The sequence below is a fragment of the Mya arenaria genome, chromosome 5 (genome assembly GCF_026914265.1).
Source record: "Mya arenaria isolate MELC-2E11 chromosome 5, ASM2691426v1".
NCBI classification, from domain to species: Eukaryota; Metazoa; Mollusca; class Bivalvia; order Myida; family Myidae; genus Mya; species Mya arenaria.
Genome location: NC_069126.1, coordinates 8,478,376 through 8,766,733, shown reverse-complemented (window position 1 = coordinate 8,766,733; position 288,358 = coordinate 8,478,376). Strand labels below are relative to the sequence as shown.

The window sequence follows — 288,358 nt, the reverse complement described above, 5'->3', positions numbered from 1 at the left end:
TATTTAAAGGTTTCTGCACCATACCATGTAATAAATGTGAGGCAAATTGGCATTGGGGGCATTTTTTATGTCCCTATCTCACATAGCCTGCCTAAAATCCTAGGTAATTCATATGTACTATCATCTAGGACTAGGTTCAAGCAACGAGCTGACATAGGTCGCTATGGTCCCCTTGCTCGTTCTTAGGTTTCTGCACCATAACATTTAATGAATATGAGGTAAAAATAGTAGGGATGCAAACGAATATTCGAATATTCGATCAAAAGAATGGTATTCGAATATTAAAATCGGTATTCGAATATTCGTTTATTTTTTACTTTTTTTCTAAATTTTGTTCCATCTTGAACATTTATTTAACATTTATATTTAAAGATTAAAACGCTCTAATTTACCCTCGTTTCGTCAATACACCCACGCATGTCACCAATTATCGAGGCGCGAGCATCTAGACAATACACAGTGGCGCGTCAAGTGTCAATTAAGGCCCATCATCATGGCGAAATAAACAAATAATTTTACGTGTGCCGTCCCCAGCCAATTAGCGGCAATGAAATAAATAAAGTTGAAAGGGGATTGGAACCTATTTTAAACGATGCCAATTAAGGGTTCGTCATGTCAGCAATAACACAAAATATTTCTTTTGTATGTCAATTAAACTGAGCAATGTAGCTAAAATCGCACTGAATATAATGCGCATAAAATTTGATGTCCATCATTCCTTGTGCATAAGCTCTCTCGAACTGTTCGGAAATAAATATAACAAATACACGTAAACAAAATAATCGACAAAATGCTTGCTTCATCTGAAGTTTGGAATAATTTCACGCGGTCTGTAGACAAGAAAACAGTGTCGTGCAAGTTGTGCAGTGTTAGTCTTACGTACTTGGGAACTACCACAAATCTATGGAATCATGTGAAAGGAAAACATCCGGTGAAGATGCCATGACCTTGACTTTTGATATATCGACGTAGTTTTTGTAACGAAACAATATGACATACTAGTATAATTCTAGATAACATATGCAAAGTTATTTTGAAATTGCACAATAAAGCCACTACACGTATTACAGACGACGTCATACAATCCGACATCAATAAAATTATTCGGCAAATGTCATACCGGAAGTCATTATTTGGAACGCAAATGATCGATGCAATATAGAAGTTTTTAGACAATCTTGCCTGTGATCGAATATTCGAATATTCGATCAAAAAAATTACCGAATATTCGAATATCAATTTTGCCATTCGTTTGCATCCCTAAAAAATAGGCATTTGGAGCCTTTTCCATGTCACTTTCTGTCACAATCTGCCTAAAATCCTAGGTAATTCATATGTACTATCACCTAGGAATAGGTCTAAGCAACGAACTGGCATAGGTCGCTATGGTCCCCTTGCTCGTTTTAAGGTTTCTTCACCATAACATGTAATGAATATGAGGCAAATAGGCATAAGGGGCCTTTCCCATGTCCCTATATTGCATAGCCTGCCTAAAATCCTAGATAATTCATATGTACTACCACCTAGAAAAAGATCTAAGTAACAAGCTGACATAGGTCGCTTTTGTCCCCTTGCTCGTTTTAAGGTGTTTGCACAATAACATGTAATGAATATGAGGGAAATAGCCATTGGGAGACTTTTCCATGCCCCTATCACTCATAGCCTACCTAAAATCCTAGGTAATTCATATGTACTATCACCTAGGACTAGGTCTAAGATTCACACTGATATAGGGCGCTATGGTCCCCTTGCTTGTTTGAAGGTTTTTGCACCATAACATGTAATGGATATGAGGAAAATATACATTGGGAGCCTTTTCTAAGTCCCTATCTCGCATAGCCTGCATAAAATCCTAGGTTAGTCATATGTACTATCACCTAGGACTAGGTCTCTGCTACATGGTGACATAGGTCGCTTTGGTCACGTTTCTCGTTTTATGGTTTTTGCACCATAACATGTCATTTATAAGAGGCAAATAGGCATTGGGAGCCTTTTCCATGTACGTATCTCGCATAGCCTGCTTAAAATCTTAGGTTATTCATATGTACTATCAACTAGAACTAGGTCTCGGCTACATGGTGACATATGTCGATATGGTCCCCTTGCTTGTTTTAAGTGTCCGTGTCATAACCAGTTAATGAATATGCGGCAAATAGACATTGGGGGTCTATTCTATGTTCCTCTACCGCAAAGCCTGTCTAAAATCCTAGGTTATTCACAAATACTATTACCTAGGCCTAGTCCTCGGCTACACGATGACATAGGTCGTTATGGTCTATATGCTCATTTTGAGGTTTCCGCACCATAGTTATACCATTTTATGCGATAAATAGTCATTTGGAACCTATGTCATCTCCTTATTCCGCTTATTCAGCCTGAATTCCTAGGAAATTAACATGTTCTATCACCCATGGCCATGTTTTGGCCACACGGTGACATTGATCGCTATGGTCCCATCGCTGATTTTAAGGTTTCCCCTGTATATGAGTTACTGACTATGTGGTTAATTGAGTAACACAAAAAATAACACGTATACTTTACTTTTAATTATAAACCAACGTTTCGGCGTGTTTTTTTACTGACTATGTGGCAAATAGCTATTATGTGCCTATATTCAAATACGGCATTGCCGGCCTAAAATCCTAGGTTATTCACATTCAACTTTTACCTATGGTAAGGTCTTGCCCCCACAGTGTTATATGTATCATATCCAGGAATAAGAGACTCTTAATACTACTAGTATACTGATCTGACAATATATGGAGATACGGTGCTAGCACCGCATCACCGCGGTGATATGGTGATACGGTGCTACGGTGCTAACTTCACGCACATCATAATTTAAAATGCTCTCCATTTTAACAGCATTGCTTCAATTCTTTGTCGTTCATTTCAGAAGTGATTGAAATTCATTCATAATACTTATCTATATATGTTGGCCGTATGGCTACAAATACGGCTGATGCTGACTGGTGATATTATACCAGAAAACCAAAGCATGCGGGGAACACCATCGGAACCGCGGGACTTGAATTGTAAGTGTCGTCAAAGACGAACAACTGCCACGAGATGATACGGTTAGACAAGCTCATGTGTTCACAGAGCATGCGGGAACCGCGGACTTCGTGTAGCCCTGACTCATTATTTTTATTTTTTTCCCTACATGTTTCTCACAAAATAGAAATTAAAAGAGTGTCACCTTAATATTTTAGATATTAAAGTGGCGAACATAAATTTCTCTAAAGCACATCTAGTGATGCCTTTAAAAACAAAAGAAGCATATTTTTACTGTTTACAAATAGCATGTATGTATGAACTGAAATAATTCACAATTTGAATTTGTCCATTTTTTATTGCATATTTTGAATTATAATGATAAAACACGTTTTTTTTCATTTCAAATAAATACAAAAAAACGTATTTTCAATACGACTTTCCCTCTGCAAGGGAATTAAAAACATGCTTTGGCCGTTCACTGCAGTGAACACGGACTTCTGTTTACTGAAGTAACGACCTTAAATTTACAATCATATATCAATGTGAACGTATCGGTTTTGGGTGTGGGTGTGTAAGCTTATTTATACTCGCACTCGGGCTTTGTCCATTCGGCGAGTGCTCCGTTAAGATTGTTAGTCATTTTAGGTTTTCGGAGCATAGTGCACAGACAGAATGTAACCCTGGTTAGAGCTATCCTTGTTCTTTAACGTGCACCAGTGTATAGCACTGTCACACGGGACCCCCATATTTAACGTCACTCCCGAAAGACGATTAATAATTTTAGATATGCGAACCTGCGACCCCTGGATTGATAGTCAAGTGTGTTATCACTAGACCACAGATTCGCCACACGTATCAGATTCCCAGCGCTGAATGCCTTTACATTCATGCGCGCACGAAATACTCTTGCATATAAGTCACTCGTGCTTATTAAACGCCACCTGGCGGTTATTCCATTACAAACAAGGGAAAATAATTTTCTTCTAATTCGTTTCACTTTTTTTCAACCTGCTAAAAATGACCCTATTAGTGATCACTTTTCAACGATTTTTGGATCAAAACTTAAGGTTGAATTGCCAACGTTGAAAAATGACCCCGAGTCAATTCTCAACGTTGAAAAATAATCCATGGGTTCACTTTTCAACGAGGTCAAAAGTTGATGTTACACCGGCCTGAAAGCAATTCTGCTTTATCACGATAGATAATACATGCCTCTTGCCTATCCCAGACTCTTAAAGTTAACAGACAAAGGTGGAATAATAATGCTGTTGATTGTTTACTCACTTCTTTTCACTAGCTGTATCTTGGCTTGGACGCCTGTTGATGATTTCAGGGACGAGTTTTATAGTAAACTCAAAGCACTAGAATATGATCTGGCAGAAACGAAACATGAACTGGCAGAAACGAAACATGAAGTGGCAGAAACAAAACATGAACTGGCAGGGACGAAACATGAACTGGCAGAAACGAAACATGAAATGGCAGAAACGAAACATGAACTGGCAGAAACGAAACATGAACTGGCAGAAACGAAACATGAAGTGTCAGTTTTGAGAAACAAACATGGTAAGACATTAATTTGTTTACTTGTACTCAAATGCCTATTGAGTGATACATATTTTCTAATTTATTTAATGGCATTGATAATAATAATTTATCTAGCCATTGTTATACTAAAAATAATACTCGCAGATTCGATACGTTTTAGATCAAGTCGAATCAAGATAAGAAGGACACATAGTTCGCCATTACAAATGGTATTTTCCACTAACGTGCCAAAGGTGAAAACTAATGTTCTTATCTTATCAGAGCACGATACGGATCGAGCGGCTCGGCAAATCGTATACACCCCATCCCAGGTCGCCTTCCATGCTTACCTGACCGTGCATCCAACCGGCCTAGCCCTCCATGACGTGATCCCCTTCGACATGACCAAGCTTAACGCGGGAAATGCCTTCGACCCAAGCACGCATGTATTTACGTGTCCATTCAACGGCATTTACGTCTTCCAGTCGGCACTCATGTCGGAACCAAACGACATGGTTCAGACGGAGATCGTCATCGACGGCGCTGAAGAAGTTGCCGCCATGTTTTCAATGATTGACAGAAGAACATGAGTCTGCATTGGGAGATTCTGTTTCAACTTATTATTATTTTTAAATTACTTAAAAAAAAAAATTAGTAACAATGACTTTTGGTCATAATATGTCAATCCTAACATAAATTATTCCCTAAAACAGTTATCTATTTTAGCGACAGTAATCTTGACATTGATTCTTGGCTCCCCGAACCCAATCCCATAAAGGGTCTCCTAAGTTTGGTCGCAATATGTCAACACTAACTAAAGTTATTCAGTAACAACCGTTTTCCGTTTTAGTAAAAGTGACTTTGGTCATAGGGGCCCCAAACATGGTAGGTTCTATAACCTCTTGCTATAAAGAGTCCCCAAATACAATCCCATGTACGTCCGCCATAACATCTTTCTATTTCCATGTACCAAGTCTGGTCACAATTTGTCGATCCTACCTAAAGTTATTTACCCAAAACGGTTTTATCTTTTACAGCAACAGTGATATTGACATTGATCCTTGAGTCCCCAAACGCAATCCCATAAAAGGTCTCCTATATACCAAGTTCGATCGGCTGCAGTTGGCTTGTCGACAGCGGGACAGTCTTGGGCCGACGTCACATGCTGGTTGAGACAACAGGCCTACGTTGGGCCAACATCTGATATTGGTTGGTATGCCGGCTCTGTGTTGGCGTTGGTAAGACGGCATCAGAATAACCTTTGGCCAACGTCAGATGTTGATTGGTCTGATCACTTATATTGGGCCAATGTCAGATGTTGGTTGGTCTGTTGGTTGTGTGTTAGGACACCATCAGGTGTCGGTTTGGTCTGTTGGCTGTGTTTTGGGACAACATCAGATGTTGGTTGGTCTGTTGGCTGTGTGTACGGACAACATAGGTTATTGGTAAGTTTGGTGGCTGTGTGTTGGAGTTGGCTAGTCGACATCGGGACAACCTTGAGCAAACGTCAGTTGTTGGTTTGTGTGCTTGCTTTGTGCTGGGACAAAAACTTTTGTACGTTGGCTGTGTGATAGGTCAACGTCCGTTATTGGTTGGGTTTGGCTAGTCGACATCGGGCCAACGTTGACCCAACGTTGTTGGTTGGTCTGTCGGCTGTGTGTTGGAGTTGGCTAGTCGACATCGGGCCAACGTTGGGCTGACGTCAGTTGTTGGTTGGTCGGTCGGCTGTGTGTTGGAGTTAGCAAGTCGACATCGGGCCAACGTTGAACCAACGTCAGTTGTTGGTTGGTCTGTCGACTGTGTGTTGGAGTTGGCTAGTCGACATCGGGCCAACGTTTGGCTGACGTCAGTTGTTGGTTGGTCGGTCGGCTGTGTGTTGGAGTTAGCAAGTCGACATCGGGCCAACGTTGACCCAACGTCAGTTGTTGGTTGGTCTGTCGACTGTGTGTTGGAGTTGGCTAGTCGACATCGGGCCAACGTTTGGCTGACGTCAGTTGTTGGTTGGTCGGTCGGCTGTGTGTTGGAGTTAGCAAGTCGACATCGGGCCAACGTTGGGCTGACGTCAGTTGTTGGTTGGTCTGTCGGCTGTGTGTTGGAGTTAGCAAGTCGACATCGGGTCAACGTTGGGCTGACGTCAGTTGTTGGTTGGTCTGTCGGCTGTGTGTTGGAGTTAGCAAGACGACATCGGGTCAACGTTGGGCTGACGTCAGTTGTTGGTTGGTCTGTCGGCTGTGTGTTGGAGTTAGCAAGTCGACATCGGGCCAACGTTGGGCTGACGTCAGTTGTTGGTTGGTCTGTCGGCTGTGTGTTGGAGTTAGCAAGTCGACATCGGGCCAACGTTGGGCTGACGTCAGTTGTTGGTTGGTCTGTCGGCTGTGTGTTGGAGTTAGCAAGTCGACATCGGGTCAACGTTTGTCCATTGTAGGTAAAACTACGCAACACATTTAACATCGCGGGTGGCATATCGATGTTGGCCTAACGTTTTGTCGTCGTCACAGTCAACCAGACTTCACCAACAATTAATGTTCATAAACTAGATATACTCAGATTTTTATTCAATGTCTTGATTAACCAATCAAAATCATAATTACCACTTGAACACCATTTTTAATATTAGATTTATACACAATGGCTCAAAATGTTAATTAATTGAAATTGTGTGTCTACTTTAAATGGCATAGGTACTCTATCAAATATAGTAAATGATCACAATGCACATTATTTTGAAATAACCAAAACCCGTTTGTACATGTTCTTGGTGAAGCAGCCAAATGTGTTGTACGGATCGCAAATGCTTACGCAAGATGACGTTTATTTTACTAGAGAGATTTGCTATGTAACATAGCATGCTGTTGTCTGAATGGCAGTGGTGAATTCTGCCGTATATATATAATAAACTGCACTGTTCGTAGCAGTATCAGTTTAGTTGTTGGCGTCGTCGTCTTCGTTCAAACCTTTTACCTTCGCCATTACATAAGTACCGTTTAAGATATTAAAATGAAACCTGGTATATATGTTGCTAGAGACAATACTACACACATGCGGTACAAGGTTCGTGAATATGGCTTTAATTGTCAAGATGTTCATTAGTTGAGATGTCATCTTAAAATGCGGAGGTTTGGGCTGGTATTTCAGTCTGGTATTTCAAGTTCCGTTAGCGGTGAACAGTTGGTGGTGGTATAGACTGTTATTTCATGTTGCTTTGGCGGTTATTCGGGCTGTTATTTCATGTTCGGTTGGTGGTGGTTCGGGCTGTTATTTCATGTTCCGTTGGCGGTAATTTGGGCTGTTATTCCACGCTCCGTTGACCTGGATTCGGGCTGCTATTTCATATTCCGTTGGCGGTGGTATGGGCTGTTATTTCATGTTGTTTTGGCGGTAATTCAAGCTGTTATTTCATGTTGCTATTGCGGTGATTCGGGCTGGTATTTCATGTTGCTTTGGCGGTGATTCGAGCTGTTATTTCATGTTGCTATTGCGGTGATTCGGGCTGGTATTTCATGTTGCTTTGGCGGTGATTCGAGCTGTTATTTCATGTTGCTTTGGCGGTGATTCGGGCTGGTATTTCATTTTCTGTTGATGTGGTATGGGCTGTTATTTCATGTTGCTTTGGCGGTGATTCGGCTGGTATTTCATGTTGCTATTGCGGTGATTCGGGCTGATATTTCATGTTGCTTTGGCGGTGATTCGAGCTGTTATTTCATGTTGCTTTGGCGGTGATTCGGGCTGGTATTTCATGTTCTATTGGTGTGGTATGGGCTGTTATTTCATGCTCCGTTGGCTGTGACTTGGGCTGATATTTCATGTTGCTATTGCGGTGATTCGGGCTGGTATTTCATGCTCCGTTGAAGTTGATTCGGGCTGGTATTTCATGTTCCGTTGGCGGTGGTATCGGCTGTAATTTATGATGCTTAGGCGGTGATTCGAGCTGTTATTTCATGTTGCTACTGCGGTGATTCGGGCTGGTATTTCATGTTGCTATTGCGGTGATTCGGCCTGGTATTTCATGGTGCTATTGCGGTGATTCGGGCTGGTATTTCATGTTGCTTTGGCGGTGAATCGAGCTGTTATTTCATGTTGCTATTGCGGTGATTCGGGCTGGTATTTCATGTTGCTATTGCGGTGATTCGGGCTAGTATTTCATGTTGCTTTGGCGGTGATTCGAGCTGTTATTTGATGTTGCTATTACGGTGATTCGGGCTAGTATTTCATGTTGCTTTGGCGGTGATTCGGGCTAGTATTTCATGTTGCTTTGGCGGTGATTCGGGCTGGTATTTCATGTTCTGTTGGCGGTGGTATGGGCTGTTAATCCATGTTCTGTTGGTGGTGATTCGGGCTGTTATTTCATGCTCCGTTGGCTGTGACTTGGGCTGTTATTTCTTGTTCCGTTTACGGTGATTTGGGCTGATATTTCATGTTCCGTTGGCTGTGACTATGGATGATATTTCATGTGCAAGCAGCCAGCATCCGCATTTTAAAACGGATATCCTATTCCCTGTGTCTGCAGAAGAAATACAGTCAACCGAACTTTTATGTAAAAATTTCATCCTATAATTAAAACGTTTTGTTTTTTGCAATGGTCACAATTGTTATTTATGTGTACAAATGATTGATATGCAACCATAAATTAGGCCTTATTAAATAAAAGTCATTTTCATGCAGAAAAATGTTCAAATGGATTAAAAGAGAGTTTGAAATATCAGTAGCCGTATGATTTTCCTTAAGGCAGTGTTTAATGCATTCTAGTTTATAAATTGTTAATAAAATATAGTTTGTGCCACTATTTATACATCTATCCTTCAAGCCAAGCCCAGTCCGCTAATGCATCTGCTAGCGCGTCCGATCGGTGTCTTTTAACGAACACATGGTATAGACCAAACAGTATGAAAGCGGACGAAAAACGGGCGCGGAAACATGAAATACCGGCCTTAATTAAATTCTGCCTTATCACGATTGATACAATATGCCACTTGTTTATCTTAGACTTTCATAGTTAACGGACAAAGGTGGAATAAAAATGCTGTTGATTGTTTACTCATTTCTTTTCACTAGCTGTGTCTTGGCTGGCACGCCTGTTGATGATTTGAGGGACGAGTTTTATAGTAAATTCAAAGCAATTGAAAATGAACTGGCAGAAACGAAACATGAACTGGCAGAAACGAAACATGAAGTGTCAGTTTTGAGAAACAAACATGGTAAGACATTCATTTGTTTACTTGTACTCAAATGACCATTTAGTGATATTTATTTTCTTATTTATTTAATGGTATTGATAATAATAATCTATCTAGCCATTGTTATACTACTAATTGATAACACTCGCAGATTCAAAATGTTTTAGATAAACTCAAGTCAAGATAAGAAGGACACATAGTTCGCCATTACAAATGGTCTTTTGCACTAATTTGCCAAAGGTGAAAAGTAATGTTCTTATCTTATCAGAGCACGACACGGACCGAGCGGCTAGGCAAATCGTATACAGCCCATCCCAGGTCGCCTTCCATGCTTACCTGTCCGCGCATCCCACCGGCCTAGCCCACCATGACGTGATCCCCTTCGACATGACCAAGCTTAACGCGGGAAATGCCTTCGACCCAAGCACGCATGTATTTACGTGTCCATTTAACGGCATTTACGTCTTCCAGTCGGCACTCATGTCGGAAGCACACGACATGGTTCAGACGGAGATCGTCATCGACGGCGCCGACGAAGTTTCCATGTACGCCGCCGGCTCGACTAACAGCCACGGGTTCGATCAAGGTTTCAACGCGCTCGTGAACACATGCCGGAAGGGACAGCGGGTCTGGGTGCGGAATTACCACATAAATGGACACGGGATGTACTCCATGGAGTACTCTTCCTTCTCGGGCTTTCTATTGTACGAGGTTGAAATGGTTTGAAACTCATTGGTTGGTATTGCTCGTAGTATTGAATGTATTTGTGAGCGACTAAAAAAAACTTTGAGAAAACCTCTATATCCCCTGTTTATATTTTTAATTCATATATATAATGCAATGGTTACTGCAGGAAAAGTCCAGGAACCTTACAATAAACAAAGTTCATACATGTATGTAAAGGCTATTTGACCAAGGCAAAGCAAACACCAAGCATGAGACACGTGACATTACAAGACACGTTTCATTGGAAAATGTTGGGGTCACTCTTGCGCACAGTGGTCAGAATGGTGAGCCTTATTTGATAAGCATATAGAGAGCTGAATTTTCTACCTGCTGTACCCTGTGCGTAGGAGTGGGGTATCAGTCTTGGTAGAGAGGAATGAGAAGCAACTAAGTTAATTGTTACTGAAAATAAAATTGCGAGCCCAAAGTGTGACATTTCTTTAACGTATTAACTTTACTTTAAATGAAAACTACGTATCTTTTAAGAAAATAACACCTATTTCTGGTTGTTGCAGGTCATATAAATCTAAACGTATTCCGTAATGGTATAGCAAAAAAACACATATAAACATACTTTATTTATCCGTTGTGTATGGTAAAACACCTCTTCACAAATTCTGTTTATTCGTTTGGTATGGTAAAAATATATCTATCTATGTTCTGTTTATCAGTATGGAATGGTAAAAACACATCTGAACACGTTCTATTTTAACCGTTGGATACGGTAAAAATACATTTAAACATATTTTATTTATTAGTTTGGTATGTTAAAACCATAAGAAAGACACAAGTTTGATGATTTATTATCTTGTTAACAACAACATCTAAATCATATCAAAATAGGATACAACTTATCAAAACAAGTTTTCATTATAACAAATGTTGAATGGGAAACTCAATGAAAGTTGTACAAGTCAACGAGAACTACATCTCACATCTCATTATGAAGCGAACTGAAGACACAATAAGACATGTTTGATAGTCAGAGCATTGTTGTGTTATTCTGTAACATTTTCAGATACAATGTTTGTGAAATTATTGTTATTTTAAACGACTAAGTTTTTTTGTTTACATGACGACCGGTTAACTAAACTACAATTTGATGGTACAACAGCTTTTATTTTCTTTCTGTTGATGCTGCCTATATATGTAAAGCTTCATAAAACTGATCAAATGAAACCATATATCTATCAATCTGTTTGAATTATTCTCATTTTTTCAGCAGGGGAAATCCCTGTGTCCAGTTAGACTATGGTAAGATCTATGTGTCATATATCCCTAGAAAAGGTGTTGATGTACCAAATATGGAAGTTTTCTTAGTTTTAGTCTTTACATCAACTCCAATATCAGAACAGTAACAAGTAGGCAGGGCTTAACCATTCAATAACAAGTAGGCGGGGCTTAACCATTCAGTAACAAGTAGGCAGGGCTTAACCATTCAATAACAAGTAGGCGGGGCTTAACCATTCAATAACAAGTAGGTGGGGCTTAACCATTCAATAACAAGTAGACGGGGCTTAACCATTCAATAGCTAGCATGCAGATAAATAACAACATTATTCACTTACAGGGCGCCCTATTTATTTGCAACTTGATTGATATAGTACATAACAGTGGTCACTATCCTTGTGATTAAATTGCATGATCCTGCTGAACAAACTCTAGTGTAATAATAAGGATGTTTTCACATTATGATTAAAACAATGAATTTGTTCACAACATATTCACATGCATGAAAATCCGTAAAAAAGCTAAAATACAATAGGAACATACAAGCCAAAAATCACATAATTACTATTCATTTATTGCATCTAAAAATGAACAACAACAACACACCTGTCTTAAATAAAAAAAACACAAAAAAACATTCCTGTCTAATATGAGTGTCTACATATATGATGTCATCAGATAACTGAATATGTCATAACTTCAGTTATGAGTTTAATAGAGATGTTAATGTCGTAGGTTTCCATGGAATCCAATAATCAATGAAACAAATACAAATGTCATTGGGCACTTCATTTTAAAGTATAACCGAGTCCTGGATAAATTTTAATATATTATAATAATTATATATGTTAATGTCCTTAATGTCACAACTCAGATTTAACCATTAAAACTTATGTCAATCACTTAATTAAGGCCAACACCAAATAACTTGTTTCTGATTTCATTACCAACAAAACTTATGGTGCATGTAGGTACATGAAGGTCAGGATATCTATTTTTTTACTTTTAGGTTAAGGTGTGTCTGAATATCATTGTCACACTTAAAACCAAAGCATTTTGATCTAGATTTATGTTAACTTAAGCAGTTTTTACAAACACTACTCTTAAGTGTCTTTCGAAAGCAAGAAACTACCAAAAATTTATCCAAAAGGAGAAAAGATAAACAGTAAAAGAATATATTGAATGGCTGTATAAAAATTAGGGTTAGGTGTGCAAAAAAAAAATTGGATATAGAAACCAGAAACAAACATTTTTATGTGAATAGCCTTTTCAGCAACTTATTTCAACAGTTTACCTTTTCCTCTCAAAACTGTGCAGACAAATGGAATAAATGAAATCACAAAAGTATTGCAGTTTAAACACATTCCAAGCTACTGAAGATACCGTTGTCACCTATATGTAACATCTTTATTTATACGAGTCTGTTTTTTCACAGTCGGGGGTACTTGACTGCGTTTTGTTAGAGTGTGGTGAAATATGGCGTTGGTTAAAGCTACCACTGGAGCGAAGAGACGCAGAGGAAAACGGCTGAAAATACAAGAAAAAATGATAATCATGAAGTGGTACTATGATAGTTTGAACTGTTAAAAGGGATAAAATAATGAGGCAAAACATACATAGCTCATGGCAGATGCAAGTGTAAAATATACAGAAATAAAGATAAGATTAAGTTTACATTGCCATGATGATTATCAAACACAAGTCTTTAGAGCTTTTTAGCAAGAGATATATGTACAATTGTTTTAAATCTGCTATGTACTTACGATTAAGAGCAATTTACCATTCCTGGTTGTTAACTAGTACTTATCACAGACAAAGCTTTGAGTGGGGATCGAAAACCGGGACGCTCTGTTTCACATTTTTTTCTGTAAAGTATAGTACTACCTATTGTGTTGAAGGTCGACAGCCTCGTTTGCACTGATGATGAACACAGGAAATAGAATGGAAAACACGCAGCCACTGAAACAATTATAGTATATAAATAAAAAAAGTGAATGAGAGCAGTTTGGATCTATCTTTCAGGGCTGCAGGCAATTGTATCAAACTGGTAAATTCTTTGGTTTGGTCAGTTAGCAATAAATGTTATTGACTTGTCAATAATTATCCAATGATTAATTTGGTCCAATAAAATCATTTCTTTTTTTTTCATTATCTGATATTAAATTCCTTTAAATTTGAAATTTTACCACCGTTCTATCTAAAATCATCTTACTACTCTGAGAGCTATCATATTAATCCTTTATTTAGAAAAACCTGTATTTAATACTATTGCAAATAACCATTCAAGGAAAGGAACTTTATTAGTTAATTCTACCGTTCCAATCCTTTATTTTATATGTTTGTAACAAATGCTGTATTGTTGTTTTTCTGCATAATAAATATATTTAAACTAAAATCATTTAAATGTGCAAACTAGCCTCATAACCTGTGAAACACTTATTAAAGTTCTATACAATTGGCTGCTACCTGATCTTTGTTTATGGTTTTGTTCATTTGTAGAATTTAAAAGGTCATATCCTATGCAATTCAAATCTGTAAATTGTACCATCGTCAAAGCCAATTGAGCAAAAATATTTTACCTATTACACATTTGGAGACCCAAACAATGAAGTACACTCACCAGACCACCAGTGACGAGGGCAGGGCAGTGAGTATGGACATCGGCAAACCAAACATTGAAGTGCACTCACCTGACCACCAGTGACGAGGGCAGGGCAGTGAGTATGGACATCGGCAAACCAAACATTGAAGTGCTCTCACCTGACCACCAGTGACGAGGGCAATGCAGTGAGTATGGACATCGGCAAACCAAACATTGAAGTGCACTCACCTGACCACCAGTGACGAGGGCAAGGCAGTGAGTATGGACATCGGCAAACCAAACATTGAAGTTCACTCACCTGACCACCAGTGACAACGGCAGGGCAGTGAGAATGGACATCGGCAACCCAAACATTGAAGTGCTCTCACCTGACCACCAGTGACGAGGGCAGGGCAGTGAGTATGGACATCGGCAAACCAAACATTGAAGTGCACTCACCTGACCACCAGTGACGAGGGCAGGGCAGTGAGTATGGACATCGGCAAACCAAACATTGAAGTTCACTCACCTGACCACCAGTGACAAGGGCAGGGCAGTGAGAATGGACATCGGCAACCCAAACATTGAAGTGCTCTCACCTGACAACCAGTGACGAGGGCAGGGCAGTGAGAATGGACATCGGCAACCCAAACATTGAAGTGCTCTCACCTGACCACCAGTGACGAGGGCAAGGCAGTGAGTATGGACATCGGCAAACCAAACATTGAAGTGCACTCACCTGACCACCAGTGACGAGGGCAGGGTAGTGAGAATGGACATCAGCAACCCAAACATTGAAGTGCTCTCACCTGACCACCAGTGACGAGGGCAGGGCAGTGAGTATGGACATCGGCAAACCAAACATTGAAGTGCACTCACCTGACAACCAGTGACGAGGGCAGGGCAGTGAGTATGGACATCAGCAAACCAAACATTGAAGTGCTCTCACCTGACCACCAGTGACGAGGGCAGGGCAGTGAGTATGGACATCGGCAAACCAAACATTGAAGTGCACTCACCTGACAACCAGTGACAAGGGCAGGGCAGTGAGAATGGACATCGGCAACCCAAACATTGAAGTGCTCTCACCTGACCACCAGTGACGAGGGCAGGGCAGTGAGTATGGACATCGGCAAACCAAACATTGAAGTGCACTCACCTGACCACCAGTGACGAGGGCAGGGCAGTGAGTATGGACATCGGCAAACCAAACATTGAAGTGCACTCACCTGACCACCAGTGACGAGGGGAGGGCAGTAAGTATGGACATCGGCAAACCAAACATTGAAGTTCACTCACCTGACCACCAGTGACGAGGGCAGGGCAGTGAGTATGGACATCGGCAAACCAAACATTGAAGTACACTCACCTGACCACCAGTGACGAGGGCAGGGCAGTGAGTATGGACATCGGCAAACCAAACATTGAAGTGCACTCACCTGACCACCAGTGACGAGGGCAGGGCAGTGAGTATGGACATCGGCAAACCAAACATTGAAGTGCACTCACCTGACCACCAGTGACGAGGGCAGGGCAGTGAGTATGGACATCGGCAAACCAAACATTGAAGTGCACTCACCTGACCACCAGTGATGAGGGCAGGGCAGTGAGAATGGACATCGGCAAACCAAACATTGAGGTGCACTCACCTGACCACCAGTGATGAGGGCAGGGCAGTGAGAATGGACATCGGCAAACCAAACATTGAGGTGCTCTCACCTGACCACCAGTGATGAGGGCAGGGCAGTGAGAATGGACATCGGCAAACCAAAAATTGAAGTGCACTCACCTGACCACCAGTGATGAGGGCAGGGCAGTGAGAATGGACATCGGCAAACCAAACATTGAAGTGCACTCACCTGACCACCAGTGATGAGGGCAGGGCAGTGAGAATGGACATCGGCAAACCAAACATTTAAGTGCACTCACCTGACCACCAGTGACGAGGGCAGGGCAGTGAGAATGGACATCGGCAAACCAAACATTGAAGTGCACTCACCTGACCACCAGTGACGAGGGCAGGGCAGTGAGTATGGACATCGGCAAACCAAACATTGAAGTGCACTCACCTGACCACCAGTGACGAGGGCAGGGCAGTGAGTATGGACATCGGCAAACCAAACATTGAAGTGCACTCACCTGACCACCAGTGACGAGGGCAGGGCAGTGAGTATGGACATCGGCAAACCAAACATTGAAGTGCACTCACCTGACCACCAGTGACGAGGGCAGGGCAGTGAGTATGGACATCGGCAAACCAAACATTGAAGTGCACTCACCTGACCACCAGTGACGAGGGCAGGGCAGTGAGTATGGACATCGGCAAACCAAACATTGAAGTGCACTCACCTGACCACCAGTGACGAGGGCAGGGCAGTGAGAATGGACATCGGCAAACCAAACATTGAAGTGCTCTCACCTGACCACCAGTGATGAGGGCAGGGCAGTGAGTATGGACATCGGCAACCCAAACATTGAAGTTCACTCACCTGACCACCAGTGACGAGGGCAGGGCAGTGAGTATGGACATCGGCAAACCAAACATTGAAGTACACTCACCTGACCACCAGTGACGAGGGCAAGGCAGTGAGAATAGTGAGAATGGACATCGGCAACCCAAACATTGAAGTGCACTCACCTGACCACCAGTGACGAGGGCAAGGCAGTGAGAATGGACATCGGCAAACCAAACATTGAAATGCACCCACCTGACCACCAGTGACGAGGGCAGGGCAGTGAGAATGGACATCGGCAACCCAAACATTGAAGTGCTCTCACCTGACAACCAGTGACGAGGGCAGGGCAGTGAGAATGGACATCGGCAAACCAAACATTGAAGTGCACTCACCTGACCACCAGTGACGAGGGCAAGGCAGTGAGAATGGACATCGGCAAACCAAACATTGAAGTGCTCTCACCTGACCACCAGTGACGAGGGCAGGGCAGTGAGAATGGACATCGGCAACCCAAACATTGAAGTGCTCTCACCTGACAACCAGTGACGAGGGCAGGGCAGTGAGAATGGACATCGGCAACCCAAACATTGAAGTGCACTCACCTGACCACCAGTGACGAGGGCAAGGCAGTGAGTATGGACATCGGCAAACCAAACATTGAAGTGCTCTCACCTGACCACCAGTGACGAGGGCAGGGCAGTGAGAATGGACATCGGCAAACCAAACATTGAAGTGCACTCACCTGACCACCAGTGACGAGGGCAGGGTAGTGAGTATGGACATCGGCAAACCAAACATTGAAGTGCACTCACCTGACCACCAGTGACGAGGGCAGGGCAGTGAGAATGGACATCGGCAAACCAAACATTGAAGTGCACTCACCTGACCACCAGTGACGAGGGCAGGGCAGTGAGTATGGACATCGGCAAACCAAACATTGAAGTGCTCTCACCTGACCACCAGTGACGAGGGCAGGGCAGTGAGTATGGACATCGGCAAACCAAACATTGAAGTGCACTCACCTGACCACCAGTGACGAGGGCAAGGCAGTGAGTATGGACATCGGCAAACCAAACATTGAAGTGCACTCACCTGACCACCAGTGACGAGGGCAAGGCAGTGAGAATGGACATCGGCAACCCAAACATTGAAGTGCTCTCACCTGACAACCAGTGACGAGGGCAGGGCAGTGAGAATGGACATCGGCAACCCAAACATTGAAGTGCTCTCACCTGACCACCAGTGATGAGGGCAGGGCAGTGAGAATGGACATCGGCAAACCAAACATTGAAGTGCACTCACCTGACCACCAGTGATGAGGGCAAGGCAGTGAGAATGGACATCGGCAAACCAAACATTGAAGTGCACTCACCTGACCACCAGTGACGAGGGCAGGGCAGTGAGTATGGACATCGGCAAACCAAACATTGAAGTGCACTCACCTGACCACCAGTGACGAGGGCAGGGCAGTGAGAATGGACATCGGCAAACCAAACATTGAAGTGCACTCACCTGACCACCAGTGACGAGGGCAGGGCAGTGAGAATGGACATCGGCAAACCAAACATTGAAGTGCTCTCACCTGACAACCAGTGACGAGGGCAGGGCAGTGAGTATGGACATCGGCAACCCAAACATTGAAGTGCTCTCACCTGACAACCAGTGACGAGGGCAGGGCAGTGAGAATGGACATCGGCAAACCAAACATTGAAGTGCACTCACCTGACAACCAGTGACGAGGGCAGGGCAGTGAGAATGGACATCGGCAACCCAAACATTGAAGTCCACTCACCTGACAACCAGTGACGAGGGCAGGGCAGTGAGAATGGACATCGGCAAACCAAACATTGAAGTGCACTCACCTGACCACCAGTGACGAGGGCAAGGCAGTGAGAATGGACATCGGCAAACCAAACATTGAAGTGCACTCACCTGACCACCAGTGACGAGGGCAGGGCAGAGAGTATGGACATCGGCAACCCAAACATTGAAGTACACCCACCTGACAACCAGTGATGAGGGCAGGGCAGTGAGAATGGACATCCGCAAACCAAACATTGAAGTGCACTCACCTGACAACCAGTGATGAGGGCAAGGCAGTGAGTATGGACATCGGCAAACCAAACATTGAAGTACACTCACCTGACCACCAGTGACGAGGGCAGGGCAGTGAGAATGGACATCGGCAAACCAAACCCAAAGAAATATGGCCAGCTATGCTCTATGTATGACAAACGCCTGTGTAACTCCCAGCCTGAAAGCAGTATGAGCCTTGATTGTAAAATGTGCATATATTTGACAAGAGCAGAGCCAATGGCAATGCTCATCTGCTGTTTTTATGAGTCAAAAAAGGGGCATTATTCAATAATTAAAGCCATTAAAGAAATTGTTGACCTTGCCTTATATGTTCATATTGTCTCCAGCACCATGTGGTACAGTATCAAATTTTATATGAATAACATTCACCTAGCAATAGGTCTTTTTGGAAGTGATGAAAAAGGCACGAGTGATGTGTTCCACAAATGCAACTGCTAAATAGCTCTTATCTAAGGTATTAATATCTGAGAGTATAATAAAGTTGCACTGGAAGCATTCATAGTAAGGAATCAATGATTTCTTTTTACTCATAGGCAGTGTAGATACAAGTTTTTATCACAGCCCATTTTTCAATATGAATTGAATATATCTTACCCATATTAATCCATTTGTACTCAAAAGAATACAGTGAGTAGAGCAAACTCATATGTAACACGCTGATAATCTGAGCCACAGTGGGTAAAGGAAGGAAACTGGCCGCTGTACCCTGAAAATATAAATAATCATACAAAATGGTTTATGGAACAACAACATTTATATGGTATGAAGAAAATGACTAAACTGGGACTTGAGCCCGCAACCCCTGTGACAGACGTGCCGAGTAGTGAAACAATGTCAACCTTACTGACTGAGGCAGCTGAGCAACCACAAAAAAGATTGCTTCACAAACCTTTATAAGGTTGATGTCGTTTTTTCACTACTATGGAAATGTGTGGGAAATTGTTACAGCACATTTAATGACATTGTTGTTTTCTCTCCCATCTTCTTATTTTCAACATTTGAAGAGACACAAATGCAGAATTTAAACTGAATGTACTTCATTTTTTTACATTTTTAACATTATATGTATTCGAAAAGCTCGTCATTTCATAAAGCCATTGGTAAGAATATTAAATTTTGATGCTCTATGACCTATACCTGGTATATGTATGTATAATGGTGGTGCAATTTGAAAGTGTACTGCTTACTTATTACCAACATGCAAAATAAATCACAGGAACAACAATATAAGAAAAGTTAATGATGTTTCTATTGTTGGTCCTATTAAAACGGAAATTACATGTAAAATGACTTTTCCAAAGCCGAAAGATTCTTTTTGGGTTTTCCTCACAGACAGCATAAGACTTCAATTATATATGCAACCAATATAATATATTGGTTGCCTGGTTAGGGTTGTTAGTGCACTCGCTTCTCACCTAGGGGACATGGGTTTGATTCCAGGCCTTGACCCATGTGAGTTTGGTTTGTGGTCACCAAACTAGATAAGTAGGTTTCCTCCGAGTACTCCTCCCGTGTAGCATTGTGCCAACAAGCGTAATTAATAAAATGTTGTTTCACAATCGTTAAGAAAATGTATATAAGTTTAAACTAGTGAGTATATTCTTTCATATCATTGTGTGAAGGTGTGATGAGTTGAATGTTGTAATTAACAAAATACTAGTAATAATAATATATATGTGAAGAGATCACCTGTAGCAGAAAGAATGTCTGTATAAGTAGACTAAAGAGCATGTCTGCTATGAAGATACTGACATTAGGCAGCTGGGGTCGGCCTCGGGATTTCCTATATGCTGCATCTGCAATGTCCTGTAATTGAGGAATACATTTCATTCCTGAAGTAATGATGCTTTCAAAACTTTGCTGCTGATGTTAACTTTCATAAATTTGAATTTTACTGTAGATGGAATGCAGTCATTCTCCCCAGAATATGATTGAAAATATTGTCTGCATACTAGAGAGGGTATCAAGTTAAAATGTTGGTGTAAAGACAAACACAGTTGATTTTACAATTGTCTAAAGTTTAAAGCTATTAATCTGGCCCCAATTTCTCAAAACTTCTTTAGCTTAACAGGGTTAAGTCGCTTATTTCAATTAGCCAAAATACATACTGAAAATGGATTTTGATAAATGAGGAATGTCTTTAATATTGTCATTATCATTTAGAATATTCCTACATAATTTCTAAAAACTCTTTATAAAGAAGTAAATAATACGCATTATATAGAACAACAAAAATAGTGAGATTAGCTTAATCCTGTTATAAGAGACTTAAGAAGTTTCGAGAAATTGGGGCCTGCATTTTAAGATTAATCCTGAACTTAAGAACCCCTAATCATAATTACTTTCTTTAGAGCTTTTTTTATTTTAATAAAGAAATTATTTTAACGATAACCGCAATAAACTCCATTGTATTTACATTTTACAAAAATCAAGATTAAGTTATAAATTTGGCTTAATGAAATAAGCTCCTTAAGCTTGTTATTCTTAAGAAGTTTGGAGAACCTTGCTCCAATTCCTCTAAACTTCATAAGTCCCTATAACAGGATTAGGCTAAGCTCACTGTTTCTGTTTTTCGATAATTTACGTAATATTTACTACTTTAAGAGTTTTTATACTTTTGATAGAAATTATCTTTATGATTATCACAATAATCCATAATCAAAATTCAATTTAAGTATGTATTTTGGCTAATTGAGATAAGCTACTTTAGCCTGTTAAGCTTAAGAAGTTTTGAGAAGTTGGGGCCTTGGGCCTGCATCTTGTTTTTTGAAGGAACTAAACCAAGGCCATGATTACATTCTTCCTTCGAAAACAGGGAAGGTTATGAAAAAGTATGGTGAATATCCTCTTAACTTACAGCAAACCAGAAGCAGTTGACAATCTTGCTGAGCACAAACAGGGGCAGAATCCAGAGGGCGCTGAATGTCCAAGTCAACATAGGGCCCATCCATGACCACATCAGGCCCTTCTCACCCCCTGAAGTAGAAATATTGTAATGTGCGAGGATGCAACAGATCTCTTCAGAGAAAAGCATGCTCCACCCAGAAGGGGTTATGCCAATTTGCATATTACCAAGTACATGAACATACAACACATTCCTGCCTACAGCGGAACATTACATTATGATAAGCTTAAGTTATACAAAACCATTGTTAACAGTGAAAGAATCTATAGGGTGTAGACTGTACAAGTCAATATGGGGCCAATCAATGACCATGACTGGCCAGTCTTATCCTCTATAGTACATTTAAAACACATGAATATGATAATCGGATGAGATAAAATACAACTGCAAACACTGGAAGGTTCTCTCATATTGGACATGTGTTTTCGATCCTGAAACCAGTGCCTGAACATGGGTCACATGCATCAATGCACCATTTGATAAGACTTTAATGTATAATTTTACGCAGTTTAAATTATGTTTAGCAAAATCAAGCTAACAACAATTGATTTTTACACTCAAAGTAATGTAAAAATACAATGGAACTATTTCACATAAACTGCAATTTTAAGTGCATTATGACAGTAAACCAAACTGCACACATGTTTAAGTGTAATGTTCAAAACTGTGCTTTCAACATCAAATTTATAGCATTTGAAAGTTAATGGTATACAGGAAAAAGTATCAATCACGTGTTTCCCTCCAGCAGGCTTCCACACGTGCTATTGGGCCACATTTTCCGATCCGCACTAGAAACACATGAAAGATACTTATGATTTTATCATATGACAACCAAGGGTCTACACTCTGCGACTACATGTGTTTCCATCCTAGGACCATAATTATGTAACATTTTTTTGTATAAGTTCTAAGGTTTGGAAAAATTATGTCCATATATTTTACTTTGACAAGTATTTTACATATAAAATTACTTAATGCTGGAGCGATGATCAAATTTAATCAAATATAATCATCAATGTTAAGCCTGTTTAATATATAAATGTTATTTTCATACCAACAATAGCTTTTTTTATTATTTCAGATTTGACAATCGCTTATGGTTGTCCATTTGTTTTAATAAATATAAATGTTCATATGGGAATACACTTTTGATTACGGTACTTCAGATTTAACAATCTATTCTGGTTGTTCATTTTTGATGCTATTATTATGCCGCTCATTTTCAGTCTACTAAATGTTCGATTTTTAACACATAAAAACATAATTGTAATTATGCAGGAGATCATAATTAGATATTAATGACATTTCCTCAAATACTGAGATATTTCTTATAGGACACATAAGTAATAATTATCACTTCTTACATCTCTAAGTTTGGGTCTAAATAATCATTAAATGATCTTTCAGTAATTGACATTTGAAAAATATTTTCATTTTTTGATAATCACATTCATCACCTGTCATATTTTATCAAACTCATATCACATTTAAGGAGTATATAAACACATACATGTTTTCATTTAAATAGTGATGATTTAGTAATCAATAAGGCAACAACTTTGTGTAACTTTGTGAAAGACATTATACTCTATTTCTCTATGTGTAAAACTTTGTGCTTAATACTTTGTGTGCATCTTAAACTGTGTGAACATTCTAAGTGATTCAATTTAATTGAACGAGCTAATAATTAGACTTCTATATTTAAGTTAAACTAAATATAATACTCTGTTATTTGTTACTGGAATAAAAAGTGAAAACAAAATGGCCTGCATGTTCCAATTCCGTGCACCCAAACTGTCGTATAAATTTTTTATCCAACACAAGCAATACTAACCGTATAGGAAAGAGGTCATGGTCTGAATGCCAGGCAAAAGGAGGTAGTTGAAAATGATTATACTCATCTGGAAACAGAAAGAAATGCATTTGTATAGTGGGGTGGAAATAGAAAAAGACATACATACTAATGAATAAGCATTTTAAGTTTTTGAAGATTCGATTGATCGTTGCTTTATCTTTGCCAAAATCAAGTGAGCAATTTTCTAATCAAGTGCTACTTTTATACTCCCATATTATAAAGATACTCCCATATTAAAAAGAAGGGACTGCTGCCATAAGCAATATACTTTAAGTCCAAAGCTCTTTAAAATGTAAATTTTACACAAAATAATTTATATCAGGCCAAAAAAAATAATTGTTTGTTTAGGGTAACCTTCCCAAAATTTCTAGGTAGGGATTTTTTTTTTTTTTTTTTTTTCAAAATCTTGTAAGTTCAGAGTGTTTTCTTGCATATGACAGTCTTTCCTACATTACTGTCATTGCCTGACTTTGTTTTATCATACAAACAATAATTCTGATTAAAATCTGCATTTATCCGCCCTTCGTAACTCTCTATTCGCTAACAAATATTTTTTGCTCAGAAACGGAAAAAAAATAGTTAGGGTCGGCGCATTTTTAGTAGGGTTACCAAAAACAGACATTTTTTTTTTTAGGCCTCAAATGAAAAATTCCTGTTATAAGGGAATCAAGTCCCAAATTTCTTGAAACTCCTTAGGTCCCTTATCACAGGATTAAGCTTTCTTGAAACTCTTTCAAGGTTTTACCCAGAAGATTCCACCATTCCAGGCACAGCACTGGATCATCCTGTGCATCACTCTTGGTTCCCTGCAGGAAAATATTCAGTTTTTTAAAGGTTTACACTTAATAGATGCATAAAAGAAACATATTAATATTAATGCATCATAATGATTAATTTATTATGTTTGACTTTCATTATCTAAACAAAAAAAGTTTTGTTAACAGATAATAAAGTATATGCCTTTATATACATGCCATATTTCTGAGAGGCTTCCCAGGGGATTTTGGTCTGAATTCCAGGGGATTTTGATATTACACTAGGGGATTTTTACCCAGCGAAATTTAGCGCAATATCTACATTTATGATATAAGAATAAATACAGAAACACACTCCAATTACGATAATTTTTGGACTTAGTCATCATGGTCCTTCATGGAATTTCACTCTCATAATATCATGGATGCTTTCCACTGCCAACCTTGAGTTAGTTTAAAAAAATAAAATAAAAAATAAAATTCCAGGGGATATGGATACCCCGGCGGGGACCAGGGTATAGGCCGGAATTCCGGGAGATTTTTCTCCCCACCGGGGGATATGGCATGTATGTATTTATATGGGGTTTTCAATTAATACCTATAATGTGGCAAAAATTTCCCTATTTAAAAAAGCACCAAAATATCTTTAATTTTTTTTTTATCTCATGCATATAATTTATGTACAATTTAAAACAAACACTTTCACATTGGTTTCATTATTTTAAATACAACTATCTATTTCTCATTAACTTTCTTACTTGTCTGTTCCAAAAAATATTCTCGTTCATCTAGCAATGATTAATAAGATAAATTACAAATTGAAAAATGTTAAATGCAACTATCTATTTTGAAAAAAGAGAAAGGAAAAAAAAAATGATATGGAAATTGTTCAACAACTTTTCAATTATTTCCTTATGATCAAATCACTTTCGTTGCTAATAATGTCATGATCTTTGATCGATTTATTATTAAAATCGATCATTTAAACAACACTATTCTATATGCTTACGCTTGAGCTTTTTCCTCCCTCTGCGTGTGTTTCTGCCTCTGAGCGCGCCTCTGGGCCAAGACTGTGTGATGCTCTGGGGGGTCATCCTTCTTGTCACTTTTAGCTTCATCAATCTTAAAGATCTTGCCTGCTCCTAACACAGCATCCCTGAATCCTCGAGCTATTTCCCAGCATATATCTTGAAAACTTTCTGCCATTACTGGTGATGCATTTCAGTCGGTCATACCCCTAAAGAAATAGGAAAGTTTAACAATTTAAGATTTAAAGGGGCATTCAATCTAAAGCCAATATTGAGCATCCGTCGCATTATATCTTTGGTTTCTTATTCAATATCAGCATAAGATATAGTTTGTATTAGTCATTAATTTTTCTACTTTCATCTGAAATAATTAAGTCTTAAAACTAAAACTTCAAACTTCTTTGAAGTAAGCCCCCTCCCTGCCAGATACTCCTTCCTTTTTTACCCGAAACCTGCACAACAAATACAATTTACTGTTTAAACAATTTTGATAGTCTGCTTAAGTAATAATCACAAATTATTCGTTTCTGAGAACTGCTTACCACTCCATTGAATCACAAGTACTCCATACAGGGCCCCTAAATACTGTATACTAAAAAGATGATTTTGTCCTTCAAAAATTAAGTAGAGATAATGCACCAGTCAATTGTAACCACGGCCCCCCAGGTCCGGGGAATAGCCGGGACTTTGACTTTCGGTCCAGCCAACCCCGGGTAAAATCCCTGCCTGAGGGAACGAACTGATGGTTAAACCCTGGCCAAATGCCCCCGCACCCCAGAGACTCTATATAAGGCCCAATCTCGGCTTAATTTGGCACTATGACAAAACCACCGCGGTCACCCGGCGCTGCGGGGCCACCTGGAAAGTTAAAACACGGCCCTTTTCCCCGGCTATCCCCGGTATACCCCCGGACCGGGGGGGGGGCTTGGTTACAATTGACTGGTGCATAAAAGTTAGCTGGTCACAGTCGTAAAAAAACAAAGAAAAAAAATAACCCAGTTAGCCTTTTTCCCTACTCATGTCAAATTTTAATTTCATCAGGTGACAAAATAAATTATTATGAAAAGCATTTTTATTGAATACCACGTCAATTAGATTGATGCCATTCTAGATACGGAAAATCTGACCTTTTAAAGTTTCGTTTTATTTTCTATCTACTTTCTGTTTGTAAATAGTGGTAACTCTCGTTTCATAAAAAGGCTTCCGCAATGTAGCATTCTCATAAGGAGTGACCTCCCCTGATAAGCAGTTACTGTTGTTAACATATATATAAGGAACATATCAGTGACGAGAGTTCTCATTCGGAACAGCTCGGATATTTTCCATCAAAAACAACCTCGGATGTATGTTGGTATATCGGAAGAAGCAGTTCGCTAAATTATAAATAATAGTACATGTATAAGTTAATTGCAGCGTTTTAACGTGTATTTTGTATAAGTTAAAATTGTCAGTGGCGTGTATTATTACATAAATAATTAAGATTCCCAAAAGTAAAGTCATAAGATTAACAGTTAAATTGAAATTATGACGCGATCTACTTGCAGCGTAGTTTAATGTAAATATTTCTGACATTGTAAACCATCCATACACACCCGATGTTTTTTCAAAGGAAAATGGCCGAGAAGTTCCGAATGGGGAGTTTCAAAAAATAATTCAAAAACAAAATACTGAAACGAAAAACAATAAGAGGGTTTTTTGTTTTTAAATGAAAAGCGAATCTGTAAAATACAATAACTATGATATTAGACAGGCCTATATCAATAACATTGGTCTAGTGAGTAGTTACACCACTGCCTTATGAGGAGAGGGTGACCAGGCGAGTACCCCGTCATTTATTTCCAGACGGCAAGCGTGTTATGTCGAATCAAACAAGTACCTTGCGCGTAATTAACGGAAGCGCTTTAGGGGTGCGGGGCTAAAATTGTCAAATTTTACTATTTAGTGTCATTTCAGATGAAAGAAAATCTTATGCGAGGGACCCCGAAACCTCTGAATCCACATTCAATCCAAATATAGTCCGGTTCTAAGAGAGGGGCGCATGTCATAAGTTGTGACCACCACTTGGTAACGACAAATCTCGGATCCACCCCTTCTGCTCCTCCTCCATCTCCTCCTCCTCCTCCTCCATCACCAGCATCATCATCAGCAGCAGCAGCAACAGCAGCAGCACCACCACCACCACTAGCAGCAGCACCAGCATCTCATCATCATCATCATCAGCCACAGCAGCAGCAACAACAGAAGCGGCATCATCATCAACACAGGGGATCAGGATTAAATGTTAGATCATGGAGTGCATCAAGCGAACCCAGAAAAAAAGTGTAATGATTTAATCGGGTTTCGGTGACCTCTCCGGGGAAACAAATATAATAAAGTAGTCCAAAAGTATTTGATTTTAGGTTTGATTCGACATAACACGCTTACCGTTTGGAAATAAATGACGGGGTACTCGCCTGGTTACACTCTCCTCATAAGGCAGTGGTGTAACTAGACCAATGTTATTGTAGGCCTGTCAGGCTAGCCTCTAGGGTATCCTGAAACATACCTTCCTTGGAGAAATTTTGATCGCGTAATAGTATGTCTGTAATCGAAAGTTCACGTACATCACACCTGAACATAGTGCCATTTCAGTTTGAATGGCCATTTTGGAACAATTTTGCTTGGTCGATATACTAACTCCTATATCAAACTGGTAACAGGTAGGCGAAGCTTTACCGTGCTTTCATAGTAGTGTTGGCTACGCCACTGCCCGAAACCATTTGAAGGTCATGGCCTACAATGCCTTGGTGTAGCTACGTCAATGTCCACGTCTGTGTGAATTTATTTTTTTAACATCTTTTGATTCAATTAACTTGTGTCATATTCCTGAGCTAGGTTTACATTTTATTGGCGACCGTTAAAGCGGGCGTCCTTTAGGAAACACCCTTTTCTGGTTGCATACAGGAGAACGGGTAATTTATAAAGTTCGTATAAAATTTGTTTAATTAATCGTACATAGTTTTCGTTAAAGCGTAATGATGAATGTTTTGACGGGACGACACAATCGGAACTCCTCGGCTAGTATCAAGATATGGCGAAACTTGCCGGAGATGGCCGAGTTGTTACGATTGGGGACGACAGTCGTAGAAAAACGTGATTTCAAATTAATCATATTGTTGTTTCTTTGATCTGTCCCAAGCACATGCATGAGGGTATTTCCTCGATAAATTACGTAAGTGTCAGAATATCTTCATTCATATGGAGAGTCAAATATTGGTTTATATGATACGTGGGCATAGGTGGTGCAAGAAGATATTGTGATAAATAACAAAAAGTAAATGTCTCCATTAAGCCTGCCAAATCGTCGATGGGGATGGGGTCGTTCCATAATGCAACCAATGGGCTTTCATTGTAAACTTTGTTTCCTTACCCAACATTATAAAAATAAACGAGGTTATTTATATATTTTATATACCTTATATATTTGGAATGCAGACGATCACACATATTTTTCTGAAAACATTAATACATACTATTAACAAAAACGGCACTGTTATGCCGAGCTTTGCCACAAACTTTTCTTGTTATCCACTAATGTACGTTCACAAATAAAAACGTTTTTCTCCTTCTTTATTGTTTTTGAAAACAATTTTGATAAACACATATATATCGATATAAACATATATTCCGCTATACACACTGTCACATATACAAACATAATTATATTTCCAGTTATTTCTTTACTTGAATAGGCATGACATAAAGGAAACAAAAATCAAACTGTATATTAAATATTCTCGAATACTTCTTAAAGTCCCATAATGTGATGCTGGAAGGGTTTTAGCATATAAGTTTTAACGCTCCTCATGATTTGCCACTCATTTTTTCGGCATACACTTAAAGTGCATTTTACAAAAACATGAATGAGTACCTATATGAATCTGCGATTTTTCACTAAACAACATTGATGATAGCTCCACCTACTTATCTGCCTCATTTGCATATAGTAAGTCAGTCGACCAGTTTGGAATTTCGTTGGTATTTCCCATACATTTCTTTTTAATAAAACATCATGTGAACCTCGGGAATTTATCAGACATTATATGAGACACTTATCAAAGTTAAAAACTCACTTTTATTTTGTTCTCAAATATTTTTAATCCTAAGTGGTACTGAGGCTTTAACAATCTAAAAAAAATCAACACTCTGAACACATTACGATGTACATTCATAATCTCATTTGGTAAAAACATGTTTCTGAATGAGAATTCAACATGCCGCGTTACTGGCTATCAAACAATCGCAACAACTCGGCCATCTCTGGCAACTTTCGTCAATTCTGTAGGATACTGGCCGAGGTGTTCCGATTGACTATCAAATTTAAATTCATTTCAGTGGACGGGTTACAATGCTCCTATCAATGTTTTGCACCAATATCCAACGCATTGATCTCCCCTACACACAAAAAGCACAATAGATCGCTGCCACCATGAACGAGTATAGCTGGATTTCTTCTATATTTAGTAATACATTATTTTTTTTTTAATGTGTTTGCTTCTCTATGTTTTATTTGTTGTATCAAATTTCAATTATTCAAGGTACATAGAGGGTGAAATACAATTTTTTTTTTTTACAATATTTACCGATATATGATAAATGATCTGGTGGCGTGCATGGTGGCATTGATTACTGCACTGTAAGGGAAGTAACACTGCGTGGAGCTACCCCAGTGTTAGGGGTAAGTGGCGGTTATACCCTTGGATTCAGTCAAAACTGCTTCTCTTGTTGGGCAGTGATTACGAACAGGTCAGGCCTGGTCCATCCAAACCCCTACTGCTGGGAGTCTTTCGCGGTCTCTGAAGAATCTTTTGTGCAAAATATTGATAAGTGCATTGCCATAAGTTAAGATAGGCGGGGCTGATCAGCAACTTAAGCAAGCTCAAATGCGTTGCTGCTCCTCCTGGTCGTGCAGACGCTCAAATCGGTCTGGATCCTTAAGGTGCGGTCTTGACACTCCGCCTTGGCAAACTCGCACCTTGAATTGTAAATGAGTATTATTAGTTACACTGTTAGTAGCTGGGGGTGCACGGGATATTCATACCATGCGATATCGAAGCTTGAGCGTGGTATGAAACAACTGAGAGTGTATATCCCATACACCCTAGCTGTGTGTGTGTATACCAGCTGATAAATTACGTCATATACGCTACGCCAGATGGCAACATTTTGCTTAAGATGACGACTTAAATCAAAGATAACTTTTCTTTTACTACACCATTTTAAATGAAACAAAAGGCATTCTATGCCGCTTAAAGAGCCAAGCCTTCGTTTTATTACCGGAGTTTGATAAGGTGATTAGTTGCATCAAACACTTCGACAAACATGTTTCCAAAACAATGTTTTAACAGTGCTCCGTCAGACGTGTTTTAAGAAACTACACTCTCAATCAAACTCTGGTAAAAGACCGAAGGCGGGGCTGCGTAAGCGGCATAGACTGTGCTACGTTTCATGGTGAATAAATAAGAAAGTTATCTTTGTTTAAAGTCTTCATTCGAAGCAAAATATTGCCTTTCGACGTAGCATTTATGACGCAATTAAGCACGTGGTATACACACACTGCAGCTATTGACAATGAAACGATTGTGTCTCATTGAGAACATTTGACTAGTAAGTAGTACATCATTTACAGTGAGGGTTTCGTTTGGTCGCCATTTTGTTTTTCTCGTTTGTTGGGTATTAAATTACAAAAAATACCAATTTGATAGCGACATGCATGTAAAAGGTGATATATAGACTTAGAAGACTTAAAGATACGTGATCTTAACACAAATTTAAAATTTTCACATGAATACGTTTAAAATTATGTAGCTGTAAAACCATTTTTTCTCCTTCATTTTATATCCCCAATTGTGACGATAGCTGGTAGCTAATAACAATACTGGCGCCAAGACAAATGCCCCTCCCCCTCCCACCCGTCCATATGGGGCTCGATCACACACGACCTTCTGGTTGTGAAGCGCAAACCTTACACCACCAGATTACTTTACATTTTTAAATGATTTTAAAACGTCACATTTCAACTTACTGGTTTCTGTAGAATTTCCGGTTTGTTCCACAAACGAGGCGCAGCTCATCTGAGCAGGTGACCTGGTCGATGTTTGAACACCATTGTTCACGGAAAATACTTCCGGTGTGAGTGTCACGTCGTCGCCTTTCTTCCCCAAAAGAATCTTGATGGACCCTGACCGCGTTCGCAGATATTCCCAAGCCCCGATATCCCTGCGACCCTACAGGGACTGCTGCCTGCGCTGACCGCCGTACATTTGAAGTCGCCGCCTCTAGATGCATGGATCTGCGGTTTGTGTTGTTTTTACATAAGTCAAGGTCGTTCTCCACTAGGAGAGACGTGTTGTTACACATGGCCTTTGCAAACTCGCAGCTACAATTAAAATTCAAATGCCAGATAATTACAATGTATATGGTGCAAGAAAATACAATTTAAAACCATTATGTTGCTGCTACTGTTGTTGTTGCTGATGCTGATGTTAATGGTTATGATAATGATAAATGGTGTCGACGGGGAGGATGGGTAGGAGGAGGAGGGGAGAGGAGGAGAAGGAGGAGGCTGGGAGGAGGAGGAGGACGATGAGAATGGGGAGGAGGAGGAGGAGGAGGAGGAGGAGGGGAGAGGAGGAGAAGGAGGAGGCTGGGAGGAGGAGGAGGACGATGAGGATGGGGAGGAGGAGTAGGAGGAGGAGAAGGAGGTAGAAGTGGTGGAGCAAGAGGAGTGAGAAAGAGGAGTGAGAACGAGTGAACGAAAAAGGGGTAAAAAGAAAATGATGAGAAAGGGGAGGAGGAGGCAGGAGGAGAAGGAAGTTGAAAGGGGAAAATATGAGATGGGATGAGCAGCTGGAAGGAGAGGAAGAAACGGAGGATTAAACAAATATAAGACATCATAGAGAACGTTAATGGTATAATGCTGAAAGAGACGAAGAGGATAATCTCAATGCTAAAACAGACAACCACTGTTTTGATAAGAATCTATGTAGGAAATGATTAAGTTAATAATGGCAAATAAAAATTACACAATACATGTATGCGCACAATAACTAAATTTAGCATTACAAAGGCACGTTTATTTCAATTCGATTGTCTTATATAGTACGAACATCAACGATTACATGCGAATTTGAAACGGAACAGATAAACTTTCACTGGTTTAAGTACAGCGTTGTAACAATCATAAGTCCTTTTATGATATGTTTGTATCGTTTTGACCGTGGATAGTAGACGAAACTTCACCATGCAGAAGCAACGTGCGGATAAATTACAGGCTACAGCGTATTCACTTAAAGACATGTTTATTATTTAACAATATGCTGCACAACAGCAGGAAACAACGGGATTATGATGACACAACTCACGTTTTTTTTGTGTGTTTTGTTAAATATAAGGGACAGTGGGTGCAGAAACTATTACTATTCACTAAACCTCTCTAAAAAGTAATTATCGTTGTTCGAAAGACCACTGAGTTCAATTAAAAACAATCAATATATCATGATTACCCTTTCATACTTTGACGATTGCATTTTCATCATTTCGCGATTTCAACTTTATACAATTTTATCACAAATCGCGATTTCGTGAAATTGTGAAGTTGAGATAGTGTGAAATTGTGAAGTTGAGATAGTGAATTCGTCGGAAGTTGAGATAGTGAAATCGTGAAGTTGAGATAGTGAATTCGTCGAAGTTGAAATCATGAACGCGTGAAGTTTAAATTATGAATAATTATTTGTGAAAAGGTAATCATGAAATATTGAACTTGTAATGTCACCATCAGTCTTCCGTATCTTTGTCATGTAGCTACTTTAGTGTAAGAACAAAACAAAAACTGGTGAAATCGAACTGAGCTCTGTGGCTAAACATACGTACTCATTTTGGTAAAACTTGTGGTCTGATCCACAAATAGGGTCCAGGGTGTCCGGGCAGTTAATCTGGTCCTTGTATGTACAGAACTGCTCATGTATGATGAAGTCAGGGTCGCTCACGTTTCCACCGACAGGAAATACCGGCGCCACCGTCCCTGTAGTCGTCGTGGTGTTTCCGGGTATCGGCGTCGTGTAGATGCAGCCGCCTGTGTAGAGAATATTTAACGCGGTGTCCTTGCATTTGGCTTTGGCGAAAAAACATCTGTAATTGAGAAAAGAGATATTAGATAAATTTATGAGGCACAATATAGATTGATCCATTTTTATTTATTTTTTAATGCATTTTATTGTTAAACTCATTCGACTTTAAACGATCAAAACCAAAAAGCATATGATTTGTGTACAGATCAAAATAATATTATCGGTATTTTGGGGGAAATTTGTGGCCACGTAGCTATTAATATTTTTTTTTATTTTTACACAGATATTATGTTTTCTTTTTTGTTTTGATCATTTAAGACAAATAAGTTAAAGCTGCACTCTCACAGATATACCGATTTTACAACTTTTTTTATTTTTTTTGTCTTGGAAAGAGCAAATTTTTGCGTATATAACTGCAAACCAGTGATAAAAGATTGCTGACAAAAGATCAGATCACAGAGTTTCATATTTGCGTTCGAAAAATAATGTTTTATGGCTTAAACCGTTACTAACTGTTTAAGAAAAATGTATAAAACATCAATTTTTGAACTTAATTATGAAAATCTGCGATCTAATGTTTTGTCAGCAGTCTTATATAACTGGTTTCCAAGGATTTTCGCTAAAATTGGCTCGTTTCAAGACAAAAAATGAAAAAAAGTTGTCAAAACGTTCAATGTGTGAGAGTGCAGCTTTAATGATAATAATGCATGAACATTAAACAAAATGTTTGCATCAACCATTATTGTACCCCGTTAGGTCAAAGTACCCATTAAACTTCATCGAATATTTTTTGTTCGTTTTTTATAAATTATTGAAAAGAGTTGTTATCACATTGAACGGATCGCTCTGACGTTTGGTCCCATGTTTCATAGACGGACAGACTCAAGTTTGAGTTCAGACTCAAGGTTCAAAATAGAATATCTCAATTTCATTGTAATTATCCTACATGTACTTAAGCAAAGCATTGATGATTAGTTTGTTGAAATATATTTTTGGCATATTGTAAAAGGAATGAAATACAGATGTTGTTGTTGTTTTTTATTTAATTAAAATAAATATATTTTGGTCCCAGTCTAGACTCAGCTAGAGTTCAGACTGTTCATAATCACAAGCCCATTAAACCGATAACCTAGTATCAATCGTAAGGTCATTCAGTGTAAGACACCGCACCTGTGTTCTCAATCGTAACCACTCGGCCATCTCCGGTAAGGTTCGGGATAATGGCCGAGGTGTTCCGATTGTCGTTTGCTGAACTTTTATTTAACCCCAGTGTCCCTCTCGTGAAAATGTCATTAAGTGTGCCCTTATAAAACACTGTTCTATTTACGTTACTTACACCTTGTACTTAAAATACTGTCTGATTATGGAACATTAAGTATTTAAAGTAGAAACTGACGCACCCACGTACGTCATTCCTGAGTGCAGTTAAATGTCAACATGATGTGTGTCATTTTAGGACTTAAGGTGCCTGCATTTGAGCAAATATATTAACGGAAAAACTAACGAAGGAGCGGGCGTAGCCATAATAAATAGTGACATTTTTTTAGAATATATCATAAGTCAATTTGCGTTATCATTTATGTTAACTCTTTTTTCGATGTTTTTTTAAGGATTATCCTATATCTTGTTAATCCCAATACCGACGCTATAAAGCAAACACTTGTGGATAAAGTCTAACTACATACTTTGGTGAAAAAATACATTGTAAAAAAACATGTAAGCACAATATTTACATTTATCAAATACGAGATTGAATACGTGTCTTTTAAGCAGTATGTCCACAATAGTTGTGAGTGCTGTCCTCCAATTTGTGAACAAAAATGATTTGTATAAAATGTGATCTTAGAAAACAGGCATACATTATCTTCAAAAGGACGGTCTTTTCCCGCCCGCTCTTCAATCACTTACCAATTATAGCTATGTGTATAATAATAGCTCAACCATTGCATTAAAATGAGAGCAAAATTAATCTATTAAACCGCGCTTAAACAGAATGACGTTAACGTACAGGTTAGGGTAGACGTTCAGGTCGGAGCCACACACGGTTTCGTTGCCTTCTGGTTTGTAGGTGGCGTTGCAGTCGAGGGCGTTGATTCGGTCACAGTCGGCCGCCAGCGGAGCGCAGTGGCAGCAGTATAGCGCACCTGAGGCGGAACAACATACTGACGTCAATATTAAGGCTAGGGTACAAGTGACCTTTCCGAATGTAGGTGACGTTGTGGTAGAAGGCATTGGTTGGGTCATTCGGAGCATCAGTTGAAGTAGTTCGTATATTTTTGAATTATGCAAAATTGACAACTTTTGTTTTATTGGCATTAACTTCTTAATTCTTCTAAGAGGTGACAGAGACACTTAAAACACACTTATGCACCAGTCAATTGTAACCACGTCCCCCCAAGGTCCAGGGAACAGTGGGGACTTTGATTTTCGGTCCTGCTACCAAGCCAGGGTAAGACAAACTGCTGGTAAAATACCAGCCAAATGCCCCCGCACCCCAGGGACCATAGGTTAGGCCCATTCCCCGCTATTTTGGCGCGAAGACAAAATCACTGCATTCACCCGGCACTGCGGGGCCACCTCCACCTGGAAGCTAAAAACACGGCCTATTTCCCCGGTATACATCCGGACCTGGGCGGGGGGGGGAGGGGTTACAAATGACTGGTGCATTACCGGAACCGAACTACAGTCTTTAAACAACAGCGCACATGCGAGCAGTGACAAGTATACTTATAACACTATTCCGTAACTGACAGTATAGGCAGTGTAGATATCAACAGACTTTGAGTGAAGGAAAAGTTTGATAATAGTTCTTTACTGCTTATAGAAGTACATCTGTATGTGTGTTTGTCTGTAAAATGTTATTATAAATCTTAACTAATTATCGGCATTTATTTCTAATTGAAACACACAATTTAAGAAAGTATGACATTGCAATTTTACAAAATCAGTCTGAAGCCCCAATGACCAGATTATCCGAATTATCTGCCTGTCCTAGGTCTGTATTGACGTAAATGGTGTCCAGACTGTTGACCAAAATGAAACTAAGACACTAACCAGATAATGACCCACTGGCGGAGTAAACCGATGTCCGCTGGACGCTTTATTCTATCTTTTTTGTTGTGACGACATTTAATGTTGCTCTTTTCTTTTGAAAGCACTGGCACTTTCCTTTTTATTATGTTATTAACCGAATTGGACGTTTTGGGCCAGATGTAGATCACAGGCTGTCCAGCGGCCTTAAAATTCCTATTTTTTTCAGATTTGCTAATATTACTTATAAAACTCCATATTCAAAGGGAATTCCTTAAAAGGCCTTAATTTTAAGCCAATTCCATGTACGTGAAGTTAGCGGCCTAGCGGCCTAGCGGCCTAGCGGCGTGAAGTTAGCGGCCTAGCGGCCTAGCGGCGTGAAGTTAGCGGCCTAGCGGCCTAGCGGCGTGAAGTTAGCGGCCTAGCGGCCTAGCGGCGTGAAGTTAGCGGCCTAGCGGCCTAGCGGCGTGAAGTTAGCGGCCTAGCGGCCTAGCGGCGTGAAGTTAGCGGCCTAGCGGCCTAATATAGTATCTTATTTCAAAGTAGGAATATATGCTTATAAAACTCCGTATTCAAATGGAATTCCTAAAAAGGCCCTTATTTTTATGCCAATTCCTACTTTTTCATTTTTCTTCTCTAATTGCCTTATCAGTTTTGAAAATACAAACTAATACACTCACTATTTCATGTTTAATGTGTCTTTAACGTAAAATAACAGCTGCGACAATGGAACCCTGGTGTATGTCATTCCTGTACTTATAGTATGTGAGCTTATTTCTTGTTAAATTTGCAGAGGCAAGTCCATTATGATGTTTACAACCCCCATATTTAGCCCTTAAATTCCTAATTTTAGCCTTTAATTAGCCCTAAAAAATGTTTTTACCTCTTAAATTAGCCCTTAGTTCTTGTCAAAAAGTGCTGGACAGCCTGAGATCACAATAAAAATATCAAATGTTTTAAACATTCTCTTTTTATGCAAAACAGAAGGTATATATTAAACGAAAATAACAGAAACTATCAACCTTTTTTCACTGATTAACAATCAATGAGCCCATACCGGGTATAAATGTGTCGGGACGAGTTATTGGACCCACACCCACGGGCGGGATGGTCGGCGTGCACATTTTGTTGTCCGCTCTCCAGCTTAAGCAGTTACTAGTATTGGCATTATACATTGTTTAAGTTCGATAACCAAATCAATGGCCTTAGACCAATGAGACATGTACTTTAATTGACCAATATAGTTGGCTGTTTGAACGGGCTTTTACACTGTTCACGAATAACTTGAAAATAACTTGAATCCGGATGGAACAGCAAACTTTTTTAACTGAGATGCAATGCCGCTTGAAGACAGAATAATAATGTCATCATTTTTTTGTGAAAAAATCACACACATTACCTTGTTTCCAAAGAGATGACAGTACTGGCATTATTCTAAGTAACATGTAACTCACATCCAAAATATAGCATGACACAAATATCGCAGAATATTTTGCTTCTGTGAAAAACACCCTCAAAATTAACTTGACAAAAAATGGATCTAAAACATCACTTACCTAAAATAAAGCACGCAACACATATTTCGCATATTCCTATTTTAATTATTGCCATGTCTATATGTGCGGTAATTATTGAAACAGTAATATGTAGTCTAAAACAGTACAATGTAGTCTATGATTAACTCGTAGTATGCTTTGTAAACTAAAACAAAGTGTGGTCTATAAATGTCCAAACTTTCGTCATTTATCTTTCGCACCGTCACGGAATCACAGATCTAGGGCAGATTTCTCCGGCTAATCCCCGTCTTTTGATGAACTGGTGATCTAGTCTTGGCTCTCTGAGGACTTAAAGACGTATATCATAGTGTTTATTTACTCCTACTATATTTAGGGAAGCATGTTGATATACGGCTTGTTAAAGCTGCACTTTTACAGATTGACCGTTTTGATAACTTTTTTTTAATTTTTTGTCTTAGAATGAGCCAAATATTGTAAAAAAGTCTAGACAAAGACCTGATTTCAGTTTTTCATATTCACGTTCGAAAATTGGTATTTTATAGCTAAAAGCGTTACCAACAGATTCAGAATATAAAATTTTCGGCCGTTTTCCAAATAATTGAGATTTGTTCTATAATGAACTGTCTTATTTGACTAAACTGAAGGCATTAATGCCAAAATCAGCTGATTCTGAGACATCTTTTTAATGTCAATCTGTGAGAGTAGAGCTTTAACGCTCGTTTAAGGCTGTGTGTACCAGATTTCTTATCAATCTTTGCCAAAAATAGAGTGCACTTTCTCTTTGCTTCATTACTTTTGTACTTGATTAAATTCCGATTCAACAAGAGTTGATTTATATCCGATCTTGCAGACGCCCGATCATGTAAAGTAAGGGCTATTCTGTTAAGGTACATTTTCAGCCAAAAGTTTTGCCAAAATATCATTTACACCCAAGAAACCGTCGCAACACGGTCAGGGTTCATTAATATGTATTTCCAGTGCAATAAACTACCGACAATTTATCTCAAAAGATGAAAAATAGCGGTCAAATTACTTTTTTTTCTGTTGACAACCCGAAACGATCTCTTTTGTGAACTTAACATAGATGTTTTATATTTGCTCGTGGTTTATTATCATGAATCACAGTGTTTTTTTTATTATATTAGGCTTCATGTTCTACAATTTTAACTATCATGATTAAAACGTGATTAACTTGACATTCGTAACATACGTGTTATTCGTAATATATCTTATATTCGTAGAGTGTAACTTACGTGATATTTTTAAATCACGCGGCATTCGTAACACGCGTGAAATTCGTAATCTACGTGATATTCGTAGCACACGTGATATTCGTATATTGTAACTTACGTGATATTCTTAACACATGTGAAATTCGAAGCTTACGATACAAAATGTATGGCATTTGTAACTTACGTGACAGTCGTAGAATACGTGACATTTTGATTTCTCGTACTGTATTATGATAATAACGAGTAAGTTATTATAACCATTAAATATACTTAACTTGTAAAACAACTGAATAACTTTTTGGAACAACTAACAGATATATTTATTACAAAACTAACATATATATTCATACAAAACTGACATGTATATTTATTACAAAACATAAAGTCCAAAAACGGACACACAAAAAGCATAAAAGTGACAATGTCTATGACAAAAATCGTTCAATTCTGACATCATCTCCGACATATTGTTACATGAAAGACACAATCCATTTTTATTGCCGCAAAACAAGCATTTTTTATTATATCAGCAGTAATGAATGGACGACAGGCACACAGGAAATACGCACACTGTTACATGTACTCCGACGACATAAAGTGCACATTGACTCGTCATTCGGAGCTCCTCGGCCATTTTCTATCGAAAACAACCTCGGTTGTACATGTATATGGACGGTTTACAATGTCAGAAATATGTACACTTTAACTACGCTGCAAGTAGATCGCGTAGTAATTTCAATTTAGCATAATGATTTACCTCTTGGGAATCTAAATTATGTTTGCAAAAATACACTTCACTGGCAATCAAATTAAACTTAAATCAATACATACAACTCTTAAACACTTCACTGTCAATCAATTTAAATTAGAGATTAATTAATAATATAATTCAAAATTTTACGAACTACTTCTACTGATGTACCGGCATACAACAGAGGTTGTTTTTGATGGAAAATGGCCGAGGAACTCCGAATGATTGGCTCGTAAGGCTCATTGTTCAATCCTTTTGTAACCATTCCGCATATAAAACCATGTTTAAAACATCAATAACGCCGTTTGGACGAACGAAATCATGGTGTTTTGATTCCTGAAAGATTTAGGCTTGACCAGATGGATTTTAGCATATTAAACATGTTTTCCATCTGTTTGCGTCTTTGTTCTTCTTTTTTCACGAGATTCTGGAATCCCCGGTTGATGATGACCCACGGCTGCAGTTTCACGAGATTTTTGGTGGTTGTTTCCGGTTCCGGTGAAGTATTTCCGGTTGTGAGAGGTTCCGCTTTCGGTTCCTGATTTAAGCCCGACTTGATAACCTCGTTTTCGTTGTTTAATTTGTACGTCAATTTCTGAAAAATATCAATTGTAATGTATTTAAAATAAATCAAACCGGAGCTTATAAGTGCAATGTGATTTAAACATTGTTTTATATACTAATGAACTGAAAATTGGCGGACCTTTTTATCACCTATGATTCAACACTTTATAGTTTAGTTTAGTTAAAACTGATTTATTTTACACTGAATGTAAAACAAGTTATTACAACATTATATGAATCACTCTCGTTGGCACGATGTTACACCAGAGCGTGGTCTTGTGTTGTGGGGGAAACCGGAGTACCCGGAGGAAACCCACTTGTCCGGCTTGGTGACCACAAACCTAATTCACATGCGTCCAGGCCGGGAATCAAACCCGGGTCGCCTTGGTGAGAAGCGTGTGCTCTTACCACTGCGTTAACCAGACAACCAAACTTCACTTCATACTGATATGGAGACCATATGAATCAGACACAACTAACATACAGTACATTTGTATACGATAATAAATAATAATAATAATAATGATAATAATAATAATAATTATAATAATAATAATAATAATAATAATAATAATAATAATAATAATAATAATAAGCGGAAGTCAAACTTACATTTCGTATGCGCGAGCAAGTGTGGCAGCAAGGGGAGGAGTTTAGGTCGGAACAGATGCGCGCGCGGTCCGAGTAGATATCCGAGGTGTTCCGCATGAGTTCCTCGCAAATGTACACCGTCTTACCGCGCCGAACGTAGCTGTCCACGCATACTGGAAACGGAAAGGACACGTGCTTTTAGCAATTCTTAGGATTAAAGTACATGTATAACTGTACCATTAGCTTATATAGTATGTAACTTTATTATACCTCACTTTTATCTACAATGGTAAAATCCCATTACCAGAAAAAGAGATAATTTGACTGTCAGAAACATTTGCAACATTTTTGACACGTGACCAAGCGAACATTCACTGTCAAGTCATGTGACCCCAGTGACATTTTGAATGTACTTACTGTAATTGTGTTCGGTATAATAAAATAGTAAATAAAAAAGTTTTAAAATGTTTTTAATTCATTTAATAAAACAAGATTAACAATGTAAACAAAATATAACATAATAAAATAATTATATCTCGAACAAAATTCCACCGTTAATTTTTTTGTCGTCTGATGTTTTAAAATGACGTCACTACTGTAAGTGAATGAGGGAGGCAATCACGTCATGATTTAGCTAAAATATTGAAGCAGTTATTTGCCCTCATATGGTCAATTCACTGACTGAGAATACAACTCCATTGGCTGACACATCGTCAACACATAATCTCGGATGAGTGGCAGTAAGCGGACCTTTGAACACCCGCAAAAGTTGAAATTCTTAATGATTAAGCCTAGTACTAAAGAATTGCATATGGTTGTAAATGTATGGTGTATTCTGAATATAATTCCGTCATATATACATGGGATGTACGGGACTCAGGAAACCATATTCGTGTTCGAGCTTCGCCCTCACCCGATATGGTTTTCTTTTCCCCGTATATCCCATATCGGTTCACTTACTATTTCCGTCTCTTATAACATTTATACACTCTTAAAATTGAGAACAAAATAACATGTTCACGAACCCCTTTTAACTTTGACCATGAAATATTGTTTTGTTCAAAGATTGTGTTACTAGTTTTAAAATATATTAAATGTTAGTTTATTGATTGCTTTATATAGCTTAATGTCGTACTAAAAGAAGTATTATTACTATTATTATTATCTTTTTATGGTATATAAATTCATGCGCGAACTAGATAAGGCCAAGGAACTGTGTCACTTCAGTCAATCAAACATAATGAATTTTGAAACGCAATTAATATATGAATAACATGACATTCACATTTTTTAATTATATTTTTGCATATATTAATTGATAAATGACAAGTTGTCCCTAAAATATGATTTCATTTTACAAGGATGAATAATTATGTAATAATTAGAAAATCAGAAATCAACACTCTTCTCTGCGTCTGTGAACCTACAAGCATTTATGGTATAAGTTACGGGTTAAGTAGGTGACCCGATACGGGGCGCAGGAAACAATATTGCGTGACCCGAGTATGGTTTCTTGCGCCGCGTATATCCGGGTCACCTACTAACCCCGTAACGTATATATCAACGTCGACAACCTGTTTAAATTGATAAATGTTTCATTTATTCATCGGAATCGGTACAAAATATGCCCTTTTAATACGATATAAAGATTAGTGACCCAATATGTAAAATCATGGGATCACGTGGTGACCAGCCCTTGTCCAATGGCGTTGCGTCAATCATGTTGGAGGCGTGATATACAAATAAACAATACTTTCTTCTTCAGCCGATTCTATAAAACTGGTTAATTCTTTTTTTAAGTTAAAGTTAGCCAAATCGTTTATCGATTGGCTTATATTTATCCAATATTTTCTTTTAACCAATCAAATCATTTAAATGTGCAAACTGACCACAAGATTACACGTGGACAACTTATTCAAGTATTATACAATTTGCTGCTGAACATAATGTAGAACGTACCTGCCATAGATGTAGTCTCAGGCTGTGTGGGAGACGGCGCCCCGGAGTTCTGTTTAAAAAAAAAAGAAAAAGGTCAACATAAAAATACTATATACACTTTTAAAAATCACTAGTTCAAATTATAATTCTGACCCATTATAAGATAAAGAATTTGAAATACAAAATTTTAAATTTATAGCATTGAATGTACATGTGTGTAACTATATATTTATGTTAAATATGTTAACAATGTTTATAGTGATTACTTGTTCTATATTGCTCAATTTAAGAGCACTTTATAATCTTTAAATATATTTGCATATCTTCTTTATAAGAGGAAATAAAAATCTGATTGATTGATTGATTGATCCCTTGATTGATTGATTGATTGATTGATTGATTGATTGATTGATTGATTGATTGATTGGCAGTTTGATCGAATAAACACCTGCGTTATACATTTCCCACTGAAACCTATGTACTACTTTCAAAAGATATAGAAGGAACACCATTATAAGGGATATTTCCCTTTAAGAAATATATCTCACCGTGAGAAGCCTATTGCAGGTGAGTTGACATCCGCGCGCGAAGCCCTGAGAACAAAACTCCGCCCCTTGCGCCATGGTGAGCAGGGACGCGCACGTGCTGCCCGGGATTGTACCGTCTGCTCCGCTTACACACTCGCTCGTGCATGTGTCTGCACGTGAAACAGAAGAACATTGTTAGGAATATGAAGGTTATTTTACAATAAATATACTATGCGATTTATGGGCCTTACGACGAAATATCGCAAACTCTATTTCAGATAAATATTTAGTGAGCGTCAAAAAATAAAGTTAAATATTTACTCGTTTATTCAATTATTCTTTACCTGGTATGTCCAATAAAGCTCGTTGTTTCTGATTTTGATATTATAACTAACTACACAACAATCTAAATTTAAAAAGTCACAAACTAACAATTATAGTATCAAAAGAAATGTTATTGATCTTGTTAAAGCAAACCTTTCAGCTGGGGTGGGGCAGCGGTGGTCCGCGGTTGTGTTGACACGGTAACGCGCGGTGTGGTGGTGGGCGGGTCAGGGAAAACCTGCAAATATTTCGACTCATTAATACAGATGTGAATGAAAGATCATAGCGTAAAACTTTGAATTTATTTGAATGCTTGGACTGTTCTATATAGAAACTCGGTTGGATGCCAAGTATATTAATTTTAGTGGTAAATGAAAGCTCTACATGACGCCGATGCCGACGACACAACGGCTATGACAATAAATAGACTTTTGTCGTCGGAAAACAGCTTAGCTTAAAGCTGCACTCTCACAGATTTACCGTTTTGACAACTTGTTTTTGTTGTTCTATGCATTTTTCTTAAAGCGTTAGTTACGCTTTTGGCCATAAATCATTAATTGTCGAACGTAAATAGTAAAAACTGCGATCTGTTTTTTTTTGTCAGCAGCTTATATCACTGGTTTCCATGCGTTTTCGCCAAAAACAACAACAAAAAAACAAGACGTCAACACCTACAATCAGTGAGCGTGCAGCTTTAAGATCTCTAAAGAAGAGTCGCAGATCTTGCACGCGGCACATCATCTTCATGTATTGAATACATATAATCAAGTCAAAATTACAGCACGGACACGAAACACCGGATGGTCGTTGCAATTTAAATTTGCCAACTTTCGGACGTATAAAAAAACTTCAATAGACCGCTCCATCTAAGGAACATAGTTCGTGATAAATTGCGTCGTAAATGCTACGTCGGAAGGCAGCATTTTGCTTAAAATGAAGATTTAAAACAGAGATGACTTCTCTTTTACTACACCATTTTCAAACTCTGGTAAAAACTGTAAGCGGCGTAGACTACACTATGTTACAATTAAAATGGTGAAGAAGTATGTTATATTTGTTTAAAGTCTCCATTTGGAGCAAAATTGTTGCCCTCCGACGTAGCATATATGACGCATTTTACAACGTGGTATACACACTGAACTATGTTCCTTTGATGGACCGCTCTATAAAAGCAACATTGTTGGTACTTAAAATTGATTTTAGAAGTATAAGATAAAAAAAAATCGTTATATGAATCTACTCTAGTTCTAAATAGCAAAAACGCCACTAAATTCAGTTCACGTTTAACGCGAGCGCAACCTACCTCTCCACTGTTGACACGGCGGCACGACTGACAGCAGCGAGTGTTGAGGCTCTTACATAACTCCTTCCTGTTACTGTATATGCCGTATATCCGGTCCTCGGGGTAGAAGGCGGTCAGGTACTTGCAGTCCCGGGAACCGTCACCTATCCAGACGTGTACGTCCACGCATGGGTCTGCCGTCGTCGGCGGTATGGTCGTCGGAACTGCGGTGTTCTCGCCAGCCTTAAGTGGATAAGAAGGCTGTAAACTATCTTTACTGAAAAAAGCTATTATAAGAGTGTTCGGAGCAAGACATGTTTACTTTTTTGGGATATTTTTTTCTGTATTATAGTTCATAAAATTGGTGAAAAAAAATCGAACTTTGACTTTAGTCTCTAAATTAAAATGGTTTTAGCCAAAACAAACGTTAATTAAAACGTATTTTTCCGAAAACAAAAATTACATTTTCGAATTAAAGACATTTGCAACACATAATGGGAAGTATATTTGGCACTCAAATATACAGAAAAACAATTTATACACACGTTTCTGACAAGAGAGCACGTGTATTTACACCCTTGTGCAAAGCCATTGGTACAATAGTATGCCGCTATTTTATGGGTCATCTGTTTCCGGTCTAGGAGAATCTCGCATCCCCCGGCCAGAGTGCCGGAACCCGCCCATACACAGCCGTACGTGCATGTATCTGCAAGAGAAAAATCAAGTTATATGATGAACAGTAGGGTGCCGGAAGCCGCCCATATACAACCGTCCGTTCATGTATCTGCAAGAGAAATATTGAGTTGAAGTATGAGCAGTAATGTGCCGGAAGCCGCTCATATACAGCCGTCCGTTTATGTTTCTCCCAGTCCGTGCATATATCTATTAGACAAACATTGAGTTTAAGGAAGAGCAGGAAGCCGCCCATTTACAGCCGTCCGCCCATATACAGCCGTCCTCACGGCTTTCTGTCACAATAGAGTTTAAGGGATTATAATTTAATTATTGAAGGTGACATTCTTATTTAGCAATGAAACTACGCGCGGACATTTCGAATATTAAGCGTCTCTGAACCAGTAAAAACAACTTATAAATGAAAGGAACGCTTGCATAAACCGTACCTTTAAGAGGCGGTCTGGTCGGGGGAGTCCCGGGAGCGTCTGTTGCCACCGACGATCTTGTCGGGGGCGTCGGGAATGTCTGCAATTAATGACAAAACATAAAAAAGTGTTTTTCAGTCATTTGAACAGTTACCGTAACACATTATACACAAAAATGCACCGTCTCGATTGATGTATCTTGAAGTATTTTAAATAAACATATGTGTCAAGATTTAATTTATAAGCACTTTTCGATCATAAGGCTTATCTTATCATATTATCAACTCAAAAAAACGTAATTTTCTACCGACAGACCAACCGATTGTTTTTGGACCGGCCACTTCAAACAACTTCATTTTTTAAACTCCACACCGAATTACCTCTCCATTAAATACGCGACTGCAGGAGGCGCAGCACTTCCGGTTTGTTTCGGGGTCGCTGCAATGGCGGACGCGCTCCCGGAAGATACCCAGGAAGTCGGCGGGATCAGTGAGACGGCGACAGTCTTGGGCCAGCTCCCCGATCCCCACCCCGCCCACGGGAACGTCCACACAGGACTCTGAAATATATTGAGCATATACTGACCATCGTCTTCTTTATTGATTTCTTGGTCTTAAGACAACGTTCGTATTATTTTCACAGAAGTCAAATTTGCCTCGCGACTTTGATTGTGCCCAATAGTTGTCCCGGGAAAGGTCAGCGCCCCTTTTCAATTAGATTGGTCGTAAACACTGCTTATGTGTGCTCGGGGACAACCGTAAAGTTACGCACAATTGTCGTATACAACAAAGAAGGAATCAAATCGGGACCGAAAAATAACTGCGAAATAGCGATAATTTCGGATAAACGGTGTTCGGAATAGCGGTGCTCAACTATTTTTGTTATTGAAACGAAGTTTACACCAAAACACGGAGATACGCCTGGATAACTGATCTTTATTGATTATTTATGATTTTTTGATTATTTCTTTATTGATTTTTTGGTTGATATTACGATTTCGATGATAAAGTGTTCATGTTTCAATGGCTTTTGACCTTATGTTTTTCCCATTAAAATACTAGTTTTTGTTGATGCTGTTGTTTTGGGGCGCGAGGGCGTGACCCAAGGCGTGATCCTGTCAACTTTACTGTTGCGTGACGAACATTTATTATATTGTTTCTACAATGAGGTCGGTGGTGTGTAAGTTTATCTATACTATAACTCGGCGAGTGCTCCGATACGAGTGTTAGTCATATTAGGTTTTTTGAGAATAGTGCACAGACAGAGTGTAACCCTCGTTTTATAATAGAGCTACCGTGGTTCTTTAAAGTGCACCAGTATAAAGCACTGTCAGGGAATCCTATTTAACGTCCCTTCCGGAAGACGATAAGTATTTTTTAGTGGTGCGACGGTGAATCGAACTTGCGACCCCTGGTCATGTGTGATACCACTAGAATTGAGATCGCACTTAATACGTTAAGTAAATATTTGTGTGCGTGTTAAAAAAAACCTGTTTACAAGTAATCGTGACATGACAAGTGTTTGTTTTGTCTTGTTTATTTTCATTGTCGAATAGACATAATAATTGTGTCGGAAACTATAATAATAAATTATATATCATTAATGCGTTTGTCAACATAACATTGACATATGGTTTCTCAATGAATGTTAAGGTGAGGTAATGAAAGTTCAATAAACTATTGAGTGTTTTGTTTTTATCTTGTCGTACACGATTTCAATAAATCATAGAAAACATATTTTGAAAGATGTAAATGATTTCAAAGGCAATAAACGCCGATAGCTATAATCGATTACAACCATAAATGAAATACAATAAATGCTTAATTGGTTGACTTACGCTTTTCGGCAAATACTAGTTACATATAGTTCCCGGAGGATGAATATAAGCTGCTTCATTTCTTAAAGGACGACAACTCTTGTGATACTGACACGATAAAGGCGATTTTTGGCCGTTCACCTCACAAAGTTCATTATTAATTATTGTCAAATAGTTGCAAAGTTAATGGCTTACGACCGACACATGTTAAATGGTTACTGCCTAACAATTAAAATGGCAATACATCATTTGTTACTTGCCTGATCAAGATTGTAGTTATACACATAAGTTTCACCAATTCGCTTAATAAATAAGTGCAAATAAAAGCAAGTGGTAGTGTAAGACACAGAAACAATTCCTATGCCCACTTTACCCGTGCATCGTTACCTGTAGAAGTAGTTGGAGCTGGTGTGGAGGGAAAGTCATCCTTGAAATAGAAAGATATGCAGTTTTTAATAAAAACATTCAGATTTGAAACACATCGAGGATATTGTTTCATATGAAGACTGGCCTATATTTGCAAGGTACTAAAATATTATTTATAGCCCTTTTTAATAAGTCGTTCGGAGCGCCTTGGTCATTATCCATCGAAAACAACCTCAGACGGTTTACAATGTTAGACATCTTTACATTTAACTATGCTTCAAGTAGATCGCATATTAATTCCAATTTGACAGTTAAACTCAATGACTTTTCTATTTCTATTTATAACTTTAAAAAAAAAAATTCAATCCATCTGAACTTACAAGTATTACAAAGTACACGTTAAGACAGTACAATTAATTAATATTTTTTTAATTTTTTTAAGAACTACTTCTATAGATTATTGGCATATATTCGAGGGTTTTTTCGATGGAAAATGGCCGAGGTGTTCCGAGTACACTATATGTTATTGATAAAACACATCTGATAACATATACAAAACAACGCCAAACATGCACACGTTATGTTAGCAACAAGGCCACTCATGAATTGGCGAAAACTGACAAAATCATGGTCTACTGGGTTACAACTTACCGCGAGTACACGACTGCACGTGAATTTACATCCGGGCGCAAAGTTCTGGTTGCACGTGTAGCTGGCTTGTTCCCGTTTCAACTGGCGGGCGTCTAGCAACCACGAACACTGACTGCCGGGCAGGCTACCGTCTCCCAAGTATATACAGTTGCTGGTACATGTGTCTGTAACAAAAACACCGTGTTTTGTGTGCTGATTGGCTAAAGGAAGTATTAGTGTATGCATTATTTCATTACTGCTGTGGGGAGGAGTTGCTTCCTACAATATGCGTGAACAACACCAAAATTCACCATTTTAGTCTGAAACAGACAAATTGTAATCCAAAACCCAATCACTCTTAACCACGATGACACCCTGTTTTACTGGTGCTCCCTAGGAAGGGGGTGCAAGTTGCGCCCCAAGAGCGACCCCCTCCACCCCCCCCCCTTATAAAAAAATATTAATAATAATATATAATACGTAAATCCTGGACCCGCCCCTGGGTGTAAAACTTGTGCATATTAGGTCGAATGTATTTTTGTGAACTCACGTGTTGTCCATCACTCAAAAGCAGCAGCCTGGTAGAAGCTTAATGAAAGGCCAAACACACAAACGAACACAATAGTGTTTATGTTTTATATCAAGTCCGAGGCAGGTAATTCGAACATAGTGGAACACCCAGTGTGGTGTTAAATGTTGAATGTTTATATTATACAGATCAACAATAGTTTATCTCAATTTTTAGAAAAATGATTTAACGTGTAATTTTTCAGATATGTTTAATGCGTATTTACTTAATTAAATTATGTTAGACAGGAGAATTCATCTTTAATTATAAAAAAATGTGATGAGTTGCTTGTCCTAGATATGTTTAATGCCTGTTTACTTAATCGTATTATGTGAAACAGAAAAAAAATAACCTTTAATTATGTTGAAATGTTGTAACGTTGTATCTTCTGAAGTACCAGAGACGGTCTTAATTCGAGTTGGAAAACATTTCAGTTGCCTATCAAATACTTGTTTGGTTAGGGTTACATCCTTTTCAAAAACAGGTAGAGTTGGTAGGTAGTTTTTTATTTTTAGTTAAGCTTTATGTAAGAACGTTATTGGCAGCATTGGACACTGGTGTTAAATACATATTCAGTCTGTATAAAGCTTTAAAGGGTTTAACTGCATATTAAAACACACATTTATAAAAAAGAAATCCTTTTTTACCAACTGACTATAAAAACTATAGGGCCGGCGCCTATTCCGTAGGTTGGGTCGGGTAGCCCGAACCAAATGTATTTTTAGGCCTTGTCTAAAATTTCGGAAAACTTGTAAACTCTCAGTATGATGCCATTAAGTATTTTATATATTTTAGGCGCTTGTGCAATTCAACTAATTAATGTTTGTATACTGTACAACAAATATACAGAATTACCTTATAACTGACTCAATTACTCTCAAGTACATTGTATAATAACTGTATAATGTTTAACATGACGCGTCTGATTTTTTAAATGAAAAGATAAAATGGAACTGGAGAAACCCTGAATAGTTTGAAAAGTTTACAGTTTTGTTTTCAGAGAGCTTGCACTTAGAATAATTAGAATATTCGGAGGTATTTCATTTACTCCATTCAGTTGTATGGTATAAGCCTAAGGCATCAAAATGCACACTGCTGTGCACGGGAAATCTTATCAATGATTGTTCGGTATGATCATTGTTTCGAGTAGTAACTTTTATCAACTCGAATCAATTTGTTTGACTGATTTCATTAGACGCAGCTAGTTTGAATTTGCATATGACACTTCTTTCAGTGCACTTAATGAACTCTCTTGATCTCCGTATATCGTACCTTGGAGCGGCGCCGGAGTTGCTGGCTTCACCGTTACCCGTGACGTCCGCGTGGTTGATGACGTCACCGGTGGAGCGGAAGTAGGATTCTAAAATATATAATCATATAACAACATTTACAATTATAATTATTACAAATCTAAGATAAGGTTTTTTTAGAGAGAATTCAATAGCTTTTTCCGGATTATTGCAGTACAGCCGAACCCCGTTGTCTCGAACCATCAGGGACCAGCGAAAATACCTCGAGCCTCGGAAAATTCGAGAGAAGCGGGATTGTTAACCTTCAGTATAAGGAAATCGGTCCTCTACATGTAGTTCGAGCCGATGAGGAATTCGAATCAAGCGAGTTCGAGTTAACGGGGTTAGACTGTATTCAAATAATGATTCCTGAACAAGAGCATAACTAACAACATAACAACAACATACGCAGCTAACCTCACTGTTCACAATTCTGCACGACTCGCAGCAGCGATTTTTGTTCATCTGGTCGGCACAGAGTGAGTGGCGGGTCCGGTAGATTCCCCAAGAGTCGCCGGCCTGTAGCAGATTCCGGCAGCTGAATGAGCCACCCGCTATCCATAATCCGGCAGCGTTGTCCCGACATGCCTCTGAAAGAACATGGCAAAATGAAAGAAATGATTAAAGTTTACCGGATAAAGCATTTGTCGTCATCGCCATCGCCATTGAAAATAGCTTTAATTTCGTTGCTGGCGTTCTCGTGATAAGTGCGCGCATGTTCACTGGAGAATCGTAGATGACATGAAGTAAAATCTTTATGATCAAGAATGATATTACTTTAGGTCTTCTAACTGACTAAGAATACAACCTCATTGTCAACGCAAAATCTGACGCAGGGATTGTGTATCGGATGAGTGGCAGTAGGCTGACCTTTAAACACCCGCGGGAGTTGAAATTCCTTATGATTAAGTTAAGTACTAATTGATTGCCCTATCTGCAAGTTTACTGGCTGAAAGGTTTTATTCGAAGTAATAATAAGAGTGTAAAGATAACAAACAACAGATACCATAGCAATACCATAAGATTGTTAGTACTGCAATTTGATCCGGGTGGTTATATTTGACATGAGAAGACGATTTTAGCAGATTTTTATTTAAATCGACTAGCTATCAAATACTACAAATATCCTGTAGAGTCAATGACCTTCAGTATCAAAACTTATTTACACTTACTAATGACCGTTTTATAATATACATTAAAAAACAACCTTCATTTTAAGCCAATGAAATTGCAGATAGGCAATCATTAAGTTGGTTTGACCTTCACAGCATATTTGAACTACATCTTATTGATTGAAATAAAAGTATGATTTCCTGTAGACCTACTTAACATGAAACACATTATAGAATTACATCATTTAGCATAATTATATTCCACTTTAATGGCAAGATGACTTAACATTAAACTTTTAACCTTATTGTCAGCTAGGGTGCCCCCCCCCCCCGGATTTGTGTTCCTAATACATAATTTAAGATAAAAATCGCACATTTCAAAAGCAAGCATATTTTACAATTAATCAGGGGCGTGACATTGAAGGCCATGCAATCTCAATGCCAACTGACATTAGAGCACTGCATTGTCGTACATTTTCTAATTTTCGATTGTTGCGTAAGTAAAACGTTTTTTTAAATACAAAATTCATAAAGATGATGATACTTTTGATGATACTGATGATGATGAAGATGATGATGATGATGATGATGATGATGATGATGATGATGATGATGATGATGATGGTGATGATAATGATGATGATGACGATGACGACGACACAAAGTAAACCATTAGTTCGTCATAAGCCGGGGACTTTGTGTTGGCATGAATGTCTATAATAAAGAAGGCCAAAGCTTCGTTGAAGTCATATATGTTTGATACTGGTGTGTTCCGATAGGTCTTACAAAAATAACACAAATTCGGTCAATGCAGAGTGACCTGAAACCTTCCGCGAGTCTTGCTCATCCTTTAAAATTCAAACAAGTTACTGATTTTAGATACATGTTGTATCATATTTATAAATAACATTAGATTGGATTTGAGAAATTAAACCATATCTAATAGTCAGAGCTGTGGAACAATTCTAGACGTCATTCATCGCAGGTTTGGCGGCATTTTGGGCACAAAATTACTCCAACTGCGAATATTACGGAATTCCGTTAATACCATCGCCTGTGTGTGTGTTGCGCTGAAACGTGAAAGTCGAAACAACGATAACGAAAACGCGACAGTACGACAACGAAAACTCGATAATACGACAGTACGATGATGAACATGCGATATAAAGGCGTGTTTTCACCATCGTACTGACGCGTTTTCACCATCGTTATATCGTGATATCGCGTTTTCGTTATCGTAGTGTCGTACTGTCGCGTTTTCATCATCTCACTGTCGCATTATCACAATCGTTCTTTCGCGTATACATATTCCTACTGTCGGGTTATCGTCATCGTTCTGTCGCGAAAACAGCATCGTACTATCGTGTTATCTTCATCGTACTATCGCGCTATCATCATCGTACTGTCGCGTTATCTTCATCCTACTATCGCGTAAACATCATCGTACTGTCGCGTTATCATCATCGCACTGTCGCGTTATCTTCAACGTACTGTCGCGTGAACAGCATCGTACTGTCGCGTTATCATCATCGTACTGTCGCGCTATCATCATCGTACTGTCGCGTTATCATCATCGCACTTTCGCGTTATCATCATCGTACTGTCGCGTTCCTCGACGTACTGTCGCGTGAACAGCATCGTACTATCACGTTATCATCATCGTACTGTCACGTTATCATCATCGTACTATCACGTTATCATCATCGCACTTTCGCGTGATCATCATCGTACTGTCGCGTTCCTCATCGTACTATCACGTTATCATCATCGTACTATCACGTTATCATCATTGTACTATTACGTTATCATCATCGTACTATCACGTCATCATCATCGTACAATCACGTTATCATCATCGTACTGTCGCGTTATCATTGATCGTACTATCACGTTATCATCATCGTAATGACACGTTATCATCATCGTACTGTCGCGTTATCATCATCGTACTATCACGTTATTATCATCGTAATATTTCGTTATCATCATCGTACTATCACGTTATCATCATCGTACTGTCACGTTATCATCATCGTACTGTCACGTTATCATCATCGTACTATCACGTTATCATCATCGTACTTACTTAAGTTTCCACATTTACAATTAGTTCCTGTATGATGATTATTATTTATGTTTTATTTATATTTGTTCAGATGTCTTCAGAATTCGAGGCAATAAAGTATTGAATTGAATTGAATCGACTTTATCCTACCAGCAATAAGCACTATTGTATACTACTGCAGAAAATGTTGATATTCGTGTTCCTTTAGAAACATTTCACGGGTATTTCAGGTACATATATTCTCAACCATTGAGAAAATACTGAACAAGCTGATGTTTATTGTTATTGATATTTTATATAGCATACTATAAATAAATATTTGTGAATCAAGTAGCTTGCATCTTGGTCACGAATAAATCCATGGTTCGTATAGTGCAATATGGAAAAAAAAAATATATATATATATATATATATATATACGACTGACAGTCCACAATTTCAATGGGTTTAACCGATAAACAGACTTCACGTGAGTATGAACGAATTATTATAAGGGGGTCAAAATTATTTTGTAAACTTCAAGCTTCTTCAAATAGAGTTCACTGTTTGAATAGTGATCGTTAAGACTAAAATGTCCGTTCTTAATGTTTGCATGTTTTATTATACAAATGAATAACATGATCTCTTTACAAATATCAAACAGGGTCGAACTTTGCGGTAAGTTTAAACATATTTATTGTGAAATACGTTCACATCATTTAAATAGAAATAATAATATTAATTCATGTAGTGCGCGTCAAAAAGTAAATCATAGGATTGGAAAACAAGCATCATTGACACTTGTATCCATGTGTTAGACACTTATAACATTGCGTGAAAATATTAAAGTGACACTTTTATTCAAAATTAATACATACACATGTATAACAAACATACATTTTGACTGATAAACCTTAAACTATTTACTAAATAATGCATTTGTGGATTTTTTTTTTTACTGTTAACAAGATTGTAGCTGTGTATTTAATAGATGAAAATGCAAAAAAAAAATGATAGGTGAATGCTAAAAGATTTACTGTGATCTACTACAGTCTCATAAGGTAGAAATACCGTGTCTAAAGCAGATTTCTTTCAAATTAAACTTGGTATCCTTGTACCATTGTTTTAGACAATTATTTATCCTTTTTGGAACATTAAAACAATAGTATTAATAGTGGCAAATCTCATTTGAGAGTAATAGTGCATCTTAAAAGTAAAGTAAACTTTTCGGTTACCTTTATACATCAGTTAGAATATGATCTTTTAAATAATTGCAATTAAGCCCCGGTGGGAAATATAATAACATATTTATATAATTTTACAATAGTTATGTTATTGTGTACATAATGTTTACAATGTTTTTACATTAGTCCGTTTAGTTTCATTAAATAACTACAAAGTATAATTCGTAGATTTGTAATACATGATTTAACCACACATTATTTATTGAAGTTTCAATTAGTCAAACGAAATAATGTTATAACCGAATCTGATTAAAAAAGAAAGGATGCGTACATATCCGTACAAACGCCGCAAATCAAACTAATATAATTTATATCTCACCTGAGGCATAACATCCAATAAACAACAAAACAATTGTCAGATTTCTTAATGAAATCATTTTTAATCGAAATGTATGCGTCCGCCGTAAGCCAAGCTTGGATAAATAATGATCAGTTTGGAGTTGCTCTTCATTTTAAAGTAGTGGCGGCCAGGTTATGTTTTAGTGCGCATGTCACGTGACTAGCTTTTAAGGTCAACTTACACTATTATTATCATCTTTAATACGATCTACGTTGTTTTGAACGTAGTAAGAATATGAGTACTAAAACTGCTTTAAATAATAAAAGAAAACAGATATTACACTTATATAACTGGCATATATACATCAATTTTGTAGTCTAGTCTAAAAGCAATTTATCATTCTTTGATGACAATAATAAATAAGAAGACAACAACTACATGTGTACACAAATTGATAATTTATGATATAACTCTTTTTGGGCAAATATACTCTCGTTTTTATATATAATTCTTTATATATAGTGGTCCTTAATTCAATTTAAGCTAAATGCTTTTACATTATAAAACTTTTGAATGAAAGATAATTGCAATGCATTTGTAAAAAGATGCATTTACATTTGCATATCATTTTTTTTCCTTTTTATTCAATAGTACGATAATTTAAATGAATTGGGTTTAAATTTAGGACTACTTGTAAAGAAAACGACACGAAGAGATTATTATCATGGTACGAGGTAGACATTCTGAACGCGCAATTTCGTGCAGTATTTCATTTCTTAAATTATTTATAAGCTATTGTTTGGGAATAACGCACTTGAATTTGACTGGCACGGGTAGGGAAATGGTTGAGGGAGATTTATTTCATTTACGTCCTTGGATGAGACTTTTTCGGCGTGCCTGCTACGTTTAAATCTACATTTACAATCTCTTTCATCGATATCTCACTTCTAACTTCGTTGTATATGAAATTTGGTTAAATGGTAGTTGTATGGATTTTATGTACGTCTTTATGACGCACTATGAAATTTTTGGATCCACATGCGGTTACCAACTCAAACATGACGTCACAAAATAAATTATTATGTTTTTAATGAATTATCTGTGAACTTATTGTAAAATCTATAAATACAAGGCCGCTTATTCAGAATTTTTTAAAGTTAACAAAGTTGTTAACTTTTATAGGTGAACAAATGTTAAGATGAACGGATATTTTTTAAGAAAAAGAAGCAAAGTTTAATCCGTTGTATCAATATTTGTGTAAAGTATCGCAACTTACATGTGCGTTTATGATGCTTTCAGAGTATGAATGGATTGTAAGTTAACAACGATCCAGTTAACAACGATCCAGTTAACAACGATCCAGTTAACAACGATCCAGTCAACAACGATCCAGTCAACAACGAACAACGATCCAGTTAACAACGATCCAGTTAACAACGAACAACGATCCAGTTAACAACGATCCAGTTAACAACGATCCATCCAGTTAACAACGACCCAGTTAACAACGACCCAGTTAACAACGATCCATCCAGTTAACAACGATCCAGTTAACAACGTTGTTAACTCTAACAATGTTTTGAATAATCGGCCTATTGTCATCAAAAGCACGAAACAGTTACTCAACTTAACTCAAATATCTTTTCATATATATTTTAGTCAAATTTTATAATAAAAAGATGAAATTTGTAATTTTGGACTGTACATTACCAACTTGTATATACCAAGAATGAAGTTCCTGGGTACACGCGTTCTATAGTTACTGAGTGGTAACCATTTCTTCACCTCGAGGTCACGGAGACCTTGACCTTCGACCTACTGATGTCAAAATCAATAGGAGTCATGTACTAGTCATGAGCAACAAGCATACCAAGTATGAAGTTCCTGAACCCAAAGGATCTTTAATAAGGAGCGGAACTGGGTTTTTTTCACCTCAAGTTTACAGAGATCTTGACCTTTAACCTTCTGATCACACAATAAATAGGGGTCATCTACTAGTCATGACCAACCTGCATACCAAGTATGAAGTTCATGGATCTAAGCGTTCTATAGTTATTGCGCGTAAACGAAGTGTGGCGTACAGACTGACAGACGGACAGGGCAAAAACAATATGTCTCACCAGGAGAGGGAGACATAATTTTCCATTTTGTTTGACTAAAAAGGACACATTTCACTTGAACGACGCTCAAAAAAATGGCAGCTACTGAGTAAACTTTCAGGTCTCAAAAGTGTGAAAATGACATATGAATTGTTTATAACATCTGATATTTCGACCTATCAATAAACCTTCTAGCTGTGAAAATATTTCTACATACACGTATTTTGATGTTGTAATGTGTATTTATTATTGTTTATTATCACTGCTCATACAAGTTGACACATTGTATTATAAAAATGAATGTGTTGTGACGATGTTCTATGTGCAAGTCAATAACCTGTCGGTCTGTCCATCATGATATAATTTGTAAAAAAAATACCAGACATTTCATACATTGCAACTACTCAAGATTTTGTCAGCTTAATTGTCAGCCATTTGGAAAAAAACCCCATAAACCCGGAGTTGAAGTACTCGGACGGTATTTGGTTATTTCGAGTCATTTTCCTAGTTAAAGTGTATCACTGGTCATTGGATTTTTTTTAAAAATCAATGATACTTTTATTTCATAAGACTTAAAACATAGTTCAAACTTTTATGCATTTTTTATGCAAATTATTATTAAAATACTTTAATTTAACTATCAAAAAATTAGGAAAATGACTTAAGTTAAAAATTAACTTAAGATGTAATATGAATACCGGCCCTGTATTTTATTTACATTCTTGATTTGAAATCATCTGTAGCAGGAGAGTATTAATAGCCACTTATCATCATTGCTTTCCAATGAGAAGTGTCAGCTGTGAAGCAGATAAATTTTAATGATTCAAACTAAAGATAAGGACTACTTCATCTCCAATTTCTAATGCAAATAACTCTTGTCTCTTACCAGTTAAAACAGTTCAGTTCATTTGAATAAAGTTACGACATCTTTTCAATACATATCTTTTCATAGGTAAGGTCTTCGCAGGTAATAATGCTACTTCAGATGCCAGATGTTAGTGTAACAAACTGGAACATCAGTTTTGCAGCTATGTTAAAAAGCATTTAAGTTTATTATTTGATTTGCTTAGCTTAGAATGCAAGATGTTCAAGTCAGAAAGCAAGATGTATTTCTTTCTTCTATATCTTTCCAACGCTTTCAACCGTTAGATTTCGCACCAGTAATGAATACCGCAGTGCCAGCAGACCTTAGGGACACGATCCGACCAATATAGAGACTTTTATATTTTATGAATTGGTCTTGTTGTTGTCGTTGTCGTTTTTGTTGGCGTTGTTGTTGTGTAAAAATATTCATGTTCAAAACAGAGAGAATGATAGTATTACAATATATTAAATATATGTTATTTCAAACAAGCACTTCAACCTTATTTAAGCCATGTAGTGATAATGTCCCTTCGATATGAACCCCGCGAACTTTTTTGAACAAGTCCGATATACTACTTATAATATTACGAATAGTACTACTGCTGCTGCTGCCGCCATTATCACCTCCGCCACCACCATAGTCTGCAGCTGCTGCTGATCCCCCTCATACTACTACTACTACTACTACCACTACCACTACCACTACCACTACCACTACTACTACTACTACTACTACTACTTCTATAGAATTTGTTGTAATGTAAGTATTTAGACATAAATACGATAATTACTAAGCGCTCTCTGACGTCACTCTTTTCCCATAATTCTTAGGTGTTTTTAGCGCCAATTTTATTGTTAAGTGCGACGCCAGCCGAGCAGTTATTGTTTATAGTTTAAATTTAATCCCTCCCTCCCTACCCTTTTCCAAGTTAAATAATAGGTTTTGCCTTTTTTGTTCACAATGTACATTGCACAAGTCGCAATAAACCGTCCGTCCGTCCGTCTTTCTGTCCGTCCGATACCTGTCTATCTGTCTGACTAGTTTTTCTCGTATATTTATAGCTATTTATACTATTTATATTATTATTTGTTGCATAACACGATCTATTTATAAGAGACTGCTTTTCTCTTAGTTATTAGGCTCGCTCCACAGAGCGAGCCTTTTTTAGTGATTGGTTTATGAGATCTTTGTTTCCTTACCCAACATTATAAAAATAAACAAGGTTATTTATATATTTTATATACCTTATATATTTGGAATGCAGCCGATCACACATATTTTTCTGAAAACATTAATACATACTATTTACAAAAACGACACTGTTATGCCGAGCTTTGCCACAAACTTTTCTTGTTATCCACTAATTTACGTTCACAAATAAAAACGTTTTTCTCCTTCTTTATTCTTTTTGAAAACAATTTTGATAAACACATATATATCGATATAAACATATATTCCGCTATACACACATTTACTATATACAGTTATTTGACAAACATAATTATATTTCCAGTTATTTCTTTACTTGAATAGGCATGACATAAAGGAAACAAAAATCAAACTGTATATTAAATATTCTCGAATACTTCTTAAAGTCCCATAATGTGATGCTGGAAGGATTTTAGCATATAAGTTTTAACGCCACTCATTTTTTCGGCATACACTTAAAGTGCATTTTACAAAAACATGAATGAGTACCTACATGTATCTGAGATATTTTACTAAACAACATTGATGATAGCTCCACCTACTTATCTGCCTCATTAGCTTATAGTAAGTCAGTGGACCATTTTGGAATTACGTTGGTATTTCCCATACATTTGTTTTTAATAAAACATCATGTGAACCTCGGAAATTTATCAGACATTATATGAGACACTATCAAAGTTAAAAACTCACTTTTATTTTGTTCTCAAATATTTTTAATCCTAAGTGGTATTGAGGCTTTAACAATCTAAAAAAATCAACACTCTGAACACATTACGATGTACATTCATAATCTCATTTGGTAAAAACATGTTTCTGAATGAGAATTCAACATGCCGCGTTACTGGCTATCAAACAATCGCAACAACTCGGCCATCTCTGGCAACTTTCGTCAATTCTGTTGGATACTGGCCGAGGTGTTCCGATTGACTATCAAATTTAAATTCATTTCAGTGGACGGGTTACAATGCTCCTATCAATGTTTTGCACCAATCTCCAACGCATTGATCTCTCCTACACACAATAAGCACAATAGATCGCTGCCACCATGAGCGAGTATAGCTGGAATTCTTCTATATTTAGTAATACACTATTTTTTTAATGTGTTTGCTTCTCTATGTTTTATTTGTTGTATCGAATTTCAATTATTCAAGGTACATAGAGGGTGAAATACAATTTTTTTTTTTACAATCTTTACCGATATATGATAAATGATCTCGTGGTGTGCATGGTGGCAGTGATTACTGCACTGGAAGGGAAGTAACACTGCGTGGAGCTATCCCAGTGTTAGGGGTAAGTGGCGGTTATACCCTTGGGATTCAGTCAAAACTGCTTCTCTTGTTGGGCAGTGATTACGAACAGGTCAGGCCTGGTCCATCCAAACCCCTACTGCTGGGAGTCTTTCGCGGTCTCTGAAGAATTTTTTGTGCAAAATATTGATAAGTGCATTGCCATAAGTTAAGATAGGCGGGGCTGATCAGCAACTTAAGCAAGCTCAAATGCGTTGCTGCTCCTCCTGGTCGTGCAGACGCTCAAATCGGTCTGGATCCTTAAGGTGCGGTCTTGACACTCCGCCTTGGCAAACTCGCACCTTGAATTGTAAATTAGTATTATTAGTTACACTGTTAGTAGCTGGGGGGTGCACGGGATATTCATACCATGCGATATCGAAGCTTGAGCGTGGTATGAAACAACTGAGAGTGTATATCCTATACACCCTAGCTGTGTGTGTGTATACCACCTGATAAATTACGTCATATACGCTACGCCAGATGGCAACATTTTGCTTAAGATGACGACTTAAATCAAAGATAACTTTTCTTTTACTACACCATTTTAAATGAAACAAAAGGCATTCTATGCCGCTTAAAGAGCCAAGCCTTCGTTTTATTACCGGAGTTTGATAAGGTGATTAGTTGCATCAAACACTTCGACAAACATGTTTCCAAAACAATGTTTTAACAGTGCTCCGTCAGACGTGTTTTAAGAAACTACACTCTCAATCAAACTCTGGTAAAAGACCGAAGGCGGGGCTGCGTAAGCGGCATAGACTGTGCTACGTTTCATGGTGAATAAATAGGAAAGTTATCTTTGTTTAAAGTCTTCATTCGAAGCAAAATATTGCCTTTCGACGTAGCATTTATGACGCAATTTATCACGTGGTATACACACACTGCAGCTATTGACAATGAAACGATTATGTCTCATTAAGAACATTTGACTAGTAGTACATCATTTACAGTGAGGGTTTCGTTTGGTCGCCATTTTGTTTTTCTCGTTTGTTGGGTATTAAATTACAAAAAATACCAATTTGATAGCGACATGCATGTAAAAGGTGATATATAGACTTAGAAGACTTAAAGATACGTGATCTTAACACAAATTTAAAATTTTCACATGAATACGTTTAAAATTATGTAGCTGTAAAACCATTTTTTCTCCTTCATTCTATATCCCCAATTGTGACGATAGCTGGTAGCTAATAACAATACTGGCGCCAAGACAAATGCCCCTCCCCCTCCCACCCGTCCATATGGGGCTCGATCACACACGACCTTCTGGTTGTGAAGCGCAAACCTTACACCACCAGATTACTTTACATTTTTAAATGATTTTAAAACGTCACATTCCAACTTACTGGTTTCTGTAGAATTTCCGGTCTGTTCCACAAACGAGGCGCAGCTCATCTGAGCAGGTGACCTGGTCGATGTTTGAACACCATTGTTCACGGAAAATACTTCCGGTGTGAATGTCACGTCGTCGCCTTTCTTCCCCAAAAGAATTTTGAGGGACCCTGACCGCGTTCGCAGATATTCCCAAGCCACGATATCCCTGCGACCCTACCGGGACTGCTGTCTGCGCTGACCGCTGGTCATTTGAAGTCGCCGCCTCTAGATGCATGGATCGGCGGTTTGTGTTGTTTTTACATAAGTCAAGGTCGTTCTCCACTAGGAGAGACGTGTTGTTACACATGGCCTTTGCAAACTCGCAGCTACAATTAAAATTCAAATGCCAGATAATTACAATGTATATGGTGCAAGAAAATACAATTTAAAACCATTACGTTGCTGCTGCTGCTGTTGTTGTTGCTGCTGCTGATGTTAATGGTTATGATAATGATAAATGGCGTCGACGAGGAGGATGGGGAGGAGAGAGGAGGAGAAGGAGGAGGCTGGGAGGAGGAGGAGGACGATGAGGATGGGGAGGAGGAGGAGGAGAAGGAGATGGAAGGGGAGGAGCAAGAGGAGTGAGAAAAAGGAGTGAGAAAGAGTGAACGAAAAAGGGGTAAAAAGAAAATGATGAGAAAGGGGAGGAGGAGGCAGGAGGAGAAGGAAGTTGAAGTGGGAAAAATATGAGATGGGATGAGCAGCTGGAAGGAGAGGAAGAAACGGAGGATTAAACAAATATTAGGACATCATAGAGAACGTTAATGGTGTAATGCTGAAAGAGACGAAGAGGATAACCTCAATGCTAAAACAGACAACCACTGTTTTGATAAGAATCTATGTAGGAAATGATTAAGTTAATAATGGCAAATAAAAATTACACAATACATGTATGCGCACAATAACTAAATTTAGCATTACAAAGGCACGTTTATTTCAATTCGATTGTCTTATATAGTACGAACATCAACGATTACATGCGAATTTGAAACGGAACAGATAAACTTTCACTTAAGTACATCGTTGTAACAATCATAAGTCCTTTTATGATATGTTTGTATCGTTTTGACCGTGGCTAGTAGACGAAACTTCACCATGCAGAAGCAGCGTGCGGATAAATTACAGGCTACAGCGTATTCACTTAGAGACATGCTTATTATTGAACAATATGCTGCACAACAGCAGGAAACAACGGGATTAGGATGATACAACTCACGCTTTTTTGTGTGTTTTGTTAAATATAAGGGACAGTGGGTGCAGTAACTATTACTAATCACTAAACCTCTCTAAAAAGTAATTATCGATGTTCGAAAGACCACTGAGTTCAATTAAAAACAATCAATATATCATGATTACCCTTTCATACTTTGACGATTGCATTTTCATCATTTCGCGATTTCAACTTTATACAATTTTATCACAAATCGCGATTTCGTGAAATTGTGAAGTTGAGATAGTGTGAAATTGTGAAGTTGAGATAGTGAATTCGTCGGAAGTTGAGATAGTGAAATCGTGAAGTTGAGATAGTGAATTCGTCGAAGTTGAAATCATAAATGCGTGAAGTTAAAATTATAAATAATTATTTGTGAAAAGGTAATCATGAAATATTGAACTTGTAATGTCACCATCAGTCTTCCGTATCTTTGTCATGTAGCTACTTAAGTGTAAGAACAAAACAAAAACTGGTGAAATCGAACTGAGCTCTGTGGCTAAACATACGTACTCATTTTGGTAAAACTTGTGGTCTGATCCACAAATAGGGTCCAGGGTGTCCGGACAGTTAATCTGGTCCTTGTATGTACAGAACTGCTCATGTATGATGAAGTCAGGGTCGCTCACGTTTCCACCGACAGGAAATACCGGCGCCACCGTCCCTGTAGTCGTCGTGGTGTTTCCGGGTATCGGCGTCGTGTAGATGCAGCCGCCTGTGTAGAGAATATTTAACGCGGTGTCCTTGCATTTGGCTTTGGCGAAAAAACATCTGTTATTGAGAAAAGAGATATTAGATAAATTTATGAGGCACAATATAGATTGATCCATTTTTATTTATTTTTTAATGCATTTTATTGTTAAACTCATTCGACTTTAAACGATCAAAACCAAAAAGCATATGATTTGTGTACAGATCAAAATAATATTATCGGTATTTTGTGGCTGTTTTAACTGTGGGCTTTGTGGCCACGTAGCTATTAATAATTTTATCTATACATAGATATTATGTTTTCTTTTTTGTTCTGATCATTTAAGACAAATAAGTTAAAGCTGCACTCTCACAGATAAACCGATTTTACAACTTTTTTTTATTTTTTGTCTTGGAAAGAGCAAAGTTTTGCGTATATATCTGCAAACCAGTGATAAAAGATTGCTGACAAAAGATCAGATCACAGAGTTTCATATTTGCGTTCGAAAAATGTTTTATGGCTTAAACCGCTACTAACTGTTTAAAAAAAATAATGCATAAAACATCAATTTTTGAACTTAATTATGAAAATCTGCGATCTAATTTTTTGTCAGCAGTCTTATATAACTGGTTTCCATGGATTTTCGCAAAAATGGCTCGTTCCAAGACCACGGACCTATTCGTTTACAGGTCCATGCCAAGACAAAAAAAAAAAAAAATAGTTGTCAAAACGTTCAATCTGTGAGAGTGCAGATTTAATGATAATAATGCATGAACATTAAACAAAATGTTTGCATCAACCATTATTGTACCCCGTTAGGTCAAAGTACCCATTAAAATTCATCGAATATTTTTTGTTCGTTATTTATAAATTATTGAAAAGAGTTGTTATCACATTGAACGGATCGCTCTGACGTTTGGTCCCATGTTTCATAGACGGACAGACTCGAGTTTGAGTTCAGACTCAAGGTTCAAAATAGAATATCTCCATTTCATTGTAATTATCCTACATGTACTTTAGCAAAGCATTGATGATTAGTTTGTTGAAATATATTTTTGGCATATTGTAAAAGGAATGAAATTCAGATGTTGTGGTTGTTTTTTATTTAATTAAAATGAATATATTTCAGTCCCAGTCTAGACTCAGCTAGAGTTCAGACTGTTCATAATCACAAGCCCATTAAACCGATAACCTAGTATCAACCGTAAGGTCATTCAGTGTAAGACACCGCACCTGTGTTCTCAATCGTAACCACTCGGCCATCTCCGGTAAGGTTCGGGATAATGGCCGAGGTGTTCCGATTGTCGTTTGCTGAACTTTTATTTAACCCCAGTGTCCCTCTCGTGAAAATGTCATTAAGTATGCCCTTATAAAACACTGTTCTATTTACGTTACTTACACCTTGTACTTAAAATACTGTCTGATTATGGAACATTAAGTATTTAAAGTAGAAACTGACGCACCCACGTACGTCATTCCTGAGTGCAGGTTAAATGTCAACATAATGTGTGTCATTTTAGGACTTAAGGTGCCTGCATTTGAGCAAATATATTAACGGAAAAACTAACGAAGGAGCGGGCGTAGTCATAATAAATAGTGACATTTTTTTAGAATATATCATAAGTCAATTTGCGTTATCATTTATGTTAACTCTTTTTTCGATGCTTTTTAAAGGATTATCATATATCTTGTTAGTCCCAATACCGACGCTATAAAGCAAACACTTGTGGATGAAGTCTAACTACATACTTTGGTGAAAAAATACATTGAAAAATAAAATGTAAAAAATGTAAGCACAATATTTACATTTATCAAATACGAGATTGAATCCGTGTCATTTAAGCAGTATGTCCACAATAGTTGTGAGTGCTGTCCTCCAATTTGTGAAAAAAAAAATGATTTGTATAAAATGTGATCTTAGAATACAGGCATACATTATCTTCAAAAGGACGGTCTTTTCCCGCCCGCCCTTCAATCACTTACCAATTATAGCTATGTGTATAATAATAGCCCAACCATTGCATTAAAATGAGAGCAAAATTAATCTATTAAACCGCGCTTAAACAGAATGACGTTAACGTACAGGTTAGGGTAGACGTTCAGGTCGGAGCCACACACGGTTTCGTTGCCTTCTGGTTTGTAGGTGGCGTTGCAGTCGAGGGCGTTGATTCGGTCACAGTCGGCCGCCAGCGGAGCGCAGTGGCAGCAGTATAGCGCACCTGAGGCGGAACAACATACTGACGTCAATATTAAGGCTAGGGTACAAGTGACCTTTCCGAAAGTAGGTGACGTTGCGGTAGAATGCATTGGTTGGGTCATTCGGAGCATCAGTTGAAGTAGTTCGTATATTTTTGAATTATGCAAAATTGACAACTTTTGTTTTATTTGCATTAACTTCTTATTTCTTCTAAGAGGTGACAGAGACACTTAAAACACACTTATGCACCAGTCAATTGTAACCACGTCCCCCCCCCCAAGGTCCAGGGAACAGTGGGGACTTTGATTTTCGGTCCTGCTACCAAGCCAGGGTAAGACAAACTGCTGCTGAAATACCAGCCAAATGCCCCTGCACCCAAGGGACCCTAGGTTAGGCCCATTCCCCGCTATTTTTGGCGCGAAGACAAAATCACTGCATTCACCCGGCACTGCGGGGCCAAATCCACCTGGAAGCTGAAAACACGACCTATTTCACCGGTATACATCCGAACCTGGGCGGGGGGAGGGTTTACAAATGACTGGTGCATTACCGGAACCGAACTACAGTCTTTAAACAACAGCGCACATGCGAGCAGTGACAAGTATACTTATAACACTATTCCGTAACTGACAGTATAGGCAGTGTAGATATCAACAGACTTAAAAAGAAGGAAAAGTTTGATAATAGTTCTTTACTGTTTGTAGAAGTATATCTGTATGTGTGTTTGTCTGTAAAATGTTATTATAAATCTTAACTAATTATCGGCATTTATTTCTAACTGAAACACACAATTTAAAGAAAGCGTGACATTGCAATTTTACAAAATCAGTCTGAAGCCCCAATGACCAGATTATCCGAAGTATCTGCCTGTCCTAGGTTTGTATTGACGTAAATGGTGTCCAGACTGTTGACCAAAATGAAACTAGGACACTAACCAGATAATGACCCACTGGCGGAGTAAACCGATGTCCGCTGGACGCTTTATTCTATCTTTTTTGTTGTGACGACATTTAATGTTGCTCTTTTCTTTTGAAAGCACTGGCACTTTCCTTTTTATTATGTTATTAACCGAATTGGACGTTTTGGGCCAGATGTAGATCACAGGCTGTCCAGCGGCCTTAAAATTCCTATTTTTTTCAGATTTGCTTATATTACTTATAAAACTTCATATTCAAAGGGAATTCCTAAAAAGGCCCTTTATTTTTATGCCAATTCCTACTTTTTCATTTTTCTTCTCTAATTGGCTTAACAGTTTTGAAATTACAAACTAATACACTCACTATTTCATGTTTAATGTGTCTTTAACGTAAAATAACAGCTGCGACAATGGAACCCTGGTGTATGTCATTCCTGTACTTATAGTATGTGAGCTTATTTCTTGTTAAATTTGCAGAGGCAAGTCCATTATGATGTTTACAACCCCCATATTTAGCCCTTAAATTCCTAATTTTAGCCTTTAATTAGCCCTAAAATATGTTTTTACCTCTAAAATTAGCCCTTAGTTCTTGTCAAAAAGTGCTGGACAGCCTGAGATCACAATAAAAATATCAAATGTTTTAAACATTCTCTTTTTATGCAAAACAGAAGGTATATATTAAACGAAAATAACAGAAACTATCAACCTTTTTTCACTGATTAACAATCAATGAGCCCATACTGGGTATAAATGTGTCGGGACGAGTTATTGGACCGAACCCCACGGGCGGGATGGTCGGCGTGCACATTTTGTTGTCCGCTCTCCAGCTTAAGCAGTTACTAGTATTGGCATTATACATTGTTTAAATTCGATAACCAATTCAATGGCCTTAGACCAATGAGACATGTACTTTAATTGACCAATATAGTTTGCTGTCTGAACGGGCTTTTAGACTGTTCACGAATAACTTGAAAATAACTTGAATCCGGATAAAACAGCAAACTTTTTTTAACTGAGATGCAATGCCGCTTGAAGACAGAATAATAATGTCATCATTTTTTTGTGAAAAAATCACACACATTACCTTGTTTCCAAAGAGATGACAGTACTGGCATTATTCTAAGTAACATGTAACTCACATCCAAAATATAGCATGACACAAATATCGCAGAATATTTTGCTTCTGTGAAAAACACCCTCAAAAATAACTTGACAAAAAAATGGATCTAAAACATCACTTACCTAAAATAAAGCACGCAACACATATTTCGCATATTCCTATTTTAATTATTGCCATGTCTATATGTGCGGTAATTATTGAAACAGTAATATGTAGTCTAAAACAGTACAATGTAGTCTATGATTAACTCGTAGTATGCTTTGTAAACTAAAACAAAGTGTGGTCTATAGATGTCCAAACTTTCGTCATTTATCTTTCGCACCGTCACGGAATCACAGATCTAGGGCAGATTTCTCCGGCTAATCCCCGTCTTTTGATGAACTGGTGATCTAGTCTTGGCTCTCTGAGGACTTAAAGACGTATATCATAGTGTTTATTTACTCCTACTATATTTAGGGAAGCATGTTGATATACGGCTTGTTAAAGCTGCACTTTTACAGATTGACCGTTTTGATAACTTTTTTTTAATTTTTTGTCTTAGAATGAGCCAAATATTGTAAAAAAGTCTAGACAAAGACCTGATTTCAGTTTTTCATATTCACGTTCGAAAATTGGTATTTTATAGCTAAAAGCGTTACCAACAGATTCAGAATATAAAATTTTCGGCCGTTTTCCAAATAATTGAGATTTGTTCTATAATGAACTGTCTTATTTGACTAAACTGAAGGCATTAATGCCAAAATCAGCTGATTCTGAGACATCTTTTTAATGTCAATCTGTGAGAGTAGAGCTTTAACGCTCGTTTAAGGCTGTGTGTACCAGATTTCTTATCAATCTTTGCCAAAAATAGAGTGCACTTTCTCTTTGCTTCATTACTTTTGTACTTGATTAAATTCCGATTCAACAAGAGTTGATTTATATCCGATCTTGCAGACGCCCGATCATGTAAAGTAAGGGCTATTCTGTTAAGGTACATTTTCAGCCAAAAGTTTTGCCAAAATATCATTTACACCCAAGAAACCGTCGCAACACGGTCAGGGTTCATTAATATGTATTTCCAGTGCAATAAACTACCGACAATTTATCTCAAAAGATGAAAAATAGCGGTCAAATTACTTTTTTTTCTGTTGACAACCCGAAACGATCTCTTTTGTGAACTTAACATAGATGTTTTATATTTGCTCGTGGTTTATTATCATGAATCACAGTGTTTTTTTTATTATATTAGGCTTCATGTTCTACAATTTTAACTATCATGATTAAAACGTGATTAACTTGACATTCGTAACATACGTGTTATTCGTAATATATCTTATATTCGTAGAGTGTAACTTACGTGATATTTTTAAATCACGCGGCATTCGTAACACGCGTGATATTCGTAATCTACGTGATATTCGTAGCACACGTGATATTCGTATATTGTAACTTACGTGATATTCTTAACACATGTGAAATTCGAAGCTTACGATACAAAATGTATGGCATTTGTAACTTACGTGACAGTCGTAGAATACGTGACATTTTGATTTCTCGTACTGTATTATGATAATAACGAGTAAGTTATTATAACCATTAAATATACTTAACTTGTAAAACAACTGAATAACTTTTTGGAACAACTAACAGATATATTTATTACAAAACTAACATATATATTCATACAAAACTGGCATGTATATTTATTACAAAACATAAAGTCCAAAAACGGACACACAAAAAGCATAAAAGTGACAATGTCTATGACAAAAATCGTTCAATTCTGACATCATCTCCGACATATTGTTACATGAAAGACACAATCCATTTTTATTGCCGCAAAACAAGCATTTTTTATTATATCAGCAGTAATGAATGGACGACAGGCACACAGGAAATACGCACACTGTTACATGTACTCCGACGACATAAAGTGCACATTGACTCGTCATTCGGAGCTCCTCGGCCATTTTCTATCGAAAACAACCTCGGTTGTACATGTATATGGACGGTTTACAATGTCAGAAATATGTACACTTTAACTACGCTGCAAGTAGATCGCGTAGTAATTTCAATTTAGCATAATGATTTACCTCTTGGGAATCTAAATTATGTTTGCAAAAATACACTTCACTGGCAATCAAATTAAACTTAAATCAATACATACAACTCTTAAACACTTCACTGTCAATCAATTTAAATTAGAGATTAATTAATAATATAATTCAAAATTTTACGAACTACTTCTACTGATGTACCGGCATACAACAGAGGTTGTTTTTGATGGAAAATGGCCGAGGAACTCCGAATGATTGGCTCGTAAGGCTCATTGTTCAATCCTTTTGTAACCATTCCGCATATAAAACCATGTTTAAAACATCAATAACGCCGTTTGGACGAACGAAATCATGGTGTTTTGATTCCTGAAAGATTTAGGCTTGACCAGATGGATTTTAGCATATTAAACATGTTTTCCATCTGTTTGCGTCTTTGTTCTTCTTTTTTCACGAGATTCTGGAATCCCCGGTTGATGATGACCCACGGCTGCAGTTTCACGAGATTTTTGGTGGTTGTTTCCGGTTCCGGTGAAGTATTTCCGGTTGTGAGAGGTTCCGCTTTCGGTTCCTGATTTAAGCCCGACTTGATAACCTCGTTTTCGTTGTTTAATTTGTACGTCAATTTCTGAAAAATATCAATTGTAATGTATTTAAAATAAATCAAACCGGAGCTTATAAGTGCAATGTGATTTAAACATTGTTTTATATACTAATGAACTGAAAATTGGCGGACCTTTTTATCACCTATGATTCAACACTTTATAGTTTAGTTTAGTTAAAACTGATTTATTTTACACTGAATGTAAAACAAGTTATTACAACATTATATGAATCACTCTCGTTGGCACGATGTTACACCAGAGCGTGGTCTTGTGTTGTGGGGGAAACCGGAGTACCCGGAGGAAACCCACTTGTCCGGCTTGGTGACCACAAACCTAATTCACATGCGTCCAGGCCGGGAATCAAACCCGGGTCGCCTTGGTGAGAAGCGTGTGCTCTTACCACTGCGTTAACCAGACAACCAAACTTCACTTCATACTGATATGGAGACCATATGAATCAGACACAACTAACATACAGTACATTTGTATACGATAATAAATAATAATAATAATAATGATAATAATAATAATAATAATAATAATAATAATAATAATAATAATAATAATAATAATAATAATAATAATAATAAGCGGAAGTCAAACTTACATTTCGTATGCGCGAGCAAGTGTGGCAGCAAGGGGAGGAGTTTAGGTCGGAACAGATGCGCGCGCGGTCCGAGTAGATATCCGAGGTGTTCCGCATGAGTTCCTCGCAAATGTACACCGTCTTACCGCGCCGAACGTAGCTGTCCACGCATACTGGAAACGGAAAGGACACGTGCTTTTAGCAATTCTTAGGATTAAAGTATAACTGTACCATTAGCTTATATAGTATGTAACTTTATTATACCTCACTTTTATCTACAATGGTAAAATCCCATTACCAGAAAAAGAGATAATTTGACTGTCAGAAACATTTGCAACATTTTTGACACGTGACCAAGCGAACATTCACTGTCAAGTCATGTGACCCCAGTGACATTTTGAATGTACTTACTGTAATTGTGTTCGGTATAATAAAATAGTAAATAAAAAAGTTTTAAAATGTTTTTAATTCATTTAATAAAACAAGATTAACAATGTAAACAAAATATAACATAATAAAATAATTATATCTAGAACAAAATTCCACCGTTATTTTTCTGTCGTCTGATGTTTTTGTGTACACATTAAATAGTGACGTCACTACTGTATGTGAATGAGGGAGGCAATCACGTCATGATTTAGCTAAAATATTGAAGCAGTTATTTGCCCTTATATGGTCAATTCACTGACTGAGAATACAACTCCATTGGCTGACACATCATCGTCAACACAAAATCTCGGATGAGTGGCAGTAAGCGGACCTTTGAACACCCGCAAAAGTTGAAATTCTTAATGATTAAGCCTAGTACTAAAGAATTGCATATGGTTGTAAATGTAGGGTGTATTCTGAATATAATTCAGTCATATATACATGGGATGTACGGGACTCAGGAAACCATATTCGTGTTCGAGCTTCGCCCTCACCCGATATGGTTTTCTTTTCCCCGTATATCCCATATCGGTTCACTTACTATTTCCGTCTCTTATAACATTTATACACTCTTAAAATTGAGAACAAAATAACATGTTCACGAACCCCTTTTAACTTTGACCATGAAATATTGTTTTGTTCAAAGATTGTGTTACTAGTTTTAAAATATATTAAATGTTAGTTTATTGATTGCTTTATATAGCTTAATGTCGTACTAAAAGAAGTATTATTACTATTATTATTATTATCTTTTTATGGTATATAAATTCATGCGCGAACTAGATAAGGCCAAGAAACTGTGTCACTTCAGTCAATCAAACATAATGAATTTTGAAACGCAATTAATATATGAATAACATGACATTCACATTTTTTAATTAGATTTTTGCATATATTAATTGATAAATGACAAGTTGTCCCTAAAATATGATTTCATTTTACAAGGATGAATAATTATGTAATAATTAGAAAATCAGAAATCAACACTCTTCTCTGCGTCTGTGAACCTACAAGCATTTATGGTATAAGTTACGGGTTAAGTAGGTGACCCGATACGGGGCGCAGGAAACAATATTGCGTGACCCGAGTATGGTTTCTTGCGCCGCGTATATCCGGGTCACCTACTAACCCCGTAACGTATATATCAACGTCGACAACCTGTTTAAATTGATAAATGTTTCATTTATTCATCGGAATCGGTACAAAATATGCCCTTTTGGTACGATATAAAGATTAGTGACCCAATATGTAAAATCATGGGATCACGTGGTGACCAGCCCTTGACCAATGGCGTTGCGTCAATCATGTTGGAGGCGTGATATACAAATAAACAATACTTTCTTCTTCAGCCGATTCTATAAAACTGGTTAATTCTTTTTTTAAGTTAAAGTTAGCCAAATCGTTTATCGATTGGCTTATATTTATCCAATATTTTCATTTAACCAATCAAATCATTTAAATGTGCAAACTGACCACAAGATTACACGTGGACAACTTATTCAAGTATTATACAATTTGCCGCTGAACATAATGTAGAACGTACCTGCCATAGATGTAGTCTCAGGCTGTGTGGGAGACGGCGCCCCGGAGTTCTGTTTTAAAAAAATGAAAAAGGTCAACATAAAAATACTATATACACTTTTAAAAATCACTAGCTCAAATTATAATTCTGACCCATTATAAGATAAAGAATTTGAAATACAAAATTTTAAATTTATAGCATTGAATGTACATGTGTGTAACTATATGTTTATGTTAAATATGTTAACAATGTTTATAGTGATTACTTGTTCTATATTGCTCAATTTAAGAGCACTTTATAATCTTTAAATATATTTGCATATCTTCTTTATAAGAGGAAATAAAAATCTGATTGCTTGATTGATTGATCCCTTGATTGATTGATTGATTGATTGATTGATTGATTGATTGGCGTATTAGTTTTCATTGTCCCTACGAGGATCACAGTAGTTTGATCGAATAAACACCTGCGTTATACATTTCCCACTGAAACCTATGTACTACTTTCAAAAGATATAGAAGGAACATCATTATAAGGGATATTTCCCTTTAAGAAATATATCTCACCGTGAGAAGCCTATTGCAGGTGAGTTGACATCCGCGTGCGAAGCCCTGAGAACAAAACTCCGCCCCTTGCGCCATGGTGAGCAGGGACGCGCACGTGCTGCCCGGGATTGTACCGTCTGCTCCGCTTACACACTCGCTCGTGCATGTGTCTGCACGTAAAACAGAAGAACATTGTTAGGAATATGAAGGTTATTTTACAATAAATATACTATGCAAATTATGGGTCTTACGACAAAATATCGCAAAATCTATTTAAGATTAATATTGAGTGAGCGTCATAAATGGAAGTTAAATATTTACTTGTTAATTCATTTATTCTTTACCTGAAATGTCCAATAAAGTTCTTTTTAGATTTTTGATATAATAAGTTTATATTTAACTGTATACACAACAATCAATTTGAAAAAAATAAACATTATCCACAACATTTTCAATTAAAGAATGTTGCGAAAGTCAGTCAAAACTGTTCAAAATTTGAAATTACAGTAAATTGGACCTTGTTTGCCTCATAAATCACAGGCCATATATATAATGATTTTTCTCTCAGTGAAACCTCTTAATGTCCAAGCTATGTGACGGTAACTTATGCTATAAACTAAAGGTAGTCGTTTAAAACGAAGGGCGTTCATCTATATGAAAGAACATCTCTTAGATAAATGTGAATGCATAGTGTATTACTTGTTTATCATTTATGCAAAAAAACACCCGATTTAATTTACCAATCCTTATCAAACAAAAATGATTATTCAATTCAAACTAACAGTAATACTATCAAAGAACGTTATTGATCTTGTTAAACAAACCTTTCAGCTGGGGTGGGGCAGCGGTGGTCCTCGGTTGGGTTGACACGGTAACGCGCGTTGTGGTGGTAGGCGGGTCAGGGAAAACCTGCAAATATTATCGACTCATTAATACAGATGTGAATGAAAGATCATAGCGTAAAACTTTGAATTTATTTGAATGCTTGGATTGTTCTATATAGAAACTCCGTTGGGTGTCAAGTAGATTAATTTTAGTGGTAAATGAAAGCACTCCATGACGCCGATGCCGACGACACCAAAGCTATAACAATAAATGAGTTTGTCGTCGGAAAATAGACACCCTAGCTTAAAGCTGCACTCTTACAGATTTACCGTTTTGACAACTTTTTTTGTTGTTATGCATTTTTCTTAAAGCGTTAGTAACGCTTTTGGCCATAAATCATTAATTTCCGAACGTAAGTAGTAAAAACTGCGATCTGAATTTTTTTGTCAGCAGTCTTATATTACTGGTTTCCATGCGTTTTCGCCAAAATTGGCTCGTTCCAAGACAAAAAAAGAAAACAACAACAACAAAAAAACAAGTTGTCAAAACCTACAATCAGTGCGAGTGCAGCTTTAAGATCTCTAAAGAAGGGTCGCAGATCTTGCACGCGGCACATCATCTTCACGAACAGAACAGAACAGAACAGAATTTTATTTTGATTTAGACTTCATAGTCTCTTATCATACAAACAATCACAGAACTGTACATACACCCAAAAACAAACACATACACATACAAATAATACATTCAAAAAATAAAACAAAACATATAATAATACAAAGAAAACAATGTGGAGGGTAGTAATAAAAAGTTCAGAAAAACATTTATTATTATGTTACTTTATTTTTTATAGCATATGTATCAATAAACAAAACAGAAACCGTATTTTACTTTAGGTATTGTTTAAGTAATTTATAATTTTAATCGCACAATCTATATAACAGTAAAGGTTGTTTAATACATTCTTATTTTTACTTTGTAACAGTCCTATAAGCTTAAACATACTTGGATTCTGCCAGTAATAACGTAATAATTTCATGTATTTGAATACATATATCAAGTCAAAATTCCTCCACGCTTTACAAAGTTACAGCACGGACACGAAACACCGGACGGACGTTGCAATTTAAATTTGCCAACTTTCGGACGTATAAAAAAAACTTCATTAGACCGCTCCATCTAAGGAACATAGTTCGTGATAAATTGCGTCGTAAATGCTACGTCGGAAGGCAGCATTTTGCTTAAAATGAAGATTTAAAACAGAGATGACTTCTCTTTTACTACACCATTTTCAAACTCTGGTAAAAACTGAAGGCGGGCGCTGTAAGCGGCGTAGACTACACTATGTTACAACTAAAATGGTGAAGAAGTAGTTATGTTATATTTGTTTAAAGTCTCCATTCGGAGCAAAATGTTGCCCTCCGACGTAGCATTTATGACGCATTTTACAACGTGGTATACACACTGAACTATGTTCATTTGATGGAACGCTCTATAAAAGCAACATTGTTGGTACTTAAAATTGATTTTAGAAGTATTAGATAAAAAAAACAACGTTATATGAATCTACTCTAGTTCTAAATAGCAAAAACGCCACTAAATTCAGTTCACGTTTAACGCGAGCGCAACCTACCTCTCCACTGTTGACACGGCGGCACGACTGACAGCAGCGAGTGTTGCGGCTCTTACATAACTCCTTCCTGTTACTGTATATGCCGTATATCCGGTCCTCGGGGTAGAAGGCGGTCAGGTACTTGCAGTCCCGGGAACCGTCACCTATCCAGACGTGTACGTCCACGCATGGGTCTGCCGTCGTCGGCGGTATGGTCGTCGGAACTGCGGTGTTCTCGCCAGCCTTAAGTGGATAAGAAGGCTGTAAACTATATTTACTGAAAAAAGCTATTATAAGAGTGTTCGGAGCAAGACACTTTTTTGGCGATATTTTTTCTGCATTATAGTTCATAAAATTGGTGAAAAAAATCGAACTTTGACTTTAGTCTCTAAATTAAAATGGTTTTAGCCAAAGCAAACGTTAATTAAAACGTATTTTTCCGAAAACGAAAAAAAAATACATTTTCGTTTATTTGGCACTCAGATATACAGAAAAACAATTTATACACACGTTTCTGACAAGAGAGCACGTGTATTTACACCCTTGTGCAAAGCCATTGGTACAATAGTATGCCGCTATTTTCTGGGTCATCTGTTTACGGTCCAGGAGAATCTCGCATCCCCCGGCCAGAGTGCCGGAACCCGCCCATACACAGCCGTACGTGCATGTATCTGCAAGAGAAAAATCAAGTTATATGATGAGCAGTAGGGTGCCGGAAGCCGCCCATATACAACCGTCCGTTCATGTATCTGCAAGAGAAATATTGAGCTAAGTATGAGCAGTAATGTGCCGGAAGCCGCTCATATACAGCCGTCCGTTTATGTTTCTCACAGTCCGTGCATACTAGTATATCTATTAGACAAACATTGAGTTTAAGTATGAGCAGGAAGCCGCCCATGTACAGCCGTCCTGACGGCTTTCTGTCACAATAGAGTTTAAGGGATTATAATTTTATTATTGAATGTGGCATTCTTATTTAGCAATGAAACTTAGCGCGGACATTTCGAATATTAAGCGTCTTTGAACCAGTAAAAACAACTTATAAATGAAAGGAACGCTTGCATAAACCGTACCTTTAAGAGGCGGTCTGGTCGGAGGAGTCCCGGGAGCGTCTGTTGCCACCGACGATCTTGTCGGGGCCGTCGGGAATGTCTGCAATTAATGACAAAACATAAAAAGTGTTGTTCAGCCTTTAGTTGACTTTGTTGAAGAATTTGAACAGTAACCGTAATACATTTTTATACAGAAAATGCAGAAATGTATTTTAAATATAAAAATGTGTCAAGATTTCATTTGTACGCACTTTCCGATCATTAGGCTAATTGCATCACTTTAACAGCTTAAAAAAATGTTCTACCGACAGACCTACCAATTTTTTTTTGGACAGGCCACTTCAAACAACATCATTTTTAAACCCCACACCAAATTACCTCTCCGCTAAATACGCGACTGCAAGAGGCGCAGCACTTCCGGCTTGTTTCGGGGTCGCTGCAATGGCGGACGCGCTCCCGGAAGATACCCAGGAAGTCGGCGGGGTCAGTGAGACGGTGACAGTCTTGGGCCAGCTCCCCGATCCCCACCCCACCCACGGGAACATCCACACAAGACTCTGAAATATATTTAGCATATACTGACCGTGGACTTCCTTGCTGGTTTCTTGGACTTAAGACAACGTTCGTATTATTTTCACAAAAAAAATAATTTGTCTTGCGAATTTGGTTGTATCCAAGAGATGTTCCGGGAAAGGTCAGCGCCCATTTTCAATTTAAACGACAGTATTTTACAGGTGAAAGCTATCTTCGAAAGTTTAAAATTATTTGGTAACGAACTTTAAAATTCTGTTGTTTCCAAACGCCCTAATGGCCAAGGCGGAAACATGTCTTAAAACGTTTGTAAGATGATACACGTTCATAAAATCATGGTCCACAAAATTGCCTATGGGGGTGGGTGCAATTCCTTTCCGCTCATAGTCTAAATCAGATTGGTCGTGAGATATACGCTGTTTGAGTATGCTCCGGACAACCGTTAAGTTACGAACACAATCTATCAGAGAAATGTCGTATATTGGCTATTGAAGCGCAGTTTACGCCAAAAAAAAATGAGATACGCCGTGAAATATTCAATCTTAAGCATTACGATCTTTATTGAATTTTTTGGTTGATATTACGATTTCTATGATAAAGTGTACATAGTACAATGTATTTTGTCTTGATGTTCTTCCCATTAAAATACTAGTGTTTGTTGATGTTGGTACTGTTTTGTTTTGTTTTGTTCTGTGTGTTGTTGTTGTTGTTTTGTTTTTTGGGGGGGAGGGGGGGGGGGGCGCAGCCTAATTGACAATTTTTTCAACGTAAATGCTACGTGTGGTACGAACATTTATTGTATTAAATGGAGATCGCACTGACCTATTAAGTTATGCAAATATTTGTGTGTTTGTGTTAAACTGTTTACAAGTAATCGTGACATGACAAGTGTTTGTTTTGTCTTGTTTATTTCCATTGTCGAATAGACATAATAATTGTGTCAGATACTATAATAATAAATAATATATTATTAGTGCGTTTGTCAACATAACATTGACATACTGTTTTTCAATGAATGTTAAGTTGAGAAAATACCAGTTCAATAAACTTTTAAGTGTTTTGTTTTTATCGTATCGTACACGATATCAACAAATCATAGAGAAACAATATTTTGAAAGATTTAAATGATTTCAAAGGCAATAAACGCCGATAGCTGTAATCGATGACAACGATAAATGTAATACAGATAATGAGGTCATTGACATCAAATTGTGAAATCACAGTGTAGTTGAAACATTGACCGTTTTGGATAATTGAATTTTGCAGGCTTTAATGAAGTCACCACCATATGTTATTATGGTTACAAATATTGTCAAACAATTTCGATCATTGAAATATCCCACATTCTTCTATTATCAAAGACCAAACAGCAAGCCGCTGAATGGGAATTAGGCATTCGGAACTCCTCGGCCATTTTATCGAAAACAACCTCGGATGTATTTGGACGGTTTACATACTCAAAAAGTGGTACGTTTAAGTCCGCTGCAAATAGATCGCGTAGTAATCTTAATTAGTTGTTAAACTTAAGGACTTATCTCTTGGGAATCTTAATTATGTTTGCAATAATACACTTCACTGGCAATCAATTTAAAGTGAGAGCAATGAATACAATTCTTAAACACTACATTTAATTAATGATATTATTCAAAAATTTACGGACTACTTCAACTGATGTAACGGCATACATCCGAGGTTGTTTTTGGAAAAAATGGCCAAGGAGCTCCGAATGGGGAATGAGGATGCTCATTTAATCAGATATTTGCTTTTTAGCACAGCATCGTTCAATTTTCAAAAGCGTTCAGTGGCGGCTAAAGCGGGGGAACAGCCTCCCCCGTTGACCGGCAATTGAAGGATAGAAACAACTTATTTAAGTTTTACATCGATACATAAACAATTAAAACGCTTCCATTACACATCCATTTATAAACAAAGTTGTTTTTACCATAAAAATGTCATTTCAATGTCATGGTGAAATAAATGTTTGATGGGTTGACTTACGCTTTTCGGCAAATACTAGTTACATATGAATAGTTCCCGAAGGATAAATAAAGGCTGCTTTATTGCTTAAAGGGCGACAACTCTTATGATACTGACCCGATCAAGGTGAATTTTGGCCGTTCACCTCACAAAGTTCATTATTTATTATTGTCAAATAGTTGCAAATTAATGGCTCAAGATAGACACATGTTTAATGGTGACTGCCTTATAATTAAAAAGGCAATACATCATTTGTTACTTGCCTAATCAAGATTATAGTTATACACATAAGTTTAACCAATTCTCTTAGAAATGGCTCCAAACAAACACATTTCAGCTTTTGTCATTGATTAAAGGGCAATAACTCTTCTGTTACATATACGATTCAGACGAATCTTGCACGGAAGTAAGAGCACCATGGATATGAACTTGTCAAGTTTTATTAACATCTGTCCATTAGTAACATTGTAATAGCTCTGGACGGACGTTAGGCCGGACTGACGGAAAAAAACGCCCAATATGTATCACTACGTCGAAACCTTCAGTTCGTAGGGAAGGGGGGTGGGTGGGTAGAGACAATGAGTTATGGTTTAATTTTACTGTTCACGATACCTTAAATGACACCGAAGACTCTGACAATACCCCCAAACAGGCGGTCTAAAACATACGACAGTCACAAAATAAGAACAATTGATAAAGAGCAAGTGGGAGTCTAGGACAGAGAAATAATTCCTATGCCCACTTTACCCGTGCATTGTTACCTGTAGAAGTAGTTGGAGCTGGTGTGGACGGAAAGTCACCCTGGAAATAGGAAGATAATCAGTTTTTAATAATAACATTCAGATATAAAATATAGCGAGGATATTGTTTCATATGAAGACTGGCTTTTATTTGCAAGGTACTAAAATGTTATTAAAACCCTCTTGTAAATAAGTCGTTCGGAACGCCTCGGTCATTTTCCATCGAAAACAACCTTGGATGTATATGGACGATTTACAATGTTAAAATTATTTACATTTAACTGCGCTGCAAGAAGATCGCGTAGTAATTCAATTTGCCAGTTAATCTATATTACTACTCTTGGGAGTCTTTATTACTGATGCAAAAATTCACTACACGGGCAATCATTTTAAACTCAGAAATAAAGTTTAAATTAAAACTATTTTTCAAAAGTTTACGAACTACTTCTACTGATTTACCGATTTTTTTGATAAAAAGTTGCCGAGGTGTTCCAAATGGTATAAAAGAATTGTATATATGTTATTGATAAAACACATCTGATAACAAACGCCGAAAATGTTATGTACGTAACATGGCCACTCAGTCTTACATTTTATACTGAGCATCTAATGCTCTGGCTTATCAGTGGAACTAATCTACCATAAATGTTAACTGACCACTTGACCCTTTCCCTGTTGGGAGCTGTCTGCCTGACTAATTTGAGAGTAATAGCTGTTCTTGTCTTGAGATTTGGGCCATTTTATGTTAGGAGTTTTTTCTCGGTATTTCAACTTTCGCTAATTTGATTATTAAAATAATATTATTATTGAATGCTTATGTATAAATTTCGTATATCATAGTCATTATTATATTACTATTATTATTATTATTATTATTATTATTATTATTATTATTATTATTATTATTATTATTATTATATACGGAAGTCCAAAATCCACTCTACTGATGTCCATCAAGTATCATTGTGCAATACTAAAATGACGTCATAAAACAAGTTTGTCATGAATAAAACATTATTACGAAATCATGTGTCTTTTTAGTGATTTAAACCATTGATATATATATATATATGATCCGGAATGTCTTATTCAACAGCTGTTGATGTTTTAAAGCGACTGTACACCAGATTGGCGCAAAAAAAGTTTTTTTCTGTAACGAATCTCAGGTCAATTATTTAATAAAATGGTTTACTCGTTTATATCATAATTGTAAAAAAGAATACCAAAACTAAAAAAAAATGTGTCGAAGACCGGGTTCGAACCGGTGTCGCCAAAATTGCAACTCAGCGTTGTATCCACTGAGCTACGAAGGCTTGCCCAAACGAGTGATATAATTAAGCTAAAGACCTAACTCGGTAATATCACGTGATAACATCGACTTGCCAATCACGTATAAGGAATGAATTCTACTAGGAAGACATACCCAGTATCTTTTTTAATGGGAAAGTACGAAAAAACTGCGAAAAATAAATTAATTGTAAACTATGTGGTACTTCAATTATTAAGTTTCAATGCATTGTACACATCGATACCAAGATTATGTCAGTTTTCGACATTTTTTTCGCTATTTCATCATACGGAGTACAGCCCCTTTAAGATTTTGATTTCACTCATGAATTGGTGTAAAACTGACAAAATCATGGTCTACTGGAATACAACTTACAGCGAGTACTCGACTGCACGTGAGTTTACATCCGGGCGCGAAGTTCTGGTTGCACGTGTAGCTGGCTTGTTCCCGTTTCAACTGGCGGGCGTCTAGTAACCATGCACACTGACTTCCGGGCAGGCTACCGTCTCCCAAGTATACACAATCGCTGGTACATGTGTCTAAAACAAAAAGACCGTGTATTGTGTGCTGATTTGCTCAAGTAAGTAAGAGTATATGCATTATTTCATTACTGTTGGGCGGAGGGCGTGCTTCCTATCTGGCGATACAATTTGCATAAAGATAGTCAAAATGCACCATTTTAGTAGAAAACAGACAAATTGTAATCCAAAACCAAATCCCTCTTTACCACGATGATACCCTTTTTACTGGTGCTCCCTGGGAAGGTGGTGCAAGTAGCGCCCCAAAAACGACCCCCTCCACCCCCCCCCCAAAAAAAAAAAAAAAATATATATATATATCCTGGACTCGCCCCTGGGTGTAAAACTTGTGCATATTAGGTCGAATGTATTTTTGTGAACTCACGTGTTGTCCATCACTCAAAAGCAGCAGCTTGGTAGAAGCTTAATGAAAGGGCAAAGACAATGAACGCACAAAATAGTGTTTATGTTTTTTATCAAGTCCGAGGCAGGTAATTCGAACATAGTGGAACAGCCTGTGTGGTGTTAAATGTTGAATGCTTATATTATACAGATCATAGTTTGTAAGACAACAATAGTTTATCTCAATTTTTAGAAAAATGATTTAACGTGTTATTTTTCAGATATGTTTAATGCGTATTTACTTAATACAATTATGTTAGACAGGAGAATTCATCTTTAATTATAAAAAAATGTGGTGAGTTGCTTGTCCTAGATATGTTTAATGCCTGTTTACTTAATCATATTATGTGAAACAGAAAAAATAACCTTGAATTATGTTGAAATGTTGTTACATAGTTGTTTTTATCTTCTGAAGTACCAGAGACAGTCTTAATTCGAGTTGGAAAACATTTCATTGGGTCAACCAAATTGTTTTCAAAACTGGTAGGGTAGGTATGGTTTATAGGCTTTATGTAAGACCATTATTGGCAGCAATGGAGATGGTTAAAATACTTAATTTCTTAATACTTAAATTCATATTCTGTATAAAGCTTTAAAGGTTTCAAATTATATATATTAAAACATACACATTTAAAGAAGAAAAAAATATGTTGTTTTTTTACCAACTGGCTTTCAAAACTATAGGGCCGGTGCCTATATCGTAGATAGGGTCAAGTAACTCGAAACGAATGTAATTTTTAAGCCTTGTCTTGAATTTCGGAAAACTCAGTATGATGCCATTTAGTATTTAAAATAGTTTAGGCACTTGTGCTATTAAGCTAATTAATGTGTTTATTCTGGACCACAAATATACAGAATTACCCTATTACTGACTCAAGTACACTCAAGTACACACTGTAGGAAAATATGTTTACCATTGCGCGTCTGAACTTTAAAATGAAAAGAATAAATGGAGAAATCCTGAATTGTTTGAAAAAATTACAGTTTCGTTTTCAGAGAGCTCTTAAAATAATTGAAAATTCAGAGGTATTTCATTTTCCCCATTCGAAAGTACAGTGTAAGCCTGAGGCATCAAAATGCACACTGATGTGCACAGGAAATATTACCAATGATCAATGATCGTTCGGTATGACCATTGTTTCGAGTATTTCGACCTTTATCAACTCTAATCAATCTGTTTGACTGATTTCATTAGCTTGTTTGTATTTGCATATAACACGACTCTCAGTGCACTAAGTGAACTCTCTTGCTCTCAGTATATTGTACCTTGGAGCGGCGCCGGAGTTGCTGGCTTCACTGTTACCCGTGACGTCCGCGTGGTTGATGACGTCACCGGCGGAGCGGAAGTAGGATTCTATAATATATAATCATATAATAACATTTACGACTATGATATTTTCAGATCTATTTTTCTAGCATTCCGTTAATCGAGAGAATACAGTAGCTGATTCTCGAGTATTGCAGTACAGCCGAACCCCATTGGCCCGGACTCTCAGATCCCTGCCAAAATACCTCGAGCCTCGGGAAATTCGAGCCAAGCGGGATTGTTAACCTTCAGTATAACGAAATCGGTCCTCTACATCAAGTTCGAGCCAACGAGGAATTCGAGTGAAGCGAGTTCGAGCCAACGGGGTTAGACTGCATTCAAATAATGATTCCTGAACTAACAACATAACAACGACAAACGCATCTAACCTCGCTGTTCACAATTCTGCACGACTCGCAGCAGCGTCTTTTGTTCATCTGGCCGGCACAGAGAGAGTGGCGGGTCCGGTAGATTCCCCAAGAGTCGCCGGCCTGTAGCAGATTCCGGCAGCTGAATGAGCCGCCCGCTATCCATAATCCGGCAGCGTTGTCCCGACACGCCTCTGAAAGTACATGGCAAGATAAAAGAAATAAGTAAAGTTTAAAGGATGAAGCATTTGTCGTCATCGCCATCGTCGTTGAAAATAGCTTCAATTGTCGTCGTTGTTGACCATGACGCCGTAATGATGATAGATACTAGTGCGCGCATGTTCACTCGAGAATCGTTGGATCAAGGATTGAAAAGCAAACGAATTGTTTTGGTCTAGCTGTGACGTGGTAAACTATGTTATAATTAGATGACATAAAGTAAAATATTTTTGATTAAGAATAGCGAACGAGCCATTCTTAATCATTATGATATAACTTTAGGTCTTCTAACTGACTTAGTATACACCCTCATTGGGTGACTCTTTGTTAACGCAAATTCTTAGAAGTGTGTATCGGATAAGTGGCAGTAGGCGGACCTTTAAACACCCGCGAAAGTTGAAATTCCTTATGATTAAGTTAAGTACTATTATTGATTTCCCTATCTGCAAGTTTATTGGCTGAAAGTGTAGCGTGTGTAGTACTGCAGTTTGATCCGGTCGGTTATATTTGACAGGAGAGGACGATTTTAGCAGATTTGTATTTAAATCGACTAGCTATCAAATAGTACAAATATCCACTAGAGTCAATGACCTTCAGTATCAAAACTTATTTATACTCGCACTCGGGCAAGCCCAATATCAAATTGCATCATAAATGACCGTTTTATAATATACATTAAAACAATCTACATTTTAAGCCAATGAAATTGCAAATAGGCAATCATTAAGTTTGTTTGACCTTCTCAGCATCTATGAACTATATCTTATTGATTGAAATAAGAGTATGATTTCCTGTAGACCTACTTAACATGAAACAAACTATAGAATGATATCATTTAGCATAATTATATTCGCTTTAATGGCAAGGTGACTTAACATTAAACCTATAACCTCATTGTCAGCTAGGGTGATCCCCGGATATGTGTTTCTTATACATAAATTAAGATGAAAATCGCACATTTCAAAAGCAAGCATATTTTACAATTAATCAGGGGCGTGACATTGAAGGCCATGCAATCTCAATGCCAACTGACATTAGAGCACTGCCTTGTCGTACTTTTTTAATTTCCGATTGTTGCGTAAGTAAAACGTTTTTTTTAATTACAAAATTCATAAAAATGATGATACTGATGATGATACTGATGATGACGATGACGACGATAATAATAATAATAATAATAATAATAATAATAATAATAATAATAATAATAATAATAATAATTACGATAATAATATATTTACAGTTATTTAAGTATTGTTTTATAAAAATAGTTCATTGAACATGAATTATTACACAGAACCAAACTATGTTATACAATAGGTTGGTGTTATTTCTTCACAAAGTAAATGATGATGATGATGATGATGATGATGATGATGATGATGATGATGATGATGATGATGGTGATGATGATGATGATGGTGATGATGATGATGATGAAGAAGATGATGATGATGATGTTGATGATGATGATGATGATGATGTTGATGATGATGATGATGATGATGATGATGATGATGATGATGATGTTGATGATGATGATGATGATGATGATGATGATGTTGATGATGATGATGATGATGATGATGATGATGATGATGATGATGATGAAGAAGATGATGATGATGATGATGATGATGATGATGATGATGATGATGATGATGATGATGATGATGATGGTGATGATGATGATGATGATGATGATGATGATGATGATGATGATGATGATGATGATGATGATGATGATGATGATGATGATGATGATGGTGATGATGATGATGATGATGATGATGATGATGATGATGGTGTTGATAATGATGATGATGACGATGACGACGACACAAAGTAAACCATTAGTTCGTCATGAGCCGGGGACTTTGTGTTGGCATGAATGTCTATAATAAAGAAGACCAAAGCTTCGTTGAAGTCTTATATGTTTGATACTGGTGTGTTCCGATAGGTCTTACAAAAATAACACAAATTCGGTCAATGCAGAGTGACGTGAAACCTTCCGCGAGTCTTGCTCATCCTTTAAAATTCAAACAAGCTAATGATTTTAGATACATGTTGTATCACATTTATAAATAAAATAAGATTGGATTTGATAAATTAAACCATATCAAATAGTCAGAGCTGTGGAACAATTCTAGACGTCATTCCCCGCAGGATTCGCGGCATTTTGGGCACAAAATTACTACTACTGCGAATATTACGGAATTCCGTTAGGGCCATCGCCTGTGAATGTGTTGCACTGAAACGTGAAAGTCAAAACTACGATAACGAAAACGCGACAGTACGATAACGAAAACTCGATAATACGACAGTACGATGATGAACATAAACGATATAAAGGCGTGTTTTCATCATCGTACTGAAGCGTTTTCACAATCGTTATATCGTGATATCGCGTTTTCGTTATCGTAGTGTCGTACTGTCGCGTTTTCATCATCTCACTGTCGCATTATCACAATCGTTCTGTCGCGTATACATCTTCCTACTGTCGGGTTATCGTCATCGTTCTGTCGCGAAAACAGCATCGTACTATCGTGTTATCTTCATCGTACTATCGCGCTATCATCATCGTACTGTCGCGTTATCTTCATCCTACTATCGCGTAAACATCATCGTACTGTCGCGTTATCATCATCGCACTGTCGCGTTATCTTCAACGTACTGTCGCGTGAACAGCATCGTACTGTCGCGTTATCATCATCGTACTGTCGCGTTATCATCATCGCACTTTCGCGTTATCATCATCGTACTGTCGCGTTATCATCATCGTACTGTCGCGTTTCTCGACGTACTGTCGCGTTATCATCATCGTACTGTCACGTAATCATCATCGTACTGTCGAGTTATCATCATCGTTTTGTCGCGTTATCATCATCGTACTGTCGCGTTATCATCATCGTACTGTCACGTTATCATCATCGTACTGTCACGTTATCATCATTGTACTGTCACGTTATCATCATCGTACTGTCGCTTTTCTCGACGTACTGTCACGTTATCATCATCGTACTGTCGCGTTTCTCGACGTACTGTCGCGTTATCATCATTGTACTGTCACGTTATCATCATCGTACTGTCACGTTATTATCATCGTACTATCGCGTTATCATCATCGTACTGTCGCGTTTCTCGACGTACTGTCACGTTATCATCATCGTACTGTCGCGTTATCATCATCGTACTGTCGCGTTTCTCGACGTACTGTCACGTTATCATCATCGTACTGTCGCGTTATCATCATCGTACTGTCACGTTATCATCATCGTACTATCACGTTATCATCATCGTACTTACTTAAGTTTCCACATTTACAATTAGTTCCTGTATGGTGATTATCATTTATGTTTTATTTATATTTGTTCAGATGTCTTCAGAATTCGAGGCAATAAAATATTGAATTGAATTGAATCGACTTTATCCTACCAGCAATAAGCACTATTGTATACTACTGCAGAAAATGTTGATATTCGTGTTCCTTTAGAAACATTTCACGGGTATTTCAGGTACATATATTCTCAACCATTGAGAAAATACTGAACAAGCTGATGTGTACTGTTATTGATATTTTATATAGCATACTATAAATAAATATTTGTGAATCAAGTAGCTTGCATCTTGGTCACGAATAAATCCATGGTTCGTATAGTGCAATATGGAAAAAAAAATATATATATACGACTGACAGTCCACAATTTCAATGGGTTTAACCGATAAACAGACTTCACGTGGGTATGAACGAATTATTATAAGGGGGTCAAAATTATTTTGTAAACTTCAAGCTTCTTCAAATAGAGTTCACTGTTTGAATAGTGATCGTTAAGACTAAAATGTCCGTTCTTAATGTTTGCATGTTTTATTGTACAAATGAATAACATGATCTCTTTACAAATTCCAAACAGGGTCGAACTTTGCGGTAAGTTTAAACATATTTATTGTGAAATACGTTCACATCATTTAAATAGAAATAATAATATTAATTCATGAAGTGCGCGTCAAAGAGAAAATCATAGGATTGGAAAACAAGCATCATTGACACTTGTATCCATGTGTTAGACACTTATAACATTGCGTGAAAATATTAAAGTGACACTTTTATTCAAAATTAATACATACACATGTGTAACAAACAAAAAATTTGACTGATAAACCTTAAACTACTTTGTGGATTTTTTTTTTACTGATTACAAGATTGTAGCTGTGTATTTAATAGATGAAAATGCAAAAAAATAAATAAATGATAGGTGAATGCTAAAAGATTTACTGTGATCTACTACAGTCTCATAAGGTAGAAATACCGTGTCTTAAGCACATTTCTTTCAAATTAAACTTGGTATCCTTGTACCATTGTTTTAGACAATTATTTATCCTTTTTGGAATATTAAAACAATAGTATTAATTGTGGCAAATCTCATTTGAGAGTAATAGTGCATCTTAAAAGTAAAGTAAACTTTTCGGTTATCTTTATACATCAGTTAGATCTTTTAAATAATTGCAAATAAGCCCCGGTGGGAAATATAATAACATATTCATAGAATTTTACAATAGTTATGTTATTGTGTACATAATGTTTACAATGTTTTTACATTAGTCCGTTTAGTTTCATTAAATAACTACAAAGTATAATTCGTATTTAACCACACATTATTTATTGCAGTGTTAATTAGTCAAACGAAATAATGTTATAACCGAATCTGATTAAAAAAGAACGGATGCGTACATATCCGTACAAACGCCGCAAATCAAACTAATATAATTTATATCTCACCTGAGGCATAACATCCAATAAACAACAAAACAATTGTCAGATTTCTTAATGAAATCATTTTTAATCGAAATGTATGCGTCCGCCGTAAGCCAAGCTTGGATAAATAATGATCAGTTTGGAGTTGCTCTTCATTTTAAAGTAGTGGCGGCCAGGTTATGTTTTACTGCGCATGTCACGTGACTAGCTTTTAAGGTCAACTTACACTATTATTATCATCTTTAATACGATCTACGTTGTTTTGAACGTAGTAAGAATATGAGTACTAAAACTGCTTTAATTAATAAAAGAAAACAGATATTTCATTTATATAACTGGCGTATCTAATTCAATTTAGTAGTCTAGTTTTAAAGCAATTTATCATTCTTTGATGACAATAATAAATAAGAAGACAACAACTACATGTGTACACAAATTGATAATTTATGATATAACTCTTTTTGGGCAAATATACACTCGTTTTATTATATAATACTTTATAGTGGTCCCGAATTTAATTTAAACTCAATGGTTTTAAATTATCAAACTTTTGAACGAAAGATAATTGCAATGCATTTGTAAAAAAAATGCATTTACATTTGCATTGCATTTTTTTTTTCTTTTTTATTCAATAGTACGGTTATTTAAATGGATTAGGTTTAAATTTAGGACTACTTGTAAAGAAAACGACACGAAGAGATTATTATCATGGTACGAAGTTGACATTCTGAACGCGCAATTTCGTGCAGTATTTCATTTCTTAAATTATTTATAAGCTATTGTTTGGGAATAACGCGCTTGAATTTGACTGGCACGGGTAGGGAGTTGGTTGAGGGAGATTTATTTCATTTACGTCCTTGGATGAGACTTTTTCTGCGTGCCTGCTACGTTTAAATCTACATTTACAATCTCTTTCATCGATATCTCACTTCTAACTTCGTTGTATATGAAGTTTGGTTAAAAAGTAGTAGTAGTATGGAATTTATGTACGTCTTGTGACGCACCATGAGATTTTGGGTCCAAATGCGGTTACCATCTTCAAACATGACGTCACAAAATAAATTGAAAGTGTTTTAATAAATTATCTGTGAAATAATTATAAAATATGCGAATATTTGGTCGCTTATTCAGATTTTTTTTCAAGTTAACAAAGTTGTTAAGTTTTAAAGGTTAAATATGTTATGATGAACGAATATATTTAATTTCAAAAAAACATAGCTGAATCAGTTGTTTCAATATCTGTGTAAAGTATCGTAGTTTATATGTGTGTCCATAAAACTTTCAGAGTATTAAACGTTTGAAAGTTAACAATGATCCAGTTAACAACGTTGTTAATTCTAACATGGTTCAGGATGAACGGCCTTTTGTCATCAAACGCACAAAACAACGGTTCAACTCAACTCAACTCAAATACATTTTCATTTTTTACAGTTTACAATGTATATTAATTCTATGTAATATTATTTATTTAGAGGAAATGGACACATCTTACTTGAACGATGCTGAAAAAAATGACAGCTACTGAGTAAACGTTCACGTCTGTAAAGTGTGAATATGACAAAAGAATTGTTTATGACATTTGATATTTCAATAAATCATTAAAGCTGATCGGTCCTGTGAAAATATTTCATGAGATAATTTGTAAGAAATTTATCACACCATTCATCCATGACAATTTCTCAAGATTCTGTCAGCTTAATTGTAAGCCATTTGGAAAGAAATCATGACGCCGGAATAGAAGTACTCGGACGGTATTTACAAAACAATACAATAGTAGTTTATTTCGCATAAAAAACTTACAAAGTTTATAGCGATAACAAACAGGATGGTAGTAAAAGTATAGCATTTACACATTTATAGTATATATTTAGTCATTTCAAGTAATTTTCCTAGTTAAAGCACTGGTCATTGGATGTATTTTTGTTCTCATATCAATAATACTTTTATTTCATAAAACTTTATACCTAATTCAAACTTTTATGCAATTTTTTATTAAAATATTTTAATTTAACTATCAAAAAATTAGGAAATTGACTTAAGATGTATTATGAATACCGGTCCTGTATTTTATTTACATTCTTGATTTGAAATCATCTGTAGCAGGAAAGTATTAATAGCCACTTATCATCATTGCTTTCCAATGAGAAGTGTCAGCTGTGAAGCAGATAAATTTTAATGATTCAAACAAAAGTTTAGGACTACTTCCTCTTTAATTCTGATGCAAATAACTCTTATCTCTTATCAGTTAAAAAAATAGTTTAGTTCTTTTGAAAAAAAATTACACCATCTTTTCATAGGTAAGGTCTTCGAACGTAATAAGTTACTTCAGATGCCAGATGTTATGGCAACAAACTGGAACATCAGTTTTGCAGCTATGTTAAAATCATATAACTTAATTGTTTGATTTACTTAGCTTAGAATGCAAGATGTACAAGTCAGAAAGCAAGATGTATTTGTTTCCTCAATACCTTTCCAACGCTTTCAACCGCTAGAGTTCGTACACTGAGTAATGAATACCGCAGTGCCAGCAGATATTTGGGACACGATCCGACCATTATAGAGAAATTTAATATTGTTGTTGTCGTTTTTGTTGGCGTTGTTGTTGTAAGAATATTCATGTTCAAAACAGAGAAAAAGATAGTAATACAATATATTAAATATATGTTATTTCCAACAAGCACTTCAACCTTATTTAAGCCATGTAGTGATTATCTCCCTTCGATATGCGCCCCGCAAACTTTTTAGAACAAGCCCGATATACTACTTCTAATATTACGATTAGTACTGCTGCTGCTGCTGCCGCCGCCATTACCACCTCCGCCACCACCATAACCTGCAGCTGCTGCTGATCCCCCTCATATTACTACTACTACTACTACTACTACTACTACTACTACTACTACTACTACTACTACTTCTACTACTACTACTACTACTACTACTGCTACTGCTACTGCTGCTGCTGCTGCTGCTGCTGCTGCTACTACTACTACTACTACTACTACTACTACTTCTACTACTACTACTACTACTACTACTACTACTACTACTACTACTACTACTACTACTACTACTACTATTATTATTATTAAGCGCTCTCTGACGTCACGCTTTTCCCATATTTCATGTTAGGTGGCACTTTTTAGCACCAATTTCATTGTTAAGTGCGCCGCCACCCGAGCGGTTATTGTTTATAGTTTATTTTTTGTTCACAATGTACATTGCACAAGTCGCAATAAACCGTTCGTCCGATACCTGTCTGTCTGACTGACAAGTTTTTCTCGTATATGTATAGCTATTTATATTATTATTTGTTGCATTACATGATCTATTTATAAAAGACTGCTTTTCTCTTAGTTATAGAACACAGTTATTCTTATTTCTAAAATAATAATTCAATCGGAACTCCTCGGCAATTTTCGATCGAACTCAACCTCGGATGTATATAGACGGTTTACAATGTCAGAATTTCTTAGATTTAACTATGCTGAAAGGAGATCGCGAAATAGTTTCTATTTAACAGATAAGCCTTAGTTCTTTACTCTCTGGAGTATAAATGTTTATGCGATAATACACTTTACCGGGAATCAATTTAAACTTAATTATACAGATTACTAGTACCCTCAAATAACACTTCAACTAATTAATAATATAATTATTTATTTAAAGAACTACTTTAACTGATATTCCCGCCTTCGGCCGTGGTTATTTTCGATTGAAAATGGACTTGTTCCGATAGGGCGAACTGTGTGCGGCCCAAGAGCCCCCTTCCCCAGCGCAATCTACAGGATCCGTCCCTGATTCTGGTATCATGTATCCATGCCGATTCGTCTGGTTATTTTCAATAAAATAACTACGAAGAATAATTTGTAAATTTGTAAGGAGACTTACCCAGCCATAAATGGTTAATTGTAGCGCCAATATGTCAAACGTAATAATTCATAAAAGAATAATGAAATTTATTCATCCGGCGTTTGCTTAAACATGTTTTATGTTTAGCGTATCATTGTGACTTGTTTATTGTCAACTTTACTTAAACTAATATTCTTCCTTAGGCTACTACTTTTATATAAATTGGTTTACAAAACCGGCGGGTCTAATTTTCCGAAAAGTACAAAAAAAAAAAAAAAAGGGAATTTCACTATTTTTTCAAAATTATTTTCCCGACCGTATTGATTTTGGTGCGAAACGAAAGATAAACGCCCAGATAAGAATACGAATGCAGTAGATCTCGACTGGTTTGTTGTTCCGTGGCCGTATTTGCCAATTTATAGTGATAGCATGTGAGCCAGTCAACTGTTATGGCAGCGCCGATGGCAATGGCGGAATTGACGATAGCAGTCATTCTTTGTATGAAATAATTAATTAAAATATGCAGGAGTTGTTAAAATAACAATAGCAATAAACATTGGCAAATTTAACAGCCGACACAAACAATAACTGTCACGTGATTGTTGTTATTCCACGCCAATTTAGGTCATGAAAATATTGTTGTTTATAGATAAAAAATAAAATTGTCAGCGGCTGCCATCGAATTAGTAGACACAAATATCTGTAAATTATGTGTGAGAAAAACATTTTATAACATTTTATGGTTAAATATTAAATAACAGTGCACTAAGTTCGAGTGGTGAAATCGAAAGTAAAATTTCTAAATTGACACCGGTGACCTAATTTCACAAGTTCGGTCGATGGTGTTTATAGATTTGAAATCACAAAATGGTTTGGAAATACTTGTTATTGAGTCAATGTAAAGCTTGTGTTTATTCTAGATTACATGTTTATTCATGTTTGGGTTAATAGTAGAGTAAAAACAATGAAAGAGTTGAACACATGTCTCAATGACATTTTAATACTAATGCCAGGAGTTGTGTGCAAAACATTTAGATAAAACAACACGGAAAACTATTTTGAATAAGTCCAATTTGTAATGAACTTGATATTTCACTATAAATGAGATCTGTTCTTGTAACCAAGGAATACTCTTTAAAATGAAAAATAAACAAGCATGAAGTATGGATGCCCTGTGAACTCGTGTATACACAAAATGGCGGAGTTGGGAGAAGATGAAAATATCCGATACATAATTATGGATTTCTCTGTTACTATCATTGATACATAAAGTTAAATCACATGCTAGATTTATTATTTTGTTATGTGATTTTTATGTACTGATGAGGTAATTTGCTGCAAGATTTGAATTTGAAATGGATTTGGTGAACATCCCATGGTAAATATCCCGGTCCGAAAATATCCGAACTTAGCATGGATCGGGTTACACACAACTAGGACCCACCATGGTAAAGATTATTAAAACTCAAATCTAGGTCTAGTTTGGTTTTTAGTTTTTCAGGAATTGCTTTCACAATGTTAAAGCTCAAATGTCTTCATAAAATGTTACTTCCTTATTTACAAAATTGGTAATTATTTCACTTTATTGGCATTTTCCAATATTGAAATAGCTGAAACAATGTTTAGAAAATATTATGTATTAAAATTAATACAGTGCAATTTTTTGTATTTTAATGCGTAAAATTGCCTTCTCTTTTTTCAATTTAATATTGTTCAGTTTAGTGTTCTGCATTCACTGTTGCTTTAGCATACCCTTGAAGCTTAACAAATGTCTTGCTGAGTGATATTCAATGTATCTTTGATAAAAAGTGTAGTTTATACATGTAAACATGTTTTATAGTCAGTTTCATTGATGTTTTATATGCACAGTATGTAAGATTTAAACTGTGTGTTTAATTAGAACTTTGAAACTTGAGTGTATTAAAACATGCATTAATAGCAGTTTAAAAATTTAAAATGTCATGTAAATGATATAAATTTTCAATGTTTTTATGTTGTTCTCTGATTTTTACCCTTTAAGAGTATGTATTGTGACTTTTTTCCTTTTTTTTTTTTTTTTTTTTTCGACCGCCCGGTGGACATTTTTCCCAAAAATTCTTGTAAACCAAAAAATAAAAAAGGAGTGGCCTTACATACGATAAACGTTGTTTTGAATTTATATCATGGGTACTAAAACTGCTTGAAATAAGCATATGTATGGACGGCCCGAAAGCATATATATGGACGGCCCGAAAGCATATATATGGACGGCCCGAAAGCATATATATGGACGGCCCGAAAGGATATATATGGACGACCCGAAAGCATATATATGGACGACCCAAAAGCATATCTATGGACGGCCCAAAAGCATATTTATGGACGGCCCAAAAGCATATATATGGACGACCCCAAAGCATATATATGGACGGCCCGAAAGCATATATATGGACGACCAAAAAGCGTATTTATGGACGGCCCAAAAGCATATATATGGGCGACATAAAAGCATATATATGGACGGCCCGAAAGCATATATATGGACGGCTCAAAAGCATATATATGGACGGCCCAAAAGCATATATATGAATGGCCCAAAAGCATATATATGGGCGACCCAAAGCATACATATATATTGACGATTTAACGCGAAGATATAAGACGCAGATATAATTCAGACGTTTGATACAAATATAACTTTGATTAACGTTAATAATAAATTTGAATATACGGTTAAAACTCGCTATGTCGAATCCGTAGGACCTCGGGAAGAAATTCGAGCTAACGAACATTCGATATAACCAATATACAAAAAGTGTATATTAACTAAACCTAAAAATGGAAATAAGTTCGACATAACCAGAACATCGAGGTAACATATTTCGACATAGCTAGTTTCGGCTGTATATATATCCGCAGTAGTTATGTTTCTAATACCGACATAGTAAAATGAACAACTCAGACATTTTGTGAACTTATCGCAGCGAAAATAATATGATAATATAATTATTTTATTAAATGAAAATGTTACATTTCTAAATATATCAATCTAACAACCTTTCAACAAACCTGGGGCGGCGTGAACTCCTAATGTCAAAATGATTGGTAATATCCTTAGTAAACTCATTTTGGACGAGCGCTTTTATAAGTCCGTTCGCTTTATTTAATTCGTATAAACTGACACTAACTTTCAAGCAAGTAGCAGTCGACAACTATAAATGGCTAATGACGTCACGCACGTGATGTGGTCACGTGATCGGTCTGTCATGTAAGCGGAAAAAAATAACAAAAACAGTACAGTTACATCGTAAACCAATGTGTTTTTTTACTAAATATGATGTATTGTCATACATGGTTGCTAGTTATACTAGTTATAGCAGGTTTGTGTTGTTGTTGTTTTATTACGAAAACAAATGAAATTAGCTACACGATAAAAGGAAAATGAAATGTCGTTTCGTAAACAAAAAAATGAATAACATTAGGAATAACAATTCGGTTTGCTGCTAAACTGCGGACGTGTGTATGTAAGATTTTAACGAGATTAGCGATGCTTGAATTGGCAAAGCCTTTTACGAGAAAAAAAACGGCGTAGACGCTCAAACGCTGTTCCTAATGAAATAAAAATGAATTGAAATTAACATTTTCAGTTTCGAGTCTGAACTAAGAGATTGTTCGTAAACATAGGAATCTATGGACTTAAAGCTGCACTCTCACAGATTTACCGTTTTGACAACTTTTTTTAAAAAAATTCTTGGAATAATCCAATTTTTGCGTAAATATCTGCAAACCAGTGATATAAGACTGCTGACAAAAGATCAGATCGCAGATTATCATATTTCCGTTCGAAAATTAATGTTTAACGCTAAAAGCTTTACTAACGGTTTAAGAACAATGCATAAAACATCAATTTTTGAACTTAAATATGAAAATCTGCGATCTGATGTTTTGTCAGTAGTCTTATATCACTGGTGTTCATGCTTTTTCACATGAATTGGCTCGTTCCAAGACAAAAAACCTAAAACAACACTGTCAAAACGTTCAATCTGTGAGAGTGCAGCTTTAAAGGTCTGCCATCACCTGCCTTTAACGTTCCCAAATTATTGTGCCCTAAACACCACAGACTTAAGCAAGACAACTGTTGCGAGACATTACATAATAGGTTTAAACACTATTCTAACTGGATTTGATAGTTGTATTATCATCATGCAATCACTACAATGCAGTATCTGTGAGAACAAAAGCGGTCAAGATAATACAACCTCATCATAGAAACGACTTAAGTCAATATGGTACGCTATTATAAACTACGAAAGCCCGTCATGGCCACTGAAAATCAGAATTAATGTTGCTTACTCGTTACAACGCAAAACAAGGCGTTATAATGACTTTCAAGAACGTCCTTTTCGCATTATAACGCCTTCTTCAACTGGTTAAAGCGCCTTTAAAATTCATAAGTTTTTTTTGGTAATTCACGCCTAGGAAAGCTCGTAATAATGTATTTTCAATTGGATGTGATCATTGCGAGATCTCATTGTCATCTACACAGTGTGTGTAAAATAAATGATTTAAATACATCGTAGAAGAATCTTTCCTGAGTCTGAGTGGACTCTTGGAACTTTGGAGAGTAGAGCGAGACTTATAAAGATCGTTATAAAGTGGGCAAAAGTGTTTGTCGAATGAACTATATTTGCGCAAATATATACGTCATGTAATATTTTCCCTTACATTAAAAATGAAATTTTTATAGTATTAAAATCCGAAAAAAACATGACATTACGAACACGTTTGCATAATTATATAAGTACAAGGACCATGCAACAGTTTTCTCTTGTTACGTACAATAAGTCAGCTGCTTTATATCAATTCAACAAAAAATACAATCAAATAAGAATTCAACTCATTTGCATTGCACGCCTGATGTACTTCAAAAATAGAATACAACATCTATATCAATGAATATTTGAAAAGATTGTCTATTCCAATTTATTTAATTTTTTTACAAATTTGCAATTGGACCACAAACATTTCCCACGCAATAAACTTGAATCCTTAATCAGCTTTGGCAAGCGATACTAAAGCCTTCTTGAAAATTTCACGATGAAGGAGAAGGTTATCTAATCCGCTACAGATCATAGAAACTCCACAGATATATATTGCACTTTTATGATTTCATTCTTATTCTAGGTTTTAACAATTTCTTTCAATTCAATTTTAACGAAAGATGCGACGCAAGATGGAAGGTCGAACCACAATCGCAGTGTGTGTGTATACCACGTGATAAATTACGTCATATATGCTATGTATGAAGGCAACATTTTGCTTAAAATGAAGTCTTAATTAAATCAAAGATAACTTTTCTTGTACAACACCCTTTTAAATGAAACAAAGGGCAGTCTATGCCTCTTAAAGAGCACCGCATTTGCTTTATTTTTATTGAAATTTGATTAAGTCATTAGTTTCATCATACACTTTGACAAACCTGTTTCCAAAATCATGTTTTGACAGTGCCCCGTCAGACGGCCGTGATGTGAAAAGGTTTGTCAAAGTGTTTAAAAAAACTAAACTCTCAATCAAACTCTGGTAAAATACTGAACGCAGGGCTCTGTCAGCACCGTAGACTGCGCTATCTTTCATTTAAAATTGTGAAGAAATAGTGAAGTTACCTTTCTTTTAAAGTCTTTTTTCAAATCAAAATATTGCCTTCCGACGTAGCATTTATGACGCAATTTATCACGTGGTATACACACACTGAATCGGGACACTCTCGGCTGTTATCCAAAAAGCTATATTTGAGCTTGCCGGAGATGGCCGAGTGTTAACGGTTTGGTCGAGTCCGTTTACCCGAGTACAAACCAAAGGTGACCACAAATGTCCTTGGTGGCACTCCAACCAGTCCTTTTAGCTAAGGTTGGGTTGAAACACATATGTAGTTTAAATGTAGAAAATGAAATATATTTCAGATCGATTGCGACGATAGATACAATCGTAAAAACTCGGCAAGCTTCGGGAAAGACCTCGTAAATAGGCTTCAAGATATACAAACATGTGATGAGGCCGTCGAAGATTAACTCAATTATCATAACGCTTAAGGAGACCCATTCGACAACGTAACCACTGTACTAAAATGAATTGTTCTGATTCGTGTCTTAATGACGCTTTGGAGCAACTTGAACTTCCAGGACCGGTTGAAGGGCATACAACATGTTTTTTCAATATGGGTGCCGCCATGATGGACTATTTAATGACACGTATTATTTTCGATGTCATATCTTTTGGATAATGGCCGAGGTGTTTCGATTGCAAAAGGTGGTAGTAAAAAAATCACGGTCTAGAATAAACAACAAAAAACTGATTTAAATAAACAAAGCAATAAACTCAAATAAAACATCACACTTCTCACAAAAGTAAAATATTTTCTAGAAAAATATTTAATCAACAATGGACCATTATATGCAGATAATACAATAAGTGCAGCAATACTATAAAAACGCCCTGCTAAAATATTATTCGATAACCGACCTGTGCACGTCCCCTGAGGACCGGTATTCAATATTTGTCTTAATTGGATCTAACGAACGATGTAGCTAATCGGATTACTTGTTATTAAGTCAATGATGTGTGACCATACGATTAACTTAAGTTGAATATTGAATACGACCCATACAGTACTGAATGCCGTTATTGATTCTCATTATCAAATTTCTGATGATAAGGTCATGTACTATCGTCTTTTTACAATCGTTTTGTTGCGTTTTCACCATGCTAGTATCGTGCTTTCGCGTTATCCTAGTATCGGACTGTCGTGTTTCATCATCGTAATGTCGGGTTTTCATTATCGTACTTTCGCGTTTATTGTTTTTTCGTGATTTCACGTTTTCATCATCGTACCATCGAGTATCGCGTTTCAGATCAACACATTCGCAGGCGATGGTCCTAACGTTATTCCGTACTGCAGGTGCTGAAATAGCTATCATTTGACAAAATATCAAATACCAGATTGCAATCATTGTTCACAACTGATTCTCATTACCAAATTTCTCATGTGAAGACGAGTATTAAGGATGGTATTAAGTCTTCCTTATATGCTGCAATTTAAATATGGAATAGCACACCTCATTATGTCAGAAATAACACTACCTTGATTTAAGCAAAAACATGAGAAATATCATATATCGTCATTCTGATTCTTTTCTAGACCAATATTATAATACCAGACACAACAAAATGGAAAACATGGATATCAGGGGCGGTCCATGATTTCACGTAAGAGGGGGCGTAACATAGAGGCGTAAGATTTTGAATTGCGCCCCTCCTTCAGAACCGATGTATTTGGTTTAAAGGGTTAAGGGGGGGGGGGGGGGTAGGGTGTTCTCCCCTAGACAATTTTAACAATTTCTAGTCCGAATGAATGCAGTTTTGGGCCCTTTTTATTCCTTTTCTCCCTATGTTTAAATAAACAGTAAACTTTGACAATTTTTGGGGGCTGGGGCGCCGGCTGAGCGACCCCCACCACCCCCACCCCTAGATCCGCAAGTGGATAAGATGACACTTGACATTCTATTCTGGTTTATCAAAATAGAAGCGGTTCTATTTCGTAAACGCCAAGGACAAGGGTCAAAGGAAAATATGCCCTGTTCAAATGAGGTTTTGCCTAATGCACCAGTCAATTGTAACCATGGCCCCCAGGTCCGGGGGTATACCTGGGATAGCCGGGGAAATGGGCCGTGTTTTTACCTTCCAGGTGGCCCCGCAGTGCCGGGTGAATGCGGTGGTTTTGTCTTCGCGGCAACAATAGCGGGGAATGGGCCTTACCTAGGGTCCCTGAGGTGCTGGGGCATTTTGCAGGGGATTTTACCAACAGTTCAACCCCGCAATGGCGGAGATTTTACCCCGGCTTGGCTGGACCGAAAGTCCAAGTCCAAGCTATTCTCCGGACCTGGGGGGGGGACGTGGTTACAATTGACAAGTGCATAATCTACACAAACACCTAGCTGTTCAACTTGTTTACATCATAATATTGTGAAACACGCATCCATACAATTTGTTGATTAGATAACCTAATTTAGAATTGCGAGAAAATTCATGTTAAAAATCACATTAACAGTAGTTAGCAGTGCAAAGCCATCAATTATAGATATTACATCCTGTTTGTAAACAATCTTTTGACAAAATCAGATCAACATGTACCATTTAAGAGACTCACTCACACATTTAATATCGGCATCGATTTTTTGAAACGTTGTTCAACTTTCAGTTGGATAAAGTACTTTTATGAACAAACACCCAACAACATACTCATTTAAAAATACTCATGGAAATATAGGTCTAAAATGATTTAATTTTCAATTTAAAAAAGCTTTTCCGAAAAAATAGGGCATTTTTATGTACGTGAAGTTAGCGGCCTAGCGGCGTGAAGTTAGCGGCCTAGCGGCCTAGCGGCGTGAAGTTAGCGGCCTGGCGGCCTAGCGGCGTGAAGTTGGCGGCCTAGCGGCCTAGCGGCCTAATTGTTTTTTTCTATTTCCAAGCAATTGTTAATGCGTTTTTTTTTTTAAAAAAAACAATGATAAATCAAGGTTTTTTATTCATATAGTTACATAGCGGCCTTAAATTGTTATCTATTCAGAATATTTCTCTTTACCTTTTATTCTAAAACAATTTTAATCGCTTATAGCTTCAAAGTGTTAATTTGTGCATAAAATCAGTTAATATGTCATTGTTTTAGAAGAAAATGCATGTATACATGGTTTGAAATAGGAAACCATTTTAGGCCGCTAGGCCGCTAGGCCGCTAACTTCACGCCGCTATGCCGCTAGGCCGCTGAAGTGCTCGATCAACTTTTTTGAAAAAAAATAATAAAAAACGCTTCAGAGTGATAATTTGTGCATAAAACAGTAAATATATCATTGTTTTAGAAGATCAGGCATGTTTAATGCTTTGAAATAGCTGACTGCTCAATCGACGCTCTTAAAAAAAGACTGTTGATAATCGCTAATAGCTTCAAAGTGTTAATATGTGCATAAAAACAGTTAATATGTCATTGTTTTAGAAGAAAATGCATGTATACATGGTTTGAAATAGGATACCATTTTAGGCCGCTAGGCCGCTAGGCCGCCAGGCCGCTAACTTCACGCCGCTATGCCGCTAGGCCGCTGAAGTGCTCGATCGACTTTTTTGAAAAACGCTTCAGAGTGATAATTTGTGCATAAAACAGTTAATTTAAAATTGTTTTAGAATAAAAGGTAAAGAAAAATATTCTGAATATATAACAATTTAAGGCCGCTATGTAACTATATGAATAAAAAACCTTGATGTATCATTGTTTTAAAAAAAAAACGCATTAACAATTGCTTGTAAATAGAAAAAATAATTAGGCCGCCAGGCCGCTAGGCCGCCAACTTCACGCCGCTAGGCCGCCAGGCAGCTAACTACACGCCGCTAGGCCGCTAACTTCACGCCGCTAGGCCGCTAGGCCGCTAACTCCACGTACATGGCATTTTTTTCATATTTTACAAGCATTTTATTCATATTTCACAAGCATTTTGTTCCCTCTTCACAAACATTTTTTTTAAATTCATGTGTGACCATAGAAAACGTGAATGAGACTATTACAAATAACGGACATTATCTTGATCTCTGTTCAACTCAAAATCTCCTATCTGTTGATTATCCCCCGTGAAACCACTTTTAACTTCTGAAAACTAACCAAAATTGGCTCTTTGCTGTAGATATACCCCAAATTTATCCCAAGGGACAAATACGTGCATATAAACGCATGTACATACCGGGGTAAATTTACTATCGGAGGCAAATTTGGCCCAAGTCTGAAGGTGGGGTGAATTCCCCCCCCCCCCGCCCATGGGTATTTAATGTCACAAAAACGCAACAATTGATTTGCCCCCAAGTCTGAAGGTGGGGTGAATCCTCCCCCCACCCACCCCTGAGTAGTTAATATCACAGAAACACAACAATTAATCTACCCTCCGCGGATATTTTGATTTTTGCACGGTTTAACAGTAAAAAAGCTGACAAAAAACAAAGGGAGAATTGGTTACAAATACGATTTTGTTTTATTCCTCGGCTGACTGTTTCTATACAGGACTGCAATGTTTGAAAACCATGTACTTAATAGTAAATACAGATTATTTTATCAAACGTTAGTAATATAAGCTTCATCCTTATGTCAAATGTACTTTTCAACACAATATATTGGCAATAATTAGAACTATGCATTTTTCTCTATGCGCTCGTCCAGAAATTACCCCAGGGGCAAATTTGCTCATGTGGATAATGACTGAATAACTGACCGTCTGACCGTCCGACCGACCATCCGTCCGACCGACCGACCGACCGACTGACTGACTGACTGATTGACTGACTTATCGTCCGACCGACTGACTGACTGACCGTCCGACCGACCGACCGACCGACCCCGACCGACCGACTGACTGACTGATTGACTGACTTATCGTCCGGCCGACCGACCGACTGACTGAATAAATGAATGATTGACCGACCGACTGACTGACTGACTGATTGACTGACTTATCGTCCGACCGATTGACTGAATGAATGATTGACCGACTCACTCACTGAATGAATGAATGAATGAATGAATGAATGAATGAATGAATGAATGAATGAATGAATGAATGAATGAATGAATGAATGAATGAATGAATGAATGAATGAATGAATGAATGGATGAATGAATGAATGACTGACAGACTGTCCGACCGACCGACCGACCGACCTTCTGACCTGACCTGACTTGACCTGACTCACTCATTCACTCACTCACTCATTCAGACTCACTGAATAATCTTGGTTTACTGATATACGTAGCCATTTCAAGGTCTATATAACCATGCTTGACATCATAATAAAATACCGACATTGATAAACAACCCGGAAAAATACGTCAGATCGCCGTTTTTAACATCTTATGTCGCTTGGAGGTTACGGGCATATTTGTACATGCTCTACCACGGATGCACGCAAGTAGAATTCAGACCTTTGGCATATTTATGACCATTTTGATGTAAATTGCTAAGTTAAAATTAAATCCTTTAAGTTTCGTAAATAAACCAATAAACATGTAGTTTAATAAAAAAGAATATTTTAAGGAATCATCGCTCCGAAAATAATATGATATTAAGTGGAAATGTATAAAATTCATATCAAGCAACTGAATAAACGTTCACCATACCTGCTCCGGCGTATAATCCTAATGACAAAGTAAATGATAATATCCTTAGCAAACTCATTTTGAACGAGCGTATTTTATGAGACCGTTCGCTTTAGTTGTAAAGTGTGTATAACGTTTAAACTGAAAATGTAAAACAGGTAAACTGGTGCTTGTGTTTAACTTTAAAAGCAAGAGGCGGGCGGTGACTATAACAAAACCAGTGACGTCACACACGTGAAAGGTCCGTCAGGTCAATGACTCGTTCGCGGAGTAAAAAACAACAACATGACAGTCAGGGGCGTAAAATTTTGAATTATACGTACGTGCACATGAGCGAGCTGTCAATATCTTAAGGTATTTAGATTGGTATTAAAGCTGCACTCTCACAGATTGAACGTTTTGACAACTTTATTTTATTGTTTGTCTTGGATTGAGCATATTTATTCGAAAATGCATGGAAAACAGTCATATAAGACTGATGACAAAAACTCAAATCAGCAATCTAATATCAGTGGTTTGCAGATATATACGCAAAAATTGGCTCATTCGAAGACAAAAAATACAAAAAAGATGTAGCGAGGGTGTCGCCTCCTGTAGGGAATATTTTAGACAATTCACACATGAACGAAATAAAATGTCTACATGATATAAAGATGTATCCGCATAATATAATAAAAACTGTCATAATATAAGTACAAAACCACAACATATAAAGATAAACTGACATAACATAACTGTGTTTGTACACCATGTAAAGCGCTTGGTACATAATGTAATAAGAAACAAACACAATGATAAAGTTTTTGGACTACGAAAGACAGTGCCGGCGTTCCATAACATTTCATATTATTTTCTTCACTGAATCTAGAGTGCGGATTAAGACCCTAATACAACATAGGGAAGAGTTTGGTAAAATAAACTATACATTCGATCTATACTTGAAATACGTACAATGAGTCAGTTGATAATAAATTAAAAACAAAATACAAAAGAATATGCATTTAGCTGATTTGCATTGCACGCCTGATGTTATTCAAAACTAAAATAAAACATCTACATTGTATATCTATGACTAATTGAAAAGATTTCCATTCATTAAAAAGTATTGCAATTTGCAATTGAACCATAAACATTTCCCACGCAATCAACTTGACACTATCAGACAGCTTTGGCAAGCGAGCCTGAAGCAAAACCTGCTTGAAACCCCCACAACGGAGGAGAAGGTTTCCTAATCCGCTACAGATCATAGACTCCTCACATATTCATTTTTGTAATTTTATGATTATGATTTTTTTAGATATAACCAATTTCATTCACCTGCCATTTCCTATTCGCAATAATTAATTCGAGAAGTTATCGATTGAACGATGCACACGCACGCACGCACGCACGCACACACGCGCGCGAGAAAGCACGCACGCAAACTCACACACAGGCACGCACGCACACAGGCACGCACGAGCGTTCACTCACGCACTCAAGAAAAATGCAATTTGTTATTGCATTAAAAACCGCTTAAGCATTGAATACATCTGATTTTGTCTGGCATGATAACGAAGGTTGAGGCTGAGATTGAGATTTGACTTGAGTATTTTTTTTAAAGTTTGGGCCAAGGGCCATGATTACGAACAGTCACAAGTCTTAGATCAGACTCGAGAGGCAGAACTTTAACTCTTCATTTCGTTGTACATTTTCTTACAATTGAGAACTGAAAATGAAATCTGCTGAATATTAATTAGTTATATTTGATTTTGTACATTTCCTTATATTTATTTTTGTAAAACATATCGAATAAAAACGATTCTGCGTGAATATGTACTTTTCTGAATCTGAGTGTAAAATCGGAATTGAGACTGTTCGTAATGACGGCCCCTGATGAACAATTAATTGTGTGGGATTTTGTTAAAAAAAGCTGAAATTAAATAAAATATCTCTGAGTTCTATGGTTCCGAAATGGTTGTACAAATCGGGTCAAATTCAGATTTGACAAAAGAAAATCTTATGCGTTTATTTTTTAAAGATGTTTTACTTATAATTTCACTGTTTAAAGTGACACTCTTATTCAAAATCAATTAATACACAGTCATGTATAACAAACATATTTTTTTACTGATAAACTTTTTAATTCTTACTAAATAATGCATTTATGGAAAATATTAAATACAAATAACAAGATTGAAGCCGTATATTTAATAGCTGAAAACGTAAAAATATCGAAGGATTGGTGAATGCTTAAAGATTTACGGTGATTAACTAAAGTCTCATAAGGTGGATATACCATGTTTCATGCTCCTTTCTTTCAAATTAAACTAGGTATTCTTCCTAAAAATCATTTTTGTCAACATTTATTCATCCTTTTTGGTATATCAAAACATTTGTTTTAATTGTGGGAAATTGTATTTGGGCATGAGCGTGTATCTTTAATATTTGGGTTTCGAACAATTGATAGTTTTATTTCAAGTTTGTCATTACCATTAAATAATATTGTTCAGAACATGTGACACCTTTACAAACATGTCCTAACGTAACGTTTCATGATGTATGACGTACCTTTTTTGTTGCATATACACAACAAAACTAGAACATAGCACTAGCGGATCTAGGGGGAGCGGCGCGTGCCCCCCCCCCCCCCCTTAAAATCGTCCAAGTTTACTTTTAATATCAACTTCGGCGAAAAAGTAATAAAATATGTGCTTACATGCCATTTCAGACTAGAAACTGTTAAGATTTATCCGGGGGAGTACCCCAAAACCGCACTGCCAAATTTTAAACTAGATGGATTTAAATTTCGGGTCTGAGGCAATGGCGAATGTCAAAAGGTTGTGACCCTTCTTTGGTCACTCCTCTAACGTCAAATCCTGGAACTGTTCCTTCATACATCTAAAGTGTTGTGTGTGTTTTTCAGAAAAAAATAAATGATTGCTCGAAAAAAAAGCAAAACTCTCGACTGTCCAAGATCTACTCCTGTTCGAGATTTATGTGTACGCCAACTGGTTCACCTCCATTTTGCGCTGTATAAAAAGTAATATATGGGACAGTGCTCGGTTGCTAATGGAAATGTGTCATTATAAAAATTATAGTCCAAAGTTATCATTAATTAAATCTTTATCATAGCGCGTTAAGCAAGGCAATATCAAAACCAAGGTCAAAGAATTGGCTTAGGCCCATAAAGTATGAATACCGTTGCATGTCCTACATCCATACTCATTCTGACATTTAAGGACTCCTTCATGTTTTTGGACCAAAAATAAGTTGTCCCGGTAATGCATTTGATAACACTTATTTACTCTTTGATATCATAAAAATGTATTTGGGATTTAGTGGGATGCGGACCCACGACAGTAACGCCAAGAAAAAAACGCACAAGACCACCGGGACATTAAGGCGATATTTTGACTTCTAAACAATACATTGATAACATCACGTGATAATGTCAGTGAACCAATGGCGCATCAACAAAGCTGTAAATAAGTTATTATTAGCTTTGTTAACGCTACTCCAATGAAAATTGAGGTTTTCAAAGACGATTTTTGAGCAAACATCAGCAATTGCTGAAGGGTTCCAGCTTTTGGTATCTTAGTTTTAAAACTCCTAATGATTTGCCTCAATTTATTTCGTCATACAAAAAGTGCATTTTACAAAAAACATGAGCGAGTACCTTCAATGCTGCCAAGAAAGTAACAAAATACAAGCAAACTCTTTCACCGTATAAAAATAATAGTGCAGCGTTTTTTTCCTGATATAAACATATCCACATATTTACCAAACTTATACTCAGGACCGGGGCTTAAAATATGATCGGTCTGGTAACCTGATCTTAAGTATTATTCGCTGTTGGCCTATAGTAAAATGTTAAGACAGCTCAATAAATTACAACAATCCTGTAAAGGTCCGGCTCAACATGTATTACAAATAGTTACTGGTGTATTTGTACGTGATTTTCTACGTACGTTACGTTTACGTCCTGTTTAAATTAGACGAATCATATACATGTTATCTTATTTCCGTGTTAAGTATTCTGTGGGATGAACTCATTAACAAAACAATCGAAACTGATGATGTGACAGACGACAAATATCAACCATGACTATCTGAACACGTATTTAGAAAGTCGTACCCACTCCTCCACCCCCCCCCCCCCCCCAAAAAAAAACAAAACACAACACAACAAAAAACAAAATGTGTGCGGAGCACTCACTCGAAACACAAGAAGCTGATTTTCTTTGGCATTCATCGGTTCCCATACACTCAAAATAGTTTAACTTATATTTGTAACGCTGGATTTGGTAAAAAAAAATGAAAAACAGATCCAGCGTAACAAATACAATTTAAACTATTTTGTGATTATGCGAACCGATAAATACCAATGAAAATCAGCTTTTTGAGTCCCGAGTACTGTTATAAACACCTGATTACCACGTTCAAAAATGGCGGGCAGGAGTAGGGGGTGTCAAACCTCATTTAGTGCATAACCCATCTGTATTATCCCAGTCCTGCTACGAAAAAAATGCTCATGTAAAAAGGCAAGAATGTAAGCATATCTTACTGTGCTAGTAATATCCTATAATAATCGTTACAGCTCATTGGAAAGAACATGTTTTATCGTTACAGCTCATTGAAAAGATGTGTTTTATCATTACAGCTCATTGGAAAGATGTGTTTTATCATTACAGCTCATTGGCAATATCGTGTTTTATCATTACAGCTCATTGGAAATGTCGTGTTTTATCATTGCAGCTCATTGAAAATGTCGTGTTTAATCGTTGCAGCTCATTGGAAATGTCGTGTTTTATCGTTGCAGCTCATTGGAAATGTCGTGTTTTATCATTGCAGCTTATTGGAAATGTCGTGTTTATCATTGCAGCTCATTGGAAATGTCGTGTTTTATCATTGCAGCTCATTGAAAATGTCGTGTTTAATCGTTGCAGCTCATTGGAAATGTCGTGTTTTATCGTTGCAGCTCATTGGCAATATCGTGTTTTATCATTGCAGCTTATTGGAAATGTCGTGTTTAATCGTTGCAGCTCATTGAAAATGTCGTGTTTAATCGTTGCAGCTCATTGGAAATGTCGTGTTTTATCATTGCAGCTTATTGGAAATGTCGTGTTTTATCATTGCAGCTCATTGGCAATATCGTGTTTTATCGTTGCAGCTCATTGGCAATATCGTGTTTTATCATTGCAGCTTATTGGAAATGTCGTGTTTAATCGTTGCAGCTCATTGAAAATGTCGTGTTTAATCGTTGCAGCTCATTGGAAATATCGTGTTTTATCATTGCAGCTTATTGGAAATGTCGTGTTTTATCATTGCAGCTCATTGAAAATGTCGTGTTTAATCGTTGCAGCTCATTGGAAATGTCGTGTTTTATCGTTGCAGCTCATTGGAAATGTCGTGTTTTATCGTTGCAGCTCATTGGAAATGTCGTGTTTTATCATTGCAGCTTATTGGAAATGTCGTGTTTAATCGTTGCAGCTCATTGGAAATGTCGTGTTTTATCGTTGCAGCTCATTGGAAATGTCGTGTTTTATAATTACAGCTCATTGGAAAGATGTGTTTTATCATTACAGCTCATTGGAAATGTCGTGTTTTATCATTGCAGCTCATTGGAAATGTCGTGTTTTATCATTACAGCTCATTGGAAATGTCGTGTTTTATCATTACAGCTCATTGGAAATGTCGTGTTTTATCATTACAGCTCATTGAAAATGTCGTGTTTTATCATTACAGGTCATTGGAAATGTCGTGTTTTATCATTGCAGCTCATTGGAAAGATGTGTTTTTTTCATTGCAGCTCATTGGAAATGTCGTGTTTTATCATTACAGCTCATTGGAAATGTCGTGTTTTATCATTACAGCTCATTGAAAATGTCGTGTTTTATCATTGCAGCTCATTGAAAATGTCGTGTTTTATCATTGCAGCTCATTGTAAAAGTCGTGTTTTATCATTGCAGCTCATTGGAAATGTCGTGTTTTATCATTGCAGCTCATTGGAAATGTCGTGTTTTATCATTGCAGCTCATTGGAAATGTCGTGTTTTATCATTACAGCTCATTGGAAATGTCGTGTTTTATCATTACAGCTCATTGGAAATGTCGTGTTTTATCATTACAGCTCATTGGAAATGTCGTGTTTTATCATTGCAGCTCATTGGAAATGTCGTGTTTAATCGTTGCAGCTCATTGAAAATGTCGTGTTTAATCGTTGCAGCTCATTGGAAATATCGTGTTTTATCATTGCAGCTTATTGGAAATGTCGTGTTTTATCATTGCAGCTCATTGAAAATGTCGTGTTTAATCGTTGCAGCTCATTGGAAATGTCGTGTTTTATCGTTGCAGCTCATTGGAAATGTCGTGTTTTATCGTTGCAGCTCATTGGAAATGTCGTGTTTTATCATTGCAGCTTATTGGAAATGTCGTGTTTAATCGTTGCAGCTCATTGGAAATGTCGTGTTTTATCGTTGCAGCTCATTGGAAATGTCGTGTTTTATAATTACAGCTCATTGAAAATGTCGTGTTTTATCATTACAGGTCATTGGAAATGTCGTGTTTTATCATTGCAGCTCATTGGAAATGTCGTGTTTTATCATTGCAGCTCATTGGAAATGTCGTGTTTTATCATTACAGCTCATTGGAAATGTCGTGTTTTATCATTACAGCTCATTGAAAATGTCGTGTTTTATCATTACAGGTCATTGGAAATGTCGTGTTTTATCATTGCAGCTCATTGGAAAGATGTGTTTTTTTCATTGCAGCTCATTGGAAATGTCGTGTTTTATCATTACAGCTCATTGGAAATGTCGTGTTTTATCATTACAGCTCATTGGAAATGTCGTGTTTTATCATTGCAGCTCATTGTAAATGTCGTGTTTTATCATTGCAGCTCATTGTAAATGTTGTGTTTTATCATTGCAGCTCATTGGAAATGTCGTGTTTTATCATTGCAGCTCATTGGAAATGTCGTGTTTTATCATTGCAGCTCATTGGAAATGTCGTGTTTTATCATTACAGCTCATTGGAAATGTCGTGTTTTATCATTACAGCTCATTGGAAATGTCGTGTTTTATCATTACAGCTCATTGGAAATGTCGTGTTTTATCATTGCAGCTCATTGGAAATGTCGTGTTTTATCATTGCAGCTCATTGGAAATGTCGTGTTTTATCATTGCAGCTCATTGGAAATGTCGTGTTTTATCATTGCAGCTCATTGGAAATGTCGTGTTTTATCATTGCAGCTCATTGGAAATGTCGTGTTTTATCATTACAGCTCATTAATTATGTTTTACCATTGGTATAACGAACATCTTTACATAATTTGAGGTATCTACCAATAACCAGACTGTTATTACTTTGAATTCTTTCAAAAGCCTATAAAAGCAAATGCACAGGGTAAATCTAGGATTACATAGATGATAAATGTTCGTTTCAGTGATATGCAATATCTAAAAGTAATAGTTCACGAGTGGCTTTTAGACACGAGTGAAATAGAGGTTATTGTTGATTTCAGTGTAATATCGAATTTCATTTCACGAGCGTCATAGAAAAACATATTTTCACGGGTGGCTTTATTAGTTACATCATGGTAAACTTTATTATGTTTTGTTAATTTAATTCAGGCAATTGAAAGAAAAAGTGATTTCGGCATTCTCATTATTTTCTAGACCAATATCATATTACCAGTATAAACCATGATAAGAAACATAGATAAGATGGCACCCAAAAATTTGGTTTACGAAAACTGTCTGGCCAGGTCCTATTGGACTGAGGTGCTGTGTAACTAGCTATACAATTTGTTAGGTGTACAGCGGAGGTTTAATTACCATACCTTTTGTGCAGTCATGATAATGATTTATAAATAAATTAATAAATAAATAAAAGAAATAATAATAAAACAAAAACAAAAACAAAAACATTCATATTGGTAGCAGAAATCGTAAAATTAATAAAAACGTGAGACAGACAGATATATTGGGTCGATACTGAACAAACGACCCATTTTTTTAAAAACCGTTTCAAACTGTGTGTAGATTCGTGTAATAAGTATATTTCATGAGTATTTAAGGCAGTGCAAAGTCATCAATAACAAAAATAACATCCCGTGTAAAATCGAAAAGAAGAATGATTTTTATCTTCAAATCAACATGCGCCATTAAAGGGACTAGATACCAGATGATATCATTGCAAAAACTTTCATAAAAATGAATCTTACTTACTGATGTATCACATCGCTTACGCCACCGAGTCTCTTCCGTGTTTTTGCGTTTTTTTCCAAGTCGAAATTTACTGGGGGGAGGGGCTTGGGGGTTCTACCACGTTAATCCCAGTCGGTATATGTATCAGTATCAATAATGTGACATGCTAAATAAACACCCTATAAACTGGGAAACCATTATGCGGAAATAACGAGTTGTCGATTGCTGGACCATCTCGTGTCCAGTCCCTTTAAAAGGACTCACTCACTTATTATATGTAGGCAACGATTTTTGTATTGATGTATCATATGACATTTATTTTATGAACGCACACCAAATGTAGCAACTAGCAGATACCCATTTAAACATAATTTTATTTGAATGTTTTAATTATATTATATCGTAACCAGTATTTGCTACATCTTTTACACAACATAAATGAAACGTATTTGTCTGACCTTATTAAACGTGTTGAAGCCCCTTCAAGGAAAATCATATTACCAACCGAGAAACTGCGAACATTCACTTATCACCAGTAAATATACTGCCAAACATGTAATAAGTTATACCGGAATGGAATTCATATATATTTGATTACTTTTATCTGAAGGAAAGCAAAAATATGACTAATATAAGGAAATCAAAAATATGACTAATATATCTATGTATAGGAATGGCAAATGACTTGTGTCCGTGTTCTTGGATACCGATCGAACGACCCTCCGACCGACTTGACCTGACTGACTGTCTGACTGACTGACTAACTGACTGACTGACTGACCGACCGACCGACCGACCGACCGACTTGACCGAGCGACTTGACCGACTGACTGACTGACTGACTGACTGACTGACTGACTGACTGACTGACTGACTGACTGACTGACTGACTGACTTGTCCTGACATGACTGAGTGACAGGATGACAGACGCACATACTGACTCACTGACTGACTGACTGACTGACTGACTAAAGTGACTGACTGTCTGATCAGTTAATTGATTGACTGAGATATTGATTGATATATTGATTGATTGGTAAATTGATTGATTGATTGATTGATTGATTGATTGATTGATTTATAGATATATTGATTGATTGATTGATTGATTGACTGACTGACTGACTGATTGATTGATTGATTGATTGATTGATTGATTGATTGATTGATTGATTGATTGATTGATTTAATATGTCATAAACAGCACGAACATATAAGCAGAAACTAGTTTACTGAAACTCAAATGCCTTATCAACGCAAGTAGATATACGCAGATATAACAAGATGACAGCATATTAAAATACATACTTCATTGATTAACAACCCGGAAAAGCTAGTTAGATCGCTGTTTTTGACAACATCACATGTATCTGATGTCGCTTGAAGTTTACTGGTATCCCGCACGTTCTTAACATATACGAGTGCGGATATATAGACAGAATTCAGGCCTTTAATACATTTATAGCTAAGCTTTGATTACTATCGTAAATTACGAAGTTTAAAATCAATATGTATCCTCAGTAATTATGTTTCGTAAAAATCCAACATATTGAAAGGGAAAAATAAACATTCTGTGAAATTTTCGCAGCAAAAGTAATATGGTATTAATCAAACAAAAATGTATATTTTACATTAAACAATTTGATACACGTGCAACATACCTGCGCTGGTGTAAAATCCTAACGGCAAAATGAATGGTAAAATCCTTAGCAAACACATTATGCGAGCATTAAGTCCGTTCACTTTAGTAGCTTCGTTTAAACTGAAACCGTTTAACTCGTGTGTGTGTGTTTCATTTTTAAGCAACTGGCGGTCGGGAACTAAGAGAGAGCCAGTGACGTCACACACGTGTTGTGGTCACGTGACCGATCTGTCGGATCAATATGACCCGTTCGCGAAATAGAATAATAAAATCAAACCATCGTATATTAATTAACCAACGTTTTTTTTTTACCAAATGCAATGAACGATCATACATAAATGTCGGATAAATCACTGTGAAGTTGTCGTTTTTACTGTGTTTTTTGCTAATGTTGTTTGTGTATTTTTCTGAGGAAAAAAATGAAAGAACTAAAATAATTATTGCAACAGGCATGTTGTTTTGTAAACCATAAAAAAGCACCACCATTAAATTTCGGCTGGCGGCTAAACTGCGAACGGCTTCATGAATCATTTGATTTTTACGAGATCAGAAATGCTTGAATTGGCAAGATTTGTATCGTAAAATTGGTGATCAAACAACAAAGATATACAGACGTTGCGGATGATTTCATGATCGGTGCAAACATGTTCAAAAGTTCAGCTTGATTAGATAAATAAAGTGCAATCACTACAATGTAGCGTCGGTAAGAACACAAGCTGTAAAGATACTAAAAGCTAATCACCGAAACGAGAAAAGTTAATACGGTAACCAATTACAAACTATAAAAGCCTACATGTATATGGGCCACTGAAAAAAACTTAAGAAAACAAAAGAAGGCATTAGAACAGAACAGAACAGAATTTATTACACGTAAACTATACAGTTTTTTGTGTTTCATATACATATTAAATATATTACAATTATAATTATACAATGTAGTGTGAAATATTAAATAAATATTATAATCAACTTTTTTAAGGATGAACTGGAATTGTAAATCACAAATCTATCAAACTAAAAAGTATACAGAACAGAACATATTTTATAACACGTAAATTTAACAGTTTTTGTGTTATGTTTTCATATAAACATATCAGGATTACAACTAAACTAAGCTGATAGCGACTAGTATTATTGACATACAAATGATGAACTGAAAAAAGTGCTATTTCAATCATCAAAGTTAGTACAAGGTTTTTATTTGACATTCGTATATGTATACATGTTGGAACAATCATTTTCAATATATAATGTAAAAAACTACTTATTACGATGAACAATTAATGATCTGGTTTACATATTCATTAATAAAGTATTATTCCGATTTATATTTACCTAACATAAATGCTTCAGATTTAGAAAAGGCATAATTTTGAATTTCACAAGGCGTTTGTGCTAGAATAAAACCGATGATACGAATTTCACAAGCCGTTGAAACTCGAAAAATGGCGTTATTACGAGTTTTACAAGGCTTTAATACTCGAAAAAGGGCGTTATTACGAGTTTCATAAGGCGTTGATACTCGAAAAAAGCGTTATTACGAGTTTTACAAGGCTTTAATACTCGAAAAAGGGCGTTATTACGAGTTTCATAAGGCGTTGATACTCGAAAAAAAGCGTTATTACGAGTTTTACAAGGCTTTAATACTCGAAAAAAGGTGTTATTACGAGGTTCACAAGGCGTTGATACTCAAAAGGGTGTTATTACGAGTGTCTTATAGGCGTTTTAAACGCACAAGTATTGTTACGAGTTTCTGAAAATCGTTTCACGATAAAAGGCGTCATTATGAGTCGAGTAAGGCATAATTAGGCGAAAATGGATAATAATCCTCGTTGCAGTAATCATCATCATCATCATCATCATCATCATCATCATCACTATCATCATCGTCGTCGTCCTCATCATCATCAACATCATCATCATCATCGTCGTCCTCATCATCATCAACACATCATCATCATCATCATCATCATCATCATCATCATCATCATCATCGCCGATCTTCTTACTATGGCCTGTCGATGAACTACCGTTCTTAATGATGTGGTACCGTTACGCTTAAGTACTAATACCGATCTCGAAAATCGCCAAGTTTGTGCTTCGGTATAGCTCCGATATAAGATTTCTTATATTCGATTAAAATTAGGAAGCGAGAGTGTATGATTTTTTTTTTTAACTGGAAACTGCGTCTATCAAAAGGACCTAGGACCATATTACAGAATCATTTTCAGTTAAAAGTGTACTTTTTCCTTAAATTCAACAGTTTCCTTAACTATTTTAGTTTCACTGGTGGAAAGTGTACTACTAAGTATATGTCCTGCAATAAAAATATGAAAACTTAAGTTTTAAATGAAAACGCCATTTGAAAGAACTCGTTTTTTTAAGAAATATAATAATTCTAAATTTTATCCTTCAGGTTAAAAATGTTAAATCTTACTTAAGATGTTTCTGTAATACAGACCTAAAACAACGTTGTCACGACGTTATGATAACGTATTATTAGTTTAGGAAACCGCGAAAGCAAGTATCGCAAAGTATTAAACACGACGTCAGTGCGACATTAACATAAGATTGCCCCATCACTAAAATTTGATTATCATTTAAGTACTTGCAAATCATCATTTACGTATTTGAAAATCATAATACCATTCCTGCCTTTAATTATTTATTCCATCACTTATAATTTGAATATAATTGGTAAATTAAGGCACTGAATTTGTCAAAACATTAAGTCAACGTTATACAGTAACGTTATCATAACTTAATACATATGTTACTATATATAGTAACATATTTGTACAGAGATTTCGCGATTATTTGCATGACTCAGCGATTATCAGTTTTGCGGCCCGGGCCGATTTTCGATTATTATTTTGCGGCCCGTAGAACGGCGACGTTTTTATACAGTGTTGTCTCTTGACATTCTAAATCCAAAACAAAGGAAGCGGTAAAATTGAATTTAGAATCTACTTGAAAACAACAACTGTACATACATGTTGGAATTAATAATACGAGTTATTTGTTTGTTTAAGTACAAACAATCGTTCTACTTGCTACGTGTTCATGTTTATTTAATTAAATTTTGACATTCAAGACATATTTTGACGACAGATGTCAGTGATTCGTACTAAGAAAATTCGGATAGACGTTTTTGATCTTCCTAGATGAACAATTGAAATTGATGGTAACATGAAATGACAACAATATATTGTTTGCCTTTTGTCTAAATGTTCAATCTGTGAGAATGCAGCTTTTACATCGCAATATATTTCATCACGTGAACACCATAAGTTGTATGTCACTTCTGGCTACTCTACTTGTGAAATATAGTTTTTTGTGCTCACTCGACAAAATAGACTACTATCCTACACTGTAACAAGCAGTTTTCCTCTCTATATATAATCTCAGTAAAACACTATTTAAGTCGAATTTAATTTTTGTTAAAATCTTGCAAAGACACCCTATTCAATTCAAATATCTTATCTATATTATAAGCTTAATTGCTGCCATTTTCCACCTTAAAAGATGTGTTTTCTTTTGCAATGGAGACTTTTACTAAATTTCCAACGCTTGATAGGCCCGAGGAATCCGAAATGGCGTCCAGAAAGGCCACGATAAAATTTCAATGCAGTAATATAAATGTTATGTTAGATATGGCAAATTTCTTTATTTCGATAGGATGAATATTCACATGGATATTATTTCTCTAAAATTGTACTTAAAATATACTTACAATATATAGTGACCACTTCAAGGTACATGTAATGGTTATTTCAAGGTCAGACTATTTAAAATACCCTATTTCATTTTTTTCAATTTCCCTTTCTTCTGTGTTTATGTTTATCTATCTATTAAGCCTTTTTTTGAGACTCATATGCTATCAAAATGGAATACTAAAATTTAAAAAAAAAACAAACATTAAATTATAAATTCTCACTACCACTCTCCTGTTTCAGCTGTTGGCATTAACCAACTTTAAACACATTCTTGATCCTTATTTTTTAAGAATGTAAAATAAAATGTTTTAATTTATTTTGACAGGATTATTTATCTTAAGTTTCTAAATAATAATAATAATAATAATAATAATAATAATAATAATAATAATAATAATAATAATAATAATAATATTAAATACAGGTATTGATATCTTACGTTAATAATATTAGCTTCATCATTATGTCTAATGTTCTTTGCAACATAAACTAATGGCATTTTATTAATAAAATATCAATGTTAGCAATTACCATATCAACGCGTCCAAACAATACCACAGGTGCAAATATGCACTCGATGCATTAAAACGCAGAATATCGTAGCGCGCTTCATGGAATTTGCTCGCGTGCCCTACTGCGTTTATACAGCATAAACGCAAGAAAAAATTCGATCAATCCTTAAATGGATAGATGACATAACTGTTTCATAATGTAGTACACACTAACATACCCAACTGCGCATTTCGATATCTAGGTCAAAATCATTTGAATGTCAAAATGCAAATATGGTCGATACCGACAGCGGTTAATATCTTTATCTTAAGTTAGTCATAACATTAATAAAAACACAAAACAGTTTTATATATATTAAATCTCTTTCCCCACATTAAGCGCATCCAGTGGTAAACAAGCTACATATACAATATTTTTGGGAGTTTCATGTAAGCCCATTCAGCCGAAAGTATCATCTTTTAAGTTTTATATTGTGCTTTTCGACCTACTGTCTTAATATGCTAAAACCAAACAATTAAATAAACATATTTCTCCAGATCGAAAAAGTACTCAGAAAGTCAAAACGTGTTTTCACTGAATTGCTCAAACCCCATAAGGGCGCAATTTCAAATTGTCTCTTGTAGACACAATAGGTCTTCAGCAGTCCCATGTATCCTAATTGTGGTAACAGTCATACAGACTCATTATCAAATAAGCCCCGGACGGATTTTACAAACGTCAAGCCACAGCTTATTGAACCTCATTATGGCTACCATCAACCCATATCTGCCATACAGTCTCCACAGACAGACTGTTCTCAACTCCAAACTCAAGTGCCAAACAAACAATAAAGGGGCTCTATGAGGCTTTTTTAATTGCCCAATTGCCAATAGTTTTGAAAAACTTAAGACCATTTAGTGTAAATAAACAAGTGAATTCATTGCCCTGTATATCCAAATTCTGCTTCAGTGAGTTTATCTAGTGTCAAACAAACAACAGTAGGGCTCTTCTACATTCAACTCAGTACAAAATAATCACAAAGTTCTACATTTAAGTCTACCATGTGTCAAGCAAACACAAAAGCAGCATAACAATCGGCATTCTTAACCCCAGAAGGCTTCTACACAAACCCTTCCAGGGTCTGACAATTTCTTTTATTGCTACAACGAAGCATATTCATAAATAAACAATCTTCAGATGGTCAAAACTTAAGCGAGTCCAGTTCTCTATCGTTTTCATTATTTCTAACATAAAGCACAGTCGGAGCCAAACACATGCACGTGTAGCTCTAATTAAGCCTACTCAGTGCTAATTTGACCACATTTTGGCAACCATAATGTCCATTGAAAACCAAACAAACTCATGTGCAGCTGTCATTAAACACCCTCAGTGCCTAATACACCACATGTTTTGCAACCCATGATTAAGCCCAAATACAGCCAATTAAACACATGTGCTTCTCACAAGAGGGTTTTTCAGTCCCAAATACTACCCATTTGGGCAACCATAAAGCCCATTCAAAGCCAACCAGACCTAGCTCTACCATTAAGACTAAAACACAATGCCATATGGTGGCCATTTTGGATTTGGCGGACATATTGGGCATATCCTTAGTGGGTACTTACCCTAACCATAACAAGGTAGTTTATATCATTATATTAAAAAGTACAGAAAGAATTAGCTGATGTAAGGGGATATTAAACTAACATTAAGGTCATCCCAAATTGGATACAAACAATTTGTATTAGCATAATTCAAAAATAATATACAGGAAGTCACACTTTCGTGGCGTGTTCGTGCTTTGACCTTGAAATGGCATTGACCTTGAGGTAGTCAGTGCAGCATGTTAATTTAAGGTACATTGGGAACATTAGCAATGTACATTGAAATACACATCTCTATTCATTTAAATGTGTGACATATTAAGAGATAGAAAATACTCAAATATATATTTATGGCGGCCATCTTAAGTGCCATTTTTTTATTTCTTGGTCCTCATTAAACATAGTTTAAACGAAATTAAGTTCAAAACTTCTGCAATTCTACAACACATAAAATGCTTTGATATAAGCATCAACTTAGGCCCTTAAAATCGATAAATTATTCTTTTTCATGGAAATAATTGTTTCCAGGGCAACATAAATCTTGTCTTTGAGGAACATTTGTATGAAATTTGAAAAAGGTCACTTTCAACATTTTAAAGCTGCAATCTCACAAATTAACTATTTTGACAACTTTTTTGGTCTTGGAATGACCTAACGTTAGTGTACACAAACAGTTATATAAGACAAAATATCAGATCGCAGATTTCCATATTTCCATTCGAAAATTAATGTTTTGTGGCTAAAAGCGTAACTAAAGCTTTAAGAAAAATTCATAAAACATCCATTTTTAACATAAAGTAGTAGTCGAAGTCATAGTAGTAGTCGTAGTATTTTGACGCATAAAATAATTATTTTCTTTCTTCGATATCTAAAGATATTGGTGTGGTTCTAGTTTTTTCATGAACCATATAATTTGGTGTTGAACTTTTCATTTTAAGAATGTACTGTAAAGACTTTAGTTGGACTCTTTCAATAACACCTGAGTTACTGTATCCATATTTCTGCACCATGAAATAGAATTGGTTTCACTGTTTTATGAAATAAATTTATTTGAAGATCAATTGGTAATTTGAGTCAATTGGAGTATCTTAAGAACCTAAATGTTGCTCTGGTTGCCTAAAATACAACATGCATTTTGTTTTAATAGAGTTCCCGTTCTACTATTATAAAACAGCACGCCTAGATACTTCTACTCGTTCACAGATTCAAGTGGTTGATTATTAAGTGTAAATTTGAAATTTGATGGTCTACCCTTAGAAAATACTAAACTTTATGGTTTGTTAGATTTATCTTTAGCCTCCAATTAGTGCAGTAATTATTATAAGGATCAAGCGAATTTTGCAAATCGTTTGAAGTTTCTGCCATTTTTAAGTGTATGATCCGCATACACCATCAAAATAGCTTCAAGTACTGAGGTAGTGCATTATCTTCATTGAGTTGTATAGAGTTTCCGTTTACTGTGGGCATTGACTGAAGGTAACTATGTAGATCATTAAGGAAAAGAGAACATAATATAGGTGAAATATTTTCTCCCTGTCTCACGCTTGTATTAAACGGGAAGAAAGTTATAGACTTTTGAAAGAGTATAATCAAATGTACAATGCACATGTGATACTTTTGTACTTAATCAATATTCCCTAGAGATTAAATGCGTTAAATGAAGAAACCAATAACAACACAGACCGTGTTTAGTAATACTAACTAACATTAAAATTACTTGCATAATTCATTATGACTTCATTTACATAAATTTTTGGTCAGCCTTTCAAATATCTTTTATTTTGACGATTTGTTATGCCATATTGAAAACATTTATATATTTGTTTTGTTTGCGACTTTTAAAATAAAATTTGTGCTAAAACGGTCATTTAATACTAATGTGTATGAGCGTAATATTATTAAAATCCTCATAAATTCTTGTTTCAATCTTCATGAAAAAAACGGGGTACTTGACAATTTCAAGACAATTTTTGGAATTGAGAACTCACGGATTCATAAAAGTTCTAAATTGTGATCTAAAAACGTATATTTGAAACAAAGGAATTTTACTTTTACATTTCTTTAAAATTGTGTAAGATATTGTTTCCGAAAGTCGAATAAATGAAGAATTATTTTCGAAAATACGGTGATGTCAGCATTTCTAAGATTTCTATTTTGACGTCCAATATGTTTTATTGGAAACCTGAAAATTACGGCAATTATAATCTATGACATATTCTCTATTGAATGACACATGTTTATTTATGAAATATCTTGTAATTGGTTGTGTATCACAGTATGATAATTCGAGCTTACATCGGCGCATATTTATGTACCGCATTATCTTCATTCGATCCTTAAAGGGGATGTACTCCGTATGATAAAATAGCGGAGGGAAAAAGAAAATTGTCGAAAACTGACAAAAACTTTGCATCGATGTGTACAATGCATTGAAACTTACTAACTGAAGTACCACATAGTTTACAATTTATTTAAGTTTAGCAGTTATTTCGTAGTTTTCCATTAAAAAAGATTAATGGGTATGTCTACCAGGTAGAATTCATTCCTTATACGTGATTGGCTAGTCGGTTTTATCACGTGATATTACCGAGGTGGGTGTATAGCTTAATTATGTCTTCCAATTAGAGTAAGCCGTCGTAGCTCAGTCGATATGACGCTGGACTTCAATTTTGGCGACACGGGTTCGAATCCGGTCTCCGACACATTTTTTTTTTACATTTTGGTCCTTTTTTTACAATTATGATATCAAAGCTTAACACATTCTATTAGATAATTGTCCTGAGATTCGTCACAGAAAAAAACTTTTTTGGTGCCAATCTGGTGTACAGTCCCTTTAAAATGACACACGCTTAAAGAAATACACCCGGAAACGAACAATGAAGCAATCATACATGCATTTCTCTGAATTGCATTGCACGCCTCAGGTTCATTCAAACATAAATATCTCTGAGTAACTGAACAGATTGCCAAGTCACATCAATTTTAAAAGGATTACATTGCAAATGAACCATGAACATTTCCCACGCAGTAAACTTGAAACTATCAAACAACTTTGGCAAGCGATCTTGGAACAAGCATGTATTCCTCAAAACAGGGCACCAGAGTCTATACTCTGCAAAATAATAAACAAGATCACATTTTGTGATGGGAAAATTTATTTATTTTTATATCAAAGGAAACTCAAATACATTTCAATTCAATGTGTACATGTTGAGAGGTGAATAATATCAACAGCGAAACGTCCGGGTATCAATCAAAATGAAATGATGTTGAATTGTCGACCAGGGCAGGGTATCAGAAATGGATTTGAAGAAGAAATGTTCTTAAGATGGCTAATGTATGACATGGTCAGTGTTTGCAAATATATAGACAATTTCTAAATGCAGATATAGTCACCTTTTTTTAAAAACTCAACATGATCATTATGCATGCGTTTTAGACCGGTTGTGAGTTAACTGTCTGCGATAGGACACAGGAAAAAAGTCCACAATATGTTGGAAAATATACAGACTTGAGTATAACACCATGGTAGTTCTCTGTAGTAGCTATGGATGACTTGAACAATGCGAGGTTAGAAACGAGGTATGAAGTTACCGAAATGATGTCCAGAAAGGCCTTGTAGTTTTCCGCATATATTTCGTCTTCTCAAACATGCCGTCGGCGAACTGACCCGGCATAGCTCGACACGCAATAAATTTGAACCACTTTTCTGGTCTTTTCACGGGGGAGACATTATTTACCTTCTGACAGTGACAATTCTCAAGCAGACAACACATATCACATAAAATACCTCCCTTTGAAGAGCTCGCTTTAACTGCGCATGCGGACGATTATCGTAAGGTTACAGTCTACTGATATCTTCTAAATCAGCAGCAGCACCAGCATAAGTAGACGTAGCGGCAGCATTAGCATAATCATCACCGTTATTATATTAGTTTGTTTTTTCATGATCGGCATTATCATTATCACTGGCAGTTATGTAAACATGGTTTTAGCCGTATGCCTATAAGAACAGCCGATTGCTCCGGGGTTCACACTTGATTCATCACGGGTAAAAAAGATGCAAACATTTAACGGTTATGGAAGGGTTTTCTATATTCTAAATACTAAAAAACGCTTTAAATCTATATAAGAATGCTTTATAAAAGTAGATCTCGTATATTTCAAACTCATTAGTTCGTTTAAAAAGAACTGTAGGCGGTATGAGCATGTCCTTATACGCGCATATAGGTCGTCTTGGCACGAACTTTTTGGGTCACGAACTAAGGCCATGTACAAGTTGCACCGGCTTTAATTGTTGTTGGGTTTTTTTTGGCTAACAAAGCCCGACTTTATAGGTCAATTCGAGCATTTAAATGCGTTATGCGAAACTTAAATGAAGATCATATGCGATCGTGTCTTGTATATTTTTGTGACTGTCAAATGTTCAGGCTTATAACTTACAATCACTGGCTGTACAATTGCTAGTAAGCATGTAACATATTACACCGAGACTTGAAAGTATGATGCAGATCCCAACTGCTGCCCCTGGCTTACTTTAAATAGTTGCCTGTTGCCTATGTTGGGTAAAATCAGTATTGATCCTGCAAATTAAAAAAAGACTAATTTTGCCCAGGTGAGGCCACAGGCAACTATTTAAAGTAAGCCAGGGACAGCTATTGGGATCTGCACCATACCTTCAAGTCTCTGTAATATATTATAATAATAATAATAATAATAATAATAATAATAATAATAATAATAATAATAATAATAATAATAATAATAATAATAATTGTAATATATTATACTAGTATTCATTGAAAACAGCGAATTGCTTTACAAGTGAGTCATAATTATATTGAAATATCCATTTTTTTGTTTTTTGGTGGTTTCGCTCCAAGATACAAATCTACTTAGGTTGCCAGTCTATATCTCACCATCCTGTTGGGTTACCAGTCTATCTCTCGCCCATGTCTCCCATTTGACCAAAATTGGTGAGAGAATTTTAATTTCAGTGAGATTTTTATAAAACATGGATAACGCAGTGATAAAACAATGCATAACAATATATGCATGAATATCAATATATTTACAAATTTACAATATATAGATACAATATATACACTTGTTTGAAGGAAACACTTGTTTAGACAACATGAACATATATACTCATTACCTCAACAACCTGAATGCATTCATTTAGTTGTGTTGTGTTTCTCAGGAATTGGTAGATCGAAAGGCTCAGGTTTATATACCATTTGCAATATGTAAGTTCCTTTATGCTGTCCTAGACGCATTTTGAGTAGTATAGTTGAAATCCCACGATGAATGAGCATGTTTTCTAATCCGCTACAGGTCAAAGACTTGATTGTACATTAAACAATATTCTTGCATAGGAATTGATAATGTACAATGTGTACACTGTGTCAACGTGATAACTTACGTCATATATGCTACGTCGGAAGGCAACATTTTTCCTAAAATAAAGACTTTAATCAAAGATAACTTTTCTTTAACTACACCAATTTAAATAAAACAAAGAACAGTCTATGCCGCTTTCAGAGCCCCGTACTTGTGTTATTATAGAAGTTAGATAAGGTGATTAGTTTCATCAAACACTTCGACAAACCTGTTTTCAAAATAATGTTTTGACCGTGCTCCGTCAGACGGCCGTATTGTGAAAAGGTTTTTCGACGTGTTTTGAAAAATTAAACTCTCAATCAAACTCTGGTAAAAGACCGAAGGCGGGGCTCCGTAAGCGGCGTAGACTGCGCTATACTTTATTTAAAATGGTGAAGAAATAATAAAGTTATCTTTGTAAGTCTTCATTCGAAGCAAAATATTGCCTTCCACGTAGCATTTATGACGCAATTTATCACGTGATATACACACACTGATGTATGATACTATATAATAACTAAGTTGTGTTAATGTAACAAGTCCAGCATTTCTAAAATAGTAGTTCTGCAATATTTTTTTTTCAGAAAAACGCACAAAATAGTAACATAAAATAATTTGGAAATGACGTCATTGAATTTGTGTCCCAGCTCTATGCGCGCTGACGTTTGATTTGAATTGAGATCAGGCTCAATCTCAAAAGAGAGGTCAATATCAAAATGTTATTTCACTGTTTGCAGAACTACTATTTTAGAAAATGCTGGACTTGTTACATTAACACAACTGTATATCACTTATGCTATGCCACTCGTGAAATATAGCTCTTGGTGCTCACACGGTGATATATATAACGATATTTCACTGAAACAAACAATTATCCTCTATTTCGTATGAAAATCGGTGTAAATATCACGCTGCTATCATTGTTCACAGGTGCCGACAGAAACGCATTCTTATTTATATTTTTTTATTATAATATACCCATAATAAATCCACACGCAATACATATCGCAAAATATGGTAGTCTGTATTCCACTCCAGTGCAATACGGCCGTATTCCACTCTTGTGACGTCATGTTATAACAAGTATCGTTGCGCGATATTAAAATGACGTCATAAAACAAAATACTGCGTCGTTACAATGACATTTAATATGAAAACATGTGGCTTTTAAATGATCTAACCAGTAATGTATAAAATAAAAGGGTTATAAGTATTGTGTTTTGATCCGGAATGCGCCTCGTGAAATCCGATCTGTCAAATTCACTCGAGTCGAATACGACCTCCCGGATCAAAACGTAGTACTAATAAGTTAATAACCCTATTATAATGCACTCTGAAAACAACGATACTGTACACACACATTGAGCAGTAATATAAGGAATACTTGATGCTAACCCAATGCTGAGCTGCTCTGTTTCTGCCACACGCATTTAGTTTTTTTTTATTAAATAACGTATGGCATTATCAATTCATATCAATCAACCACGTGTCTGTCGATTTCGTTTTTTAAGGATAATCATCATACAAGTTTAAGTTGCCACTGGTATTGGTTTGCCAGCCAAGTTGCGATGTTGTGTGTTACGTGTGTAATTGCACTGGTGATATATGTCTATTGGCCATACCTGCATGGCCGGCTGTTTCCTCAGTCCTTTTGTCCATGTGCCAGGTCTGGGAGTGCCGGTAATATTTGCTTTCTGACACGTTTTGTGTGCGTTTTTGTCGTTACGGCCGTTACACCAATTAAGTTTAAACATAATAGAAGATAATTGATTGTTTCAATGTAAGATCACAATATATTTCACCGTACTAAGTCGCTACGAGTGAAATATTCACTTTGCTTATCACGAGGTGAACAACCGTAGATAAACATCACGTGGTCAACTATCCTAATAAACTAAAATTCACATGGAACCTTGTTGTTGGACCGATTTGTATGCAAGTGACAGTATAAAATTGAAACGAGAATGTTTTTAATGAGCCTTCTATGTACGTGAAGTTAGCGGCCTAGCGGCCTAGCGGCGTGAAGTTAGCGGCCTAGCGGCGTGAAGTTAGCGGCCTAGCGGTCTAGCGGCGTGAAGTTGGCGGCCTAGCAGCCTGGCGGCCTAATTATTTTTTTCTATTTCCAAGCAATTGTTAATGCGTTTTTTTTTAAACAATGATAAATCAAGTTTTTTTATTCATATAGTTACATAGCGGCCTTATATTGTTATCTATTCAGAATATTTTTCTTTACATTTTATTCTAAAACAATTTTAAATTAACTGTTTTATGCACAAATTATCACTCTAAAGCGTTTTTTAACCTTTTTTTCAAAAACGTCGATCAAGCACTTCAGCAACCTAGCGGCGTGAAATTAGCGGCCTAAATTGAATCCTATTTCAAAGCATGTATACATGCATTTTCTTCTTAAACAATGACATTTTAACGGTTTTATGCACAAATTAACACTTTGAAGCTATTAGCGATTATCAACAGTTTTTTTTTCAAAAGCGTCGACAAAGCAGTTAGCTATTTCAAAGCATTAAACATGCCTGTTCTTCTAAAACAATGATATATTTACTGTTTTTAAGCACAAATTATCACTCTGAACCGTTTTTCAACTTTTTTTTCAAAAAAGTCGATCAAGCACTTCAGCGGCCTAGCGGCGTGAAGTTAGCGGCCTAGCGGCCTGGCGGCCTAAAATGCTATCCTATTTCAAAGCATGTATACATGCATTTTTTTCTAAAACAATGATATGTTAACTGTTTTAAGCACACACTATCACTCTGAGGCGATTATCAACCTTTTTTCAAAAAGTCGAACAAGCAGTCAGCTTTTCAAAGCATGTGAACATCCCTCTCCTTCTCAAAAAAATGTTGAAAAGCGCTTCAAATTTATATTTTGTGCACAAAAACAGTTCTTATATTATGTTTAAGAAGAAAAGGCATGTATAAGTTCTTTGAAATAAGATTCCATATAAGGCCGCTAGGCCGCTAACTTCACGCCGCTAGGCCGCTAACTTCACGCCGCTAGGCCGCTGGATCGCTTGATCGAATTTTTGGAAAAAATGTTGAAAATCGCTTCAGACTGATGATTGGTGCATATAAACAACAAATATATCATTTTGTTAGCAGAGCAGGCATGTTTCCATGCTATAAAATAGAAAAATGTTTGATAACCATTTTTGAAAAATATTTTGTAAATGGCTTGAAATTGATATTTCGTGCACAAAATCAGTTAATTTATCATTGTTTAAGAAGACAATGCATATATTCATACTTTGAAATAATATACCATATTGCGCCGCTAGGCCGCTAACTTCACGCCGCTAGGCCGCTAACTTCACGCCGAGTGGTTTTGTAACAACGATGACTGACTACTGAACGTTACACAACCGAGAGAAGAGAAAACCCCAGTTAAACGGGGGCCGATACAAAACCTAAATTTCAATTCTTATAGGAAACATAGCCGTTGGGAAAGTGGAAACACATCGGCCTTGTATCGGTTTGCAATGAATTGCCTTAAAGAACTTTACAGAAACTCGACTTATATTATCATCATATCCGATGATAATCAGTGCCGAATGCATATAAAAATTGTTTAACTTTCGTTTAGCTTCCAGGCAGATTGTGGTAGCGGCCTTGTACATGAAGCTGGTATCTGATCAACGTTAGGCAATTTACCCTGACCTCACAGTTATGATGCTAATCTTAGTATAGTGTAAATAATGTTTTACCTAATATATTTTAAGTGGACTAATAATGACAACATTTTAAGTACTCGATCACCCTGGCTAGCGCGAAATTAAGCTCGTGCAGGTTCATCGAGAATATGATATAAATCAGAATCCAAATATATCCTAAATCTTATAACTATGTGAAAATATGCATGTGGTCGAAGGGTATTAACCATGTAGGAGTATGGAAATGGTAGAAGGGTATTAAGGGTAACCAAGTAGGAGTATGGAAATGGTAGAAGGGTATTAAGGGTAACCAAGTAGGAGTATGGAGAAATGTACTAATGGTAACCATGTAAGTATGGAATTGATAGAAGGGTACTAACCATGTAGGAGTAAGGAAATGGTAGAAGGGTATTAACCATGTAGGAGAATGGAAATGGTAGAAGGGTATTAACCATTTAGGATTATAGCAACGGTAGAAGGGTATTAACAATGTAGGATTATAGCAACGGTAGGAGGGTATTAACCATGTAGGAGTATGGAAATGGTAGAAGGGTACTAAAGGTAACCATGTAGGAGAAACAGAAATGGTAGAAAGGTATTAACCATGTGGCAGAATGGAAATGGTAGAAGGGTATTAAGCATGTAGGAGTATGGAAATGGTAAACGGGTATTAACCATGTAGGATTATAGCAACGGTAGAAGGGTATTAACCATGTAGGAGTATGGAAATGGTAGAAGGGTATTAACCATCTAGGGGAATGGAAATTGTAGAAGGATACTAATGATAATCATGTAAGTATGGAATTGGTAGAAGGGTACTAACAATGTAGGAGTAAGGAAATGGTAAAAGGGTACTAACCACGTAGGAGAATGGAAATGGTAGAAGGGTACTAACTATGTAGGAGTAAGATAATGGTAGAAGGGTACTAACCACATAGGAGTATGTAAATGGTAGAAGAGTACTAACCATGTAGGAGTAAGGAAATGGTAGAAGGGTATAAACCATGTGGGAGTATGGAAATGGAAGACGGGTACTAACGGTAACCATGTAGGAGAATGGAAATGGTAGAAGGGAACTACCCATGTATGAGTATGGAAATGGTAGAAGGGTTTTTACCATGTAGGGGAATGGAAATGGTAGAAGGGTATTAACCATGTAGGAGTATAGAAATGGTAGGAGGGTATTAACCATGCAGGCATATGTAAATGGTAGAAGGGTATTAACCATGCAGGCATATGTAAATGGTAGAAGGGTATGAACTATGTAGGAGTATTGAAATGGTAGAAGGGTATTAACCATGCAGGAGTATGGAAATGGTAGAAGGGTATTAACTATGTAGGAGTATGGGAATGGTGGAAGGGTATTCACCATGTAGGAGTATGGAAATGGTAGAAGGGTATTAACTATGTAGGGGAATGAAAATGGTAGAAAGGTAATAACAGGTAACCAGGTAGGAGTATGGAAATGGTAGAAGGGTATTAACCATGTAGGAGTTTTGAAATGGTAGAAGGGTATTCACCATGTAGGAGTATGGAAATGGTAGAAGGGTATTCACCATGTAGGAGTATGGAAATGGTAGAAGGGTATTAACTATGTAGGGGAATGACAATGGTAGAAGGGTAATAACAGGTAACCATGTAGGAGTATGGAAATGGTAGAAGGGTATTAACCATGTAGGAATATGGAAATGGTAGAAGGGTACTAACAATGTAGAAATATGGAAATGGTAGAAGGGTATTAACCATTTAGGAGTATGGAAATGGTAGAAGGGTATTAACCATGTATAAGTATGGAAATGGTAGAAGGGTATTAACTATGTAGGAGTATGGAAATGATAGAAGAAAAATTAACCATGCATGAGTATGGAAATGGTAGAAGGGTATTAACTGTGTAGGAGTATGGAAATGATAGAAGGAATTTAACCATGCATGAGTATGGAAATGGTAGAAGGGTATTAACTATGTAGGAGTATGGAAATGATAGAAGGGTATTAACCATGCAGGAGTATGGAAATGGTAGAAGGGTATTAACTGTGTATGAGTATGGAAATGGTGGAAGGGTATTCACCATGTAGGAGTATGAAAATGGTAGAAGGGTATTAACTATGTAGGGGAATGAAAATGGTAGAAAGGTAATAACAGGTAACCAGGTAGGAGGATGGAAATGGTAGAAGGGTATTAACCATGTAGGAGTATGGAAATGGTAGAAGGGTATTTACCATTTAGGAGTTTTGAAATGGTAGAAGGGTATTCACCATTTAGGAGTATGGAAATGGTAGAAGGGTATTCACCATGTAGGAGTATGGAAATGGTAGAAGGGTATTAACTATGTAGGGGAATGACAATGGTAGAAGGGTAATAACAGGTAACTATGTAGGAGTATGGAAATGATAGAAGGAAATTAACCATGTAGAGGTATGGAAATGATTGAAGGGTATTAACTATATAGGAGTATGGAAATGTAGGAATGGTATTTACCGTGTTGGAGTATGGAAATGGTACAAGGGTATTAACCATGTAGGAGTATGGAAATGGTAGAAGAGTATTAACCATGTAGGAGTATGGAAATGGTAGAAGGGTATTAACCATGTATGAATATGGAAATGGTAGAAGGGTATTAACTATTCAAGAGGTTGGAAATGGTAGAAGGGTATAAACTATATAGGGGTAAGGAAATGGTAGAAGGATATAAACTATATAGGGAATATGGAAATGGTAGAAGGGTATTTACTTTATAGGGGTAAGGAAATGGTAGAAGGATATAAATTATATAGGGGTATGGAATTAGTAGAAGGGTATTAACTATTCAAGAGGTTGGAAATGGTAGAAGGGTATAAACTATATAGGGGTAAGGAAATGGTAGAAGGATATAAACTATATAGGGAATATTGAAATGGTAGAAGGGTATTTACTTTATAGGGGTAAGGAAATGGTAGAAGGATATAAATTATATAGGGGTATGGAATTAGTAGAAGGGTATTAACTATATAGGGGTATGGAAATGGTAGAAGGGTATTAACTATATAGAGGTATGGGAATGGTAGAGGGATAAAAACTATATAGGGGTATGGAAATGGTAGAAGGGTATTGACTATATAGGGATATGGAATTGGTAGAATGGTATTAACTATATAGGGGTATGGAAATGGTAGAAGGGAATTAACTATATAGGGGTATGGTAATGGTAGAAGGGTATTAACTCTATAGGGGTATGGAAATGGTAGAAGGATATTAAATATATAGGGGTATGGAAATGGTAGAAGGATATTAACTATATAGGGGTATGGAAATGGTAGAAGGATATTTACTATATACGGGTATGGAAATGGTAGAAGGGTATTTACTATATAGGGGTATGGAAATGGTAGAATGGTATTAACTATATAGGGGTATGGAAATGGTGGAAGGGAATTAACTATATAGGGGTATGGTAATGGTAGAAGGGTATTAACTATATAGGGGTATGGAAATGGTAGAAGGGTATTAACTATATAGGGGGTTTGGAAATGGTAGAAGGATATTAACTATATAGAGGTTTGGAAATGGTAGAAGGATATTAACTATATAGGGGTATGGAAATGGTAGAAGGATATTTACTATATAGGGAGTTTGGAAATGGTAGAAGGATATTAACTATATAGTGGTATGGAAATGGTAGAAGGATATTAACTATATAGGGGTATGGAAATGGTAGAAGGATATTTACTATATAGGGGTATGGAAATGGTAGAAGGGTATTAACTGTATAGGGGTATGGAAATGGTAGAAGGATATTTACTATATTGGGTATGGAAATGGTAGAAGGTTATTAACTATATAGGCGTATGGAAATGGTAGAAGGGTAATAACTGTATAGGGGTATGGAAATGGTAGAAGGGTATTAACTATATAGGGGTATGGAAATGGTAGAAGGATATTTACTATATTGGGTATGGAAATGGTAGAAGGATATTAATTATTCAGGAGTATGGAAATCTTAGAAGGGTATTAACTTTGAAGCAGTATGGAAATTGTAGAAGGGTATTAACATTACTGGGGTAGGGAAATGATAGAAGGGTATTAACTTTGAAGCAGTATGGAAATGGGTATGGAAATGGTAGAAGGGTATTTGCATTGCAGGGGTATGGAAATGGTAGAAGGGTATTAACTTTGCAGGAGTATGGAAATTGGTATGGAAATGGTAGAAGGGTATTTAATTTGTAGGGGTATGAAAATGGTAGAAGGGTATTAACTATTCAGGAGTATGGAAACGGTAGAAGGGTTTTAACTTTACAGGAGTGTGGAAATAGTATATGGGTATTAACTATATAGGAGTATGAAAATGGTAGAATAGTATCAATTTTGTAGTAGTATGGAAATGGTAGAATGGTTTTAACTGTGCAGGAGTATGGACATAATAGAAGGGTATTAACTATATAGGAGTATGGAAATGGTAGAAGGGTATAAACTATGTAAGAGAATGGAAATGGTAGAAGGGTTTTAGCTTTGCAATGGTATGGAAATGGAAGAAGGTTACACAAGTCATATGTTGTTTTTTTTTTTTAACATTAAAACCAAAAAGTTAAACATAATTCTGGATTTAAATTGAATCAATAAAGTGTAAACCTATTATGTGCACCCTTAAAATGCCACTGGCAAAAGCATACAATGGGTACAAGGAACCCTTTTCATTGCATCCAAATACCATGAACTCGTCAATGACTGTATGAACACAGACAATATAGTAATTAAGTTTTCTTAGGCAAATTTCCAAATGTTATGTGTTTTATTCTTTTAAAACTCATGTAGCGCAGCTGACTACGCTAGCCCAGTTACGTCGGAAAAATGCCAAAAAAATCTATTGAAGGCGCATAACCTCACTTAGGGAGTATTATCTATGACATAAAACATCATTTATGAGTGAGAAAATGTGCATCGCTATGCAAAAAACTAGGAAGTGCATCTGCATTTTAAGACAATTTAATCATTTGATGTATATTTATTTCGGGGGAAAGTAACGGAGTGCCCAGATAAAGACTGTCTGTATGCAATTAGGTGTGAAATTACTCTGTATTTTTTTCTGAAACCTTACATGTATTATCCTTTTTTATATCAGTTTTAAAGTTTACATTGACATAACTTTGAAGGCGCGTAGAAAGCAATTCAAAGTTGGGGCGTGGCACCAGGGATGTCTATTTGCAATAATTTTCAGAAATAATAAAACATAACCTAAACGTAAGGCCACTATTCCTTTATTTTTTGTTTTCCCGATCAACCCACATTTTACAGAAAAAAACTACAACAAATCATACAGGTATATATGTTTTTCTAATCTAATTTCTTTCATCAAATAAGTTTATTCCGAGCCCTTGTACCACGCCGCTGGAGTACTTATACAGCACAATATGAAGCTTGTGCAGAATTCCTGTGGTCTGAGTTACTGTACTACACTAGTTACAGATGTAGATTCCATCTCTCTTCTAAATACCTTAAGAGTTCACAAGGCGTGCCCGCGCCTATTGGCTATAATACTTCTTTGATTCGCTGGCATTCGGAACTCCTCGGCCATTTTCCATCGAAAACAACCTGGGATGTAGGGCAAAGTACATAAATTCGGAAGTGCCTACTCATTGTTACATGCCTTATATCTTTTTATTTACACATGCAGTTTTTTCCCGCAGGTCGGGGATTTTAGCCGGGGTTGGCTGGACCGAAAGTCTACTGTTTATTGTTTACATTTTCACCGCATTGTTTGTCCTCGTACACCGGATCATTCGGAACTCCTCGGGCATATTTATCAAAAACAACCTCGGATGTATGCCGGTACATCAGTTGAAGTAGTTCGTAAATTTTTTGAATTATATCATTTATGAAATGAAGTGTTTTAGAATTGTATTTATTAATCTAAGTTTAAATTGATTGCCAATGCAGTATATTATTGCTAACATAATTAAGATTTCCAAGAGTAAAGTCATAACTGCTAAATAAAATTACTACGCGATCTACTTGCAGCGGACTTAAACGTACCTCTTAATAAGAATGTAAACCGTCCAAATACATCCGAGGTTGTTTTCGATAAAAATGGCCGAGGAGCTCCGAATGACACCGGATATGGTCATTTTACCGAATACACAGTGGTTACGTTCAACAAATTTTATTTTTCTTAGGAGGAACGTAACTTATTTTCTTACGGTGTTTAATGTTTAGTACACAAGTGGTGCTTTCTTCGATATATGGTGATAGGGTCGTGACGCACTAGGAATCAGTGTTATCGTGCATGCAAATTCAGTCGGTGTATACTCTTCTTTTACAACACCATTTTAAATGAAACAAAGGCCAGTCTTTGCCGCTGAAAGAGCCCCGCCTTCGTTTTATTATCGGAGTTTGATAAGTTTCATAAAACACTTTGACAAGCCTGTTTCCAAAATAATGTTTTGACAGTGCTCCGCCAGACGGCCGTATTGTGAAAAGATTTGTCGAAGTGTATTAAGAAACTACACTCTCTAAACTCTGGTTAAAGACCGAAGGCGGGGCTTCGTCAGGCGGCCGTTTTGTGAAAAGGTTTGTCGAAGACTTTAAAGAAACTAAATTCTTAATCAAAATATGTTAGAAGACCGAAGGCGGGGCTCCGTAAACGGCGTAGACTTTGCTATGTTTCAATTAAAAGGGTTAAAAAATAGTGAAGTTATCTTTGTTTTAAGACTTCATTCGAAGCAAAATGTTGATTTCAAGTTCGACGTAGCATTTATGACGCAATTCATCACGTGGTATACACACACTGAAATTGGACAATTGACTATAGAATATATAGAAAATGTATTCAGTGTTCTCTGGCCTGTATGCCGGTACATCAGTATAAGTAGTTTTTAAAAATTTAATAATAATATATATTAGGTTTAACTGCTAAATTGAAATTACTATTTGCAGCATGATTAAATGCAAATATTTCTGACATCGTAAGCCGTCCATATACATCCAAGGCTATTTTCGATGGAAATTGCTGAGGTGTTCCAAATGGCATTCACCCATCGCGAAGACGGCACGGGACTCTCTGAGATGGCTACCTTGCTGGTGGGCGTAAATTTCTCTCTGTGACAACGACATTCAATTGTGTTACACTGACAGACGTGGGAGGTCAAGCCATATTGCAAGTCAAATACAGTCGGCAGACAATCGATTAATGAACTTCAATGATACTAACTTTATTTCATGAAGATAACACATTAAAGCTGCACTCTCACAGATACACCATTTTTACAACTTTTTATTTATTTGTCATGGAAAGAGCATTTTTTGCGTAAATATCTGCAAACCAGTAATATAAGATTGCTGACAAAAATCAGATCGTAGATTTTCAGAATTCCGTTCGAAAATTAATCTCTTATGGCTTAAACCGTTGCTAACGGTTTAGGAAAAATGCATAAAACATTAATTTTTGAACTTAAATATAATAATCGGCGATCTATGTTTTGTCAGCAGTCTTATTTAACTGCTTTCCATGGATTTTTGCAAAAATTGGCTCGTTCCAAGACAAACAATTAAAAAGTTGTAAAAACCTTCAATCTGTGAGAGTGCAGCTTCAAGTTACATAAGTATCTTCTTTGTGGTCTTCAATGGATTCTACAAACGTATTAGAATACGATTTTCATTCAAACAATAACAAACACGACGACATTCAAACACAACATATACTCAGTAAAATATTCAAAATTATAAATGACAAGAATAAATAGCTTTTAAACTAACAATTTTAACAGACAGTCATTCACTAAAGTCATTGTTTTGTAAGTGTTTTTTGAATTGTGCTTTAAATGCAAACAAAGATGATGATTCGCGAATAAAAAGCGGTATTGAATTACATACAGATTTCTCAAAGTAAGTAAATGACTTTTAAATAGAGGAATCAGCTTCATTTTGACTTGACGCCACAGCGTCAACTGAAAACCTAATGAGGACATTTAACCTAATCGATGTGGTATAATGCTGCATATCGAACAAATCGGAGTCGTACAAGTAGTTCATATAGCAACGATGAATGAGTTCTAAAATGTTACCCATCAAGAGAAAATAATTCGAACTTGACGCCTCAATGCGTTGAAAACCAGGTGTTTAACATTTGTGCAAAGAGAGGGTTTGGGCAGTTTTATGATTAGTAATGGATATGAGAGATGAAAAACTCTGAAAGGTTTTTCGCAGTTAAAACAACAGCACTCATTTTCACGAAGAATAATGAATAGTATTATACTGACACGAGTGTTTCGTGTGCTATGTTGAAAATGTGCGCCAAGTTATTTTGAATTATCCAAATGAACGACCAATTGACAGTATTGACAAGAACAATACAAGCAATTTTGAGCGTTGTCTTTTTAACAGGTTTCTCACAAATCATTAAAAAAATCCTTGATTTTTTCCTTACCAAATCCCATATTACCCGGACTATCGACGTTCATATGAGTTTAATTGGTCATCTATGAGCATAATAGGATAATGTTGGCCTCCATTCTCCCCATTGACCAACCCTTACCACCTCTTCTGATAAATTAATATTTAGTGCCAATAGAAGATTTTAGAATTTTACAAATTGTTTCAACGGCCCTCGATCTCAGGTTCCAAGTTTCCCTGACTTTCCCCTTACCATCTCCCAAATTTCCCTGACTTTCCCCTTACCATCTCCCAAGTTTCCCTGACTTTCCCCTTACCATCTCCCAAGTTTCCCTGACTTTCCCCTTACCATCTCCCAAGTTTCCCTGACTTTCCCCTTACCATCTCCCAAATTTCCCTGACCAGTTTAAGAAAATAAACTGACATTAAAAATGCCGAACATTTTAAAATACCCCAATGCAAGGCTAAGTTATAGCTGAAAGAAGTCAAAATACAATTTTATAAAACTTGTTACACGGAGACATTGTCTAGACATGGTGAACATTTGTGCACATTATTTCAAAACAATAGTTACAGCGCGGACTAGCCAATATTGTTTTCACAAATCACACGTATGTGCAACCTTGGCCTTTGACCTACATAATTATATTGGTCTTGTACGGCACATTATATAATATCTTGGTAAACTTCTGTAAACAGTTATTTTAAAATCCTGTGTGACGAAGTTACAGACTAGACAGGCCAGAATACAAATAAATTTTATTTTTAAACAATGACCTTTTAAGTATGACCTTGACCTCTGGCGTACAAACTTGCAACGACACAGCGTCTTGTCACGTAGAAATTAGTGCCAATTTACTTACGTAGATCCCTCTTCGCATGGGAAAGCTACAGCACGAATCTGCCGTAACATAACATGCGAAGCCAACGCGGACAAGGACGACGCAAGATTCCTGTGTGACAGCCATTAATCAGCAGCCAACGACAACGCGGAAAAGACGGCGCCAGATCCCTCTATTTCTGCCATTACTTAGCAGGCGACGACAACGCGGACGAGGACGACGCTAGATCCCTTTGTTTTTGCGATTACAAAGCAGGCGACGACAACGCGAACGAAGACGACGCCAGGTTCCTTACAACAACAACAACAACAATAACCTTTATATGCCATGGTAACATTTCTTACAAGGCTTTATGTCTGCCATTACTTAAACAGCAACAAATAAACGCGGACAAAGACGACGCCAGATTCTTATATGCCTGTCATTATTTAGTGAAAGACGATGAGGCGGACGGAGACGATGCCAGATTCCTATATTTCTGCCATTACTTGGTGAAAGACGATGAGGCGGACGGAGACGATGCCAGATTCCTATATTTCTGCCATTACTTAGTGAAAGACGATGAGGCGGACGGAGACGACGCCATATTCCTATATTTCTGCCATTGATTAGTGAAAGACGATGAGGCGGACGGAGACGACGCCAGATTCCTATATTTCTGCAATTACTTAGTTAAAGGCGATACGGCGGACGGAGACGACGCCAGATTCTTATATTTCTGCCATTACTTAGTGAAAGACGATGAGGCGGACGGAGACGACGCCAGATTCCTATATTCCTGCCATCACTTAGTGAAAGACGATGAGGCGGACGGAGACGACACCAGATTCCTATATGCCTGTCATTACTTAGTAGAAGACGATGAGGCGGACGGAGACGACTCCAGATTCGTATATTTCTACCATTTCTTAGTGAAAGACGATGAGGCGGACGAAGACGACGCCAGATTCCTATATTCTGCCATTACTTTGTGTAAGGCGATGAGGAGGACGAAGACGATTACAAGATTCATATATGCCCGTCATTACTTAGTGAAAGGCGATGAGGCGGACGGAGACGACGCCATATTCCTATATTTCTGCCATTAATTAGTGAAAGTGAGGAGGACGGAAACAGCGCCAGATTCCTATATTCTGCCATTATTTAGTGTAAGGCGATGAGGCGGACGGAGACGACGCTAGATTCCTATATGCCTGCTATTTCTAACTGAAAGACGATGAGGCGGACGGAGACGACGCCATATTCCTATATTTCTGCCATTACTTAGTGTAAAGCGATGTGGCAGACGGAGACGCCTGCCATTACTTAGTGACAGACGATGAGGCGGAAGGAGACGACGCCAGATTCCTATATTTCTGCCATTACTTAGTGTAAGGCGAGGTGGTGGACGGAGACGCCTGCCATTACTTAGTGACAGACGATGAGGCGGACGAAGACGACGCCAGATTCCTATATATTTCTGCCATTACTTAGTGTAAGGCGATGTGGCAGCACGGACGCATGCCACTAGTTAGAAAAAGACAATGGGCCGGACGGAGACGCCTGCCATTACTTAGTAAAATACGTTTAGGCGGATGGAGACGCCTTCCATTACTTAGTGCAACAACATTTTGAAATACCCCAATGCAAGGCTAAATTATAGCTGAAAGAAGTCAAAATACAATTTTGACTTATGATCCTCAAATGTAAACTTGTTACACGGAGACATTGTCTAGTCATGGTGGACATTTGTGCACATTATTTCAAAACAATAGTTACAGCGCGGACTAGCCAATATTGTTTTCACAAATCACACGTATGTGCAACCTTGGCCTTTGACCTACATAATTGTATTGGTCTTGTACGGCACATTATATAATATCTTGGTAAACTTCTGTGAACAGTTATTTTAAAATCCTGAAGTGACGAAGTTACAGCCTAGACAGGCCAAAATACAAATGAATTTTATTTTTAAACGATGTCTTTTTAAGTATGACCTTGACCTCTGGCGTACAAACTTGCAACGACACAGCGTCTTGTCACGTAGAAATTAGTGCCAATTTACTTACGTAGATCCCTCTTCGCATGGCAAACTTACAGCACGAATCTGCCGTAACATAACATGCGAAGCCAACGCGGACAAGGACGACGCAAGATTCCTGTGTGACAGCCATTAATCAGCAGCCAACGACAACGCGGAAAAGACGGCGCCAGATCACATTATTTCTGCCATTACTTAGCAGGCGACGACAACGCGGGAAAGACGACGCCAGATCCCTTTGTTTTTGCTATTACAAAGCAGGCGACGAAAACGTGGGAAAGACGACGCCAGATCCCTTTGTTTTTGTTATTACAAAGCAGGCGACGACAACGCGGACGAAGACGACACCAGATCCTAACAACAACAACAATAACCTTTATTTGCCATGGTAACTTTTCTTACAAGGCTTTATGTCTGACATTACTTAAACAGCAACAAATAAACGAGGACAAAGACGACGCCAGATTCCTATATTTCTGCCATCACTTAGTGAAAGACGATGAGGCGGACGGAGACGATGCCAGATTCCTATATTTCTGGCATTACTTGGTGAAAGACGATGAGGCGGACGGAGACGATGCCAGATCTCTTTGTTTTTGCTATTACAAAGCAGGCGACGAAAACGCGGGAAAGACGAAGCCAGATCCCTTTGTATTTGCTATTACAAAGCAGGCGACGACAACGCGGGAAAGACGAAGCCAGATCTCTTTGTTTTTGCTATTACAAAGCAGGCGACGACAACGCGGGAAAGACGAAGCCAGATCTCTTTGTTTTTGCTATTACAAAGCAGGCGACGACAACGCGGGAAAGACGACGTCAGATCCATTTGTTTTTGCTATTACAAAGCAGGCGACGAAAACGTGGGAAAGACGACGCCAGATCCCTTTGTTTTTGTTATTACAAAGCAGGCGACGACAACGCGGACGAAGACGACACCAGATCCTTACAACAACAACAACAACAACAACAACAACAATAACCTTTATATGCCATATTCCTATATTTCTGCCATTACTTGGTGAAAGACGATGAGGCGGACGGAGACGACGCCAGATTCCTATATTTCTGCCATCACTTAGTGAAAGACGATGAGGCGGACGGAGACGACGCCAGATTCCTATATGCCTGTCATTACTTAGTAGAAGACGATGAGGCGGACGGAGACGACTCCAGATTCGTATATTTCTACCATTTCTTAGTGAAAGACGATGAGGCGGACGAAGACGACACCAGATTCATATATGCCTGTCATTACTTAGTGAAAGACGATAAGGAGGACGGAGACGACGCCAGATTCCTATATTCTGCCATTACTTAGTGTAAGGCGATGAGGCGGACGGAGACGACGCTAGATTCCTATATGCCTGCCATTTCTAACTGAAAGACGATGAGGTGGACGGAGACGACGCCAGATTCCTATATTTCTGCCATTACTTAGTGTAAGGCGATGTGGTAGGCGGAGACGCCTGCCACTACTTAGAAAAAGACAATGAGCCGGACGGAGACGCCTGCCATTACTTAGTAAAAGACGATGAGGCGGATGGAGACGCCTGCCATTACTTAGTGTAAGGTGATTAGGCGGACGGAGACGCCTGCTATTATTTAGTGAAAGACGATGAGGCGGATGGAGACGCCTGCCATTACTTAGTGAAAGACGATGAGGCGGATGGAGACGCCTGCCATTACTTAGTGAAAGACGATGAGGCGGATGAAGATGCCTGCCATTACTTAGTGAAAGACAATGAGGCGGATGGAGACCCCTGCCATTACTTAGTGAAATACGATGAGGCGGATGGAGACGCCTGCCATTACTTAGTGTAAGGTGATGAGGCGGACAGAGACGACGCTAGATTTCTATATGACTGTCATTACTAAGTGAAAGACGATGAGGCGGACGAAGTCGACTCTGAATCCCTATATGTCTGCAATAAATAAACAACGACAACATGGATAAAGATGATGCCAGCAGCCAATTGTATAGATCCCTGTTTTTCTGCCATTACAAAGCGGACAACGACAACGTGGATGAAAACGATGTCACATAACTTTATATGTCTGCCATTACAAAGGAGGCGACATTATGATACATCCAACATACCAAATGGCTTATGCATCCTATTTTTTATTTTTGTTCAAAGACAAGAATTTACTACAACTAACATTAAAAAAGCACCAAAAAACACATGATTTGTGAACATTTAAAACAAAATGGGGTTTTCAATAAAAAATGCGCCAACATACCGGTATCTATTCTTTATCTTTACCAATATAATGTTGTTTTTTTGTTGTTATCATTAGTGCTAAATGAGTTAAACATTATAATGCATTAAACAAATGCATCTGTCAAGTGTTGTAACCTATATGCTGCTTCTTTATGACTCTTGTAAATAAATGTCAAAATACATGTCAACACCAATACCATGTTAAATATTTCTGGTGTTTTTTGAGTTGTAGAGTTTATTTATATATTCAGATTTCTGTAGATTACAGTCACAAATAAAAGAGACCAAAAACTTATACTATCATCATCAGTGTCTATGTATGATATACTCCAGAGCTTATGCTGTTATGGAAACCACAATTTATAATTCATAGCATTGTAATGAAAAACACAATTCATTATTCATAATGCTGTTATGAATATCACAATTTATTATTCATAATGCTGTTATGAATATCACAATTTATTATTCGTGATGCTGTTATGAATATCACAATTTATTATTCGTTAGACACAGTTTATTATGTATAATTCTATTATGAAAATCACAATGAATCACAATTCATTGTTTATGATTTTGTTAGGAAAATCACAATTTATAATTCATAATGCTGTTATGAAAATCACAATTTGTTAATAATAATGCTCTTTTGAAATGACAAATCTCTTAATCATGAATAATTTATGAGGCAATTTTATCGGTTCCGCAATATTCAAATGTGGAAATATGCACAAGCACTTGTACTAAAATTTTTCCGTAGAAAAAGCAGAGTGGTGAAAGCTGAATTTGAACTTGGTCTATGCTTTCACTTCAATTCCTTTAACAGCAGCCCAGACCACTCGCCTGCGGAGAAACCTGACAATACAGGGCTATTGAAGAGTATTTAACTGTGCAAATTCATAGAAAGAAGAGTTGCCTCCCCTGCCTCATGCATATTCATTAAAACGAGATCTTGTTAGTCAATTGTCCCACGGTATTTACAAAGTGTAATAGACTGAAGTACAGTGGTTGCGAACGATTAACCAAATTACAAAAGATATAACAGTTTTTAACATGAAAACAAACAAAGTAACATTAAAACAATTGTCCCTTTTGAACACAACAGGGAGGAGCCAACATTATACTCTCTACTGTTCCATACACACTGGATCAAACACCAGGGGAAAGAACTGCCCTTCCATCTTTTCACCCTGAAACAAATAACATGGATTGTCCCATTAGACAGTCATATGTATCACACAGAATTATCACATAGAATTATCAAATATAATTGTTGCATGGGAATGTCGCATGGAATTATTGCACTGAAATATCACATGGATTTTGCATGTAAATGTCATATGGAATTGTTGCATGGGAAAGTAGCATGGGAAAGGTCACATGGATTTGAGCATGAAAATAATACCATTTTTTGTATGAATTGTACCATAGATTGAGTGTTCTACTTACTTGTATTCTTGGATGTATAGTATTTTACTTGAAGTTTCAGCAATACCAGTTATCTTGTACACTAGGGAGTCAAATGGGGGTGAGGTGATTGTTTCGCCATTGAATATGTATGTGTTCATGCTCTTTCTCATTGCAGAAGGGACCATATACATGTTTTTCAAGAAGAACCATAAGAATTCTCCTTTTTTAGATGTGAATGTTATACATTGACACTGTCGGTATGAATAAAAGCCGTTCCCGAGCAGTACCAAACTGATACGCAAATACAGAGCCTAGTTCAACTTTTTTATTCAAGTCAATAAAATTTAAGGGGCTGTAGAAAAAAGAGTGGGTGTGTGGAGATGAAAATCTAACAATTAATTCATAGTTGCTTTAAAGCTGCACTCTCATAGATTTACCATTTTTACAACTTTTTTATTTTTTGCCTTGGAAAGAGCAAATTTTTGCATAAATATCTGCAAACCAATGCTATAAGATTGCTGACAAAAAATCAGATTGTAGATTTTCATTTTTCCGTTCGAAAATTAATGTTTTATGGCTTAAATTGTCACTAACGGTTTAAGAAAAATGCATAAAACATCATTTTTTTAACTTAAATACAAAAATCTGTGATCAAATGTTTTGTCAGCAGTCTTATTTAATTGGTTTCCATGGATTTTCGCACAAATTGACTCGTTCCAAGACAAAAAATAAAAAAGTTGTCAAAACGTCCAATCTGTGAAGGTGCAGCTTTAAGTCCTCAGAAGTAATATACAGCTGCAGTTTTTCTTTGTACTTCTCTTAATACCAGTAACAGGAGGTCTTTTTCTGTGTTAATCAAGGGCAACAATTAAACAAAATAATGAGCACAAGTTATTATCACCTTAATATATTTAGTAGTCTTTGAGTATTGGCCAAGATTAGGGTGTTTGAACAATGACGTTCATGACACCAAGGAAATGAAAATATCTCGAAAATCAGACATGATAAGAAGCGCAAGTAACTTTCCATGCCCCACCTTTGGTATGCGTATATCACTGAGAATTTCCTCATCTGTATTGGAACAGACCCCGTCCTTGAAATAGTTCAGCACCGCTGCTCTTCTCGAGCTGTCTGACCTGTAACATGACCTTGAATTAAATACATACATGTATGAAGCCTTTCTCTGTAGATTCCATGGACCGGACTACCAAATACACATTGAGCACAAACTTCCCTAAATGAAACTTGATCCCTATGCCAATCAAACTTTCCCAAATTGAGCACAGACTTCCTCAATTAATGTTTGAACACAAACCTCCTTGATTCTGTGAAGTTCTGTAGATCTATCTATCTACTGGTACGTTAAATTGGCATAAATTCTTTGAAAAAATTCACAATAGAGTATGTTAGTATTTGACTTTAAGATATTCCAACTGCCGAATAAGTAAATGCATACCACTATGGGGCTGAGCTTATAAAAGTTTGAAATCGCAATCAGTCCGGGCCAATGGACCTCAACCAAAACCCCCAACCCCACCCCACCAGCACCACAACCAAAAAAAACAACAACAAAAATCAAGGCAGACAAAGACGAGGCCAGATTCCTTTATGTCTGCATTTACTTTAATAGTACCCCAGACCCCTATATGTCGGCGCCAGATTCCTATATGTCTGCGACGACAAGGCGGACGAAGACAAAGCATTGCAAAGCAGACAACGACAATGTGTTTGTCCTCTGATTTAAATAGACAATATCATACATATGTTCAGAGCCTGGTCCGTCTCCATTAAGCTACCAGTAGGCCAAACTCTTTTTTCTTTTCTGTTTCGTCACAATTAAGATGTCATTCAGTTCTCTTAAATGACCGCAATTTAGACTCTAGATTATTTGATCTTATCCCTCATCCTCTGATGGGGTTAATTTCCACTTTTGGTCTTCCAAATTTGTCTTCACTAATAGGGTCGAGTCAAGACACAAAAAATAATGCCAATAGAAGCAGGCAGATTTTATAATCTCTCAACGCACCACAAAGCCTGCTCAAGTTGTCAATATATGATCTTGAAGAATCTTATGAAATTATAAAAATAACATTGCTACTTTTTCAACATTGAAATGTATATTATGATATCAGATATCCAATACAGTTACAATATATTATAAAATAATACAGTTGAACATCGCTATTATGCCAAATAACGTTTATCCGAAATTATCGCTACCGGTATATCAAAATTATTTTTCAATCCTGATTTTATTCCTTCTTTGTTAAACTAAATTATAAATCTTTAATCCAAAATCGCTATCCCCGCCTTAATATTTCATGTCATCTATAATTTGTGAACGCTGTAATTTTCTGAAAATTGTTAATCCGAAATATTGCTATTTTGAAATATTCTTTTGGGTCCCTACGATTTCGGATGAACGGTGTTCAACTGTAACTTATGGTGTTAATACCATAGGTGACCTGATATGGGTTATACGGGACAAAGGAAACCATATTGGGTTTCCTTCTTTGTTCTCACCAAAATATGGTTTCTTGTGCCCAGTATGTCTGATATCGGTTCCCTTACTAATCCCCTAATGTATATATAACATTAACAACCTGTTTAAATTGATTATTTATGGGAATTATTTCATTTATTCATCAGAATTGGAGAATAGACATCATTTTGTGCCATGTATTTTAAAGATAAGTGACCGGATATGAAAAAATATGGGGTCACCGCCTGCCCATTCCTGGACGAATGCAATGTGCCATTCATGTTAGAGGCATGATGTTCATATAAGTAACACAGCAATTATGGTCATACCTGTTACCATATGAACCATGGACAGCTAGAGGGTGGTGAAAGCTAGCTTCCCCTTTCTTTAACATCCCGCATACTGGCTTGAAGCTGGCTTTTTCTTCTTCTGTTAAAATGGTCTACAAATTGAAACAGATATGATAGTAGTGATGAAATAATTTTGAGTACAATCGATAAATCTTCGCTAACAATTACATATCATTGACAATCGAAAGTGGTTGTCCGAAATCAATGTCGCTAATGTTACTTCTGTCACTTAGGTTATATTTTGTTATGCGGTAAAAGTCTAATAAGTGCCAATTTTTCTTTCTGGTAAATTGTCCCTGAATTTATTTATCAATGGCTTTTTCTCCCTTATACAGAATGGTCTACAAGCATTTTATTAGCAATGTTGTGATAGGGCTTTTGTTTCTAGTCGTATGTAACCCACCTGACTATAAGGTAGTGTTTTGGGATATACACATGCACTCTCATGGACGTTTTCTAGGAATAAGACCACTTTAAGAGCAAACTTAGATCTTTCTATGGTGTTTAATCCGTTCCTTTCAGTAATTGTAACATAGAGCTGAGGAAATAAGGAGAACTACTTAATACTTTAACTAGTACATGTAGTATGTACCCCAGCTTTAAGGGCAAACCAAGCTAATTTCTGTGGGGTTTAATGGGTTTCTTTCACTGACTTACGTCATTTACGTCACAGTAATGAAAAATTTGTTGTCGATATCAAACTTATAACTTGAAGCCCCGATTATTAATCTAGATAGATATATTTTTATTCAAGATTATCAGTTGAATGTTGAACCACTGTAGAAGCATTAAGCAAATAAATCATTATGTACTGTTTCTTTTTTTGTTGTCTGACCGCTTCCCGCCGGCCGCAGTTAATTACGATCGCAGTCGTTCTTGTTAGAAACGCCGCAGAACTCGATGAGAATCTCATTTGAATTAAGCTTGCATCAATGACTATCTTAATCGGCTATGATGGCTCTAGAGCCCTCTTACGAATTGCCACATTGCGAAAAATTATTGACAGAATACACGTCGCGAAAATGTGTGACATTTCTATATAATTGGACATTTGAACAGGTATTTTTTTTTGGGGGGGGGGGGGGGGTTGTCGCCGGGTCCTGATCGATTGAGGTTCCAAACTTTTAGAAGCCCTGCCTTTTAGTAATTGATATTTAGAGCTAAGGTATCATGGAGAACCACTTAATACTTTAACTAGTAGTAAAAACCCAGCTGACTATAACGTAGTGTTTTGGGACCATTTTAAGACCTAACTTAGGGTATTTCTGTGGGATTTAACGGGTTCTTTTTAGAAATTTATTGTTATATAGAGCTGAGGAAGCAAGGAGAACCACTAAATACTTAAACACTTAGAATCTAATCAAAAGGATATATATGGGATGACTTCTCCCAGTATGGAACAACTTCTAAGTGAGAATGACTTCATGTTAGACTCATCCTTTACTGGCATTAGTTATAGAAAGCTGCTTAAATGATGAATATTGTAATTGTAAACACATTTAACAAGTTTAATGTAAAAATCTTTAATAATTTTCTTGATGGCAGCAAATGCTGCAAAATGTGTGTAATGATGAGTGACACCAAGGCTATGAAAATGCTTATACTATTATAATATATTATTTGAGTGTTGATACCTTTATTGATTCCATGTCTTTAAAGTTGAAGTCTGTCACTGGTAATGGCTTGCCTCCGTCTCTGGTCCATCTGGAAAATGCAATTACATATCTACGTCTATATTGTACAGGCAATTATTCTGTGACTTGCTCATAAGGTATTAAAAAGTGTACAACTATCAGTCATTGTGATTTTTAAGACTGAGAATTTCACAACAGAAATTATTTCGTCCGCCACAGGTGATGACAATATTGTAATGTTTTTATCTACTTAATGCCTCGGTGTGTACTGAGGGCGATTTTGGCTAGGAAAATCTCATAATCATTAATAACTAATAAGGCAGTATCATTGGTTCCGCAAAGTACCAGAATCTGATGCTTTCCAGTAAAAAAATATTCTGGCGAAAGCTGGAATTAAACCTGGTCTGCCTTTTCAGTACAATAAATATCATTAGTAGTGAAGACCCCTCGGCCGTGGAGGCTACTGGCAATACAGGGTTATTGAAGAATATTTAATTGTAACATGTGAATTCATTGAAAGAAGAGTTGTCTCCCCTGCCTCATACATATTCATTAAAACAAGATTTTGTCAGTTAATTGTTCCACAGTGTTTATGAAGTGAAAGAGAATTAAGTACTGTGATTGCCGCTGATGTGTATGAGTATACATTTGTTCTTTTTTACAATGAAAAAAAAATAGAAACAGTGCAATTATATTTTGTTTACTGTTTCAAACGGTGACTTTATCAGGATGTATGCCACCATTACATTTCAATAAACCACCGAAAAGCATGAAATAAAACGTTAAAATTACTTGTTTCACAATTAACTGTCGTATAATAAATAAGTTTAAACTCAAACCTATGGGATCCAGGTATGTACTTCAATGCTCCATTTTCCTCCGTCTGGTCATCCAAGGCAATATGAACCTTCAACAAAATTTGAACATTGTAAAGTATCAATTTTGACATCACTTACCATGTAAAGACAATCAGTTGCTCAAGATAATTGACCATGGCCAATGATCAAATCGAAAAGAATTAATAAATTGATTATTTGTTACTGTCAAAAACAGACATCATGAAACAAGCACTTTTTTCACCAAAAATAGACAAGCTAAAAATCAAGTCTGCCAATAAATCAACCCTTTAAAACAATCCTTTTTTGGGGGTTGTCTTAAGCAAGGTGAAAAAACTGCAAAGGAATTTAAAAAATGCCATATGGAGTGCGGTTTCCCAGAAGCAGCACACAGAAAGCTTTATGTAGCAGGGTAGTTTTTGCAAATCAATGTGGGGACATTGGGCATATTTACATAAAGGTGTGCATCTTGAACCTCATCTTTGGTTAGATGAAAAACCAATAAGGCCAAGCAAAAAATGTAATTGTAATGCCAAAATAAATTGTAGGTAAAGAAATTTTACATTATTGTTCAGTAAAGTGTGGATGTCATTTTCACATTTACAACAGTCATCACCGCTTTGTCTGGTTCCATTCTATAAAAACAGTACATTTATGTGTCTTTCTGGAACAAGAAACTACCAAAAAGATATACCCAAAAGGAAAAAAAATCAGTCTGATTTTTTTTTCCCAATATGAAAATTAGTCCAAGGTAAAAAAAAAATTTGGTGGCAACACCTTCCAATTCACTGCCTCATCCCCTTATATACATTTCAATAGATTAACAGCAAAAATGAACTTGAATTAGGGTAAATTTGTAACATTCCCAGTACATGAACTCATAACCCAACATTACTTTTAAAGCTGCACTCTCACAGATTGACTGCTTTGACAACTGCTGATAAAAGATCAGACCACACTTTTCCATATTTCTGTTTGAAAATTGATGCTCTGTGGCTAAAAGCCTTACTTACACTTAAAGAAAAAATATTTATTTCGGCAGATTTCCAAACAATTGAGATTTGTTCTATTGTGAGCTATCATATATGACTTAAATGAAGGCTTGATGCCAAAATCAGCTGATTCTGAGACCCAAAACTAAAAAGTCAAAAGCCTCAATCTGTGAGAGTGCAGCTTTAAAAGATCAGCACATCTAGCTATAGCTCTATGTAAAAAAATAAGCATATATATCATAAAAGATAAAAATACCGGGTAACAGTGGTTCTATGGGCAAAGTGCATTGCTGGCGAGGATGAAATAAGGAGGAGATAGAAACATGATCCATACAGTGAGATGAGCCATGGGTGCTGTTCTGGTCCAGTAGGAGTAATCCTGGTGCCTACATGATAACATATTCTCATTGCCCTGAGCCCATACATTGTAACATGATGACTAACATCTTCGGAGTTTGAAACTGACAGACCCTAATTTGCTTAAAGCTTACTATTTTCATTTTGGTATAATTTGTTTTCTCCTTTGCTATGACCTTAACAATTGTACAACTAACTATAAGGATTGATACATTTAACAATTTCTGATCTTAAAAGTGGCATTTGAGGGAAAATACAGGTGCAAAAAAAGTTTGATTGATTCCAAAAATGACCTGCTAATGACAATCAGTTTTCAATTGACAAACTCTTTCATTGAAGGAAACGCCAAGAGGCAAAGTGATCCTATTAGTTCATCCTTGCAACATTAGCGACATAGAAGTCTACATACCAGGCTACATTTCCTCCATGCTTGGGTGGCTTCGCAAACAATTGGTCATGCCAGAATCGAACAGAAGACATTCTGCCCTGCTCTAGAAGCTGGGACGATGGAACCTGAAATAAACAGGTAAAGCTGTGGCTTGTCACAGAAAAACAAACCTACTGCCAAGATCGACAAGAGGTTTATATGTCTGACTTTGACGGCCATGGGTTTGATAACCTCCGAGCATCTAGATAATATATTGGTATATAAAGGTGGTGATTCAAGAATGACAAACTTTCCAATGTTTAGATTCTAAGCATGACACAGTTTTGCCTAAAACACATATATCAAGTTAACATCAACTTTGTTCGGTTGAAATATTAGTGTTCTTTCTTGATATATTAAACCACAGAAATGTCAGAAAAGTTTTGCCACTTTATCAATCTGAAAGAACTGCTTTACTCTGGTTATATTTCACAATCAAACACAACATCCTGTGGTCAATATATCAGGATGTTGTCACGGTCAGTAATCTGGTTGCTAGGGTAAATATTTCACAATCAAACACAACATCCTGTGGTCGATATATCAGGATGTTGTCAGGGTCAACAATCGGGTTGCTATGATAAATATTTCACAATTAAAAACAATCTGTGTTAACTAGATGAGGTCATGAAAGTGCTTGGTAAGCTTCCAGTGACCCACCACATCAAAGAGGACATTGTCACCACTCCGGCTGCTATGGTGATATTTCACAACCAAGTACTTACCACCACCTTTGGTAGGTAAATGAGGTCATGGAAATGCTTGGTAAGCCTCCAGTGTCCCAGAGCGTGCATGAGGACATTGTTAGGGTCACCACTCCAGCTGCTATGGTGATATTTCAAAACCAAGTACTTACCACCACCTGTGGTAGGTAAATGAGGTCATGGAAATGCTTGGTAAGCCTCCAGTGACCCAGAGCGTGCATGAGGACATTGTAAGGGTCACCACTCAGGCTGCTATGGTGATATTTCACAACCAAGTACTTACCACCACCTGTAGTAGGTAAATAACGTCATGGAAATGCTTGGTAAGCCTCCAGTGACCCAGAGCGTGCATGAGGACATTGTAAGGGTCACCACTCAGGCTGCTATGGTGATATTTCACAACCAAGTACTTACCACCACCTGTGGTAGGTAAATGAGGTCATGGAAATGCTTGGTAAGCCTCCAGTGACCCAGAGCTTGCATGAGGACATTGTTAGGGTCACCACTCCAGCTGCTATGGTGATATTTCACAACCAAGTACTTACCACCACCTTTGGTAGGTAAATGAGGTCATGGAAATGCTTGGTAAGCCTCCAGTGTCCCAGAGCGTGCATGAGGATATTGTTAGGGTCACCACTCCAGCTGCTATGGTGATATTTCACAACCAAGTACTTACCACAACCTTTGGTAGGTAAATGAGGTCATGGAAATGCTTGGTAAGCCTCCAGTGTCCCAGAGCGTGCATGAGGACATTGTTAGGGTCACCACTCCAGCTGCTATGGTGATATTTCACAACCAAGTACTTACCACAACCTTTGGTAGGTAAATGAGGTCATGGAAATGCTTGGTAAGCCTCCAGTGTCCCAGAGCGTGCATGAGGACATTGTTAGGGTCACCACTCAGGCTGCTATGGTGATATTTCACAACCAAGTACTTACCACAACCTTTGGTAGGTAAATGAGGTCATGGAAATGCTTGGTAAGCCTCCAGTGTCCCAGAGCGTGCATGAGGACATTGTTAGGGTCACCACTCAGGCTGCTATGGTGATATTTCACAACCAAGTACTTACCACAACCTTTGGTAGGTAAATGAGGTCATGGAAATGCTTGGTAAGCCTCCAGTGTCCCAGAGCGTGCATGAGGACATTGTTAGGGTCACCACTCAGGCTGCTATGGTGATATTTCACAACCAAGTACTTACCACCACCTTTGGTAGGTAAATGAGGTCATGGAAATGCTTGGTAAGCCTCCAGTGTCCCAGAGCGTGCATGAGGACATTGTAAGGGTCACCACTCAGGCTGCTATGGTGATATTTCACAACCAAGTACTTACCACCACCTGTGGTAGGTAAATGAGGTCATGGAAATGCTTGGTAAGCCTCCAGTGTCCCAGAGCGTGCATGAGGACATTGTTAGGGTCACCACTCTGGTTGCTATGGTATTCATACAGCATCTTCATCCCAGGATGGGACTCCTGACCCTGCATTTTTAAAATATTCCGTCTTCAGTTTTACGTGAATAAAAACATCTTTTATGTCTTACTCAACATGCTACAATCATGAATTTCAGGCATTTTGTTCCTGATCATTATTCATATTATGTAATCAAACAATATCATAATTTATGAGTTAAGCATGAATATCACTTTTTTTTAAACTTTTTTTTTTTTGGACTGGATAAATTAAACAGGAAACTAACAAAGTACTTCTGTCTTTACATTTATATACCAAGAAATACTTGTAGTCATCCAGGACTTTGTCACACTGCTCATGTGAAAGGACAGGAATGTTAAGCAGGAAACCATCTCTCCAAAACTGGTCTATCTGGGCCTCGCTCAGCTTCATTGGTACCCAGTCTGACCTGGACTGTACAAGAAACATATTACATGTAAGAGTGCAGGAAACCATCTCTTCTGAGCTGGTATATCTGGGCCTCATTCAGCTTCATTGGTACCCAGTCTGACCTGGACTGTACAAGGAACATATTACATGTGAGAGTGCAGGAAACCATCTCTGCTAAGCTGGTCTATCTGGGCCTCACTCAGCTGCTTTGGTAACCAGTCTGACGTGGACTGTACAAGGACAATTTAACATGTGAGAGTGCAGGAAACCGTCTCAACAAAATTGGTCTATCTGGACCTCACTTAGTTTCATTGGTGCCCAGCCTGACCTGGACTGTACAAGGAACATATTACATGTGAGAGTGCAGGAAACCATCTCTCCAAACCTGGTCTATCTGGGCTCACTCAGCTTCATTGGTACCCAGCCTGACCTGGACTGTACAAGGAAGATATTACATGTGAGAATGCAGGAAACCATCTCTGCTTAACTGGTCTATCTGGGCCTCACTCAGCTTCATTTGTACTCAGCCTGACCTGGACTGCACAAGTAACATATTACATGTATATAACACAGTGTGTGTATACCAAGTGATAAATTGCATCATAAATGCTACGTCGGAAGTTGATATTTTGCTCTGTATGAAGACTGTAAACAAATATAACTTTACTATTTCTTCACCATTTTAAATGCCCCAAAAGAATCCATATATGTTAAGTTAAATTGCAACAAATTTCTTTCTTTTCGGTGAAAAATGGCATTGCAACACTGCTTTGTTAAACGAAATGATGACAATGGTTCACCAAGTTTATTTGCAAACAATAGTACATGGTGTCAAAGATCATAATAACATGTTATGTATATGGGTACAGTTTCAATGTTTACAATTGTATTTCAATTAATAGAAGGGATTTTCCAAATGCTTCTAATTAACAGTTTATGTATTTTGAACACACCGTTACAAGTTGAAACAAATCTCCAACTGGTTCATGTGCCGTGCTGTAGTCTGGAACACCAGGCAGAAACTCGGTAACCCCCATGTTAGAAATCTGAAACAAAACGTAACCAATATAGGGGTATAAATAAATTAAATGTTTCTACCTTACCTTTTTGTGAGTGGGGCCAGTGAATAGTGAAAATAGCGACACTGAATAGTGAAAATAACAGAGCTCTATTAAAATAATGGATATTGGAAACTTGCTAGAAATGATTTCAAAATCAAAGATACACCTATTGGAAGGGTTTTGCACAGACCATGACAAAATGATAAACAAAATTTACTTTTTTTCTTCCGATTTTCAGGATGGGGATAATTCTAAGACAAGAGTAGATTGGACAGTCAAAAGTTTTGCCTTGTTTTTTTAAATCTTTAAACATATCAAGTATCTATTGAAAATTGATACAGGTTTCTGTGATGAATCATTAAGTTACATTTTTAAATAATTGTAAAACATAACAGCTCTTTCTTCAACTTTTCATGACCTTTTATCATCATTACAAGCACTTTGTTCATGTTTCACACATGAAAAAGCTTGTGGAGGATGGTTTGTATAATGCAAGAGAGTCACTTGAATATCAGGGGAAACATAATGAATATAATCCAACATTTCATGCCAAAAGAAGCCAAAAATTTGGGGGAGGACTTAGTCCATATTATGCAACAGTCAATTGTAACCACGGCCCCCCCAGGTCTGGGAGTATACCAGGGATATCCTGGGAAATGGGCCGTGTTTTTACCTTTCAGATGGCCCTGCAGTGCCGGGTGAATGCGGTGGATTTGTCTTCGCTTTAAATATAGCGGGGAATGGGCCTTACCTAGGGTCCCTGTGGGGCGGGGACATTTGTTTGGGATTTTACCATCAGTTTGTCCCCGCAGGATGGGGATTTTAGCCAGGGTTGGCTGGACCAAAAGTCAAAGTCCCTGCTAATCCCCGGACCTGGGGGGCCGTGATTACAATTGACTGGTGCATTAACAGCGCTTCAGGGTCTTTGGCAAATTTTGTTTTGGTGACTCTACGCATTTAGGGAACAAAATGAAAATACAAGTGTTAAATAAGTTCCCTAAACGCGCATTATTGTGGCAAGGGGCGGAGCCCAAAACACATTAAAATATAATATTATTCCGATCTAAGGCGTACATTTAAATCTTTGTTCAGTCGGAAGCGCCCCTCTGACACAAAATCATGTATCCACCCCTGGGCTCCATGTCTTCAACATAACATCATAATAATATCACATTATTATAAATACAATATTCAACAATACAACAAGAAACACAATCCGGTGACTGACCTGCACATGGTGAGTTATCTGTTACCTACATAATTTATCATAACAAGATCAGATATATAAGGAATATCTGTCTTAATTTCTAAGATGATTTATTACAAAAAATGATATTTTGTTATTCTTTAGGTGTGACAAAAAGCAATAAACATAAATTCTGTCTTTTTGTCTAAATTTGCTCACCTTTCCCAGACAGGACCATTTGTCAGAGATAGACTGCGGGTTGACACCGTCTGTTCAATTGGCCGTTGAAACCTACTCCCCAGTCAATTATATTTGGATTTTGTTTCATTTTCTACATTTCAGACATCATTCATTTTGAATAAAAAATCAAAGTTAATTGAGTATTCTTTTCAGTGAAGTAAGCTTTTCACATGAAGTGTTAAAATTTGTGAACGTACCAAATTCCAGTGAACGGAACAGCCAATTAAAACAGCAAGTTCAAAATGGTGCCGAAAATTGGATAACAAAGGTGTGGAAGAGATTTTGTTTAGATCTTTGTAAGTATCAGTCTTTCGATAACATAGAACAGAAAACAAGTATATGTTTTAGTTATAGGTATACGAAACGACTTCATGTAACTCATTCATGGGCTAATTTGTCTTTCCAAAACGCCTGAAAATTGCATTTCCAATCGTGCAAAATTGTCTAAAAGACGTTATTTTCAAAACTGGATGTTTGTGTTATAGCATTTATATTTGTTGTGTTCAATTTACAATATTATTTTTTGTGCATATTCTTCTCAATGAAAGTGATCTCTTAATCTCATTATCCTAATCAGTTATTAAGTCGGTTCAATCAGAACTGCAAAAAATAATGTACTGAACATTCATTTCACCCAATGATTTCCACATTTTTAGATTTAAATGACTTCGTTTTAAAGGGAAACCGAAGTGGAATGCCAGAAGTCCAGCCAGTTTCTGAACTGAACCTAAAAAAAAAAGTTTTTTTCATCTATTGATGTATCATTGAATTTAAATCTTTCCAGATCAAAATAAAACCAGTATGATCTCTTTTAAGTTTGACACTAAAGATAGGTGAGGCATATGTGAATAAACAACTTCCCACAGGTGTTCTCATACTTTCCAGATTTTGATAAATCTTTAAAAGACACCAATCTGCAGGTCTCGAAAAAAATTGTTTTGGGTCACTTACCCTGCAGGGCGAGTGATCCTGAACTTTTACTTGCCTTGCACAAAATATACTCATCCTATCTTTTCAATAATTTTTTCTAACAAAATCAGGTTACGCTCAATTTTCATAACAGTGTTCTTTTACTTAGTCCAGGCCACTAACTGCTGCGCGATTCATTTGCAAAGAAGTCGGGAACCAGATCAGCTATTGTTGGCTGACGTATTAATTATTAAAGAACATTTTGATAATTAATTTAATTATAATGTTTATCGAATCATTTTGTTTTGGAAAATAAATGGGATTAATAAGAAAAACTGGAGAATCGCTCGGGCGAACACGTGTGATACAATTTCTTCTTGCCCAACCTCGATATTCATTCACAGATGCAAGCGGGCATGAGTATTTGTCGAGGCTTGCTTGTATTTTAAAGATGCAAGGTTCAAATTTTGTAGAACGATGAAAAGCTGCGTGAGGTGTGAAATGTTAGCGTTAAATTACAATTGGATATACACATCATTTAACACATTATTGTTTAATTTGAAATCGAAAGCGAAAAGGGTTATTGATTGGAAAGATGAAGGTCCAGTGAATTTTCACAACTCATGTATTTATATGTCTAGCGAAATATTCCCGACATGCCTTCTGGTGATATGACCAACCATTACAATAGCGGATCAGCACGCGATTATACGGCCCACTTGTCTTCTAACTATCGATCAACTATTACGAAAGCATAAGTGTATTGTATATTGTTTATATTGTCGTAGCTGAGATTAAGACATGTTGTTTCATTTAATGCTTGTCCGTAATTAGCGTCGTAGCATGAAGGCATGTTGCCCCTGATAAGCCATAAAAGCCTAGCGGAAACCCTAATGCATGTTTATGGGAAGGCAAATCTTAACTCTGAAACTTTACAGTAAATGTTACTTATAAGATACATAATAATTGCTTGTTAACTTATCCACTATCAAAATTATATGCGCTAAAAATTCCAGATATAAAGGCCTTATCATGTTACATTTTCCGTTTTTGGCTAAAATTGGAGAGAAAAACTGCACTTGCAGTGGTGCAGATGTCTCAAGATGACAATGCAGAAGCTTACACATGTATGATTCATGGAAATTGTTATGAATTAAGGTTAAGAAAAAAGAAAAGAAAAAGAGTTAAATATGGTGATAGTAAGTCAATAAAGTATATGTTTCATGTTGAAAGGCCTTGAGCTGCTTGTATTTGGCCCTGACATACAATTTGGTGAAAAACAGCTTTCAGACTGTGTGGCTTGGTCAGATTTGTTTGGAAGTGTGCAACAAGCTCTCTTGCAATCCTTGACCTTGTTGAAAACAAGAGAGGCCATAGGTGGTGACGCTGTGATTCACTAAACCAAAGTGAAAAAGCACTAAACACACAAGTTATGATAGCACAGGAATATCTCACATTTTTTTTATTTTCAATGCCATTTAGTCAATTTTTATGGGAGAAATCACAAAAAATGCTTACTAGAATAATCTTGGTGGTGGTATTTATTTGACTAGGACCAGGGGCAAGCAATCTGTCTAATTGGCTTTATCACATTAATTTTCACAAGGTGCTAATTGTTGTAAAGCATATAAATATTAAGTACATGTACATGTAGACTGAAATTAATTGTTAATTAACAATTGAAGTGTATTATGACAGGTAAGTATACAATAGATCAAAGAAATTCCTTGGTTAATTTCCTTTATGATGTCTTCATGAAACAGAATAGCAATTTGATAGTTCTGTCTACGAATTTGTAGGAAACACATTTAATGTACAGTAGAAAATGTGCAATATATAGATTAAGTATTAATGCTTTTATATTTCTAAGCAAAAAAAACTTGTGAAATTAGCCTTTCTTGAAATGTTTATGAACTACTATAAATGTAATTACTTTTAGCACAATAATTGTTTGAAATTGATTCATCTTTTATTTATCATCTATACTTCAAAAAATGTTTAAATTTTCATATTAGCTTAATGAATCTCATGAATTTTGTTTCTGTTGTTGTTCGGATGAACCTTACATACTTAAAAATGTAAATGTTTCCGACATCCTGAGGACATTGCCAAAAAATAAACGGTTGATTACAAATCCATTACTTCACAGACGTTGGTACCTGCTGATAAACAAATTCTAATTTAATCAAGACAAACTGAGCTTTGGTAATGAACCAATATTGAAGAAGAGAGCATCATTCTTTTATATCCTGAGGATTAGTTCTAAAAGATGCAGCTTAATTTATGGAATCCCTACATTAGCAATGAAACTCATCATTTTAGGCTCTCAGATTAGATGAAACAAGTGAAACTCTCAAAAGTAATAGCAAATTACCTGCCTTACATTCCATGTTTGAGGTCTCCATGGTTAGGGGGCCCATTCTCGCCTGGTACTAATCTGTCCCATGTGTTTTTATGAATGAAAAGGGTGGAAACGTGTGGTGGGGAGATTGTTAAATCTTCCTCAAAGGTTTAAAGCTGGCACAATACAAGATGTTACTCTTTTTGTGTTGTGGTGTTTAGTCAGTTGAAAATTATTCTTGGATGTTGGAAGTACACTGTTGGCAGTTGGTTTACTTAAACAATGATGTTCGGATCATATCACCATAGAAATGTAATGGATATATTTTATGTTACTTTGAAAACATATTCAGTGTGAAACATAAGCAGTGTGGATAATAATCATAATATCCATAATTTGTATAATGTTGATGTATCAAATATACATATATGTACATGTACATTGTGGATGTACATAATGTACATGTTGCCTGAATTTGAAATTTTTTAACATCTAACAACTTCTTAATATACTGGTAGTTTAAATGAATCAACCTACTGAACAAAAGTTTTCTTACAATATAATTAAACTGTGTAATATATTTCGCTGTGAAGAGGAGAGATATCATGTGCATACAAAGGTTATTATCAATTTCAGGTCAGTTCCCCACCTAGCAGTATCGTTTCTTTCAAAGGGATGGATGGGGCAGAGTCAGTACGATCTGGTCGCAGTGACCGGTCGGAGCGCTCTCATCGTAGCCATGGCAGCCACCACAGTCGCCATCATCGGCATCGTAACCACACCTCTCACCGGAGCCAGAGTGGACGCAGTAGCGACCGTATGCGAGATGACCGCTCGGTCACTATTCAGACACCCGGAAATGGGTCTGACGGAGAGAGTCGTATTGCAGAAAGTGAGAAAATAGAGGTCCAAATACTTCCTCAGGATGATAATTGGGGTGATAACACCACAGCATACACTGGGAACACGAGTGAAACAGGGTTCTCTATGGACGATATGAGACGTTTTGCGAACGAGAAGTTCGAGGAGGATACGGGGGGTATAGATTGCTGCAGGTACTTCTGCAGGTACTTGACCACAGCGTTTGCTGGCCTGCTTAGTTTACTGGGATTTTTCTCGCCCATTGCAATGGTGGTTTTACCAAAGTTAAAAATCAGTGGGTGGGCAACAGACAACTGTGGTGTGGAGTGTGAGGGACTTCTCATCAGCATGGCTTTTAAGCTGCTCATTCTTCTCATAGGGACTGTCGCACTATTCTTCCATCAACCGCGGGCAACCATGCCGCGAGTTTTCGTATTCAGAGTGGTCGTCCTTTTCCTCGTCTTCATTTTGACATTTGCATTCTGGTTATTCTATGGAGTAAAAATTATGCAAGAAAAGGAGACTAACTACTACAGTATAGTACAGTTCTCCGTCCACCTAGTGGACGCCCTACTCTTCATTCATTACATTGCTGTCATTCTACTCATAATACGCCAGTTACAGCCACAGTATGTCATTCACGTAGTACGATCTCCGGATGGAGAGAGTAGAACATACACCCTGGGAAACCTTAGTATACAGCGTGCGGCAGTGTGGATTCTAGAACAGTACTATAAGGACTTTCCAGTGTTCAATCCATACTTAGAAAACGTCATCAAGAAGACACTTAAAATGAGTAGTTTAAAATTCTACGATGTAGATGGTGGACAGCAGACGAACAACAACGCCAGAAATCGTGCGATGTTCGCTGCAGCAGGGAGACGTCGTGATGGTAGTCACAATGACCGGTTTTACGAGGAGCAAGAATACGACCGCCGCGTACGTAAACGTCGCTCCCGTCTGGTCACCGCAGCGGAGGAAGCATTCACTCACATCAAACGCATGCAAGAGGAAACAGGTGATGGCCTTGTCTTTGTTAACAAATGTGATTTTCACAGATTTTTTTATTTAATGTCATGGGGCATTTGAATTAAAAACCCTAAGACCAAATTCTTACTTAGGACAGATTTTTAACAATGGTTATGCACTGGTAAATATGTCTTAGGTTTTAAAACTTCTTCTTAAATTATTGATGAAATGCCGATAACGGCGCTGTAATATTTGGGTCGTCCCCAATGCAATGAATTGAAATACAAAATGTACCTGCATACGGCAATTAATATTATTATCATTATTTGATGACGACTAATTAAGTGAAAAATGCAGTGTTCGGTTTTACAATTTGGCTGGGCTCTATGTGAGCAAACTTTTTTGTTTGCTTTCTAATTAGTTAATTATGATTGAGAATGTTGATCAAAATTATGATTGAAAAAAGGTTAGTATTTTTGAGTGTCTGTAAATATATTGATCCCGTTATTCTAACTCTCTTTTAGATAGATTGAGAGAAAGCTTGATATAAATTATTAGTATCCCCGACAAAAAATCATCAATACACCAGCAAATTGCTGGCTTTCAAGAGATAATAAAAAACATGGCTTCATTTATCAGTGGAGCTGTAATAAATTCACCAATGAATGAAGCCTGTATAGATATATGGAAAATTGTGAGTTATTGCTCCACCGAGAAAGCCATGAATCATAATTTATATAGTGTTCCTCCATTTTGAGCATTTAAACGAACAATGTGGTTTGTATATTAGTTGTTAGTCTGTTTCATTTGCTAATGGGCTGAAGCATGTATGTTACTAGAAAACAAATATGTTACAGTTTTAATGCAGAACTGCACTTTACTGATTTTCTAAATGGCACTTACATGTAGCCTTCAGCTTGCTATGCTAATCAACAAGCCATGTGGGCCTCGACCTTAACCCATTGAATTAATCAGGTAGCAGGACTTCCATTAAGAATTTGAGGTAATACTTCCTTGACAAAAAATATTGTAAGTCCTCTGAAATATGAAGGTTTAGGCTTCTCGAACTCTTAAAATGTTCCACTCGTGTGCAACTTGCAACCTTCAATAAAAAAGAAATTGTATCTTTTACTGCAAAATTCATGCAAAATTCACAAATTGTATAGAATTCTTTTTATGCCCAAAACTTGAAAATGTGGCCATAATGTAACATTGACACCGGCTTTTGATATTCTTATTCTCCAAGCCTTTACTTTTGATGTTTTCTTAAAAATAGTGGAAGAACACGATTTTGGAAGTTTGGGCACATTTTTAGGGTGTTGCGTATGTCCAAACTTCCTTTACTGGAAGTCCTTAGGTAGCTAGCAGGACTGCCAGGTTGAAAACTCGAGTAGCCTGACCAGATTATATTTGGTAGCCCCATTTTGGAATGTGAAAAAAACCACACTCAATCTCAACATACTAATTTATGAGGTCCTTCAACAATCTATATGCTTTGTTTGGCAACATTGTAATTGAACTATTTACAGTACAGTATTAGATTGAACGTACATGTAAGTTTACATATTTCTGAAAAAAAAACTATTTTGTAAAACTGTAGTGTAGGAATGCATAAGGATATGCATACAGACATTACCAGGTTTATGTACATGTATACACTTAAAACTAATGTATTTAGCATACTGAAAGCACATGTTAGAATGCTGTATATTCATTTTTAGAAGCATTATTCAGTAATCAAAAATTAGGCTTTACCCCAATTTTAATACAAGGGGCATCGATATGTTCATCAAGCCCTGAATTTCAATCCAAGATTTCAGAAAGCCTGGAAAATGTTTTTCCATTGCGTGGTGTGCAGGTTTTTGTATTTTATATTGTTTTATTGTTTATCGACTATCAATGTTTTATGCAATATCATAACATATGACTAATAATTCAATACTTGAATCAGACAATAACTATAGAAAACTTGCTGCATTAAAATAGTATTGATCCATTATTATGTAGAAACATTAGTTTAATGATGTTTTATGTTTAATTATACTTCCCGGCAGAAAATATAATCGGTAGCACCTGGTGCATTGTGTTTCATTATGCCATGAGGTTTTAAGTTCCCGACTAATTACTGTTTTTCTTTTGTTTACTGATTTAAGTTCAAATTAAACTTTAATCCACCAGGTGTATTTTCCAACCTGTAGTTCTAAAAGGTGTTCTTTTACCCGAACAATTGGCAGACACTAATGAATTGAGCATGTTTAATTGCTAAAAGTTTTTATTTAATATGTTTCAATAGCACTAGAATGAATCAAGACATTGAATGAATAAAAAAAAATTGTTTTGGTGTGCCTATAATCTTTTTAAGTCTGAACAGAATTGTATACTTTTTTTATAAGGTACCTATAGACTAATTTTCATCCTCCCCCCCACCATGTTGAAATGGGGTCTGTATTTGTTTATGGGCCCAGTACTACTGTCCAGGAACGGCGTTTTTTAAACCTACTGTGTCAATGTATAACATTCACATGTAAAAAGGAGAATTGTTACGATCATGTTTGTGGTTTGTCTAGAAACACATATATATACTTACATCTCAACTTCCATTCCTTAAATGAACTGCCTTTCAGCAATTGCGTTTATCAATCGATGAACGCAACATCTTCGGATGTTTGGATCGTAATTCATCGCATAACAATATACATGAAAACTATTGATCTTGTTATTGTTTGTATTGTGACAGCAGGACCTGTGAAATATAAATCTACATTTTAGAAAGTGTTAATTTATTATATTTTAAATGTATTGTTGCCATAAGTGTTTTAATTTTAAGATTAAAAGTGATTTCAAGTGGTTGATCTTTTCCCGCGTCGTTGTGACGTCATTTGAAAAAAATGTTTCCGCTTACAGTCGGGTCATTCTATTTACAGAATGGGTAAGAAAGGATTACTGAAAGGTTTTCTTTAATGAAATGAAGTATTTTTTAACAATTACGGTAATATTGAGTGACATAATGAATTTTTGGTGTAAATATAAGTAATGAATTTCGGCATTGTTGTCATTATCGGAGATATGAATGCATTTGGCTGGTCAAAGTACGCGTTGAGTCCTTGGACTCCACACACTTTGACCAGCCCAATTGCATTCATACCCCTATAATGACAACAATGCCGAATTTAATTCCTATGGTGGTCCCTTATGCAATAAGAAAGAGCATGAACACATATTCAACGGTGTAACAGTCATCTTAGAAAATTGACATGTGACACACTGCCCCCATTTAAAAAAAATTGGATCAAAATCAAGCAATTAATTTATATTGGCCTAAATGACAAGTATTTTTTATTGAGATCATATTAAAGCTATTTTATTGTCTTAAACTAATCCTGTATGGTATTTTACTAAGGTTTGGCCCGTACCCTAGTAGAGGTTTCCAACTTCTCGAGATTTTGTAATTTCTTATTTAACTCCACGTTAAAGACGATTGCCTGGTTAACTTAACCCCCTACCAGTAAACAGCTAGATTTACCAGCCCTTGAAAACAGCTTTAAACTCTTGAACATTTTAAATACATTGAAATTACATCCCTGTCTCATTCAAGCAGCTAAATGCCATTATAAATATTACATAATTAATCAAAATCTATTTTTATTAAAGTGTACAATGGAATTCATTTTTTCACAAAATTCCTGCCTTAAGTCCACTTGATATATCTAGAATTAATGAGATTAAAATATGTTGGAATTCAGCCACGTTTAAGTAATCAGATTGCGAATGATCTGCAAAATGTGTGTGTTTTCATTTTATTTCATGATACCGAAATCTCCTTCATAGTACATGTAGGCTACTCTTATTTATAAAAACAAATGGTGGCCATTTTAAAAACAGTACATATTTTCTGACTTCATTTAGAATCATACGAGTTGTTGAGCTGAATTTATGTTCGTTCCTCAATCTTTTTATTTCCTATTTTATGGGAACGAGGCATTGAAATGTGTATTCTATTCATTTCTGTTTTAGGCCATAGGCCAATAAAAAAAAGTTTGGTTAGAGTAACATTCTTTTCAAAAACAGGTTTGGTAGGTAGGCTTGTTTATATTCTATTGGGCTTTATATAAAGTAGGAACATTATTGTCATTATTAGGGAATGCTGTTCAAGTAATCTTATGAACAAAAAACACAAACCTGATTTTTAAATAAGATAAAAAATAACCAAACTATTAAAACAGTAGGGTTGGTGCCTATTCTGTATGTAGTGTCAGGTAACTGGAAGCAGAAATAGTGTTATGGTTTTTTTTACCAAATAATAATTATTTTGTTTTGGGTTACCAACTGTATTGTTTAACATCCGATAAAAACAAAAACAGTAAGAGAATTAAAGGGCCAAAATGAATTTGCAGTATTTAATCCAAGTATGAAAAAAATCCTACCTACTGTACCAATATCTTTTTTTCTGGCCTTCCTAACAAGAAACAAACCTTTTTTTATGTTTTTTTGTTTTCACCTATTTACATTTTACAATTTCATGAGGGGGGTAAGCATTTAAATGCTGTATCTAATAAAACTATTTGTGTTATAACAGAGGCAGTTTCATCCTTCATAGATGGATTTATTTCCTTTCATTTCGGTCTTTGTAAAGGTTTTTTAATGTTCTCTATTTACATATTTTTTTCGCAGGTCAAACAGTCAATGTAATGAATGTGGCGTTTCATACTTATGGTTGATGTTTTTATATGGTTAATAGAAAATTGAATGTGCCGAAAAATGGGCCACTTCATATGAAATGGTAGATTTGTTGATGGGTCTATTTACCTGAAAGATTGATTAATTAGTGCAATATGTCTCTCTAATATTTCAATACAAACGTCAATCCACCCTCATGTACATTTAATTTCATACCTTCATTATGTATGCTAATGTTACATCAACAAACTTAATGCCAGCTAGTGTGTTTAAGATTAGATTGGATTTCCATACGAATTAAAAAATAATTGCTTTCTACTATCAAATTCAACACAATGAATTTTAAAAGTAACGATAAAAATGATTTGCTTCAAACAGTAAGAAAATTGGCTGTAATTTCGTAGGTACTTGAGAATAGTGACTAATTCTATAAAAGCTTTGACTGTTTTTTCCAAAAACACAACATAAAATCTGTTTTATTTGAATTGACATTGACACCAAGTTTTATTGAAAGAGGACAATTTTTAAGTGTTTAAAGGTTTTGATCTTAAATCAATAATTGACTGATACAGAGATTCCTTTGTTAAGACATTTTCCCTCCAAATCAAAGCTGTTATTTTTAAAATCATTTGAAGTTTGGAAATCAATTCAAGCAGAAGTGCTGTCTCATTTGGGAAAAATAGGTTATAAAGCCAATTCTCAAAAGGGTTTTTATCAGCGTTTGGGGGCTTCTTAAGATAGTGGGAGACAAGAGATTGTTTATAAAAGGAAGTAACTTGTTACCCCTGGGGAGCTGGACAATGGGTATTTGGGATTATTCGTGCTTGTGATACTGTATAATTGGGGCTCTTACCTTAATCGTGTTTTGATTCGGCTTTAATTGGAGCAAGCTATTGCGTAACTTTGATTTGAATGTTTATATATAATTGAAGCAGCTCTAGATAACAGATCTTAATCTGTAGTGATGTTGTTTTTCGGTCCTTTATAGGGGCCAAATATTGGCCATATTATTTTCAAAGCAAGCAAGCAATCTAGTCTCTTAGTCTATCCATTAATCTTTAATAACGCATAAATGATAGGAAATCATTTGTTATGTAATCTCTCTAAATTCTGCATTTGTACTTTTTTGATTGTATATTTTTTTCAAAGAATAACTTGAAGTACTGTAATTACTCAGGGTCATTGTCGTTGGCGTGCACAATCTTGACCCTGGCCATAAGTGGAAAAAATGATATAAAAATATATTATAATGAAACTTGGTACACATGTTGCCTGGCCTGCCGATTATTTTTTACTTAATTAAGCCAGTTTAACCAAAAATTATCCAAAACCTTGCAACCTGTTTCTCAATGTTGAATTCAAACGGTAAATACATATAACATGAACTTTACATATAATACCCTTCTTCGCAAGTTCTGGGTACTCCAGTTGCCCCCACAACCCAAGACCAAACTCCCGCAACAGTGTGCAAATTAGAGAGTGACTTATATAAGTTGCAATCAATAGTTTCATATTAATGTAAAAAGAAATAAGTTTAAACTAATTACCTGTCTTCTTAGATCTGGTCCAATAGATACATGTATGTGTAATTCCATTCAGCCTTCTATACATGTACATAATATATGGAAATTCAATTTATTGTATGGATGGTTTCATGTTTGATGTTTTGGAATAAATAATTTAAATCACTGTTCTTTTAAGTACTCAAAAAGTATGACAGTGTCTATAAGTGCTGTAATATAAGCAAGCTTTATGTTATGTGGAAAAAAATCTAGTCGATTTTGATGTGCATGCATTCTTTGAAAATATTTTTTAATACTCATCGTTTTGACCATGGTTTTAAAAAACCATGTCCAAAAAATAGTGGTCATATTCGAAGTGTGACATGTGAAAATATTTTGTCATACTGACCATATTATGAAGATTTGTTATCAGGTTATTATGTACATTAAATCACAACCTTGTGTACATAAATATGTTATTGTTGACTGTAGCATGGATCTGCTATTGCCATTAAACTGAATAATCTGATACTGTATGAAGTGATCTAAGTGCACTGTGAAGTACATGTACCTGTTGATAATATAGGTGGCAGTTTAAGTCACAGATGTAAACAACAATTTTCACATACATGTAGTTCCATTCAGAATAAGCTGATAATAACCATTTATATCATATATATAATTATGTTAGAAAAGATGATTTCACTGTTTATGACTCTTACTGCCACCTATGGTTGAAAATAATTGTATCCATCAATGTCAAGTGGCTGTATTAATTTGTTCCCTGGTCCTGGGTACATGTACATAGAAGCGTGTACATGTATTGTACTATAAAGAACACAGCAATAACCGCCAAGGTGCGTTACTAGCATAAAAAAGGTTGAGGTGTTGAAATGGCCTGCATTATGGATTGTTTTTGCTGGTGTCAAACAGTCATAGGAAAACGAACCTTATTAATGGACATAACTCAAACAATGTTTAAGATATTCCAATGAAACTTGGTAAACATGTTGCCAGAGACAATACGGCATGTTTTTGGTTGAGTTATGCCTCATGTTTGACAGAAAAATCAAAACAGCAGACAAGAGTTGGCTCTGCGATTTTCTTGTCTAGTTTATCACATGAAAGTTATCGACAGAGACTTGATCTATTCACAGAATACAAAATTGGAAAGAAAATTATTTCGGCATATTCTCTTAAAGGCATTGCTAGTAATTTTTGCTTTCCAAAAAAATCTGATTCTGAGTGGATCATTATCATTACAAAGCTTGCTTATGAAAATAGGATCTGAATCAATCTAAAAGAGTGGGGGCGAACTTGTAGATGGGCAATGTGATGAAATCTAGCTTTTTGTGGCCTTGAATGCAATTCATGTCAAAATGATTTGTTTTTGGTATAACACAATGAGAATAGGGTATTGCTGCTTGCATGAGGATTTCCATCAAGCCATAATTTGCTATAAGACTGAGAAAGATAGGAGTGAATCTTGTCGGAAACCTCTTCAGTGTCTTCTCATTATTACTGATTTACATGTTATATGGATTTCCCATTATTTCCGCCACTATGTGTTTTCTGGGGTGACTCACCGGCAACCGTTATGAGAAGATGCCTGTTTTGACGAGTAGATCTAAGCATTTTAATGATACCTGATCTTCATTAAGTGAAATTATTGTATTCATTTTACAGTTTTGCACCTGATGCTTGCTGTTTATTTGTTTTAATGGTGTGTTTTTTCTTCGTGAAATTTCAATATTATGATAAACTTGGGGAAAAAAATTGTTGAAAAAATGTAAGAGATACAATGTTATGATAATGATAAACATCGGCAACCTGTAGTTTTGGTAGATGGTTTTTCCAACCTTTGAAATATTTACTATCATTTCATCGACCTATGGAAGAGATAAGGGTTTTATGTTATAACCTTTTTGAACAGCCTTACTTACAAGTTTGAGAATGATTGCTCCTAAAACTTGAATGTGTTCAATAAAATTGCATTTAAAGTCCATCCTAGTCGGCTGATTTTTTTTTAATATGTTATACTGAAATCAAATAACATGAGGGAGAATATTTATTTGAAAAAAAATGAGTGATTATGAATTATATAATTATTCAATATACATGTATTACTAATGATAACACAACATTTCAGTGTTTCTCTCTCTATATATATAATATGCATGTGCAAGGGCATTTATTAAATGTTTTTCATATTCTGTTATCAGGGCCTGCTGTTCCCATGGACCCTCAGGAAGCTGCCCAGGCGGTCTTTCCATCGATGGCGCGCCCTCTACAGAAATTCCTGCGCGTTACCCGACAACAACCACGCTACACAATGGAGTCAGTACTCTCTCATCTAGCGACGTGCATTAGCCACGACATGAGCGCGAAATCATTCATTGAGCGCTACCTTAACCAAGGCATCGTGATCATGAACTCAAAGGATTACAGAGACACACAGAAGTGGGTGCTAGTTTGCGATCAGTTGCTTACGCGGGAAATAGAACATAACCTCGTGTTTCAGCTACGTCAGAATGATGTGTCACTGCTGTGTTCCGTACGCAAGCTGCCTCATTTTAACATCACTGAAGAGGTGATAGACCCTAAGTCGAATAAGTTTGTACTTAAGCTGAGCTCGGAAACATCTGTATAGTGATTAACTGTAGCTTTGAGAGCAATATTGATCGTAATCCTGATTTCATACACAGTGCTTCAGTGTATTATGTAAAAGTCCTTCATTAATTTTACATAGGAAGTGTATGAAACCATTTTTTGTGTGTGAAATTGTTGATAAGGAAGGTCAATTAAAGCAATATATATCGGCAGTTTGAAAGTTTATATGACTTAATCAGTGTCATAGGGGGAGCACAAAGGATCCAAGTGATATTAAATGAGGAAAAAGATGGAACCTTTTCGCTTCTATCTCACCTAATGGAGTATTCAGTTGTACAGTATGGTGCCATCTTATCAAACAAGTTTTTCATAGGATCACGTTTTAAATTAAATATATTCCTGTGTAGTAATGATATCTTTTCCCAGAGAGGAGTAGTTATTTTTGTCTATTGGAACAAAGTTTATTTGATTTTTCAATCAAAATTTGTGATTTAATTTGTAACACTAACGTGAAATAAAACCGAAGTTTTTTTATCTTACGATATTTTGTGACACACATGTTGTTAAGATAGCCCCTATGTGCTTTGATTTTTATAATTATTGCAAAAACACAAACCATTAACCTTTAACATGTACAGGAAAAATATTCAGCATGATTTCTTGGAACTGTGTTAATATTGATCGTGATGTGACAATTCAAAGAGTTTTGGAGCACTAACCTTACCTAGGTCATTGTATTAATATATGTAAAACATGCTATGTTAAGCTGGATTGATGTCGCACGTTTAAGTGTCCATATTTGTGTATAAATAAGTGTTGTGAAACTCGTATCTTTTTCTGTGCATACATGCGTTAAATGTGATTCAAAATGATAATATATCATTGTCATTATTTAAGGATTTGATTGAGATGCATTAAGTAGAAATATGTCTTATAGTAACAGTAATCACAACTAGCACAAGCCCTCAAGCCCAAATCAACCTTGGGCTTCTAAGACCTTTTGGGTTTTGTTATATGTTTATATATTCAGGCGAATGTTGAAGAAAAATCTCAAATGCAATGACTGTAATAAGAAAATAAGTATGTATAATGTGGTACTGGGTCAAGAATCTCCCATGAATTAGAGGATTTTTTTCACCTAGGCAAGAAAAAGCATCATTTTTTTCATATTTGATACAAATTTTAGTACAAATATGTTTAATTGTGGTCTTTGGCTTTCAAAATGCTTTGAACGCATTCATGAGCTTTAAGTGTCCCCCACCCACAATAAAATGGCTCCCCGGGACCCACATATGGGTTTAACTTACGGACCACTACTTCAGGGATTTTTGCTTTCAGCTATTCTCAACCATGATATAGAATGGCGAGTGTTCATGGTTTGACATGGTTTCAAGATTATAGGTACTTTCAAGGTCATTGACATTTCTTTTTAATCATAAATGTAATTATCTTGATTCGAAAACCTGACCATTAAAAATCAACACTATAAGACATATTTCTGCTTGAAACTGTTTTCATGTGCATTTTCTATTATCAATGTTGCTACATGTATGTAGGGTGATATTGTAAGGCTGTTCATCAAAAAAACTGTTTTTACAGCTTTCCCCTTGATTTGGTGCTTGTAGATGGAATTTATTTTCCTTTTCTTTTCAAACATGTATTGAACATTTGAATAATCACTCTTTGGTTTGAAAATGCTCATGGAATTCACTAGGACACTGCCCCGTTTTCATGTACAGTCCAAACCTGTTGGCTTGATATCGCTTGTTTTTGCTTTACTCGATTTCCTCGTTGGCTCGAACTGGACGTTAAGGACTGATTTTGAATTACTCTTTGTAAGAATACCTGCTTGGCTCGAAATTCACGAGACTTGAAGTAATTTTCGCCGCCGGTCCCTGAGATATCGAGCCAAAAGGTTTCGACTGTATGTCAGTAAGTCTGTCATCTATTTGAATACATGTAAATGTTACCTATAAGGAGAGATTAATGATTTAGAATGTTAACTTTTAACAGAAATTCTTGTATGTCTTCATATGATTATCATGCAAGCATACAAGCGTTTTACTGCTCTAAGTTTCAATTTATTGTCCGATGAGTAAACGTCATAAAGATGAATAAGTTCCCCAAAGATCTGAATTTCATCATTTCAACTTCATACATTACATACGTTGGTTTGTAAAGACTCTTCAAAGACATGATGTCAGTATTTAATCCATTCTTTAAAAGAAACCACATCACTTTTCATACAAGATGTAGCCATGCATTGAAAATAATGGTGTTTAGAGCTCCATTTAAATAGGCTTTGTTTGCCCTTACAGGACCCACATTTCAAAAGCTCAGTTGAGTGGTAGTTATTTGTACTTTCTTACCCCAAAGGTGTCTATTGAGAATTTGAAGCTGGAAGTATAGACATACCCTTAACATCAATAATTGAAGTTTTCCACTAAATTGTTGAAGTTAAAGTCTCTCGAATGCTATAGTTTGCTCTACTATTTTTCATCTTGTATGTTAAAAATCAAATGATTATAACTTTAACTTGCCAAATTCACAAATGTTTATTGTAATAATTAATTTTACTTTAAGACTGATAGAAAATGTGATCATTTAAGTCATATGTACATCAGGTTTTTATATTTTGAACTTCCAAACCTTCATCTTTGGAAATTTTAGCCCATTTCTAAGGAGTAATATAATTACAAACTTTGAAAGTAAATATCCCTTAATTACATAATTAAAAATGAAAATACTAGTATTACTTTCAGAGAGGCTAAAAAAGCTTACGAGTGCATCGTTGTATTTGTGAGTCGTTCTGTAAAGGCCAAACAAACCAAATAATTCATTGTGGACTTACAGCGCATTTTAAGATCTGAATGTCATTATGCAATTCCATGTCTTCAAAACCTTTTGTATTTGTTTTACATTTTGTTTTATGTTTTATTCCTAAGTAATATACACTTTATCAGAATCTACTGCAAGCTGGTTGTGTTCTGTTCATGCTCAGTAATTTGTCCTCATTTCATATCAATGTTATTTTGTGTCTATATTTAGCATTGAAGTTGACATGACGCTGACGGCACCCTGATATAAATATTCATGATTGTTCTAACCAATGAAGATATTTACTGGTCACATGATATGTAAATTACTGTTGACAGACAAATACATGTGGGCTTGGATTCAATACATCATTTTTATCAACAAACTAGGAAATATTTGAGGGTGGTCATATTTCCGATTAAAGCGTCATATCAATTTCTTCTGATGTCTTCACTAATGATTAAATCATGTGATCTAAAGGAGGTTGTTTAAAATATTTTCATCTACACTGTATAATAATTGCTTGGAAAATCCGGAAGTTGTTTAAAAAAAATAATTCTCATTTATTTAATTTTTATATAACAATCATCTGAGTTATAATTGTAATTCCTTTATTTTGTGGAACATTGCTGTAAAGTTCTTAATTGTATGACAATAGGAATGGCGATTTTCACATGCAGCTTTCAATGTAGAAATGATACCAATAGCTTTTGTTTTTATTGTTGCTGAAAAAACTCAGCGAAAAGATGTAAAAATATAAAAAAAACACTAAAACTGTTCTATTTAATTTTTTTGAACATTAAATGTTTTTACTTTAATTTTATGTTCGAGATGTTGAAAACATTGAAAAAAAATTAATATTCATCATGGATAATCACATTACCCTTTTTTCATGGGCTCTTGTTCTTACAAATTTAATAAGCCATGTAGTTTGACCTTAAAACTGCACTCTCACATATTGACGGTTTTTACCATTTTTTTTATTTTTTGTCTTTGAATGAATCAATCTTTGTGTGAATATCTGGAAACCAGTGATACAAAACTGGTGAGGAATTATCAGAAGGCAGTTTTTAATATATATATTTATGTTCGAAAATTATGAAGTTTGTGGCTAAAAGCTTTACTAACGCATTTTGAAAAAAAAGTTTATAGGAATAAAATATCATTTTTTTAATGTGATTATGAAAAACTGCAATCTGATTCTTTGTCAGCAGTCGTAAATGGTTCTCAGACATCGACACAAAATTGACTTGTAAGACAAAAAATAATATAAAAAAATGTCAAAATGGTCCATCTGTGAGAGTGTAGCTTTAAATATTAAATGTTAACACCAAACTATGTTAATGTGCCATTATCATACTGTCATCTGCCAATGTTTTGTCATGAAAGTTTATGTTACTTTGTTCTCAGTATTTTGCCATGACCAAATAGTTTGTAGGCAACTACCTTATTTTACTCAGTTCATGCATTCTTTTGTACAGTTCAGCCTTCAAATGTAAAAACAACTTTTTGTAGAACTATTTTGTAAATTATTTTTGTCATTAAAATTGGTAGACTTTCAAACAAGTTGTTTGTCTGTAAGTTGCAAGTAGCAGCGTTCCAGGGGTTCAGCTGATGTGTTATGATTCAGGGTGCAGCATCCTGTTCCTTTTTGGTAGCACCCTTTTACACTCGTGGAGACCAGCACTCTTCTGCCTGCATGGAATTGGATGCTTTAGATTGTCAAATGTTTCTTCCGTTTTGATTTAAAATTATAGTAGGTTTATAAATACATAACTGACTTGTCATATATCGTCACCTCAATGCAATAACTCAAAATACTTTTCCATTTCTATATGCAGTTATTGTGTTATTGCACTAGGGTGACAATATTTTTGGCAATTAAACACAATTCCTTACATATTCTGTCAATTTCATATTGTCCAAGTTCTTCACAGCCTGATACATTGTTCCCTTTTCTCCCTTAGCACCCAGACACTCTTATGCAGCATCCTGTCCTTTTTGAAACCTGGCTAAAATACACATGAATATTTTTAGCATAATTATGTATGCCTATTTTTCAAAGAAAACAAGCTTTGGTGGCTTCAGCAGCGGCATTGTTACAGCTGTTGCAACATGCAGAAACCTCATTGTTAGCCATAACACATGGGATGTGATTTGTCATTGTGGAATTCCGCGGATCTAATGGCCCCAGGGACACCCCCCCCCCCCCCCCAAAAAAAAAAAAATAATAATAATAATAATAAATAAAAATAATAGTGTGCTTTTGGTTGTAAGAGTTGATATCCCAGTTTGCTTCAAATTTAAAGTCAGAAGAACCCTCAAAAGAGCTTGAAAAAGCCAGTTTTTCTTCTACGGCAGTGTGCTTTTGACCCCAAAAGTGCCCCAAGAACCCATGGCCGAAATGGTTTCAGCCCTCCAGCTGCCAGGTCAATCACATCCCTGATAACTTGAAAAATATTCATAAGAAACTAGGTACACATGTTAACGATGATGCACATACATGTTGCAAGTCCCATTACTATGAACAGCATGTATGTTGTCAACTGAAATGACATAATGATCCTGGACAACTGTTTCTGTAATAAGACAGCTTATTCAGAATGGAAACTTTATAAAAGTGATAAAATTGAGAGAATGGTTTCCTGTAAGAGAATGAATCCCAAACCTGTTGTTAGAGAGGTGGTTAGAACAGTTTCAACTCGGAAGGTCTGACACAATATTTGAGCCTTAGAGATGCACAATTAAGGCTGATGCAAAATAAGTAATCTCTCAATTGACTATAATGGTTAGGCTAATATTTTTGTATCTGTCCCTGAATCACATGTTTTGATGCAAAATAAGTAATCTCTCAATTGACTATAATGGTTAGGCTAATATTTTTGTATCTGTCCCTGAATCACATGTTTTGATGCAAAATAAGTAATCTCTCAATTGACTATAATGGTTAGGCTAATATTTTTGTATCTGTCCCTGAATCACATGTTTTGATGCAAAATAAGTAATCTCTCAATTGACTTTAATGGTTAGGCTAATTTTTTGTATCTGTCCCTGAATCACATGTTTTGATGCAAAATAAGTAATCTCTCAATTGACTATAATGGTTAGGCTAATATTTTTGTATCTGTCCCTGAATCACATGTTTTGATGCAAAATAAGTAATCTCTCAATTGACTATAATGGTAAGGCTAATATATTTGTATCTGTCCCTGATTCACATGTTTTGATGCAAAATAAGTAATCTCTCAATTGACTTTAATGGTTAGGCTAATTTTTTGTATCTGTCCCTGAATCACATGTTTTGATGCAAAATAAGTAATCTCTCAATTGACTATAATGGTTAGGCTAATATTTTTGTATCTGTCCCTGAATCACATGTTTTGATGCAAAATAAGTAATCTCTCAATTGACTTTAATGGTTAGGCTAATATTTTTGTATCTGTCCCTGAATCACATGTTTTTTGTTTTGATCATGAAATTCACATGAGTTTAACACGATAATGCATGAAATGAAAAAAAACATTTTTGGCATCAACCTAATGTTGCGCTCATTTAGCATTTTGTAAATTCAACACAATTTCAAACAAAAAGACGTCAGTTGTTACGTCAGAGCAAGAACTCAATAATTCCACATACAGACAGAAGCAGATATTTAGTTCTTCCATTATAGTGATGAATTCTGGCTTGTACCTGGTACATCAATACCCTTTTAATCATACCACAAACAGGATGCCATTTTTCCTTTTTTCAGCTATTTTCCACCTTCTTGGCCACAAAACTTTAAAATTAAAATAGTTGGCTTATATCTTATCTATACAAAATTTGATTTTTTTTATATATAATATGATATGGTTAGTCCTATTTCGTACTGGTTACTTCCTTTTTAAATAATTTGCGGTGGCATTCCTGCATATAGCTAAAGAACTTCAGCGAACATGTTATATATTACTGGTATCATTGGGATGTGTTTAATGTGTAATAAACATAAAAAAAAATACTATATATATATCTACATTAAAGTTATGGAAGCCAGAATTACTTGCATGATGATGATTGATATGGGGTCACATGTGAGGCATCAAATTTAAACATTATTGCCAACGGCTCAGTACACTGACCAGCTTATTTGAAAATCGGGCCCAAATTTCTCAAAACTTCTTAAGTCTCTTATAACAGGATTAAGCTGAGCTCACTATTATTGTTTTTTCTATAATTTGTGTTATATTTACTTCCTTAAGATAGTTTAGACTTTAAATAGGAATTATCTTTATGCTAATTACAATAAACCATTTTTCATATATGAAAATCAAATTTAACTTAAGCCTGTTAACCGTAAGAAGTTTCGAGAAATTGGAGCTTGAAACTTCTTAAGTGTATCAAGCTTTAATATGTCGCTTATTTCATTAAGCCAAATTTCTTACTCAGTCATGATTTTACTAAATGAAAAATAGCTTATCATGATTAGCTAACAGATAATGTCCATTTGGAGTCTTATAACGCTTTAAAGCTGCACTTCACAGATATACCATCTTTACAACTTTTTTATTTTTTGTCTTGGAAAGAGCAATTTTTTGTGTAAATATCTGCAAACCAATGATATAAGATTGCTGACAAAAATTCAGATCGCAGTTTTTAATATTTCTGTAAAATTAATGCTTTATGGCTTAAACCGTTAATAACGGTTTAAGAAAAATGCATAAAACAACAATTTTTGAACTTAAATATAGAAAGCTGCAATATTATTTTTTGTCAGCAGTCTTATAGAACTGGTTTTTCCAGGTATTATTCGCAAAAATTGGCTTGTTCCAAGACAAAATAAAAAAAAAGTTGTCAAAAAGTTCAATCTGTGAGAGTGCATCTTTGAGAATGTTACTATTGCACAAATATACCAAAACAAAAATAGTCAGCTTTATATCTTTATCCATTTATATTGGCTATAGTGGAATTTCCTCTCTTCAAATGTGACAGAGTTTCATATTAAAACGTAAAAAGAATTGCTAGAAAGCCATTGTGTATGTACTTTTGTAACTGCTCACCAGTTAAATTTGTTTATTTTTTTAAATATTCAAATATATCTTCACAATCAGTCCTTCAAGTCGGTAATTATAAACCGTTTAAACACAAAAGCTTGTAATTGAGAAAGTGTTGGCGATTGTTCGATCTGACGAATAAATTGTGCATGATGGATGACAGGTATTAACCAGAATAGAAGAACTAGCTGATGTTTGAGTCGATACTACAGACAGACTATTGTGCTCGCACACTCGTTATTAATTATGGAGGCTCTGATAACTTAAGGAATTAACGAAAGGCCAGCTATGGAGGTCAAATTTGACTAATTGTTCAGTTGATGAACAGTATATCGTACCATTTCTGGGTCAGCTAGGTCAAGCAAAATTCATTTTGAATAGGCGATAGGAAATATTATTTTTGTTTCCGATTTCATGCCAAAAAGAAATAGAATAGGTAGGTCGGAAAATCTTCTTTTTGCTAGCAAAAACTATGATATATAAATTATTCTTATCAATTTTAGCTTTTAAAAGAAAGAAATTAAAGAAATGAAATAATATTTCTCGAGGCAATAAAAAGGTTATTGGTTGGGGCAAAAAAGTGGGGTATGTCGGGAAACCGAAAACAAACATTTTTTTACGCCTGTAAACATAAAGGTTTTACAAGTTATATTTCAGCCAGCACCAGTGTTGCGTTCGAGCAATCAGTCTCAATCAACTTTCATACTTGACGTATGAAGTGCTTCCATTGAAAAATCACTCCTCTAAAATTTATTTATAAAAACATCGGAGAAATACAAAGTTGTAATGGTTCTATTCAATATTGTTTTTAATTCACCTCTTAGCGGAAGCAGAAAGTCGATCCAAGTGTCATTGATTGTATATAAAAGTTGGACAAAATGCCTTTTGAAGTTTCACATTTTCAAACAACTTAAAACTTAACGAATAGATGTCAGTTCTATAGTTGTAAATACCACAAGCTTTTATCTCGCCCCAACCCTTTAATGGCTGGCAATTTTGATAAAATAAAACTGCACTTGCAAATTGATTTTGACAGCATTTCGTTAAAACTCTAACACTAATAGGCGTTTCAGTTTTTATCTGCAATTTAAAATGGTAATCACTGATCATATCGTACTGGAATATAGTTCTTCATATTGGTTGAGGCTTTCAAGCTTTTCAATATCTACAAAGGGGTTTCATAAGTAATAAGCCATTATCATGCATTTTTAAAATTAGAAATAGGAAAATTATGCAAAATATTTGAACTGTATTAAGATACAAATCTTTGTGAAGTTTTTGAAAAAAAAAATCCGCTTGTTACTTTTCTAAGTGATAAGTACACTTTTAAACAAATTATTGATCATCAAAAATACAATTAAATCAAGTACACATTCATATATTGAACAAATTTGCACTTGCCAAATTCAATTACCATCCACAGTAAAAGTAAACAGAACTTGTCATTTTAGGAATGGTTTCTGTTGAGTAGCGTATTGATTCCAGTTTACGAGTTCATATTTCTCATTTAAAACTGGGCAAATCATGGTAAAACTATCATTTAAGGTCAATGTTAAACAAACAGTACTTTCTGAAGTGTTTGTACTGCATGCAGAGGAATCTGACTGTGTTTCCAGCGTGTGAAAACCATTCCATTTAAAATGAAAAGAAATGAAAATGTGCCACTCTTGAATAGGATTAAAAAGATGTGCATGTCTGTTGGGTTTTTAAAATATAAAAAAGGGTTTTCTTTGGTCTTGTCATCAAGATAAGTGCAAAACCTTTTATCATAGTCATAACTTAAAAAACATTAACAATATTTGCATTGAATTTGGTATATATGTTAACAGGAGCACTGCAGAGCTTTTATCTTAGTCATAACTTTAGAAACGTTAGTAATATTTACATTGAACTCGGTACATATGTTAACAAGAGCACTGCGGAGCGAATGCCAACACTTGCCTGTTCTTGTTAACTCAATAATTATAAAAGCCCAAGCTATGCGCTTTGCTTAACACGTGTGTTTTGTCTCTGTCAACATGTCTACCAAGTTTCATTTGAATATCTTGAATGTTTTTTTAGTTATGGTCAAGGTCAAATATTTTGCACAACATTTACCTAATCTATGACACCAAGATTATCACAATATACCTAACTGTTTATAACAGAAATGTAGTAGGGTGCTGGCACCTACTTGCTGTGCACTCAACAGCTTTGTCCAGGTTTAGAAATGATTTGCCATCTAAATTGCGACTTAACCCAGAAGTGTGACCTTGAAATTTGAACTGTGAGACTACAGATTTACAGTACCTTGAGCGTTGAGCTGTGATATCACATAGTGAACTTGAACTGAGAGTTCCCAGAGCAATCTTAAGCTTGGAACTGTACAATAAAAGTGTGATCCTAAGCTTTGAACTGTGAGCCGGTGACCAAAACAGTAAGAAACCTGGAGTTATAAGACCACAGTGACCTGGTACTTTGAAAAAAGCGACCTTGAACTATATATAGGACCAGTGTCACCTTTATCTATGAACGAGTGATTTTGAACTGACCACAGTAAATTGACCCTGAATTTCGAACTGAAGGACCAGGATGATCTTGACCTTTGATTAAGTATCAAATTTAAATTAGATTTTGTAAAAGCGCTGTAAAATCTGTTAAGTTTGATAGAAATCCCATAGATGGTGAAGTGGCTGTGAGTCCATGATTAACTCGACACCACATGGTAACATGTCGTGCTCGTTGAAAGAGCCTTTGACACAGACAGAATGCTCTTCCATGCAATTGCAACACAAAATAATATGGTGTTAAACAATACATGTACCTGCTAAAATACGCCTCAGCATGGTGAGTTTTTTGAAAATCCTACAATGCATAGTCAAGATACAGTACGGATAAGGCTTAGGCCATACCAGTCCTACATTGTGTATCAACAGAACTCATTTTTATATTTAATCGTTAAGTGTGATCTTGATTTTTGAGGTACAGACCTGGGTCTTGTGCGTGACATTTGCTGCCTCATCATGCACCTTAATGCCAAGTTTTTGGAAATCCTATTATGCATGGTCACGATACAGCCCTGACAAGGATCACTTCAACTTTGACTTCTAAGCGTGACCTTGATCTTTGAGATGCAGGCCTTGATCTTGTGTAAGACACGTCGCCTCATCATGGTGAATCTTCATGCCAAGTTTTTTTAAAAATCCTATAATGCATGGTCAAGATACAGCTCTGACAAGGATCATTTCCAATTCGACTTGAAAGTGTGAACTTGATCTTTGAGATGCAGGTCTGTCTTGTGCGTGACACGCCACCACATCATGGTGAATCTTCAAGGCAGGTTTTTTTTTTAAATCATACAATGCGTCAAGATACAGCCCAGACAAGGATCATTTCAACCTTTGACCTCTAACCCTGACCTTGACCTTTGAGGTGCAGATCTGGGTCTTATGCGTGACATGCCGCATCATCATGGTGAACCATCATGGCTGTGTTTTTTTTTAAATCCTTAAATGCATGGTCAAGATACACCCCAGGCAAGGAACATTTCAACATTTGACCTTGACTTTGAGATGCAGACCTAGGTTATTGTGCCTCATCATGGTGAACCTTAATGTAGTTTTTTGGAAAATCCTATAATGCATGGTCAAAATACAGCATGGGAAAAATCCAGTCCGGACAGACCAACTTATGCACTCTCGTTCACACATGCACGCACCCACATACATGCAACAGCCATTGTGACAATTATGTCTCTCTCAACAAAAATCATGAAAGGGGGGTTGCCAAGGGAATGTTAACTTGACCTTTGAGCTGTGGGTACTAAGTATTATGTGGAACACACATTCTCATTCATGCCTGTGGTTTACAATTCTGTATTTTTTTATCTCATTCATATCAGTTGTAGGAAAACATTTGCCAAAACATGTTATGTTATCAAAATATGGCTGGAGCCTCAAGATTGAAAACACACAAAACCAGCGAATATTTCATTGTATTTATTGCACATACATCATAATGGTTTTAGCATGGGTGTACATCACCCAAGAGATACTGTAACAGGTTATATTCTAACACACAAAAAGTCGCTAAAACACAGGTACTAGTTTTGTAAAGTTACTCAAGAGGTAAGTGCTTGTTAACTTTTCACAGCTGTTTCAGGTTAATTTCAGTCAACAAACAGTTTAAAAAAGTCATAATAATTTGTTGAAACTACCGACTCAACCAAATAAAAAATCACTACCTAAAAGATAAATGAACAAATTAAAACAACACCAAATATTCATTATAAGTTTTGAAAAAGAATGCCCCTGCATATTGGCTGAACTTAAAGCTGCACTCTCACAGAATGATTGTTTTGACAACCTTTTTTTGTCTTGGAATGAGCAAATGTTGGCGTAAATGTCTGGAAACCAGTGATATAAGACTGCTGACAAAAGAGAGGATCACAGTTTTCATATTTACGTTTAAAAATTGATGTTTTATGGCTAGAAAGGTTACTAATGCTTTAAGAAAAATGAAATTTTCGGCAGTTTACCAAACAATTGAGATCTGTTCTATTGTGAGTTATCTTATATGACTGAATTGAAGGCACTGATGCCAAAATCAGCTGATTCTGAGAGAAAAAAAATGGTCAAAACTGTCAGTTTGTGAGAGAGCAGCTTTAAGATTTCTTGAAACCTTCAGGCTCTGTTGTAATGCCCATGTGGTTAATTAGATAGAAATTAAAACAAAATGGGTACAAAAAAGTTATCTAAAAGGTGAAATAAAACATGTTTGGACCCTAAATGGAAGAAATTGATGGTTGATTACTAATAGTAAGTTTAAATTAGGCTACATTTATATTTTGACTATACATAATGGAAATAAACAGAAAATGATTATCAAAAAAAGGTTAAACTGGGTTCTTCATGAAAACAAAAACACATGAGAAAATGGTCCAGAAAGTATGATCAGTTTCGATAATGAAGATCAAAAATAGAAAAAAATAAAATAAAAACTTTTTATTAAATAAAACAAATTATGAAGGCGTAATGCTGAAACATTAATAGACAAAAGTTTGAATAAACATTATATGTTTATTGTATTCTATATATTATTGATAATGATTCTGATTTTGGATTTCTGTTTACAACCATAAATGAAAAGAAAATTTTGATTGTTCAAAGCAACATTTCATATTTGGTGATTGAAAATACATGGAACAGCATTTAAACAGACCTGCCATCTAAAATCTACAGATATAAACTTGAGGATAAAATCATAAATACCTAAGAGTAAGACCTAAATGCAGTACCATTATAAAATGAAATATAAGTTAAAACTTGATACTTGAACAATAAACTGGCCTTTCAGCGAATCTCAATAAACTGACATTAAAAACTTCAATGTTTTAAAGCTGCACTCTCACAGACTGTTTTGACAACTTTTTTATTTTTTGTCTTGGAATGAGCCATTTTTGTTTAAATGTCTAAAAACCTGTGATACAAAACTGCTGACAAAAGATCAGATCACAGTTTTTCATATTAAAGGTCAAAAATTTATATACATGACTAAAAGCATTACTAACGCTTTAAGAAAAATGAGGTTTTCGGCAGTTTTCAGAGATCTGTACTATTGTGAATCATCTTATATGACTGAATTGAAGCAAAAATCAACTGGTTCCGAGACGAAAACTAAAAAAAAGAGTAAAACTGTCAATCTGTGAGAGTGCAGCTTTAACACTAGAACCATTATGAACAGAATTTACATATTCTGGATGCTGTTTCATCAAAACTACAAGGAGCTTTATCATTCATTGAGGAGAATTTCAGCAATGCATCATTACTGTTGACAATCTCAACTGTATACGAATGCTCCTTGGATCTTGATGAAAACACCTGGAGCCAAATTCATATAGCATCTTAGTGATAATTTTCAACTTGGTGGGATATTGCAATATTAATGACAAAGTGAAATCACAGTATGTGAGTGAAACTGAATGTAAAGAAACGACTCCAAGGAGGCAAGGGTGAAATTACTGTTTAAAAAAAGGTTTAATAAATGCCAAATGGAAACCTTAACAATAAGTGATCAATTAATTTGAAGTAATGATCAAAGGCAAAGAAATATTACTATTTTGGAAAAGGAAGAAATTAATAATATTCATTCCATTCTCCATTATTTTAAATATGCATTGACAAAAGTAACAAACTTTCACTAAATCGAAAATTGTTACTAAAAAGCTTTATGAATACCGCTCCTGATATTTTACCAAAAACCTGTGTCCGACAACAGTATGATTAAACTCGTGATATTTTACTCAAAATCAGTGCGTATCTTAAAAAGTTTTAAATGCACAACATGTATACAACATCGATTCTGAGAAAAAAATGTGACTAGAAGTTAACTGTAAAATAACATATAGTAATGAATTATACATAGATTATTAATGCCTAGGGCTTTCAATATTAGTTGGACAGAAATTACATTTCATGTTTGATAAATATACATATGAGGATAATGTTCTAATCGGCATAAATAATGATCAGCTCTATTTTACACAGAAAAGGTAATAAAGTGTTCATATTTAAGATATATTACAGCAAAAGTAATGGATTTTTCATATTTAAAGTATATACACATTGAACTATATATTACACATATATATAAAAAAATGACAGAATTTCATAAGGACGACTGTCAACATGAAAATGGTAATGATTTGTATTAATTTTTTACTAATATTTTGACTGTTTTACCAGACAGCACCATATTTTATGCAAATGTGTTAGACCAAGCATCACCTTGACAACAGCATGAAATTGCGACAATTACCGAAAACATGTGATCCAGCACAAATGAGCTTAAATTTCCTATACAAAGATCTAATAATGACATAATTCTATTATTTGAATCAAAATAACAAACATAAAATACAAGAAGTCTCATATGAGATGAATAAATTACAAGAATGTTTCTATGGCAACCATCAGCCACTTATGTGATCTTAGTGCAAAACTGACCCCAATTTCTGGAAACATCTCAAATCCCCTATAACAGGATCAAGCCAAGCCCCTTAGTTTTGGTTTGGTGTTGTTTTTTTGTAATATTTTCATTATGAAGAATTTTAAGACTTTTAATGGAAATTATCTTTAAGATAAGCATGAAAAACTGCTTTTTGTAATGTTATATCAAGTATAAGCATTTGATTTGACTTAGTGCAATAAGATACTTAAACCAGTAATGAAATAGGCTACTAAAGCCTGTTATGATTAAGAATTTTCAAGAATTATCTTACGCGTAACAAGCTTAAGTAAGCCAATCTCATTAAGCCATATTTCTTCCTAAATCCTGATTCTTCTCAATAAAAATAAGTTAATAAAGATAAAAGTCCCACAACTCTGAAGAATGCAAATACTACAAACAGTATACCAAAACAAAAATAGTGAGATTAGCTAACTAACAATATTTGGAGAAATTGGGTCTCTCATATTGAAACAAGATCAGTAACGCAAGAAGCTCACAACTACGAGAATAGCACTATTTAACGACATACATGAGATGAGAACATAATTATAATGCATTCTCAATTTACAGTTGATTTATGATAATATTGTACATATCCACGTTACTATAACAACACATAAATCTTTCTTAATTACATCAATGTACATATCACTTAGAACTATCACATTCTACTTAGCACCATAGAATGGTTTAGGGCCCATTCTGACCGAACCCATTTTAATGTTTCCTTCTGAGGACCTTGACCCAGCCCCGGTATCCAGTCTGTGGGCAGGGGGAATTTCCATACTGTGGCGAACATTAGGGAGTTGCGTTGGGGATTTGTTCATGGCACTGTTAGGTGAAACACTACGCACACGACTTCTAAGTTTGACTTGTGAAGGGGATTGACCATTGGAACTTTTACCTAAATTTTCAATTTTCTCCTCAAAAATGTTGGTAAGCTCTTTAATACTACCTCTTCTCTTTTTCTTCTCAGCTTTGTCCTTATCACTTTTCTCTCTGAGTTTTTGAGCACTTGGTGTAGGTAGTTTAGAAAGCGTGTCTGCTTTGCTACTATCCGATGTCGGGATTCTTGACCTTGACCCTGAATCACCTGGGTCGCTGTTTCTTTTAATGGCGCTGCTGCTCTCAACACCACCCCAGCTAGACCTAGCACCTTTCGGTGAACTGCTGACACTGAGATTTGAGTCTGTTTTTGAGTCGTCTTTCGTAAAACTATTCTGTCTAGGAACAGGTATTCTGGACATACCAGTCTCCGTTTTAGGCAGAGTCGGAGAGCCGCCATGTTTCGGTAACACTGGAGGACCCTCTTTGCCTCGGGAGGAGAGTTTAGGTGACACCTCTGTGGAATACCTTTGACCTTTCGCAGCACCACTATGGGGGAGCATCTTCGGTGACCCCTCTTCGGAAGAAAGTGTTGATTGCCTCTGGCCCTTTGGTGAGCCATCATAACGTAATTTTGGAGAAACATCTGTTCGGCTCTTTACCTGTGTGGATTTAAAGCCTTCCGTTTCACTTAATGATGATTCGCTGGGCGTTCGTGTTTTGCCCTTATATCTCGGCGGCTTTCCTTGCGGTGAATGCATGTCTTTGGATCTGCTTGCCACAGGAATTCCTACTGGACTTTTCTGACTTGTCTCACCAAACCCAAACGCACCATCTTTCGTAGGCGTTTTACAAATTACCACACTCAATTCAGTGGTTTTTCCAGTATCATCATCGTGAGATGGTTTCCTGGTTCTCTGTGCTTGGCCTGCATCAGTTGGTTCCCCATCCTTATTGTCGATTTCCAGTGACTCATGCATCTGTCTGATAGAAGACACAATGTTTTTTTCCGGTGGAGTGATCATCTTCTTCTTATCGATTTCACCAGAATCTGGCCTATCCTGTGTAATTTCAAACCGTTCACACAAAGTCAGCAGTTTACTGGACCGGTGAGCTTTACTAAACCGAATATCTTCAGCACTTTCATGACCAATATCCATCAAGTCCCCCCGGATGTCAGACACATCACCATCTAACGCTGCTTGGTGCTCTGCCATTTCCCCATATCTAGCTAGCATACTTTCATCAAGAGATGTTCTAGGAGGCATCTCAAAGCTAAACACTTGGTCATCTCTTCCTTCCCCCTCCCCTAAAACACCAGCAGGGAAATGCCCGTAACTCAGAAAGTCCCTTCTTTTGAAATATTTAGACCCAGCAGCATAGAAGCTAGTTTCCGGCGTTACCTCACTTGGGTCAACAAAAACATCGTCCTCTGATGCAGAGTTTTCACCTTGGTCAGAATCAACTACATCTCCAATCTGTTTACTTTTAACTTTCGACTTTGGCTCACCTCCCGTCTTTTTCTGCAAACTCGGCTTATTATCCAAGACAAGAATCTCCTCACCCCGTTCAGAACTGAAGTTATCCTGAGCTGAGGGCACAGACTTAATTCTCTCAGTTTTCTTTTTCACATCTTCACGTTTATTTGTATCCAAGATTACAGGATATTCCCACAGAAGTTTCTGGCCTGTTTTACCTCTACCACTCGGCGGCTTGGATCGCACAAGAACAGACTTGCACACCTCGATCATCTCCAGAGGGGGTGGGGCTAGATCTCCCTGCATACTGAGGCCATCAACGGTTGGGCTGTGGTAGTGCCAGGAGTCAAAGTTCTGAGGGTAGGTAAAGCTTGTGCTCATCAGGTCGACCTGGGAAGAAGTTGAACTGGACATGGAATCTTGCATCACGGGTGGAGGGGTGTCCATGACTGTCACAGCTGGGATAATCACTAGATGTTCTAGGCCAGGTGCTTGTAGACCTCCCTGAGTCCCAGGCACAGGTGTATACTTCACTTGCACTGAGCCTCTAATGTCAGACAGTGGTATTTCTCTACCGTTAACCCTCTCACAGGAAACATCATCACCAAACCTGTCTGGCTGTTCACAAACATTTGCATGGTGTGGCATGTAACCTTGTAAACTAGCCATGTTTCTCTCTAGGTCATCATTAATTGCATTTTGAAATTCTTCCTCTGTGTTGTCAATGGGCTGATGGGGCCTTTGGTTATTGGCTGGGGTGAAATGAAGCTGACTTAGAACCGTTGGTGTGGCAATGAGAGTAGGACCATCAGATATATACTGAATATTAACCTCTGGTAGATTGACTAGGCCGATATCAGCAGGTAGCTCTATAGAAGATTCCATATCAAACCCAGCCAATGGGTGACTGGTATCGAAGAATGACCTCGTATTTGACCGGGGTGATCCGATACTAGAAAATGGTGCCATGACTTCATCAAGCGGGGATAATATCCCAGCATGCTCCTTCATTTGTTCTTGCATCATCTCCTTCATTTCATTGGACATATTCTGGTGGGAGGCGATACCCAGGCAGCTTTCATTAACGTCCATTTCTTCCAGCATTTGAGGTAGCAGGGTACCAACACTAGACTGTGCACTGCTGCTCTGATCAGCCAGATTAGACTGGTTCACATCTGAGAAGGCAACATCTGCAGACTGGGTACTTTCTGACCTAATAAGAACAGAAGACTGGTTTGATTGCCTTGTTGATGATCTAAACCCCGCTCCTGTTGTCATATCTGAGAGGCTTCTCCCATTTGCTGTCATTGTAACAAAGGACCCCTGGTAGCCTTGACCTTGGATATTCGAGGTAGAATGACTGGTTCTGATTTCTGAGTCTGCTTCTTCAAAAGAAGACCCTAGACTGGTTACTCGTACTGACTTTTTATAGGATGAATCAAAGGAAGTTTGTCTTGTCAGAGCAGGGGTGGTATTTGATTTCCTTATTCCAGAAGGATCTGAGAAAGCTCCTTCGAATGGCACACCATACAAATGCCCAGCTATGGTAGAGGCAGATTCGAAACTGCTGGCATGTTCCAGAATCCCTGTGGGTGAGGTGATACCGGTCCGGCCTGATATCGGGGACTGGGGAAGGGAAGCTGATTCTGGCACAGTGTGGCTCCTTGTTACAACTGGCCGCCTCTGTGTGACCAGAATATCATCTGTAAAATGTTTCACATAGCGAGGATTCCGATGCTGCTGCTTCTGCTGCTGTGACTGTTGAGCTGGTTGCTGGGGTGTCTGTTGTGGTTGAGTTGGCTGCTGCTGTGACTGTGGCTGTTGCTTCTGTTGATGTTGTCTTAACTGCTTCTCTTGTTGTTTTTGTATCAGAAAAGCCTCATGTTCTGGAACATTGTCATAGGTTTCAATTTCAGCGTTTGAATTTCGAACTTTTTCAACCTTACTTTCCACTGGAGCAGTATTTACATTGGCTTTCCTCCTGATTGAGGGACGTTCTAAAACAACTGTATCAGTCCCTGTGCTGACTTCATGGTAATCATTCTGCGGCGTAAGCTGCTCACTTGAGCCTGACGTAGTATTAGACTGGCGTATAGAATCACCAGTAGGTGCTAGACATTTCTTCCAGTTGTCGTTGAAGACAGCCATGTTGATTTCGCTGAAAGAATCATTTAAGCCTGCAAGATCCTCCCATCTAGGCTGAGTATGTTCAGGCGATAAAGGGCTTGAGACTGAACTACTGCCTTTTCGTTGCTCTTTCTTTCCCAATACTTTGAAGTCAAGTTGGGGACTCTCTGCAGATTTTCTCCCAGAGGTTGGACTGTGTCCATACCTTTTTGCGTCTTTCTGGGGACTAGACTGGTTATAATTAGCACCAAGATGTCTGCTGGAAGATTGTGGACTGGCTTCTGAACTACTGAAAGACTGGTTTATTTTTTGCCTTGCTGACTGAGGACTGTCCTCAATACTACTATGTGACTGGTTCAGTTTACTTCTAGCTGATTGTGGACTTGGCTCTGAACTGCTAGTAGACTGGTTTAATCTTTGTCTCGAATGAGGACTGCTGTCTGAACTGCTCAAAGATGTTTGCTTTTTCTGTCTAGAGGGTGGACTGGCTTCCACACTTGAAAAAGACTGGTTCAAAGTTTGTCTACCAGACCGAGGGCTACCTTCTACACTGCTGAAAGACTGGTTTGGTGTTTGTTTTTGGCGAGGCTGTGGACTACCGTCAGAACTGCTGAATGACTGGTTGTGTTTCCCCCGGGAAGTTGGACTCGCCTCTGTGCTGCTTGGAACTGGAAGTTTGCTTTTCTGTCTAGTACCAGATTTGGGACTGCTCTCTACAGGAACAAGTGACTGATCTTGAATTTGCCTTTGTCTTGATTGTGGACTGGCCTCGATGCTAGCAGTACCCTGGTTCCTTGGGGGTCTACCAGTAAGGGGGCTAGTTTCAGGGCTTCCAAAGCTCCTGTTGTGCACCTGGCTGCGGAACGTGCCCGGGCTGGCATCTGGGCTTGCCAAACTTGACCTGTTTGACCTTGGCCTTGGGATGATGCCTTCCATGGGGCTTGCAAGGCTACTCCTGGCTGACCTGTCATCTGGGAACGCTTTACTCCTCGCTCGCACTGGACTGTACATCATGCTCTGTTCCAACTGCTTCAGTGAATCTGGATCGGCCATTAAGATCCTCTGAAAGTCTTCTTCACTCATACGAAAGCCAGTTTTTGCTGGTGGTACATTGGAAAATGGGCTGTGATCTGGGGACACAACCTTGTTTTTATTTGAAGTTTCAGTCATGGAGGGGTCTGACAAAGCTGATTGTAACACATGTGGTTGTTTTGTTGGTGAAGTGGAAGACACGATATCCAGTGATTGTGGGGGAGAGGGTCTGGTGGGCGTTGTCATGGTAACAGGCACTTCCATTGCCTGGTTACTGTGCCGCACTGGGGCCTTTATCACATCAGGAGCATCCACTATGTGAATTTCAGATTTAGGCCTTTCCACATACTGGTTACCATGGTCTTGCATAGGATCTTTCTGGTGATCAGCAGTTTCAGAATTAACACTTGTGTTTGACCGCCTTGAAACAGGGGAGTGTGCATCGGTATCCCTCATGCTTCCAAATCGCCTATGGCCAGTGGGCGTAACATTCAGTTCATCATCATAAGGCATTGTCTCTGATTCAAAACTTGATTGTTTATTCATACACGCTCTATGTGCAGCCTGCATCTCTTTCAAAGTCTGTGCTTTATGTTTTTCACTTTTAAACGCTTGATCTATCTGTGCGTTTATTTCTTTAAGAGTCCGACTCATTGGGGATTCATCATTTAATCCATCAAGAGAGGTACTCCTTCTCCTACGTTCCCCATGCAAACCATTACTATCACTCCCGTTACCAGAAAACACATTGTCTTGCGAGACTGACAATTCACTTATTGTTAATGAGGAAGTTATATCCGAGTGACTGCCGCTATGACTCCGAATATTTTCTAGAGATTTTTGTATATCTGAAGGAATACTGACACACTTTGTCATAGATTTTCCTGCTTTACTCTTTGGAAAACTCTGAAGTCCCTGCTCCAGTTTTGTAATTTCCGTTAATAAATCACTTGTTCTTTCCCTAGCACTTTCATCACTGTTTAAATCCTCAACAGATGACTCTGCAGGAAAGTCTGTCTCAAGTACTCTATTTGAAGCACTAGCGTCTTTTTGAGATTCACTTTTCACACTATTAATACTTTCTACACGATAATGGTGGGCACTATCAATATTCGTGTCACTACTGGAAGACAAGTTAGTCCTTGCTTCAACCATCTCAATCATTTTACTTTCATCAATCTCTGCATAGTCATGATTTCTACGAACCACCTTATACTTAGATTTGGAAGTCTGTTCCTCAGTTTTTGAGGAACTAGGAATCAGCTGTTCACTTTTTGACGGTGAGGAACCCCAAAGTTTTCTTCTCGTTCCGGGACTTTCAGGAAGCTCTTTAATTATTTCAGTTTTCGATCCTTTGGAATCACCAACATGCATCTCCGGTTCACTAGCTCTCCTGAATCTACTCCCATCCTGAGCATCACTATGAATCCCATCAAAAGACGGGCTTTTATCTTTGGCTTCTTTGAGTTTCTTTCTATCTTTAGGAGGAGTTTTCGACCCCTTCCTTTTCTCCGCTCCATTATCTTCCAACAGTCTCTCATTACTGTTATCCACAACATTTGGAGACATTATCCTGTGCACATAAAAGTGTTCACTCTCTCCTGACATTTTCCGCCCACTGCTCACATTTCGCGCACTCCCCACTCCTGTAAATGGCCTACTCTCCAATGCAGGCTGCGAGGTGCATTTATCAGCCATCTCATAGTCACTGGAGTCCTCACAGCTGGAGCGCTGGTCATAACGAGGGGTCGTGGGGGCAGAAGGGACACGCCGGTGGCAGATCACACGACGTTTTTTATCATCTCGTATGAAGGACTGCTTGCGACGTACACCGTCAGGGCTCTCGGATTTCTCCCGATCACTTTGAGGTTCATTCTCCTTGCTGAAGTCCAGCTCAATATCTGAAATATAAACATGAATTTCTTATAGTTTTTTTTTTAATTCACATGTTTTTTTTAATGCCTGATTAGCACAGTGATCAGCCAACTCATTTTTCACCAATGCCACTTTGGTTCAACTCCCAGCTTTGCGGCATGCGAGTTTGGTTGGTGGTCACAAAGCCTGACAAGTGTTTTCTCTCCGGGTTCTCCAGTTACCCCCACAATACTAGACCACACTAGAGCCAATGAGAGAGACAAGTCAATAGAGGATAATTGTGCCAATGAGAGGGAATTAGCATAAGTTAGCATAACTTTCTTCACAATCGTTGTTAAATCAATAACATTTAAACAGTAACATTTAACACAATACCTTCATGATACGATTGCTTTTTTGAATTTATAACCCTTAAAAGTTATTAAAGATTTCATACTTCAAAACAAATTGTGTAATAAAGGATTGAATGTTTTTTAGTATTGCAGTTCATTGATGTATAAATAAATTTGGGTATGGTTAGCCTAAGTGAGGTAAAATATTTCTAATAAATACATTTTTGAATTAAATTTTGCTAAAACAAGTTCAAATAAAAAAAAATTACACTTACTTTGAAAATAGCTTAATATTGAAATGAATGATTTTATTTTACATTGGGCAGATTGTTCAGAACTTTGTTCAAGTTAACAACATTGTTGTTAACATAATCATTGTTAACTTTCAAATCTTTACCACTCTGGAAATTTATTAGATACACTTGTGATCTGCAGTATTTCTAACATGATTTGAGACAATTGGTTCAGTTGTTCTTGTTTCAATCAAACATATAAGCCCATCATCAAATATTTCACCTTTTAAAGTTAACAGCAATGTCGTCAACCTTAATGTTAACATTAACAAAGTTCTTAACAATCGACAAAATTTTGTCATACGCTCTTTGATTGGAGTTCCAAAATAACAATCCCTTTAAAACAGATTTATGGCTCCAAAAGTCGTCTTTTCCTCACCTTTAGGATTCACATCAATGGCCATTTCCCGGCAGTCTGAGTCATCGTCCAGGACAAATGAAGGGTAGGAGTAGGAGTAATCCCCGGAGTTTATGAGAGATTTGGGGGACTCCACGGATACGGAGCGACTGTACTTCTTGGTTGGGCTGCCATCCTGCTTACCTGTAACAAGCATTATGTTCATGGTTAACACATTTTTCATTTTAGATATGTCATAAGTGAAAAAAAACAAAATCTGATACATATGTTTTTTATAGAAGACGAAATTTTGACATACAACACTGACTTAATCTTTTTAATAACAAAATTGGTAGGTTTCTACAAACTCTGGTTCAAATTTGTTGAAACTTCCTAAGTCCCTTTTAACAAGATTAAGCTAAGCTCAATATTTTTATTTTTATATAATTTGCATAATATTTTCTTTATCAAGAGGTTGTTGTTTTTTAAGAGACTTTCAAATAGCAATTATCTTTATGAATATCACAATACATAATTTTTCATTCATAAAATATCCAATTTAAGTATGTATTTTGGCTTGTAGAAATAAGCTACTTAAGCTTGTTAACCTTAAGAAGTTCACAGAAACAGGGGCCTGAAGATCTGTTCACTTGTTCTTTTCATTTTTTTTCCATTAATTTCTTTATCAAAAATGATCAATGCATGACTTTTTGTATGACCGTTCTCTTTTGATTTATTCAAAAGAACATGCACTTTATTATAAAATCAACGAGTGTATAAAATTACAATTTTTAATTGAATACTTTCTCAAGCAATTGTGAATTGTAAATCAAAACAAGAGGTGTTTTTTTTCAGTCAAACGTTTTGTTTCAAAATATATCTCAATATCACAAAGAATAACGGAGTCGATTAAAATCGATTGTAGAAAACAATTATTGATAATATGGCCCTATAAAACATAACCATAGCCACTATGACATACCTGCCAGTATGATCATGAGTCTGTTAGGATCCAGACTTTCACTGAGTGGGCTTCCGAGGCGACTTGTGATTGGTAGAGACAGAAGGGATTCTGCGCTCTTTGCACTGCGTAGACGTCGACGCTTCCAGTGCTGCACGTCTTCCTCTGTGATGGCTTTCCGATCTCCGATATCAAAGTTGAGAGATTCTGAAAAGTACAGGTTATATTGTAATGAGAACATCGATGTAACGCTTCGTCTAAGGAATTATTAATCAACTATCACGTAACTGACGCGATATGGGGACAAGCGTAGTGCCAATACTAGAAAATTGACGACAATACAAATGTATATGCCAAAACTCCACCAAAGTCAGCCAATATGAGTTTCTGCCATTTTAATTGGCTACTTAACTCGCCAAATACAGGATTAGAGGAATGGACCATTTTCATTGGCTGTCGAAACTCGCCCTTATATGAGAAAAATGCTGTATATTATTTTAAAAAGCAGCCATTTTGTTTTCCGTGTTACTGACTGTTTTTAAAATTCTGTGCCTCGTTTAAAACATATTTGGAATTACTAGCCTATTAAATACTTCCAACTACTTTGTACGGTTTGATAATACAGTTGTATTTAACCTGTTGGTGAATTTCACAATAATTATCTTTTTGGACAAGGAAAGGGAGAGAAAATTACTTTTGGCCAAAGATTTATGAAATAAAGATGAAAAGATATGCTTCCTTAGAATGTTCAGTGATTTATTTATAAGTCTGTGCAATGTCACCAAAAGGATGCATGTCAAAATTAGCAATGTCCAGTCAAGAAAAGCAGAAACCATGAATAAAAAAGGGATAAATAAGCTTGAATATAAACTTAAGGTAAAATCTTGTTTTTTTTCACCAAAATGTTGTACTATAAGGAATAACTAATTATTTAAATATTTATTATTTAGTTTATTTCATATTGGCCGAGTGATTTGTCCTCTGTCAGCAGTATTTGCAAATACAGCTAACATCGGACAAATAACTGGGCCAATATGAAGTCACCTAATTAATAGCATTATAATATTACAGGCATTGGAACCTAATTTATTTTAAGACAGTATAACTACAATCAAGAAGTATAACCAGTGAAGTCACTATACCATGTATACTGCCAGGCTTACGCCCCTTTGATCGTACACTGCCAGTGCGTGATTTCGTGAAGAGAGATTTCAGCCCTCCGGGAGACTTCTTCCCCTTGTCTTTACTGCCTTTCTTTCTGTAATGGAAATTACAATGAATGTTAGCAATCAAACTTTGTTTGGAGTGTTTATTAATTCATTAGTCGCAATATGTCAATCAAACATTCACAGAGCCAAATTTCTCGAAACTTATTAAGTTTAACTGGCTTAAGGTAAGTAGCATATTTCAATTAGTCAAAATACATATATTGAAATCGAATTTTGATAAACGAAAAATGGTTTATTGTGATAATCATAAAGATAATTCATATCTAAAGTAAAAACTTTCTTAAAGAATTAAATATTATGCAAATTATTAAAAAAACAAAAAAGTGGGCTTAGCTTAATCCTGTTATAAGAGACTTAAGAAGTTTTGAGAAATTTGGGCCAGTTGACTAGAAATTTGGGCCAGTTGACTAGAAATTTGGAAGGGTGCTGCTCCCTGTCCTTTTTGGAAGCACTCTTTTGCTCTCATGGAGGCCAGCATGTGCACTCTCTTGCCTTCAAAGAATTAAATACTTACGATAATCCATTATTTCTTTTGTTTTGATTAAAACTTCAAATGAGATTATGCAGTCAAACAAACTTTACATAATTAGTAAAGCACTTCAAATAAGCACAATTTCTAACATTTTCAATGAAATTCATAATGCTTTAATTATACACCGCCTGATACAATGTGCCCTTTTGTCCTTCACCACCCTGTCCTTTTATTGCAGCACTGTGTCCTTTTTAAAACCTGGCTGAAACCCTAGTTGACCAATCACAGGATTATATTTTATAAGTTGTTACATTGTCAAATGGATAAACTGAAAATCCTCGCCAAATGACCTCGACAAGTTGCTGTAATTTGCTTTGGCAACTGGTCAATTTATTTTATTTCGCTTGTGACAAAAGCTGATGGCTTATATAGAATCACGCCGGTATCTGTTTCCTTGGTAAGAAACCAGTAGCATTGTCGATTTTGAGAAGCAATGATAACGTTCCAGTGGTGCCAGGATACATATCTGTATGGCATATCTACCTTTTATTCAAAATTAAATTTAAAACTTGTTAGTGTGGGGTTGACTGGGGCCATATTACAGAAGCATCTTTAGTAAAAATTGTTCCTTTTCCTTCAATTTAACAATTTCCTTAACTGTTTTATTTCAGGGCTATTCCAGTAAAACATATAACCCACTGGGGGAAGGCAATTATATTAATAGTATATGGGTGGGTGTCTTTTTTCCATAATTTAAACCCAAAAGGGTAAAATTGCTTCTGTTGGGGGGGGGAGGTATAATTTAAAAGTGCCTTCCCCCAGGGTTTATATGTTTAAATGGAATAGCCCTCACAGGTAGTAAGTGTTATGCTTTGTGTATATTCTATTAAAATTTGGACACTTAAGTTTTTAAAAATGAAAATTCTTAAAGAATTTCTTTTTAAAGAAATAGTTTTTGAAGAAATATAACAATTCCAAATTTAACACTTGTTAAAGTTAAGATATGTTAAAAATTGCTTAAGATGCTTCTGATATATAGACCCTGGCTAGTGTAAGAATAAATAGCTAAAGTTTCCCAATTCCTGTTTAAACTCATACCACATATTTACTCATAAACTTACTTGTATCCCGGCAGGTCTATAACAGTGTGGTACTTTGATGGGAGGTTCTGGGGCCCACCACCCACGTCGATGTACCTCTGGTCAGGCTTTACGAAACTACCCAAGAGGGCCCGCTCTCTGGCTTCCTCTAAAGACAGGAGACGAGTTGGGGTCGAGATGGCCAGGGACTTGGGGCGGGGCTTCTTCTGGGTTTCTGTGGAAAAGAAAAGAATAATGTTTATATTTAATATCACCTTGTCCATTAAGGCCATTACAAATTTATATGTTGCCCACGTTCCAATTTAAAAAAAAAAATATAGTGCTGTCAAATAATTATTGTTGTATACAAATCATAAATTCACATCATATGCATATCTCTAAATACAGAAGTCTGTCCTCCACTCCAGTGCAATACCACCATATTCCACTCTGCTGATGTCTCTGTTACAATGGTCTGTATCTCCACCCCCTGGAGGGAATCAGCCCCACTGTTATTAAGAACTTAAGATTGTTTGAGAAATTGGGGCTAGATTTTCACAGTTGACATTAATACTGGTAACCTACTTCTCAGTTCTGGTGAAGAGTAGGAAGGCATCTTGTCACTGAAGAGTATATCAGCATACACAATAAGGAACTCTGTTACAACAGCCTGTATTCCAACCCCCTGGAGGGCAGCAGCCCCACCCCCTGTCTCAAGCTCCTTAGATCTGTAAAATCAACTTTTTCTTAACACACACTCTCACACCAACATAACAGTAGGAACCTTTTGTTCCATCACCATTTATCATGTGATATCATATTATTATGTAAAAGCACAGTTTCAAACAAAAATTGGACTTCATTGTATATGGAGCATTTTTAATTTTGTGAATAAATAATCTACAAACTTTATGTATTTCCAGTCTTGTAAAATTCATATTTCTATAGCAACTATCAAAAATAATTCCATCAATGTACACCAGAAGAGTGACATAGAAAAATAAATTTGCTTACATCTTAATTCTGTAAATCTATAATTCTAAATTGCAAGTGTATGTTTAAATATTTTCGATCTCAAACAATATGATTTTGTATCCATTATTTGTGTAATAACTGTATTAGTCTAAATAAATACTGGTTAAACCAAATTGCACTTTCATACATTTTATACAAAGTTTAAAATACCTCAAGAGATTGGGTGCCCAAACAATGGCGAGGTTTTTGCAATGCATGCCAGTCTCGTGTGAATGTGCCGCTACGCGCGCAAGGTGGCGCATCAGGTACTCGGTGGTGCGATAGTGGGGCGGCGGCAGCTGCTGCACCACATCATGGATACGTAACAACTTGTTCTCTTCATCTTTAACGGCATTCTGCAGATATATCAAAGAATGAGTGTAATGTAACAAAGACAACATAAACAAATTATTTCATGTGGTATAGTCAATTAATACACTGTTTTAAAGGTTGTCAATACAACTATTTCCATTTGTTATGAAACCTGGAAATCAGATCGTGTTGCCCGTTGGAAATGCCTTTATTTTTTCTACTAAAGATTAACATAACCTTAGACTTATTAACCCCAAAGTCATCTACTGACCATGACAGATGTGCATATTAAGTTTAAAGACTCAAAACCAAGTAGTTTAAAAGTTGTTGATCGGAAACAAAAGTGCAACGCCGATGACGATACAGCCATAAAAGTAATACGGATATGTCTGTCAGGTTTCCAAAGTAACACAAAAATAAGTAACATGTGCAAAAAAAGAGCAGAGTTTAATTGTTTTATTTAAAGCAAGCATCAGCCTACTTGCTTTAACATTCAATGCTTCTTTTATGGAAACCTCCTCTTAAAGGAATCATCCATCATCCAACTAGCATTGAATTTGTCATACAGCTTGTGAGTGTACAGAAGTCATACAGCTTGTGAGTGTACAGAAGATTTGGCAGCTCGTGTAAGTTTATCTTAAATAGCAAGGGTATACTGTGAAAAGCTACGTAACGAGTCTATACATGTATACACAACTTACAGCGAACTTGTCATACAGCTGGTACGTGAGCAGGGGGTTGGGGAGTTCACGGAAGTACATCTTCAGAAGAGACGAGATACTGTGGACGTCTTGGAGGTACTCCTCTGACGTCAGATCCGGTACCCGGTCCTCATCAAACGCCAGTCTGGATAGGAACCAAATATTCAGTTACGTTACAAATAACATACATACAAGAATTCATATTATATACATAGCCAATATACATAGACTTTGTTTATCTCCATTTTAATTTACGCTGCGTAAAAATAATCTTGTAATATAAGTGCCTTTTGATATATTATATATATATATATACAACAATGACTAAAATCGGATATTGTCGGAATTAAACAATGGCTAGTATTGGTTATTGTCGGCATTAAACATTGGCTAACATTTCCAATCCCATTTAACAAAAATGACAAGATTTCCATGTTTCATGAAATTTTCCCTGAATTAGCAATGAATGATGATAATTCAGAAGAAACTTTGTGTAGTAGTTAAAATAGTGTAAATTGTGTAGATATATCAAATTTAAAAGATCAGAATTAAGAACACAAAAGTATTTTCCCATTTTCATGAAACAAGTCGCTAAAGTTTCCCATAATGGCAAGGCTCGGCCTGTTCCAAATATTTGCTCAAAGGGCCCTGACAAACCTGAGTTTCTGTATATTAGAGGTGATTCCTGACAGCCTGTAGATCCCATCCACCAGGCCATGACTTTCAATTACCTCTGCACAGCTCTTCAACACCAGTGGTACTGTAATCATACATACCAAATATACTAGAACATCATAATTTTAAATCCACTTTGTGCACTGCATCCGTACCCAGTTTATATATAATTATTTAATTCCAAATATACCCATGGCAAATTACCCTAGACTCATCATACTCATGAATTATCAATGAGGTGAAACCCAGACATTCTATTACAGCCCTCAGGCAATATGGAAACATCGTCATGGTTGATGAATATTCATGCATTACAAAGTTCACTAGCCTTTTTGAACACAGTATAGTCTGTATTGGAAAAATATAGCATGAGTTCCGACTGTGTGCCATGTTAAAGCAGTCAGACTGTCTTGTAAAATAAGCTTTGAGTTTTCAAATTTATACCAAAAAGGAGGTTGAACGTCCCAAAACAATCCAACCATTTTTCTTTACCATCATGTCCTGAGTTCAGGAGGTGCTCTCCAAGGTCACATCCAAACACTCGCTCCTTCACGATCCCAGACTGCTTCAGCTGTATACGCTCTGGCCGCGTGTTGAAGAATAGTCGCAGGAATGAGATGAACTTCCCGTGCTTCTTCAGTACTGTAGATATATGAGAAAGAATTACTATGTTTAAAACTATTAAAAAAACTACTTAACACTAATAAAGAAAATTCTGAGTAAGACAGTAGTTAGCGTGGACACTTCTCACCTAGGCAACCTGGCTAGATTCCTGGCCTGGGCGCAGATGTGTTTGGTTTATGGGACAAGTGGGATTCCTCCGGGTACTCCGGTTTCCCCCACAATACAAGACCACTATTTCACATAACCTCGTGCCAATGAGAGTGATAAATATAATGTTCTTTTACAATCATTCCAATCTTAATGTTATTATAAAGGTTTTTAATCGCTGATAATTGTCAATTCTAAAAAAAACTGGGGTCTGTTTGAGTATGAGGGAATCATGCCAAAATCAGAATAAAGGGGCTTAGATCCCTTTTGAAATTGTTACCAAAGTTATTTAAATTTATTTCAAGGTACTTCCTACTTTTTCAATGCAAATGTCCCCGCAAAAATCTTCATAACTGTACAATAGACTAAAATAAAATGTTCTCAATCCTGATTTCAGGATTAATCCTAAACTTTAGAACCCCTGGCCCCAAATTCTCAAAACTTCTTAAAGGCCTAGTTTAATCCTTCTATAAGTGACCCCCCCCCCCCAAAAAAAAAAATTAAAAAAAATAACAACTTGTATTGTACACAACCTCTGTGTATTGATCTAAATCTAATTGCCTAATTGTCTTATCAGATCTCTGATCTGAGTATCCTGCTGTGGCTTTTGGAGGTTTTATTATAGAAATGGACCCTAAATAACCCTGAGCCCATAAACAAATAAACAGGAAATTGGCCCCTACTGTGACATCAGAGCAATTAGCAGGAGATGCACACCACGAGATTGTCATGCCAAACATTCCTTAAACTAGGCCTTTAAGCTTAACAGGCTTAAGTTGCTAATTTTAATAGGCCAAAATACATACATAAATATGATTTTGATAAATGGAAAATGGTTTATTGTGATTATCAGAAGGATAATTCCTATTTAAAGTCTAAAACCTCTGAAAGAAGAAATTATATCGGGAATTAGAGAAAAACAAAGATAGTGAGCATAGCATAATCTTGTTTTAACAAACTTAAGAAGTTTCGAGAAATTGGGGCCTGATTTGTAATGGACTGTGCATTGCTAGCAACGTGTTCTCCAAAACACAGACTCGTTCAAGACAACATAATGGTAACGAGGAGAGACATAAATGACACTGCTTATCCAAATAAACCTCCATGCTACTTACATGCCCTATTTTGGGGTGTTTCTGGGACCCCACTGACCACGGCCTGCGGCACTTTATCTCCAATCACCTCCACACACTCGTATGGGAAAAACCCAACCTGAAAGTACATATTAACATCTACATTTCATGACATTTTCATCCAATCTTCGCATTTAAATTCTACTAATTGTTTGTCTTTATAGCAAATACCATCTTTACAAACATTCTAAGAAATACATTCTGACGGGATAACTTCAAATAGAAATTTACTGATCAAATGTCAAAGAATATTGAATGCAAATTACTCATTGATGTCATATCCAATTTTTCAAAATATATTTAAGACTTTCCATCTAAGCCTTAATATGAGAGAACTGGGGCGGTATTCATGTAAGATCTTAAGTAATTGAGTTGATTTCTTAAATTTTTCATAGTCAAATTAAAACAGAAGTATAAGAATAGTAGCATTAGCCAAACATATATATATATATATATAGCCCAACTATACAGCAATTTCCACCACCATTGTTTCAGAACAAAACCAAGATTTGCAGTTTTAAGTTGAGTCTCAAACCAAGACTTACGGGCCAAGGGGACATGATTACGAACAGTCTCAAGTCTGAGTTCAGAGTCGAGAGCAAAACTGTAAATCTTCATTTCATTGTAACTTTCCTTCTAAATGAGTGTTCATGATGAAATATCCTGAATTTATTACTATTCGAAACTGTACAATAATATACATTATTTTCGTACAACAAACAGAATAAAGATGATTCTTTGTTTGCTAATAAAAGTGCTTATCTGAGTCTAGACTTGTACATGAGACTGTTAGTAATCATGGACCAAGAGCAATGGGAGACACCAGAGCAATATAGTACACTTACCTCAAACCCACGTTTCCCTCTCCACCATATGGTATCGTCTGTTGGCGGCATATCTATCACAGAAATAATGTCCCCTACCTGAAATACATGATTTTTGAATATCTTTTTTATTTCATAACAGGTGAACTTCCAAATACCTTCAGACTTGACTAAAGAACAGACAAGCTGTAACAAGATAGCTGCAGATTGAATGCCAATGCTCCTCTTTTCTTGTTTTTTTTACATTCAAACAAGAAGCATTTCTCAATAATTATTATAGCCAGAGTTATGGGCCTTTACACACATGTTCGTAAAGCTTCTGGCAACGGTTATACCAAGTTTCATTTAAATATCTTTAACAGTTTTAAGTTTTTGCCCATCAACAAGGTCACCGAATCGGCCACAACGTCTACAAGCTAATGACAATGACTTGACTTTTTTCTTTGAAAACCAACAATCTGAAAACACATGATGGAAGGTATAAATAATCTCTAATGATAATAATTCATGGACAAAAGTAAATCAGTCTCCAAAAGAAGATTTCTTTGGAAACATATTTTCAGAAATATTCCATTTTTTTACAGAATACACGAAGAGCATGTCAATATCACTTCTGATTTTACTCCATGTAGCATCCTAAATAAGGTGACTTCTGACTTACCAGATCACACTATAAATTATACCTCAAGTGAGATTTCATCCACGGCCTGCGCAGTGTACCGTTTAATGGCGTGGGCGGCTGCTATGGCAGGAGTGTTGATGCCACTGTCATCCACGGCCATCAGGCGGTTTCCACGATTGTCAATCTGGAACACATAGGAAGAAAACATTGAAGGGTCCATGTTTTCTAACAGCCTGAAGTCTGAGTATAGACTCAGAATAAAAATCTAAATAGAAAACTATCATTTAAAGCTGCACTCTCACAGATTTACCGTTTTTACACATTTTTTGTCTTGAAAAGAGCAAATTTTTATGTAAATATCTGCAAACCAGTGATATAAGACTGCTGACAAAAGATAAGATCGCAGATTTTCATATTTCTGTTCCAAAATTAATGTTTTATGGCTAAAACTGTTACTAACGGTTTAAGAAAAATGCATAAAACATCATTTTTAACTTAAATATAAAAATCTGCACTCTAATGTTTTGTCAGCAGTCTTATATGACTGGTTTACATGCATTTTCACATAGATTGGCTCGTTCCTACACAAAAAATAAAAAAGTTGTCAAAACGTTTGATCTGTGAGAGTGCAGCTTTAATGATTCATAGTGCATTCATCTTAATGACATTGACACATTGTAGTGGAAATATTTACAGCAATTATTACGATCGATAGTCTGAAATCAGGAAAGAAACTGTGAAATTAAGATAACTTCTCAGATCTTAAGTCAGAACACGGACTTTGCACATTTCATAAAAATGGTTGCTGGGAGACATGTTGAAGTTCACAGACTAGTACAAAAAATGCTTATACTTAAAGTGACACTCTTATTCAATCAATACATACAGATGTATAACAAACATAAACCGTGGGTGATAAACCTTTAAATACTGCATTTATGGAAATATTAATTACTGATAACAAGATTGTAACGGTGTATTCAATAGCTGAAAACACAAAAATATTAAATGATTGGTGAGTGCTAAAAGATTTACTGTGATCTACTATATATACTTATAAGGTAGAAACACCATGTATTTAGCACCTTTCTTTCAAATTTAACTCGATATCCGTCATAAGAACCATTGTTTTTGACATTTATTGATCATTTTTGCTATATCAAAACAATTGCATTAATTGTGGTAAATCTTATTTGGTAGTAAGAGTGCATCTTTAAGGATTCGCTGAAAACATGATATACTCAACAAATTTAATTAAGGTCCAGTCACAAATTTTCTTTCACGCTGTTCTCTCATTAAAACTTTCACATACTTCCCAAGTACAACACTTGTTCTTGCATGACCTAACGTTATTACTGTTAGCCACCTTAAAAATACATTTCATCTAAATTCGGTTGTTCCAATGAACTTTCAACAATTTGTCTAAGCAACCTTTAATTATTAATGTTGAGTGTAATTCTGGCAAGAATCTATATGTTCGGCCTTGTACATACCTCAAGGATCCATAACACGTTCGGCCCTGTACGTACCTCAAGAATCCATAACACGTTCGGCCCTGTACGTACCTCAAGAATCCATAACACGTTCGGCACTGTACGTACCTCAAGAATCCATAACACGTTCGGCCCTGTACGTACCTCAAGAATCTATAACACGTTCGGCCCTGTACGTACCTCTAGAATCTATAACACGTTCGGCCCTGTACGTACCTCAAGAATCTATAACACGTTCGGCCCTGTACGTACCTCAAGAATCTATAACACGTTCGGCCCTGTACGTACCTCAAGAATCTATAACACGTTCGGCCCTGTACGTACCTCAAGAATCTATAACACGTTCGGCCCTGTACGTACCTCAAGAATCTATAACACGTTCGGCCCTGTACGTACCTCAAGAATCTATAACACGTTCGGCCCTGTACGTACCTCAAGAATCTATAACACGTTCGGCCCTGTACGTACCTCAAGAATCTATAACACGTTCGGCCCTGTACGTACCTCAAGAATCTATAACACGTTCGGCCCTGTACGTACCTCAAGAATCTATAACACGTTCGGCCCTGTACGTACCTAAAGAATCCATAACACGTTCGGCCCTGTACGTACCTCAAGAATCTATAACACGTTCAGCCCTGTACGTACCTCAAGAATCTATAACACGTTCAGCCCTGTACGTACCTCAAGAATCTATAACACGTTCGGCCCTGTACGTACCTCAAGAATCTATAACACGTTCAGCCCTGTACGTACCTCAAGAATCTATAACACGTTCAGCCCTGTACGTACCTCAAGAATCTATAACACGTTCAGCCCTGTACGTACCTCAAGAATCTATAAAACGTTCAGCCCTGTACGTACCTCTAGCCAGTTGAGTACAGATCCACAGTTGAGCATACTCCCAGCCAGAGATGAAAACCGGTTCAGATAGTCCCGCACTAGCTCCGTTAACTCCTAAAGAAGATTAGTAGAAAATTGTACTATCTGAAAGACCATTAGTAACAAGTAGACATTTTTAAAGGTACCACCTGTCATGGCATTGTACACTAAACAGTTTTGACCAGATATATCAACCCTCGCCCCAATTATTATTTTTGTATTTCTTTAGCACAAAATGTAATATAAATTCCGAAAATGGATAGTCTTTGAAGCAATTTTTGTGCAAAAGTTTTCTTAAAATGAAACTTCAAAAAGGGTTTAAAACAATGCTTTTATAACTACAGTCGAAACTCGGTATGACAAACTCTGTTATCTCGATGTTCTAGTTATGTCTACTTTATTTGAATGAGTTGGGTTTATTTATACTGTTTTTGTAATTCGGTTATATTGAATGTTTGCTATCTCGAAGTATTTCCCGACATATCGAGTTTTGACTGCACACTTAAGTCCACGATTATGCGAACAAATCACATCTCCTTACACAGTTTTCACTATCAGATACAACAATTCTATTATCAGACTTGATTTGAACTTTGTAAGGCCCCAATAAAAAAATTTGCTTACATTAAAATCAAACTACAGATTACGGTACATTTGTCCATTGACACATGCCCTCAAAGATTTTTGAAGGAAAAATACAGCTAATCTATCAGGACATCCTTATTTCTTGTAACAGCATGATATATCCCTTTAAAGAAAACTGTCCCAATGTATTTACAAAGCAATCAGCCCATAAAATCACATCTTTATTCCACTCTTCCAAGAAACAGCAATCAATAGTTTCATTGTGAGCTTTGAAAACAAACACTTCCCGACAATTGGTCCAGAATTTAATCAGGACGTCGAATTCCCTCACAAATTGAAAGGCTTGTAAATTGCTCATATGATTCCTATTAAATGCTGTTGCTCACGATTGTTTGCTTCATTTTGAAAGTAGGCTTCAAACTTGAAGGCATGTTTCATAAAGAAGATTTAAAGAGAAGTGGACGGTCGATAGGATGTTTTTAGATTGGCCCTTTTTTTTGGTGCTATTTATGTTATTCAATTTGTTCCTAAAACTCACTTAAATCCTTATGAAATGCAACTAATTTGGTTTTAAATGGATTTGCACAATCATCAACCTTAAAGCAACAAGCTGCAATAGAATCAAAGCTTAACATTAACATTAGAATAGCAACCAGAAACTTCTGAACCTGCGTAGATTTGGCATAGCTCATCTATTATTGTAGCCAGATGAATGGGCGTTAATACAAATATGTATCATGTCATAGGGAATATACATGTATGTACTATGTGAGTAGGTTGAAGGTTGAAGTTTTGTATGATTATATGTCACAGGGGTTCTAAAAGCTGATAATTGTCAATCCTGAAACATAGTCGGAGTTTCTTTGAGTAGGAGGGATCCAAGCCTAAAGCAGCGTAAAGGGACCATGATCCCTTTTAAAATTGTTTCCCATCCCAAGTAATTTAAGGCACTTCAGGATACTTCCTACTGTTTTTAATGCAAGAATTTGAGCCAAAAAAATCTTTACAATTGCACAACAGTCAGAGGTTAAAAGCTTTCAATCCTGATGAACCAAAGAACACTTACAACATGAAGGCGATGAGGATATATTGACTTTGTTTTTTGTATGAACAGATGAGATAGAAGCAAGACCAGTGGAGACAATGCCAACGCTCGTCTGTTGGTTTTCGTTGACAAACAAGGGGTGTCACTCAACAATTATTAAAGCCAGAGTTATGGGCCTTGATTCATATATGTATATTGTCTCTGGCAACATGTATACACTCCTACGCACAGGGTACAGAAAGTAGAAGATTCAGCTCTCTATAAGCTTATCAAATAATGCTCACACTGAGCCAATTTCTGACCACTGTGCGCAAGAGTGTATACCAAATGTTGGGGTCAAGCCATAATGAAGCAAATACAGGGCATGTAGAGACCTTTATAAACTCTAAAACAAGAAATGCCAAGTTTCATTGGAATACAATGAACTGTTTTGACATATGGCTTAATGTTTATGTACGACGATGCAAAAGCTGACAACCAGGCTATTGCACTACCACTTCAAAAATCAGAAAATGTAAAAATGTCTTTATAACTAACTAACTAATACCTGATCAGAAATATTTTCTTTCTCAATGGAGGCCAGATCAGGAAGATGGCTGAACTTCCTGTCAAAAATGCATCTGTGTAGCTTAGTGTCGAGCATGCGAAAGTTCTTGAGCGTGCGGCGGGCAAGCCAGATTCGATTGTTGGAGGAGATTTTCAGGTAGAAGTGCTTGGAATGGTCGCTGCTGTGGTGGTACTGTTCCTGGTCCTCGTCGCATAGACACACCTTAAAATTGAGGGAATTTTGCATAATGTACAGTCATAATGTGCATTATTTAAACTAGATTTTACAAAATAAGAAATATTTATCATGAATATCATAACAATAAATTACTTTAGAACATTCGGAGCTCCTCGGCCATTTTTTTCAAAAACAACCTCGGATGTATGCCGGTACATCAGTTAAAGTAGTTCGTATTTCTTTTAATTAAATCATTTTAGAAATGTAGTGTTTTAGAATTGTATTTATTGATCTAAGTTTAAACTGATTGCCAGTGAAGTATATTATTGCTAACATAATTAAGAGTCACAAAGTTTAACTGCTAAATAAAATCACTATGCGATCTACTTGCAGCGGACTTAAACGTACCTCTTTTTTAGTATGTAAACCGTCAAAATACATCCAAGGTTGTTTTTGAAAAAAATGGCCGAGGAGCTCCGAATGACTTTAGAAGTCTTAGAACTCAGAGAAGATTGTTCAATGCTTTAGGGTTTTAGCCAAGATTTAAAAAGTACAGGGTGCTTCAGAAAAGAAACAGGGTGTTATGGGTAAAAAGGGCACATTAAATATGAAGAACATGTTAATTATGAATTTGGCAGAAAATGTTAGAAATTGTGTTTTATTGAAGTAATTTTAAGTTTCAACTGGCTGATATGTGAAGTGTGTATGTTTTTATATTATAAGTCTTACACAATACAAAATAAATTTTTGACAGTCATGTGAATTTAATTCTATGAAGGCAGAAGTGTGCCCATGCTGGTCTCCATGAGGGGTGCCCCTGGAGTCACCTCCCCTGTGAAGGGGAGGAGGGAGGGGTCCCTGGAGCCATTACTCCTGTGATGGGGAGGGGGGAGGGAGGGGTCCCTGGAGCCATTACTCCTGTGAAGGGGAGGGGGGAGTCCCTGGAGCCATTACTCCTGTGAAGGAGGGAGGGGTCCCTGGAGCCATTACTCCTGTGAAGGGGAGGGGGAGGGAGGGGTCCCTTGAGCCATCAGACCTGTGAAAGATGAATACTTATTCTATCCATACCTTTAATGAGTTGATGTCTACTATATCGTAATGGAAGTGAGCACAATCTTGTAGCTTTGGAAACCTTGTATTGTCATCCGTCAGGCTAAAACAAATAAATCCAAACGATTTAAACGACCATTCGATAAAGCTTTCTTCTTTTGTTGATTGATTTATGTTCCTCCAGACAATAATTCCAGCAAAGGCTAATATATAATGATTGTAATCAACAAAATAGAAGATGAATTTAACATTGATATTCTATTTTCACATTGTTTGTAAGATTAAGCAATCACACTTAAGCAGCTCAGCGTCTTCCTCGGAAAATTACTCTCTCTTTATCACAATACATTAAGGCTATGCCAAATTTACTCGCTATATTAAGCATTATTGGGCAGGCAGATTTTTGTGTATCAAATCATAAACAAAACACAATTTCAAAACGTAAAATGAGACAAATTTATAAGATTTAAAGAGCTGCTAATAATAAAATGAAAGACAGAAAACAAGTTCACAGTTATAAGTTGATATAAATTCAAAAATGTATATGACGTTATTATTAATTTTTCATGTCAAAATTGCTATTAAGCACTTATTAATTAAGAAACAAAAAGATTTTGTTATTTTCACAGCTGTTTGTTCTTTCTTGCTCGGTAGATAGTTTCACTTTTTTATTGAAACGGGATGCTAAACATAGAACCAATTTGGTATGGCCTTTCAAGGAAACTAATTAAAAACCAGTATAGAGAATATCACACAAGAGCCAGAGGAGAGGTCTAAAGCATAAGGCAAAATAATGTGACACAAACCCTGATGGGACTCGAAACAACGGCCTCTTGCACTTATACCACTTAACTGATGAATCAAGTCAGCAGCTTGTTTCATTTCAATTCATAGCCTCAACTTGAAATTATCTTAGAGTCAATTTTCATAATTTAATTGGGTGAATTGAACATTAAGCCAGTATAACCAATTAAGATTTTTTTATTTTTTTTATCAACTTCTTGCTATTTGTGATGTTCCTAGAAATTAAGATGTTATTCAGTTATGACTTCGATCTTTTAATGGAACAGGCCCTAGAATTTGAAGCTAGATATCTTGCATAATTACAGAGGGAGAGATTACAGAGACAACTTTTACATAATTAACACCACGATGGTTGTCATTTAACCGTTCAATTGACTAAATAATCAGAAAAATATTGAAAAACTTGGAAGAAATACATTTCTCCCACCTCAGATAAGTAGATCCATTAATTTAACCATGCTAGAAATTCTTATCTTGCCCACGGGCGAAGATAAAATGCCCGTATGGAACTTCTTTAATGGTCACCATATTGTAATTACCTCCCTTGTTGAAGACTTTCGTCTGTAGCGCATCATGGAAACCTTGTCTTGTGGCAATATTTAGAACGCTAGTTAATTATTTCTCGCTTCAAATGTCACCAGAAAAAAGTTTTCACGCACCTTTCAAGAAATAATGTTTCACTCTTCTTAGACCTATTTAAAGACCGATCAGACCGTTAACATACTCTGAATCACTGCGCGAATATCCATGACAACCAAGAATTATCGCGTATCCGTACGCAATTATTTTCACTAAGCACAAAAGAGTTCCAGCAAAAAAATACATTTTTACTTAATTTTGTTTAACTGAGGTGGGAGAAAAAGCATCTACCATAGCAGCTCGTGTAAGATGGTATCATCTGGTGTCTAGTCCCTTTAATGGTACACATTTTTATTGTTTTAAGCAAACTGTTTTAAGTTTAACCTGCATGCTACAGTGCTGAAATTCCACATTTAATTTATAAGAAGTTTTGTATAACTTTGAACATATTTGAAGCACAGATCTCGTTTTTACCTCGACGGTTTGCAGACTCTCATACTTAAAAAATTCCACATTTAATTAATAAAAGTTTGGTATAACTTCAAACATATTTGAAGCACAGATCTTGTTTTTACCTCGACAGTCTACGGACTCTCATGCTACTGTTGCTGGCTGTGCTGACCGGGCGAGATCCACGCATAGGCTCCTCCCCATCGTAGGAAGGTAAAATTCCACGCTGGAAAAACACAATCAATCTAATGGTTATGATAAACCCTTTGGCTGAAGTAGAATCTGAACACAGCTTTTTTGTCAGAAATGAACTTATTTCAGCCCATGTAAATAAATCCACGACATCGGCAAAAATGACGAGGACTACATTGTTCAGTTTCCTTCTTCACTGAGCACTTTTTGAGTTTTTCTTATGACTCCATTTCTAACTAACTAACAGTTAACATTATGCCCGAAACAATGAAGGATACTTACAATGACTTACATCACAATGCTTGTATTCTTCAAACATCTCAAGTGATTTCCTACCTTAAGTCCTTTTCCTAATCTAAGTATCTCACTCAGTCATAGGATAAAATTACTTGTTAATTTTGAAATACATTAGTTACATTTTATTCAAAATACACTCTTTTTTGTTGAAAAAAAAAAAAAATTAAATAGTCTTCTTTATATTAGACTCTTTTTTAAATTGATTCAGGTTAGGAATGAAATGAACTATTTTTTTAACAATTCTTTTAAAAAAATAATGAACAATTTGTGTAAATATAAGAAATGAATTGCCTGATTGATATCATCATCATGAAAATGAACTCAGTTGGGCTGGTAGTGTGTGGAGTCCAAAGCATATACTTTTCTAGACCAACTGTGTACGCCAATAATGACATCAATCATGCAATTTATTCCTTAAATAGCTAAGGGTAAAATTACAATAGGCATAATCTCTTTTAAAGCTTTTAAACTCGGTTTCGCAGTTGAGTAAACAGCCATAAGCATGACCGGTTTCCCTACCTTGGCATAGTACTGTGTGCCGGTGCCCTCAGAACGGATGGTGGCGCTGCTGCCCTTCCTGTACGGCAGTTCATCTTCCTCTAGTTGAACCGTCCTGGAGAGAGGAAATTTGTTAGCATGTATTTCAACACTGTGAAATTTAGGAAAATTGAAATGTTTTAAAACAACTGTTTTTTTTCATCTTCCTCCAGAACTGCTAAGCCTATATTCACTGAGGTCTTGAGGTTAGGTTTCAGGCTAGAGCCTCAAAACTGCACATCTTAGATCCAAAGAAAATTCCAATTCAAATACTTTACAATTTGGGACAATAATAGTGTCTGGGGCACAGTGGGTACAAAAGCGAGGTGGGCACAGGGGGTACAAGAGGGGGTGGGGCACAGGGGGTACAAGAGGGGGTGGGGCACAAGAGGGGGTGGGGCACAATGGTTACAAGAGGGGTGGGGCACAGGGGGTACAAGAGGGGTGGGTACAATGGGTAAAAGAGGGTGTTGGGGACAGGGGGTACGATAGGGGGTGGGGCACAGGGGGTACAAGAGGGGGTAGGGCACAATGGGTATAAGAGGGGGTTGGGCACAGGGGTAACAAGAGCGGGTGGGGCACAGGGGGTACAAGAGGGGGTGGGGCACAGGGGGTACAAGAAGGGGTGGGGCACATGGGGTACACGAGGGGGTTATTACACTAATATTCAAGAATACACCAGTGTATTAAACACTACTATCCAAGATTACACCAGGCAGTATAAGACTACTATCCAATAATACACCAGAGGATATAACACTACTATCCAAGATACACCAGGGGGGATATAAAACTCCTCTGCAACAATACATCAGAGGATATAACACTACTATCCAAGATACACCAGTGGGGATATAAAACTCCTCTGCAACAATACATCAGAGGATATAACACTACTATCCAAGATACACCAGTGGGGATATAAAACTCCTCTGCAACAATACATCAGAGGATATAACACTACTATCCAATACATCTAGGGATTTAACACGTCTATCCACAGGGATGTGATTGACCTGGCAGCTGGAGGGCTGAAACCATTTCGGCCATGGGTTCTTGGGGCTCATTTGGGGTCAAAAGCACACTGCCGTAGAAGAAAAACTGGCTTTTTAGAAGCTCTTTTGAGGGTTCTTCTGACTTTAAATTTGAAGCAAACTGGGATATCAACTCTTACAACCAAAAGCACACTAGTATCTTCTTTTTTGGGGGGGTGGGTGGGGGTCCCTGGGGCCATTAGATCCGCGGAATTCCGTGAATCCGCGGACAAATCACATCCCTGATCCAATAAAACACCCAGTTGGGGGGGGGGGGGGGGGGTTATAAAACTCCTATCCAATAAAACACCCGGCAGTATTAAACACTACTAACACTACTATCCATGAATACACCAGGCTTATATGTTACTATCCATGAATACACTAGGGTATGGCTTATCAACAATGAAAATATTTCATTCAATTAAAACCAATCAATAGTTTAATACATGGCTGCTATATTATTCTTTTACAATATATTCTTACTCACATTTTTCAAATTCCTATTGCACCAAAATAAAATCCATTTCAAACAAATCCACAGTTCATTGGATTTAAAAACATCAGAAGACAGAGCTAGGCTTCTGTCCAATAACTTATCAGAGTAACAATATGTGGCTCAAACAACCAGAAAAAAAACCATAAAAATCTAAAGTATCAAATTTACCCTATAAGAAATGTTAGAGTAGCAATCTGTTCCTACCTTTTACAATCCAAAACATCTAATCTATAGTGTCTATTTTAGCCCCACTGAAACTTGAGAAATACCATCAGTTCCAACATTTCCAGGAAAGAACACAAAACATCACAGGTTTCCCTTAATTACCACGCTTCCCTGACACACAAAGAAGCATGTTTATATCCCTGATAAGCCATCCTGGCTGAAGCTCATTAATCATATTTTAAATACTTAAAACTCTTCACCTTTCTCCTACAATTGTTACCACGTGTACCAGGAATATGTTAATGCGATCCATATTACCTCTCACATGGTGCTTGGGCATAAAATGTAATATGTAACTATTTTAGACATAGGATGAAAGAAACATTGGGGAAAAAAAATGTTTGTAACATTAAATATCCAATATACAAGTTTAATTTCACTCAGAATATTTGCACTTCTTAATATGAATAAATATTCTTTCATTTGCGTTTATATTCCAATAATTACAACATGTTCCAAATATCTCTGATCTTACAAAATAAAATAATGTTAATTATTGGTCAAATCACGTTTCATTGAAGAAACTGCAGCTGCCAACTTTAAATGGCCTTGGAACCTTTGTAGTTGGATTATCCCAGATAATTTTTGCAAATAATGAGTATAAATAGAAACATTAAATACTTAAAAACAGTGGTTCATGCATGTATGGAAAAAAAACTTCCAAGCATGTATAATTTCCAAATCAAATGTTTTCATACACCATGAGTCGCAATATACTAAACCAAACAATCCTTAAACATCCTCTTCGGCACTGTATGACCAACCATTGCACTAAAACACACCGGAAAAAAAATAATTTAATAACCGTCACACGTACCCTGCACCAAATAAATCCTACATCAGTTTCATTTTCTGATATCTGATATCGGAAGTGTAATTCAACTGCAAATTTAAGCTCCCCAAAAACACTTAAAAACAAATCTACATTTTAACTCAACTGTGAAATTTACCTGATCTGATTCCAGAAAAAAGAAAACTCAATTTGTGAAATGTGAAAATAAATTGTTTTTATATAACAAAATAACACAGACATACTTCGCTTGTAAGCAAAATGGTTCATTTTCTGTTACATTATTAATAATCATTGGAGGTTAATTTAGGCTCTTATGTTGTACTTGAAACTGTTGCTGGACATGGAAAGATAAGGAAAAAAAATATTTTTTTGATAACCATGATAATAGTTATTCAATTGTTTTCAGACATTTTCTCCCAAATGAAATATTCAAATATAACAAGAGTACCTTTACCAAGAGCCAACGCTAGTCTGATATTGTTTTGCCATTAAAAATCATTATTACACCCAGTTTTATACGAATATCTTTGTTAGTTTTGGCCAATGTTAAAGCTTTTGAACGCCAACAGCAACAACAACACCAAGACTACAATAACATCATCACTTTTCTTTCTCTGAGAAACAAGTCAGCTAAACTTGCTCAGGAAACAAACCTGGAATAATATGCCACCAAAAAATGCATAAAATGTACACACCTATACTATAAAATGCAAAACTTCTGCACGTTTATAAAAACTTGATCCATATAACACATACTCGTATGAAACTATTCCTACATTTTACAAGTGGTGCTTGTCTTGGTTAATAAATATACATTCAAGCTGTTATAAGGTGGAAGACAACACTTGTAACATACTTACTATGTCTGCTTAAATTAAAAACATATTTTTATTGCAAAGAATTAAGCCATCGGATTAATTAAAATTCGAAAAGTCATAACTTCGAAAAACAATATATTCTCCCAAATAATGTTAATTATCCCAAAAGCACCAACTACTCATAAAAAGGGTAGCACACAACAGTTTCTGATAACCACTTTTTCCCACCATGCATTGTTTACCCCAGTCAAAGGAGCATCAATAGTTTTAGCAGCTGCCAAACAATGGCTTATTGGCAAGCTGTCAATATTCCAGAAAATCCTATATTACAATATTCCAGTAAACCTATATACCAAGCCGGAACCCCTCCTTGAAACATCAAGAGCCATTCCAAAACGCATTTCTTGCTCTCTATTTCTTCGCTTTCCTTGCTCACTTTTTCTTCGTATTTTCCACTTCTATTCAATTACACAATGCTTGTATATCAATAACAATTCTAAGATGTTCAAGAACCATGCCTGGTTTGATCATTTCAAATATTGTTCAGCAAAAACCGACCAAATTCTGTACATTCCAAATATCAATCAGCAAAAGCTCAAGTCATTATTGTGTTACAATATTTCTGTGATCTGTATTATTTAGGCACCAATATTCAAGTAAACGGCTAAGAGAGGGATGACAGAATCTCTCATTTTTAAATTGCAAATCTAAATTGATTTTCAATTATGAATATATAATACCTCTCACTTATTTGCTATGATGGGCATACTCCATGTTATGAGGCACAATATATTTATGTTATGGGGCACAATATATTTATGTTATGGGGCACAATGAGTAAATGAAAACAAAACTATTGCATTATTATGTTCAGCTTGTTTGCCTTTAATTAAAAAAAACATTATTTGTGTACAGATTTAAAGAGATAAGTCCCTTCCCACATATGATGTGCCCCATGAGTTCATATTGTGCCTCATCAACATATATTGTGCCCCATCCACCTAAAGAGTGCCCCATCAACCTAAATTGTGCCCCATAAACCTAAATTGTGCCCTATCAACCTAAATTGTGCCCCATAAACCTATATTGTGCCCATCCACCTACAGAGTGCCCCATCAACCTAAATTGTGCCCATCAACATATATTGTGCCCCATAAACCTATATTGTGCCCATCCACCTACAGAGTGCCCCATCAACCTAAAGAGTGCCCCATCAACCTAACTTGTGCCCTATCAACCTAAATTATGCCCCATAAACCTATATTGTGCCCATCCACCTACAGAGTGCCCCATCAACCTAAAGAGTGCCCCATCAACCTAAATTATGCCCCATAAACCTATATTGTGCCCATCCACCTACAGAGTGCCCCATCAACCTAAATTGTGCCCATCAACATATATTGTGCCCAATCCACCTAAATTGTGCCCCATCCACCCCATCCACCTAAATTGTGCCCCATCCACCTAAATTGTGCCCAATAAACCTATATTGTGCTCATCCACCTACACCTAAAGAGTGCCCCATCAACCTAAATTGTGTCCAATCAACCTAAAGAGTGCCCCATCAACCTATATTGTGTCCAATCAACCTAAAGAGTGCCCCATCCACCTAAATTGTGCCCCATCAACCTTTAGAAAGTCCCATCAACCTATGGTGTGTCCATTCAACCTAAAGAGTGCCCCATCAACCTATTTTGTGCCCCACCATCATATATTGTGCCCCATCCACCGATATTATACTCCTCATAGCTAAGAATTGAGAGGTATATTAGATACTTTCATACGTTTGATTTTATGTTCTGCTGCAGTTCTGCAGAAAAAAAACAAAACAAAAAACACACAAATATATTAGATCCATAAATATACATCAGCAGATCTGAACAAAATCAAGGTGTTTAAATATCCATCAGCTGGCCTTGAATCTTTAATCACATCACCTTTGGCATCAGTTGATCACTGGAATAATACAAAGTAATCACTCCAGCTGTAAACAGTAGCAGCAACAGAGCCGGTTGTTTATATTTCCTTTTCCTTGGAATCACAGAAACCTGCCAATATATTCATTATAATGCTAACAACAATTCTGACAGTCAGACAGTGCAGGCTCTTTACTAAATATTAGACCTAGGAACAAGCATCAGTAACAAATACCGGAAACTTATGATATTTGTAACTTAAACAATGATGTTTTCTAAGTACATGGTCTGTTTCCTATATAAAACTGTACCATGCTTGAGAGTGGTTAATTTGTTTTCTCTGATACATTAACCCCGCTATGATACATCATGAGGATCAATTCCAATGCTTTTCTCTTACACCAGACCTTGACAACACATGGTGCACAACAGCTACATCACCCACTACTCTTATGATTGAAACAATACATGATCCTGTTGATGCGCTCATGTATAATTTCAATAACTTGGGTTGTGGTAGCAGTAGCTATTACAAAATCTGCCTTTATACAATACTGATGAATCATATAAAACTAGGGTACATGTACATCGAAAAAGCTCTATCTGCATGTATACTTTCAGGATGAAATCAGAGAGCTCTGTAATAATCTGCATGTATATTTTCAAGGTGAAATCAAAGAGCTCTACCTGCATGTACATTTCCAAGGTAAAATCAAAGAGCTCTACCTGCATGTACATTTCCAAGGTGAAATCAAAGAGCTCTATCTGCATGTACATTTCCAAGGTGAAATCAAAGAGCTCTTACTGCAAGTATATTTTCAAAATAAAATTGAAACAGGTCAATCTGCATATATGAATTATTTTCAGGTGAAATTGAAACAGTTCAATCTGCAAGTATATTTTCAGGATAAATCAAAGATTTGCATCTATATTTTCAAGGTGAAATCAAAGAGCTCTATCAATATTTCCATGCCATTTACAACTTTTCAGTATTCAGATTTTGCATATAAAACATCAAGACTGATGACAATAATCAATCAACTGGTCAGACTCTAATTATTCTCCATATATCATGGACAATCTACCAGTGTAGAACACCAAGGAATCCCCCCAACCTCAGCTTATCATAGATGCTACTGACCACATTAATCATGTCTTCATATTTCACATGTTTTGCCAGACTCATAACCAGTTTTGACATTAATTAGGGTCTGGTGTTAGTCTAAAATAATAGACGTGTTATACGGGATTCTTCCAATCCCTAACGTCTAAACGGGAATGTGCAAAAAACGGAGGTGTTTTAAAAATATTGAAATTGTTTTAAGTGAAGTATTTTATGGTTGAAATTGATCATAAAGAGTTATATTCATATTTTACCATGTAAGTGAAATGTTATTTTGCACTAAACAAGCATTTAATGCATTAAAACAAGTTGTTTACCTTTCCAATAAAACGAAAGTTGACTGACACAGACAACAATTATGCGAAGGGGAACAACTCGATACAATCGTAATAGCTCGGCCTCCTCCGACAAAGCTTCGATATAGACCTCGTTATACAATCGTAACAACTCGGCCATGGCCGAAATGTTCCGAGCGATTTAAAACTGTGCCCTAAAGCCTTGCAGGTGCCCTTCATGTATATATCGTTATGTTTTGACAGAATGAAATGAAAAAAAGCCGTCAAACTTATAATTATAAGTTGGATATTTATTTTTTTGTGTACGGAACTAATATAAAATAACATTATCTGGTAATATTTCTTGTTTTTATGATATTTTATAGACGCTATATGCTTTAACCCGGAATCCTGATCGGAACAACTACCCACTTTTGATACTAAACAATTTGTACGTGAAGGATTTGCCATATCAAAAATCTAAAAAAAATCCGTCAACGTACAATTATTTGGACTAGGTCTGGTGTATGGTCTATGGATCTAGGTCTGGTGCCATTTTTAATTTGACCAGCAGTACAACATAAAATCTTCATGCAATGGTTGAAGGTTGTTGACTGCTTATTTACTGAAATAAATGTATTGGAAAACTTGAGAAACACTTCCTTCTCATTGGACAAAATATAATGTTGACCACTAAAACACATTTAGTCACATTCCGAAGCTGCTCTATATCAGTGTGTGTATACCACGTGATAAATTGCGTCATAAATGCTACGTTGGAAGGCAATATTTTGCTTCGATGAAGACTTTAACCAAAGATAATCTCACTATTTCTTCACCATTTTTAATGAAACATAGCGCAGTCTACGCCGCTTATGGAGCCCCGCCTTTGGTCTTTTACCAGAGTTTGATTGAGAGTTTAGTTTCTTAAAACACTTCGACAAACCTTTTCACAATACGGCCGTCTGACGGAGCATTGTCAAAACATTATTTTGGAAACAGGTTTGTCAAATGTTTGATGAAACTAATCACCTTATCAAACTTCTGTAATAACACGAAGGCGGGGCTCTTTAAGCGGCATAGACTGCCCTTTGTTTTATCTAAAATGGTGTAGTAAAAGAAAAATAATCTTTGATTTAAGTCTTTATTTTAGGCAAAATATTGCCTTCCGACGAAGCATATATGACGTAATTTGTCACTTGGTATACACACACTGTATATACATGTACCATTTATGGATGGGTCAGCAATACAATGCACCACACCCCTTTTTTGGCAGCACCCTTCTACCCTTATGAGACCAGCAAGTCTACCCTTATGCCTTCATAAATTTAAATGCTCAAGACTGTGATTTTTTTGATTTTTTGAAAACTTATAATATAATAAGAAATACATACAAACTTTACATATTTGGCAGTTTAAACCAATAAATATAAATGCTTCAATTGAACACAGTCCCTAGCATTTTTGTCAAACTCAATATTTAAGCTCTAAGTATAACAAGCCTAAAATATTCGATGCAACTGCTTTCCTCCCTTATGATCTAAGCACCCTGGACCTCTTCTGCTGCACCCTGACATTTTTAAAACTGGGCTTCAAAAACGCTACCATTTTTAACCAATTTTGATATTCTCTTGTTAAGTCTATTTCTACCGTTCTCGGCTATTGCCCTAACAGTATCAGTTTTTTAATGGCCTTAATAACGGCCATGATACAATTTCAGGCAATTTTCTACACTACCGGTTTGTAATTACTTCCGACCATAACTGTTTTGCAAGGACTTCCTTCATCAATCAAAGTCATTATAAGTGCAAACCTCATTCCAAATGATGGTAGATAGTATACTTGTTGGTTGCATAAAAATGATGACCCTACCGTTTTTTTTACTACCGTTTTATTAATAAAAATGAAAAAAAAAAAAAAGTTTGTTTTAATATGTAGTTAAAACCTTTAAAGCTTTTTTAGAGAAGGTTACTTTAACACTATTCTCCAATGTTTACAATAAAATTCTTACATAAACCATAATAAAGAAATTAAATAAAAAGCCAACCTACACTACAGTACACTCCACGCGGAACTACCACTTTCCTCGGTGACTCGGAGGCGTTTTTAATTTATCGCGGATTTCCGCCGAGTACGCAACCTTTTTCCTCGCTTAATTTCGCCGAGTTGCACCGAGTCAATCGTTTTCTATGGAGGGTTTTATTGTCGGTAGCGCCGGTGATCGTATCGATTTATTGACCTAATCGCGGAACTCCACGTTTTGTGCATAGCTACTACAGTATATTGCTTCTGTTAAAAAGTATTAAATAATTAGATAATTAATTTTTCAAAGTACAGTAAGTTTCTTTTTAAAAATAATTATTGTAAATTTTCATCAGCATCGTCAAACAACTGTTGTTTTTCACATTATGTAATTAAAAGATATACCATAGCGTGCGTTTGTGTTTGTTATTGTCCTCTTTCTCTTACTATATTAAGGTGTTGAGAACTTAATTAGATTGGAGTAATGAAGGTGTTGAGAACTTTGTAGGTGTGAACATTTTCGGTCATTATTTCTTAATTTGCATTTTACCACTTATTAACACTTATTAAATTATCCGTAGTTATCAATGGTTCTAAACTTATTTTTTACGCATATAAGAGTAAATCCTTCATCAAGTTAATTAAAATCCCATTAAACACCATTTTATACATGCATTGAAATGAATAACACATTCTATCGGCTTCAGATCAAACAGTCACACTGTGTGACGTCACATAACTCACAGTTTTACCCACGAGGATCTCATGGAGAGCATGGATATTGTTATGCAGGATTAAGGTGTCTGAGTGGTGTTTTCGAATGTAACTTAAGTATTGCATTTCCAACTTTAATTCATCACATTAATTAGTTACCTATATCATTGAATGTGTTGACTTTAAGTTTATTGGCAGATCGTTTTACAAAAATGTCATGTCTTTGTTTTCTTAATCCCTTGATTGCCCTTGTTGTTTAATCCTCCAATAAATATTTCACACTTCCTCTTGCTACATGCAATACATCGTTTAGGATGAGTATTTACTAATTAACACTAATTGTCAACAGTGGTGTATACGGTTAGGTAGATAGATAGATAATCTTCGTCTGTGAAACTTGGTAAGTGTGAAAGTTACGATTGATGTCCTTTGGATGTCCGAAAATTAGGTACGCGAAATAAATTATTTTTATAAATAAATACGGGTGTAGCAAAAAATATCAAATAAATTAAACAAAATTAGATACAGTGGGAGATTCTTATCGGTTTTCCTCCGAGTTTCGCGGTGTTTTTACCTCCGAGTAACGCGGCGATTGTAATTATACGGTCCACTGATCAGCCTCGGTGGGTGAACGAGTAAAAACGCCGAGGAAAGAGGATTATGATTAATTGGATGTTGTGTCCGCGATGACCAAAATCCGCCGAGGAAAACGGAAAGTGGTAGTTCCGCGTGGAGTGTACTGTATCTGTTTTTTAAAAAGGATGTAACCATAATCAAACCATTTTACTTTTTGGCCTAAATGGCATAGGTTTTTTTTTCAAAATCAGGAAGGACAAACCAGGAAATTTTAAATCTAGGACAGTTTCTACAGTAAACCTATATGGTACATGTATGCTAAGCTGTGATCAGTATGGCTCAATATTCAAGCCTCTCGCATTGCAAAGCAACACATATAATTTCCCGTAATGGAACTAGACTGCTCACAATGAAAATCCTTCAGCGCAGTGGTTAGCACACTATCTTCTCACCGATGTTTTTTTTGTGGTTTGATTCTTGGCTTTGGTGTTTGTGGTCACAAAGCCAAACAAGTTGGGTTTTTCCGGGTATTCTGGTTTCATAAAAAGGAATATAAACCGCAATCACACTTAACATTGTGTCAATGGGCATGCTTTTTTATACTGGTGTAATAATTATCTCATTTCCTCTTGGTTGTGAGTCTAAAGCAGTCAATGAGGGTAAATAATAGCATGCGAGAGACCCAGCATTGTCCTTAAAAATTGGGAAGTCCAGAGTTTGAACCCCAAACTGGATGTGAACTGTTTGTCCCATGTGTGTTCACTGCTTGTAAAAGAAAAACACCATCAAAACAGCCTTAGGCTTAACCTTGGTTGTAGCCTTATATTAACCTAGGTCGTAGCCTTATATTTACCTAAGTCATAGCCTTAGATTAACCTAGGTTGTAGCCTTATATCTGCCTAAGTCGTAGCCTTAGATTAACCTAGGTCATAGTCTTAGATTAACTTAGGTCATAGTCTTAGATTAACTTAGGTCATAGTCTTAGATTAACCTAGGTCATAGCCATAGATTACCATAGGTCATAGCCATAAATAAACCTAGGTCATAGCCTTAGATTAACCTAGGTCTTAGCCTTAGATTAACCTAGGTCATAGCCTTAGATTAACCTAGATCATAGCCTTAGATTAACCTAGGTCATAGCCATAGATAAACCTAGGTCATAGCCTTAGATTTACCTAGGTCATAGCCTTAGATTAACCTAGGTTGTAGCCATAGATAAACCTAGGTCATAGCCGTAGATTAACCTAGGTCATAGCCATAGATTAACATAGGTCATAGCCATAAATAAACCTAGGTCGTAGCCTTAGATTAACCTCGGTCATAGCCTTAGATTAACCTAGGTCATAGCTGTAGATAAACCTAGGTTGTAGCCTTAGATTTACCTAGGTCATAGCCTTAGATTAATCTAGGTCGTAGCCATAGATAAACCTAAGTCGTAGCCTTAGATTAACCTAGGTCATAGCCGTAGATTAACCTACGTCGTAGCCTTGAATAAACCTAGGTTGTAACCATAGATTAACTTAGGTCATAGCCGTAGATTAATCAAGGTTATAGACTTAGATTATTATCTGTGAGCAGTATACACTATAATAATTCTTATCCTTATCCTTAGACACGCCTCAGTGATTCCCTTCAGTCTATAGACCAGTTATTTTTACAGTCCAATCAAAACACTCACATTCTACTCTGAAACTTAAGTAAAATCTTAGTTATTGAATTACGGATCTGGAGTAAACCACTGAGAGGAATTTCAAAATATGAAATTTCAAGAGGTAATTTGACTCTTTAAACCGCTATTTGAATAGGTGTTGCAAAATATTATCTTAAATATTTCTTAAAGGAGTCTCTAATAATAATATTTAATTTTGCTAAACATTGGAAAGTGTATACATACAAAACTTAATAACATTCCATGTAAATGATTCAGAATGAACTCTCCGTAACCTTATATATAATTCAATTGTACATTAGGAGATACATCATTACCAGCCTTGACAAGGGAGCAAAGGACAATAACAAACCATTCATCAGGGTTAGGTATACACTATACATACCATTTTTCCAAAACAACCTCAATTTTGTATAATAATAATAATAATAATAATAATAATAATAATAATAATAATAACCTTTTTGATTATTTTGAATCTGGACATTTCAATAACATTTTTATCTAACATTATTTATGAAAAATGACTTAATTTATCCATTATTTCATGATTATTTTTTTTTTAAATGCTTGCATCCAATTATATTGCCTGAATTTAAAATTTTAATGGTCTAGTTACCATGGTAACCCTATGTGGTAATTTTGTAAGTAACCTGTACAAATTTTTTAATGCTCGTTAATTGACTGATTTATGAGCAAGAAAACCATCAGATGACCGTGCAAATTTGACATGACCGGAGAAATATTATGATTAATAAAAATATTAATATCTACGAATAAATTATAACTATGCACACTGTCAATTTCTTACTCATTATGAGATACAAATTATAATTATTAATCATACCAAGACGAAGACTTTTAACTTAAAAGCGTATCGTACTGAACACATTTGTTTCATTCAATAAAGTGTAATTGCATTTGGCTAGTTGAATTGCAAGCATCACATGTATTTTACATACAAGCAGAACTTAATCGACTAAATACGCTAGACATCACTTACTTCCCTTTGCATGATAAAACACACTGCTCGTCAAGGGACATCACTGCGTACGCCTCAAAACAATTGTAAACTGATCTTAGCCAATGATATACCCTTAATTATAACAATTTGTACTTGTGCTGATACGAACGGAGATTTGATTTTATGCCGTAATTGGCGCAATTTTTTAAAGTGCATATATGCCAATTACAACCCTTATCTGCAGCTTGTAAATAGCAATAAAACAAGATAAATATTCAGCATTATTACAAATATGCATATCACAAATATTCACTGCGAAAAAAAAAAATTATATTAATTTTATAAAGCAAATTTATGAAGATAATTATGTATACAAATATTAAGACACAACTTTTCACAAAGGCATTATGCACGCTCACAGCTAATTGTTAATTTTGATGAAGCCCCGGTTAGCCAGATGCACAGGAGACAGAATGTCTGCATATTAATCCACCTACATGCCCCCAGTAGATCTACATTCCTTCATTAATATTTCAACTTTATCCTGATAGGACACTAACTTTATGAGATGAGCTTATAATTCATAAGTCATATGTTCTGTTCTGTTCTGATCTAATATTTAATAGTCTTATTCCAGACCCAGAATTCACCATAGAATGCTACTTTATATACATGTAGCTTTAGCACATAGTACTAAGGTTATATTAAGTATAATAGTTCATATAAGGCCAAAAAGGTGGTTTGGTTAGGGTTACATCCTTTTCAAAAATGGGTTGGGAGCGTTGGCTTTTTATATATTTTCATTAAAAAAAAATATTAGGCTTTATGTTAGAACATTATGGCGTTAAAGTAACCTTCTGTATAATTTTTTAAAGGTTTTAAACTACATACTATGACACACAATTGATTTTTTTTTTATCAACTGACTATAAAAGAAGTACAGTTGACGCCCATTTCGCAGGTAGGGCCGGGTAACCTGAACCAAACGTTGTTCTTTTAGGCCCAATAATTATATACTGTTCTTTTTCCAGTCACAGACTGCAGACATTTTTTACAAAGCTGAAAGGATAGACAGTCAAACTACCATTTATATATAATTAAAGTAATATCCTGCAAACTGAATCCCAATCTAATAAAAGCGCCACAAAGCAAACACCAATAATTATAACACAAGACTTTTGTTGTTTTCTTGAAGACACCAACTACGTATTTACCCCTATCCACTTTACTTAATTAATTCCAATCTTCAAAGTTTCACATCCAAGGGCATCAACCTGCATCTGTATCTGACTCCCTAAAATTTTTTGCCAAAAAACTATACTACAGAGGAAATAGTATACAAGTTGTAAATTCATCACTCCTAGGTAACATGTAATGGGCCAAGTGGAGGTATGGACACTTTATCTTTCACAGAATGATAAAATGATCTGCAGGCACAGTTCAAGAAACCACTAAGCTAGGTAGCTGTGTTTATTTAAAGTTGCACTCTCACAGATTGACCGTTTTTACATCTTTTTTATTTTTCGTCTAGGATTTATTAGCCAATTTTAGCCCCCCCCCCCTCCCACCCCCCCCCCCTTGCTTTACCTTAAGACTGGTGTGCTATCTCTCTTGATGCCCTCCCCATCACCACGCCCCTTAAAGGCCAAACCCATCTCATTAACCACCACCACTACTACGACCAAACCAACTATTAAACCATTACCTAATTATGTACAAGGACACACTTGTGTGGTTAACAATATCAATTGTTCAAACAATATAATGTAAGAAATTTAGGATAACAAAGAGTAATAGTGGTTGGTAGTGGTCTAGTGGTATAGGTGCCTCTCACCCACGAGGTTCCAAGCCCGGGGGGGGGGGGGGGGGGGGGGGGGGGGCTGATATTTGTGATGGTACCTGACATTTTCTACCCTGGTTGAAATGTCCTGGGAAGTGGAATCAAAACCAGTTTGTTTTTACAAAATTGAAGAATGACGAATAAATAAACTGTAAGTATGTGACAGTGGTCGACTGTTCTCATTCTGAATTAAGCTTTCGTTAAAGCAAACTTTAATAGAAGAGCTGACTACCTGTTTAAAGTTTTCATACTCATTTTCCATGTATCCAATTCCTGTGTTCATGCAACCTTTCAAACTTCTTGACATCTAGGTAACATGGTCCCTACCTTTCAACTTAAACCTCTTAACTTAAAAACATCAATGTACCATAAAATAATCCACAAAAAGTTTTCAACACTTTCTCAGCCAACTTTTGCTGCTGTATACCACAATATGGTTGAAATATGTCCACTTAACATCCAAACACAACAATAACACAATAATAATTCATCAGTAATAATAATAATAGGGCAATCATCAGACATCCCTGTATATAATATCATCCAGTCCATAGCAGTGTACTTAACCATTCACTGGGCAGACACTCTGTACCATTGAGGTATGTTTACATATCATCACAGGTCAGGCACTATGTTCACAATTTACCAAGTTGTCAAAATGATTAAGTTTGTAAAATACTCAATTTTGCATGAAGAACAAATCAGTCGGAGTAAAAAAAATCATAAATAAGCACCCTCTCTCTATGTTCTTCAGCTGCAAAAAAGTACCTTTGGTTTAGGATTATTTACGCCACATACATCTAGATAACATTCTGCACACAATGATACAGATATATCTTGACCTAGCCAAATGTCTTCACGTGTTCTCAGTCTCATGATTAAGGGACACGATCTAAAAAGATGTCATGATTTTGTTTAATTAACGTCGAGGCAACATGAACCCTTAGTGGTCGAAATTATATTTTGTCCAATTGGAGGGCAGTATTTTTCAAATCTGCCAAACTTTTATTTTGGTAAATCAGCAGTCAGCCTTTCATGATTTTAATCAGGTGAATCGGTAGATCTAAACCGAGGCTGGGTCAGCAGAAGAAATATAATCTCTACCACCAGCTGGTTAAATGGGTATATAAATATGCATTTATCAAAATATCTTTTTTTTATTATTTCATAATGATCATAATCCTGGTCAACTATCCAAAATATCAATAGCCATTGGAAGACCTTGAATTAAGCCACAAGATAACCACTTCATTTATGCAAACTTTCATCTTAATTTATAGATTCATAATTACTAAATTCAGTAATAACTTATTGTACTAGTAAGTCTGAGCATTGGTTTCCCTTCCATAGTATACTTTACTTAACTACTTGATAGTTTTACTCAGGTCAAATTTTACATGGCCATCATCAATGAAGGGTTGTGCACTGACAGTTATTGCTGAAAGATGTTACTGTCATCCGATAGCCATCAAAACTATTTAAAATCATTTGAAATAGCTTAAGATGAAGGGTGACACAGTCCTCGATAGTATCAAATTTCAAGGGCAAAAATCTACAATGATCATCACATTCTTAAGTTAATTTGTTCACTGTTACAGCATAGGAAATAAGATACAAACAATGGTTGTCTTGTCCTAGTTATCGTATTACAAAACATCATGTTAACTGAAGAAGAATATTTGTAAAGACAAAATCACATTTTTTGCTATTACTTTATAAAAGGCAATGTTAGGCGACTATAACATAATTGCTAGATTTTCATCCCCACCATCCCTGTTTTTCCCCCTGCCCCTTAAAATTTATTGACTCAAATAAAAATGTTGATCTAGGTTCTGTATTTGCGTATCAGTCCAGTACTGTCCAGGAACAGCTTTATTCATACCTGCGTTGTCAATGTATAACATTCACATGTAAAAAAGGAAATGCTTGTGTTCATGGTTTGTTTAAAAACTCCTGTTTATGGTCCCTTATTCATTATGAAAGAGCATGATCACATATTCAACGGTTAAACAGTCATCTAAGAAAAATTAAAATTAAAGATTATCCATTGACACCAAAAAATAAATAAATGAAAATCTAACAATTTATTTATATTGGCCTTAGTTTATGCTTATAAATTTTAGTTTGAAAACAACTGAAAGCTCATTCGAATCACTCATGAGTCCAAGTTTCCTGGATAGAAACCAGTACTGGTGTCCGTCCTTTTGAGAGGCAATGAGAAAGTACCCCTTGTGGGGCTTGAACCCACGACCTCTTGGGTGAGAGGCAGACACCTACAACACTAGACCACTTTTACCCTGGTGGTGCTCGAACCCACAGCCTCTTGGGTAAGAGGCATATAAATCCACAAATCACCTTGCTACTTTTTTTTTACTTCCCATCCATAAAAATATGTAACATTAACATTCATTTATTTAAAAAATAACTAAATGAAATAGAAAAAAACAACATACAGAGGACACTAAGACATTACCTGTAAAATCATCCACAGCAAAGCAACAAACATCAAGTCCCTAGAAAATGTTATTGTTTTAGTCTTAAAAATACATGGAGACTTTATTGGGATTAATCTGCCAAGCAAGATCAATGATGAAATAGGAATAAATAAGAGCTAGTCAGGAAAGATGCAAGAAAGATGCAACAGATGGCTTTAAGTGAGGAAAACCATAAACATGGAGGGCGAGCAAACATTATATCTTCGACCAATTCTTAGGAAAATATGAAAAGAAACTAAAACTGATATAAAATATCTTTGTTTCAATGGTGAATCAATGGCAGGGGCTTGAAGTTACACTAAAGCAACATCACATGGGTTAAAAAAGGCCGGAGGCCACACCAAATAATATAAACATTTTGTCGGATTTTGGCTGAGAAAAGTTGGATTGAGTGAAAAATAGAGTTTTTCCATTTGGTTTAAACAGGAGAGGGCATAGACAGTTAAAGGAAAAACCCCATGAAGTATTCATTTTATTTAACTCTCTCAGATGTCCGAAAGTTATCCTTAAGTTGTCCCGAAGTTGCCAGAGATATATAATGACTTGTTTGCGTCATCTGATGCAGTGTTACTTGAGAAGAAAGCATTTTTTACATATTTTTTTATTTCTTAGTAGCAGTTGCTTTCAATTCAAAATATCCTTTTTTGCATTTTCTAGAAAGTATTAGCAGTAAATCGGAAAAAGATTTATAAAAATAGCCTGGCCTGAGGAAACCACCATGTAGAACATAAACACATGATTGAGCTCATTGTAAATTCTATTCATACCCCTCTGGAGAGCAATGTCATAGCATATTAATTGGGATTTGGAACAACATGTCACTTGGGCCCTTAATTAAATAAAACAAGAAAAATCTCTACAATTGGGACTTTAATTGTAAGATTTTCCACTGACTTAGTTAGGCCTAAATATAAAATACCTGTATTTACGGCATTTAGTTCCGACCCTAATTGTCAAAACCCCACATCCCTAGAGTTATTTTCAACCCTAAATAAAAAAAATCCATTTTCTGATTTCAAGTTATCGTTGACTGTTTGTGTCGATTTAAATTAAAAAGTCTTAATTATTTAATACACAATAATCGGAAATATGACGGAAAGCATTGGTTCTTGCTTTGCTGTTTTGACTGGATGTAAAAAACACACACAAAAAACCCAGAGTGTCCCTGCTTACCTAACATTTTTAGACTGTTGCTCGAAATTCAAATATATTTTTTAGGGCTAATGACTATGCAGAGATACTTGTGACAAAGTTTACTTTCTTAATACACTTAATATGAATACAACTTTTTTCCATGCTCCACAAAGTCATATAAATATATACTCCATGAATATGAATCATCGTTGGCCAAATTGCAGTAAATACATGGCTGTATATGGCAAACGTTTGGAGGATTGGTGTCATAAAACAGTTTCTACAGACTTACTGGCATCATTGATAATCAAATAGTACAAACCTTCTGTCCAAAAATGGGAAACATTGGTCCCCGTGGGAATTCGATCATTTCCCAATAAATTATCAACAACAAAAAAAGGTTCCATCTACTGTATGGAGAGTATCATTATAGAAAAAAATGGTAGATATATTGAACTGTGTGGAGTTTGATCAATATTTTGGGAGAAAGTGGGGGGGGGGGGAAAACTGCCACATTATTGCGATTTTGGAAAAAGTGTACGTATATGGAACAGAAGCAAATGGCAGCCAGTTTCACTGTAAGCAATAACAGAGTTACATAGTAGATACCGAAGCATTCTCTTGTGGAGCGGAGGAAGCCAGTTTCACAACAAGAATTACCGTTGGTTGCCGCTGTTACTTATTACCAAAATATTTCATAATAAAAGCCATCCGGTTCATGCCATGGTCAATGCCACCCAAGTGCACCATTACCTTGACTTTGCATGAGTCACTCATGAGAATGAGTCAATCCTGATAGTCATGATCAATGTTGTTTTCTGGTATTAGTCTACATAACATGGACAAGCCAAACTTGATGCAAGACATCAAAGATGTGGATGAATAGGTTTAAGTGTGAATATATATATATTTTTTATCATAATTCGATAGAGGGTAAACATGCATACAAGCAGGTTTAATCATTCTAACAAGTGATTGAAAAATTAGCAAGGATGACATGACATATTAAACCAAGAGAATGCTATGGTGTCAGGAGTAAATAAAACACACACACACACACCCCACCCCCACCCCCACCCCCCAATTGCAGCTTATTAGTCATTTTTCAATAAATGTATGCAGGACAATTTCGAAGAGATGATGAAAATATTCCATACACGTCCGGTAGATATCTAGGTGCATAATCCCCTTCTTAAGGTTTATAAACAGGGCCTTTTTACTCTTATATGCCAAAGCCGTTACCCAGTTATGCAGCTATTGTTTAACTATTCATGAACATCAAAACGATTCCATTACAAGATCAATTAACTTCTAAGAAATGTGTTATTGATAAGAATTCTCTATTCTTACAACCTAAAAATTAATCCATATACCCTTGTCCATTAGAAATTGTAAACATGTATCTCTAAAGACGCGGCCTCCTGGTTGCAGCCTCCTGGTTGTGTCTAATAAAGACCAAAATTACAATTTATGTCATGACAAAATATTTATATGAAGAAGACCATGACTAAGCCAATTTTCTTTATTTGTTCAAAAACCAGACTTGTGTAGAATATTTCTTTGAGAGGCTAAAGTCCACTTTTTGGTACAGTTTTACAAGGATTTTGTTAATAGACTACTTGGGACTCAAGTGGGTGGTATGCGGTAAGCAAAAACACAAACTTAAGCATTATGAGGTATGCACAAAATTTATATATTACAAAGGATTCGGTTAGACTATTTAGGGGTATTCAGTATAAAATGTGGTTACAACTTCCTCTTTGATACGAGCATTACATTGTGCAACAAGCCTGGCAAACAGTCACATGATACACTCTGTAGAAATTACGACATATTTTTAACAGTTTGTGTAACAATTAAGTTAAGCAATTCAAGGTCCAAAACCCTGAAATGACTGATGCTTGTTATTGAAATTTTGAGAGATATTCTTACTATACACATGTTGTCAAAGTTTGGTGATGAGAGGACAGAAGCATCTCGAGATACAGTATGTACTACTTAGTTGATGCCGCCTGCCTCTGCCTCAGTCCATATAAACAGCTGCTATAATACAGAGTCTTTGTTTTGGCCTCTCTACCAAGGGGAACATAAAAAATGTCCAAATGTTTAAAAAGTTCCCTTAATGTGAATTGTTTAAAAAAGTTCCCTTAATGTGCATAATTGTTGCTAGCCTTCGCCACCCAGCACTACCATAGCTAAACCCATAATATGCCTTATAAATTTATTTATTTTTAAAAGTTACTTACCTTAAATTATTGCAAAAGGGAAACAAGAGGGCTCCCATCTTAACTAGATCCATAAATATCAAGGAAGTTTCACAGAGCCTTATATTTCCATGGGACACTAATCACACAATCAGCCTAATTTGGGTTAATTTGTCACCAAGAACGGTGATGTAACAATATAGCTGTAATTTTCCTCGGAAATCCAGAAAAATTGCCTTTTCAAGACCGACCATAAATCTCCATGACCTCAGAGCAAAAAGGCCACTGTTGTTAAATCAATTCCGCTTTTTACTGGCCGATTTCTTTCCAAAACTGCAGCAGTTGAATTATTAACATCCGTTTTAAAGTGGCCATCGAATTAATCAAGAGGATATTGCACTTTTTTGGGGCATGTTCGCTCAAAAACTGCAATTGTACACACACCACTTCACCACCACAATCGGTATGCAATATCTACAAATACGGAAGTGTTTTTGTAGTAGCGTTGGTCCTCAGATCTATAAGCAATTAGCTGGTGTCAGATGTAACATCCTTCCGGACAGTAAGAAGAGGCCGTCATATCGATCATAGATATATAACAACAAACATTTCGCTGTAAATGATAGAAATACACAAGAAATAGTATAAGTGCAAGCTTTTTTGTAACATGAGTTCCTGTTGGATTTTTTTCTTAATTTTAGTTTATATACTCAACTGTATTAAACTTCCGGGTAGTTGTGTATTTGATACACGCACACTTACTTTTCAAAACTCTTGTGGAGCTTGATTCACTTTAAAACAACTTTTTATGGAAGCTATATTTGTATAAAATTTCAAGATAGTTGTATATTTGATTCACGCACACTGTTTATGGAAGCTAAATCTGTTTTTAATGGTAGCATTTGATTAGCGACACTTAAAGATCATTTCCTGAACAAAATTGCACGAAGAAATAATTGCAGTCGTTCTTTAATAACAAATTTAAGCCGAAATGTCAGAATAGAAATCGTGCTGCGGTTCATATCAGAAAATGGAAATTAGTCGTAAAAATCTTAATGATCACAATTCCCGAAATCTGAATCAATCGATATAACACCAAATTATGCACATAGTTTTGCATGACAATGCAATTAACAAAAAATCTAAAACATGAATCACAATGTTGCCGCATGCAACCAAAATTCTCTGAGTAAAATCCAAACCACTTGTAATTTGCACATGACATTTTGATTAATTCCAAGTTGATGGCACAAGAATTCCAAATTCCAATATTTTCATAAAAGATGACAACATGCATGATTATGCCTGATGCATGATAAAGGTTCCAAGGCAAAGCCTAAAACGAACAATGAACTGTCAAACAAGCTGTGCCTGAGTCAGCATCAGTCAGCCTCAGTATCCTTTCAAAAGAATTTTCTACATTGATTTTATCCCAGGGAGACTTTACTGGGCATTTCTGAAGGCCTGCTGTAAAATAGGTTTCCATTGTTTCTTAAGTTACCAAGTGATTACTGTTATTGACAATTTCCTTGCTAAATCGTTTGGTCATATTTCGCCAAATTAGATCTAAGATTTTCAGGACCATATACTTCATTTTCAGGCAGTTTCGTCCTGTGTGAAAACATTTATGTCAGAATGTATTTCTTCAAACAAAGTCCAGTCAAACCATAAAAATGGCTTATGAAAAAGTTAACAGGCCTCAAGGTATGTTCAAGTCAAACTTTAAGCATGCCCAGCTTACCATTTTAACAGTATATAAAAATATTTTTATAGGGCTTGCATTTCGAACTGTGTCACACAAAAATGACAAAATACATTTGCAAAACATTACATTTACATTTTTTTTTACTCTGTGACTAATCAATTGTTCACCAATAGTATAAAACAGAATAAGTCTGAAGTGTAATCAATTGTTCACCAATAGTATAAAACAGAACAAGTCCGTAGTGTAATCAATTGTTCACCAATAGTATAAAACAGAACAAGTCCGTAGTGTAATCAATTGTTCACCAATAGTATTAAACAGAACAAGTCTGTAGTGTAATCAATTGTTCACCAATAGTATAAAACAGAACAAGTCCGTAGTGTAATCAATTGTTCACCAATAGTATAAAACAGAATAAGTCTGAAGTGTAATCAATTGTTCACCAATAGTATAAAACAGAATAAGTCCGTAGTGTAATCAATTGTTCACCAATAGTATAAAACAGAATAAGTCCGTAGTGTAATCAATTGTTCACCAATAGTATAAAACAGAATAAGTCCGTAGTGTAATCAATTGTTCACCAATAGTATAAAACAGAATAAGTCCGTAGTGTAATCAATTGTTCACCAATAGTATAAAACAGAATAAGTCTGAAGTGTAATCAATTGTTCACCAATAGTATAAAACAGAACAAGTCCGTAGTGTAATCAATTGTTCACCAATAGTATAAAACAGAACGAGTCCGTAGTGTAATCAATTGTTCACCAATAGTATAAAACAGAACGAGTCCGTAGTGTAATCAATTGTTCACCAATAGTATAAAACAGAATAAGTCTGTAGTGTAATCAATTGTTCACCAATAGTATAAAACAGAACAAGTCCGTAGTGTAATCAATTGTTCACCAATAGTATAAAACAGAACAAGTCCGTAGTGTAATCAATTGTTCACCAATAGTATAAAACAGAACGAGTCCGTAGTGTAATCAGTTGTTCACCAATAGTATAAAACAGAACGAGTCCGTAGTGTAATCAATTGTTCACCAATAGTATAAAACAGAACGAGTCCGTAGTGTAATCAGTTGTTCACCAATAGTATAAAACAGAACGAGTCCGTAGTGTAATCAGTTGTTCACCAATAGTATAAAACAGAACGAGTCCGTAGTGTAATCAATTGTTCACCAATAGTATTAAACAGAATTAGTCCATAGTTTCTAAAAACAACAACACTGTACATGCAGAACCCTTGATCCATTAATAATTTAGGCCACAACCTGGATTAATTGCCAGCAAAAATGAGAGCATCATTCCGTTGAATTTTTATTTTTTCACAAGATAAACTAGCCCCTAATGAAGTGTGAAGAAATGTAAACATTTTGTGGTTGAGAGTAGCCATGTGGTGACTCTAAAACCAAACCTTTTCTCCATTTCCAGATCACAATTTATAAATACAAAACAAAAAAGGTTGCCCAAAGCATAAATTTCTTAGCTCATAGAATAAACATGTACATTACAAGCATTGAGAGATTTCAAGGAATGAAGCACTAAGTGGACTTTTTCTTAAGAATTTTTCTGAATTTCTATGTTATTTTGGCTAGTTTGCTCAACTTGAAATTAAGCACCTGACTTTCTAGCAGGCAGTCCTGGGTTCGATCCCCCTACCTGCCACATAAATTTTCAGAACCTGTGGCAGTTACCAGTATACGCATGTATTTCTTGTTACTTTCATGAAAGCCAAAAACTGACAGAATGCTTGGGAAACATATGATGAAGGTTTATTAATAATTATTATTGTTCTGATCAAGAGTGTTGTAAATATTAGGGTTACTTTCGACCTTGGACCAAACAATGTTAATCACTGTTTAGGGTTGAGGCTAACACCTCCGCCAATTAGCTCATCGGCATGATGCACATTTAATCATATTACAAGCCACTCAGACCAAAACAAAAGCAAGATATTCATTTTAAATCAATAATTGGTTTTATTAAGTGGGATATTATGACGTTTGCACATGTGCAATGACAAGTTCAGAATAAAACCTACATTTTCAGCCAATGAAATTGCAGAAAGGCAATCATTAAGTACTACGCTTAATAATTAATGATTTCAACTTTCGCGGATTTCTACTGCCACTCATCTGATACACACTCCCTGCATCAGAGTTTGCGTTGACAAATTGTGTCAGCCAATGAGTATTCTGAGACAGTTAGATGACCTTAAATAACATTCAAATGATTAAAAAGGGCTTGTATGGCTTCGCTCACTTCGCCCATTCTTAATCATACAAATGTAACTTCATGTCATCTAACTATTACATTAAGACATTGGACTGCGCCTGTCTTGTACAAAATAAATGATTTAATCAAAAATAAACCATAGCTATATTACTTCCAAGTCATGCATATAAAAAATATATAAAATGCAAATACCCAAAATTATTCATGTCTTAGAGAAAGCATTTCCATGTTGCATTATACTCCCCCGATAAATGACGTCCTCTTAGTAAGAATTTTCTAACAAGTAGAAAAAAATCAAAAAAGAAAAATTTAAAGCAAACAAAACAGGATTATGAATTAACAAAACACAAATCAGTTTAAAAAAACAGCATTTTTTTTTCCGTATAAATGTCACTTTCCCGTATAAACGTCTTAAGCTTCACATTTTATTCTTGAAAAAGCTAATTCTGCAAAAAAAAAAATACTCGACCCACCTGACACTAAATTCCACCATCTTGCACCCAGAATGCACAATAACTGTGCAATAGCTCCTTACAAACACATATGACCAATAAAACACAAACCAGAACTTAAATTGACTCACCTGAAGCGCGTACATAAAAGGCTATACTCCGTTCAATGAATTAGTCACTCCAATCACACGAGCAGACTATCACTATTATTTCTGAGATCAATGCACCTTTTTCTCCAATTTTCACTCCGATTAATGACTGGCATGTTTTAAAGGGATTCAATATTCAAATATTGAACATGCATCTGAGCAGGCTCCTGAGACATAGGCAGGTATTGATTTATTTATCATGATGTAACCACAAGGCAGGCTGAAATGCTAATACACCAGAAATAAGGGTACTTGTTCATTTCCAAGTAATTTCTGAGAATCTTGAGTATTTGGCAAAGGTATAACTCACCATAGGGATCCATTATGAACAGAATGAAGAAAGCATAAGAATTATGTTAATATCATCAAAGAAATAAGTATTGTTTGAGGATACGAGACAGCAATTAGAGGAGACAGCAATTAGAGGCCACGACACCTGATCCTTTGTTTGAAGGCAGTCCAATCTATTAAAGGGTCAGGGATCATCCTTAAGGCTGAAATTTTAGGGAGAAATAAATAAATGAATAAAATAAATAATATTAAATAAATAAATTAAAAAAATATAAACAAATTTGACTGCAGTATTCAACCATTCAGTTATTATAAATGATACATATTATAGTATAGTCATCAAAAGTTCAGTAAATGAATACAACATAAATAATCAGGGCTTTCAACAGGGTCTGAAACCAAATAGTCTAAGAAGGTGAAATATATTTTTAGATGAACATACAATTTATTAAAAGAATGAGAATTCTGCATGTACTATTTGTTCTGTTATTCAATGCATCCTTGTCAAACTCCAATATGAATCATCGATTGTGCAATAGTTTCCTTACACCATGAAAATCATTAAAATGATAGTTGGGCGAGACTCAAAATATTCTTGTTTCCCATCCCATGACCCAGATTGAATTTTATATATTCTTTTGTTGAACAAAGTAGATAATTATCGAGGGCATTCTTAAGCGGATTAAGTATCATATCAATTATAAGTGTTATTTGTACCATTTTTTAAGTGTTTTTGTTTGTTTTTGTTTTCGTTCACTCCAGTAACAGAACCGTAACCAGTAGGCGGTGCTTAACAGTTCAAAAACTGTCATTCAGACAAATTACAACTCTGTATATATAGTCGCTTATACCACAACCCAGATATGAACATTGACAACATGTACGAAACAGTGACATCACACACTTAGCCCTCATGATTAAATTTAAACATTCTCACTTAAGCACTCCTATATTAATAATTTCAGTAACTCAGGCTGTGGATGCATATCTTTACATGATTGTCAACAAATACATCAACAGTTATTACAGTTTCTGATAATATGTCATCTCACATCATTCGGCCAAGTATAAAAAAAAATACATGAAAACCGACACGGACGCTGAGGATAAAAATGACAACACTAAAGCTATGCTTTCTTTACTGTTCTTCCGCTTGAACAGTGTACAAAAGTACTCCTTAAGTACATGTATTGAATCTGCAAGTGTTTACCATAGTTAAGAACTCAATGGAAAAAAACAAAGGAAATTAAGTCGCCATTCAAACTGGCTATTTTCTCTCAAAGTCATTTATGTTATAAGTGTTGTTTTCCTGGTGAAGTAGCTTGGTTTCACTTGTTAGTTGTATTTAAATCCTTACTTACAATATACAAAAACATTTGCTTATCAGGTAGAGTGAAAGTTCTTTGATCAATTTATACATGTAAAAACAATCCTAGATATACAATTGAAACTTATGTTCATGGGAAAATGCAGACAATTTGCCTGGTGGTGTTAAATGTTGATTTCAAGTTCAAAATATGTACTTTCTTTTTCTATAGGGAGAAGAAAAATGTGTCCCAACCTCTAAGCATAGATTGGTAGTCAAAAAAACTGAATAATTATTAATTATAAGTGAAAAATAAAACATGAATTTTCTGCAAAAACACACTCATACCTTCTTAACCTAGGCATATTCCAAATGCTTTGTACACAAAATCGTTTAGCCAGCTTGAAGGAGTACAACATGTAGGCAAACCATATTCCACATAGCTTCAACAAATATCCAAATCATTATCCTGGTGTCACGCACATATTCCCATACACCAGCCAAATGTCAACTCCATTTCATACCGTCAGAGAGCTGATTGACAAGAGAGAACGAAAATCCTAACACGTTTTTTTGTACACCTTTGGTAATTCAGTGCTGCAAAATAAACTTAAAGGGACTTGATCAAGTTTCATAGGATCTGGCAACGAAAAAACAACATTTTGGGCGAAATGTGTTGAAAATGCTTGATTTAATGATAAAACATTAAAAATTCAAAACTGTGAGAGCGCTATTGTTCTAATAAGATAAAAAAAAAAAAATGACATAAAATGCCATTTTTTGCTCTTACGCTTGGTTTTACAAAATTATCTTCAAACAAGTATCAGCATGTTGCTGTTTAGTGTTTATTCGTAAATATAAGTAAAATAACTCAAATTCTAAAAAAAAATATTAAAAAATGTTGTTAACGTGAAATCTTTGAATAAGTCCCTTTAGGCCAAGCTGTATGCACCAACGAAAATGTAAAGCATGTATATTCTTGCAACATATGATGATACAATCATGATTGTTGTTATGATAAATGCAAGCGAAGATAAGAGAAAATGAAATGAAGTAACACAGACTATGATGATTTCCCCATACAGTTAATGCACTTTGCTGCATTTTCATGGAAATCAAGCTTTTGCAACAGTTTTTTTAAGTGCAAATTCATTCCATAAAGTTTAAGTTTTCTTAGCATTCATATTTCCCTGTTGTAATAAAAGTTGTTTTTTTTTCATCCAGATTATAATATACTGCAGTTAGAGGTTCGTTTTTTGCCTCAAGAAAATATGTTAATTGTGTTTTTCTTTATAACAATTCGTTATGTACAACTATGTAACATGAATTAAAAAAAAGGTAACCGAAAAATAATTTTAAGGCCACAACTATGAAAAAGAAAGTATATATTCCTCCCTGGAAATGGGCTGAAACTTCCAAAACAGAAACCTTGAAAGTTTGTGAGTACTTTGAAGTTTAAATCATACAAAATTGGTGATAATGCTATATTTCAGGCCATGTTTTCAAAAATTCTTGAATTAAAATGGTTTATTTGAATACAGCTTTATGTAACTGGCTCGTTTTAGCTGCAAATTAATGTGAAATGTGAGAAGATTATAATTAGTTGTAGGCCAAATATTGAAGGCAAAGATGTTTAAACATCCAATTTCAAATTCTGAATGGAAGCTGTAAGGGAGCCCTCAAATTCGAGCAGTGAAAAAAGAAATGATGATTTGTAATAATACCAAAGTATACAATTAAATGTGCTTTTAAAGGGTTTTAGCTAAAGAGAAATGGAAGGGTGCTGCACCCTGTTCTTTTTCGGTCGCACCCTTCTGCCCTCATAGAGACCAGCATGGATCCCTCCTGCCTTCATAGCATGAAACGCTTATGATAATGAAAAATTTCCTTTAATCTGAACTAAAATTGTACGACGAATATAACTACATACAAATTTGGATTTTTTCGCATTTGAAATCCTTTATTACTTAAATTTTACAGAATTCTCACATTTTCTTTCAAATTCATTATGTTCAAATTCTTCATCTTCAAATATAATGGGCAGCCCTTTTCTCCCTTTATAAAGCACCCTGTCCTTTTTCTGCAGCCCTTTTTAAAACCAGGCTAAAACCCTATTCACTCTGCCTGTGAGGCATTAAAACATAAAATATTTCAAATATTTTTTAAACAACATTGCAGACAATTTTTAATCAGAAATCCATTCCGACTTGTTTTCTTATCTGTTAGCTAGTATCTTCCTTCAAAGAGATGGCATGCTTTATTTATCAGCAGGTCTAAGATGTCTTTGTTAACATACAATACCTCTATCGATTGTGGCTGAAGCTCTAGCAATAACAGTTTTATATGATAAGGAAAGTCCTAAGTAGAATTTATTAAAATTGTAGTCTGTATCAATAAATATTCTCAATATTTGGAAAGAACAAATTTCAAACAAACAAAACACGAAAACATGAGAAATGCACTACAAATTATGTATGTTTTGTCACACAAGGTTTACCTCCCTTTGTTTAAGTATCAAAGACCTGGGGCCATGTTTAGGAACAGCATCCAGTCTGAGTCTGGACTCAGGCTTATAAAAAGTATATTTATTTAATTACAAACAATCAAAAAAGTAAATAATTGCACAATTTCAAAAAGTTTTAAAATTTAGTAAATTTCATCGTCAAAACTCAACCATTTGAAATGAAGATTTGCAGTTTTTATCCTTGGCTGTTCGTAAGCCCGGTCCAAGAAACTCACCTCAGTCAATTAATTTCTTTAAAGATGCAGTCTTACTACCAAATAAGATTTACCACAATTAATCAAATTTTAATTTGAAAGAAATGTGCATAAAACACGTTTTTTCTACCTTATGAGACTGTAGTAGATCACAGTAAATCTTTTAGCATTCACCAATCATTTAATATTGTGCGTTTTCTGCTATTTAATACACAGTTACAAACTTGTTATCAGTATTAAATAATTTCCATAAATGCATTATATATTTAGTAAGTAGTTCAAGGTTTATCAGTCAAAATTGATGTTTGTTATACATGTATATGTATTGATTTTGAATAAGAGTGTCACTTAAATTTTTACCTTTTTGTCAGTTCCTAATGTATATAATTTTATTAATTATATACATAAATATATATAAATATATCACAATATATCCAAGGTGACCAATATTAGGACTGTATATCATATATTTTATTATTTTCAATGTTTATTCCACAAATCCCAACCTCTTATATATAATGCACATGTACAGACGCTTAGTGTTCTTCATTAAAACCCATGTTTGTTTATCAAATAGTTCAATTAATTCATTTTCAGAAACTCTTACATATATATATACAATAAGCTTTAATTGACCTCTAGAAAACATGACACTTAGTTATACCAATTTAATTTCCCTGTAATATTAACTTCAGGCATACAATATATTAGACTAAGTAGATTGGCTTAATTTAGAACAGATAACATCTTATATCACTTAACATGTGGGATGTAAACTTTCATATTGAATTTGTTTGTGATGTAATGAATGGTAGCTGTAAAACAGACATGAGCTATATTACATAGAAAAAAAAAACATTCAAAAAAGTAATAACTTCAGTACATTATAAATTATGCTGAATAGAAATGTAAACTAGAGGCCCAAAAGGCGCTACTGGCTGGGTTTGTGTGGTCAACATCACTGTTTTCGAAAAGAACCAACCCCTTATTATATGGGTATCTGAATACTCAAAACTAAAGACTGTATCATGTTCGCAAGCATTTATTACACAATATCATTTTTTTGTACTATCAAGGCCCATAATCTAATCATTTCAAGGCCCATAATCTAGTCATGCATGGGCAGATCTAGCTGGTTTTCAAAAGGAACCCAGCTCTAATGGATATCCAAATACTGTACAAGTTTCATCAAGATACAATCAAAACTGAAGACTGTATCGTGTTAACGAGCAATTGTTTAATGACATACTGATTTTTTTTACTATCAAGGCCCATAATCTAGGCATGCATGGGCGGATCTGGCTGCTTTTTGAAAGGAACCGAGCTCTAATGGATATGTAGATACTGTACAAGTTCCATCGAGATACAATCAAAACTGAAGGCTGTATCGTGTTAACATGAATTGTTTACAGATGCACGGACGCACATATAAGTACACATTACCATCGCATAAGCTCTTCTGGCCTTTGGCCAGTAGAGCTAAAAACAAAAGGACTAGGAATTGCAAGTACATGTATATCAACTTTTTATAAGTTGTAACAAATTTTATTAAAGCAGGACAAAAACTTCCAGCAACGAAATCTATTATTTTTTATATTAAGCCTTCAATAAATACCGTAATAAATTGTTAAAAACTTAAAATTTACAACTTAACCAACATAAATCATTTTTTGGTTATGACCTTCAGGCGAAAACAAGTGATAATCTTTAATAATAATAGGTTGTCCGGTTACAGCGCACTTGCTTCTCACCTAGGCCACCCGGGTTCGATTCCAGGCTTGGGTGCATGTGAGTTTGGTTAGTGGTCACCAAGCCAGACAAGTGGGTTTCCTCCGGGTACTCCGGTTTCCCCCACAACACAACATCATTATCTCGCATAACATCATGCCAACGAGAATGATTGATATTGTAAAAACTTGTTTCACAATCATTGTTAAACAAATTTAAACTAAGTTATAATCTAAGTCAGCTAGTACGAACATATCGTGTAATATTTTAATAACTAAGAAGCCTCGCTTTGCTCTTCCATCTTTATATTCTCTCTATTACTTATACAGTAAAACTGTGATCTTTCGAACAGGTGGTTGTTCGAGAAATGGCTATCTGTACCACGACTATTATGCCTTCTACTTTCATACAAAATACTGTATACTGACTATGGATTGTAACCTAAATAAGTTGAGGACTCGAGCACCTTTCAGGCTTTGCCAGTCCCATATAATATTATGTTTGAATTATTAATAGAAATGTGCATCATCTCAAACATATTATTCATACAACAGCATTGTACACTAACTTAAAAGTACCATTGACCATAAAAACATGTTACACTGTTCCATGGGCTCCGTCCTAAGTATTAAGTCACAGTCAACTATGACATCATATTTCAAGCTAAGGGTTTTAGTGAAAGAGATATGGAAGGGTGCTGCACCCCGTCCTTTTTTGATAGCACCCTTCTGTCCTTATGGAGACCAGCATTGGCACCATTCTGCCTTCATTGAATGAACTTTGAATGTTTGGCATTTGAAATCTATTACTTCTTTAATTAAACAGAATTCCTAACATTTTCTGTCAGATTCATTATGTTTAAGTGCTTCATCGCCAAACACAATGTGCTGTTTTCTCCCCTATCACCCTGTCCTTTTCTGCAGCACCCTGCTCTTTTTAAAACCTGGCTAAAACTCTAAGCTTACATCATATTACCTATTTCTATGTGTCACAGTTCATAAGCTGTATTATTTACAATGTAGTTTGTACATGGGGTTATTTGAAAGTTGTGTAGTCAAAAGATGCTACCAATACCTGTTAAGGGCCTATTGTATAAGAATGCCAGATTAATAGCAATAGCTGGATTACAATGGCTTTCATCTTCCTTTACATTGCTCTAATTTTAACAATGTTTCAAGTGGATCACAATGGAGGTCCTAAAACTTCACAGTGTTTTTTCAGTAAAATATCAATATTATTTTTAAAAGAATCAACTCCAACATCTACATTAGGCCATACCAAATCCATTCTATGTTAAGCGTCAGGATTAAATTTAAAAACATGTCTCTCTGGCAAGAAAAAAACAAACAAAATGCCATAAAACAAATCTTAAACTCTTAAACACAAATGCCTTTGGTAATAGCGGATTTCACCAATGAAAACAATGAAGAAAGCATTCAAAGGTCCATGCATCTAGAAAAAGTCTCACTATCAGGGATGTAATTGTCTAGTGAAAGGCGAAGGGCTGAAGCCATTATCAGCAAGGCCGCTGCTATAACAAAACTGGCCATTGAGACACCCTTTAGAGTCCTAGCTTCAAATTTGAATCAAACTGAAGTAAAATACAATGAGCATATAAAGTAACAAGTTTTGTTTATGTGTTTTTTGTTGTTGTTTTCTTTTGTGGGGGGGGGGGGGGGGGGTGTTATTGTTTTTTTACTATAATCTACCAGCACAATGACGTTAAACATAGAATCAATTTTGCATGGCCTAAATTAATATCAAAACAATGATTTCTACATTTAAACGGCTTCAAGTTTTACCATTGCATGTCCAAACGTCTAAAGAGTAAAACCAAGGAGTGACTATACACAGCTCATTTCATGTTCTAAACAATAGCGCTGCAACAGTATACAAGTCACGTGAAAGTGAAAGCCATTATAACAGGAAGGAAGTCGGCGGGCCACAATCTCAGGACGGCTCTCAATTATATCTTCTGACTTTTCAAAGTGCTTCCAAGTATAATATATCAGGACACACTTGCTCATAGCACAAACTTCAATTCAAACTGTTTTCACCATGTCCATGAAAGTAATAAATGAATAATATCGCTGTCTTTTTTACAAGCCCTACACTGGTCAAATGTTTTCTAAGCTTGCACATGCCCTTCACTGGTCAAAAATATTCTAAGCTTGCACCAGCCACTCACTGGTCAACTGTTTTCTAAGCTTACACAAATTTAAATTTTATACAGCACGGCTTGTTGATTTCTTTTTAATGTGAAGCACAAGTGTAAGAAGTCAGGTTTTTCCTTCTAAAAGTCTAATTTTGATGACAGCTTTTTGCTAAACATAAAGAAGCATGTGTCAAAATACAAAACAATTCTAGTTGGCATAAAATTATTTGGAAGCAATTGCCTTTCACAATTTTGACCTATGGTTTTATCGATCATGTGGTCAAAATTGGCACAAGCCTGCAAGCCCTGCAATGGTAAAATGCTTTCTGGGCGTTCTTAAATTCTGAATTTTATACAGCAATTGTTTTATGGCAAGCACTTAAGTATTAAGATTCAGACTTGTTTATCCAAAAGTCTGATTGCGATGACTGTTGACCTGAAGGAGAATCTAAAAAGCTCAGTTTTTTGCCGCTTGTACCATACAATTTTAACAAGAGCACAGCAGGTTGATTCAAATGCTTGTCCATTTATTCTTCATATGAAAAGGGGCATAACTCAAAAATGATTAAAGCCATACTTTTTGAAGGCCAGCCATATGTGTGTATTGTCCCTGCCAAAATGTGTACCAAGTTTCATGTGAATACCTTGAACTCTTTTTGAGAGTTACATGTATTACCAAGTTTGATTTTTTTTTGCACAATGACACCAAGGCTATCACAATACTTCACTTTTTTTCTTAAAAAAAATTGACTTTAAAGGAAGAACACAATCAGGCAAGAATAATTTGAAGATGCACTCTTTCTCCCAAATAAGATGTACCACAATTAATACAATTGATTTAAATTACAGAAAATAATGAATAAATAGCAAAAATAATGGTTCTTTCTTGTGAGATGATAGTTGATCACTGTAAATCTTTGAAGACTTACATGTACCATTCACTTGATATTTGTGCGATTTCAGCTATTAAATACACAGTTACATTATCTTGTTATCGGTAATTAATATTTTCCATAAATGCATTATTTAGTAAGTTGTAAAAGGTTTATCATTCAAAACTTATGTTTGTTATACATGTATCTTTATTCATAACAGGAATATTTTATAGCACAATTTATATCAGGAACTTATTTGAACCATACACAATGGTTTCACAAAAGGACGGATTTATTTCCTCTTCCCAGTGAGAAACCGTATCAACGCAAGTCAATCATGGCATAAATCAAATCTCTTCTTCTTTTTCAGCAGAAGATGGTATTTCACAACGAAATTCCATAAACTAAAGCTCATTGTAATTGCACGAGCATCACTAGTGGATTAAGGTGGGGGGGGGGGGGGGGGGGTACTGAATGGATGACAGAGGGGGATTTACTGGAAGGGGGTTTACTGAAGGGGATTTTTTGAGTGGGGGTTTCTGATGGGGCTTTATTCAAGGGGGGTTCCTGAAGAGGTATACTGAATGGGTTTATTGAAGGGGTATACTGTAGGGGGGTTATTAAAGGGGGTTTACTGAAGGGGATTCACTGGAGGGGGTTCATTATAACAACAATACCTACCTCCTAGCACAACTGGCCATGGTAAATTCAAATTGCTCTCAGAGACGTTTGTTCATTTTGATCATATCAACCCTCTGTCTCATCGCCATGTTCAATGGTCTATTGGTCGTTATTCATTATTTTCTGAAAAAAAATAACAACAAAGATGCAATTTCAACTCCGCTTATTTTAAGATCTTAAGAGACGACCGATATTCAAGGTGATAAGAGTAGATGAGAACTTTTTGACTGTAACCCAAAAGTCAACGTTTTCTGGACAGGAGTCTATGTAGTCTAAAAATATAGACGTTCAAAAGGGATTCTTCTGATCCCTAAACATCTAACCTCTTATCCCTAAACATCTAACCTCTTCTATCAAATTCAGTTAACAAATCTAAAGACACAGACAACAATTTTGCCTAAGTAAACTGCATGTGCCCTTCATGTATATACCATTATGTTTTGAAAGTTAAAGGAATGAAAAAAAAACATAAACTCATTATTGTAAGGAACTTATATGAAATAACATATATAAAGATAATTAAGCTTCTTTTTATAAATTTTAGTAGACGTAATATGCTTAAACTTAGAATAAATGGCCCAAAATGGTGACAAAACAATTTGAACGTGAAGGATCTGCCATTTAAAAAATAGAAAAAAAATGTCCATGATGTACATTTGCTTGGAATAGAATGTTTTGTAAGTTAAAGGAATGAAAAAAAAAACATAAACTCATTATTGTAAGGAACTTATATGAAATAACATATATAAAGATAATTAAGCTTCTTTTTATAAATTTTAGTAGACGTAATATGCTTAAACTTAGAATAAATGGCCCAAAATGGTGACAAAACAATTTGAACGTGAAGGATCTGCCATTTAAAAAATAGAGAAAAAAATGTCCATGATGTACATTTGCTTGGAATAGAGTCTACGGTACAAACTTGCAAGCTGACAGCTAACTTCTTGTGCAATTATTCATCCAAATTGAATAGCAATCTACATTTTTAGCGAAAGCAGCCGAAGGGCGGGAACCATCGGAACACTCAGCGCTCTTCCGATGTTTCCCGTCCTTCAGCCAATTTCGCAAATCGATTAAGGCGAATCAGGTACTACGTCATTTTGACAGAAAAATGTCTGGCTAGGGCTTGTGATAATTCGCATTTTGAAGCATTTTCGTTGTATACTGTTTCTCTCGACAAGAATGCAACTATGAGCCAGGTATTTTGTTTGTAGCTTAAAAAGAAGTTATAATTTTCAACGAGAATTGGTCTTTGTTTACATTTTCGCCGGGCGAACCTTCTTCACTTGTTTCATATTACAGTATAGGGTATTTTTGAATTTTGTCAAATCTCGTTTTATGTTTATGGCAATGTATTATTTTGATGATATACATGTTCAAGTATGTATAAAATATAATTTTGGCTAGTTGAAATTAATTATTGTGACCTTAATGTCACCTTTGTCATCAAACCACTGTGCCACTGGTACTTGACACAAACCTTTTTTAATGTTCTATATGGGCTATATACTATTATAAGATATCTTAATAAACATATATAAAGGCCGAATTTTGATTATGTGACTTGCGCCTGTGCACTGTGCTGGACGTGGGACGAGTGATCTGTCAGGGAGCATTTACATGTGACAGTAGTCCACCTAAATGGCCGTCAACGAGCCTTTTGACGATTTGTTTAATATGGCAGACTCGTGACGTCCACCATCCCTGCAAAAAGTAGCAAGTGGTCCTTGCGCAGAGAATCCTCGCGGCCACAATTTTAAATTATCTCCGTTTTAAATTCAATTTTCTACGAAAATATTATTGCCTACTATTAAACACATATTAAGTTATGTCAGTATGCCCAAAAAACATGCTAAGTTATCATAAAACATGTACAAGTGTCGATTGTTTATCAAGTATCCCGATATCGGTGAATCTGGGACAAATCTGACTGGTTGTGTACATGTATAACGGTATTCGTGACCCATAATATAGTAATGTGAAAATAACAACTCTAATGACCAATTTAATGAAGTTTAGATCACTGTCGGATAAAAATTGAACAACTTTGTCATTATTATTCAACATCAATGCATATTATTACAGTATATCATTTCGCCCGTTGTTAAATGGTAGAGAGTTGTAGCGTTACAGGGATACATAAGAAATGTCTAAATAATAAAAAGAGTATCCCTGATCGCTCATTATTGTAGCTACATGTGACAGTGCCTCTGAAAATCATATAGCATATTGTTTAGACTTTACAAAGGGCCAGAGTTAAAGTAATTCTGTCACTGCACTTGAAAATCTATGCATTACCATCCATATACCGGTCAGCTTTCACTTTAAGTCATCATTTTTCTGTCTGATTTTCCGAATCTAAATCGTTTTGATTTCGTCCACTGGTAACTATATAACCAGATGGAGAGGACACTGGAATCAAATTTTGGTTGGGAATATTTCAGAACTTACCAATATGACTGCAATCATGTACTTTTTAAGCAACTATTACAAACAAAGAATTTCAGCTGTGATTCTGTTTTCTTCCATTTTAGGATTATTGAAAATAACGAAGAAAACAGAACGGTACCGACTATGAGTCACGTGATTTTTAAAATATCGAATTAAATGTTCACAACCAATCGATCGGACATTATATTTAATCTGCAGACAACAGTGGTAAAACTTTTTATTAAATCTCACTAGTACAGCTTTTAAATTTAATAGATTGGTAACAGTAGAGACTATATCATAGTTTGCAGGTTTGTAGATACCTCTTTACACAAGCCCCATAATTGTAGAAAAATAAATGTTTAAAATGTAGATTAGAACAAAAGCCTTAATGTAAAATTGAGGTGTGGTTTACCTCAAAATGAAAAATCCATTCATTTTGCATTTTATTCTTCTATAAGCATCTTTCATTTAACGAGGCGTGCCTAATCTTCCATGTTTTCCATGTTTACTTCTAACAATATTCGATTCGAGCCCCCCCCCCCATGTATGCTTCTGTCACTAATCGAGGTCTAGTCCCTCCACCACATGTATATTTCTGTCATTTGTCGGGGCTTGTCCATCAACTCCAATGTAAACGTCTATCATTTGCCGAGGCTGGTCCCTCGCTCCTATGTACGTTTCTGTCATTTGTCGAAGCTTGTCTCTTAATCCCAATTTTAATCCCGTGTTAACGTTTATTATCTGCCGAGGCTTGTCCCTCACCCCCATGTAAACTTCTGTCATTTTTCGTAGCTTGTCCCTCACACCCCATGTAAACTTCTGTCATTTGTCAATGCTTGTCCCTCACACCCCATGTATACTTCTGTCATTTTTCGAAGCTTGTCCCTCACACCCCATGTAAACTTCTGTCATTTTTCGAAGCTTGTCCCTCACCCCCATGTAAACTTCTATCATTTTTCGAAGCTTGTCACTTACACCCCATGTAAACTTCTGTCATTTTTCGAAGCTTGTCACTTACACCCCATGTATACTTCTATCATTTTTCGAAGCTTGTCCCTTACACCCCATGTATACTTCTATCATTTTTCGAAGCTTGTCACTTACACCCCATGTATACTTCTATCATTTTTCGAAGCTTGTCCCTTACACCTCATGTAAACTTCTGTCATTTTTCGAAGCTTGTCCCTCACACCCCATGCTTATTCCTTCCCCCCATGTATACTCCTGTCATTTGTCGATGCTTATCCCTCACCCCCATGTATACCCCTGTCATTTGTCGATGCTTATCCCTCAACCCCATGTATACTCCTGTCATTTTTCGATGCTTGTCCCTCACCCCCATGTATACTTCTGTCATCTTTCGAAGCTTTTCCCTCATCCACATGTATACTTCTATCATTTTTCGAAGCTTGTCCCTCACCCAGATGTATACTTCTGTCGTCTTTGGAAGCTTGTCCCTCACCCCCATGTATACGCCTGTCATTTGTCGATGCTTATTCCTCATCCGCATGTATACGCCTGTCATTTGTCGATGCTTATCCCTCACCCCCATGTATACTTCTGTCATTTGACGATGCTTATTCCTCACCCCCATGTATACTCCTGTCATTTGTCGATGCTTATCCCTCACCCCATGTATACTTCTGTCATTTGTCGACGCTTATTCCTTCCCCCATGTATACTCCTGTCATTTGTCGATGCTTATCCCTCACCCCCATGTATACCCCTGTCATTTGTCGATGCTTATCTCTCAACCCCATGTATGCTCCTGTCATTTGTCGATGCTTATTCGTCACCCCCATGTATACCCCTGTCATTTGTCGATGCTTATTCCTCACCCCCATGTATACTCCTGTCATTTTTCGAAGTTTGTCCCTCACCCCCATGTATACTCCTGTCATTTTTCGATGCTTGTCCCTCACCCCCATGTATACTTCTATCATTTTTCGAAGCTTGTCCCTCACCCCCATGTATACTTCTGCCATCTTTCAAAGCATTTCCCTCACCCCATGTATACTTCTGTCATTTGTCGATGCTTATTCCTCACACCCATGTATACGCCTGTCATTTGTCGATGCAAATCCCTCCCCCCATGTATACCCCTGTCATTTGTCGATGCGTATCCCTCACCCCTATGTATACGCCTGTCATGTGTCGATGCTTATTCCTCACCCCCATGTATACTCCTGTCATTTGTCGATGCTTATTCCTCACCCCCATGTATACCCCTGTCATTTGTCGATGCTTATCCCTCACCCCCATGTATACTTCTGTCATTTGTCGATGCTTATTCCTCACCCCCATGTATACTCCTGTCATTTGTCGATGCTTATCCCTCACCCCCATGTATACTTATGTCATTTGTCGATGCTTATCCCTCACCCCCATGTATACTTCTGTCATTTGTCGATGCTTATCCCTCACCCCCATGTATACTCCTGTCATTTGTCGATTCTTATTCCTTCCCCTCATGTATACTCCTGTCATTTGTCGATGCTTATCCCTCAACCCCATGTATACCCCTGTCATTTGTCGATGCTAATCCCTCAACCCCATGTATACTTATGTCATTTGTCGATGCTTATCCCTCACCCCCATGTATACCCCTGTCATTTGTCGATGCTTATCCCTCACCCCCATGTATACTCTTGTCATTTGTCGATGCTTATCCCTCAACCCCATGTATACTCCTGTCATTTGTCGATGCTTATTCCTCACCCCCATGTATACCCCTGTCATTTGTCGATGCTTATTCCTCACCCCCATGTATACTCCTGTCATTTTTCGAAGTTTGTCCCTCACCCCCATGTATACTCCTGTCATTTTTCGATGCTTGTCCCTCACCCCCATGTATACTTATATCATTTTTCGAAGCTTGTCCCTCACCCCCATGTATACTTCTGCCATCTTTCAAAGCATTTCCCTCACCCCATGTATACTTCTGTCATTTGTCGATGCTTATTCCTCACACCCATGTATACGCCTGTCATTTGTCGATGCAAATCCCTCACCCCCATGTATACCCCTGTCATTTGTCGATGCGTATCCCTCACCCCCATGTATACCCCTGTCATTTGTCGATGCCTATCCCTCACCCCCATGTATACGCCTGTCATGTGTCGATGCTTATTCCTCAACCCCATGTATACTCCTGTCATTTGTCGATGCTTATTCCTCACCCCCATGTATACTTCTGTCATTTGTCGACGCTTATTCCTTCCCCCATGTATACTCCTGTCATTTGTCGATGCTTATCCCTCACCCCCATGTATACCCCTGTCATTTGTCGATGCTTATCCCTCAACCCCATGTATACTCCCGTCATTTGTCGATGCTTATTCCTCACCCCCATGTATACCCCTGTCATTTGTCGATGCTTATTCCTCACCCCCATGTATACTCCTGTCATTTTTCGAAGTTTGTCCCTCACCCCCATGTATACTCCTGTCATTTTTCGATGCTTGTCCCTCACCCCCATGTATACTTCTATCATTTTTCGAAGCTTGTCCCTCACCCCCATGTATACTTCTGCCATCTTTCAAAGCATTTCCCTCACCCCATGTATACTTCTGTCATTTGTCGATGCTTATTCCTCACACCCATGTATACGCCTGTCATTTGTCGATGCAAATCCCTCCCCCCATGTATACCCGTGTCATTTGTCGATGCGTATCCCTCACCCCCATGTATACCCCTGTCATTTGTCGATGCCTATCCCTCACCCCTATGTATACGCCTGTCATGTGTCGATGCTTATTCCTCACCCCCATGTATACTCCTGTCATTTGTCGATGCTTATTCCTCACCCCCATGTATACCCCTATCATTTGTCGATGCTTATCCCTCACCCCCATGTATACTTCTGTCATTTGTCGATGCTTATTCCTCACCCCCATGTATACTCCTGTCATTTGTCGATGCTTATCCCTCACCCCCATGTATACTTATGTCATTTGTCGATGCTTATCCCTCACCCCCATGTATACTTCTGTCATTTGTCGATGCTTATCCCTCACCCCCATGTATACTCCTGTCATTTGTCGATTCTTATTCCTTCCCCTCATGTATACTCCTGTCATTTGTCGATGCTTATCCCTCAACCCCATGTATACCCCTGTCATTTGTCGATGCTAATCCCTCAACCCCATGTATACTTATGTCATTTGTCGATGCTTATCCCTCACCCCCATGTATACCCCTGTCATTTGTCGATGCTTATCCCTCACCCCCATGTATACTCCTGTCATTTGTCGATGCTTATTCCTCACCCCCATGTATACTTATGCCATTTGTCGATGCTTATCCCTCACCCCTATGTATACTTCTGTCATTTGTCGATGCTTATCCCTCACCCCCATGTATACTTCTGTCATTTGTCGATGCTTATCCCCCCCCCCTGTATACTTCTGTCATTTGTCGATGCTTATCCCTCACCCCCATGTATACTTCTGTCATTTGTCGATGCTTATTCCTCACCCCCATGTATACTCCTGTCATTTGTCGATGCTTATCCCTCAACCCCATGTATACTTCTGTCATTTGTCGACGCTTATTCCTTCCCCCATGTATACTCCTGTCATTTGTCGATGCTTATCCCTCACCCCCATGTATACCCCTGTCATTTGTCGATGCTTATCCCTCAACCCCATGTATACTCCTGTCATTTGTCGATGCTTATTCCTCACCCCCATGTATACCCCTGTCATTTGTCGATGCTTATTCCTCACCCCCATGTATACTCCTGTCATTTTTCGAAGTTTGTCCCTCACCCCCATGTATACTCCTGTCATTTTTCGATGCTTGTCCCTCACCCCCATGTATACTTCTATCATTTTTCGAAGCTTGTCCCTCACCCCCATGTATACTTCTGCCATCTTTCAAAGCATTTCCCTCACCCCATGTATACTTCTGTCATTTGTCGATGCTTATTCCTCACACCCATGTATACGCCTGTCATTTGTCGATGCAAATCCCTCACCCCCATGTATACCCCTGTCATTTGTCGATGCGTATCCCTCACCCCCATGTATACCCCTGTCATTTGTCGATGCCTATCCCTCACCCCTATGTATACGCCTGTCATGTGTCGATGCTTATTCCTCAACCCCATGTATACTCCTGTCATTTGTCGATGCTTATTCCTCACCCCATGTATACCCCTGTCATTTGTCGATGCTTATCCCTCACCCCCATGTATACTTATGTCATTTGTCGATGCTTATTCCTCACCCCCATGTATACTCCTGTCATTTGTCGATGCTTATCCCTCACCCCCATGTATACTTCTGTCATTTGTCGATGCTTATCCCTCACCCCCATGTATACTTATGTCATTTGTCGATGCTTATTCCTCACCCCCATGTATACTCCTGTCATTTGTCGATGCTTATCCCTCACCCCCATGTATACTTATGTCATTTGTCGATGCTTATCCCTCACCCCCATGTATACTTCTGTCATTTGTCGATGCTTATCCCTCACCCCCATGTATACTCCTGTCATTTGTCGATTCTTATTCCTTCCCCCCATGTATACTCCTGTCATTTGTCGATGCTTATCCCTCAACCCCATGTATACCCCTGTCATTTGTCGATGCTAATCCCTCAACCCCATGTATACTTATGTCATTTGTCGATGCTTATCCCTCACCCCCATGTATACCCCTGTCATATGTCGATGCTAATCCCTCACCCCCATGTATACTCCTGTCATTTGTCGATGCTTATTCCTCACCCCCATGTATACTTATGCCATTTGTCGATGCTTATCCCTCACCCCTATGTATACTTCTGTCATTTGTCGATGCTTATCCCTCACCCCCATGTGTACTTCTGTCATTTGTCGATGCTTATCCCTCACCCCCCCTGTATACTTCTGTTATTTGTCGATGCTTATCCCTCACACCCATGTATACTTCTGTCAATTGTCGATGCTTATTCCTCACCCCCATGTATACTCCTGTCATTTGTCGATACTTATCCCTCACCCCCATGTATACTTCTGTCATTTGTCGATGCTTATTTCTCACCCCCATGTATACTTCTGTCATTTGTCGATGCTTATCCCTCACCCCCATGTATACTTCTGTCATTTGTCGATGCTTATTCCTCAACCCCATGTATACTTCTGTCATTTGTCGAAGCTTATTCCTCACCCCCATGTATACTCCTGTCATTTGTCGATGCTTATCCCTCACCCCCATGTATACTTCTGTCATTTGTCGATGCTTATTTCTCACCCCCATGTATACTTCTGTCATTTGTCGATGCTTATCCCTCACCCCCATGTATACTTCTGTCATTTGTCGATGCTTATTCCTCAACCCCATGTATACCCCTGTCATTTGTCGATGCTTATCCCTCACCCCCATGTATACTTCTGTCATTTGTCGATGCTTATTTCTCACCCCCATGTATACTTCTGTCATTTGTCGATGCTTATCCCTCACCCCCATGTATACTTCTGTCATTTGTCGATGCTTATTTCTCAACCCCATGTATACCCCTGTCATTTGTCGATGCTTATCCCTCACCCCCATGTATACTTCTGTGATTTTTCGATGCTTGTCCCTCATCCCCATGTATACTTCTGTCATTTGTCGATGCTTATTCCTCACCCGCATGTATACTCCTGTCATTTGTCGATGCTTATCCCTCACCTCCATGTATACTCCTGTCATTTGTCGATGCTTATCCCTCAACCCCATGTATACCCCTGTCATTTGTCGATGCTTATTCCTCACCCCCATGTATACTTCTGTCATTTGTCGATGCTTATCCCTCACCCCCATGTATACTTCTGTCATTTGTCGATGCTTGTCATTCACACCCCATGTATACTCCTGTCATTTGTCGATGCTTATCCCTCATCCCCATGTATACTTCTGTCATTTGTCGATGCTTATCCCTCATCCCCATGTATACTTCTGTCATTTGTCGATGCTTATCCCTCACCCCCATGTATACTTCTGTCATTTGTCGATGCTTATCCCTCACCCCCATGTATACCCCTGTCATTTGTCGATGCTTATTCCTCAACCCCATGTATACTCCTGTCATTTGTCGATGCTTATCCCTCATTCCCATGTATACTTCTGTCATTTGTCGATGCTTATCCCTCACCCCCATGTATACTCCTGTCATTTGTCGATGCTTATTCCTCAACCCCATGTATACCCCTGTCATCTGTCGATGCTTATCCCTCACCCCCATGTATACTTCTGTGATTTTTCGATGCTTGTCCCTCATCCCCATGTATACTTCTGTCATTTGTCGATGCTTATTCCTCACCCCATGTATACTTCTGTCATTTGTCGATGCTTATTCCTCACCCCCATGTATACTCCTGTCATTTGTCGATGCTTATCACTCACCTCCATGTATACTCCTGTCATTTGTCGATGCTTATCCCTCAACCCCATGTATACCCCTGTCATTTGTCGATTCTTATCCCTCACCCCCATGTATACCCCTGTCATTTGTCGATGCTTATCCCTCACCCCCATGTATACCCCTGCCATTTGTCGATGCTTATCCCTCACCCCCATGTATACCCCTGTCATTTGTCGATGCTTATTCCTCACCCCCATGTATACTTCTGTCATTTGTCGATGCTTATCCCTCACCCCCATGTATACCCCTGTCATTTGTGGAGGCTTGTCTCTTATCTCACATGTATACTTTTGACATTTGTCAAACCTTGTCCCTACACCCCATGTGTACTTCTGTCACTTGTGAAGGCTTGGTTGGTAATCATACATTTCTTTAAAATCAAACTTTCATAAAAGTCTTTGTAAAAATGTAATAGTATCAGTTAAACATATTAATGGAACTCACTTATGATTTGTAAAATGAACTTTCTTTTTACTTTTTTAGTACAAAATAAAGTGTGGCAAATTATTAGGAGCGTTTAAGCTAAGGTACTGAAAGTTGGGACCCTTCACCAAATGTTGATATTTGCTCAAATATCCTCTTTGAATACCACAATTATCAGTTGTGTTATTAACGGCATTGGGCAATTTCGTTGTTGCGTGATTAGTTGGTTGACATTATCATCTGATGTTATCAATCCACTAGAACCAAAATATTTTTTATATCAAAAATAATGCTAGAATAGGTCTTTACAGATGCAATACTGGGGAAAACAAATTTTTAGTCCAAAAAAATGAGAGAGTCCCTTTAAAACTAATTAAGCTTTATGCGGAATCAAGGCATAGGTATACCGTTTGCATATAGCTCACGTGTGCTATATGCCTAATAGTGCCGCGCACGTGAGCTGTATGCCTAATAGTGCCGCGCACGTGAGCTGTATGCCTTATAGTGCCGCGCACGTGAGCTGTATGCCTAATAGTGCCGCGCACGTGAGCTGTATGCCTAATAGTGCCAGGCACGTGAGCTATATGCCTAATAGTGCCGCGCACGTGAGCTGTATGCCTAATAGTGCCAGGCACGTGAGCTGTATGCCTAATAGTGCCGCGCACGTGAGCTGTATGCCTAATAGTGCCGCGCACGTGAGCTATATGCCTAATAGTGCCAGGCATGTGAGCTATATGCCTAATAGTGCCGCGCACGTGAGCTGTATGCCTAATAGTGCCGCGCACGTGAGCTGTATGCCTAATAGTGCCGCGCACGTGAGCTGTATGCCTTATAGTGCCGCGCACGTGATCTATATGCCTAATAGTGCCGCGCACGTGAGCTATATGCCTAATAGTGTCGCGCATGTGAGCTGTATGCCTAATAGTGCCAGGCCCGTGAGCTATATGCCTAATAGTGCCGCGCATGTGAGCTATAAGCGGAATGAGATTTATATGCGGTCTTACAGTGCCCGTGCATGTACGATGTTGGCTCCGAGAGCAATAGAAAATACCTGAGAGATTGCATTTATGTAAAGTTTTCCTTCCTTCTTCAAATGATATATTCGTTGTTTTTTTTTAAATATACTTCGTTTAAAAGTTCTAGCCAAGAGATATTACGGACACATATGCTCTTGTTTGCTTTTTTATCAGTTAACCAAATAAATTACATATCATAAATAGATATAATACAGTTTACATTGAAAACTAAATAAATGTAATAAAATGAATAAATCAACACTTAATACATGTATATATTTAAATATTACTTAAAATAAATAAAATGGGTACATGAATGTATACTACAAACACTAAGTTGACCAACACAACTGTTACATATACATTTACATGTATATATAATTTCAACATACACAAACAAAACTGCTATATTATATAAAATCAACATTCACCCATTCTAAACAAAACTGGTACGTGTATACTTAAAAATAAATAAATAAATAAATAAAAAATACGTTAAAAATAGTAAACAACAAGGCTATATAGTTTTTGATAGATCCTCCCCCATGTATGGGGTTCTTGCACCGTAGTGCGTTGTGATACAAAGTGGCCGCGCGGTGTCCGGAATCACCACAATGTCCTCCTCGATCTCTGCCGCCCGTCGTTCCTCAAGGACTGGAAGTGGAGGAGACTCCTGCCGGAAATCGTGAACTATTTTGGTATGCCGCCTGTAGTGGTGGTGGCGATGGTGCTGGTGTTTCAAATCGTTTCTGCCATGACCACCGTGACCGCCTTGCTTCCTGCGGCCGTGATGGACGCCGGGAAAACTACGATTATGGGTCCGGCGACCGGTTCGATGGTGGCCTTGCTTAGTGATAGCGCTGGAAATCTCCGGAAACGGGGCGGCTTTTACGTTGTTTGTTGGGAGTGGCCGGGAATTTGGCGGGTAGTAGATATCTTCGTCCATGTAACTGAAATGTAATGGCACGAAATTACCTGCGTTGGTCTAGTTCAAACTACAACGAAATATAAGTATGTGTATTTTAAACTTGAATGCATATTTACTGGTGGCTATAAAAATCGCGCTTTATATTAATAACAGTTTCCATGAATGAAAAGCTTAGGAAAGTTTTTTTTCAGTTTAAACAAGCCATTTATACCCTAAAAGTTCTACGTGTGGTCGAACACAACATATAAAATAATCTACTAACTCGACCTGTTAATTATATACCATATGCAGGCCATGGAACGCAATTCTCTGTCATGTTCTCAGACCCTTCATAAACTCATAAACTTACAAAATCGGCTCTGAGTCAGCCTTCATAAGGTGTCGTACCCGCGCCTTAGCGATCGCCTTCGTGCTAATTCGTCGCAAACTGAAATCAAAAGAAACAAATTGATATTGACGATTGATGATGACGATGAAGATGATCAAGATGATGATGATGATGATGATGATAATGATGATGATGATAATGATGATGATGATAATCAAAATCTCGCTGCGAGACACAAAATACCCCATACACCATATACACAGTCATGTACACACGGAAAGCCCGAATTATACTTGCCTTGCTGGCGTGGTGGTGAAGATATCTGGAAACACAGGTTGGACTGTTGCCTGCTCCTCTGGGTGTCTGCCCAGGTAGCCTGTAGAGGAAGAGAGAATACACATACCTTTAGATTGTTGGGGCGGAGCTCATGTTCGTACACTATTATCGTCAACATTTGCGTTGACTACGAGAGAGCAACACGTTCAGCTGTTGGACGGTTGAAAACTCCACGCAGTGTTACTTTCCTTACACTTGAGCTATCTTTTATTACATTCGGAACTCCTCGGCCATGTTTATCGTAAACAACCTCGGATGTATGCCGGTACATCAGTTTAAGTAGTTCGTAAAATTTTGAATTATATCATAGATGAAATGTAGTGTTTTAGAATTGTATTTATTAATTGGAGTTTAAATTGAGTGTCGGTGAAGTATATTATTGCGAACATAATTAAGATTTCCAAGAGTAAAGTCATAAAGTTTAACTGCTAAATAAAATTACTACGCGATCTACTTGCATCGGACTTAAACGTACCTCTTTTTGAGTATGTAAACCGTCCAAATACATCCGAGGTTGTTTTTGATCAAAAATGGCCGAGGAGCTCCGAATGTCTATTATTCAAATTATTAATTCATTTGAACCTCTCTCATGGCCGACGTGTTCCGAATGTTATTTATTATTATTAAACTATTTTGCTTGTCAGGGGAGGTCACTGCGTAATAGATTATGACAAATACGGATCACAGGGGCAGGGTGCGTTGTTTTGACACATCCCTTTGACCACGCCCCCCCCCCCCCCCATTTAAAAAAAAAACACCCAGACTTATTTATAATGATGGGGGAACAACGCACCCTGCCCCTGTGATTCTTACAACATTGCAATTATTATATACTATGTCTCATTCTCCATCTTTGATTTTTTTAATTATTATTATATGAATATTCCACCTAACCCTCTATCATTATCATATTAAACATGTTTGAGCCTTGACTAATAACTTTCAATCTTCAAACTTTAATCGATTCCCACGCATTGATCTCCCTTGACGAGCAGAGATACTGCAAAGCGAAGTAGCCGCTGTATGGTGTTTGACAGCAATGATTTTCCATTACCTTTTAACTTTATATGAACACATTCTACTACATTTTATTTTGATCGATAAATACTCTTTATCTTAGAAAAGCATCCGCAAACCTTTGTAGTATAAGAAACAGATGGTGGCGGTGGCAGCGAGGAGAAGCAGTAGCAGGATGCCGAGGACGATGGCGGCGACGTCCGCGCTCTGTAGGCCGCCTCCCTCGGTGGAACCGTCGGGCGGCGACAAGGTGGCTGAGTAAATTATGAAAGGTCAAAGTAAGGTACGTGACGCCTTATAGTATTCGACGTGCGCAGTGTAGGTCACCGCTCTGCTCGTGTTCACTGTCGGCGGAGGCGGCTTGTAGGCATGTTTGTTACCGTAATGCACGGTAAGAAGGCATCATACGACGACGAAATAGGCAGCAAGAACACTTTTAAAACTTTGTGACTTCTTAAGAGGTAAAAAGGGTAACATATGTCAGATTACCACAAATATGCGAATTAAGTTCAATTAACCATCCGATAATGGTTGAAGACTAATTAGTATGTATTTACTAAAATAAATGGTTATGCGACATTTTGTGCGCATCAAACCATTAATGCCATACCGGGATTGGACAAAATATAATTTCGAACACTAGCATTATATATTACGCAGAGCGTTCTAGATTCAAAATACTATTCAAAATTCATGAGACAAAATTAACAATCAATCACTAAGTAAGTTAACACTTTATATCATCTTACTGTGGTTGGCAGCAAATGTTTTTGGCAGGAATACAACCGACAGTGTCCAAATGCACACATTCATGGCTCCAATACTCATTGTGCTGAAAAATAAATATACCAAGACTTCCATTGAGTTACTTGAAACATCCAAGTCTTATTATTGAATAGCTTACGTTGGAACCAGCAACTTTGATATTCTCTATGCAGCAAATTAAAGGGACTCATTCAAGTTTAAAAGCGTGAAGAATCTAAGTATAGTATAGTTCGTTTTATATGTGAAAAATATGCTTGTAACAATGATATATCAGAGCTGTATTATTCATAATGATCTCAACATTTAATATAAAAATGCTGTTTTGCCGAAAAGCGTTAGTAACGCTTTATATTAAATAAAAATCAAAAAATTCTCCCCATATAAGTATCTGCTAGTTGTAGTTTGGTATTTGTTCATAAAAATGAAGTAAAATAACCAAATTTCGGCAAAGTTTAAAATCAGTCGTTGCCAACATTAAATCTGTTGATGAGTCCCTTTAAATGCGTTGTAGAAATCGCCTTTCAACTGTTGTCAAATAATGATTAAACAATGTTCGGCAGGGGCGTATCTAGGTTTTGACGTCGGAAAGGGCGTAACTGAGGGAAGTAAACTTGCGCCCCTCCCTCAGATTCGGAGTTTATTTGGTTTTTAGTGTTTGCAGCGGGTTTTGGTGTTTCCTTAGAATATTTTAACAACTTCTAAAATGAAAATGGTGCATTATCTTTTTCGAACGAAATTAAAAAGTAAACTTGGAAGATTTTTGGGGGGTGGGGGGGGGGGTGAGGGCGCCGGGAGTGACCCCCACCCCTATTGGAGTCGCTTGTGCACATTACAAGCTTTTAGCAATATTTTATTATTATTTTAGCCTGGCAGGAAGGCATCCACTTTTATCCAACTAGCTGCTTGGTTCAGCAATAGATGGAAATTTGGTAAATAACTTTATATATATATGCAAGTGGTGGTATGGGTAGCAAGTACTATCTCCGGCTTGGAACATTTCTGGAGTTATGTCCCTTGGCTGACTTCGGTGTTCCTGCTGATGTGCAAATCATGATTCAGAGTGAACTTTAAAACTCAAAACGATTATAGATTGTTCCTATGATGGTATGGAAGCGTATACCGTATACACCGATGTTATGTTTATTTAGTCTTGTCGTATTACTCTATGTCGATTAGACGAGTTATTGCACTACATGAAGCCAGACATAAGTTGACTTGTTCATAGAAAATGTGGACATGTTGACTTACATTTTAATCGAAAAAAGAAGTTGCGAAACGCATGCGAGGTCGACTTATTTTTTTGGTGAAATCGAGTTAACGTGTTTGACCTGATTTGTCGACAAAACGTATGTCAACATATCCAGTTTTTAATAAGTAAATACTTATAAACAAGTCTGACTTGATGACGCTGTATAACTCTTCAAGTCCACACGAAACAAGTCCACATTAATCCATGATCATATCACCAGTATAAACGTTAAACGCTTCCATAATGATGATACCCCGTACATACCTTAAAATTTCTCCAAACTCCTTACCTCGATATATTAAGAACCAGGTAACACACTATTTCCAACACTCATAATTCTGTTTTCCATTTCTCTTTGGGAACGACAAAAATGTCAATCAAATCAGCTTCAAATTTTGAAAACATACGTTATGATTTTATCGACAATAGTCCCATTTACTCCGCGCCAAAATTAACTGGCAGATAATACATTAGACAAATATTGCCAATTTAAAACACAATTAAATATTTGATTACATTGTCATTTGATTTTGGTGATTTAAACCAAAGTCACGTGGTTTCAAGAAAAAAGAACCAGGATCATGTTCACTTAAATGCCGTGCTGTATTTCGTTTGTTTTTGTGCATATCTGTGAAATTAAATTCATCTTAAGGTATTCGATGTAAAAATTAGTCTGTCATTTTATAAATCCATTGTTTATAATGATATTTTTTGTCGAGGCCTGGTGAAACCCAACATTTATTTTTGTGTGTGATTTGAATGGATATTGCTTCTACTGGTTATGAATATATTTAATTAATAACCTTAAACATTATAATAGATGAAGTTTTGCTATTTGTTTTTTGTGCTTTAAAGCGGCACTCTCACAGATATACCATTTTTACAACTTTTTTTACTTTTTGTCTTGGAAAGAGGAAATTTTTGCGTAAATATCTGCAAACCAATAATAAAAGATTGCTGACAAAAAAATCAGATCGCAGATTTTCATATTTCTGTTCGAAAATTAATATTTTATGGCTTAAACTGTAACTAACGGTTTAAGAAGATGCATAAAACATCAATTTTTGAACTTAAATATTAAAAAAACTGCTATCCATTTTTTCAGCAGTTTTATATTATACTGGTTATCATGGATTTTCGCCAAAATTGGCTCGTTCCAAGACAAAAAAAAAATTGTCAAAAAGTTCAATCTGTGAGAATGCAGCTTTAAATTCCATCTGAAATCTGTGCACACACACAGGTACGCACGCACGAACCCGCACACGTGCGCACGCACACGACGTGCACGGACACACACACAAGCACGTACATACAAGCACGTGCCCACGCACCCGCACCTACACGCGCACACACCCGCACTCGTACGCCCACCCGTTCCTGTACACACAAACACACGTGAACGTTACAGTTGAGCTTAAATTTTCATATCCATTACCACCATGGTGGTTTATAAGTCCGTGGTGTTTTACTTTTTAAATAATATCAAATGACTGCATGGCCATAATAAACTGTGTCCAAGCTCTGTGACGATCACCCATGTCAGTACCAGTGATATTCTATGTTTGGTGGTTTGTCGGGACTATATTTTCTTTGTTGCCATTCTGGTACCACTAGCGGTATAGAGGGGGTCGCACTCGGCGCCAGCCCACTCTAAAATCGTCAAAGCTCACTTTTTTTTATCAATATGGGAGTAGGAAAACGTGATAAAATGCACTTATAATGCACCATTTCCTCATACAAACTGTTCAAAATTTATTCAGAGAGTAGCCCGAAATCCCGATGCAAACAGTTTATGCCATATACTTTCGGTTCTGAGGGAGGGGCGCATGTTAAAAGGTTGCGCCACTCAGTTACGCCACCTCTAACATTAATTTCTGGAGTCGCCCCTGGGTACACACACTAAATAGTACATGTGTAAACGCTATTTATGAACTACCATATACCCTTTCTTCTTCCTTGAATAAACTTTCTTCTTCTATAACCAAAATAGTTCATACGCTATTATCTATCTAATAAAGCTACCTTATTGAAAGCAAGTAAATGCTTCGTTGCGTATCAGATACACATCTCATATTTCATTATAGGCTATTTTAAAACGAATGAATTGGATTTCATTTTACCATGTAAGAATAATACGTACGTCTATTTGCCTATAGCTAGTTGCCTTTGTGCATGTATAATGATCGTGTTGGAGTATGTATATTTTTTTCTATTCACTTACAGTTCGTGTCAGAACATTTACCATGAATAATGCAACCATAATAGGCCATGTGTTTTCAAGGGTTTAGCGAAATAAATATGGAATTAGCCCTTCGGATTGTCACATTCTTATTGTTATAGTTTTCATGATAAAATGGTGAATGTTTCTTTTACGTATCGACTTTATGATTTATATTTATACAAACCGGTTGTATTTGCTATAAAGTCGTACACACATTTTGAAACCTTTCTTTTCAGCTCAATCGTGTGTTAAATAAGTGAAAGTGATAGAAAAAGAAGAACACAGAATGAATGGGAATTAATTAAGCATCAGTAATGTATCATTCGGAAAATCGAGCATACTATTAAGGTAAGCAAGCTTTTATGATTTATCCCTCTCGTCCCTTTTAGAGATGCATTCTTACTCCCAAGTATGATTTACCACAATTATTACAAGTGTTTGAATGTACCAAAAGGGATGAATAAATGTCGAAAACAATGATTCTTAAGAAGCATAATGAGTTTAAGGTGGTGGGGTACTCAACAAAATTTCGACGTCAAAAATGAAATATTTTCTAAATGTACTGAAAATTGGTCAGCATAAAGTGCTAAGCTTCCTTAAGTCATTTATGCGAAATAAAATACCGGATATCTTATACGGCACCGTAATTTCTTAAATTTAGATCACACTAATTATTTTAACACTCACCAATCATTTAATATGTTTGCGTGTTTACCAATTCAAAACACGGTTATAATCGTGTTTCAGTAATTAATATTTTCCATAAATGCATATTTTAGTAAGTAGTTAAAGGTTAACGATCAAATTTATGTTTGTTGCACATGTGTATGTATTGATTTTGAATACGAGTGTCACTTTAGAGGGACTCATTCACGGTTTATTAGGTATTTATGTTGTTCGTGTGAATGTGAGCAAATGCTTGTTGTATTGCTAAAATATCACCAAAAGTTAAAATAAGAAATTCTAATATTAATAGAAATTAATTATATAAATAATTTTTCTGAAGAATACTAGTATCGGCCAATTGTTCTAAACTTTGTAAAAGTTAACAACGTGATTAACGAAATCGTTGTTAACTTTTAAATGTGAACTATTTAACGATGTTCTCAAACTTTAAAAACAAACAAGTACAGCTAAAACCATTGTCTAAAACATTGTTAAAAACACAGCAGATCACAAGTGTATCCATTAAACTTCCAGAGAGGTAACAGTTTATACGTTAACAACGATTTCGTTAACAACGTTGTAAACTTTAACGAGATTCTGAACAATCGGTCCATTCAAAACTTTGTTTAAGTTAACAACGTTGTTAATGTCATCGCTGTTAACTTTAAAGTGTGTATTGTTCTGGAAGTTGAATGGATACATTTGTGAACCTGATTTATGTCTAACAAGATAATAGACAACTGTTTAAAGCCGCACTCTCACATATTTACCATTTTTACAAATTTTTGTTTGTCTTGGAAAGGGCAAATTTTTGCGTAAATATCTGTAAACCAATGATATAAGATTGCTGACAAAAATCAGATCGTAGATATTCATATATCCGAAAATTTATGTTTTTATGCTGAAACCGTTACTAACGGTTTAAAAAAAAATGCATAAAACATCAATTTTTGAACTTAAATATAAAAATCTGCGATCTAATTTTTTTTTTGTCAGCAGTCTTATATAACTGGTTTCCATGGGTTTTCGCAAAAATTGGCTCGTTCCAAGACAAAAAATAAAAGAAGTTGTCAAAACGTTTAATCTGTGAGAGTGCAGCTTTAAGCTGTACTTGTTTTATTTAACTATATTGACACATCATCAAATGTATATAATTTTTCATATATTTTTATTTTTCATAAAAAAATATTTCCCGTTAAGAGGTTAATAGCGATGTCGTTAACAATGCCCTGAACAATCCCCTCAATATTCACACACCTTCAGTCTAACATTATTCAGCTAAATAAAGCATGTTATTAGTTTTATCGTTTTCTATAAATGTTGCATTTGAAAACATATGTTACACGCTCAAGCAAGCTCGTCATCATCATAAATTATACTAACAAAATATCGGTATTCAGTAACGTTTTATTCGCTTTTTGATCAAATGGTTCAATATTCATCGATTGGGTAGAAATTTTGGACACGTGTATCCGATCGTCAAATAACCGCAGGTACCCGTATGTACCCGTATACAAATCAAGATTGAAGACTTCTTGTTGTTTTCATTTTTAAAACAGTGCGAAGTAACCATATCGTTTAAAACAAAATTGAGAACAGTTTGGAAGTTGTTTTTTTAAGAAGTTTCTCAAATGAAAAATAAACAAAAATGAAACGCCGTCCATGGTCATGTGAACTGGGATGGTATTCAATATTCAACTTAAAAAAATCTTATGGTCATACATCATTGACTTCATTCACTCTATTGTTCAGTTATAAATAGCAAGTAATCCGATTAGCTAAATCTTCATAGATCCAGTTAAGAATAATATTGACTCAATGGATGTGGAACGTAATCTATGAAAAAGGAGCACCCCTTCATATACTTCAACTAAAACAATGTAACCGTAATTGTTGCATTGGCTGGGTGCCGAGAACTGAACTTATAACCCGCCAAAACGTACCCGAATGGCCGAATTGTTCTTGACTACATGGATCACGCATTCAAGCTTTTAATTGTTCAATAATATAATTAGCACTGATGCTACTACAATGTAGTGATATAATCTCATTAACAAAATCTCATTAGCTAAAAGCATGCGATTTGAGAAAGCATCTGGTCTTACACGGATAATTTATTGTACAACTACTGGTGGTCTTAAATTACAATAAACACTATGTTATGTTATGATTTGATAAACAAAACAACGTTAAGAGCTTTTACCATCGCTCGACATGGATAGCTCGACTGTTTGGAACTAAAGTCTTAAATCCAAGCATGAAAATTTCGGCGCGATACTTTTTGAAAATTTTGCTAAAGAAATAGTTCAAAAAACTTTTAATACTATATGGTATGACATATTTGTGTTTTGCATTGACGGAGCTGTTCCATGCTCCGTATAATGTGTGGGAGTAAAACCAATCACTTGCGGATCCAGGGTAAGGAGGTTGGCGACGCGCGTCCTTCCCCCTTAAATTGTCCAATTTTTATTTTTATTCTATAGAGGTGAATAGGTAATTAAACACACTCAAAATCCCCCCCCCCTCTGCCAACATTTTAAAGCAAATTAATTATGGTTCTGATAGAGGGGCGCAAATCAACAGGTTACGCCCCATAGTTACGACATCTCCTGGATCCGCCCCTGCCAATAGGTCTACTAGTACCAAGGCCCAAGTGTGATTGTAACGCTGTCATAAGGTGTCCTAATCTAAAATGATTTTATTTTGGGATGCATGGTGACTCTAATGTATCACCTTTTAAAAAGTTTTATTCATTCTTGGCTTTCAAAGATTTCAAAATGGTTGAGTTCGTACCCGATTCCAGTTTGATTTAATGACTTATACAAACTACAATAACTTCAAGTGTGATGCATTTTCAGTCTTGTATATTACATACCAGTAATTAGCAAGAAATACAATTTCAAAGATACCAAATTTATATAGGGATCATCGAAATTTAACATTAGCGCTAATGGGACATAATTAAGCATTGATACCTTAAGTCACCCTTTTGTGCCAATTGCCAATGTCACCTATACCTGCCCACTGCATCATGCCAACTATACATGTCCGCTGACCGAAGTCACCTTTTACCTCTCCGCTGACCATCTCATCCATAACTGTTCGCTGTCCCAAGTCACCTAAACCTATCCGCTAAATCTGTCCGATGCTCTAAGTCACCTATGCCTTTCCGCTTCCCAAACTCACATACCTGCCCGCTGCCCCAAGTAACATATACCTGTCCGCTGCCCAATGTCCCCTATTCCTGTCTGCTATACTTGCCCGCTGCCCCATGTCCCCTATACCTGTCCGCTATACCTTCCCGCTGCCCCAAGTCACATATACCAGTCCGCTATACTTGCCCGCTGCCCCATGACACCTATACCAGTACGCTATACCTGTCCGCTGCCCCAAGTCACCTATACCGGTCCCCTATACCTTCCCGCTGCCCCAAGTCACCTATAGATACCAGTCCGCTATTTCTTACCGCTGCCCCATGTCCCCTATACCTGTCCGCTATACCTTCCCGCTGCCCCAAGTCACATATACCAGTCCGCTATACCTTCCCGCTGCCCCAAGTCACCTATACCTGTCCGCTATACATGCCCGCTGCCCCAAGTCACCTATACCTGTCCGCTATACCTGCATACTGCCCCAAGTCACTTATACCTGTCTGCTATACCTTCCCGCTGCCCCAAGTCACCTATACTAGTCCGCTATACCTGCATACTGCCCCAAGTCACTTATACCTGTCTGCTATACCAACCAACTGTCCCACATCCCCTATACCTGTCTGCTATACCTTCCCGCTGCCCCAAGTCACCTATACTAGTCCGCTATACCTGCCCGCTGTCCCAAGTTACCTATACCTGTCCGCTATACCTGCCAAATGCCCCAAGTCACCTATACCAGTCCGCTATACCTGTCTGCTTCCCCAAGTCACTTATACCAGTCCGCTATACCTGCCCGCTGTCCAGAGTCACCTATACCAGTCTCCTATACCTTCCCGCTGCACCAAGTCACCTATACCAGTCCGTTATTCCTTCCCGCTGCCCCATTTTCCCTATACCTGTCCGCTATACTTTCCCGCTGCCCCAAGTCACATATACCAGTCCGCTATACCTGCCCGCTGCCCAATGTCCCCTTTACCTGCCCGCTTTACCTTCCTGCTGCCCCAAGTCACATATACCAGTCCGCTATACATGTCCGCTGCCCCTTGTCACCTATACCTGTCCTCTATACCTGCCCGCTGCCCCAAGTCACCTATACATGTCCGCTATACCTGCATACTGCCCCAAGTCACCTATACCTGTCTGCTATACCTGCCAACTGTCCCATGTCCCCTATACCAGTCCGCTATACCTGTCTGCTGCCCCAAGTCACCTATACCTGTCCGCTTTACCTGCCAACTGCCCCAAGTTACCTATACCAGTCCGCTATACCTGTCCGCTGCCCCAAGTCAGATATACCTGTCCGCTATACCTGCCAACTGCCCAAAATCACCTATACCTGTCCGCTATACCTGACAACTGCCCCTAGTCAACCATACCAGTCCGCTATACCTGTCCGCTGCCCCAAGTCACCTATACCTGTCCGCTGCCCCAAGTCACCTATACCTGTCCGCCGCCCCAAGTCACCTATACCTGTCCACTGTACCTGCCAACTGCCCAAAGTCACCTATACCTGTCACCTATACCTATCCACTGCCCCAAGTCACCTATACATATCCGCTGTCCCATGTCCACTATTCCTGTCCGCTATACCTACCTACTACCCAAAGTCACATATACCTTTCAGCTATACCTATCCACTGCCCTATGTCACCTATACCTGTCCTCTGCCCCATGTCACGTATACCTGCCCGCTACCCCAAGTCACCTATACCTGCCCGCTACCCCAAGTCACCTATACCTGTCCGCTACCCCAAGTCACCTATACCTGTCCGCTACCCCAAGTCACGTATACCTGCCCGCTACCCCAAGTCACCTATACCTGCCCGCTACCCCAAGTCACCTATACCTGTCCGCTACACTTACTCATCTTTACCTGTCCGCTACCCCAAGTCATCTATACCTCCCTGCTGCCCCAAGTCACATATACCTGCCCGCTGCCCCAAGTCACCTAAACCTATCGCTGCCCAAAGTCACCTATGCCTGCCCGCTGCCCCAAGTCTCCTAAACTTGCCCGCTGCCCCAAGTCACCTATACTTGTCCGCTGCCTCAAGTCACCTATACCTGCCCGCTGCCCCAAGTCACCTAAACTTGCTCGCTGCCCCAATTCATCAATTCATTTATCTGTCCGCTGCCTCAAGTCACCTATACCTGCCCGCTACCCCAAGTCACCTATACCTGCCCGCCACCACAGGTCACCTATATCTGCCCGCTGCCCCAAATCACCTAACCTGCCCAAGTCGACTAAACCTGTCCGCTTCCTAAAGTCACCTATACCTTCCCGCTGCCAAAAGTCACCTATACCTTCCCGCTGCCCAAAGTCACTTATACCTTCCCGCTGCCCAAAGTCACCTATACCTGTCCAAAGTCACCTATACCTGCCCAAAGTCACCTATACCTTCCCGCTGCCCAAAGTCACCTATACCTGCCCAAAGTCACCTATACCTGCCCAAAGTCACTTATACCTGCCCAAAGTCACCTATACCTGCCCAAAGTCACCTATACCTGCCCAAAGTCACCTATACCTGCCCAAAGTCACCTATACCTTCCCGCTGCCCAAAGTCACCTATACCTGTCCAAAGTCACCTATACCTGCCCAAAGTCACCTATACCTGCCCAAAGTCACCTATACCTGCCCAAAGTCACCTATACCTTCCCGCTGCCCAAAGTCACTTATACTTTCCCGTTGCCCCAAATCTGCTATACCTGCCCGCTACCACAGGTCATCTTTACCTTACCGCTATACATGTCCGCTTCATCATGTCATATTCTGTCCGCTACCGCAAGTCACCTTTACCTTCCCGCCATCACACGTCACCTATACCTGCCCAAAGTCACATATACCTGCCCAAAATCACCTATACCTGCCCAAAGTCACATATACCTGCCCAAAGTCACCTATACCTCCCCGCTGTCCAAAGCCACCTATACCTGCCCAAAGTCACCTATACCTTCCCGCTGCCCAAAGTCACCTATACCTTCCCGCTGCTCCAAGTCTCCTATTCCTTCCTGCTACCACAGGTCATCCTTACCTTTCCGCTATACATGTCCGCTTCATCATGTCATCTATTCTGTCCGCTTCCGCAAGTCACCTTTACCTTCCCGCTATCACACGTCACATATAGCTGTCCGCTTTACTTGTTCGGTGCCCCAAGTCACATATAACTGCCCGCAGGTCATATTCTTCTTGGCCAGTCCGCCACCGTAGCCCATGACTCATATAGCTGTCCGCCTCCCCAAGTCACATAATACTATACCTGCCCGCTGCCCCAAGTCATCTATATTTGCCCGCTGCCCTGTGACGGGCACAAAACGAATAAGTTAATAGGCAATTTGTTCTCGCGGGAAATTGTGGCGCAAAACGTAACGTAATGACGTCATTTTTACCTTCATGTTTGCAGATGAACGCCTCCCAATGAAAACAATGATTAAAACCCTTATTGTCCTTGTGATATGCACGTGCGTGAGTTCGACCCAAAATGACGCCACACGAGACGAAATCAAGCGACTCAAGGAGTATCTTATTAATGTGGAGTTCCTGGAACAGGAGGACCAGCTTAAAAACGCAAAAGGTAAGTTAGGCGGTGGGGTGAAAGGGTAGGGTGGGGGGGGGGGGGGGGTTGTGAGGTGGGCTAAGAAAGTGGAATTGAGCGTTAATTTTGTTAAAAAGGGGAAATTTGCTAATTGAAAGAAAACCAAAAAAAAATCATTTAAATGCACATTGATGTAATACAACTGTACCAAAACACAGTTCACAATGAAGGGTAAATAATAGGGATGGCAACGAGTAGTAAAATTAATACTCGAGTACTCGGACAATCGTTCGATCGAGTACTCGGGTACTCGATTACTCGGAAAAATTGATTATGTGTTCGCAGACAAGATTGTGTATACATGTATCGTTAATGAAGTATATTGTGCGTTGGTCGTATTATTGGTCATTTTCACATTTAAAGTAAACTTTCATTACGTATTTTAACAAAAAATGATATAAAAAGAAAACAAATGTTGTTTCAGGCTTTTAATTTGTCGTATTCGTTTCATTTTATACAAGTTTGCACTGCAGAAATGAACAACAATCAGAATTACAATGAACGAAAATTAATAGCATACATAAAAATAGTGAACGAAATTCAATACGAAGTTCAGTTGTTCAGTTGTTTACTCTACATTTTTTTTTAAATGATAGTTTTTCGTACTGTGTAATTCTTGTTTACCTCACTAATATTCATAATTCTTGATTTAGAATATCAACCAATCAATTGTGATAATCGTTGCAAAAATAGTTAAAATAAGCCCATTAAGATATCAATTCCCGATGCTCTTTCGCTCATTAGCGTCTCAACAAAATTTACCTTGGTAAATTATTGTGAGTCAAACGTAAAGAAACGATCATTTATTATTTACTAAACAATAAATGATCGTTTCTTTACGTTTGACTCACAATAATTTACCAAGGTAACTTTTGTTGAGATTATGAACGAGAATCTGGTGAAAAAAGTACATTACACATGTAATTGGCTTGGAGAAATGGGGCTTATAGCGACCTGGAAATTCGTCGAAAAAACAGCACTGTTACTTGATACTATGATTCTGAATACAGTATGAGTCATTTTCGAGTCTATGTACTGGGTAGAAACCAGTACTGGTGTCCATTGTGTGTGAATATGAGAATAATGTGTATCCATAGTGGGGCTTGAGCCTTTAACTTCACTAGCTGAGAGGCGGACACCTATATCACTAGGGTTATAAAACCGTGGTGGGGCTTCAACCCTTGACCTCACTAGTCGAGACACCTATACCACAAGGCCACGGTGACTTTATGTATGTAATGTTTTGAAGGCCAACAGCTGATTGAGTGTAAAACGTGAAATTATACCGTCAGGGGGGAAATGTTTGGTTATGGTAACATATTGTCCCAAAACAGGTAGGTTTATGGGTAGGATTTATTTTATTTTTTGTTTTAAGGCTTTATGTTAGAATGTTTTTGTCATCACTGGGGAATTGCATAAAAGAAATATTCAGGTCAGTCGAACCCCTTTGGCTCGAACCCACAGGGACAGTTAAAATAACCTCGAGCCTCGGGGATTTCGAGCAAAGCGGGAATGCTAACGTTAATAACGAAATCCAGCTCGAGCCAACGAGGAAATCCAGCTAAGCGAGTTCGAATCAACTGGGTTCGACTGTATAAAGCTAGTTAAACAACATATCAAACACACCAAAAACACACAAAAATACTCCTTTTTAGCCTACGGACTGTAAAAATGGTACTGTAGACAAGGCGCCTATTTAGTGTCGGGTAACCCGAATCAATAGTGGGTTGAGGCCTCACTGTCTTGTGTTACTCTTTTCCCATTGTCCCCAAACTGATCAAATGTCACCCCCAGCTGTAGTCAAGTGACCGTTGTCCTCATGTGGTATTACTGGTGCTGCTCATTTCATATAAGAGATTTAGCCGCAACGACATTTAGAATAAAGTACGTTGGTTTACAGAATATTGCCCGTTGTTACAGCTAATTGTTCATTGAAAAAATAATGTTTGTAACTAAGCACTAAGATAATTATATTTTTGTGATAAATCCCATGTTTTTGTTTTATTTAGCAAATAATATTACCTTATTAAGTTAATGTTATTTATTCTAATTTCTTTAAGCTCTTTATATTGTGACGAAAGTTGCGTATTTTATTTGTAAAGTCACACTCTAACGATGTCCATTTAAAGTGTCCACAAGTATACATGTGCCACTGGTGGAGCTTGAGCCCACAACCATTTGGTGAGAGGTGGACACCAGGGGCCATGATTACGAACAGTCTCAAGTCCAAGTCTAGACTCAGACTCAGAAAAGGATTTTTATAAAGGAACAAAAAATCATATGTATTCTATTTCTTTTACAGAAAAGTGTAAATACTAGTAAAACATTCAAATAGTAATATATTTGAGCAAATTTTAACATCAATGTTTTGATAGAAGGAAAATTACAATGAAATGAAGGTTTGCCATAATGAGTCTTGAGTCTGAGCTTAGACTTTAGACTGTTCGTAATCACTGCCCCAGGCCCCAATATCACTAAAATACTTAAGTCAAATCTCAATCTCAGTCTCAACTCATTTCACCACTTTGCACCAAAAGTTATTAAAAATCATATATGTTTTTGCACCTTTTAAAAGTGCATTCTATCATAGAATATGTTGATTAAGGCCTTTGGTCAAGATTCCAAGAGAAACACATTCTACAGCTAAAAATGTTTTTGAGTACAATCCATTATGTTTTAACAATTACTCAAGTATATTTTTTTGCTCTAGAATTTGTTTTCTTTGGAAAATTCGAAATGACAAAAATCTTTTCATCAACACAATCTATGAGAAAATAAGTTTTCAAAAAGTATAAAAACATGCAAGATTTTGAATCATACTATGTCTACTTGTGGTAAATTGAGTTGAGATTGAAATTTGACTTGACTTTTGCGTTTTATCTTTATTAAAGATTGTTGGAATAAGAGTCAGGTTTGTGCACATAAACTGGTTTAAGCCCCCAGTAAATTTACGTTTTACTGACCGTTCCAAGGCGGTAGATCTACCTAACAATTCTTGATAAACATACCTATTTTATATATATAGTATGTATGTACTGTGCTGTTTGTGGGTTTTTTTTGGCTGTTCTTCTGTGTTTCTTGTTTGTGATTTTGTGTTCTCTGTCTTTGGCGTTTGCCCACTAAACCGGGTTTATGTTTAAACTTTACTGAGCTTGTTTCTGTAGCTTTTTGCATAAATACTGAGTTTTTTTGTGAAATTGGGGTTAGAATAAGTAGACCTCCTCACCTCAATGAATTTGTGCTAAATATTCATTCAGCATATTCAGCATATTTTACTATATAGAAATTGGTGCAGAGGAAACTACTTTGATAGACGTCTGTAAAGCGCAAATGGAGGTCGCCATTGATCTTACTGATGACGTCAACGAATTCCGCGATGACGTCATGGATCTCGTGCAGGAGTGGAATAAGTGTCTCGGCAAATGGAACTCGAAAACCGCGTACGCCACATGGGACTTTGAAACAGATATTACTGATGAAAACCAGAAAAAGGTTGGAAAGTGTGCGAGTGGTTCATACATTCTTAATTACTATATATCAACACATTTTTGTCTAACGTTATTCATTTCCGAAGACTTGAATAAATATACATAACACCAAGCGAAAATGTGATTGTTAAGGACTGATCGCTTTTTTCTAGAATTTATGCTGTATGAACGCAGTACGGCACGCGAGCAAATCCCATGAAGCGCGCTAGCGCTTCTTGGACATTTGCTTGCTTGCCCTACTGCGTTCATACAGCATAAACGCAAGACAAAAAGCGATCAATACTTATATTTACATTTTGAAAAAATATTTCATTCTGATTAAAAATTAGCAGTATCTTCTGCAATTATTTTTTTATTCGTAAAGACATGTAACCGACAACATACGTAACTTGTTAAAAAGAATAGCTGATTTTTTGTAACGTCGTATATAATTACTTAAATGACGTCGTTCTAATCCAATCGAAGTGTAATATTGAAATAAACAATGATAGCATAACTCTTTGCGTGTTATACAATATGAACGCCAAGTTTTATCTATACAAATGTCAAGGCGATTGTAAATTTATCATTATGTTTATGATTCTTTTTTGCAGCATGTTGTACTATAGTGAGCAAAACATCTATATGGTTGTTTTACAAGAGTGCTCGAACTTGGTACACAGCTTTACCACCAAAATGACTTTTTTCGTAACTTCACGTTCTAGTTGACTGACGTCGAGGTTGATGCGGCAGCGTTCTATAAACAACTATCTTCGCACGCGCAACTGGTTCAACAACACGAGCTCTTTGGTGACCTTGGAGACGACCTTCAACGCCAAGTTCGATTGCTCGCATTCAACGACGAACCAAAGTCCCAGAAGGACAAGCAGTAAGGACAGATAACGCATTATAGCCCAAGAATATATCGCAGAAAAGAGTCAGTATTCTTGCTAAATTCATTTTGAGAGGGTTTCTTATGTTCCCTCCGTATTAATATATGGCGATTCTATTCAAATACCAAATTGAAACGTTACACTTGCATTTCATCAGGAAGAGTCAACGTAAAGGACCGTCAATATGATGCAAATGAGGCAATATAGTGAAGTAACGAAAAAACACACATCCCTGTTTATACGGCCGCCGTAAGACGGGAATAATTATAAGGCGGCGGGCGTGACGTGGCGGAGTGGCGTGCACTATACAAATAAGAATTAGCCATGTCGCCATTTTCACTCCAGATGTATGGCCTTTAAGTTTCACAAACTTTAAACTGTCTGTCGTATATTTCAAGAAGCCTTTGTTCGATCATCACCAAACTTATGAGAAGTATGTGTATTGGGTAGAATATAACGGCTGAAAACGATAATCAGCAATGCCGCACTAGTCACATAAGAATTATGGCCCTTAGATTGCTTACAATTCACTAATTTAATCGATCTTTTTCGATTTTTTGCGATCTTCACCTAGCTTGGACAACATATGTATAGACAGAATATCTCTGCTCGATAACCTAGCCATGTCGCGCCAGTCACTTCTGAATTGTGGCCCTTAATTTTATTAAAACATACATTGAAATAACACAAACTTAATGTTGTCCGCGCTAAAACTCGAGAACCTTTTGTCCAATCATAGCCAAACTTTAACAATATTTATACAGGAAGAATATCGCGGACAAGTTCGATAACCAGCCATGTCGCTTTAGTCACTTCAGATTCACGTCGTATCTTTTGACAAACTGCCACTCATGTTAGGATTATTTTACCTCAAGTGAATCGCTCATCATGACCAATGTCATTTTCTTTATACAATATCACTCAAAAAGTTAAAAGCATACTCACAAAGAAAACAATTACACCGTTTTTAGCAGATTTGTTTTTGAAAGAAAAACATCAAGGAAGTATCACTTTCGTTATCGTCATTGTTGTCGTCGTGTAAATATGTTATCCTTTGGCCATAATTCAAGAACCGTTAAATATATCTAAATGAAACTTGGTACACATGCTGCAAGAGAATGTATGCATTTGCACAGCAAGGCCCATAACTCTGTTTTTTTCTCTTCGAAGAGACCTGGTAGATGTACAAGTACAGCTGAAGCAGATTTACAGCACAGCGAAGGTAGAGGGCTTGGTGCTCGATCCCGACCTCGTGCAAGTGCTCGCCAAGTCACGTGACCCGGAAGTGCTGCTCGGGGCTTGGTGGGGCTGGCGAGATGCTACGGGGCCAAAGATGAAGGACCAGTACGCGGAGATGGTCCGTCTGCTTAATGTTGGTGCCACGGACAACGGTGAGAGAACTGTTTACATTAAACATATGTTAAAGTGACACTCTTGTTCAAAATCAATACGTACACATATATAACAAACATAAATTATGACTGATAAACCTTTAACTACTTACTTAATAATGCATTTATGGAGAATATTAATTACTCATGGATAACAATATTATAACCGTGTACTTAATAGCTGAAAACGCAAAAGTATTAAATGATTGGTGAATGCTAAAAGATTTACTGTGATCTACTATCGTCTAATAAAGTAGAAATACCATTTTTATGCATATTTCATTCAAATTAAACTCGGTATCTTTCATAAGAGCAATTGTTTTGACATGCATATATCCTTTTTAAAACAATCATATTAAATGTGGAAAATCTCATTCGGTAGTAAGAGTGCATCTTTAAAGATAGATACTAAACCTGGGCGAGTAAGAAGGTGCTTGCGATACTTTGGCCAGTAAGCCAAATGTGAAGAGAGCCATTCGGAACTCCTCGGCCATTTTTATCAAAAACAACTTCGGATGTATTTGGACGGTTCACGTACTCAAAAAGAGGTACGTTTAAGTCCGCTGCAAGTAGATCGCGTAGTAATTTTTGTTAGCAGTTAAACTTTATGACTTAACTCTTTGTAATCTTAATGAAGTTTGCAATAATTCACTTCATTGGCAGTCAATTTAAACTTAGATCAATAAATACAACTCTAAAACACTACACTTAATTAATGTTATGATTCAAAAATTAGGAACTACTTCAACTGATGTACCGGCATACATCCGAGGTTGTTTTCGATAAAAATGGCCGAGGAGTTCCGAATGATTGTTAGCTTGTAACATTCAGTGTCCAACGTGGCCAGAGTCGGACTCGGCGAGGCTAGGGTGGTATTAATGGAGTGTTTCTGTTTTGTTGAGGTTGTCTATGGTTTCGACATTGACATTTAGAAGACAATTACAATTGTAGCTTGAAATCTAAATCAGTAATTGGATTTTAAATCGTGCATTTCTTGGAATGTTAGGTTCTCTGATGATATGTTTATATAATAAACAAGCCATTTTTCGTTTGGGACTGTTCGCTTTTGTGTGTTTTGCTTAAGAATATGATTAATGTTTATACATTTTGCTAGAAAATCACGTTTGCTAAATTAATGTGTGTGTGTGTGTTGGAGGGGGGGGGGGGGGGGGGGGGGGGGGAGGGGATCTCCGCCCTCGGTAAGACGTATTCGCTGAGAATCAAAGCAGTGTGACTAACCGGTATATATTAAAACGTAGGTTTCCCCGACTTCGCGACAGCCTGGATCTCTAGTCAATTTGACGGTACGTCACACCTCGAGGCGGAAGCTGAGCGGCTGTGGCTCGAAATCCGACCGCTCTACCTAGAACTACATGCCTACGTCCGTCACCGCCTTGAAGCAACTTACTCGGACATTGACAACGATCCAAGGAGAATATTTAAGTCTGGCGCTATTCCCGCACATCTACTAGGTTGGTTGTATGCATAAGGTTATGCACAGGCCTATGTGCAGGTTGATTTCTTTTGCTTTTGCCTCGATATTCATATAACACGGCTTTTATTCAAGATGGTACTTTATTGTCGGAATGTTAAATTAACGCTGTTAGACATAGTTAGCGCGTTTTCTTTCCTCAGGCAATATGTGGGCTCAGGAATGGATCAACATTTACGATCTAGTAAAACCCTTTTCGGATGAACCGGAAGTGGATTACAGTACCGTTATGCAGAACCGGAACATGTCCGCGGACCAGATGTTTCATATGGCAGAAGAGTTCTACACATCGTTGGGGCTTCCTGCCATGACACCAAATTTCAACGCAAACTCCATGAAGATCCGCCCGGAAGGAAGAGAGGTCGTCTGCCACGCGTCCGCCTTCGATTTCTATACAACGAACCCCTCAAACAACGATTTCAGGTTTTAATACAGACGAAACTCGTTATGTTAAAATATGTTATCTCGATATTCCGGTTATTTCGAACTTTTGTTTTATATAGCGAGTTTTGACTGCATGTATTAAGATGAGCATAAATAATTATTTTGATCAATTAACTCGATTTTATGATCATATAGCATAGATATGACACGTGCCTACTATTCCATATGCCTTTCTTCTTCAGAATAAAGATGTGCACACAACCGAATATGGATAGTTTTGAGACAATACATCATGAAATGGGTCATATTGAGTACTTCATGGCTTATCAGAATAAACCGACAGTTTATAGGTAAACTCCGCCGTAAAGTCATCGTGTTTGACTACTAGTTTTCAGTTGCGCCTTTTCAATTAATGCTTATAGTGTTTTCCTTCCCCATACCTCACATTCGTAGTTCCGTGAATAGTGTCGTTGTTGTTTTATGACTCGCCACAGTAGCAGAAAAACAAAAGCATCCTTAAGCAATCAGCAGAATTGCAGGGTATTAAAGTGCTAGGTGTCATGTTTTGAATCCGACAAAAGGGGTTTTACCCTTGTAAACTTTGCAATATGTTCACTACTAAAAGTTTCATATAAAATAGTAAGAAATATGTTGGAATTGAAATTGAATATAGACTCTCACTACTAGAATGCAATAAAATTATAAAGAAAAGCTTTCAAATGACCTCAGTATCAAGACCATAAACATCAAAATTTTAAGACTTTTAGAAAAATACTCAAAAACTAGCATTACTAATCGAACTCCTTTTCTCTGTTTTCTCAAAGGGACGGTGCTAACTCGGCCTTCCACGAGGCTATTGGTGATACGATCAGCCTGTCTGTTATGACGAGGCGCCACCTGGACAAGGTCCTCCTTGGCAAGGACGCTGACCAACCAGTGGCCGGGGACGCTGATCAACAAATGTCTGGGGATGCTAAACACCAAGTGGACGTTGACCAACAGGTGGACGCTATCCAAAGGGGACCACTTCCGACACAGAAAGGAAAAGAGAAACAAGTCCCTAAAAGTTTGTATTAAATTGAATTTGTTATATAAAAACTTGTGTTTGACTTTATATGAATTTTACTATCAATGACAACTTCTTGGGTTTGGGGGAAATATGATTACACACATGCACACGTCTTAGTAGTAATTAAAGTTATTGCGGAGTGATACATGTCTTCTCTAACGGGTCTAGGGGACGGTGGCGCGTATCCGACGCCCACCCACGTTTACTATTAATTTCAATATAGGAGAAAAAGGTAATAAAATACGCCCAAAATGCACTATTTCGGCCTAGAAATTGTTAAAGTTAACCCAACCTCACTGTCAACACTTTAAACCAAATAGATTTCGGTTCTGAGGGAGAGATGCTAGTTAAAAGTTTACGTCCCTAAGTTATGCCCCCACTAGCGTCGGATCCTGGATCCACCCCTGGCCTGTATGACTCTATGGACATATATAGCCAATGGCGAACACTTAAGTTTAGTTTTAATCTTTCCTTGATCTCTAATATTATGTTCATAAGGTGACATCAACTTCCTGCTAAAGAGGGCGCTGTTCAAAGTGGCGTTCCTACCGTTCGGCTACCTGATGGATAAGTGGCGCTGGGACGTCCTCCGGGGGAACGTCACAAAGGACGAGTACAACCGGCATTGGTGGGACCTCCGGTGGGTACACTGAATGCATAAAATGATAACGGGCAAGTTCGGGTAGTATTATTGCCCAGTAAACGGGATTATCCCAGATATAGATCATAGGCTTTATTATTAATATCCATGGTTTCTTATCACGGTGTCATATCCAAAATCAAATCAATAACGGTTCAGCCTGTACTTCTGGGTCCCTCGCCTGGAGGATGGCAAAAGAGGGTACATGTACATGTAATTCTGAGTTATTGGAGGCTACGCTAGCCTCAGTCCATTTTTGTTCATATGAGCATAGGCGAATGTTTTTAACAATGAATTTTACTTTCAATGGTAGACAAGAAAATACGTTCGCTTTATCTCTGTTGTAAGGATTTGTTCCCTTGCTTGGTCCGGTTGTTTTAGCGTACCATTCCCTGACTTGGGAAGTATTGAAGTTTGAGTGCTCCTGCCATTTTTTTGTTGAAAACCTCTTGTTTTACTTCCACAAAAAAAGTACATGTAATTAAAAAGTAAAAATTACTATGGGGATGTTTTGAATTTGGATGGATACGTATTGACCCAATTTGGGACGTTTTGACTGTATATCGTTTTGGCATGTGGACGTTTTGACCTGCAACCGTAATTGAGGTCATTCGGAACTCCTCGGCCATTTTTTCAAAAACAACCTCGGATGTATGCCGGTACATCTGTTGAAGTAGTCCGTATTTTTTGAATAAAAGCATTAATTAAATGTAGTGTTTAAGAGTTGTATTCATTGCTCTCAGTTTAAATTGATTGCCAGTGAAGTGTATTATTGCAAACATAATTACGATTCCCAAGAGTTAAGTCATAAATTTTAACTACTAAATAAGATTACTACGCGATCTATTTGCAGCGGACTTAAACGTACCACTTTTTAAGTATGTAAACCGTCCATATACATCCGAGGTTGTTTTTGAAAAAAAATGGCCGAGGAGCTCCGAATGAATTGAGGTTAGACTTATACCCTACGTTACTTTTCCTACAAAAAATATTTTGGAGAAAAGAGAATGAGGGTACCCGTCTATATTAACATTTACGCATTATTTCAGGTTGGAGTACCAAGGACTAGTCTCCCCCATTTCCCGCAGTGAGCGAGACTTCGACCCCGGGTCTAAATACCACATTCCGGACAATTCGCCATATATATGGTTAGCCTTATACGACGATTGATAATTTATAAGTATCAAACTTTTGTTATGCATTTTACAACGATTGTGAACAGGCTAGGTGTTAAATTAATCACTTCCGCTGGTACTATTAACGCGTTAATATTATTGCATTGTGTTTCCTCCTTGTCTTCCGGTTTCACGGCAAAACTCCCGCGATGGGCTAGCTGTGCCGTAAAACCGGAAGACAAGGAGGAAAACACAATGCAATGACACTGTATCGAAGATAACAGTTCAACATTTTAGTGATGCCCAATAATATAATTCATTGTTACTTCAATTAGTTTATTAAATACAAATTTATCTTAGCCCGATTGTGTAGAACGCTAACAGCTTAATTAATTTTAACAATCTCGAGTCCGCTACTTGGGTCACCAGTAGTGAGTGTCCATATGGGAGGCCACAAGAACGTTACATAAACGGTGATCGAACCAAGGGCCGTTTGGTCGGAAAGCGGTCACTCTACCTCTGAGTCATCCCACGATACTGTATTTGATACACATATATACATGCTAGTGTAGTCAAGTGATCGAATGTAACACTAGCGGGTTCAAGGGGGGGGTCTACTTTTTGTGTCAATTCAATTTTGGAGACAAAAAGGTAATAAAACGCGTTCAAAATGCACCATTTCGGACTAGAAATTGTTAAAAAAATCTATGAGGAGTAACCCCCCCCCCTCCGAACATTTTAAACCATGTAAATTTCGGTTCTGAGGATGGGCGAAAATCAGTAGGTTGTGCCCTAAGTAACGCCCCCTCTAGCGTCAATTCCTGGATACACCCATGTGTACAAGCATGTATACGTTCGTTCGTTCGTTCGTATGTACCAGTGCGTTTTAAGATTTTGGCCGATAATAGAAAAGAAAGTAGTAATTCCAAATAAGAATATATCGGTATTTCAATTTTTTAAAACAAATTTATATCTATTCTTTATCTACTATTCTTTATTCCAGCTATTTCATCAGCTTTATAGTACAGTTCCAGTTTTACGAAGCCATGTGCGAGGCTTCGGGCCACACGGGACCATTATATAACTGTGACGTCTACCGCTCCAAAGACGCAGGAGACAAACTTCGGTATGACGTCATTTCATTTTTATTGTGGTTGTTGTAGTTTTATGATTTTATCACTGTATCGGTTCGGAACTCAGTTTATGCCGAATAACTGTGACGTATACCGGTCCGAGGACGCTTGGAACAAAGTCTAGGTTGTCCGGTTAGCGCAGTGGTTAGCGCACTCGCTTCTCACCTAGGCGATCCGGGTTCGTTTACCGGCTTGGGCGCATATGAGTTTAATATGTGGTCACCAAGCAGGACAAGTGGGTTTTCTCCGGGTTCTCCGGTTTCATCCACTACACAAGACCACACTCTAGCCTAAAAAATCATGCCAACGAGAGTGATTAATATATTGTTGTAAATAACTTGTTACACAGTCGTTGTAAAATAAATATGTTTAAACTAAAGTCTAGAGGCTGACGTAAGTTTGTTTAAATATCAAACCGCGTCTAGTTATTTCTTAATATTGCAATAATGTAAACACGTGTAGATCCATTACAAGCAAAATATCGACAGGTATTTTTTACCGGCCAGACAATTTATTCCGTTATCCGGTTTCTACCATGACCTGGACCTTTACGGCGTTGCCGAGGAAAAACTCGGACCATCAACGTCCAGTATACACACACTAGACGTTATTGTCTTATTTGCCTTTGAATTAGTGTTCGCTTTTAACACAGTGGGTCTATTTTGGAACCTGAAAACAACCCACAAAAAACATGTTCTGTACTGGGATGTGTTTTACACACTACAGTCGAACCCCGGCGTTATGTCGAACTCTATTATCTCGATTTCTGGTTGTGTCGAACCTTTTTTCCAGGTTCCGAATGTTTTCCTTCCGTTTCTATAAAATATTTTTTTCGCTTTTGACGATTTTTTTTATTTCGAATATTCGCAGTATCGAGCTCATATTTCAGAAGGTGTGGTGGAATTTCACCCAAATCCTTCACCCTTTATGAACAGGTCGAGTTGAAGGGGCAGTTTGTAGCAGGTCGCTAAATTAGCGTGCAAAATGTTATGATTATTATAACTGTACTAATAATAAGTTTCACAAAGTTTCATCTCCGATTTTTGTTCTGTAATACACCCTAGTGACACTCTAATTCAAAATCAATACATTCACATGTATAACAAACATCAATTTTGACTGATAATCCTTGATCTACTTATTAAAGCTGCACTCTCACAGATTGAAATTTTTGACAACTTTTTTATTTTTTATCTTGAAACGAGCAAATGTTTGCGTAAATATCTGCAAACCAGTGATAAAATATTGCTGACAAAAGATCAGATGGCAGCTTTACATATTTCCGTCCCAAAATTGATGTTTCATGCATTTTTCTTAAACCGTTAGTAACGGTTTAAGCCATAAAACATTAAATTTGGAATGAAAATATGAAGATCTGCGATCTGATCTTTTGTCAGCAGTCTAATTCCAAGACAAAAAATTAAAAAGTTGGAAAAACGGTAAATCTGTGCGAGTGCAGCTTTAAATAATGCATTTATGGAAATATTTTTAATGACAGCAAGATTGCAACCGTGTATTTAATAGCTGAAAACGTAAAAATATTAAATGATTGGTGAATGCTAAAAGATTTACTGTGGTACACTATAAGTCTAATAATGTACAAATACCGTTTTTTATGCATATTTCTTTCAAATTAAACTCAGTATCCTTCATAAAAACCTTTGTTTTCGACATTTATTCATCCTGTTTGGAATACTAAAGCAATAGTATTAATTGTGGTAAATCTTATGTGGGAATAAGAGTGCATCTTTAAGGTTTTTTATGGATGTTAGTTTGAATGCCTTGAGGGTTCGAGTAGCCAGCATTGTCCGTTAAACCTTAATCAATCTTAGTCTGATGTGCTTAATACTCGCTCGATTGAACAAATTGTTGTCCATTAGTGAATATATCTCGCGCTCTGGTGAAATTGTATACTAAATGACCACTAAGCATTTCTGCTTTCGACGAACAATTTGTGTTTTCTTAATCTTGATTTTCGAGGGTTTCTTTAGATTTTATCACACGGTCATCTTAATGACTCCTATCCCGCTGGTTTGTTTGTGGACAAATTGTGGAAGTTTTAAAATCTAGCTCCTTAAATTTAAAATCGTTGATGGTCACTGATACTTGGAATCGGTTTAAAATGGGATCGGAATTACTGTTTTAATTGAAACTTTCCAGTAGGCTAGCTGTACCATGTGAAGAATTGTCGTAAAAACGCCGTAAAACTCAGCTTTAATTGGGACTGGACGATAGCTAGGAAACTTAAGCTGGATGTCTTCTCGATGCCCGTCAAACGTTCCCATGGCAGTATTTATGGGTCATATTATTTTCCGTAAACTGCTCGTATCATAGTTAATAAAAGTATGGTGACTGATTTCGCAGCGAAAGGGCAAAAAGATGTGACATTGTAAAAATGCGCAAAGTTGCGGGGTAAAAGTGCGAAAATGCGCCAAATGACGACGGGTTTAAAATGCGCAAAGAGCAGGCCAAAATTATGGCAGCTCGAAAATACGACTATGCGCCTTTTCGCCTCTAAAATGCGAAATGGCAGAAATCTGCAACCATAACAAAAGTGCAATCCGATACAACCTTCACGTGCATCACTGCTTCAGAGATGGTTGGGTGATTTGACATTTTTAACTACGTCTGAGATGATTTTATGGGGCTCTTATCATGGACTGGCGTTATTAGCGGGCATACTTTTAGACATTATCGCTCCCCCCATAAACAGGAGTTGTATTGGCTATAAATGTAAAATCATCCCTGGGCCTCTGATATTTGTGTAAATATAAACGAGTAAAAAGTTGTATTGTATGTACCTTTTTGATACCCGGCATTCTTGCTAACGGATTGTGGAAAATGGCATACGCATGCCCACCAACACGCACGCACACACGCGCGCACGCGCACACGCGCACACACGCACACACGTACATGCGCACGAACGCACACACACACATACACACCTACACACACATACACAAACACATCGTGACATTCATGCGCACACACATAGCACACACACACGCACGCACGCACGCGCACCAACACACACACACACACACACACACACACACACACACACACACACACACACACACACACACACACACACATAGCACGCACACATGCACACACGCACTCCACTTCCTCTTGTGTTTCTCCTGTTGTACCGATTGAGAATCTCAAATAACATACTGTATTTCTTTATTTCAGGGCGATGCTACAGCTTGGCAAGTCCAAACCCTGGCCGGATGCTATGGAAACCCTGACCGGAAGTAGGCACGTGGACTCAGCAGCAATCTTAAAATATTTTGAACCCCTTCATGTGTGGCTGAAGAAAGAGAACAAAAGATTGAATAACGACGTTGGTTGGGAAAAGGCTAAAACAAATTTTAAAGCCTGAGCCGTTTGACTACATGACTAAATGACTAAAACATAGAAATGCATTAAAGAATCAAGTGCTTCAAATAAGTTTAAACGTAAAGTGTGCCCTTTAAAGAACACTTATTGAATTGAATATGTGATTTGCAAATTCAAAAATAGCTGTTTTATGCGACTAATACCTTCTTTTTTTTTCGAAAAAAAAAACCAACAACAACAATACGACGACTTAATTTGATTTACCAGTTCGAGAAAGAGCGGGGTTTGATAAGAGGCTCCCCGTGGGTCAACCCCCCGGGTTTCTGCATTTGTTCAATATTCAGTAGCTATTTTCTGTTGTCTCATGTGAATAATTGTTCAATGTTGATTTATCATTGATGTACTAGTTGTAATGAAATCCAGTTATATGTATTTATTTTATAACGCGTATGCAATAATGTGTTGTTTATTCGCTGTGTCCAAATGTCCTGGGCCGGTATTTATAAATCATCTTAAAAGTCTAGTCTAATCCATCCATAAGTGACCCCCCCCCCCCAAAAAAAAAAAAGAAAAGAAAAAAAAAGTGTATAGTAAACAACCTCTGTGTATTGATCTTAATCTAATTGCCTAATTGTCTCATCAGATCTCCGATCTGAGTATCCTGCTGTGCAGTTTTGGAGGTTTTATAATTTAAATGGACCCTAAATGACCATGAATACACCGGAAATTGGCCCCTAATGTGACATCAGTGCAATTAGCAGGAGATGCACAGCAGGTGATTGTCATACCAAACATTCCTTAAACCAGGCCTTTAAGATGTTTTACGAGTATTGCCCGTTAGCTATATATAGCTAGACACGTCTAGAAAATGTCGTCTTCCATTGGATAAAAAATATACATGTTGTTGTTTATTTTTCCCTTAAAACATTGGATTTGTTATCTGTTTATCTTTCGCATCTGTGATCTTCTACTGAATAAATTTACAAATGTACATGAGTTGTGATGGAAAACGTTTTGGGTTGTCACACACTAGCGGAAAAATAGAAACGGTTCTTAAAGCTGCACTCTCACAGATTGAAGGTTTTGACAATAATTGGAACTTTGTCTTGGAACGAGCCATTTTTTCCATGTAAACCAGTTATATAAGACTACTGACAATAAAGAGATCGCAGATTTTTATATTTAAATTCAAAAATTGATGCTGTATGCATTTTTCTTAAACCGTTTGGAACGGTTTATGCCATAAAACATTAACTTTCGAACGGAAATTTGAAAATCTACGATCTGATCGT

General features: G+C 36.7%; 14 protein-coding genes across 31 annotated transcripts; 6 read left to right on the top strand and 8 right to left on the bottom strand.

The window, feature by feature from the left end:
* Positions 1-4,259: 4,259 nt before the first annotated feature.
* On the top strand, positions 4,260-5,114 carry LOC128234460 (uncharacterized). Its single transcript, XM_052948711.1, has 2 exons — positions 4,260-4,563; positions 4,807-5,114. The coding sequence occupies exons 1-2, from the start codon at positions 4,260-4,262 to the stop codon at positions 5,112-5,114; spliced, it is 612 nt and encodes a 203-aa protein (XP_052804671.1).
* Positions 5,115-9,528: 4,414 nt separating this feature from the next.
* Positions 9,529-10,463, top strand: LOC128233518 (complement C1q-like protein 2). Its single transcript, XM_052947225.1, has 2 exons — positions 9,529-9,719; positions 9,967-10,463. Exons 1-2 carry the CDS (start codon positions 9,542-9,544, stop codon positions 10,422-10,424), a joined length of 636 nt encoding a protein of 211 aa, XP_052803185.1. The 5' UTR covers positions 9,529-9,541; the 3' UTR covers positions 10,425-10,463.
* Positions 10,464-11,211: 748 nt separating this feature from the next.
* Positions 11,212-26,529, bottom strand: LOC128233505 (etoposide-induced protein 2.4 homolog). 3 transcript variants are annotated; one of them, XM_052947204.1, is made up of 10 exons: positions 26,459-26,529; positions 25,313-25,540; positions 24,294-24,354; positions 23,528-23,594; positions 21,646-21,764; positions 20,478-20,594; positions 19,383-19,494; positions 18,834-18,945; positions 13,539-13,613; positions 11,212-13,181 (listed from the first exon to the last, which is right to left on the bottom strand). In XM_052947204.1, exons 2-10 carry the CDS (start codon positions 25,507-25,509, stop codon positions 13,043-13,045), a joined length of 999 nt encoding a protein of 332 aa, XP_052803164.1. In that variant the 5' UTR covers positions 25,510-25,540; positions 26,459-26,529; the 3' UTR covers positions 11,212-13,042. The 3 variants fall into 3 exon arrangements, with proteins under 3 accessions (XP_052803164.1, XP_052803165.1, XP_052803163.1); XM_052947205.1 differs by having other exon boundaries at positions 26,415-26,479; XM_052947203.1 differs by lacking the exon at positions 26,459-26,529 and adding an exon at positions 25,874-25,923.
* A 3,449-nt stretch (positions 26,530-29,978) lies between these two features.
* Positions 29,979-38,126, bottom strand: LOC128233740 (agrin-like). Its single transcript, XM_052947564.1, has 5 exons — positions 38,026-38,126; positions 35,448-35,583; positions 33,243-33,500; positions 31,396-31,749; positions 29,979-30,345 (listed from the first exon to the last, which is right to left on the bottom strand). Exons 1-5 carry the CDS (start codon positions 38,078-38,080, stop codon positions 30,240-30,242), a joined length of 909 nt encoding a protein of 302 aa, XP_052803524.1. The 5' UTR covers positions 38,081-38,126; the 3' UTR covers positions 29,979-30,239.
* Positions 38,127-40,281: 2,155 nt separating this feature from the next.
* LOC128233739 (uncharacterized) lies at positions 40,282-55,793 on the bottom strand. Its single transcript, XM_052947562.1, has 14 exons — positions 55,684-55,793; positions 51,382-51,554; positions 50,948-51,035; positions 49,129-49,292; positions 48,499-48,538; positions 46,676-46,854; positions 46,317-46,395; positions 45,741-45,901; positions 45,217-45,438; positions 44,067-44,151; positions 43,611-43,759; positions 43,084-43,132; positions 41,146-41,297; positions 40,282-40,564 (listed from the first exon to the last, which is right to left on the bottom strand). The coding sequence occupies exons 1-14, from the start codon at positions 55,739-55,741 to the stop codon at positions 40,289-40,291; spliced, it is 1,875 nt and encodes a 624-aa protein (XP_052803522.1). The 5' UTR covers positions 55,742-55,793; the 3' UTR covers positions 40,282-40,288.
* A 5,484-nt stretch (positions 55,794-61,277) lies between these two features.
* LOC128234459 (uncharacterized) lies at positions 61,278-68,905 on the bottom strand. The gene is made up of 5 exons (XM_052948710.1): positions 68,737-68,905; positions 66,465-66,600; positions 64,204-64,461; positions 62,453-62,806; positions 61,278-61,405 (listed from the first exon to the last, which is right to left on the bottom strand). The coding sequence occupies exons 1-5, from the start codon at positions 68,789-68,791 to the stop codon at positions 61,300-61,302; spliced, it is 909 nt and encodes a 302-aa protein (XP_052804670.1). The 5' UTR covers positions 68,792-68,905; the 3' UTR covers positions 61,278-61,299.
* A 2,087-nt stretch (positions 68,906-70,992) lies between these two features.
* On the bottom strand, positions 70,993-114,945 carry LOC128233533 (uncharacterized). Of its 4 annotated transcripts, none has more exons than XM_052947243.1 (14): positions 114,792-114,945; positions 84,975-85,147; positions 84,546-84,633; positions 82,735-82,898; positions 81,093-81,132; positions 78,202-78,380; positions 77,845-77,923; positions 77,282-77,442; positions 76,793-77,014; positions 75,159-75,243; positions 74,356-74,504; positions 73,811-73,859; positions 71,860-72,011; positions 70,993-71,275 (listed from the first exon to the last, which is right to left on the bottom strand). In XM_052947243.1, the coding sequence occupies exons 1-14, from the start codon at positions 114,847-114,849 to the stop codon at positions 71,000-71,002; spliced, it is 1,875 nt and encodes a 624-aa protein (XP_052803203.1). In that variant the 5' UTR covers positions 114,850-114,945; the 3' UTR covers positions 70,993-70,999. The 4 variants fall into 4 exon arrangements, with proteins under 4 accessions (XP_052803203.1, XP_052803202.1, XP_052803205.1 ...); XM_052947242.1 differs by lacking the exon at positions 114,792-114,945 and adding an exon at positions 104,963-105,098; XM_052947245.1 differs by lacking the exon at positions 114,792-114,945 and adding an exon at positions 96,826-96,966.
* Positions 114,946-142,980: 28,035 nt separating this feature from the next.
* Positions 142,981-156,693, bottom strand: LOC128234258 (phytanoyl-CoA dioxygenase domain-containing protein 1 homolog). 2 transcript variants are annotated; one of them, XM_052948375.1, is made up of 12 exons: positions 156,570-156,602; positions 156,239-156,308; positions 155,057-155,149; positions 153,990-154,127; positions 153,596-153,742; positions 151,543-151,646; positions 151,111-151,162; positions 149,788-149,855; positions 148,949-149,018; positions 147,294-147,406; positions 145,519-145,618; positions 142,981-144,262 (listed from the first exon to the last, which is right to left on the bottom strand). In XM_052948375.1, the coding sequence occupies exons 3-12, from the start codon at positions 155,138-155,140 to the stop codon at positions 144,200-144,202; spliced, it is 939 nt and encodes a 312-aa protein (XP_052804335.1). In that variant the 5' UTR covers positions 155,141-155,149; positions 156,239-156,308; positions 156,570-156,602; the 3' UTR covers positions 142,981-144,199. The 2 variants fall into 2 exon arrangements, with proteins under 2 accessions (XP_052804335.1, XP_052804336.1); XM_052948376.1 differs by lacking the exon at positions 156,239-156,308 and having other exon boundaries at positions 156,570-156,693.
* Positions 156,694-156,732: 39 nt separating this feature from the next.
* LOC128234257 (vang-like protein 2-B) lies at positions 156,733-174,842 on the top strand. 2 transcript variants are annotated; one of them, XM_052948373.1, is made up of 3 exons: positions 156,733-156,886; positions 160,477-161,719; positions 170,072-174,842. In XM_052948373.1, exons 2-3 carry the CDS (start codon positions 160,516-160,518, stop codon positions 170,497-170,499), a joined length of 1,632 nt encoding a protein of 543 aa, XP_052804333.1. In that variant the 5' UTR covers positions 156,733-156,886; positions 160,477-160,515; the 3' UTR covers positions 170,500-174,842. The 2 variants fall into 2 exon arrangements, with proteins under 2 accessions (XP_052804333.1, XP_052804334.1); XM_052948374.1 differs by having other exon boundaries at positions 156,795-156,858.
* A 7,426-nt stretch (positions 174,843-182,268) lies between these two features.
* Positions 182,269-249,181, bottom strand: LOC128233978 (uncharacterized). Of its 7 annotated transcripts, none has more exons than XM_052947889.1 (20): positions 249,074-249,181; positions 246,623-246,745; positions 212,006-212,099; positions 211,123-211,223; positions 209,183-209,267; positions 207,938-208,159; positions 205,743-205,835; positions 203,447-203,569; positions 202,785-202,862; positions 201,922-202,018; positions 200,528-200,677; positions 200,018-200,120; positions 199,361-199,505; positions 198,519-198,703; positions 197,919-198,061; positions 197,376-197,568; positions 195,696-195,811; positions 194,575-194,760; positions 193,635-193,796; positions 182,269-192,656 (listed from the first exon to the last, which is right to left on the bottom strand). In XM_052947889.1, the coding sequence occupies exons 2-20, from the start codon at positions 246,640-246,642 to the stop codon at positions 185,962-185,964; spliced, it is 8,991 nt and encodes a 2,996-aa protein (XP_052803849.1). In that variant the 5' UTR covers positions 246,643-246,745; positions 249,074-249,181; the 3' UTR covers positions 182,269-185,961. The 7 variants fall into 7 exon arrangements, with proteins under 7 accessions (XP_052803849.1, XP_052803851.1, XP_052803852.1 ...); XM_052947891.1 differs by lacking the exons at positions 246,623-246,745; positions 249,074-249,181 and adding exons at positions 231,477-231,568; positions 232,370-232,784; XM_052947892.1 differs by lacking the exons at positions 246,623-246,745; positions 249,074-249,181 and adding an exon at positions 241,544-241,691.
* Positions 249,182-258,053: 8,872 nt separating this feature from the next.
* Positions 258,054-262,939, bottom strand: LOC128236101 (uncharacterized). Of its 2 annotated transcripts, none has more exons than XM_052950955.1 (6): positions 262,773-262,939; positions 261,244-261,326; positions 260,614-260,748; positions 259,439-259,517; positions 259,163-259,240; positions 258,054-258,835 (listed from the first exon to the last, which is right to left on the bottom strand). In XM_052950955.1, exons 2-6 carry the CDS (start codon positions 261,320-261,322, stop codon positions 258,403-258,405), a joined length of 804 nt encoding a protein of 267 aa, XP_052806915.1. In that variant the 5' UTR covers positions 261,323-261,326; positions 262,773-262,939; the 3' UTR covers positions 258,054-258,402. The 2 variants fall into 2 exon arrangements, with proteins under 2 accessions (XP_052806915.1, XP_052806914.1); XM_052950954.1 differs by having other exon boundaries at positions 262,798-262,939.
* A 1,673-nt stretch (positions 262,940-264,612) lies between these two features.
* LOC128235209 (angiotensin-converting enzyme-like) lies at positions 264,613-288,057 on the top strand. Of its 4 annotated transcripts, none has more exons than XM_052949977.1 (14): positions 264,613-264,631; positions 264,966-265,077; positions 271,946-272,116; positions 275,421-275,629; positions 276,330-276,493; positions 277,668-277,888; positions 279,148-279,360; positions 279,524-279,803; positions 280,007-280,114; positions 280,589-280,830; positions 281,332-281,473; positions 282,523-282,621; positions 283,592-283,714; positions 286,920-288,057. In XM_052949977.1, exons 3-14 carry the CDS (start codon positions 271,960-271,962, stop codon positions 287,107-287,109), a joined length of 2,148 nt encoding a protein of 715 aa, XP_052805937.1. In that variant the 5' UTR covers positions 264,613-264,631; positions 264,966-265,077; positions 271,946-271,959; the 3' UTR covers positions 287,110-288,057. The 4 variants fall into 4 exon arrangements, with proteins under 4 accessions (XP_052805937.1, XP_052805934.1, XP_052805936.1 ...); XM_052949974.1 differs by having other exon boundaries at positions 264,613-264,701; XM_052949976.1 differs by lacking the exon at positions 264,613-264,631 and adding an exon at positions 264,711-264,864.
* Positions 268,557-269,900, top strand: LOC128234458 (uncharacterized). The gene has a single exon (XM_052948709.1). It carries the CDS (start codon positions 268,557-268,559, stop codon positions 269,898-269,900), a length of 1,344 nt encoding a protein of 447 aa, XP_052804669.1.
* LOC128234457 (uncharacterized) lies at positions 270,192-271,669 on the top strand. The gene is made up of 2 exons (XM_052948708.1): positions 270,192-270,395; positions 270,518-271,669. Exons 1-2 carry the CDS (start codon positions 270,192-270,194, stop codon positions 271,667-271,669), a joined length of 1,356 nt encoding a protein of 451 aa, XP_052804668.1.
* Positions 288,058-288,358: the final 301 nt, after the last annotated feature.

Bases quoted from the DNA above. Each gene is read 5' to 3' on its own strand.
- LOC128234257 (XM_052948373.1), top strand. From the start codon at position 160,516: ATGGATGGGGCAGAGTCAGTACGATCTGGTCGCAGTGACCGGTCGGAG. The intron at 161,720-170,071 runs GTGATGGCCTTG...TTCTGTTATCAG, and splicing joins ACGCATGCAAGAGGAAACAG to GGCCTGCTGTTCCCATGGAC.
- LOC128234459 (XM_052948710.1), bottom strand. From the start codon at position 68,791: ATGGCAATAATTAAAATAGGAATATGCGAAATATGTGTTGCGTGCTTT. The intron at 66,601-68,736 runs GTAAGTGATGTT...GTTCCGCCTCAG, and splicing joins TGTTGCGTGCTTTATTTTAG to GTGCGCTATACTGCTGCCAC. The intron at 64,462-66,464 runs GTACGTTAACGT...TCTCAATAACAG, and splicing joins CTGAACGTCTACCCTAACCT to ATGTTTTTTCGCCAAAGCCA.
- LOC128233505 (XM_052947204.1), bottom strand. From the start codon at position 25,509: ATGGCAGAAAGTTTTCAAGATATATGCTGGGAAATAGCTCGAGGATTC. The intron at 21,765-23,527 runs GTTAGTATTGCT...TTTCTACTTCAG, and splicing joins CATGACCTCTTTCCTATACG to GGGGTGAGAAGGGCCTGATG. The intron at 19,495-20,477 runs GTGATCTCTTCA...TTATATTTTCAG, and splicing joins AGACATTCTTTCTGCTACAG to GGTACAGCGGCCAGTTTCCT.
- LOC128233518 (XM_052947225.1), top strand. From the start codon at position 9,542: ATGCTGTTGATTGTTTACTCATTTCTTTTCACTAGCTGTGTCTTGGCT. The intron at 9,720-9,966 runs GTAAGACATTCA...TTATCTTATCAG, and splicing joins AGTTTTGAGAAACAAACATG to AGCACGACACGGACCGAGCG.
- LOC128234460 (XM_052948711.1), top strand. From the start codon at position 4,260: ATGCTGTTGATTGTTTACTCACTTCTTTTCACTAGCTGTATCTTGGCT. The intron at 4,564-4,806 runs GTAAGACATTAA...TTATCTTATCAG, and splicing joins AGTTTTGAGAAACAAACATG to AGCACGATACGGATCGAGCG.
- LOC128234458 (XM_052948709.1), top strand. From the start codon at position 268,557: ATGCCTTTCCGCTTCCCAAACTCACATACCTGCCCGCTGCCCCAAGTA.
- LOC128233978 (XM_052947887.1), bottom strand. From the start codon at position 232,422: ATGGATCTAGTTAAGATGGGAGCCCTCTTGTTTCCCTTTTGCAATAAT. The intron at 205,836-207,937 runs GTATTAGTTAGT...AATCTTCTTTAG, and splicing joins AAGAAAATATTTCTGATCAG to GAGTTAACGGAGCTAGTGCG. The intron at 200,678-201,921 runs GTAAGTAGCATG...ATATATCTACAG, and splicing joins AACACCCCAAAATAGGGCAT to TACTGAAGAAGCACGGGAAG.
- LOC128234457 (XM_052948708.1), top strand. From the start codon at position 270,192: ATGTCACCTATACCTGTCCTCTGCCCCATGTCACGTATACCTGCCCGC. The intron at 270,396-270,517 runs GTCCGCTACACT...CGCTGCCCAAAG, and splicing joins ACCCCAAGTCACCTATACCT to TCACCTATGCCTGCCCGCTG.
- LOC128233533 (XM_052947243.1), bottom strand. From the start codon at position 114,849: ATGTGTTTGCTAAGGATTTTACCATTCATTTTGCCGTTAGGATTTTAC. The intron at 81,133-82,734 runs GTAAGTTGTATT...TCCTATTTCCAG, and splicing joins CGTGCAGTCGAGTACTCGCT to GGTGACTTTCCGTCCACACC. The intron at 77,015-77,281 runs GTGTGTATAAAT...TATCCACTTAAG, and splicing joins CGTGCTCTCTTGTCAGAAAC to GCTGGCGAGAACACCGCAGT.
- LOC128236101 (XM_052950955.1), bottom strand. From the start codon at position 261,322: ATGAGTATTGGAGCCATGAATGTGTGCATTTGGACACTGTCGGTTGTA. The intron at 260,749-261,243 runs GTAAGATGATAT...TAATTTACTCAG, and splicing joins AACATTTGCTGCCAACCACA to CCACCTTGTCGCCGCCCGAC. The intron at 259,241-259,438 runs GCAAGTATAATT...TTTTGATTTCAG, and splicing joins TTCACCACCACGCCAGCAAG to TTTGCGACGAATTAGCACGA.
- LOC128235209 (XM_052949977.1), top strand. From the start codon at position 271,960: ATGAAAACAATGATTAAAACCCTTATTGTCCTTGTGATATGCACGTGC. The intron at 279,361-279,523 runs GTTGGTTGTATG...TTCTTTCCTCAG, and splicing joins TATTCCCGCACATCTACTAG to GCAATATGTGGGCTCAGGAA. The intron at 282,622-283,591 runs GTTAGCCTTATA...TCTTTATTCCAG, and splicing joins GACAATTCGCCATATATATG to CTATTTCATCAGCTTTATAG.
- LOC128233740 (XM_052947564.1), bottom strand. From the start codon at position 38,080: ATGGCAATAATTAAAATAGGAATATGCGAAATATGTGTTGCGTGCTTT. The intron at 33,501-35,447 runs GTACGTTAACGT...TCTCAATTACAG, and splicing joins CTGAACGTCTACCCTAACCT to ATGTTTTTTCGCCAAAGCCA. The intron at 31,750-33,242 runs GTACGTATGTTT...TTTTAATTGTAG, and splicing joins CACAAGTTTTACCAAAATGA to CTGCGAGTTTGCAAAGGCCA.
- LOC128234258 (XM_052948376.1), bottom strand. From the start codon at position 155,140: ATGGGGGTTACCGAGTTTCTGCCTGGTGTTCCAGACTACAGCACGGCA. The intron at 151,647-153,595 runs GTAAGTACTTGG...TGTTTATTTCAG, and splicing joins TTTACCTACCACAGGTGGTG to GTTCCATCGTCCCAGCTTCT. The intron at 147,407-148,948 runs GTATCAACACTC...TTCAATTTGTAG, and splicing joins AAGACATGGAATCAATAAAG to ACCATTTTAACAGAAGAAGA.
- LOC128233739 (XM_052947562.1), bottom strand. From the start codon at position 55,741: ATGATTTCATTAAGAAATCTGACAATTGTTTTGTTGTTTATTGGATGT. The intron at 46,855-48,498 runs GTAACGATGCAC...AATATATTTCAG, and splicing joins AGCTCCAACTACTTCTACAG to AGTCCTGTGTGGACGTTCCC. The intron at 40,565-41,145 runs GTAAGTTTGACT...GATATTTTTCAG, and splicing joins CTTGCTCGCGCATACGAAAT to AAATTGACGTACAAATTAAA.